Below are 241,672 nucleotides of genomic sequence, written 5' to 3' on the forward strand. Positions count from 1 at the left end.
GTGCTTAAGTGCCCTCTTGGAAACAAAACGCGTGCTTCAGTGCCCTCTTGGAAGCCAACGTGTGCTAAAGTGTCCTCTTCAGTGGTGAGGATCGCTAGATGTGCCCTTTTTTTTCCTTTTCGCCCCTACCCTTCAAAAGGTCTGTGCACACCACTGTTCATTATATTTTGCAGGGAATTTGTATTTATTTGAACTCCACTCACACTAATAACCTCTCTCAGTCAGTTTGACTCATTTCCCCACTCTTACAACTCTTGCCTTGTGTGCTTTTTTTGCTGGCTGTAATTGCGGCACGCTGTAACACTCAAGAACACTTGAAGAGTGCACTGAGCAGAGATGAGCAAGAGAGATACTGTGATCAAGTGTCCAAGGTTTTCTGAGTGCACAGAGAACAGGACATCTGATGGGGGAAAAACTGAGTGAGAGAGGTTATTATTGTGCCACCTTTTGATATTTGCAAACACGCACGCACATACAGACAATTGTATTTTTCTTTGCTCAAATGAAATCCTTCTTGTTTTTTAAAAAGGTTCTGTATAGGTCTCTCTAAATATGCTTTGGAACTAATCTCTTTTCATGTTCTCCAAATGTAACTTCATTCTGTAGTTTTCAGACTTCTCGCAGTAACATACTGGGATTTGTAAAGCAGCTGGTGTCTTCATGCATCACAGATCATACAGCAACATTCAGCAAAAACTGTAGAAAAAAAAAATGTTACGGCAGTGTTGCGCATTATAGTAGGTTTAGTAAGGTTTGACGGACCACAAACTTCTAACGATCCTGTCTATTTTTAACTTTTTCTTTTGTGTTTTCTGATTTAATACCTTTGTTTTAACGCACTTTGAGGTGCATTTGATATCAAGAAATGTGTGTAATAAATAAAGTCTATTATTATTATATTTTCAGTTATTCTTCTGATTATTTTCTAGATTCAATAAACAATGGCAAGAAAATCTGTGAAAAAAAAACCAGTGTTGTTGTGTCGGTCCAAAACCCAAAGATTTTTTGTTTCCTATAAAACAAAGAAAAGCTGGAAATCTCCATCTTTGAGATCATAATTTTTGCATGAAAAATTTGTTTAACGATTAATCACTTATCAGCTCCGTCAAACGACTAATCGCTTAGTCAGCTGGTTGTTGCAGCTCTGATGCTGCCGTGTGCCGTACCTTTGTGCGTTGCCGAATGCCACCTGCACATTTTGCTGCTGAGGCTGTTTCTCTGGGCTCAGAGGAAGACGATTGGACATTGTTGGTGGGACCCCCTGCTTCTGTGCGGAAGGGTGTGCCCAGCGCACCAAACCGCTCCATCAACTCCCTGTACTGCAGCCTCCTCTGCTCCTTCACAGGCATCTGACTCCACACACGCTTAAAGTGAGAAGCAAAAGGAAACATAATATTATTCATCATTACTGGGGGGACTAGTCTCCCAAAGAGAGTTACACGCGGCATAGTAAATTGGCTTTACAGATGACTAACTTTCTCACGCAGTCAATAATTATCAGCAAGGATAAATTCGATTTTGATTAGAATAATTAAAGAAAACATATCAGACTAAAAAATAATGGAACTGGCAAATGCACTGAAATTCAGACTCCTCTCCTCATTTGTAACCATGGACGGATGCCAGTGTGTGTTGTTTCAGCCTGAGAGCTTGAATGTCTCCTCTTTGAATTCTCTGAATTATAATGCACTGGAATCTGTGTAAACATTTTCTCTGGCATTACCTGATCATTTGTGAGTCACAGGCAGCGGTGATCACAAAGCTGTCTGAACTGCTCTTGAGAGACTGTAGTGCTGTTGGACGGGTCCAGATCCAACGGTTCTTTGGTGATTTTTTTCATCATAAGTGACCTGAGACTACTTCCTGGATTGGCTGCAGGTTCTCTGTGATGTCAGAGCTCTTGGTGTGGACAGGGGGGCTGCTTTTAGTCGATTGCTCCCAGGTCTTACTCTCTGACATCTACAGCATTATTTGGCAGAACCTTTCTTTGCCAAAACTTAAAGGTTGACTATGTAAAATATTTATACATAAATATTTATTAAAATAATAATAATAATAATAATAATAATAATAATATTACATCCACAGGGCGTTTTGAGGGGTACAGAATGAAAATGTTGCTTTTCCATAAAAAAATATATTTAGTCTGAATTAATTTTATTTTTTTAATTGACGGGTTTGACATTGACTTTCTGTCCCGCTCTGTTTTGATTGTAGCAGCCGATAGTGTTGGGCGTTGCTAGTTACCAGGGTTGTCTGTTGTTGCTACAGAAACAAGGAATAATTTTGAGTTAAGAGCTCGCTAATGGATTCCACAGCCAGACTGGCTAACATTAAATATTGTTGTTAAATTAAGTGATTAGTCCAAATTAGTGGTTCCCCTGTTTGATTCACCACTGACTTGGAGTAGGCTGATCATTGACACACTAAACAAACAACAACAAACCTGGCAACCCGACTGCTGGAACTATTTTTTGTGGTTGTGACTACGATCTTGAGACACTAGATGGTGATTTTCTGCTCATTCTCCATATTCAACCTTTAAACATCATCCTTTTTTTAGCCTAAACTACCATTTCACAGTGTCAAATAGAATTGACTATTTATTAAGACAACACATGAATCTGTTTCCATTAAATTTCGTAAGCTCATACGAATTGTTGTGCATACGTTTTTTTGAGATGAGAGAACGTCGTCTCAACATGCTAATATCAGTGATGTTGCCACAGTAGGTACGCGTCCTGTGTGTCTGAAACATCCAAATCCAGAAGGACGCAATAAACTCACTGTCGACGTGGGGGATGCACCCCAGGGTTTTCCCTACTAGTCTGACACTTAGGATAAGTGCAGCGCCTATGTATTTTCATCGCACCTATGGTTGCCCTAGCTTCTCTGTCCTCTCCTTTGCCTGATAGACCAAAGAGGACCTAGCTCCTACACAAGAGCCCTTTTTTGGTAAGAGGAAATGAGGCAGAATCAAAGTCTGAGTCTGTAGGTGAGTACAATTGGATTAAGTTGAGAGAACGGACCCCTACAGGTATGCAACTTCAATTTTGAGGAAGTCCTTCCAGTTAACAGAGCAACTTTCACGGTCCAGCTGCAGTTTGGTCAGCATGTATCTGTACTGTTTGTCTGACAGTCGGGCACAAAAATTCTCAAGCACCTGACGAAATTCCAGAGCTTTGACCATCCCTGTGCCACTCTGGTCAAAGGCCAAGAACGCCTGAAGGACAGAGAGCCACAGAAAAGTGATCAGCCGAGGAAGTGATGACTAAGAAAAATGGAGCATGTTATAAGTTTGACCTTGTACAGATGAGGTGCGGAGGCAGTGACTAGTTCTTGCATCCTAGCCAGAGTCACGTCTTGACTGAGGCTGTCCAAAGACTTTATCTGGTGCGCAGCATCAGGAACAGCAGGAGGGCGCTCACACCTCTTCCTTGCTTTTTGGTCAAACGTAGACAGGAAATCCACGCCAGACAGCCTCTTGCACTTATCATCAATGGAAACCTTGTGCCTAAAGAGAGAGGAAGTGCAACATTAACAAGTCGGTTTCACACTGAATGATTTAAACAAGTATGGGTTTTAGTCGCACAGAAACAGAGAGGAACATTATTGCGTCCCAGAGGATGAATTCTAAAGAGACACCGTGACCTTTACTCTAGGCCCGGTCCACACGAACACGGGCATTTTTGAAACCAAACTTTTTTTGGCCCCTGGTTAAAAAAAAAATCCCGTCCACACCACTGGTTTGATAAAAAAATATCTCTGTCCACATGAAACTGCAAAACAGGCCTCCTTCATAACAGCACCTCTGTCAGCAGTCACGTCAACGCCCCACAAGTCTCCATAGATACAACTTTTTTTAAATTTCCTTTGGCACTATATTTTCTCAATATATTCCTACAAAAAAAAGAAGTTGTATCACTCCACAGACCAGCTGTTTGAGTCATACTATAAACCATTTGTTGAATAAATAAATACAACAAAATTAAATTGATTGATTCCAACAGGAATGGTGAAATAATGCTCACTGTAGGGACAAGAGGATGCCTTTATGAGCACAGTAGAACAGAAGAACTTCTGCAGAGGGACACGGACCAGCTGTAAGAGAAAGTTTCTGTGGAAATGGGAGGAAAGCTCTGACAGCTCTGAAAATGTTATAAAATATAAAATATAGCGCACATTTCAACTGAAAAAATGTTTTCGTGAGCTTTTTTTAGTTGAAAATACATTTAGCTGCGGCCCCCGTCTACAGCAGTACATTGCTGAGCTTCTGTGTCAATCCTCCTGTCTGCTTCTCTAAACTGCAGCGCGCCGACTGTCCTCTGCTACAGGTAACACACTCACTTTAGAGAAGTAGCTTATACTACCACAATTCAAAATAGCCGAACTATTTCTTTAACTGAGATGGATAAAGATGTTAAAATTACATAAAATCCAGAAAAATACTGTATGCATGACACAGCTTCAAATGATAATCTGCATATAAAACACATGCCCTAATCTATTTTCATTGTGGTCTTTGGTGAGATTGTTTTGAATGTATGTCTTTTTAAAGTAAAAGATGGCTGTAGCTCTGTAACAGGCTCAGCAGCTCCTCCACTCTCACTGTGCCATCTCCCCTTGTTTCCAACTGAGTCAGGGAGTTGCTCAACCCCTCATAGTTCTCCTGCAAAATCTGCCTACGGACAGTAACACAAGAGCTGGTGATATGAACAGGAAACCTGCGCTGATAGCTTCAATTAAGTATTTCTGTTGAAATGGACAGCGTAATCAAAAAAGACTTTTGGCTTAAACTTTTACTCACATCAGATAACAAAAGAAACAAATTTGGAAACGTGAATGCGGATTCTAAAAAGACCTCTCCACAAGTCAAGCAATTGTTAAACATCAAAAGAATTTTTTTTTTTTTCTCATGATCAAAATTTGTGCTCACATGGCTAATAATTGCCTACAGTGGAAAATGAGTGGAATTTAATAAACACTGCTGCATGGACCTCACAATATTCATCAAGAAAAATAAATATTTATAACGGCTCAATAATAATCACAGCATGTGCAAAATGTTTCCACCAGGCTTAAATGGTGTGCATCCAAACTCCCTGGGGTATGGAGCTCATTCGGGAGAGGAGTTCAGATCGATTAGGGCTATGCTAACATTGTAGCTCCAGGCACATCAATTCCGGAATGACCAGGTAGTCCAACTTCCTTGTTTACTTTTCCCTAAGCAATCTTCTTTTCCATTCAGTCTCTGTACAAATGGGGTACTATCATCTCTGGGTGCCTACAGACAGCTACAAAAATGTGTTCTTCCATTTCTGATTCAACAGCATCAGGACGTCAGCACAATCTAAATGCTGATAGGCTTTCATAACACAGCCTCACATGCAAATACGCAAATACACAAATTTAGCGTCACCTGGTGCAGTATTGGTGTCTTTCCTTTGATTTTTTTCTGTAATTGCACCATGCAAATTGTGGAGAAAACATGCCTTTAGAAATCGTTTAAGCAACTCTGTTGAGTTAGTTGGGAATCTGATCTCTATGTGAAAATATTCTAAGCATGTGCAGCACTGGGGGAGATAGAGAGATAGACCCAGAGTCTGCAGGAAAAATTGCATTGAAAGCTTCTGGATGTGGCTATGTAGCAGAATATCTGGGCAACCATATGCTGTGATCATATCGCCTGCGATGTACTCAAAAGAAGCAGCGCAATTACATACAAAGTCAAGCTACAGATGTGATTTGAACACCAGCGGCTCCTTGCTCACTTTACTCGCGTTACCCACAACGCCATAAGGGAAAATCGATCACGTCCAGTGTCTCCACCGTGCTAGTTGAAAACTAGAACTTTTCAGCCGAATCACATGACACTGCGGTGCGTAAATCAATCAGCATTGAGATCAACACAGCCACCATTGTTGCAGATCTTGACCACATTAAGGAACCGGACTGTTCCTATGGATATAATATAACAGATATAACTCTGACCTGTGGATGACGGCAACGTGCCTTTAGGCATCTAGTCTGCCAGAAATACAGAAGAAGAAGAAGAAGAAGAAAGCCATCATTGCAGAGTGAAGTGTATCCAATGAGCGGTCAGATCTATAGGAGAGCCGCTGAGGCAGGGCAGCACCCTCTACAGCTACGAAGGTAAATCACTGACGGCCTGATCTCACTGCAACACAACAGCTCTTTTAAGAGCCACACACTTCATCTGAGAGCTAATTTCTGTTCTTTTAAGCATTCAGATCCCTGGTTAGCACTAGCATCACTTCCCATTTAGCACAAGAGTAGAGTATAGCTGCAGGCAGCAAGCTGCAGGCAGCTAGCCGCCAGCTGCTACCTAACTGCCTCAACACTTGTGCGATTGGTACAATGGTCCAAATATGATCCAATATGATCAAGCAGCGCGTTGCTTGCGTTTCTTGCAATTTTATTGCATCTATCGCATGCAGTGTGATTGCAGCTTTACTTAGCCTGCTGCCACTGACCTGGACAAATGGCAGATAATGGACAGTTCTCTTCTACACTTACTCCAAACACTCCAGTGATGCAGCTTCGGAGGACACTGGTCTTTCAGCGTTCCGCTGGTCAACAGCTTGGCTCGGGTTCTGGCTTTGAGTTCTGGGTTCAACTTCGTGATGAAGCCCCAGCTTTTGCAGGAAGTCACAAACTGTCACACAGCCCCGCCCCTCTGGGTCATACCTGTCAAAATGAAAAAAAGAACTGTGTCTGGCATTTACAAGAGCACTTCACTGCATGATGTAGTAATTGTGAGGCCTCGACTGGTTATCTCTTACCTTGACCAAAGCTGGTCAAACTCATTAGATCTCATAGGAAGAGAATAGGTGAAGAGGAGTTCCCTCAAGTTCTTTTTATGGATCCAACCTTGGCCATCTGGGTCAAACTGACACAGAACCTAAGAGAGGAAAAAGGACAGTTCTTTGCATCGTGCAAAGAAATATTTGAGGTGAGCTTTCTGTAAGTATTGCTTACCTTAGACATGTCTGCCCACTTGTAGTGGGCTTCACAAGCCAGAAGTTCATGGAGCTGCTCTTGTCTGTCAAAAGATACAGAAAAACAAACATAAAATATACCAGAGACAACTTTCCTTAAAATGTCCAAGCATCAGCGACAATAACCATATCAGACTCACACACACACAGTTTGTGGCCCTTGTTTGGATTTGCCATCATTTTCAACAACATCGACAAATTCTGTGAAGTTGAGGTTGCCACCAGGATGTAGGCCAATCAGATCCAGCAGCTGCTGGTACTCTGCCTCCCCGCAGAAAAACCCCAGGCTTCTGTACAGCACTTTGAAATCATGGCAGTCGACAACCCCTTTACGTGTCCTGTCCATCAGTCGGAAAGCTGTCAGGTTGTCCTGATGGGAAGAGATTGGGTTATCAGAATAGAGACATTTATTGATTAAATATTTGTGTGTACTAAGGTTTTCACGATACTACAATTTCAAGGTCGATACTGATACCATGGAAAAATACTCTATACCATTTTCAATACCACAGGAGAAAATTTCAAAAAATGAAGGCAGAATTCTAAAGATTTTAACAATACAAACACTTTTCAAAAGTGGTCTGATGTAGTCAAAACAAGAAAGAAAACACACAACTGTAGGGTGTATATATGACAAATATGATCAAAATCCCGTTTGTTTTGTGTTCTGTGGACATTAACTGATTCCATGAAGGAGGTTAAACCTTGAATTCAGTTGGTGAATGAGTTGTTGTTGATCAGGTTTCTCCACAGTGTAAACAGGGATCTTCTCCATGCTAATAGATTCAGAGAAACACAGAAAACAAAGCACCAACAACATAGTTAGTGATCCCAGAGTTTATTAAAAGAGTGTTTTAAAGACTTACCTACTGGCCCCTGTACCAGCTCCTCTCATAGTAAAGTCCATTCAAGTGGATTACCAAAGTCAATCCAAAAGGAAGGAGCCCATTGGTGCTTTATTTTCTGTGTAGGGACTTTTCTCATGCTGCTGCAGAGGTTTGCTGTTATTTTCAGCAGTATCAGTGGTTAAAAAAGACCTTTTAATGTCTTCACTGTACTGCCCCGAGCTAATCAGTGTTAGCCACGTCCGGCTGTTAGCGACTCTTTAGGATTTCTCTGTTAATAGTTTCTACACGCCGAAAAAGACCCTTGGATGATTTTACGCTGGAATTTCACTTTAAGGGCCTGACCCTGAACCCCAACATCCAGCCAGGGACCACCTTTCTCTCTCCTTCATTTCCTTTCATGTCTCTTATGAAGACGTAAAACACCTAAGAAAATGTCAGGCATAAATAATGCCGAAATGGCTTTTGATTTAATTAAAATCTTAGGGAATATTACATTATGGAAAAAGCAGCCAGTTTACATGATTCTTTTCCTTCTTTTTTAAATTAAAATAACAGGTAATGCATTGCTGATTAGCAGCTGGTCTGAAAGAGTTCCTGTGAACATGTTGCTCACCCCATGGATGATCTTGATCCTGGTCTTCAGGGCAGCCAGGCACTGCCCAGCAGAAGTAAAGAAAGGTTCAACCTCTTGACCCTTAGAGGGCTGCTGCCCGCCTCTGGCTGTGGCCTCTGCAGAAACCATGAGAAATCATGGAGAAACAGAAAGAGCCTTTTAATCAGGTACACAATTGGCTGGTTCCTAATTTCCCAGAGTTTTTGAGGACATAAAGGCCATCACACCAGGGTTTTTGTCGTGCAATCAATTCACAATATATTTTTTCAATCTTTTCTTCTGTCATGAGTATTTTCTCACAGAACACGGATATTACGTGGCAATAAAATGGCGGCATTTATAGGATTTAGGATCAATTTTTCATTAGGATCAAAGGCCAATTTTTCCGTAGTCCACTTTTGTGTTGTTTATTCGCCATGCCCCTGGTGTGTAAAGGCCTTTAGACTCAACAAATTGTAGTTTTTGTTCCATTTTGTGAATCATTTGTGGGTTTCTGTACTCCAAGGAATGCCCTTGGTGTCTTCAAACACACTGGGCATTTAACTACCTGACCTAATTTACACTTTATTAGAAGCCCACTCGTATTCTAAATCGAGGGAACTTATTTGTTCCTTGCAAACTACTACATAATTTTACGTCTTGGCTTTGTTTGATGATGCTTCTTGGTTTTTTTCTTTTTTCATTCTTTCTAACTGTATTTATTTTTATTTTTTAGAGAATACAAATTAGAGCAATGCCCTGCTGCTCTGTTTTCTGCTTCCAAAGCATATAATTAGCCCAAACAAGCAGAAATGAGTGTGATTCTGAATCTGTGCTTCTCCGCTCTGCTAATGAGAGAAGAAGAGTCACTCCTACTCTATTTATAATCCAGGAAGATTTCTCCAATGGCTCATGTACTAAGAAAGACATAATTTTACAGGAAGCAGGGGGCTTATGTTTGATCACTGTGGGTGGGGGAGGAGTGGGGATGCAAGGCAAGATGGAATGGAGGGGGACAGGAGCCTGGTGGGGAGTAGGAAGGGATTTTAAAAATCTCTATTTAAGCATTGAAAACCCTGCCATGCAGAACTGATAGGATTGCTGACGCCGCTGGTCAAGCTGTTCTGGCTGCCGTTCTTCTGTCTCACCCTCATATTTCACCAGAAACACCGAACACTGGATCCATCCATCCCTGAAGCCCAGCAGTTCAGTGAACTTATGGAAATCCTTATCGTCCAACATGACCCAGCTGTCCTCTAGTATCTGGGGATAAGAAGAGAAAGCAAGATAAGTTGGCAGCCTGCTGCCCTGTACTGTGCTTCAGGTCAGGTTGCATTACACACAGCAACCCAGACAGTAGTGTGCGGTGGAGAGAGAGAGACGAAAGAAGAAAATGTGTTTGAAGGTGAGTTTGAAGTTAGCAGTAAGGTTAGAGCTGTGAATGTAGCAGTTTATTTGTCAGTGAACAAATCTACAACCCAAGCCAAGTTCCACCAGCTGATCAAAGTGGAGGGGATTAGTTACGAAGTTGGTGACAACTTCAGCCCAGGCACACAAACATGGACCAGTAATTCTCATTTCAGTGATAAGCCGCTCCTCCGACAACCATTAAGCTTTATGTGCAAAATGACATGACCGATACGTAAATGAGTGTATGACATAATTTGCATCCAAGCGCAGCACTGCAAACAGCTCATTATCAGTTACCACCTTAAGTTTAGCCTTAAAATAATTAACCAGAAAGAGGACAAAACTGAAAGACACCACCGTAAACTGTCCCACTGCACTCCTCAAATTCAAATAGTTCTGAGCTGAAATGTCCTGCAGTCACAGCTATGGCATGGGCAGTCACAAACAGCAGAAGTTATGAAGCAAATCTAGAAGTCATTGCTGTGTGGAAGTAAATCTGTGCCATCAGATTTTGAAATTAAAAAAACATCAAGTTTCTAGGACTGAATATTTATGCATTGAAATCGTGTATATGAACGTTTTGACTCTGATATTATTATGTTTCCAAAATCTATGTTAAAGAATTCAATGTAAACAAATTCACGGCTGAAAAATCCAATGTTAAAAAATTCTTAGTTAAAAATTTAAATAAAACCGAAATAAAAAAATACAATGTTAAAAACAATTCAACATGCCAGATTCAGTGTACAAAATTCAGTGTTGACATCTGGGAAACCAAGGAAGAGCGATCGATTTTAGATACTAGATCAGGTGTATGTGGTCGAGCAAGGAGGAGACAAGAGCGGCTGCTCGTTGGCTAATTCCAGCACATAGGCTACTATGGATATACAGTATAAACATAATAGTCTATGATCCACCATGCTTTCATGCTACACTGGTTAGTTTCTGATACAAAGAGTAGCCGACTGCTCGGGGTCCGGGGGAAGCGACATATTAGACAGTGATTGGTTTATCTCTCCTTCCTGAATATGTTTGAATTTCAGAGCTCAGAGAAGTGTACAGACATCACCTCTTTCAGCAGAGGAATGCAACAAAATGGGCTCAGATACAAATCACTATAGTCAATGTCAGACATTTTAGAGGACACAAACAGAAGAAAACACACTTTTTTGAGTGGAGGGAGAAAAAATACTCCAAAAAGATTACATGTAATTTGTTGCTTCCACTCCTGCCTATAGTTGTCTGTAATGAGGACGCACAGACAAGATTGTTGTCCTCTGCATAAGGCAAACCACACCACAGCCATTGTTTGCACTTATTTGATCCTTTTTTTAAATAAATCTTGCAAGGGAAGGATGAAGTAACATGCAATTCTGGAGTGAGATTGATTGTATTTTCTATAATATAAACTAAATAAATATTTGTCTGACTTCTCCTGTAATTTGAAAGGAAGGATGGCCACAACTATTAAAAATAAAAAAACAAATAGTAATAGATTGGAATTATCTACTCAAATAAGCTGGAAAAACTACTGAGCCTTCTTTGAAAAAATAAAACAACGTATTTATAGCTGTTTTTAAAGATCTATGTCTTTATGGGAACTGAGAGCCACAAAGAGAAGAAGGATGTCAGAAAGTACTGACAGATGGATTAATGCTTTATATTGGTTTAATTATAAATACAAATATGACATACTGTATATCTCTGTATGGAGATTGGCAAGGTTCAGTTGTTCTGCTTTGATCTTTAGAGGTCATGTAGCTTGAATTTGTTCCCGACTCACCTTCCGTACATCCGTCTCTGACAGTGTCCCAGCAGAGCTGTGGGTGATGGCCCAGATGCGGTCGGTCAGGCTGCTGTGGCGTTGCTCTAACCTTGATTTCATCCTCTTGAAAGCAATGTCCAGGATGTTGCAGGTGTCTGAAGTGAGCTGCAGACTGGAGGAAGGCCGCTGGCCCCTGACTGACTGCAGGGTCGACTGAGGTGGTGTGCATGGCCTGCAGGGCAGATTGTTTTCAACTCAGTATTGAAGGATACTAAACCAGAGTAGAAGGCAGTGGTGACTCAGTCCGTGGGGAGTTGGTTTGGGACTGGAGGGTAGTTCAAGTCCCGCACGGACCAAAGTGCAGTGTTTTGACTGGTAGCTGGGAATGTGCCAGCAACATAAAAAAGAACAACCTAAAGAATTGGAGCAGCAACTACCCCTTTGCTCTGACACCTCTCCATTGATGCATGTCCATGGGCCCTAAGTGTGCCTGTGAGTGTATTTCAGGCCCATATGGGTAATGTACCAGAGTGTACATTTTGATTCCTCCATTGAGGGATTAATTAAGTGCTTCTAAAAAAAAGATGGTGTAGCCAGCGCTGCAGTCAAGAGTCTGCTTATAGTCCAAGTGACCGATAATGTTAGAGTTAAAACAAGTAACAAGTCAGCCAAGTTTATTTGCTCTCTTGCTTTACAATTGAAAGACAACACAGCTACTGGTGGGTGCCAGTTCTTTTTGGGGGGGGCAGGAGGGGCAATCAGGTAGGGCATCAGCCATTACAGTTGGGTCTAGGGATCGTCCGATATGGATTTTTTAGGGCAGATGTCGTTACTGATTTTTTTTCCATCAGCCTTAGCCAGTGACCGATACAGACGCAGATTCTCTTGAGCCGATATTTGGAGCAAATACAACTTTTGCTCCCTCAATTTGCATCATACAAAATTACACAATGATGATAACAAACGCTATGAGTCTCAATTTCTAAAAAAAAGGAACATTTCTTAAACTTAAAAAAGGCTTCTCCAGCAAACAGAGCTGTCTGTGGACGCCTGTCTGTAAATAATGCTGGAAAAAAATTATCGGTCAACGCAGCAGTCCACATTGGCTGATACCCATTCCCCCCAAAAAACGCAAATATTGGCCGCAAATATCGTCCGGCCGATGTATCGGTCTATCACTAGTTGGGTCTCTCTCTATGCTCACCTCTCAGTATGGTAACTCTTCTCGTGGGATGAGGATGTGTATGTTTCATCTGTTAGTGGTACTCCCAGGTTTCTGAGGAAGCCAGTATACAAAACCAACTTAGAAGAACTGGCAGGTCTAGAGCTGGAGGTGTCGCAGAGCCTGGAATAACAAAGACAAAGTATGAGAGTGAGCTGAGAAAAAACCCAAACTCAACCTGAACTGAGCAAGGGTCATAGGTTTACTTTTAGCAAGATGAAAGGGAAAGGAATAGTTTGACATTTTGGGAGATATCTTAACTTTCATCAAAACGCCTCTAAATCTTACTATTTAAATGTTGTTTCTCCTTTGTACACAAACAGAAATATAAAAGACACAACTTGTGGTTTTACCCCCGGCAACAATGTCTAGGTAAAGATGATGACTAATATGATGATAGAATGTTCTGGTTAATCAAATAAAATACAGCACATTAATGAGTGAGCTTTAGAGATGCTGATATGTATATATATAAACAAAACCATATGTGTATATATGTATACACATATGTTTGTTTGTTTTTTTACTTTGAAGAGAGCCAGGCTACTTCAGTTTTTAGGCCTTGTCCAAAATACCAATAGCTCCTGGCTCCAGTTCTGTACCTGAGGCAAAAACACGAGAGTAATATTGATTTTGTTATATAACTATAACAAAGTCAAGAAAATATGTTCGAATGTTAAACTATTCCCTTAAAATTGAGGAACACTAACGTCCTTTACTTTGTGACCGGGCTACATTGGTTCAATTGTTAACACTGTTGCCTCTATGGGTGTGTCCAGATAAGTTGCTCATAGCGCTGTTTTTACACTGCAGCGCTGTAACTTGTCATCTTCAGTCATTTCAATGAGGATCAGGCGGCAGAGGGTAAGTGGTTTTGACCAAGGCAGCAGTGGTATGAAGTGGTTGCGCCCACATAAACACACATAGAGTTTACTCTGACGTGCAGAGTTCACCATGCTGAACTCCAGGCAGTAACCACCACTTTTAGCACTTTTCTTTTTCGGAAAACGCTCGCGAAGGTAGGCGGTTGACAGGCAGGTTGCCGCGTGGCAGTGGCATATATGACTATTCTAAAAATTATATATTATATATATTATTATATATATATATATATATACCAGAAGATGTTAATATTTGATTGTTTTGATTGTGAAAAAAGGCGGATGGACAGCTATAGGTCCTTTACCAGCTTGCTGATTCTAACATGCTTTCATGCAACACTGGTTACAGAAGCGAGCCGCCCGGCTGTCACTCTTCTGGTGATAGCAATGTACTTTCCTACACTGTGACAAGAGTGCGAGAATGAGGCGTAAAGTTGTGACATTTGACTAATTTAGTGCCTGGCTGGCTGGCTACGGAGCTCAGTTCTCCCTTCAACTACAGCACAGAGAGACAGGTTTATTTTGTAACATGTATGGTTGGTTGCACCTTTTTTAAGGCTGCACTGTGTGTTTCTTACTTGTTGAAGTGCGTGTCTGAGATGGGTATGCCATAGCAGCTTAAGACCTTCTTCACATCTTCCTGTGTGACATAGCCGGTGTGCTGAGGGTCACACAACTTCAGAGCTGCCAGCACTGAACTGAGCTGCTCACACAGCTTGTCCAGCAGTAAACTCTCCGCCTTAATATAGAAGTACACACACACACACGCACACACACACACAAATCACACTGTGCATTAAAAATTAACCCCTTTTTTTGATCCCTCTGTTTTCTTTCTCTGTTTGATCTTGTGATGCTCGTTGTGTTTGATTTGGGTAATAATTGATCTTAGTATGTCGTTAACACTCACTGTTCTCAATGAAGCAGATGCCACAGACAGTTTATCAGCACCATGTGTAGTCTGCCTCTCATCTGGTGTGTTTTGTCCCTCCTGAGGAAAGATAATCAAATAATGTACACATTAATGGCCTTACATGGAATTAGTGCACACATACACCTTAGCAAATGGTTAAATAAGCATACATCAGTGTCTGCAGTTTCCTCAGGGACAGCCCGGGCCTCAGCAGTGTTTGCAGAAGAGACCGGTGGTGCCTCATTGCCTGTGGGTACACAGGTGATACTGCAGTTGAGTCTCTCCAGGCTTGCCAGCTGGATGACCCCAGTGTGTTCTGGGTCCAGTGAATTGAGCAGCTCTGTGATCTGTGACTGTTGAGTTTGGGGTCGCGTCCCACCTGGTCTCCCCAGCAAATGTTGAAGGTCTGCTCTAGTGATCCAACCTGCCTCCTTCAGGAAAGAAAAGCAATGTGAACATTCTTCAAATTGTATAGTTTCACAGGTACGTGGTGTCTGATATCATAGCTGGTAGAGATGTTCTAAAACCAATGTTTCATCCCAACACCGATTCTGATACCTGAATTAGCGTACAGATCCGATACCAGCGCATAGTTCTGTAGGACATGCTGCTACATTTTTAACATTTTTAACACTTATAACTTATCGCTCCTTCTCACTTATCTAGTTTGTACTTATTTTATTTCAATCTGCTGCTAAACTGCATGCTGCGTATTGTTGTATATTGTATATACCTACGCTTAACCACGACGTCTGTTGCACTCTGTCACACTTGGTTCATTGCTTGATTTATTTTACGTTAGCTTTATTTTGATTTGATTTATGTTTATGCTTATTGTTACTCTGATCCTTTTCCGCCTTTGTATTGAAACTGTTGCAAAATAAATTCCCACGGGATAAATAAAGCTTCTTGAATCTTGAATCTTGAATTGAATAGGCAAAAGGGTATACATTATTATTATTTAACAGCTGTTAACTACTAAACCCTTTATGGATGTAATATAATATCATTGTTGTGTGTCCAGGTTCAGGTTAAATCTTTTATTAAACATGAACAAATACAGAGAATGAATGAATACCATACTGCTTTCTGTTATCTGGTTATTAGCTAGTCTATCTAGCTTGAAGGAAAAATAAAATAAAATACTTTAAAGTCGGTTTTGGAGGCTAAATGACATATCAAATATGGTAGACTTGCTTTTTAGGCAGTATTTCAGGCATTCATTTGGTAGGGGCAGGGCTCCAGAATTAAAAGAAGTTGGACAAAAGGTTAAACAAATTGCAACAGAAGCAAACTCCACTGATTATGTATCTTCAGTTTGTCCTGAGTGAGGGAAAAAAAGCCCAGAAGAATCCCAATTGGTGAAAGTGTCTAGAAAGACCTAAATATCCGCTATGGATTCAACTATACATTATTTTTATCACACGATTAGGGAAATAAATAACCTTAGGATATCACTTAAAGGCCAATGGCTGCCAACCACAGGTCAGAGTTATATCCATCCTATTATATCCATATGAACACTGTTTTCTTGATGCAGTCAACAACTGCAACAATGGCGGCTTTGGTGATCCCCTGGATGTATAATGGAGAACTCCGATGACGTTAGCTGCAATCTCAACACTGATTGACTAACGTTCCACAATGTAATGCAATTCGCCTGAAAATTGTAATATTCTCAACATAAGTTTGATGGAATGGATGCATTGGATGCGTTGGATGCGTTGGATGCGTTGGATGCGTTGGATGCGTTGGAATGCGTTGGATGCGTTGGATGCGTTGGATGCGTTGAATGAGTTGGACAGGATTTGAAATCGCGTCTGTAGATTGCCTTTGTATGCAATCGCGCTGCTTATATTGCGTCGGGTCTGAACCAAGTCCACCACAACGACTTCCTGGTTGATCGAATAAGCGAGTGCCAAAAACTGCAGTTCTCTGATTGTCCACAAGGAATAGTTTGCACAATGGAGCAGTTTCTCATTGACCCCCATGATAGACAGGTCATATTCACAGCGTAATTAAACCTATTTAAGGCCTGCTACAAAATATATTCTAGTCTGTATGTTGAGGTCATATCTCCATGACAACACTTAGGGGGCTGAATTTTTTTAGACCAGGAGGTTAAAGTTCATGAATAATTAAGGGGGTGGCCTCATGAGTGACAGCTAGCCTCTGGCCCTCACTTCTCCTCGGAGGTAAACGTCAGCCAGATGGACATAGACCCGCCCAACGTCACATACATGCCCTTTTTTCATAAGAGAAAATAAGGCGGAGTCAAAGTCTGACAAGATGGAGACTCCTGTAGGCAAGGACGATTGGATCAAGTTGAGAGAACGGACCCCGACAGGTATGCTATGTCTGTTTTTTATACGATCTATGGTCTGAACGCACCATCAGACTGTTGGACTGACTGCACAGCCGTGATTAGTGGATATTAATAGTAATACATATAACAATATATAAGTGCTATGTGATAATGCACTGCAATATTATGATATCACTATTAAAATCTGGAACAATAGCAAGTCCATCTGATGTGTATGTTGCATTGTGAATCATACACAAAACAATGTGAATCATCTCCTGAGCTCTTGAATGCTCCCCTAGAGGTAGTCTAAAAACCATAGTTGGCTTAAAACCTGCCTGAGTGAAAAACCTCATTATTGGCTGGCGGTGTGAGGACACTCTTGTTTGATCTCCCACCCTCTGAATAGATTATTAAAGCAGTTGATGGATTGGGTTTTTTCTCCCCTCCCATGCCATTAAAAGGAGGAGATTTTGGCAGATAGATATGTGTGATTCATATCTGGGAGAGACTTCACACACGTGCAAACACACACACACACACGCACTTCCTCAGACTTGGAAGCCGACCGTTGTTTAGTGAGTGGCGGCAGCAACATCAAACACAACTGTGAATTAATGGAAAATTCAACCCCCCTTTTCTCAAAGTTTAGTCAAAACTCCAAAGTTTCATCTAGCTGAAGTAGACTGATTTGAAATTAAAGAGGCAGAACTGGATGCGGAGGCGTGTTGAAGGGAATGGCTGTCAGACGAACATATGGCTAGTGACTGAGTGGCTAACCAGTGGCCATATGCAATCATCTAATCATGTTTATGGCCATCAAAAAGCTGCGGATGATGATTGGCTCATCTGTAAAGCTGTCTGGCATTTATATTTAAAGCATACACCTGAGCATGTGCCTTTGTCTCTTAGCAATCTGCTGCGATTACTCCCTTGTGTCCTGTCTGATCACATTTAGAATCACTTCTGTCTTGTCTGTCACTACAGATTTTGCACGGCTGTGCAATAAGGGAAAGGTTTGAACAAGATTTTTGTACAAGTAGGAGATTCATCACTCCTTTTAAGTCCATTATTTATTTCACCAGTCTTGACTCATACCGTGTCCTTCCACTTGAAAATCTCTGTCAGTCGAGGGTAAATGTTCTGGAGATCCAAGTTGTCTTCTTCTGGGGCATGTTGCTCCAAAGCCCTGGGAGAGGAGATACAGTAGGTGGAAAGGAAAGGAACAAAGATTATGTATCAGAATGGATATAGAGTATATGTCTATAAATTCTGTATAATTTAAAACACTTCTCTCCAACCAGTAACCATTGCTTGACTTCGTCCTCACCTCGATAATATATTTTCTAAAGCACCTTGGCCTATGAACACTGACCATCTTGAGTTCATTTTCGGTGTAAGATGATCTGTGAATCTGACAACTCAAGACCTACAAAGTAAAAAGGTCTCCACCTTCTGTGGGGGCAGTATCAAACACAGCCAAAATATGTTTGACCATTGAAGCATTCAAGCAATCAGCCAGCCAACATATAAGTCAATATATGGTGAATGGACTTGTACTCTGACCAATCAAGCCACTTTTAAACTACTCACACACACTCACACATTCAAACAGACATTCATAATGATGACAGAGGCTACCAGCTAATCATCTAATGTAATCTAATCATTCAAATCACATTCACACACCCACGCACAGCACAGGGAACAATTTGGGGTTCAGTGTCTTGCCCAAGGACATGTGGACTGGAGGAGTCGGGGATCGAACAGCCGATCTGCCAAATGGAGCCACCTCAGTGTTTTATATATACTGTATATAACAAGACAAATGGCTGCTCTTCAGAGACTAATACATTTTGAGTTACATGTGTGTATGTGTGTGTGTGTGTGTGTGTGTGTGTGTGTGTGTGTGTGTGTGTGTGTGTGTGTGTGTGTTTGTGTGTGTGTGTGTGTGTGTGTGTGTGTGTGTGTGTGTGTGTGTGTGTTCTTGAGAACTAACCACACAACACCACATATGCCTATGTTGTATGCTGTTACACACAGTTCATTAAAGTCGTGAAGGTGTCATCCGTGTCCCTGTTCTAACGTGTTTTGCCACACCTGGAGCAAAGTCTGAAATCAGAATCAGATGGAGAGCAGAAGTTTTATACAGTTCTTAATTGTAGCCTCAGTAACAACAAAAATGATATGTAATTATACCATGTGGAGCTGCACTGAACCTGCTCCGCTCAGTTGTCTTCATTAATTTTGAGCAATGAGACTGCGTTGCGCCCGTGGATGACAAACTGAGGAAACAGGCTACACCTTCCTACAACAACAATGTCTTCACCTGATTGGATCAACGCTTCACTTGTGGGCTGCCTGCTATTTGATTTCTAAAAAGATCATTGTAACAGCTGGTTTGGATATTTCCTCTGATTACAAAAATATTTCACTGAAATGTGTTTCTGAAATCTTTTTTATCTGGGAAATAAGCCGATGCTGAATCTGTCTACATTTTTGATCAACAACAGTTAATTTAAAAGATTTTCTGGAGTTTTGTAAGGCAGTAAGTCTGGACACTCATTTTCATAAAGTAAAGCTCAACTTTATGAAAAACAGGAGTTGGCAAATCCAAGCCCCGTATATCAAAACCCCCCTCCTGGCCCGATTGCTGAAAAACACATGCTAAAGTGCCCTCTAGGAGCCAAAATGCGTGCTAAACAAACAACAAAACAAACAAACAAAAACATTTCTTTTTTTTTGGTGCTGTGGCGTATGCACATCAGCCTGTAGCCTGTGACGGCTGTCTGTCCAACTCTCGCATCATACCACCAGCTGCAGCCAATAACGGTTCAAAATGGACAATGGAGAGGAGTATAAAGAAGAGACTGCGGAGGAGCCAGTCGAGGAGCACCCATGGCCTTATTCAAAAGAACAATTCGAGTTTATGGGGTCTAAGAATAATTCTTGGCGAATGTGCTGCGTCTTATGCAAACCTAAAATCCATGAAGTGTTGGCATTCAAGAACTCTCCTTCAAACCTCATGAAACACATACAGGTAAGTCATTAAGGCTAGCTAATGTGTTAACGTTACATTAGCTAGTAATGTTGCACTAAATTGGGCTGGTTAGGCTAGGTCTAGGCTAAGTTAATTAACTAGCTACCGTTATCAGGCTACCCTATATGACCATTTTAATGTGCTAAATCAACTTGGAGCCCAGGACTTCTTTTCGACAATCAAGCAGAGGGATCAACGGGACGGTAACACCAAGCAACTAAAGTCCTACCTGGCCAGTCCAACTGATACTATGGACATCTTTAAAACATTTTCATCTGTGTGCCACCTGTCTCTTAAGCTAAACCCACCACTACCTGCCTCAGCTGCCCGTGAGAGTCTTTTTAGCACAGCAGGAATGATTTTTTGACCCAAGAGGGCTTAGCTATGTTCCAAGAGCTTTGAAAACCTTTTTCTCTTGAAGTTGAACAAACAATTTTTGGTAGATTTGTTTTCCCTGCCTTCACATTAGACTTGCATAGATGGATGGGGTGATGTAGTGTAGAAATGAAGATGGGGGTCTAGTATGTGTTATAGTAGTAGTATTGTTGCCTGATGTGCAATTCAAAAGGTTGATTACCAGTTGGACCTACGAGCCAATCTGTAACACCACAGTTTAGAAGCCAATCCTGGTCCAGATATGTTATGAAGTGTGATGTGTGAACCTGACGTGTACAATACAAATGCCTACAATTGACTATGGTAAAGTACATTAGGATACATCTTGTGTTTGTTCAAACAACAAAATTGATTAAATGGATTCCATATAAATGATCGTGTGGTTATTAGCTTTGCAGTGAATCGTGCAATAGAAATACTTTTTACTTTTTATAATACTTTTGAGTAAATTTCAGAGCCCGTACTTTTTACTTTTACTTAAATGAATATTTGGATCAGTACCTTCACTTTAACTTAAGTTGTTTTTTACACATGTAGTTTTACTTCTACTCAAGTAAAGAATTTGGGTACTTTTGCCATCTCTGGAGAGTCCCCTGCCTCGGCTAACAGTGTTTAGCTCGGGGCGGCAAATTGGACGCATTAAAACATCTTTTTTAACCACTACTACTGTTCAAAATAACAGCAAACCTCTGCAGTAACATGAGAACAGTCCCTACACAGAAAACAAAGCACCAAAAAGATAGTTAATGAAACCAGAGTTTATTTAAAGAGTGTTTTAATGACTTACCTACTGGCCCCTGTACCAGCTCCTCTCATAGTCAAGTCCATTCAAGTGGATTACCAAAGTCAATCCCAAAGGAAGGAGTCTGTTGCTGATTTATTCCAGAAAAACACATAAACATTGTGGTTTGCTGCAGACACAGTAATCATTCTGCATAAGCGTCTCTATCGGCGTCTCAAGATCCAGATTCGAAACAATAAGCCACTGGTTTATCAGAGCAGGTCGTCGTACCACAATTGCAGCCTATGAAAAGTTTCTGGGTTGTAAGTTTTCATTTATGTTTCGCAGCCGGGAAAGATACAAACACGAACCATTCTGTCTCTCTTCACTTCAAGTTGCAGGCTAGTCGTCTTTACCCAGGGCTGCACTCACTGTGCGTCTTCACAACACACCCTCCCTGCCCCCGATCCCTGAGATGCTGCAGGGAAAGTTGTGTGGGACATTTCACCAAACTGCAACAAACCACAAAATTTACGTGTTTTGCTGGAATAAATCATTAATGGGCTCCTTTCTTTTAGATTGTATTTGGTAATCCACTTGAATGGAGCAGCTGGTACCAGGGCCAGTAGGTAAGTCTTTCAAATCACTCTTTTAAGACACTCCGTGTTGGTGATTTGTTTTCTGTGTAGGGACTCTTCTCATGCTACTGCAGAGGTTTGCTGTTATTTTGAGCAGTATTGGTGGTTAAAAGAGACATTTTAATGCGTCCAACTCGCCGCCCTGAGCTTATTCGTGTAAGCTGCGGCAGGCTGTTAGCAACTCTCCGGAAAATCTACGTTAATAGTTCATACATGAAATTATCACTATCATTGCTGTGTTTAACAGCATGGCCCCCGGATTTGCAGAGGACATAAGAAAGTTCAAGTATGTTAACTTTGGGTGGTAATGCCATCTACTGAAATCGTTGTCAGTGTTCTCTGACAGATTCACCTTATTTTACCGACCTGCTCTCGTCCACTTAAATTCTATCAGGTTTGCTGTTTACTGGTGCCTGAATCCATGTGAATGGAGCATTATTCAGCCTTTCTGCACAACTAGCACCAGCGACTTTTATGCGGAAACTGTACAGATCAATCAACCTGCCGTGATGTAGAGCTCACACTGAACGTGAGCACAGAACTAAGCCCTAGTTGATTTTGTTATTGAGGTTCATCCGAACAAGATGACCGAAGTTATCCTCAAAATTCTAGCATTAATTCTACTATGAACACAAAGTAGGAAGAAAAAAGGAAAAATATGGCGCTGCAGGTGGCTGGAAAATGCACACAGTATGGTCTGTCTGTTCTGCAGCACAGTTCAGTTTTATATCAGAACCCGTCAACACAGAAGTTGGGAGACCTGTGAACATGTGATGACCTCAGCACATGTGTGAAAAGGGCTGAAGATATCATCTCAAACTGACCTGTCCGTGCGAAGATCCGTGTGAGGTTCTGTGTCTTTTCTCTCTTCTTTGCCCGGGCTCATGAAGTGGCCCAAGAAGTGTTTCCACCTCACTGGCCCTGCTGCTCTTACACCATAACTGCAAACACACAAAAAATCCATACACATGCATGAAAAATATATTACACAGAATAGATGATAGCTAGATTTTAAGATTTAAGGAGTAAAGGGCAGGGAGGTTGGCGCTGAGTAGGATGGTAGAAAGAGGGAAGAAAAAAAAGACAGATGAATAAAATATTGCTTTCCCTACCAGCTGGTCAGCTTCTGGAAGGAATGAGGGTCCATGGGAAATATAAAGCTGCTGAGAATTGCCCTGAGAACATCCTGTTTTACCAGGCCAGAGTGGGTGGGGTCAAAGGCCTGCAGCGCTTGCCACACCGGGGTAGAGTTCATACACATCTGACAGGTAGAAGAACACACTGATGTACAAACATTCATATTTTAGAGACAGACCTTTCTCTGTCTTTTTCTCTCCTCAATAAAGACAGGAAATGAGTCATCTCTGGTTTCGGTTACCATAGAGAACGTCCCAGAGCGGCTTGAATGTGTGAGAGGAGAGCCATCCCCGACTCTGCCGCCTTTCCCGCAAATTAACCATGATTAACACACTAACTCAAGAACATATTTTTTCTGGGTAAACATTTTAATTAGAAGTGTTCCCTTTGCCGTTTGCATCCTGACACGCCACTTAGAGCCAATTTAGCCATCCCTCTTTAAAAGGGATAATGCAGGGGAGAAGGCCAGATGGTGATTCAGAAACAGGAGGGACAAAACACACAATGTCATTAACACAAGTCTGCACCTTGTCGTGGAAGAGAGTCTGCAGCTTCCTGCGTGACAGGACCGATGGGGCATCACGCAGACTGGAAAGAGATTCTGGGCTCGGCTTTCTCTGTTTGTCTTTCTCATGCGGAGTTGTCCCTCGGCTGCACACTTCTAAAAAACACAAGGATTTTTTTATTTTCTAGCCAGTGAGAGACCCCCGTAGCAGCTCACCTCCCCGGTCCCACTGATAATTCAGAGTCAATACCACAGTCTGCTGCAAGAAAGCATGGTGGATCATAGGTTATTGCGTTTATATATCCATACTTGTGGGGGGATTTGCCAACTAGCAGCCACTCTTGCTCTTCTTTGGTTCCCCGGATGTCAACACTGCATTTTATACACAGCATTCCAACACTGCATTTTGCATCTGAATTTGACCTGTTTAATTTTTTTAACTTTAAATTCATAACATTGCATTTTATACATTGTATCTTGCTTCTGAATTTGGCATAGTGAAATTTTTAACTTTGAATTTTTTAATGTTGAATTTTTTTATCTTGAATTATTTAACATTGAATTTATGAACATTGGAAAAATAAAGTATTACATTCAGAGTCAAAACGTTCAGATACATATTTTCAGCGCATAAATATTCAGTGCTAGAACCAATTGGATGATGCGTCTGAATTTGCTATTTTTTATCGTGTAGATTTAGACTTTGGCCATGCTAGTGGCGCCATACATTCCGACAGCAAAGGCAAGGTCAGTCAATCGGTCCACCACTTTGGTCCACAATGAAATATCTCAAAAAATACGACATGCATTATTTGTTACAGCTATCCATGGTGACAAGGATTTTACGTGAAATGGCTTGGCAACTAATGAAAAAATTGCAATGTTCAGGCATTCGTGGTAACCTCAGGCTGTATTGTAATCACACTGACAATCCCCTGACCTTTCATCCAGCTCCATAACCAAGTCAAAATTCCAATGTGTCCAGTACTTTGGTTTATTACCAATCAGCCTCAGTTACTTTACAGTATGTTTAGTGCTAATTTCAAAATACTAGCATGCTAACATACGGAACGAAGACAGCAAACAATATTGCTAAAGATGCATCAGTATTTTCACTGTAAGCATGTTTGCTTAAAATGTTGTGGGTGACATTAATTTACTGATGGACATTTGGAAGAGGTGCATAATTAAATAGGCCGCGTATTCTGAAGAAGCTGTCCCCAGTGGTGGACCCTCAAGGCCAGCAAGGCATTCTCTGCTGGCCTAAACATAATCAGGAATATATTTATTTAATATGTATTCTTTCCACAAATATGTATTAAATTCCCCATAGTCTATACTCTTCATTTCATAGCTTTCCTAAGTTGGTTGCTCTGCTTCCAGCCCCAGGTCGAGATTGGGGGGGGGGGGGGGTGCTGGCGTTTATGTTAAATTTTTTATCCAATCATTATTCCGCTATCATGTGTTGCCAGCGTCCAAAATCTGCCTTTACGCCTTCAGAAGCAACAGTGCTGGCGCATGGTGGCTTAAAGTCAATGATAACAGACCTGTGGCGTTAACCAATCAGCGTCAAGTTGGGTTCACTGGCGCCTGCTAGCAGGCCTACAGCGTCAGTGCATGCACGTCTTTTGATTGGATACGCGATAGAGAGAGAGATAGAGGCAGAGCTATGCAAAGCTGTGCAAAGCAGACCTGAGCAGACCTGTCAATGTGATAAGCGGGAAATAAGGAAATGTCTAATTTGTGTAGCGCGACAAGTTGCGCGACCCTTTCCTTAGAAAAAAGGTCCGATGTTTCCTGGTCACAAACAAAGCAGGGAACATCGGACCCTTTTCTTGGAATAAGGTCTGATGCCCCCTGGTCACAAACAAAGCTGGGAACAAAGGACCTTTTCTTAAAAAAGGAGGCCCGTAGCAGTCCTGACGTGCAATGGGTCATCCGACCTGGGTATAGGGGCAAAAGGCTAATAGGGGAATCCGGAGAACATAGGTACGCTCCCGAAATCAGCACAATGCCCGCAGCCTCGCAAAGCAGCTAACATGACTGTATACTCATAAAGGTATTTTAAATGTTTTTTAATACACACAAATACTACGCCTAGCAGCCAAAAAACATGGGCCCCAACGGGCTGCAGGGTTTATACCTGCTGCACAGACAGTGTGTTTTTGCTGCCAGCTTCACTGTGTGCATATTGAATTTTGCCAAGTGATAATGCAGTTGGTTCTGCAGGTTTGGTAGCGTAGGCTGTGTTAACTGGAACTGAATTAATTAACTGGATGATTTTGACAACAGAATCATGGATACACATTGATCTGATGTAAATGTAAAATGTAAAAAAAAACTCACAAGGCTGCTGCCCCACAAGGAAAAATCAGAGTTGAGCTTCAGTGGTCGATGTCGCACATTTGCAGCCATTTCACGGCTTGTCTACGCATCATGAATTCTGGCCGTAAAACACGACAATATGATGACAAGACAATATTACCTCACATAAATAGGGGATCAATGTTGGTTTTAAAACTGTACTTATTAATATTTTATTTAATAAATTAAAACAATAGGATCCCTTCAGTAACTTTAAAAATAATGCTCAGAAAAGTTTAAGCATCTCTGTAAGTGTTCCCTGCTGCTCTCTCTCTCTCACATATATTCTCTAAATCCACATCTGAATCCATTGTATACATACCAAGCTTGGTGCAGACTGGAGCAATTTTGGAGTCATAGCTGTCACTGAAGCCTAGCTTCTCCAGGAACAGCTCGTAAGAAATGTTAGAGGTGTTGTTGGGACTGTAGTGATTCCACAGCCTAGAAAAAAGCATGCAGATGCTGGTTGTTCATGTATAAATAAATGGTACTTGGGACCTATAATGTCAAGAACATGTTAACGACGAGATAGGAAACAAGGTCATACTTTGTGCTTGGCTTTATCTGTATCTATTCACATAAGACAGACAGAGCAAGTGTGTGTATGTGTGTGTGTGAGAGCGCTAAAACCAATTAAAGCCATTGAAAATGAACCTGTCACACACAATCCTCTAGAGCCGCGTCAAAAATGTTGAGGAGTGTTTCTGGAGTGGATTTGACTGCTGGCCCAGAAGTTTTAAAAGTCAATTAGCTCTCTTATCCTGAGACAAAGGCTGACCACAAAGTTAGTGCTAGTGATCTCGTCCTAAGGAACAATCGGCAAATGACCTTGTGCTTACTAGCAGCATAAGCAGAAACATTGGAAAATGCATTTACTCAGACTACATCCAATCATTTATGTTTTAAAACCCATAATTTTTGCCCCGTTTACCTTTCAGAACCCCCTAAAATTCTGCTGACCCCTTTTTATTTTGAAAGTGCTGGTCGGGCTTTAGTCTGGATGAGCAGAAATGGAGACTTCTGGAAACGATGACGCAGACACCCACTTTCAATTCCCGATCATGCTTTTAGTCCCGACGTGTCCTTCCCTGTTTCGATTAGTATGGGCCGAGATTCTGAAATGGTGTTTAAACACTGTTGAGGATGGAAATTGTTGTAATTTGCCATTTTAAAATGAAAACATAGTAGTTTGGGTGTGGCCTCACTGTCTTCGCAAGTGTTGCGGAAGAGGAGTAAATCCACACCTCACTTGTGTACAGTTAATATAAAGCTACAGCTACTTATATAGCTGATGAACAAACTTCCAGAAAACTGCAGGTCTGCTGCAGCTCTCAGCTCTTTTCAATGAAGACCGAAGGCTTTTCTATTAGCCGCTGCTTTTCATTAAACTGCACTGTAACTTCTGTAACTGTAACCATCTTTTATATGTTTTAAAAATGACCTTTTATGCGTTTTAAATCTTTTATATGTCTTTGAAATTAGCTTTTTATGCGTGTTAAATCTTTTAAATGTTATAAATGACCTTTTATATGTTTTAAATTTATATGTTTCATGTGTCATTCTCCCGATGCATTTAATGTTTTATGTGAAGCACTTTGAATTGCCTTGTTGAATTATGCTATACAAATAAACTTGCCTTGCCTTGATTAGCTTAGCTGAGAACAAAGACTGGAAGCAGTGAGTCTTGGTTGTGTGTATTGTTATTCAAGTGCATTTTTTCTTAAAATAGAATAAGAGTGCATTGTATTAATTGTTTTTGGTAGTTTTGTTCAGTTATTTTGGATATTTAAAATATCTTCTAGTTCTCACTTTAAATATTCTTTAGAAATCAACGTTTTTTTGATTTTTGACCAGGTATACTTGCATCATTATGCCATTATCATTATATGGTCTCAAAACGGCAATAGTATCGCTTATCGCAATGATTTCTGTTACAATTGTTTTGCCCAGCAAAATTTGTTATTGTGACAGGCCTAAGTGTGTGAGCTTTTGCATGCGGCTGCATAGACTTGATGTGCGATCTGTTGTGTCAAACAGTGCCAGATGTATACCACAAACCCCCACCTCTGAAACTCCTTGTCTGTCAGGTTGATGCAGTAGTTGTCCAGGATGCGGCGGAACTCGTGCTGCTGGATGTGTCCTTCTCGGTTGTAGTCAAACAGGCTGAACACTCTGATCACGGTCCTCAGGTTGCCTCCGATCTGCAGGGTTCACATACAATGATTGACAGCAACAGCAACACTACACCTCAGCGGCCCCTGTGAACTCCTGAACCCGGGAAACTTGTGAGGCTCGGCTCGCCGGAGCTTTCATCCCTGTGAACATGGTTATTGACACTCCTGCCTTGATCTTAGGAAGCCCGGGTCTATTCCCCAAAGTGCTGACAACTGATGAGGTGGGAGAAGGCAAAGTGGAGGTGCAAAGATGGCTGTTGGCAGATGAAATAGAGAGAAGAGAAGGGGGAGTGAGGACACTGAGGGGGATTATGGGTCGGTAAAGCACAGACAGAGAGGTTTATGGTTTAGAACAGCAGCTTGAAATGAAGGTGCTGAAAATTGTGACATATAGCAGGAATCTCTGATCTCATTTCCACCTAGAATTTCAGAGCAGAGTTTTTTCTGAAATGAGGATATTTCTTGGTTATACATACAACTTTAATGTTAAAGGTTTCAAGTAAATCCTTGTTTCCGTAGACACCATTTTTTCTACGCTGGTGAAAATAGATCACAAAAGTATGTCATGATCAAATCCACATGATAATGTGACAGCTCGTTAATTGCTGGTCTACTGAGATTATTGGAGTCTAAAAACAAGGTCATGGGCCAAAAATGCTGAAAAACAATTATTTTAGATCATCATGTGACACTACACACTCCATAAAGTACAAATGAAACTCAAATGAAACAGTATCCCAGCTTCTTAAGGTGAAGAGGCCTTACTTACTGTATTATTAAAGGTTTCATATTGTAAAAAGTTAGATTTACATGTCATTTTACTATAAAGCAGGTGGAGGTGCTAACAATACTGTGACAGTATCAAGAGGAGAAATGCACACAGCCTGTATTCACAAACTGTGCCCTTAAGGAGCCGTCAGGACTTCTGGGCAGTTCTAGTTACTGCACTTAAGCTTTGCAGGGCAGTATACCATATATAGGTAGACAGTGCCGTTACGGTCATTTCCCGGCTGCAATGACAGTGGAGAGACAAAGAAGCTGCAGATATGACAGACCCATAAACACTGACCAATCAGAGTAGACTGGGCTTTTCATGAGGAGGGCTTAAAGAGACAAGCGCAAAGACGGGGGTATATTCACATGGACAGAAAATGTGTTTTTTGAACATTAAAGTATGTAAACACGTTATAGGACAAAACCCAAATACAAGTTTGAACCTGAAAATGAGCATATGTCCTATTTAATGGCTTTTAATAATACTCAGAACTTAGAATGCCTTGAGTTTTTGTCCTTGTTTGCCTTACTTAAAGCCTTTAAAAGCAGAATATCTTTATATAAATGAATTCCTTGTGCAAAATCCTGTCTCCTTAAAACATCAGGCTGTTCTCATTCCAAGGGCGTTAAATTTGTCACATCCCTCAGGGGGTTCAACTGTAAACCCATCTGTGCTGACATTGGCACTAAGAGCAAGTGTGCCAGGCTTAAGGAGGAAGCTTGAGGTGGTGGATGGGTCAAACAAATATAGAACTTTCAATCAATATATCGGGGTTCGTGTCCTGTTCATGTCCCATTTATGTCTCATGCATCATGGTAGACCTACACTTATTTTATGGCACCCACAGTCTTTTCCTAACCCTAACCAAGGGGTTCTGTTGCCTAAACCTAACCACATAGTTTTATTTCAGTTAACAACGGAAACAATGGCGTATTAAACAGTGACCGGGAGCATCATACTTCTGACACGCAGGGCTACCCAGGGCTACCGCCTAGTGACACCAAAAGGGTCATGACAAAATGGCAGTATGTGACGAGTTGGGGTGAGAACGGGTTGAAAAAGTATATTCATATTAAATTTATGTGCAATCCCAAGTCGGTCAGGATTACATTTCTGTCAGCTTAAAGTGTAATTCCAGAGCAAAATCATCCCATCTTTTTCAGCACTTACATAAATCAAATAAGCCAATTATATTATATTCAATTTTTTTGGTGTTTCAACTGATAGATAGATAGAATATGAATGAAGAATGAAGAAAATGAATAGTAAGGTGCACTGGCAAGATTAATATATATATATATATATATATATATATATATATATATATATATATATATATATATATATATATATATATATATATATATATATATATATATATATAAATACATAGTGTACAGTAGTAATAGTCAGGAAATTTGAAGTAGGCATTTTATAATAATAATAATAATAATAACAATAATACAGATAATAACAGTGTGTAATAATGTATATTACTCGTATATAGTACTACTAATGGTAGCAATAGTATAACAAGAACAATATATATCAATAATAATGATAATAACAATACCAATAGTAATAGTGTACTTGCACATGTACATAATATATGATATGTATGGGATATGTAGTATGGGTATAATATACATACTGATATTAAAAATTACTATAACTAAACAATGTATACATACCATAAATACTATACTAATTATTATATAATTAGCTTTTAATTATTATTTATTATATAATAAGATTTACAGAGAAATACAGTAGAGTCGCTAACAGCCAGACGTGGCACTGATTAGCTCGGGGCAGTACAGTGAAGACATTCAAACGTCTTTTTAAACCATTTACACTGCTCAAAATAACAGCAAACCTCTGCAGCAGCATGCGAAGAGTCCCTACACAGAAAACAAAGCACCAATGGGCTCCTTCCTTTTGGATTGACTTTAGTATTCCATTTGAATGGACTTTACTATGAGAGGAGCTGGTACAGGGGCCAGTAGGTAAGTCTTTAAAACACTCTTCTAATAAACTCTGGGTTCACTAACTACGTTGTTGGTGCTTCGTTTTATGTGTAGGGACTCTGGAATTACACTTTAAAGATGTTTATTTTGAACGTATCTGAGGAAAAAGTGTTTTGTTTACTGAAACTTGTGAAAATGAGGACAAATAAACTTCACGTTTTGGCCTGCAACTTCTTAACCTAAACTAAGTCTCAGAAAGAGAAAAAGTCCTTGATTCTGAGCGCTGAGACAAATGCATCTATATAATCCACGCCCATTTGTGTCTAGCTCGATTTCTGACCATTTAAGGAGTGTTTAAGGGTGGGCTTAATAATGCACATGTACAGGCATGTGCGTGCGCACGTGTATGAGCATGAGCACGAGCATTGGCAGCGGTCCTGACACTATACCGTAGGTGTGAATGGTTGTCTGTGCCCCGTTATAGACTGGTGTCCTGTCCAGGGTGTACCCCGCCTCACATCCGATGTCGGCTGCCAAACCACCCTCCTCCCTTCCTCACTCTCTCACTTGTGTGCTGTGCTCCAGCTCACAAACGGTCAAAGATGCAGGGAACCTTGACTGACGTACTGAATTGGGAAGAGCTGTCCTCTGAAAAGTATGAAAAAGACCCCAGCCCTGAGTCATTTATCTGGAATTTATTTTTCCCCTCCTGTGTATTTCCGTAGAGCTGAAACAGCCCCCATTGCCCAGTGACATAAATGTTGTGTGATAACCACCTATAGACCACTTCACCGGAGAAAGACCGTTTTTAATAAATTGTGTTTTGCCATTTTAACCTGTGGTCCTGTGTCTGTTTTTAGTTCAGTGTGGCTTCCAACTGGTCCAATTTGTCTGAACCTTTAATTTTACTACTTCAATAGTGTATTGTGACATATGTATGACTGTCCTTCTCATATCTCAAGAACCCTTCATCCAATCAACGCTGCAAGTACACTCCAAACAGGTAAGCCCCCCAGCAGCACTGCAAGTAGCTATACCAGGATTGCAAGTAATCTGCCTTTTTTCAAATGGGCACCCACTCTGAACAGGCTTTTGGGCACGGAACTAGTTTAATAAAAAGGTAAGCGTTAACTCCAGCTACCCCACCCCTCCACACCATAGACTGTATGGTATCTAACGCTGCAGGTTTGACAGCTCCCCACAAACCAATTCTTGCTTTTACCTTAAGTTTTGTACAGTTTGAGGAAGTGGAGCTGTGTTGTGCATCTTTATATACAGGTGCTCCACATCCTTATCCCCTCCCTCAGTGAAGGAGACACTACTTCGCACATTGCTTCAAAAAGCTGGCATTGCCAATATATGAGTGTAACTCTCACTGAGGATCAGAGCAGCAGAGCTCTGGGGATCTACAGGCACAAAGAGATTATATACGTGTGTAATTTGGAGCTCCCTCACACTCTGAGAAGATGCATGATGAGGCTTTGGATCCAGTTAACATTGTTCGAGCTCAGCTGCAGTCACTCAGTCTATCTGAATGAGCGCCCCAGCCAAGTCTAGCCCGTCCCGCCTTACAATGTCTCTGCCATGCACCAACTCCCTCCGTAGCTCCGGGGCGCCACGCAAACCACAGAGGAACAAGAGCAGAGATACTAAATATACCCCCAGTGACTCTTGGGTAATCAGAGTCTTCTGTCGCCCAGAGAAGTCTCAGTCTAATTGCACTCTGATTGCCAAGTCTCTCAGTGACAGGCGTGGAGGGGGCCTCCCTCATGTGCTGTTACAATGACATTGTCTCTACAAAGACACAAAATAGAGCATATGGAGAAGAGTCAAGCAAAAATATACAAGACGCTGACCTCTAAAACACTATAGTTCCATATTTCCTGCAATGCACCTGACCAGACGAAGTTGTTTTTCTATAATTCCAGAGTTCACGTATTTAGTTCCCTTTTGAATTACAAGGGAGGTGTTTCACAGCAGTAAAACTTTGAACAACTTCACTCTTTTTATAATCTAACAACTTTAGCTTCCTTACAAGCATAACAATTAGCCCTGCATTTACACCACCTTTCATTCTACCACAGTCAGAGGGAAGGGGAAAGCGCTCCACAGCAGCCCGTGCGTTTAAAAAAAGATCAAATGAAAGTGAATTTATTAAAGACAGATATAAATATGATCTGCCCCTCCACCCCCTGTGTCCCTCCCTCCTCCCGTTCCAACTTAGAGGATTCTGTGCTAATTAGAAATGTGTTAAAATCACAAAGGAGGGAGAGAGGAGATCATACGGTATTAATGAACAGAGACAGAGGGATATCATCCAATCTCCATCTCTATCTCCATCTCATCTCTCCCTCTGCACACACACTCCCCCTCGCCTTTTATCTGCCTTTGTTTCCTCCTCTCAATTCCCTTGCAAACTTTGTTTCCTTTTCTTTCCCTTTCTTTCCCCCCTTTTGTCTTTCAGCCCATGTTTCCCTAAAAATTCCTTGATAATCTATTTTTTATCTCCAATTTTCCTCCCCTTTCTTTTTCTCTTTTTTCCTCCTCTCTCCACTCCCCCGTCCTTCAGTACTGCCAGCGCTCCATTAGGCAGCTGTGTTCTGGTTGGCGTAGTTGGAGGCCTGGCGCTGTGCCGCTCTCAGAGTGTCTCAGCAGCCCTCGCCCATCCGTCTGCCCACCAAGCCCCATGGTCCTTAATTAATGAAAGCTCTGTTGTTTTTGTTTACCGGCATGTTATATGCTAATCCAGAAGCCCTGCGTGTGCATGCCCCTCCTTCCTCGATGTCTGCTTGTTACCCTCGCAGCTGATAGTATGATCTCAGCCAGGACCCAAAGTCAGGTCTTATAGCCATTTGATAACTTAAACTGCATGTTTAATGGGTCAATCCACACAAAGGGCGAAAGAACATATTTTCTCCCTCACCTCTAGCGGTATTTAGCCAGACAGATTTGGTTTTATTTGTCCCAGTAATGAGATATCTCTCTCCATCCCAATACAATGGAGATTAATTTTAACACCTCTGGGATTCAGGGTTTCGAAAGTAAGAGTCTAGCTCATTTTCTGCATGTTAGGTGACTGACAGGAATTAAAGCCTACCTGAAACTCTCCTAAGTGAAAATCAGTACAAAAAATGAGCAGTTGTCCCAGAAAGGATCTGATTCTTTCCTAAAAACACAAAACAAAAGTCAAGATACAAGACTGTGTACAAAAAAGGATTATGAGATTTTGACCACTAGTGGTGTAAAAGAGTAGAGGTCTTCAGGGGTCCACCCCAAACCTGGGATCTGGGACCTGAGACCCGAACCAAGACTCGATTCAGGTCTTGATCGGGTCCTGTTTTTTCTTAAACTTATGTGTAATACTCGAGATATCAAAAATCTTAATTACCCCGATAGAATGACATAAAGACCTAAATAAAAAATAAAAAATAAACTCTTAAATGTGTTCAGTGGGTGGGAGAACAGCACCAATCCAAACATTACCACCCGGCCCCACCCTGCGCTGCACATGGAGCTTCCCCCCATTCACAAGCTGTCAGGAACGCAGTGGATGTCAGGGACTGTCCTAGCAAAGAGCAACAACTGTGGAGCTATGTGAACTAAATAAAGTATGACGTAGCCATTGTAAAGGTAACAATGTTCAATATTCAATTTCATTAAACTGTTAGGCCTGGGCAAAAAGGAGGACTCAAATGCAGTCAGGGAACAGTAAATGTAGGCTTTATTTCTGACACACTGTTTCACCTTAAGACAGAGTGATAAACAAACAGGCTACAAAACTCTAAGCTTGTCAGTTCGGACGAGGGAATAAACACAGAAAACAAATGTGTCAAGAAACACCACACAAAGTGAAAATCACTCCCGAGGGAGGAAAAGAAAACAGGCGATAACTACATTGATCTGAATTACTATCTATGAAAGTTATATAAAGACTATCGCTCACAGTGAGGAGAAAACAAGAGGCCATAAACAAAAACCCATGCTGCTCGGAGCTAAAGAAACTACAAATCAAAAACACTCCAAGAGGAGAAAAAACAAGGGCACGATGAATATAAACTTGCGACTCAAGCTGACCTAAAAACTCTAAGAAACAAAAAAATCACTCTTCTTCAGCGGTGAACAAGGAAACAGAAATATAAGCGAGGTAATGCTTAGCGAGCCGACAAGGCTGTGGAAAGGCTGGCAGTACACAATATACTGTGGCAACAAGACAGGGGAAGACGACGAATATATACACATGAGGGAGGATGACACAGGTGGACACAATCAGGTAATCAGGGAACACAGCAGACCGGTGACACAGGAGGAAGGGCAAGTGACCTGAAACAAGAGGAAGCTCAATCTTTCAAAATAAAACATGAATTTTACATGACAAAGACCCACGACAGGACACCTCACCCCGGTGGGACATAAACCCTGCTGGGCCCCAGGTCAAAATGCACCAAATTCAATACTGCTCTCCCCTGGGTCCCCAGCAATAGACCTGCCAAGTTTGAAGTCGATCCGATGGACAGTTCTCAAGATATGTGAATTACAGGCGCGCACACACACACACACACACACACACACACACACACACACATATATACACACACACACACACACAGATACTCACTGAGAATACTTCTTCATAGCATCTGTACTGACCTCTGTCTGAACTTAAGGTTCAACTGATGCATTTAACTGCAGCAGGCAGCTGAATTGAAAAGTCCATTACATTTCCCTGTTATATTTTCACAGACAAAGAGAAGCATCTGAAGAAACACTTAATCTTATCATCATCTGATGATCTATACTAAGTACGCGCATTAATTCAAACTAGCACAGATCTAGGTGGGGTTTAGACTGCTGAATTAATGACTGAATGAAGCTGACCTCTTTAAATACGGAAAATATCTTCAATTATTTGTTAAGCATGAAACCTCCTCAGCTGGGCATGATTAATGACTAATGTGATGTGTTTGCACCTCCAGCCTCCCACCTCACTGTGTATGGAAGGTAAAAGGGGGCAACTTTTTTATTTTTACTTTTTTTTAAACTCACTTTATTTTCCCTGTAAGAGAAACGTGATAAAACTAACACTTGTGGACCTGAAATAAAACAGTAATGAAAAAAAGAGCTTTATGCTTAAACTGACGTTGCAATGTAATTTTTCTGTGATGTTGCAATATGAAAAAAAAATTCACCCTCTACAGGGATCCAGGGGCATGCTCTCCTGAAAGAACATGTGTACATTTGAAAGTAAAATGCATCAATCTGGCGCAAAATGAAGAGGCTAGATCTTTGAAGAACTTTGTGCTTTTGAATCATACACACAATAAACACATTGGCTATGCAAGCATAATTCCTGTGCTCCTTCCTTTGGGATTGACTTTGGTAATCCACTTGAATGGACTTTACTATGAGAGGAGCTGGTACAGGGGCCAGTAGGTAAGTCTTTAAAACACTCTTTTAATAAACTCTGGGTTCTCTAACTACGTTTAAATCAAATCAAATCAACCTTTATTTATACGTTGCTTTTCATAAGGAAAAGTATCGCAAAGTGCCTTACAGAGATGTGCAGAAAAAGAGAAACATCAAGTAAAATCAGGAGAAGAGAGTTAAAAGAACCCAACCCTCCCACAATCATGCACAGAGACATACACAAATATGTATACGTTCATTCACACATTCAAACAAACACACACAGCCACGCTGACACACAGACACACAGACACACAGACACACACCTACACAAACACTAGCTGTCACTACAGAGACATGGCCGGGCAGCAAGACCTGAGGTACAGAGGAGGCTAGAGGAAGCTACCTTTGGGGGGCCGACCACACTGGGAGAGATCCCAGTCCAAGGTCACAGTGAGCACCGCCTCAGAGACCACCCCAACCCCGGCAGACAGGAGCCTCTGCACCAAGGTGCAGAGCCCTCTAGCCGCCCAGGCTGGAACTGTCGACGGGACAGCACCCCCCGCGGCCAAGATCAGAGACAACTCCCAAACTGGCAGGCCCCCTGAGGAAACACTGGAGATTAAAAACTGTTGCCTAAAACAGTAAAGGGTTAAAATAAAGAGGCTAAAAACACGAGGGACTAAAACATAAAAGCATAAAAGCATAGAGGCTAAAAAAATGAACTAGAACATAAAAGCATAAGAGCATAAGACATGAGGACATAAAAATAAATAAAAGCATGAAGGCTAAAACACAGAGATTAAAACAGTAAAAAGGGATAAAAAAGTGCTCTGATTAGCACTGCCTAAAAGAAATCAATTAAAAGCCTGGATAAAAAGTTGGGTCTTAACCCTCTATTTTAAAAACCTCCGCAGTCTCCGTGACCCTGAGGCTCTCTTGCAGGCTGTTCCACAGTCGGGGCCCATAACAACTGAAAGCCGCCTCCCCTTGCTTTTTTTAACTTACCTATGGTATGGTTAAAAAATACTTTTTAATGCCTTCACCGTGCCGCCCCGAGCTAATCAGTGTTAGCCACATCTGGCTGTTAGCGACTCTCCCGGATTTCTCCGTTAATAGTTGTTACACGAAAAAAACTTTCTCGATGGCTTATTTGATGTATATAATTGCCGAAAAAGACAATGGGAGGATTTTTTGCTGAAAATTCCACTTTAAGTGTAAGATTTACAAAGTGTTTATAGCTATTTTAATTAGCGCCCAAGCACAAAAGTGCGTGGAACCTATTGTTTCTGAAGAAATTATTATTTTTATACTGCACCATTGCATTTTTGAGGTGGTTAAAATGTATAAATGCTAACAGAAATTCGCACACAAGTCAGAAGTGGCAAAAATTGCAAAGTTCAAAAGTACCTCAGTTCGGGTGTGGCCAGCTGGTTCCATAGCGCCCCCAAACGCACGCCATGGTTGGGATACAGTTCCTTTGATGTTCATGAAATTTGGTGGGATCATTGGTCTCATCTTAATTTATTTTTGCCGTAGAGGAAGTCGGCCAACTTGGATTTCGTGCATCAATTTTGATTTTAGGAATACACGTTTAAAGACTTAAGGATACACAAAAACTAACGAAATGTTTCGGCCATGTTCATACTAGGAATTACTTGTATTTGATGCCACAATGGGGCTTGTGCGTGGCACGTCGGCTCTATAGCACCCCTAATTACTTTTAGCATTTTTGAGGTGCTAATCGTGCTCTTAAGCGCACAAAAAAGTCACACATGCATCATAAGTGTCTAAACTTAACACCTGATATGGGTCTTGGGCTTGTGTGTGTTAAATTGGCTCGAGGGCGGCGACTAGAATATTTCAAAGTCACAGCCCCCACCTTTAAATTTGACGTAGACTTTAAAAAAAGCCTCTTGGAGCCATACCTAAGTCCAACAGGAATTCAGACATTTTTCACAAAGTGAAGCCAGTCAGACGTGTTGTACTTTAACAAACTCCTCCTAGAGAATTAACCGAATTTGGTGAGATAATTGCTTTCATTCTTAAAGAACATGTTTTTAATTTTTCACGCCTAACAGAAAGTCAGCCAGCTTGGATTTTGTGCATTCATTTTCATTTTGCGAACACGTTTGAGGCCTTTAGGATGCACAAAATTGCACAAAACTGTGGACGCATGATCAAACCAGTTATATTTTCGATTTGATGTCGTACGCATGAGATACTGAAATTGTGCGAGTTAGTATCTTGCACATGCACGAGATAAACAGGACAAGAAAGCTGTTCTGAATGAAGAGCTTGGTGTACAATACAACGTTCAGCCAAATGCAGCAGGTCTTACCTTCTTAGTTAACGACAAATGTCTGTAAAACATAAGGGAACTGTACATAGACCCGTCTTTGGTTAAACAGTGTTGATAGCCATAAGGTCTGATGAAATCATATTGTGAGGAGACTGCTTTGACATCTTTTCTCTTACAGCAGTTCATATTATGTACACGGCTACTTAATATTCATTATAATCACATGAATCTTAAAGAGCCATGTGGACCCAGCTGAGTTTACAAGAATTCCGTTTCATTCAAATTCAAACAGTTAGACTACATACAGCGGCAGCAGATGAGAGCGGATTGAAATATTGGTTTCTACATGTTTAACTTATGCCTGCTGAACGGTTGTATTCATAAGTGTGTGTATGTGTGTGTGTGTAAAACACGCAGTCCCCTTACAATACGATTTCATCAGACCTTATGCTTTAACCAAAGTCGGGCCTATGCACAGTCTCATTATGTTTTAACGACATTTGTATTCAACTAAGAAGGTAAAACATTTTGCTTATGCTGTGTTTAGCAGAACTTTCAATTCCCTTTGTATCCACCAAACACAGCACGGATTTCGGGCCCTTGAAACAGCCTGATTAAGCCTAAAGGTTTATCTTGTGCGCGAGATACTTAAAGCGCTCGCATGTAAGTTATAAAATGTGTGCAAGTTATAAAGCGCACGCATTCCATGTCACTTCCAGGGCTCTGTAAATTTGCCTTGTACTGTGATCGCCATGTCGATGCTGAAACGATACGTCGTGCAGCCCTATCATGGAACATGACAGGATATTCGTGTTTTAATAAATATGTAAGTGTAGAACTAATCCTCACATGCCAACACTGTCCTCCTCCAGATTTAAACACATGGGAAATGCATGTGAAACAATTCTGACATTATTTAGTGTCACATATGAAGCTGCTTTTTAGTATTTTCACTCAGAATGTGCTGACTTGTAAACAGTGTGCAACGGCAGGGCTTTAAAAGACACTCGACTCTCCTCTCGCTGTCAGCCGGAGCTCTGCCTTGCTCTAACCTTTCCTGTCACTATGAATTATGGGAAGGAGACAAGCAGAGGGATAGTACGGCTCTCTGAAGAGGAGGGATGAAAGAGGGAGATGGGAGAAAGAGAGAGAGAGTTGGAGGGGAATGAAGGAAGACAGATCACAAACGGGAGTGGAGGAGGAGAAGCCACTAAGTGACAGAGGGAGCATGAAGAGAGGAAAAAGAGAGGAAAGCAAAGAAGAGATCAGACAGCGATCATAAGACAGCACAGAGATGAACTTTCTTTTGTCTGTCAATTAGAGGGCTAATTTCTCTCTGGTTGGGCTCCAGAGTGCCAGAGACAGGCGGCATTAAAGTGGGGCTCAGAGGGGTAATATGGGGCTCTGGGACCACTCTGCCGCTGTCGCTCACTATCCAAACATTAGTATTACAAAGGCACTGAATAACCTAAACAAGATGGAGAGTCTACAAGTGGGCTTCCCGGGAATACTGCACTCCTGAAATAGATACAGATTGGACCAAAGACCCCCATTTGATGAAGATTTACTCCTGGGAACCGCCATATGGTGGGCGGCACGGTGGTCTGTGGTGGTTAGCACTGTCGCCTCACAGCAAGAGGGTTCCTGGTTGGAAGCCCAGCTGGGGCCCTTCTGTTTACATGTTCTCCCCATGTCTGCGTGGGTTTTCTTTGGGTTCTCCAGATTACTCCCACAGTCCAAAGACATGCAGGTGTTGAGTTAATTGATGACTCTAAATTGCCCGTAGTTGTGAATGTGTGTGTGAATGGTTGTCTGTCTCTGTCTGCCTCTATGTGCCCTGCGATAGACTGGCGTCCTGTCCAGGGTTTACCCTGCCTCACGTCCGATGCGACCCCAATAGCGGTTGAAGATGGATGGATTGGACCCCCATGTTGGGAAGCTTCCTGCTGTTGTGCTGGTGCGTTCAGGAACCGCTTGTGAGAGTGACAACTATTAAGAGAGACATGGTCACACATTCATTCATTCATTCATTCATCTTCAACCGCTTGTCCCTGTCGGGGTCGCGGGGGGGCTGGAGCCGATCCCAGCTGATAATGGGCGTGAGGCGGGGTACACCCTGGACAGGACGCCAGTCTATCGATCACACATTCCTAGTTGAAAATATAGATTAGAATTTTTCTCAGGTCATCCAGTTATACCGTATATACAGGAAGTTAGGAACCCAATCAGGCCAGGTTTGCCACATTCCTGATACATTCTGCTCAAGAGGGTCCTGTCTTTGTCGTTTTTATTATTTTGGTATTCTGCTTAAGCATATTGATGTTAGTGTTAAGGAGCATTCTAACTTTTTATTTTAAATGCTACTTTCAAATTCTTTAGGTGTGTTCAGACTGGGTTCGATGGAAGCGATGTTCACGACAAGATCCCATATAAAGTCAGTGTACAGAGGCGATTAAACGCAATTTGAAGCCGGGGAGCACAGATTTATTTTTTGGGGGGCAGTTTTTCAAGCCTTTTATTAGATAGGAAAGACAGGAAATGAGAGAGAGGGGGAGACATGCAGCAAAGGGCCGAAGGTCAGAGTCAAACCCACGACCGCTGCCTTGAGGACCTTCATCTTCTTTACATGGGGCGGCTTCTCTAACCACTCAGCCACTGGCCATCACCTCATTGCACAAGTTGAAAATATTAAACTTATCCAATGAGCATCTAGTTTTGCTGCAGTGGAACAACCCGCTCTCTTCCCCATTAAAGTCAGTAGAAGCTGAGCGTCTGACTGTGAAAAGCGCTGTGGAGCTGTGGGGATGAATGAGCTTCCCTTGCATTCTTAGAGCAATCACCACTGGTTAAAATGTAAAGCCCCTATCAGCTGATGAGGAGTACTGTCTATATTAATGTCACATGACTTCCTTCTTTGCTCATAATTTGTTCAGAATTAATTAATTAATACGGCCACCAGAGGATTTTGTCACCTAGACATAAACAGATGTTGTGAGATGCTGAGAAGACTGTTGTATTTCCTATATGGTCTCTGTGGATTAAATGTGTACAGCCACTGGGAATCACATCAGGAGAGTGTTTTTGTCCAAATAGGACAAAAAGAGGATAAGACACAGTTTTATCCATGGCTAAAGGCCTTTACATACCAGGGGCATTTTTTTTATTGCAATTAATCAGCGTGTCAATATATTTTTTCAAACTTCTTTTGTCATGAGTAGTTAGCTTCACTTAGCATAATTTTTTGCCAATCAAGATTTAGCATTGCGAAATGTCAGACATGAGGATTATAAAACAACAACAAAGAAGCTCTGTAGTCCCATTTAAGATGGCAAACTTTCATCTTTTTGAAATAGACAAAGGCTGTGCATAGCAGATCCACCCTTTCCCATCTTACCTTTCACAATAAAAGTCAAAGAAAGTAACTGTTGTGCCAATACAGCACCAGTATGAACAATCGCAGGCAGGCATTTTACATTTCCGTGTCATTTATTTGTCACACCCGCAATGTGTAAAGGCCTTAAACCTGGCTTCATCCCTATATTTAAATCTCTGGGTTATAATATGACTCCGTGTTTAGACCTCAAGTGTATCAGACAAAGTTTTCATCAACGCTTCAAGTCTATTTTTTCAACAACATGCGTGTAAATGATGGCCAATAAAAAGTAACCTACAATGTGCACTAGAAATTTTCACAGCTATTCCTCTGCTCCAATCACCACGCTCCCTGCCCTGCTGCTTGATGCTTTGAAATCTGCGCACACGCAGACCCGGTACACACAATTTACTTCAGTATCAGCATGAACCCTGTTGGCACACAAGCGGTCAAGAGGTGACAATCTCCTAGTTTTTGACCCCTCAGCACTTTCACACAGTACTTTTTAATAGCATCTAGAACAACAAGAGCAAGACAACTGTCCTATATTGCTCTATTTCACAAAGTGGCAGATTCAGACAGACAGGCAAACAAAGATTAGTTTCAATTCCCAAAATGAAATGGGATTAAAACAACAGAAGTAACACAGTCATCCATCACAGAACAGACAGAAATGTGATTGAATGCTGGTCCTATATTTTAACATAATGCAGCTGCAGCTTCTTGACTATGAAACAAAAGAATCCCTCCTGTCAGAAAAAATATTACTGTGTTCCAAATTTCTCAAAGGTTTAAAGGGCTCCTCTATTGAATTAGGTGGGGTGATAAGATTCATTTTTGGGGCATTTTTATGCCTTTATTAGAGACAGAGGTGATGAGATCAGGAAATGGAGAGAGATACAACAAACTATGGTTTGGAGATCTTTTGGGAAGGGGAAAAAATACTGGTTGTTCATTGGATAAACCATTGGTCACCAACAAAAGGGCCAAATCAACCAGTCAGATCAACAAAACGTATGACGTACTAACAGCATCGAGGCAAAGCTTGGAAAGGAAACAACATGTGGGTAAAGGATATTTTCCATTTGTGTAACGTGAATTTACAGATCAAAGGCCTAATTTCAGGAGCCCGGTCCATATTCAACAGAAGGATCCAGAGAACAAAGAGTTAGTGAGCGGCTTGCTCCATAGCTGCTCATCTCATCTGTGGAAGCCGCCATGTTGTTTACACTCAACAGTCGCTTCTCGTTTCGTCACTTAAATCCGCCTCAAAACCAATGCTGATTGGTTCGATTGCTGGTCAAACTTCTCCAAATTTTCTCCACCACATGTTACCAGACTGATCTGAGAGTTAAATACAGTGGAGCTCAGAGATCAGGATGGGCTCATGAGGCCATGGCTGAACTCCAACAGGGGACGTTTGGGTTCATGGTCAGCATCTTAACCCCTGAATTACAGAGGTAATTTTTTAATTGGACATATCTCATCTGACTGATTTCCCTTTTTTCACGTACATTTAAAGTTCACAATCAAGCATGTATTTATTTCTTATTAACCGAAAAGCACTGCTTACATGACAGAAAAGATGCAAAAATGATCATGTAGCCCTTAGTTTACCTTACTGGAGTTTGAAGATTAGGAATTCTAGTCATTCAGGATGGTTTTCTAAGACACTGATAATCAATGTATGCATTGTACTGTTTGTGTCAGATTTAAACCAACACTAAGATAATACAAGTAATGAACAAAGCCCAGAGATGGGGAGCTCAAGACACAGATGGAGTTAATAAAACAGTTGAGAAACATCCTTCATTATAACCTTGGATGGCTACTTCAGTGTGTGTGTGTGTGTGTGTGTGTGTGTGTGTGTGTGTGTGTGTGTGTGTGTGTGTGTGTGTGTGTGTGTGTGTGTGTGTGTGTGTGTGTGTGTGTGTGTGTGTGTGTGTGTGAGTTGGGGGGGGTTGCAGTGATCTTAATTGAATATTGATAAGTGAGGCGAGCACACGGGGTAAACAGCTGTGACTGGTACTTCATCATATGTGTGTGTGCATCACTCATTATCAGGCCCAGCTGGTCCTCTGAGACGAGTCATCAGACAGTGACCGCACACACACACACACTCACACTTATTACAGTAATTGACGAACAATCTTGACAGAGATCAAAGTCACCAAAACTGTGTAGACTGCAGAGAGGGATTCCCAAGTGGCTGTTGTTTGTTTGGTAAACAAGCCTCTGAATATCTGATTTATTCATCACAACTTTTTCTAGCATGGAGCCTCTTTTTGTCCCTCAGAGGGGTCCAAACCTGGGTAGACCAACATCTTTATCCTGCTGCCGTGACTATAGAAGCCATTGTCTTATGCAGAGCGTTCATGGAGATGTATTTAGTAATGACTGGAATTTGTTTGGGCGGAAGGAAGGCTTTGTAGGCTTTACGGTTACGTCAGTTACTACAAGTCTCCTAGCAACCACAGTTGGTGCCGTGATGCAGGTCCAATGGAGAATTGGCTGTGCATGAATAATGGCTGAATAAACTGAGAGAAGAATGATGAAACATTGTTGGGAATTTTAAAACTGAGCATGAGAAGAAAACAGAAGAAGCACAAAGGTCACCATCAGCAGCAGAGCTCTCAACTACTTTGGTACCCAGGGCTGTAGTGCTATATTTTTTTACTGCCGGAGCACACCTATGCATGTGTGCACGTGCATTATTAGGCAAGGCAAGGCAAGGCAAGGCAGCTTTATTTGTATAGCACTTTTCATACACAAGGCAGACTCAAAGTGCTTCACAGCACAACATGTCATGAATTAAAATGCATTACAGAAAGACAAAGAGAATAAAAACATAGACAATAATCAAAACAGTGCGGACGTTAAAAGTGCGAAGATTTAGCAGAAAGCTAAGGTGAACATGAAAGTTTTCAGTCTAGTTTTAAAAGTGGTCAGAGTGGGTGAAAGTCTCTAATCTTCAGGAAGTTTATTCCAGCTGTTTGTTGCATAATGACTGAAAGATGCTTTCCCTTGATTTGAGTTTACTCTGCGAACCACTAACAGATTGGTCTCAGAGGATCTTAGTGATCTAGAAGGCTTATGTAGTGGGAGCATATCAGTGATATACCTCGGCCCTAGACCATGTAGTGATTTATATGTGAGCAGGAGGATTTTGAAATCAATTCTCTGACGTACAGGAAGCCAGTGTAGTGATTTAAGAATTGGTGTAATGTGTTCACATTTTTTGGTCTTTGTTAGAACTCTAGCAGCAGCGTTCTGAACAAGCTGTAGCTGCCTGACAGTTTTTTTGGGAAGACCTGCAAGGAGACCGTTACAGTAGTCTAGTCTACTGGTTATAAAGGCATGGACAAGTTTTTCTAAGTCTTGAGCTGACATGAGCCCTCTAAGTCTTGTTACATTTTTAAGGTGATAGTAGGCCGATTTTGTTACTGATTTGATGTGACTGTCGAAATGTAAATCAGAATCCATAATAACCCCAAGATTTCTGGCTTTATTTGAGGTTTTCAGGGACAGTGATGAAGGTGTTGGATGACTTTAAACCTTTCTTTCTTAGCGCCAAAAACAATTATCTCAGTTTTATCCTCATTTAGTTGAAGGAAATTTTGGCACACAGTGTTTGACTTGCTCAATGCACTGGCACAGTAGATCTATGGGGCGATAGTCATTTGGTGATAGCGCTACATAGATTTGGGTGTCATCGGCATAGCAATGGTGGTCAATGTTATTACTTTGCATGATTTGTCCTAGTGGGAGCATATAGATGTTAAATAAAGTCGGCCCCAAGATTGAACCTTGGGGGACCCCACACGTTACGTTGGTTTGTTCTGATACAAAGTCGCCAATGGAAACAAAATAGTTCCTATCTTGTAGATATGACTTGAACCAGTTTAGGACTGTGCCTGAGAGCCCCACCCAGTTTTCCAACCTGTCCAAAAGTATTGAGTGGTCGACAGTGTCAAATGCAGCACTGAGGTCCAATAGCATTAGTACTGAAGTTTTGCCAGAGTCTGTGTTAAGACGGATGTCATTTATAACTTTAATAAGGGCCGTCTCTGTGCTATGAAAAGGTCTAAATCCTGACTGGAGGTTGTTGTGGCAGCCAGTAGAAGCCAAGAAGTGAGTGAGTTGTTGGAGTACAACTTTCTCAATTATTTTACTTATGAATCGTAGATTTGAAATTGGTCTGTAGTTGTTGATAATAGAGGCATCTAGGCTCCGCTTTTTTAGAAGAGGTTTAATGACTGCAGTTTTGAAGGCCTTTGGGAAAATGCCCGATTGAATAGAGTTATTGACTATTTGCAATACGTCTGTTGATAGGCAGTCAAAAACATTCTTAAAGAAGTTGGTAGGTAAAGCATCAAGACAGCAGGTGGTTGCCTTTAGATCAGTCACTGTTTCCACTAGAGTTTTAGAGTCTATGGCATTAAAGCTTGCCATCATTGCTGTGATATTTTGGCCTAAACGGGGTGGTGATCCAACTTTTTTGTTTGAGATATTGATGGCACGTCTGATGCCTTCAATTTTATCAGTATAAAAGAATGCAAACTCATTGCATTTCTGTGTGGAATGGAGTTCCGCTGGTATTTGTGTTGGGGGGTTGGTCAGTCTGTCGACAGTTGCAAATAGGGTTTTGGCCTTATTAGTGTTGCTGTTTATGATATTGGAGAAGAATGTTTCTCTAGCACTTTTTAAGACTAAATTGTAGGCCTGGAGCCTCTCTTTATAGATGTCATGGTGAATATGAAGTTTTGTATTTCGCCAGATTCGTTCAGCCTTCCTGCACTCTCTTCTCTGGGCTGTTACAACAGCAGCTTTTCTCCAGGGTGCCTTTTGCTTACCAGAAATCGTTTTAACTGTAACCGGTGCAATGACATCTATGATATTCACAATTTTGGAATTAAAGTTGTTTACAAGATCATCAGCATGGCATGGGTTTAGAGGTGGTAGCGAGGAGATGGCATTTTTAAAGAGTACATTAGCATGTTCATTGATGTAGCGCTTTTTGACATTCTTTGATTCTGTTTGTGTCTCCGGAATTAAAGAAATATTAAAGAAAACACAGAAATGATCAGACAAGGAAAGATCAGTCACAAGAACATCAGAAACATTGAGACCTTTTGTGATAATCAGGTCCAGGGTGTGTCCTTTACAATGAGTAGCCTCTTTCACATGTTGAGACAGGTCAAATGTATCTAAAATAGTAAAAAGTTCTTTTGCACCCTTGCCATTCGAATCGTCAATATGAAAATTAAAGTCACCAGTTATAACTGAGTATTTAGGTGGCCTATAAATAATTAACAGAAGAATTTTGGGAGAGCATTTCAACACAGCACACAGGTATTCGAATGATGTAAAATCACCAAGTGACATCTGTTTCCCCTGAAATATGTTTTTAAATATAGCAGCAACCCCTCCCCCCCTTTTCCCAGATCTACATACATCAATAAAGTTATAGTTGGGGGGTGCTGTCTCGATCAGAATGCTTGCACTGTTATATTGCTCCAGCCATGTTTCAGTTAAAAACATAAAATCAAGTTTGGAATAGTAATAAAATCGTTGACTAAAAATGATTTGTTATTCAGAGACCTAACATTGAGCAGACCCATCCTGATGGTGTTATTGACAGGCTTCGATGTTGACTTTGTTTTGGAGAGGATAGGAATGAGATTGTTTAGGTTAGCAGGGTGTCTACGTTTCCCAATGTTCTCTCTCTTGGTAGTCACAACAGGAATGTAGAAGGTGCCAAGCTTTGACGTAGGCAGCCTTGGGCCCAGCTGATAATGTGGTCTACTGCTGAACCCCTTTCTGTATCAATAATATTCAGGACTGCTGTCAGGGCGGGGCGGGGGTGGCCATGAGGGGGAGGAGGAGTGGGCAGCGTCAGAGCTGGAATGAACTACTGGAGGTGGACGTTGAGGGCGTAGAGGGGGTTTACGTAAGAGGGGCGGAGTAGGGCTGAGGGTTTGTGAAGCACGCCTTCGTGGAGGTGGGGGAGGAGGTGGGAGGGAGGTGCCACTGAGATGACGCTGAGGGGGGGATCGCTGAGGTCGGTCAAGGGGGGTAAAAATAGGGGTAGGGCGGGGAGTGGGTGGGGGTAGCTCCCGGAACTCCAAAGGGGATAAGGGGGGAGAAAGGCTTACTTGAGGAAGGGAGAAGGATGGAGACCTGGATTTAGGCTTGGGGGGTGTGGGGGAGGGATCTTCATGCCCATTTGAAATGAAAGGGGAGGTAGAGGGGGATGGACACGTCTCCTCTTTGCTCCGGTGTCTCTCATGGTCAGCGCTCTCCTTTTGCAATGGCGGTCCTCCTTCGACGTTCATGATAAGCTGTGTTGTGTCTGTCTTTTCCGTTGGTTCCTCTTGTCTCTTGTCCTTTGAAGTGATGATAGATGGATGACGCAGGAAGTAAGACATGTTGGTCATGAAAAGCTTTACCCCCAGCTTATTTAGACAAAGTCCGTCTGCCTTAAAAAGATGCCTGCGGTCCCAGAAAAAGCTAAAATTGTCAATAAAATGCATCGAACGAGCAAGAAAAACGCTGGAGAGCCACTCATTCAGCGAGTAAAGTCGACTGAATCTCTCAGCTCCTCTCCTGATCGGGGGTAGAGGACCACTGATAAACACCTCAGCATTCACAGCGCTGACTGTTTCAAAGAGTTTATTGAAGTCCTCTCTCAGCTCCCTTGATTGTTGTTTTTCAATGTCATTAAAACCAATGTGCAGAATGATATTTTTCACATTTGGGTGTGCAGCCACAATATCCAGGATTCTTTTTTCCAAGTCAGACACCGTATCCTTCGGAAAGCAGAGTACTTTGGTGTTATTATTGCTTTTCATATCTTTTACAGAAAAGTCACCTACAATCAGATTTTCAGGCCCACTTGTTAGCTTTCTCTGTGGTTTTAAGTTAGCAGGTCTTACCCTTCTGCGTGGTGATGGTGGGTTATTCAGGCAATCAGAGGGGGATCCATTGTCGGGCAACAGTGGAGCAAACCTGTTCTTTAGTTGAACACTTGCTTGCTGGGGAAGTTTCTTGGTACTTTTCCTCTTCTCAGCTGTCCGCTGCTGTGTCCTACGTGGCAAGGGAGTTGATGAAGCGCTATGCCTGGATAGAGATGGTAGCGCAGGCCAACCGGTCAGATCAGAGATATCGGGGCGCTGGGTCCTCCCGGTTATCCGTTCTCCCTTGTCGCAGGGAGGTGGTCTTCTCTTTGGCTTTGCCCCAAGTGTGTTCCAGGGAGTATTATCGCTGGTAGATTTATTACCCTGTACAGGGACCTCCCGTTTCCTCGTAGCTTCATCATTGCTAGTGTGCTGGGTTCTGGCATGCCCCTGTCCACTATTTTCAGTCAGTGCTAGGGTGGTATTGTTGTCACAATATCCATTCACTTCTATAAATACTTCTAACCGATGAATTTTTGTTTCCAGCAGCAAAATCTTCTTTAGTAGTTTGTGGTAATCTTCCATAGAGAAGGGAGGCATCTTCTGGTGATTACCTTTAGCACTGTAGCAGAGGCTCAGGCTTATCTTGAATGGTAGGCCTCCCTGCCTAGCGTTGAGGAAGTCGTAAAAATATTGAAAAATGCCTCTGTTATCTAAAATAAATATAATCCCACTGGTTTTGTAAGTATCCAGGAGCTGTTGCTCTTTGTTTCTTATTGAGGAGAAGCAAATAGTAGCAGATAGTAGCAAAAAAATGCAAGCAAAGGCGAGAGCAAGCAGAAAAGCGTCCGCACTGTAGCAAAGCAGGAAGCGGAATTAAAATGACACAACTTAACTAAGGTCTTGTAATCTACTGTGATAAGTCTACATAGACCTTATATGAGTCAACTGTATAAAGGCCTTTACACACCGGGGAGTCTTTTTCCTGTAATTTGCACTTAAATCTATATGTATAACTGTTGTTTTTTTTTACAGAACGTGAATATTACACAGAGAAAAGTGACAGGTTTTTTTTTCAGATCAAGGCCAATTTTACGGGGCTTTCACACCGCACATAAAAACAACCAATCAGGTTGTTAGTTTACTTATTAGGATTATAAAACCACAAAGGTCTGCTGCTAGACCTCATTCATCTATGGATCAGACGGAAAACTATTTGACTTTCATCATCGACAAAGGCAACGTAGATAGCTTCACTTCTTCCGTTCTGACCTTTCACACTGACTATCGCCAGTTGACTTTCGTTCCGTCTTGACTCCGCCTAGCTCCACTCAACCATCTGGATTCGCTCCATAGGAAAGTGATTTCAGGGTCTGCAAAAAATGGTCGAGCCAATCGGAACCACCGAGCGGGGCTTGATAGATGTGACGTAGTGGAGAAGCAATTGTTGTGATTCAGACAACAATGGCGGCTCGCATCAAGGAAGCAGACGTCAACATGGATGCTGCGGTTTCATCCTTGTTTCCGATCTAGAGACGGCTCTGAAGGCTTTTGGTGGTGGAAACCATGTCGGCTGTTCTGTTTGGCTTTTCCCTGCGTCGCAACCAGTGTCACAGGTTGGTTTCCATGTGAGTGGTTGAAGTAGCACTTAAAAAAAGATGACAGACAAGTGGTTTATCCAATCATATGCAAGGATTTTTGATAAGGCCCCGTCTCCTGAAATCCCTTTCCTATTAAGCGATCCCAGATGGATGAGGGAAACAAGGGGGAAACCAAATTCATCTGGAGAGAGTCAGGTTAGTGTAAAGTAGCATGAAAAGAAAATACTCAAGTAAAACACATGGGCTTCAAACTTGTAATTTAGTCCAATAATTGAATGAAAACCTCTGGTTCACAGGTTTGTTAATTTAACAAGGATTGCTTTTGACAAGGTTGTTGCTTTGAGTCGGCCTATCACTACTTCTTTTGATCAGCTGTTATGGTGTTGCACTTTGAGGCCCATTACTACGATTTACATTGATAAAATAACGACATTATATGCACTCCATTGTCGCTGTAGTCTTCTACAATATCCATTAATGTGACGCTTGTATTTTTCCGGCCCCTCATTTTGGACCATTTTTGTCAGCCGGCCTCAATTCCAAATGAATTGAACAGTCCTGTTTTGGATTCTAATGTTAAGCACTTTGAATTGGTAAAAGGCATTATACAAATAAACTTGCCTGGAGAAACTGGACGATAACCGACAGAAAATTCAGAACACGTAAATGTGGTTGACTATAACTCAAATGAGTGTTGTTTAGTAAATGATTCATGAAATACCCTGACAAGGTTGATTTGTTTCAGTGTGGGGTACTGTGACACAGTCCTGTCTTGATTCAGAGCCCTGGCTGGCATCATATTATTGTTCCTAGAAGTCGGTCCTATTGGACACATCTGGCTGGCTGGTAAGATAAAAAAAAAGCATATGCACATAAAGAATGGCGTGATGAAGAAAGAGGGGGATATGGATGGATGACAAATAAATGTGTTTTGTGTCAACTGAAGGATGTGGGCTGTGAGAAATGTTTTCCTGAAACACACAGTCAAACACACACACTCTATATATGTATGTCTGTCGTAAGGATTAACACAGCCCTGATAGCCCTTGGGGCCTTCATTTATCCACACATGGGATTTGGTTGATTTTCTGCATTCCACGACAACATCCACAGTCTAGCTCAATGTGGAACACAAGCAGCACAAATCCAGAGTCAATTCCGTCATGCTTCCTACGTAGAGACGGAATTCTGCTAGAGCTGGCCCCACAAACACGTCTGCTGCCACAGGAATCACCCCCCCCCCCCCCCCCCCCCCCCCCCCACACACACACACACACACACACACACACACACACACATACACACACTGAGGATGATGTGTAAGTCATGATGTGTAAGTCATGTTTTTCTTTAATTGTTTTTCAAAGCGGTGTCTGTGAAAGTGCGACTTTGCAGCATTAATAGATGTTAAAGCAAGAAAGAACAATACTATGACAATTAGTTTAGGGCTGCAGCTATCAAATCTTTTTGTAATCGAACAGGACGCAACAAGATATGTGTGTGTTGAAGGCAATACACTCGCTATTTTCCATGAATAAGTTTACTATTTAAACAATTGCATTAAATTCTACGTGAAACAAGACTTTACTCAAACAGGTTTGAAAGACAAATAGATTTATTAGAAAATTAATTAGAGAAATTATGAAGAGTAACTCGCTGTCTTCCTGTTCACCGTAACAACAAGCAACGAACCAAACTCCACTGACACATTTACCCAAACATAACTATAAAGACTGATCAGGGAGCAGCACTGTCGCCTCACAACAAGAGGGTTTCTGGTTCGAATCCCAGCTGGGGCCCTTCTGTGGAGAGTTTGCATGCTCTCCCCGTGTCTACGTGGGTTTTCTCTGGGTTATCGAGCTTCCTCCCACAGTCCAAAGACATACATGTGTTAGGTTAATTGATGACTCCAAATTGCCCGTAGGTGTGAATGGTGCCCTGTGATAGACTGGCGTCCTATCCAGGGTGTACCTCGCCTCACGCCCGATGTCCCCAGCTGGGATTGGCTCCAGCCCCCCCCCCCCCCCCCCCCGCAACCCCAATAGGACAAGCGGTTGAAGATGAATGAATGAATAAACAAACAGGCATTTACGAGGAGAGCTAACGTTACGCATTCTCTTCCTGTTTGTCCGTAACTATGGCAACCGCCCTCCTTAAATCCGAACAGCGGTGCATGGTGAAGTGCCTTTAACAATGGGCTTCTTTCAGCTCAGACGCTGAATCATCGATGTCGTGCTGTTGTGGTAGAACAGTTGTAGTTTGTAGTAGACACAGTGGGCCTCATTTATCAATCTTGCGTGAAAACGGGCGCAGATCTGAGCACAGAATTGGTCGTAGGAAAGGACCCACGTGTGATTTATGAAACATTCGTATCTGTACAATCTCAGCGTACGAATGAGCGGGCCTTGATAAATGCGGCGGCTGAATTCGATCGTCATTAACATGTTACGCCCCTAAATATTCCTGGTTCGGAGGCCTCGCCCACTGAGGTCAAACACGGAGAGGAAGAACGCTGGTTAGAAAATAAACTTTTCCGTCACACAGATCGGCATCCTGACATCCGAGATGGAGCAAAATAAAGATGTGCTTTTTTGCAGTCTTAAGAGTGGAATAAAAGGGGCCCATCAAAACGCTGTATGGAAAAGAATAACGGAGGCAGCCAACCCGAAGCAGCGCTCCACTGTGACCTGTGTGCGCCTGTGCGCACTCTTGGACAGGTGCAGTGACGTGCGGTCAGGGGAGGCAGGTGAGGCTGTGCCTCCCCTGTCATCATGAGAGGAAAAAGAAACGAAATAATAAAATAACACAAGTATTAATATTTGTCCTCTGGACTATGATTTTGGTGTGGTTCTTAATGTATTTTGACCGTTTTTTATAGTAAAAATGGCAGAAAATTCTGTATTTCCTATTTAAATAAACGGAGTCTCTTCGGAGACGAGAGGTGAGGCATGGACAGCCGTGCCTCCCTCCAGATTGCGCAATCACTCACAAACTGTATTGAGCGCGTGCCCTCTGCGCGTGCTTGTTCCCATTTCTGTTTATGTTTCCAATATGATGGTTGAGGACACTTTTATGTAATAAAAGCATACGTCTTCTTTTCCATGGTGTTCAGTGATGTATTTTACGTATGTGTGTAATATTTACATCTTATTGTTGTGACATAAATCCACAGGGGAAATGCCTGGCTTGAGGCAGGCAGTACCTCTGCCTCAAGGCAGGCGGCGATAGTGAGCAGCCTGATAGCCTGCAGCCAGATAACGGTGAACTCTGACCTGTGTACAAAAAGTAAACACAGAAGTGTGCTGTGCGACGCTGTAGAGCTTAGAGACAAGCTGTCATTTCTCGCCCTGAAAATGGAGGATTTGATTTCTAAACTAAGACATTTTTCAAAGCTGGACTTTCAGTCAGTAAAGGAAAGATATACTGCAATATACAGTCATTTACAGTAAAGGAAAGATATACTGCAATATACAGTCATTTACAGTAAAGGTAAGATATGCTGCAATATATAGTCATTTACAGTAAAGGTAAGATATACTGCAATATACAGTCATTTACAGTAAAGGTAAGATATACTGCAATATATAGTCATTTACAGTAAAGGTCAGATATACTGCAATATACAGTTGCACTGGTGTTTTAAAATGGTTTTCAGCATCCTATTCTCTCCTCCTATCCTATTGGCATCCTCCTAGTGCCTCCCCAACCCCAACCCTCACTGCACGTCACTGGACAGGTGTTGTGCCATATTCAGCGCCCCTGCCGTGAAATGCACCCCCTCGCATTATAGGTGATATTCTGGATCAGAAGGCTGGTGTTTCCACCTAAAGGAGTAGTTTATATACAGGTAACCCAATTAAAAGCACACACTTTGAACATATGAATTGCAAGAAAAGCTGGGATTATATTTTGGAAACGCTGAGTCAAATACATTCAACTTGCTCAAAAGATCCATTTCATTCATTTTGTAATTATGGCTGCAGTTTATTTCCACAGAACATACAAAAAGGTGTTGTTTTGTGTTCGCTATTATCCAAGTTTGTGATTTTAAACTCTTAAAATAGTTTAAAGACTGTAAGTAACCAATGTTCTGACCGTTGTCTGTTACCTGTATATAAACTACTCCTATAGGTGGAAACAACAGCCTTCTGATCCAGAATATCACCTTTAATGCGAGGGGGTGCATTTCACGGCAGGGGTGCTGAATACGGCACAACACCTGTGCTCTTGCTCTGTAGCGGGGTTTGCCAGCGGGGTTATTAGGTATACTGTTAGAGGATAACCTTTGTCATCTAGAAGAACCATACAAAGATGTTAATAATCTGATACCTTGTTTGATTTATTGCAATTTATCGAGGGTAGCCACCAACAGAGGAGATGGCTTTGGCTCTGCAGTGCGTCTTGCTGCAGCCGCGTGCCAACACATTAATTTATTAATTCAATGTCGGGGTCGCGGGGGGCTGGAGCCGCGCTGTTTTGATATTTAAAAGAATCGTGTGTCCCTCCGGCCACCTGACCACCTGGCCACCACGTTTAAAAGCGACAGCTTGGCATCACGAATCACCTGTACATTTATCGAGTGGTAGTTTTTGCGATTGATGAATGCGTAATCATTCATGGATGGTGCCTTCAGACGCACATGAGTACAATCAATTGCTCCAACCACAATTTTTATGTTTTTTATTCGTTTTAAGAATCCGTTTTGATCTGTTCTTAATATGTGACTGCTTATGCTTAATGACAGCTCAGGTTTGTTCATTATTTTCAGACAGATTTTGCTGTGCTGCACCGCAAATACACAGGCTGAAATGTGCGTACACAACCTCAGACCAGACGTGAGATTTGATCGTAGCTCCCGCTCACGTCCAACTTGATAAATGCCGACGTTGCCAGGAAATGGTCGTAAGCACGTTTTTCTACCATACGTTCGTTTGATAAATGAGGGCCAGTGTGAAATGATCCCAAACTTGTACTCTGCTTTTTCCAGATGTAGTGGTGTGCATCCACAAAAACTGTCTGCGCTGCACAGGCTGCACAACGCATGAGATAGGAATTAAATGAATCATCGAGCCAGAGATTTTGCCTCAATGAGGCAGCCAGAGGGTACCAACGATCCATAGTTCAATTGAACAGAAGGAAACAATTCTTGGGCTGCAGCTTTTAATAATAAACAAATCAATTGTTCCAATTGTTGCCTCAATGAATTTTTGTAATTGAGTTCCTTGAGTTACTCGATTAATTGCTTCAGTCCTAAATTAGTTTAATTAGTAATATACCGTAGTGTCCTGAATATAAGACGCCGTTTTTTTCCTGGAAATCCGAAAAAGGGGGGTCGTCATATTTTCGGGGTCTAGATTCAAAGGCCAAGTAAGTGCTTCTATAGACACAGTCACTGAGTCACAGTGTGAGTGTTACATGTCAGTATACAGTCACAACAACAGATGGCGGCAGAAATCTGTAAAAAGAGTTCCTTTTATGACGAGCCATCAATCACAACACAGTTTACAGCAACAACTGTCTTACTGTGACAAGGGACTGAAACATGCAGAAACACAGTGATCGCCCAGAGAGAGGTGACTCAAAATTTGGCCAAGTTAGCGGACAACTGAGGAGGAGTTATGTAATTTTAATACCATGGGGATTAACGCAACAGAGTCAAACAGCTGTCAAGCAGCGAAGAAACACAGGAGAGTCGTTGGTCTATTAGACGCAGAAGGTATTGCTTGGCTTTGTTTTTGTCGACCAACGATTATTTTGAAACTGGCTTTTCTGATCTTTTTGTTTGTTTAAGGGGTTCCTGAAGAGGACTATTTCTGGTTTATGAAGAAAGACTTATTTTGTTTTGGTCGTTGGAACGGTTGGTTGGAAATTGGACATTGGATTGAGAGAAAATATTTGTTTTTTGTAAAACAGGATTTGGTCTTCAAAAAGTATTTTTCTGAAAATGATTCTTAAAAAAAGGAGGGTTTTCTGTTATTCCGGACAATAAGCTATACTGCAGAACTGGAACACAATTTATTTACTGGTCACATCAGAAAAGTTCATCCATCATGAAATAGGTTGTGTAATTGTATCAGTGTAACTCACAGTTGGTGAAGTACTGTATTCTATTATAGTTTGTGCTGGCAAACTATAATAGATTATAGTTTGTGCTGGCAAACTATAATAGTAATTGCTCACACTCACACTCACTCACAGTCACAGTAAGCTAGCTCAGTCTGTCCCTCTATATTTATTGTGGAGCGAGACACTGTGGTGTTGGCCTCAGCACATTGGACACAGGACATTGATGCTCACCACTTCGTGCATCTTTGCATTATTCTCCGAAATGTCAGGCACCGTACAAACAATAATAATCTGGGAATTAGCAAGTACACAGACGTACTGCCAAACATTGCATTTGTATGATTGTGTAGGCTACTATTATATTAGCCTCTCTTCCCTCCAAGTCGAAATAACTGTCCACCTCTTGATGTTTAACACACTGGACAGTCATCCTCCTCATCATAGCTCTGACAAAGCAATCTCATGGTTTTCTCACACTCCAGCAAAATGCCTCTTCATTTCCCAGTGTGGTGGCTCTCTCTGTTACCATGTATTTGAGGCCATTTCACTCCCTGTGGTCTTTACATAAACAACGGTTGCTAAAGAACCTGCTCGGCCGGTCTTCTCAGCCATCCATTGTTGAAATGAAAAGTGTGGTGCACGTTACAAAGAAAAATCGACTCCTGTCTTACAACAGGTTGCCAACCATTTCTCTTTTGTGGCACGTCCCTTCTTACCCACCTTATTCAGGCACATTGAGCTGTTTCTTGGTGGGTACCAACAATCCATAGTTCAATTGAACAGAAGGAAACACAATTCTTGGGCTGCAGCTTTTAACAATAAACAAATCAAACAGAGGATACACACCTTATCTTTGAGATGCTTCTGTATCTCAGACAGGGACATGGAAGCATCCTGTGGACCACGCCTGAGTGAAACAGACAAACGGACTATTCAGTTAATTCATGTTCAACTGCTGCCACCAAACGCCTCAAAATGCAAACGCAGCGTGCTGTTTCTTTGTTTGGAAAATGTCTGCTGTGTGTATGTGTGTGTGTGTGTGTGTGTGTGTGTGTGTGTGTGTACCTCACACTGCTGCGGCTGCTGCAGGCTCTGTTGGCCGCAGGAGCTCGGCTGAACCTCCTCAGAAACTGCATGTAGTCCACTGTCTCAGCGCCCCTCTCACACTCCTACAGCAGCCACAAACACAAAGACGTGTAAACAAGTGGTTCCATCTTACAAAAGACAACACGACTGTGATGATGATGATGATGATGATGATGATGATGATGATGATGATGATGATGATGATGATGATGATGATGATGATGAAAAGCAAGGAGGATGAATAGAACAGAATAGAATAGAATAGATTTTTATTGTCATTGTTATCGTACTATGAAAAACAGTTTAGCAGGTTTCAAGTAATACAAAATAGAACATACGTATAAAAATAGTAAAATATAAAAATCAAGATATATATATATATACACATATACACAATAAGGTGCATAAGTAAGTGGAGGGTGGGTGAGTTTATTGCACTTTGGTCTTAGAGAGGGGTGGGATGGAGGGGCGGACGGTTTGTGCATTGTAATGCCAGCGGGAAGAAACTGTTTATCAATCTGTTGGCTTTGGAATTTATTGGGGGTGGGGGGGGGGTGTAAGTGATGTCCAGGGTTTGTGGGGTCTTTGGATGGGGGAGCAGTCATGGGTACAGAGCGAGTAGAGGAGAGGGCTGAGGACACACCCCTGTGGTGTGCCAGTGTTCAGGATGAGACTGGATGATGTGTGAGCTCCCATCCTGTCGTTCTGGAGTCTGTGGCTCAGGAAGTCCAGTATCCATGTGCACATGTGTTGTTCAGTTTTTGGGAGATAACTGTATTAAAAGCTCAGCTGAAATCAACAAACAACACTCTTAGGTATTTCCGTGATCCAGGTGTATAAGAGCTGTGTGGAGAGCTGTGATGACTGCATCATTTGTCGATCTGTTTGCACAATATGCAAACTGGTGTTTGTCCAGGTCAGCAGGGATGGCGGATTTGAAGTGGGAGAAGATAAGTCTCTCAAAACATTTGGTGAAGACCGGGTTTAGAGCAACTGCTAGTCATTAGGGCAGTACACTGTGCTTTTCTTTGGTGCTGGGATGATTGTGGCTGACTTAAGGCAGGTGGGGACCACAGACTGTAGTAGCGAGAGGTTAAAGATGGTGGTAAATACCTCTGCTAAGTGGTCTGTGCAGCTGCCTTCCTTGTGTTGACTCTGAGTAGGGTCGATCTAACCTGGTGTTGGTGCAGCTGTATGGGGTCATCCTCTCCCGGGAGTGAAGGATGGGTTTCAGCCATGTTTCAGCAGTCAAATCAAGAAAAGAAGTGGTTCAGCGTGTTTGGCAATATGCTGTCCGTGGGGGTACAGTTGTTGCTGGTAAATTGTTCTTCTGTGTGCAGCTTGTATCTACGTTTGGCCTCACTGATGTCCCTGCTCAGACTTTGTCATGCCTCTTTTTAAGAAAGGCCCAACTTGCCTCTGTGAAGATGATAGTGTAGTGGAGACATTACTCTACATCCTACAAACTTTCCAAACATTTCAGTACCAGCGTCTGTGATAATGGCACATATTATGGCGTCTCCGTAGAGATGGTGAGAGCACTGGGTTGAGCAGTAATTTTCAGTACGAGGCTGTTTGGGGAATACACTAGGTGACATTCTCAGGAACAGGGCACACCTGGGAAATGCAGCCGCATTCTTTTGTTCTGACCCTTGTGCTGTTTTACACACACATGGACACACACACTTAACAGAAAACTGGTAAAGAGTTGGCACATACCCAAACACACACAATTAGGGAACTAGTTTCCACAAAACCACACACACAAATACATGCATACATCCAATTGAGCAGACAAATACTTCGCACACACATGCAAGTATACCTATTTTGGTGGCTCATAATCAAAGTACAGTCCCTGTTGCCCTGCTCTACATCCTTCCATGGTGTAATCCAGTGCAGTGGTCCCAAGCGGAGCTCCTGGCATTGAATCTTATTATAGACACCACACCGTCCAATTATCACTGCTATCAGCAGCTACAGAGCGTAACGTGTAGCCCCCACCCCTCATGCTCTATATACCTGTGACAGGGTTACACAAGCAGTTCAGTCTGAGGCTGAAGGTAAGACTAAGGTCAGTGGCTCATGGTATGGAGGGCAGGGGCCAGAAGACATGTCTATAAATCATCTGTAAATTTCAGCTTTGTATAAAATAATCTTCTTAGCTTCAAAATGGAATCGGCTGACCTCAACAAATGACCAGAACCCACAACAACAAGCATGTTTTGCTGAACGGTTGCCACCATGGTGGCAGTAGGGTACAGGATAATGGTACAGTGTTGAGCAAAATGCTTCTGGACACGACTGGACAGACCTACAACTATCACAGCCAGTGGTAAGTGGAGAATATTAGCAGACCGTACACTAAAATTCATTTCTGAAAACAAGAACATCCTTTATAGGGGGGAGCCCTAGTGTCTAGAATGAGTATTTGCATAAAGAGCGGGAAAGTGAGATGCAATCAGGTTATCACCCAGAATGCCCGTGGAGAGCCATTCTAATGTCAGGCATGAACTGATGTCCTTAGAGCTGTCCACTTGGGATCTGATCACTCAAGAGGCATGTTGATGCTAGGTCGGAACAAGGCCCAAAATGCCCTGTAGAAGATTCAAATGATAATTCTCTTGTCACTACTTTACACTTTATTTTTCACATATACTGTACAGTCATTTGATCCATCATTGATATTATTGTTTAGCGCAGCTTTTAAGGGATTTTAGAAATTGGCATATATGACCTTTAAGAATTGTCCAGATTTCAGATTTGTGACTGACCCTAGACGGTGTGAGGGTCGGTCTGGAAGGTGAAAGATTCAATCATTACCACAAACACTATGCATTACAACATATAGGCCTAGTACATCCCTGCCATTATTTTGGTGGATGAGCGCAGATTCTCCAAGATCTTGAGAAATCAGTCACCATGGCCAAATGTGGGTTCAAATAAGGCTTTAAAATGGGTGCTGCAACATGTAAGAGGATTCAGAGTCAATACTAATCAATCTTAACAGTAAAAAGACATTTATCAAAGGAGGAGATAGAGCTTGAGCTCTCATGATGCAGTGGATTTTCTGTGTCTTGTTCTCTGCATGAGTCTGGCTTTGTCACCAGCTTCTTCTTTAGCATCAGATTTGTCAGCCGTGATTGCCTTTACATCATCGACCCTCCTTCCTCCCCATTAAACTCTAATTATTCAAGCAGCTTTTGTTTTACAGGCACAGCTATTGGACATTTAATAATGTATCAGTATTTAACGGAAAAGGGTCTTCACTGATGAGACCAGGTAGATAAATAAAGAACAGAATCAGAGTGTGTGTGTGTGGCGGGGGGGGGGGGGGGGGGGGTTGTCAGACTGCTTGGGGCACCGCTCCCCCAAGCACAAAGCAACTTCCAAATCAAAATGTCACCAGAATAACAGCTGCTACTCCGATGATAGTCCTTTAAAGTAAACTTTCGACAACTCTCCAGAAAGCACACACACACTAACCCACAAAACGTCTTTAATGAATAAGGCGATGAGTGGGAGGGGTGGGCGACGGATTGAGGAAAGTGGGGCTGTGTATGGGAGGGGGTGGAAGACACAAAGTGCTGATATTATGGGAGGAAATCTGTGTGGGAAAGACAGGCAGTCAAACTGTCAGGCGTGAGCGCTGAGACGGAACAAAGAGGAACAGTGGAGACGATTACAGTGGCGTAGCAGAGTGACAGAGGCATCGTGTACAGAGATGAAGATGAAGGGAGAGGGGGAATTGTGCACGGAACCCAAACACACCACACACACACACACGCTCCATTGATCAACGCCGGAGAAGGAGCCATCCCGATGCAAGGCCTCGACACTCTCATTAGACCTCATGGATGCAGAGTGACGACTTCCGCATCCCAGATTTCATAGACCAGAGGGTTTTTAAAAATGTATTCCTTCATTTTCGGTAAACATCTGCAGGCTGCTGAGGAATCTATGGAATAAAACAGTAATGAATGACTCAGTGGGCTGGATCAGAGGGAAAAACCGATGCCAGCCAACGCAACAGAGGTGCAAACAAATAACCTCTGCTTTAACAGCTGCCAGATTCACTTCTCCTCTGACCAGTCTCCACTGCCACAGAGCATCATTTGCCAATGTCAGCTGCCGGGAAGAAAGTCAAAAAATCCTCTACTGCCATCTTCTGGATGATGCCTCACATGACACCACACAATTTGGAGGGAAAAAATCAAATACACATTCCAAGGCCAGCTTTCTTTGAGTGCCACTTTCACATCCTAATATTGTATTGCCCCAAAACAAACTGCTCAATCTACGCTACTACGTTTCAGTATAAATTACTTTGCTACGCCTGCCGTCCACACTACTGAGTTCCTCAAACGGAGAGGTTTTGGAAACACCCCTAATCCAGTTTTGGTTTGAAAACTCCGGGTTGTGTTTTAGTGTGGGCGGGCAGAAACAGAGATGTTTGTAAAGAATGACGCAGACTCCCACGTCAGTCACTCTTATCAGTTAGGTAGGCTAACAGACCTGACTGTGATTTCATCCTTTCTCTTTGTCATCACTTCCTCCACTGATGGATAATGCTCCCTGTCCCTGTGACCACCTTATACTCGTGAGTTACTTTCACTAACTCTTCCAACAGAGTCAACAGTCCAAGATTCAAGATTCAAGATGACTTATTTGTCATATGCAAAACAATTACAGCAGCAGTCATTAACAATGAAAATTTTAAACATGAAGTGTTTATTTTTGTCACAATATAACTAAAGTTTTATTACTACTCACTGTCTATGTATAGAAGTTAAATAAAAAGGATTAAGCTTTTCACATTATTATCAATTTGACACAGATTACACAAGTAAAGGATGTTGCAGATAAGCCCCAGGTTAAAAGTAGATGCAGTAAGACGAGGGGGGATCGGGACTCAACTCATGCAGCAGCAGTGAACAGATGAGAGCCAGTCTGGGAGTGATGGACGGTCCAAAGCCTGAACCAGGGACTGCCTCAGCAATGTTTTAACCAATCAAAATTCAATTCAATTCAATTCAATTCAAAAAAACTTTATTTGTCCCCGGGGGGCAATTCAGGGACTAGCCAGGGAACTTTATTGCTGTATAAATCCTTTGTGTGGGAGGGACTCGAGGGACTAGCCAGGGAACTTTATTGCTGTATAAATCCTTTGTGTGGGAGGGACTCGAGGCTCTCCCTGGCTATCAACGATTGGAGATAACAGCTTGGCTGATGGACAGGCTGATATCTGGAGCCTGGCCATCATGTAGACAAAGTAGACTTGCTGATAACAAGTAACCTACCCGACACTGCTCCCCGAGCTTCTAAATCCTTTTGTTCAGCTGATGGGCTGTTTACTATTGTGAAGTTTGTATCAACAACCCCCACACACCTTGCAGTCATTAGCTTCACTAACACACCTACAGTATCACTGTAACGGTTCAGCAGAACTCAATAATGAAAAGAATCAAGACTTCTGTGGCTTCACGTCATCAAGGCAGATAGACAGGTTCAATCACGGACCTACAGTATTAAATGAGGAAGAAGAAGAAAGAAAAAGAAAAGTAAAAAAACAAAACGTTATTTATTCTGAAATTTTCACTATTTAAACTCAGATTACACATTATGCTTTCTGCACAGCCACTGCGTTTTAAGCTTAAAAGAGGACATGCAGATGTTATTTTCTGAGCTGCTCAGCAACTTAATGACTTATCTTAACGAACAATGACTCAGAACATGAAAATGGTAACTTTAAAAACAATATCCAGTTTCAATCAGGCTGTCCAAGACCAACGGCCGACTGAAGAACGCAGCGCAAACCAACAGTTTATATAGCCTCAAATTAGAGACACATTTCATTGGGGTTATCTGTAATTATGACATTAAGTGTTTTATATATATATATGTATATATGTATATATATATATATATATATATATATATAGCAATCAGCAAATGCACATAGCTATATGGTTGTATCTGGAAATATACCGTATTGTATGAAGAAAAACATTTGAATATACTCTGTGCCACATTTCCTCTTGCTAAATTGCCAATTTTAGTGGACAAATAGCTCGATTTTAAAAACACATGTAAACGATGAAATCCACAGAAAACAGGACAGTCATGTCCCGTCTTACCCTTGAGAACCAGCTGAATAAATATGATGAATATCAGTCCAGTGAGTTTCATTCACCAGAAACATGGCAAAACACAAATATCTCATATTTTGGTGATTGTTTTCAGCTAACCGTAGCTGTCAGCCTCATGTTACTTATTGCTTATTTCCTGTTGAGTCAACATGCAGAAACATGCAGTATTTTCCTTCAATCTTGTCAACGGATTTCAAGCATACTGCTGTCCCCTAGTGTCTACAATCAAAGTGCGGTCCCCCAACCCACTCCCCCACCCCCCGCACGCTTACCGCCACAACGCACTGCCGTGGAGTGACAGGGGGTGCCGTCAGATGAATGGGGAAACATCTGTATATATAAGGAGCTCACAGAAGGAGATGAGTGAACCTAACTAATGAAGCAGACACCGTGCTGAAGTTTCTCTGACCTCTGACCTTCACGTGGAAAGAGAAAAAAGCTAGTGCCTCTGTTGTGGGAATTTTGGATATTTGTATTTCATAATCATAGTTTTGTCAGGTCAGACGCAGTTCAGTGTCTCCTCTGTCTCATATTCTTAATGGATAATGCAAATAACTAACTCATGATGATATATTGGCATATTTGTGCATCTGTTCCCTGTGTTAGAGACCTTGTGATGAGAGAGGTTCAGAATGTTCAGAATTGTAATGTCTAAGGCATGTTTTTGTTTGGTCTTAAGACGTCACCCAACCAAGGCTATTCGCGTCCTGTCCCTCTCCCTAAAAGACTGTGCGAGTTTTGGCAAATCGTCATTCCCTACTATCCTCAAAGCAATTTCAGTCAAAAAACAACTGGACTGGTTGTTTGTCTAGGAAGACGTTTCACCTCTCATCCAAGAGGCTTCATCAGTTCATGTACGCATCTGACCAGGCTAGGACTGGTCCAACTAACTGGTGTGGAGATCCAGGTATTTAACCTCTCACAAGGCCGATGATGTCACTGACACCCTTTGTGCTCCAAGTGCCCACGCCCGTCGTTGGAGTGACAGTCGTTGGTGGGCAGTTGGTTTCGACTTCGTTAGTGCTCTATTGAGTCTGAACGACAGTCGTTGGGGTCACCCGGGCCATGTGTGAACAGTTGTCCTTTGAGGTTAGATTGTTGAATCTCCTGGGAAGGGATGAAAGGGCGGCATTGTAAATTGGAGATAAGTGGTGTCTCAGACCCCCTCCTCTGTTTAGCTATGGTTTCTCCACTTTTACATAGATGGCTTCTTTTACTCCTCTTTCAAACCATCTGTCCTCTCTGTCCAAGATTTGGACATTGCTGTCATCAAAGGAGTGGGCTTTCTCCTTGAGGTGTAAGTGGACAGCCAAGTCCAGGCCTGAGGAGTTAGCTCTCCTGTGTTGGGCCATGCGTTTATGCAGTGGTTGTTTTGTTTCTCCAATGTAAAGATCTTTGCATTCCTCGTTGCATTGGACAGCATTGTGGTGGTGTGGTGTTCTGTCCTTCGGATGTACTAGTCTCTGTCTGAGTGTGTTACCGGGTTTGAAATACACAGGAGTGCAGTGTTTGTTGAAAATCCTCCTGAGTTTCTCCGATACCCCAGCCACATATGGGATGACTATGTTGTTTCTCCTGTTATCTTTTTCTTTCTCAACCACTTTGGTTTTCTTTCTGGAGGCAGCTGCCGTTTTAACAAAGGTCCAGCTGGGGTAGCCACAAGTTGTGAGGGCACCTCTCAGGTGCTTGCGTTCTTCCCCATGAGCTTGTGAGCTAGTGGGCACGTTATCAGCTCTATGCTGCAGTGTTCTGATAACGCCAAGCTTGTGTTCCAAAGGGTGATGAGAGTCAAAAAGTAGATATTGATCCGAGTGAGTGGGTTTTCTGTATACCCCTATGTGGAGGCTCCTGTCATTCTCCATATGGACGTCACAGTCCAAGAAGGGCAAGCTGTTGTCCTTAACTTCCTCTCTGGTGAACTTGATGTTTCTGTCCACTGAGTTGATGTGTTCAGTAAAAGTTTGCACCTCTTTGGATTTGATCTTAACCCATGTGTCGTCCACATATCTGAACCAATGGCTTGGGGTTACTCCTTTAAAGGAGTTCAAAGCCTTGCCCTCTACCTCCTCCATGTACAGATTTGCCACAATAGGGGATACTGGTGAACCCATGGCACAGCCGTGTTTCTGTCTGTAAAAAATGCCATTAAACTGGAAATATGTGGTATTCAGGCACAAATCCAGAAGTTGGCAAATGTGGTCTGGTTTGAGATTTGTTCGGTTTTGTAAGGAATTGTCCTGTGTGAGCCGCTCTCTTACCGTGGCCAAGGCCTCCATGGTTGGAATACAGGTGAATAAGGAAGTCACATCGTAGGACACCATGGTTTCATCTGGATCCATTTTTAGGTCTTGGACTTTGTTCACAAAGTCCATGGAGTTTTGGATGTGGCGTGGGGTGTTTCCCACCAGTGGTGCCAGAATATTGGCAACATGCTTGGCAATGTTATAAGTGACCGAGTTTATGCTGCTGACAATGGGCCTGAGCGGGGCCCCTTCTTTATGGATTTTTGGGAGTCCATATAAGCAGGGGGTTGAGTCCTGGGGGTAAAGCCTGTAATACTGTGGTTTGCTAATGACTCCTTCTTTTTGCAGTTGCTGTAGACATTCTATCACCTTCTTTTTGTAACCGCTGGTAGGGTCTCGTTTCAGAGTTTCATAAGTGTTAGAGTCACTGAGTAATGCAGAGATCTTTGCCTGATAATCAGTTGTATTGAGCACCACTGTGCATCTACCCTTGTCTGCTGGAAGGATAGTGATGCTGTGGTCTTTGCTCAGTGCCGTTACTGCTTTTCTCTCCTCAATGGTGAGGTTGGATGGGGGGACCTTAGCCTGGGACAACGCTGCTGACACTTTCAACCTTAGCTGTTCAGCCTCAGTTCCATTAAGGTTGATTTCTTTATAGCTGATTCCGTAGCCGTAATCAACTCCACAACGGGTACCTCTTTTGGTGTCATGGCAAAGTTCAAGCCCTTGGCTAAGACTTCCTTCTCTGGGTGGGAAAGATCTTTGTCCGACAAATTCTTAACCCATCTGTTTTGTGTTTCTTCCTTTGCTGGAAAGTCAGTTTTTTGCCTCCAAGTGAGTATTTCTGTGTTTTTGCCAGTGTCCCGGGATTGCAAATTGTGAAATTTCTTGGTTTGTCTCTCTTTGCTCTTGTTGTGCTCATAGCCCTCCACTCTATGCCCTCTCATAGTGGAATTCACTAGCCAAACTAGCCTATGTTTGAATTCCACCATGAGAGGGCATAGAGTGGAGAAAATCATAGAAAAGGCTCAAAACCAACTCCTCGGTGAGCGAATAAGGCAGGTCAATTTCACCATTGAAGGGCTTAAAGAGAAAGCAGACCTCTCACTCCAGAAACTGACATCAATCCTACCTGTCTCTATCATGGAAAGAGTTGTGGATTTCACCCAGAAAGCCCAACTATCTCAGCACAACAAGAGCAAAGAGAGACAAACCAAGAAATTTGACAATTTGCAATCCCGGGACACTGGCAAAAACACAGAAATACTCACTTGGAGGCAAAAAACTGACTTTCCAGCAAAGGAAGAAACACAAAACAGATGGGTTAAGAATTTGTCGGACAGAGATCTTTCCCACCCAGAGAAGGAGGTCTTAGCCAAGGGCTTGAACTTTGCCATGACACCAAAAGAGGTACCCGTTGTGGAGTTGATTACGGCTACGGAATCAGCTATAAAGAAAAACAACCTTAATGGAACTGAGGCTGAACAGCTAAGGTTGAAAGTGTCAGCAGCGTTGTCCCAGGCTAAGGTCCCCCCATCCAACCTCACCATTGAGGAGAGAAAAGCAGTAACGGCACTGAGCAAAGACCACAGCATCACTATCCTTCCAGCAGACAAGGGTAGATGCACAGTGGTTCTCAATACAGCTGATTATCAGGCAAAGATCTCTGCATTACTCAGTGACTCTAACACTTATGAAACTCTGAAACGACACCCTACCAGCGGTTACAAAAAGAAGGTGATAGAATGTCTACAGCAACTGCAAAAAGAAGGAGTCATTAGCAAACCACAGTATTACAGGCTTTACCCCCAGGACTCAACCCCCTGCTTATATGGACTCCCAAAAATCCATAAAGAAGGGGCCCCGCTCAGGCCCATTGTCAGCAGCATAAACTCGGTCACTTATAACATTGCCAAGCATGTTGCCAATATTCTGGCACCACTGGTGGGAAACACCCCACGCCACATCCAAAACTCCATGGACTTTGTGAACAAAGTCCGAGACCTAAAAATGGATCCAGATGAAACCATGGTGTCCTACGATGTGACTTCCTTATTCACTTGTATTCCAACCATGGAGGCCTTGGCCACGGTAAGAGAGCGGTTCTCACAGGACAATTCCTTACAAAACCGAACAAATCTCAAACCAGACCACATTTGCCAACTTCTGGATTTGTGCCTGAATACCACATATTTCCAGTTTAATGGCATTTTTTACAGACAGAAACACGGCTGTGCCATGGGTTCACCAGTATCCCCTATTGTGGCAAATCTGTACATGGAGGAGGTAGAGGGCAAGGCTTTGAACTCCTTTAAAGGAGTAACCCCAAGCCATTGGTTCAGATATGTGGAGGACACATGGGTTAAGATCAAATCCAAAGAGGTGCAAACTTTTACTGAACACATCAACTCAGTGGACAGAAACATCAAGTTCACCAGAGAGGAAGTTAAGGACAACAGCTTGCCCTTCTTGGACTGTGACGTCCATATGGAGAATGACAGGAGCCTCCACATAGGGGTATACAGAAAACCTACTCACGCCGATCAATATCTACTTTTTGACTCTCATCACCCTTTGGAACACAAGCTTGGCGTTATCAGAACACTGCAGCATAGAGCTGATAACGTGCCCACTAGCTCACAAGCTCAAGGGGAAGAACGCAAGCACCTGAGAAAAAGCTGATCCTGTTTGTTGATCTTTATTGAAGAATCTATTTCCACAACACCTCTCACCTCGTTGAAGACAGTGTCCAGCTGGTTCTGGCTGACAGACAGCAGGCTCTTCAGGACTCGTCTGAACTGCTCTCTGCTCACCAGCCCTGTACCACCAGGGTCCACTGACATGAAGGCTGACTTGATGTTTACCAGTCTGCCATCGATCAAGGGCTCCAACTGCTCCAGGGTGAGCCGCGGGCCTGGATGGACTGAGGGGGGTTAAGATTAGGATAAAATATCTAATGGTACTTTGACCCATTGCACTTTAGGGTAATAAAGATACTAGCTGGATCCCATTTCTGGAATCTATGCCTTCCAGGCTCCTCGCTCCTCCAACTTGTGACCCGGAAATTGATCTCAGAGCTACATCTTGAAGGGCGGCCCACTTCTTACCTACCTACTTTGTACAGATAGACACAAGTGTGTTTGTGTGCATATAATATATATCACTCAATCACATACAGTATAGGCTTCAGTATATCTTTTTTCTTGTATAGTAGGCATACTTTACATACAAATATACGTTGTGCTTCACATAATAGTATACATTTGTACACTTGCAGACATGGACTACAGTGGACTTTACACGTTCACCAACTGTGGACTTTGTGCCAACAGGGGACATTTTTTAAGTCCTCTGTTGGTCATGCTTTAAATCAAGCTCAAATTGTGTCCAAAAGCCTCAGGTGTTTTGTTTTCCTTCTTCCAAAAGGGGACTTGGTGTGACAGGTGTTTCCATAATCAGCACTACTCTACTGCTGGAGCACTGTTGGCAATGTACGTGCCTGTATGCGTGCGTGCGTGCGTGCGTGCGTGCATGTATCTAGCTGTGTTTGAAATCGCCCCCTCATTCACTCAATATCCCCTATAAAATGTTTATTAAATAGTGCGCTATATAGGGAATGACCAAACTAGATTTCAGACAAAAAAATTTGATGGTAGTAAAGGGGGGTTTTGTTAACAATGGCTGTGTGTCCTGATTGCGAGATGTTATAGCCCACGGTTCATTTATTTCATGCGTGAGTAACAGTAGTCGGTTGTTCATAACTGCAGTTAGCTCTCAGATACTTGGATATCATTACAGTTAGCTCCTCTTCTGCTTCTTCTTCTTCTCCTGTAAAACACAATCGCATTGCATTGTGGTATACAGGAGTACAATGTACAATCAAATTGCATTGTGGGTATTTTATAGTGGACTATATAGTTAATAAAATGACTGGCGCACACACCATATCGTGCACTACTTCTATCGTGCACTACTTCTATGATAGGGAACGATTTTGAACACAGCTTCTGTCTGTCCACACTTAAATAACATATAGTGAAGACTTTGAAGGAACTTAATAAAAGGTATTGAGTGTATTTTTTTCAGATCTCTACAATCAGCACAGTTTCAAGATGAGTGTCACCAATCCAGTACCCAACCAAATGTTATGAGTTATGAAACATCATGATGATCACGCTCATCTGACATAGATCATAACATGCAAAACAATGGTCAGCTCTTCTTGTGTCTTGGTTGGACTAAGTCGGGGGAGGGGAGTCGAGGAGAGGAATCAAGGATGTACAAACTGGTAAATGAGATCCAGCTAGAGTCTCACAAGAGGGGGGGGGGGACTTACAAGACTCCGTAAGTTATAACTAAATTGTTTTTACATTGCTTATAAGCCTCTAATAAAAAGGCCTTACAACATTGAATTAAAGTCAATTTAATTTAATAGAAAAAGGCCCTCTGATGTCAACAACAGATCTCTACAGAGTAATCTAAATCAATGAATTACAATTTAATTATTTTTTAATTTATAACTAAGCTATAAAGCATTAGTGAGTGATGCATTAACCATTAATAAAGCTAATTGTTGTACTCTTTTCAGCATTCACACACCACGTTAAATCATTCTACAGATCCAAAATCATAAAAATGTCTGATTCAATAGGAAAATATTTCATCATTATGAGGGCAAACACAGTAGAGGAAAGTTTGACAAAACACTGACCTCTGTCTGTGTGGATCCATGCCTGTCTGTATCCCCCACCTGTCTGTCTGGTGGAAGATTGTGTGATAGTGCCCGGAGCAGTGTGGGGCCGCGGGCTGATGGCAGTCAGGTCTCCCAGTCTAGGGTGAAGAGGCAGCAGCCCTGCCATACTGGGTGAAAGTGGTGTGTGTGGGGAGAGAGGCAGGAGGAGGACAAGAAGGGCATAAAGGACACAGGGTAGTGACTGTGGTTGCTAGTTAACGCATGAACATGATCTGTGTGTGTGTGTGTGTGTGTTTGTGTGTGTGTGTGTGTGTGTGTGTGTGTTTGTGTGTGTGTGTGTGTGTGTGTGTGTGTGTGTGTGTGTGTGTGTGTGTGTGTGTGTGTGTGTGTGTGTGTGTGTGTGTGTGTGTGTGTGTGTGTGTGTGTGTGTGAGAGAGAGAGAGAGAGAGAGAGAGAGAGAGAGAGAGAGACAGAGACAGAGAGAGACAGAGAGAGAGAGAGCACACTGTATTCAACCCCATTCACAGGATTTTGTTGCCACAACTCACTATTATTAAACCATTATCTGTCACCATGGACGCAAAAAAATAAAAAAAAAGAATATATTTTTCTTCTAAATGTTCAATGACAAGACAGGTCAAAGTAACCTGACTCTCGCCGGATGAAATTGGTTTCTCCTTGCTTCCCTCATCCATCTGGGATCGTTCCATAGGAAAGTGATTTCAGGAGGCTGGGCCTTATCAAAAATCATTGCATATGATTGGATAAACCACTTGTCTGTCATCTTTATTGACGTGCTACTTCAACCACTCACATGGAAAAAAACCTGTGACGCTGATGAGAGCGACGCAGGGTAAATCCAAACAGAACAGCCGACATGGTTTCCACCACTAAAAGCCTTCAGAGCCGTTCTCTGGTGTTTTTTTAAAGAAGAAAGATTCTCTAGATCGGAAACACGGATGAAAAAGAAGCATCCATGTTGACGTCTGCTTCCTCGATGCAAGCCGCCACAGTCGTTTCTCTGCTATGCCACATCTATAAAACCCTGCCCCAACGGACGTGATTGGCTCGTCCACCTGAAATCCCTCTGCTATGGTTGAGTGGAGCTAGGTGGAGTCTAGAAGGAAGGAAAGTCATCTGTCGAGAGTCAGGTTAAGGTCAAAGGTAACTCTGGTGGAAAGTAACTGAATTACATTTACTGTGGCACTATACTTAATTAATTGTACTTTACTTAAGTATTTTACTTTGATGCTTGAATATTGTACTTTTTACTACACTACATTCATTTGACAGCTACAGTTATTAGCCTCCTGATCTCGCGAAATTCTGAGAAGTTTGCCCAAGCGACCAAACCAATCAGCTTTGGTTTTGAGGCGGATTTAAGTAACGCAACGAGAAGTGACTGTTCAGTGTAAACAACATGGAGGCTTCCACAGATGAGATGAGCAGCTATGGAGCAAGCCACATACTAACTCTTTTGTCTCTGGATCCTTCTGTTGAATATGGACCGGGCTCCTGATATTGGGCCTTTGATCCGTAAATTCACTTTACACAAATAGAAAATATCCTTTACCCTCATGTTGTTTCCTTTCTAAGCTTTGCCCTGACGCTATTAGTACGTCACACGCTTCATTGATCTGATTGGTTGATTTGACCCGTATGTTGGTGACAGACAGATGGTTTACCCAATCAGCAACCAGTACTTTTGCCTCTTCCCAAAAGATCTCCAAACCAGAGTTCCCAGATGGATATGCAGAGACAAATGAGATCAATCCATCTGGCGGAGTCAGGTTAATAATTGAGTAGTATATTTTGCATTGTGGTATTGGTATTTAAACTTAGGCAACAAAACTATAGCTTTGCAACTACCACTGTGGTCAAAAGTGACAATGACAATGTATTGGTAAATGCTAAAACATAGCACTCAAGAGAGAATCAAGTCATAGTCAGCACACTGACTCAGTAGTGTCACTCACACAGCAAAGTATAGGTACCTGAAGTTTGCTAATAGTTAACATTAGCCACCATACGTGTCTCAAACTGATCCAGTAAAGGGCCGCAGTGGCTGCAGGTTTTCATTCCAACCATGCAAGAAAACATCAAACATCTGTAGCAACAAAACCCTCCACTATACTCTATACACCCATAATAAATAGAGTCTTGTATATGTGGAATAAGCAAAGTGGGGATGAAACTACAGTGTGCAAGTATTATTTGTCTTAGAAATTATAAATGTTCATGTGCCACAAACATTACAGCCCTGTTTCCCCAAATTTAACTGTAGACTATTTCAGCGCAATAACATCTAAATTCCGATTTTTTTTTTTTCCTTTTCCATTTCTCCTGATCACTTTGAGAGCACAAAACACATTTTTGCAATAGACAGATGTTCAGGGCAAGACTTTAAAGACTAAAGAGCCCAAATAAAGACAACACAGTCATCAAATATTGCCTGAAGACACAACTTTATTAATAAATCAGCAAGCAAAGCATGTAAAATATAACACAGGGTGTCCAGGAAACAGAGATGTATAAAAACCCAAACAAACCATATAAGTGGAAATGGGTGGTGGATGCCTTGCCAACGGCTGTAAACAGACTGACAGTGAGAAGAAAGAACAATGAAATGAAAGAATGAGCAGCCTTAAAAGAGATAGCGTGACAAGTGTGTGCTGAGGTTGTCGTTTACACAATAAAGACATTCACGAGTGTCTGGTAAAGCGCAGGGACTGATCTGCTGGACTGGAAACTACTGTGGCAACAGGGGAGGAGGTGCTGGACTGGTTGTAAGTGATGCCTCAGGTTAACAGTTTGACTCCAGATACTGCTGCTGCTGTGACACTATACAAAACATACAGTAGGTAATGCTGGTTATGGGTTAATACTCTGCACTGTCCTGAGAGAAAGGACACTGTTCACCAATCAGTGGTATGTAGCATGGTTCACACGGGAAGAGTGTTTGGGTTACCAAGCAGGAAAAGCAGCCACAGCTCCCAATGGTCCCATTCATCCGTATGTGACCTTTATGAGTCTTAGGTGAATCAGCTATCAAAACCAAGTCTAAATGCATCCGAGAAGCATTAGAGATGGACTGACATCCGCTATCAAAACTGCCTCGGGAGGTGGTTTGAGATGTTTAAAAGGTGTGAATACATCTATCTCTCTACAATGCATGCTGAAATTTTATTCTTCCCAAGTGTAACTACGTCAGTAAATGGCCTGTGGAAATAGTCTGTACAGGGTCTGCTCCCATGGTAACGGCAGCTGAAGTGACAGAAATATTACACTGAAATCAGCCACCCTGGCTAATGGCTCCATCAATTTCAGCACATACAGATGGCATGCTGCTGTAAGGTTTATCTCTGAATGATGAGTCGGAGCCTGCGGAAATATTATTAACTATTGTACCTTGTTAAACTTGTATTGTGACTTAACTACTCAAGAACCCTGTCACTCTTCTTCTGGTGTTTTTCAGGTGTTGTCCAACAGCTTCAGGTGCAACACCACCCTCTGGAGTCTGGACTGATTTGCATGTAGAAAGGAAAATTCAGTACATCAAGTTTGAATTGAATCTGAATATGAGACACTTGAAATGACTTGTGTTAATTGGGGCCTATAGGCATTTTAAAAGTGTAAAACTGCAAATTCGGACCCACTAGGTTATCATTTTTTACTGAGGTGGGTCCTGCAAAAAATGGAGGTAGCATACCCTTCGGGGTCCGTTCTCTCAACTTGATCCAATCGTACACTCCTACAGGAGTCTCCATCTTTTCAGACTTTGACTCCACCTCATTTCCTCTGACCAAAAAAGAGCATTGATGTGACGTTGGGGGGAGGGAGATACGTCCATCTGGTTGACGTATATCTCTGAGGAGAAGTGAGGGCCAGAGGCTAGCTGTCACTCAGGAGACCACACCCCTAATTATTCATAAACTTTAACCTCCAATAAATTCAAAACTAGCCTGGTACAAAGAAATTCACCCCCTCAGTGTTGTCATGGAGATATGACCTAAACATACAGACTAGAATGTTCTTTTGTCCCAGGTCTTAAACAGGTTAAATGATGCTGTGAAAACGGCCTGTTTAACATGGGGGTCAATGAGAAACTGCACTATTATGAAACATAAGAAGCTTCCTGATTGGATCAACCAGGAAGGCGCTGTGATGGGGACTTGGTCATGCATAATAATCTAATTTTGTTGTTCAGATGATGCACATCCCTAAATAAAGACAGAATAACCTGGGGCCTGGGGGTCAATAAGGGGCCAACAACATTTTTTTGCACAAGAGCTTCCTAACAGGGTTATCCTGCCGCGGCATGCATTTTGACCAAAATTCCAAAATCCAAACCAATGGCGTAATTTTTTATTGAATGTTATCCTGATTTTATTTTTTATTTTTTTTCTTTGAATAAGCTTTTAGCTTTCAACCTCTCCTGCACTGGTTTTTCTTTACTTTTCATTCATGTATATGTGAGTATATACGACCCAATTCAGACCTGTTTCCCTTAAACCGTCTTGAGTGGACAGCTCAAGACGGTTGAAAGTATTTCTCATGTTACAGATACCACCGAGAGTGAATCGTGTGTTTTAGATGTTATTATTGTACTGCCGCCGATGTGTTGGTGTCTGTTCCCCTGTTCTTATCCAGATCTCTGGAGCTTTTCCGCTGGTGCCTGAAAAAGGCAGCCCCAGTGACCGCTGGTGGACAATGTACCCGAATACACGAATGTGTAGGATATATGTTCTGTTCTTTCTTGTTATGATCACTCAGGATGGATGGTAATACTAGGTGAGAACAGGCCCTATGTGGGTGTAAGTGTCTCTGTATCTAAGTATAAGGATATATTTTTTTGCATATCACATATTTTAGAATCGTTGCTTCTACTCTGCAAATGAAACTTAGAAAATATGAAAATTCGTGTCAAGGCTGCAGTTCTGGAAATTTGTCCACACAGCATATACAATTAAAGGCAAGAGATCCATTGAATTCCTAATGTCTTCTTTATCCATTTTGAAAGTCAAAGTTAGTTAGTTAGTTATATGGTAAGGATGTCCTCTTACCTTTTCTTAGCTGACAGATTCGGCTGTACTCCAGCCTTCCTCAGAGCTTCTGTTTCCTTCCGGGTATGACGTGTTTTATGAAAAAAGCTGACCGGGCCGGAAAAATTCAAAATAAAGTTCCCCGACCCGGTTGTGTCCGTTCCTCGCCCTGGTGCCGCTGGCAGAGAATGGTGTCCCAGGTGTGTGGGAGCAAGTATGCCCCCTTGTCCCTGTTCTCGGTGTTGCCCTCACGCCTCCTTATTTCTATGGCCTCCTTTATCCATCTTCTGTATCTGTTTGTTTCTGATGTGATGAATTTTCCTCTGTCCCAGTCCATGATGTGGTTGTTTCTTCTGCAATGGGCTGTTATGGCTGATATTTTGTTTTCTTGTTCTGCTGTGTGTTTCTTTGTCCGGGTAAGCCTGCCTGCTGTCTCTTGCTCACATTCCCTCTGATCTCCTTTTTTTCTTGTACTAAAAGCTCGTCCGGTTTCTCCAATGTATGTTTTATTGCAAGATTTGCATGGAATCTCATAGATGAGCAGAAGAAATAAGAAAAGAAAACGAAACAAAAACAAGACACCAAAAATAAAAATTTGGACATAATAACACTACTGTACATCAGAGGAAAAACAGAATCCATACAACGCGCCATGAAAAAACATCAGATAAACACAGCCATAAAACCATACAAAAAACTCTGCCAACAACTTGTACACCAAATCGTGCAATGAAACATACATTGGAGAAACCGGACAAGCTTTTAGTACAAGAAAAAAAGAAGATCAGAGGGAATGTGAGCAAGAGACAGCAGGCAGGCTTACCAGAACAAAGAAACACACAGCAGAACAAGAAAACTAAAAATCAGCCATAACAGACCATTGCAGAAGAAACAACCACATCATGGATGGGAACAGGGGAAAAAATCCCATCAGAAACAAACAGATACAGAAGATGGATAAAGGAGGCCATAGAAATAAGGAGGCGTGAGGGCAACACCGAGAACAGGGACAAGGGGGCATACTTGCTCCCACACACCTGGGACACCATTCTCTGCCAGCGGCACCAGGGCGAGGAACGGACCCAACCGGGTCGGGGAACTCTATTTTGAAGTTTCCCTGCCCGGTCACCTTTTTCATAAAACATGTCATACCCGGAAGGAAACAGAAGCTCTGAGGAAGGCTGAAGTACAGCCAAAACTGTCAGTTAAGAAAAGGGAAGAGGACATCCTTACCATATAACTAACTTGTCTGACTAGAAGAAACTTTAACTTTCATTAAAGGCAAGAGTCTTTATCTGCCTTCATACCTGGGAGACATTATATATAATCTACATTGTTTGGCACTGCTGCATCAGCAACTGAGCAGCAGCTGCTCATTTGAATCACCAGAGGGTGTAGATTTTATGATATAAAGTAAATATAATGCAACAGTTAGTGTTTCAAAATGTATACAAAATGGCATTTAAAATCTCAATCAAAGTGTTGAGGAGTGGAGTGTTTCAAAATATTCTGACTGCAGAAATTTCTGTTGCCTTTGATGCATTCTGTCTTGTTGTCAGTTCATCATCTCAGCGTCAGATCCTACAGCTATGATACTACCACTGAGGGGCACCAAAGTTACACAATTTTTTTGTTCTACACAATGTCTGCTTCAAGATAAATGACGGATCCTTGAATTTAATGTCTTTAAGTCAGTCTGGAAACCCTGATGCGTTCTGGTAGTATGCACCGTGCACTTACAAGACAGCACTCTGTCTCTGTCCTCTCTCTTTAAAACACACACTCACATACTCTAAGTCCATACACACATAAAGCTGACATATGTGATGACCAGTCATAGAGGCTGAAAACCCTGCATTACTTAGAGCAAACAAAGCAATGATAATCTAACTCAACAATGTCCCAGCTGTGACACTGAGCTGCTGGATCGATTTAGGTGTGAAAGGCTTCTTCTCTACAGATTTGGCTTCACTTCTTACAGTTACCGGTACATTCCAGGCATCGACCTGGCTTGGAGCCATTGTTGCATCAAGACAACTGCTAATGCACTCAGTTTCAGGGTTAGACCGATATATCCGTTAGACAGATTAAATAACAGATATTAGTGTTCTCTATAAAAACCTGTAATTCTCGTTTGGGCAGTTTGTTAAATCATAATAAAGTCACTATATCTGTACCAGATGACTATCCTATTCAGACTGTATCTAAGTTGTTGCTTCATCATCAGGGTGTTGCTAGGTAAGTTGATTCCTTACTTGCAGGCAGTAATGTATTCCAGTTTCCTCACCAATAAATAGGTGTGTGTGTGTGTGTGTGTGTGTGGCCTGACCTATAGAACTAACTTCTAATAAAACAGTTTCATTGGACATGGGCCTCTCTGGACAGGTTTAGTGTTTCATGGTGGAGTAAATGTTTCAGGGGGTTTATCCACCTGACAACCAGAAACCTCACAGAGAATCACTGAGGCTACGTACAGATATTTGTGGATGTTTCTACACTGCAAATAACAAGTCAGAGTTATATGTCCGTTCTCTAATGAGAAACTTCTGGGAGTTGTTGTGGTGGCCTCCAGGGGGTGAACTTGAGCAGTCCAAGTAGCCCAACATGGCCCTTCTAAATGCCCCAAGTGTCTATTCCTCTTTAATGTTGGAGCAAAAATATTTGGGCAAAAAAATAAAAATATCTCCATCAATGCTCAGTTGAATCTTTTTTCTGGTTGCACCCCATGTGTCCTCATGGGCTAGTGGTTTAAGACATAGGTACACCCCCGTATATGCCTGTGTTGAAGTTGACATATCTATCCAGTGTTAACATACATCTTCCCTCATTTCTGCTTAATATAAGATACGTATACGAATATGGATAGAGCCCTCTGTCAACAGAGCAGTGCCATTGTAAATCGTGGGGTCGGTGTAGCTAATAGTTCAAGCAGTCCATGACCATTGGACACGACAAAGGAATTTTAAAAATGTCAAAACGGAATGCCGATGTATTTCACAGAAACGTTATCCATATCTATGATGTATGTAACATCCTCACAGACCATCACCATTTACAACGCAGCCTTCACTTCCTCTTGTGCCTCTTTCTTCAGAGTTACAAGTGCATTATTATGACCTCCTCCACCATCGCCATGTTTATTGTTGTCAGAAAAGTTTGACTCCAAGATGTCTTCTAGTGGATGGATTACTTTGTGGTGTGAAAGGAGGCATGGGAGTATATGGGCAGTGATGGTTACATAGTTTCAAATAAACGTATCTATTTCTTTACATGAAGGGAGCATGAATGAGCCTCAATGAAGTAGTTCATACACATCTCTAGGGCCAATTCATCCAGTTTCTCCTAGACGTTCCCAGTGCATTCCCAGGCCAGATAGGCTTTACAAGCCTCCAGCATGTTCTGGCTCTGCCCCAGGATGGGGCAAATGAGGCAACACAATGAATGCTATTATCCCCATTTGAAAGACTTTTTCATCTCAACCCTATGACAGCAGACCTTTCTAGCATAGCCAGGCCTTTAGGGACTGGCAACAAACAGAGAGCAACCTCCCCAAGGGAAAACATCACATGATTTGGTTGTTTTTTTGTTGTGTTTTGTTTTTGGTGTACAATTTTCTGTGTATTTCAATTGCAAATATCTGCATCTAGCATGAATTATATTGTAGGAAATTTAGAATATGAATTTTGACCAATACTTAATTTCAAAAGTATTGACCTTCAAAAACGTATATCGGTCCAACCCTGGTTGATATAAACATATACATACACGGCAAGGAACAGTGGATGTAAGGGTTGAGGGGGGTTTGGTTTAACTCTTTTACATTTCATTAAATTCCTTATAAACCTGGATTAATTTTGATCGGCCCACTATAGGGGGATTTGTGATGACTTGTTGACTTGAGACGGATTGCATTCTGGGAAAAGTCTTGCTATGTCAAATCGTACCATTAAATTTCAGACTGATTGACTGAATGGAGACGTAGGACTGTGGGTTTTGTCGACTGTACTGGAGTAGATCAGTGGGGGTAGAAAGGAGGGTCAGGTGCTCCTCCCAGGCAGAAGTCAAAGGTCAGGTCGGACTTGCCCATCTTCTGTCTGTACACCGCGTCAAACTTTTCATTCATAGACACTGTGAAGACGTCCTTCCATAGACCCGCGCGACCTGTGGGCAGGATACACAGGGAGGGGCAAAGATTTTGAAATGTTAATACAATGTTCAGTTAAAACAGTGTCCTGAACCTGAAACTGATTCAAAAGTCACAACGTGCTGATTCACTGATTCATCTCAAGCAAGGCTGGATTCACTGGGCAGCAACTGTTTGTGTGGTAATATGCACCACTGAACCACAACAATGGTGCATCAACTGGCATGATAACAGCTTTAAGGTTATTATTGGGTCCTAAAGTATCTATTTTTAGTTTGTTTTTCCGAGTGATCAAATTACCACGTAACAAATCTGGGCCAGTTATTAGTTAACTATAGAAACACTGTGCCCATGGCCCACAGAGTTGGGTGGAGGTGGATGGAGCAGTTTTGAAAGTCATCTATCTGGTTTAATTTCAATCGCCCCTCCATGATGAAATGCCAATGGCTCACTGTCACAAATACCCAACAAGTCCCAATTATCTGATGTGGAAGCCACAGGAATTACCACCCATGTTCTAAATACGAAAACAAGTTTTTACCAGTAACTTAATAGTAAAGACGATGGCACTTATATGAAAGATAAAAGTGAAAATAGAAAACATTAGTTATCAGGCTGTTCAGTCTGGCATAACACCCTTTTAAAATATGATTTTCTGGTCCAAACGCTCCGTTGAAACAAAACAGACACAACGGCCGAACGTGTGAACAATTACGATCAAATTTTTGGTCAGTTAGACATCTTTTTCATCCATAAGACAGAGGTAAAATGACAATTATGTTGGCTCAGATCTGTTCAAAAAACGAGGAACATGGCACTGGGGCGTTGGAGAAATATGAGGCTCAGACCGGCTTCGACCTGCAAATAATATTATGAAAAGGGCGTTATGTCACAATTTAACAGCTGAATTGGAACTGCAACAAAAAGTTTTAACAGGAGCGAAAAGAAGATAAAACTTCTATATGTCGAAAAATGCAACACTGAACATAACACAAACTAAAATGTTATATTTTAATAGTTCATCATTTATGAAAATTATTTTTGTCTCAAGCTTTCTCTCAAGTTGTCATTCTATTCTTGTTTACTTTTTTGTATTCCTTTTTTTTCAATGTATGGATCATAAGCAGTACGATTCACTAGGCCACATTTTTAGCATTATAACAGATTCATGATGCCAACTGCTTTATTTTAATCTTACCTTTATCTAACAAGATAAGTCAATTGAAAACCAATTCTTATTTACTGAGCTACTACCAATACATGGACCTGCACCAACATCTTGGCAAAAGTCTTACATTTAAGCAAAACTAGATGTGTATTATATTAGTTGTCTTTTCATCTTTTCAACAACATGTTGCTGGATGGATACATTCTTCATTTAAAGGCTGAAATCATTTTCATGTTCCAGCACAATAAATAAATCAATATAAGGGAGCAAGATATCGTCAGACTGCTGTTTTAACATCTTTGTTGTTGGATTTAGGGCTTTTCGTTTTCCTTCCGCACTAACACAGTCTTTAGCCATGTTCAGGAGTTATGAATGCATTATTCTGCATGATAAATGTCATGTAAAAGCCGTGTGAAATGTAATGATTGTCAGAGTGAATGCAGCCTGCCGTGGCTCTGACTCACCTGCCGTGGCATGTGTAAAGATCAGACTGACAGCTGTCAGCTGTGTTAAGCCTATATCACACCAGACATCAGACTGCCATGCACTAAAAGAAAAAGAATTAGATGGGGAAACGGAATAGAAAAACAGATGACAGAAAGCATAAGCAAATAACAAAATCAAAACAGGAATGGTTACATAAATGAAGGGGGTTAAATCAAAGTGGACTGGGCCTGCAGGTTGAAATCATGTTCGGTCTGTAGCTGAAATGCAATCTGTGATGTAGGTGCAACATTTAGCCACATAGTGGTGCTACAATCATCCCAGTATGAGTGTGATAGAACCCTCATAACCATGTACACAAAATCATGACTTATTTATGGAAGCCTAAAGTGTTCAATATTAAATATAATAACAATAATCAAATAAATAGTATCGTGGTTTTTATTTTATTGAATATTATTTTTATTTCATTATAGACAATTTTTTATTTCTTTTTGAAAAATCTTTGACACTTATTTCGCTTTATTCTTTCATATCACTTTTTATGACAGTGGTTTTGTTACATGCAAGCTGCTCACTAACTCCTTTTTCTCTGGATCCTTCTGTTGAATATGGACTGGGCTCCTGAAATTGGGCCTTTGATCTGTAAATTCACGTTACACAAACGGAAAATATTCTTTACCCACATGTTGTTTACTTTCTGAGCTTTGCTCTGACGCGGTTAGTACGTCACACGCTTCATTGATCTGATTGATTCATTTGGCCCATATGTTGGTGATAGACAGATTGTTTATCAGATCAGCAACCAGTATTTTAACCTCTTCCCAAAAGATCTCCAAACAAGAGTTCCCAGATGGATCTGCTGAGACAAATTAGAATCATGCGAATCAAAACATCTGGCGGAGTCAGATTACTATGATTTAGCTATATATACAGTATATATATATATATATATATCTATATATATATAGATATATATAGTAGATATATACTATCTATAAGGATGCGTAGAGTGTGCTGAGGTATTGTGTGTATACCGTTATGTGCGAATGGCTGCCAAACTGTGGTGTACACTCAGACCACTTCAAGATTTTATGCTCCAATGTTTTGGGAATTGGGAAAAATTATTTTTTGAAACATAAATAGAAAAATAATGATGATATATGCCAATGGTTGGTTTGAGTAGACTGTTAGCGTAACTACACCACTTATTGTATGGCAATATCAGTGGTGGGTTAAAGTGTGTTAAAGTCCATATTGTCCCACTTTCCAGTGTTAGGCTTTGGTGTGTAAACAGTGCCTCATATATAAGTGTCCTGCTTCCTACGCAAACAACTCAGCCCAGTTTCTGTGCAGGTAACATGCTGACTTATCTGACTGTGTGTGTGTGTGTGTGTGAGTGTGTGTGTGTGTGTGTGTGTGTGTGTGTGTGTGTGTGTGTGTGAGTGTGTGTGTGTGTGTGTGTGTGTGTGTGTGTGTGTGTGTGTGTGTGTGTGTGTGTGTGTGTGTGTGTGTGTGTGTGTGTGTGTGTGTGTGTGTGTGAGTGTGTGTGTGTAAAAAAGATAATTCCAAGTAGAACAGGTGAATAGGAAAAGTGTGTTGTAAAACTGATTTCAAGACTCTCTGTAGCAGCCTGAATTATTCTGATCTAATTATAATAAATAATGAGGTCACAGGTGTGGCATGAATGTATTTACAGTACATTTTACAGTATGTATATAGGTAGGTAGATTTTCCATACAGTGTCCTGTCCCACTTAAAGCATTCACACAGTTTACTACAGGTCAATGACCTAAGATAAGCCCCAATACACAAAGTCACTGAACTATAGCCTTTTAGCAGAATAAAAACCATGTTGCACATGATCACAGTGGAATAACATTGCAATATTACATTTCTGTATTTGTTATTTCCAATATTTTCTTAAAAAGAAAAACAGAGACAGAAGTCTTAGACAGCAATTGAAGTTTAGTTTAGTTGCGTTTATAAGAAGTTGCTGATTTCTAGAGGAAGTCCCTTAAAAGCTATTCCATTTCAGTAAATTAATTTATCAAGAATTATGTAAATAATTAATTCATTCATTCATTCATTCATTCATTAAATTGTTAAAGTGTGTACTGGCATACCAAATAAAGATTGAAATAAATGAAGATCATTAAATAATGTCATAAGTTTTTGCAGCAATTTTTGGGTGTATAGCATTTGTTACACATAGACATATGGTGCAGCATTTAACTATTTCATCCATCATCAATTTAGGATTCATTAAAAATGGACAGAAATCCCTCCAAAATCCCACATTAAAGTGTAATTCTGGTGCAAAATCATCCCATGGTCTTTTCTGGCACTTATATACATCAAATAAGCCATCGAGATAGTTTTTTTCCATTGACCGACTATTAACAGAGAAAGCCGGGAAAGTAGCCAACAGCCAGACATGGCTAACACTGATTAGCTCGGGGCAGTACAGTGAAGGCATTAAAACGTCTTTTTTAACCACTAATAAATATTTAAATACTACTCCTGCTCAAAATAAGAGCAAACCTCTGCAGCAGCATGAGAAGAGTCCTTACACAGAAAACAAAGCACCAACAACGTAGTTAGTGAACCTGTAGTTTATTAAAAGAGTGTTTTAAAGACTTACCTACTGGCCCCTGTACCAGCTCCTCTCATAGTAAGTCCTTTTAAGTGGATTACCAAAGTCAATCCCAAAGGAAGGAGCCCATTGGTGCTTTGTTTTCTGTGTAGGAACTCTTCTCATGCTGCCACAGAGGTTTGCTGTTATTTTCAGCAGTATTAGTGGTTAAAAAAGATGTTTTAATGTCTTCACTGTACTGCCCCGAGCTAATCACTGTTAGCCACGTCCGGCTGTTAGCGACTGTCCCGGATTTCTCCGTTAAGTTCTTACATGAAAAAAAACTGTCTCAATGGCTTAATTGATGGATGTAATTGCCAAAAAATACCATGGGATTTTTTTTTTTTAATTTAAGACATCCAGACACTAAGGAACAACAGGGAAAAATCTGTGATTTGGGATCAAGAACTTTTGACATTTTGAGATTTCTGTAAGAATTGCATTTTCAGCAAGCACTTCTGTTCTGGAAACTGCTCAGAACCCCCCTTAATGTTAATTGTTAATTGCTATTGTTACCTAGGAAAGAAATGCATCCTCTGAATGCTGCAGGTCTCTAGTTTGTGGTTGTAAAGTTTCACGAGGCTGTGATTATCCTAGAGGTCACAACAGCTCATTTTATAGTGAGGTCAAGGTTAAGAAAAAAGTTTCCATTACTATGGAGACTGACATCATCACACATGAACACAATTGGGCTCATTGAATCCACAAATGTCTTTCCAGTCAGACCCGATTATGTAATTCAACACTGTTTATGGATCCCAGTATGGAGAAATATTCAAAAACTCTGCAAAGGTGGTCTTATTGGCCTCAGATAACACATCCTGGCAGCTTTACAGATTCTAAAAGAAAAAGATGATTTATTCTAACAGCTTTGTAAAAGAAGCTCTGGTAGCTAACTTGGTATCATGAGACCATCCTGCTATGAACCAGGCCTGACCTCATTGTTGTGAAAGAGGAAAATTAACTACAGGGGTGTTTCCATCAAGTCTTCTACTAGGAATTCCATTTGGTGCACTTATTCATGTAAATTTAGAATGGATCCTTGATTTGCATTTTCCTTGTAAGGTTTCTTGTGTCTTTTCTGTTATGCCAAATACTCACACAAACAAAAAAAATCACAATTCTGTTATACCACTTCAAGCTGCAGTCTGGCAGATCGAGTTGACCCAGTCAAATTTCAAATGTTTACACTCCCATGCCCCTCCACCATTACCACCTAGCTCCTCACCTCCCTCTCATCGAGTTCTCGTCAGTGCGTGTGCACCAGATTTCTTGGAACGCGCCTGTGTCTTTTCTTATTGATGAACAGCATGGGGTACATGCTACATGGAGGTACGCTGGCTGACCTTACGAGTAGGCTTACTCATAGATAGCAACTGCTAACGTCATTTAGCGTATGCCTAGCTTGAGGCGTGTGCCTGTGATATTGTAACATGTCAATATGTGAGAGTCAGCTCTCACACGGCCCTGTGCTGAGTGGACAGGATGACTTGGCAAACAACAAGCTCTACGTGCACGTAGAGGCATGTTTTTTTTTTTCTAAAGCCGGATGATTTATGTTTTTCTAATGGAGCAGAGTGTCATCTTCAGTTAATATGAGCAAACAAATGTTGCCAACTGCACATTTAGTTAAAGGTTGGTTTTATAGTATTTATAGGTTTTATTTATGGTGAACTTGACCAAATTTCAAGCATAAAGATCACTTTACTTGTCATGTAGAAGCCTCTGAAAATAGTTAAAAATAGCATGTTTCTTGATAATTCAGGCTGACTTATTAGGTGTTTTTGTAAAATACTTTGGGATCTTGAAAATAATTAAGAAATTGATTGATTGATATAGAGTTTTATTAAATGATTGATTAAGAAAACACGCAATTATAAATGATTAGTGGGTTTGTAGAGTGCCTTGCATCACCAGACTAATCACAAATGCATGTCAGTCCGTGCCTTCTAAGTTAATTTTCGATTTCCTGGGGGGCTGTCAACGGTGCGGAGCAAAATGCAAAACTGGACAGACCTAGACCCAAACAGAGCCATGAAACGAGACCTACAACCAATGTTTGCTAAGTTGAAAACAATAGCAGCCAAGTAAGAAACTTTCTCAAATCATAGCTAAACACTCAAATCTGTTTGTGAAAAAACATTTTATGCGAGACATAAACGACACATTGACACATTCCTATTTTATCAGCAGATCTTAGTCTTGACAGTCTGATCTGAGTTCCGTGAGTCACATGTGCACCTGTAGTGATGTTGTAAGTCTTAATCCCACCCCGGTTGTAATTGCACAGGGTAGGACAACTGGAAATCTGTCTTTCTAGGAGAGGGGCCAGACCTGTCTACCAGAACATCTGAAACAAAAGTTTGGCAAATTTGTCCGGTTTCCAGGCTAGGTTTGTAGAGTGCCTGGCCATAAAATTTGCAGCTATGATGATTAACCCATTGAAATTAGTATAAACAAAAGACAGCGCCAACAAGCTTTATAAAGATCATGGGACACCAACTGCAAAACCATTAACTGAAGGAACTAAAATGGAAGCATGTCATATACAGTGAAAGTGTAATAGAAATGGTAGATCGTTACTTATATTGTGACACTTTCAGCCTAGAGTATTTCACCAAGACATCTTAACTCACACATCTGGGAGCCAGAAACTCAAAACTGACTAGATAGCAGACTAGAGGAACCAAGCAGTTTTTTCTCTCCCACTCACCCCTGCAGATGGACAGTGCCTCCGAGTTGGAGCACTGTTCGATGAGCTGGTTGCAGCTCTCCACCATGCCCTCGAGTTGAGCTTTGTCACAGGAAACACCCAGGAACCGGGCTAACTGTTCCACCAATGTCCCCAGATCCTGGAGAGGAGAGGAGACGAGAGGAGAAATAAAAATGTGAAATCTATGAAAGCAATAATCTCAAGCAGAGAGAAAACTGTCTCCCTCTTGAAGTCTTAAGTAGGGCCTAATACTAAGGGCCCGTCCCAACAGAGACACGTTTTACTGTAACAACTTTAGTATCGTTTTGGCCGACCATCCACGCATTAATGGAGCATGAAAACGGTATCTTTTGAAACCGGTTCTCAGAGTGGGAAGATTTGAAAACTACCACTGAGAAAACTCTCTGGTGTTTGTATAATACACAGAAGAGACGCTTCCTGTCTCTTCTTCTCCTTGTTGGTGTATTTCTGTGGCAGTTACAGCGCCAAATGCAGGCCCGATGTGTATTACAGGGTATTTAGAGTGTTTCACTGGTTTTGTGTGGACAAAGATATTTCTTGAGTCGATGCCGTGTGGACAGAAAACAGAGAAAAAAAAGTTAATTTTTTATCATGTGGACATACTCTAAGGCAGTGATTCTCTTTCCCCAAACAGTATCCTCCCACAACTGTGGAGAACACAGTTCCCTGTGCTTACACAATCTATGTGGCATAAAGATGAGAAACGCTGACTGTAAACTTGACAGCTGTAAGGACAAAATGTACAGCTCTACATATGGACAGTATATCTAGGACCAGTTAAACATACAGGCAGGCAAATCAGTGTACATCCCTGGGTTATATAACATGGGTGGCATGGGTGAGTGAGGCTTCTTCTCTGTCTTAAGTAAAAGGATCACTACCTACACTGTGAGGTGTACGTAAGTTGATACATCATTTCAGAAGGGCTGCATCCCTGGCTTCTCTGGGCGTTAGGAACACACAGGTGTCTCTCAACCAGCTAATTTGTGAGGCCAAAAAGAGCAAAGGCAATCTGACAGTAGTCTGGCTCGACATGGCCAACAATTAACAGATCAATCCCCCAGGACCTCATTAATACGGAACACTACCATATCCCCCATCACATCAAGGGAATGATCCCCAGCTACTCTGGAGGATTCAAGTTACGGCTCAGAAAGGCTCATTACACAACCTAGTGGCAGGACCTTGAAAAGGGAATCAAAATGGGTCGTACCATCTCCCCCATCCTGGTATTAACCTGCTCATAACAGCGGCAGGAAAGGAATCCAGAGGGCCGACAATGGAGTGCGGCATCCGCCAACCTTCAATAAGAGGCTTTATGACGTAAAAATTACAACATCATCCCATGTACAAGCAAGGTATACCTTGAAAGCATTTAACGACATGGCAACTGAGGCAAGAATGAAGTTCAAGCCAAGGAAGTCAAGAAGATTTACTTGATTTATATTATGTAAAGAATAAATAGCCCCAAAAATACACAGAGAAATACAGAATCTTACATGTTTCAAATGACATACAGTAAAGAGTAGGTTGTGTCATTATCAAGCCCCCACCACAGAAACTTCCTGCCAAAAACTGCAGTTCTCCACTGTGTGTCCACTAGGGGCAGGTTTCATAATAGAGCAGTTTCTCTTTTACCCCCATGTTAAACAGGCTGTTTTCACAGCATCATTAAACCTGTTTAAGGCCTGGTACAAAAAACATGTTTAGGTCAGATCTCCATGACAACACTGAGGGGGGTGAATTTTTGTTGTACCAGGCTAGTTTTTATTTTATTTGAGGTTAAAGTTCATGAATAATTGGTAGCTCGGCCCTGCTGGCCCTCGCTTCACCTTGGAGGTATACGTCAGCCAGATGGACGTAACTGCCTCCCCCCAACATCATATCAATGCCCTTTTTTGGAAAGAGAAACAGTCTATGGTCATTATTCAAACACTGGGCAGGTATAAATTGAAATAAGGGTTTTTTTAACAATACCAGAGCGAAGTGAAATGTTACATTAGATCAATTGCATCTTCTCCCGTTAAAAGGAGGGCATGTTTGAGTCTGTGTCTTGCAAACATGATAACACCAGATAATGTGAAAAGGGACTTTTGCAAAGGGCAAATATTGATTTGCCATATTGGGTTTTTTTGACTAGAGAGTTTTACACAATAATGTTATGTAGGAATGATAGGGTCTGCTAGACTGTGCAGAAAGAGGCTGTAGGAAAATTGTGGGGATGGGGCTTGAATTAGGAAGCATGTTGGCTCTAGCATGAAAAGGTTAAAAAGAGAAGTTTTCTTTACATGCATTGACTTTGTCAGCATAGGTGTATATTTGGGTATGGGTGGTAGGCTACTGTACATGTCCACAATGTACTACAATGTCATGGCACTGCTGAATTGTCCCCATAAATATCTTTACTGACTCCACATTGCCCCACTGGTAAGATAAATGAAGAGTTTTCATAGACCTCACAGAGGCTAGACTACTGGGGGATTAGGGTTAGATAGTTTCAATATAAGACAAAGGCTTAAAAAACATAAGAGGCAACGGTGATGTTACCTTGTACATGTCTTCATATTTCAAGAAGAGGACATTAGAGTCCATACGATGTTCCCAAAATTCCTGAACATGTTCAAACCAGGAACCATATCCCACTTAGAGAGAGAGAGAGAGAGAGAGAGAGAGAGAGAGAGAGAGAGAGAGAGAGAGAGAGATGGATGAACTTAAATCAGTCTGGAGACAAAAACGTATAAGAGTTGATTGACTTGAAACCAAATGGAAGGTCACAGTGTCTCAGTCCTCCAGTACTTACGCTTGTCATTCATGAAGCGCCGGCAGAACTCCTGGAAGGTTCCCCGGTAGCTCATGGTCCTGAGAGAGCGGTGGAACTGGTAGTAGGACACCACCAGGTCCTTAGGGTTGCGAGCCATGTAGATCACCTAGAGAACCACAACAGTACTCACTATAGACAGATTTAGTCCCATGTAATGGTGTTGTTGGAGCTGATGCATTATGTCGTCTTTCAAAGACTGCACAGAGAAATATTCCTTTCTGACACATGAAACAAAAATGTAAGTGAAACGGCCCTTTGCATCTAGAACAACCTCAAAAAATAGCTAAGAAATCCGAAGGCTACGGACATGTAATGCATTCACCACAGAAACAAAAATAGACACCTAATCTTGTTATTATGAGATCTTATGTCGTAATTATTAGAAAAGATCTCATAATTACGAGATCTTATGCCTGTATAATTATGACATATTATAACAACTGCAAAGGCGGCATATTTAGTTGTCAGTAGTCCACGGCTTTGCATAACGGAACTGCACCACCACGGACTGCAGTCGAGCCAGCTTCCACCTCAGAAAACACAGAGGTGATGCCTCCTGCCCGTAAAGAACTTTTTCAACTGGTCATCAGCATCTTGACTTGTAAACTGTGGACGACAGAATACATCATGTGTCTCCAGCAGAATGTCATGGAAAGTGATGTCGTCATAAAAAAACATAATGACCTCTGGAGGAGGAGAACGCAGGACTGAGCCCAACGCCTATGTATATGTATATGTATGTGTAAAATCTATAAATTCAATAAAGTTTTCTAAAAAAAGAAAAAAAACACAAACCAGGCCAGCCCTCACGTTATTTTGAGTTACTTCTATATACTAAGCTTTATGGTAACAGCTGTAATTGTCAGATTTCAAAATAACAAAAACATCAATCCTGAATTAATGATAATAATTAGTGTTGTCCATGCAGAAACTCAAACACACCTACATTTTTAAAAACAGAGCTATAGGACTGAGAGGGCCAAACAAAGAAACAAGAGCTAACACACATCTGAAGAGTATACACACATTCTTGTGAAATCATGGATTTATCTTGAAGCATATTATCAGTGAACGCTGACGTTAGACTGATCCAGATCTATACGATCTAAAGGACAGGCTGTGCAGTTCAGCTGTGCAAAGCCGTGGTCTACTAACAACTAAATATGCCGCCACTCCAGTTGTGGTGAACGCAATACAGTACACTTCAGTATAACGCCTCTAAATTAGCATCTTAATGCTAAGCAAAGTCCTGGCTACTGTTTATACTGTCCAGTGTCTGTGGACTGACCTTGGCCTCTCCTTTGTGCATGGCTGTGGGCAGGAATCGGTAGGGAAGATGGCTTTTGATCAGACGAGGGGACGTCAGTTCCTGTGGAAACACAGAACAAGTTACTACTTTCAACTGTAATCTGTTTTCACTTGTCAGGCAGAATCCTTTGCTGTTGCCAGGTGGGTCTTATTAAATGGGTGGATTCCCATGATAAAAATAACTACCTTATGTAACTCACAAAAACATAGATGTAATTCCACATTGTAAAAGTGTACCTGCAGTGTCGACAAATCAACTCCATTTAAATACAAATGGCAATGATGAGTTTGAGAAGTTCGATAATTTGTGTTGGCTCTGAACTTGTCTTGTAGACAACAGTAGAGTAAAATGAGGGAAGATGCCCCTCTTAAAGTGAAATTCCGGTGTAAAATTACCCCGTGGTGTTTTTCGGCAAAAACACACACATTTTTTCTGTGTATGAACTACAAAGTAAGAAATCCGGTAGAGTCGCCAACAGCGGAATGCCGCTAACACTGCTCAGGGCAGTACAATGAAGGCATTAAAACGTCAATAGCATGATAAGAGTCCCTACACATACAGTGAAACAAAGCACCAATGGGCTCCTTCCTTTTGGATTGACTTTGGTAATCCGCTTGAATGGACTTTACTACGAGAGGAGCTGGTACAGGGGCCAGTAGGTAAGTCTTTAAAACACTCTTTTAATAAACTCTGGGTTCACTAACTACGTTGTTGGTGCTTTGTTTTCTGTTTAGGGACTCTTCACATGCTACTGCAGAGGTTTGCTGTTATTTTGAGCAGTATTAGTGGTTAAAAAAGACCTTTTAATGCCACATTCAGCTGTTAGCAACTGTTAGCGACTGTCCGGGATTGATCCGTTAACAGTTGTTACACAAAAAACATGGTCTCTTATTTGTTGAGTGTATTTAAGGAAAATACCCTGGGATGATTTTACATCGGAATTTCACTTTAGGATACAGGGTCCTACATTTTCTGCCTGGTAGTGTGGTAGATCTCTATGTCTTTAAAAGACCATACCCTTAGGCTTTTTAGTGAATATGTAACTGTGCATTGACATCGTCAGAGATCTGTTTTCTCCGATCTTGGGAAACTTTGTGGAGAGCCACAGCAATCATTATACAACTTTTTGTCACCATTATGAGCCATTTGACTTTCAAGTGAAAAATCTTATAAGTTTACAGCTTTCCATTCCTTCAAAACATTTACATGCTGGATTGTTGTTGATGGAAATGTGTGACAGAGAACTTCCAAGTGAACTGAAAAAAACTGTTTGGACAGCTTGATTGCAGGCCTTGTTTTGATGTGCTGGTGTAAAAGGGAGACCAGCATCCTTTCATGTTTCACATCTAAACAAGGTGTTGCTTTGTCACAATAGTGTTGTCCTCAGCAGATACATGGTTGGGTTTTTGTATTGTCTGTATATGTAGAAACAGTGAATGACTGCAGCCTGACATTACCTGTATGATGTCCAGTCCAGGTTGGGGGTACTCTAAGACAGGCAGCTGTTCATCAATATTCATAAGGCCTATCTCATCTGGGTCTGCTCCCTGACTCACTAGATACACAATCTCCTGAAGTAGACTGGTGCCTACGGTGAGAAGGAGAGAGACAGAGGGCGATCAGTGCTGGGACGTCAGGACGAAAGCAAGGAAAGTTATTGTACACAGAGGATGAACTTGATAAAAATAAGATGGTCGCAATTTGAGCTGAAGAGTGTCAGCAAAACCTGATCACACAAGGGCCAAACATACCTGTAGTTCTTTGAGTGTGAAAGAGAAATATGTTTCACATTGGAAAGTCTGCGGAGAAAACCAGCCTTGTGGACAATCCAATAAAAAAGAGCCAAAAGGACAGTGAATATTGGACTTTAAGCGTGTTCTATAATGTCCCTAAGTGACCCCCAAAACACAAATTCATGCAGCTTTGAAAGACTGCACTCACTATAGAAAGTTTACCAAACATTCTTGTTCCCTGTCAAAAACCAGTTGCTTATATTACCCACAATGCAACCAGACCACAAAAAAATAATCACTTGTTTATTTCCCCTACTTTTTCAGTCAGCCTGGTGATATATTCTTAAACCTACTGCTCTTACAAACAGTCAACAGTCATCAATGCCTGCATTAAGGCAGAGTTGTCTCATCTCATCTCATCTCATCTTCATCCGCTTATCCGGGGTTGGGTCGCGGGGGCAGCAGCTTTAGCAGGGGACCCCAAACTTCCCTTTCCAGAGTTGTATTGGTTATGCCAATCTGTGGTGTCCCTGTGATTCATTTTGATGTGCAAACATGCATGAATGTGTCAGACCAATCCCAAAAATACTTGCCAGTGTTCTGTAGAAAAGAAAGAACTGTTCTTAGAGGAAGATGTGTAGGTTCCAGTGTCTGTGTGGCCTCAGGCTGGCCACATGCTATCTGTAAAACTAAATAATAAACCATGTAACCAAAACTTCGGTTGGCTTCCTGAGAAAACTCTCTCCCTCTAAAAGAGAACTTTTATTTCTAATTTGTACAATATTTAGAAGCAGACAAAGGCAGCTTTTAGATTTGTAATCACGTAATTAAGCTCAGATTAGCTAAGAGTCGGGTTAGCACAGACTCAGAAAATATGCACCTCATAGCTGACTAAAGGTTCATTTATGCTCTATGTTAGATATGCATACGGATATGGACGGAGCCTTCTGTCCGTACTCTGCGTACATTTCATCCGTATTTCTGCAGTATCCTGCAATCCTATGGATGAGTACCGATACGGACCAAACGTTGCAGTACCAACAGAAATCCTGGGGGCAGTGCTGGGCACTCTAAACAAAGAGTGCCGTGAATAGCAGGAGGGAGGGAGTCATCAAAAGCCCCAAGGGACATTCTGAAACACTGGAAGGTACGTTCGTCGTCAATTTCTCTCATCTGTAAAACCAATGTTTGGGAATGAATTAGACTGACAACAGATTTCTCCCTTTTCCCTGATGCTCTGAATAGGTCACTAAATTGGTCGTTAGTCTCTTTTTATAAATAAAGTTGATAAGACGGTGTGAAAAGTCTCTAAATGTAGTGAGAAAGTGGCGTTAGTGCTTTGGGACGGGGAAGGGGCTCCCAGCAGCACCCTCTGCTCGTTGAGGACACTAACTGCAGAGTGATCGTTGCATCAGAGTCCAAAACAGCGCAAAAGTCTCCACTAACACCAGAAACAGTAGACAGGTTTCTCTCTAGGATGGAGGAGGATGTCCACTGGAGTCTCCAGATTTGGAGAGAAACTCTCCGGTGTTTGTATTCTCCACAGCGTCTCCCCGTCTCTTCTTCTCTGTTGTTGGTGTATTTCTGTGGCAGTTACAGCGCCACATCCAGGCCTGGCATGTGTACTACAGCGTTTTAGGCGTTTCTGCTGGTTTCGTGTGGACGCAGATAGTCGAGACCATGTGGACAGAAACTTTTTAAGAACGACAGTTCGTTTTTGATCTTTTGGACGTGCCGGGAAGTGTTCTCTAATTTTGCTCACTGTTTTTTTTACAGTACCTTGGTTATTTAAAAAAAAAACATGCTAGTGCAGCAGTGGTATAGCCACTACGGGTATTCTATCAAATTCTGGACAATAAAAAATAACAATATTTCAGAATAAATCAAGGATTAATACTTTGTTCTTTAATTTTGATCTCCAGTGTATAACATTAAATAAGTAATGGTCAAATTAATGAAACAGAGATCAAGATTGTTTTCTAACCAAGCTCTAAAAAACAATGAATCCTAATTACCATAATACCACAATTCAATGCAGATAAGAATTTGTAGTCTGCCCGTCTAAGCTGAGAAAACCTTTTTAGGGTTGGTTTCTCAGACTTCTGAAATCCCCTCCAGAGCCACAGAAGACATTATACTGTTGGACTATTTTCAGAGGTTGAGTCATACTCCTCGTGACTAGTGCTGATTTTTAACAAGTGCCTCTAGCATAATTTTAATTTTGCTTAGCACGGCTGTGCACAGCATTCAGCCGGAGCAGAGAATGCTCTCTCCTCTAGAGACGTGTGTTTGTGTGTGTGTGTGTGTGTGTGTGTTTGTGTGTGTGTGTGTGTGTGTGTGTGTGTGTGTACGTGAGGGAGAGATGAGTAAGTAAATTGCTGAAGTCAAAACGGACATATAGCCCTTATCATGCACTGTAGAGCAACCTCACATCCTCATCCACCTCTCTTTATAAAACCTTTCAAATCCCATTGGCCGAGACTGTCACATGTAAATGGTAAATGGACTTGTACTTATATAGCGCCTTTCTAGTCATCTGACTACTCAAGGCGCTTCACAGTGTCTGTCACATTCACCCATTCACACAGACATTCCCACTGATGGCAGTGGACATCTACATACCATCTAATCTGATCTAACCATTCACACTACATTTACACACCCATGCGCAGCACGGGGAGCAATTCGGGGTTCAGTGTCTTGCCCAAGGACACTTCGACATGTGGACCAGGGGGAGATGGGGATCGAACCACCAATCTCTCGAACAGAGGACGACCCACTCTGCCACCAAGCCACAGCCGCCCATGTGAGCCAATGACCTCACAGCTCTGGAGCATCCAAACCAAGTAACCTGCCGTGTGCTTTCTTTCTCTCTGCACCAGAGTATACAGCAACAGGGGGAAGGAAACAGGTTCTTCCCTTTGACTTCTTCTCTCATGTGTACAAAAAAGTGATGTGGATGTGAGGCAAACTGTCTCATTTATTTCTGTATGCCCTATGTCTTTTAAATTGTTTCCACAAAAGACACATTTATCTCTATCCACAACATTTAAATGTGGAACATTCAGATCAACGTGATTTACTGGATAACCTTTTACAATTTTTGATTGTATTTGCTATTGCTTAGAGAATCGCACTGTTCTTTCCACAGTCAGCATAGAGGTACTGGGACCAGGAAACGCTAAGGGCGCACTCACACTGTGCATCCGTACTGTGTCCAAACAGGTTTTACAGGTAAAGTCTAGTTCGTTTGACCAGTGTGAGTGCAACGGTTGCCGGCCACGGCCCGTTTGGGAGAGGTCGGCTAAAATAAAAAAAAAATTCAAAAACAGTCGGACAATACGCACAAAAATAATCTATGGAAAGATTTGTAAACAGAGCGACGCATCGTGACGACGTCAATCAATGCGTGTGACGTGTTACGGCATGACATAGAGGCAGCAAGAAGCATTCGCCGAGGCCCAGGTAGTGTGAGTACAAACTGGCCTGGCCCGCGGTGTGGAGAGGGAGGGGGGGGACAAGTACCCTAAAGCACGGGGCACGGTAGGGATGGACAGCGTGAGTTCGCCCTAAATGAATCATGCCTCCCTGGATGGAATGGGAGGATGCAGCACAAATCTATGCTTGTAAGGCAAAACATAAGCAGGAAGCAGTATGGTCTGTTGCACACAGGAGAGTGTGGCTCTACTGCTTTCTCTCACAGTGTCATGTAATATAATGTGTACAGCAGGATTATGCAGCAACACAACAAGATCCATCTGTATGTATGTAACATCTGTATACAAATGTACAATGCATTCATGCAATTAAACGCATCAGAATTATTTGTTGTTGTAATGACATCTACACAGTATACTTTTACTCAGTCTTGTGCTGCTTTACCTCATTAAACCCTATGACCCTTCTACTGGTTTTCAAACCTTAATATTTTCAGGATTGTACAACATAACTTTAAAGTGAAATTCCATCATAAAATCATCCCAGGGTCCTTTTTTAGCAAATACACTCATCGAATAATTTCATCAAACAATTTTTTTAATGTAACAACTATTAACGGAGATATCCCGGGCAGTCGCTAACAGCCAAACGTGGCTAACACTGATTAGCACGGTGAAGGCATTAAAACATCTTTTTTAACCACTAATACTGCTGAAAATAACACCAAACCTCTGCTGTAGCATGATAAGAGTCCCTACACAGAAAACAAAGCACCAATGGGCTCCTTCCTTGAGGATTGACTTTGGTAATCCACTTGAATGGACTTTACTATGAGAGGAGCTGGTACAGGGGCCAGTAGGTCTTTAAAACACTCTTTTAATAAACTCTGGGTTCACTAACTACGTTGTTGGTGCTTTGACACGGGGCATGTTCTTTCGTCGCCTGTCAGTAGCATTATATAACATCATAAACCCGTCTTTATGCTCTAACATCCAGCGTAACACCCACATAGAAGAAATGGGCCTTCAGGGCCTCTGTAAGCAAGCCAAACAGGAAACACTGCCCATATGTTACAGTGTAGCCTAATTGTAAATCACAATGACACAGAGTTACTCATTAAGTGTAAAACATCATTTTTCCCTGCCACACAGCTTTTTCTTTTTTAACACAGTAACAATTATCCATAGAGACCTAATTTATTGATGTGATATTTCATTTCATTCATAAACTAAATGCTAACGCTTGGTGGCTATCCCTATGTTCCCCAGTCACATAAGCCTCTGCCTTTGCAGATTTAATTCAGCATTTTGTTAGGGTTAAGGGTTGCATTTAGGGTGAGGGTGAGGGTCAGGGTTAGGGGGTAGTGTTAGTGTTAGGGTCTACATAGGCCTATTTGCCGGGGAATTCAGCACTGATTGTGGAAAAACATAGGAACATAGGACCCCTTCTGTGAAAAGCGGGCTGTTCCCTGCTGGTCACATACAAAACAGGGAACACAGGACCTTTTTTTGGGAAAGCGGGGAACATCTGACCTTTTTCTTTAAAAAAAAGTGTCCTATGTCCTGGTCACATACAAAGCAGGGAACATAGGACCCGGGGATCACAGGACCTGGGGAACATAGGTCACTCCCCGCTTGGTGGCTAAACCAACATGCTCATGAATGTATTTTAACCATAATTGTTCTGACTGCAAACAACAGCACTAGGCAACCCCAAAATTACATTTGCAACATAGCATTGGCTACAGTAGGCTAACTGTATGACTGTATGGGTAGTCAACATTCTCTCAGCCTGCTGCTAGGGGATTTTTCTGTAGAAAGAAGCGAACGTCATCGCTTTGACAGAGATTTGGCATTAACCTTTAGTTTATATACAGTCTATAGGAGTAACATTACAACAAAACCCATTTCTATGCTGAAAAAATCCTACAAGAGTCACTGACATGTGTAACACGGTCAAAATGTTAGCTACAACAGCATGGCTTTGTAGTAAAAGAGTGTGGGTACTAGACTGGCCTGCTGCAGTCCAGACATGTCTCCCATTGAATCTGTGTGCCACTTTATAAAGCGCAAATTCAGTGCAACAGAAGTCTAACATCAAGCAACAGTGTGAAAGAATTCTAGCTACAAAGCTTCAACAATTAGTGTCCTCAGTTCCCAAACTCTTATTGAGTGTTGTTAAAAGGAAAGGCGATGTAAGACAGTGTTGAACATGCTCCTGTCCCACTTTTTTTTGATGTGTTGCAAACATATTAAAAAAGCAATAAAGTTCATCAGTTTGAACATTAAATATCTTGTCTTTGTAGTTTATTCAATTGACTGAAGAAGAGGATTTGCAACGTCCCAACTTCCTCCCCGTGTCTCTGTGGGTTCTCTCCAGCTTCTCCGGCTTCCTCCAACAGTCCAAAGGCATGCAGGTATTAGGTTCAGCAATAACTCTAAATTGCCCGTAGGTGTGAGTGTGAGTGTGGTTGTCTGTCTGTCTCTCTATGTGCCCTGTGATAGACTGGCATCCTGTCCAGGGTGAATCCCACCTCATGCCTGATATCAGCTGGGATCGGTTTCAGCCCCCCCGCGACCAAGCGGTTGAAGATGGATGGACAACGTCCCAACTTCCTGTGAATATAGGTTGTAGTTCACTATTTAATAAAGGGACTAATGGGTGAGTGAATGAGTGACAATTTTGAACACAGCTATTATCTGGTGTGACCATCATTTGTCTCACGCAGTGTAAAGAAAACACTTCTTCAAAGTGCCATAAGCCATGGAAGGTGGGCATTTGCCCACTTAAGTCGGTTACGACAACAAACTGCAGTCAGGTCAAGACCCTGGTGAGGATGACATGCATGCTGATGAGCTTCCCTGAGACATTTTCTGATTTGGTTATGCAAACTAAATGTTGCATTAGCTATCCGGGTGGCTGGCCTTAGACGTTCTTGCAGGTGAAGATGTGGAGATCCTAGGTTGGCGTGGTTAGACCTGGTCTAAGTGCTCACTAACAAAGATTTAAACAAATATGTGAACAGAATTTGAGGGCGCACTCACACTTTCCATCTGTACCGTGCCCCGTGCTTTAGGGTACTTGTCCCCCCCTCCCTCTCCCCCTGCGGGCCAGGCCTGTTTGTATTCACACTACCTGGGCCTCGGCGAAGGCTTCTAGCTGTACGTCATCACAAATCTTACAAATCTTTCCATAGACCTCAGAGTTTTTGTGCGTCTCTTCCGACAGTTTTTGAATATTTTCATCGACCAAATCTGCAGTAAACACTCAACCTCCGCATCACATCAACGTGAATCTTTCGCTGCCATTGTTTTAAATGTACGCATGGTCCCTCCTTCTTTTTTCTACGTCCCAACAGGCGCACATAAAATGATGTAAGAACCACCGTAGACCTCGTGCTCGCACACGTGCGCTTGCTCATGCTCGTGCATGTGCAAACGTGCTTTACAAAAGCTCACCTCTCCCAAACGGACTGTGCCCGGCAACCGTACCGCTCCTAGGCGCAGTTGCAGTTGCACTCACACTGGTCAAACGAACTAGACTTTAGCCATGAAACGTCCTTGGGCACGGTACGGATTGACAATGTGAGTGCGCCCTGAGAGAAATAGGCCTGTACTGTATCAGCTAACATTACAAAGCTGCAGCTAGCTGGCTGCTGACTATAATTAGCTAGCATGCTTGCTCGCTAACCGGTCAGGTACCACCACATATAGAATCTGATTCTGTGGGATATTTCATTTGAATGGCATGATATGAATCAACATTACTATACAACAACGTCAGTGAATATTATATCTGACTGTGTCACATCAGATAGATTTTCACCACAGGGGGTCATCCCTATGTTCCTCGGGTCCTATGTTCTCCGGTCGCATTCGCCTCTGCCTTTGCTGATTCAGTTCAGCATTTTGTTAGGGTTAGAGATTACGGTTAGGGGGCAGTCTTAGGGTCTATATAGGCCTATTTGCTGGGAAATTCGGCACTGATTGTTGAAAAAAGAAACAGACCGGGGAACATAGGACCCTTTTTTTGTGAAGAAAAGAGTCCGATGTTCCCCGGTCACAAACAAAGCGGAGAACATAGGATCCGGGGAACATAGGTACATTCCCATTGACAACAACAACTTCCATGATCTTATGATCCAACGTCATAAAAAAATCTGTCTCTCTCTTTCCATTGTTCTGATAGTCAGAGCCCTTGTGGCAGAAAACTACATATTTTAGGCTACGTTTAATTATCTGCAACAGATGTTTTTAAAGTGTGCGGTGGGCCTCCCGAAGGGGGCTCCGACGAGTTTCAGGGGAGGCTCAGTGAGTGGAAGCAGGACAATATAACATTATGACGTAGAAATAGATAGCTTAGAGTAGGGGTGCCCAACCCTTCTCCTGGAGAGCTACTGCCCTGCATAATTTAGGTTTCTCCCTGCTCCAACACACCTGATTCTAATGATGTGCTTGTGATCAAGCAGCTGAAGCTCGTCACAGGTTTTAAAGTCGTTAGAATCAGGTGTGTTAAAGCAGGGAGAAGCTCTCCATGAGCAGGGTTGGACAGCCCTGGTTTAGACAGAGCCATCAATAGTTTAAGGGGCATTTTACAGTTTTCGATTCTCCCAGAGTCAGAAACCAGAGCCTCTTTCACACATAGCATACACTGCAAACCTGCATTATCTAGACATTAGTGGCTGTATATGAGAACACAAATGTCTGAATCAGTTGGACTGGAGATCAAATGGAGTTTATCCTCCCATGACTGGGAGGATGCCTTCTTACAAGCTTTGTGTTGGCGGAGGCTCATTCTCAGACTTTGAAATGCCCTAATGAATTTGATTGATATGCTCCTTTGCTAGGAACAGGATGAAAGCCCCACATATCTTGCTTTATGTTGACAGTGTGGTGTGATGAAGGTTGACAGTGGTGATTAATAGCTGTAGGAGAAACTATCTATTTATTTTTAAATATATCATCATATTCTTCAACCACTTGTCCCTGACGGGGTCGCAGGGGACATTCAACGTGATGCGGGGTCCACCCTGGACAGAACTCCAGTCTATCACAGGGCACATAGAGACAAACAGAGACAGACAACCATTCACACTCACATTCACACCTACAGGTGACTTAGAGTATTCCGTTATGAGTCAGACTGTGGGAGGAAGCTGGAGAACCCAGAGAGAGCAGGAGAGAAGAAAAAACTCCACACAGAAGGACCCCACCGGTCTGTGAGGCGACTGTGCTAACCACCGTCACCGTGCCACCTATTTTATATATATATTTTATAATGGTTTTAGTATTATTTCTATTTATTTTAATGTGCTTTATTTTGTATTTGCCCTGTGTATGTTTGTAGATGAAATAGTTCTGTATGTTTTTTTTATTGAAAGTCTTATAAAAGTTTTTGAATAAGAAAAAAGTAAGACTACAGTTTGGTAGCATGTGTTTTGTGATGGAAAGAGGTGGAGACATAATGTTTAGAGCATGGTTGCATAGGTCAATAGTATCATATATAAAGCTGTATGTAAAATGATTGAATTGATTATTTAAAAATGTCAATAGGACCTAAGCTTTCCTCTAGCTTCATTTTCTGCTCATCACTGATGACATTAACATTGATGACTGTATGGCCTACAGCGCAGGTAGAGCTACTGATGCTGAACCTGCACAAGAAATAGAACCCCTACGACAATAACCAGACTCCCACTGCCCTTCTGCACGCACTGACAGAGAGTTCCAGCTGCTCACCAGCCGTCACATGACCGGACCCACCCAGCGCACAGCGGGGCACCGTGCACGGCAGCCGACCTGCGGCAGCGCTGCGCAACGACTCTCCAAAGCTGGATGTAAACACCAACTTCCGTCCGTGTCTGACGGTTGAGCGTGACGCACCGGGCACTGATGGATTCATTTGTCTGACCGACTGGTTGATTGGTGTCGTATGATTATGAAACGCGTGCAGATGCTGCTTGTAAAAGCTGATAGAGGCCTATCAGATGTAGTTGTGCTGCACAAGCGCAATATAAACAGAGATATTAGATAACTGACCCACCCAGTGCTGTTCAATTAAACACGGCCTGATCGGTGACTTCAGCGATGACTGGCCTGCGTGTTATGCCCATGGTCATGCCAAATTAACCCTATGACTGAGGCTATAGGAAGTTAATGTGCTCGCTCTGAGCGGTTGTTTATATGTATATGAAACTTTGATAGCCTGATCAGGGGAAGCCTGCAGTCACCGCAGCAGCACGGGGCGGCGGATGGAGAGCCCCGTGCTGTCGCAGAGGCTCGTTTACCTGACTTCGGGTAGGTCACAATCCATATGTCGCTACTTCTGAGGGAGAAGTTGGCGATCTCCTCCATCTTCCCTCTGCAGAAGGGCGGCAGCCGCACTCCATCAAACTCGAAGTATTTGCTCTCAAACTCAATCGGCGTGCTCGGCGTGTCTGCCTCGCTCTCGGCCATCCTCGAAACGAGCCGCCAGCGCAGAAAGGAAGAAGACGCGCACTCCAAAGAACACTTAAAAAAACAAAACAATCACACGTAACGATGGTGGTGGTGATGATGGGGTTGATTTGAAACGGCGCTGCTGTGGATGCTGCACGGCAGGCGGACGGGTTGACCTCCAGCCAATCACGCGGGAGAGAAGTGATGTCATGCGCGCGCACGAGTCCCAGCATCAGGACCACTCTCGCCGAGCCCGAGGATGCGCGCCACCGCGGGAGAAGGATGTTTCCCACCACATTGAAGAGATTTACTCGCTCCAGTAAAACTATTAGGCTACCATAAGGCTGCTGTAATAACCCTACATTAGCATGGGTGCAGATCCCCGGGGGACGGATGCCCCCATCCCCCAATACCTGAAAAACATGAATTGTCCACCCCAAAAAAAAAAACCCTAAATAATTATTTCAGACTTCACATTCTTCACATTTTAGATTCCCATCTTTCTCACACAGACGCTGATGATCAGCAGGCTTTTAAAAAAGGGCTTCATATTTTCATATTCATCCATATCAATAAATCATGCATAAAGTAGTCCCATAAACTGGGAGAAAGGGAAGATGGTGAGAAGAACTGGGGGTGAGTAGACTTTACATGACCCTTAAATACCCTTAAAATGACGATTTCTCAATATAAAAGTTCAGTAAGCAGAGATATGTGCTGGAAAAAAAAAAGTCACTTCTCAATGTGCAATACTAATATGTTCCTTCGTGCCTTGGTGTAAATTTCAAATATTTTAATTGTATATATTGTATATATTGTTCCTGTTATTTTTATATTTCCGTGTTTTTATTTTTTTCAATATTTGTCTACATTTATTGTTTCTTGTTGATGTTCCTTCTGTGTGTGCTATCCACTTTGCTGCTGTAATAAGGACATTTCCCCTTTGTGGGACTAATAAAGGAATATCTCATCTTACATCTTAATATCAACAACAAACTAAATGGTTTCTAAGCGGTCAGGATAAGAATACAAACTAATTTCCCAAATAACCCAAATCTATAACTCACTCTTTCTTATGAAAGGCGCTAAATTGTCATTTGAACAGACAGCGTTATTTCCCTGTTATTAACAGTTTATGGTCACCATAAAATTATAAAACTAGTGTGAAAAGTCTGCAAATAACCGCCAGACAGAGAGAACAGAAGTGGGGGGAGGGTTTGTTTCTCTTGCTGCCGGGCTTTGAGTTTTATTTCCTTTATCTTATCAGGTCGTGACGTCAGCGTGTTTTCTGTCCCACTTGTTGGTGATTGGCTGTTGTGTAGAAACAGGAATTGATAGACGTGCATTAATCCAATCATACTGACAGCAACATATGCTGCCTCTACTGATCCTGGTAAATTTCAGAGTTTTCAAATAACATGCGAAACTACAGGCCCGTTGAGTGACTTCATGTATAACCCTAACCCTAACTCGTGCAGATTTATGATTTTATAGTCAGGTCTCCAAATACAGCCTCATGGCGCCAACACTGGACTATAACAGTTAGACTACAATAGGTGCATCTTCTTAACTTACCACTACAACTGCGTGCGTGTTGAAACGGTAGGCTACAATTGTAGTGACACCTTTGTTTAGTAAGTTTAGCGTTTAGCTTTTCATAGAGCCATTCCTATTCGTGAAAATGCGTGTACATTCCCGATAAATGCACTGTAGCACCTATGTGTAACACTCACCTCGGAGTTCTGATAGTTCTGACAGCACCTGAAGGCATCCCTCGAAGTGTAGCCTCCCTGCACTTCCCTAAAGAGCCAGTTGTTGTCGACCTGTTGAGTTGTCCGGGCAGCTTCTCTTCACAGAGCAGGGGTGCTAGCCGTGTTCCCCGGCTGAGGACTCGGTGTTCTATCCGCTATCTCGGCTCCCCAGCCGGGGCATGCCCCGCCATGGTCGACCTAAACGGCGGCTGGAACCTGTCTTTCGCCGGGTGCGGCTTTCTGGGAATCTACCACATCGGAGTTGCCAGCTGTCTACTAGAGAAAGCGCCGTACCTCATCAAAGGGGCCGCCAAGTTGTACGGGGCGTCTGCCGGTGCTCTGACCGCCTCGGTGCTCGCCAGCCAGGCATCCATAAGTAAGACAAACCGCCTGGAGCTTTATGCACACCTGAGGCAACATATGGGGGGCACAGAAAGACCTGTGTTATTTATTATGAATGTTTTATTATTGTTAATAGTCCCTTTTTAATCATTGCTTTTTGTAAATGCTGCAGAGATTTAAAAAATATATTTTAAATGTGGTCTGTTGTTTTGTTGTTTTTTTACACATTGATCTACACTGATTTCAATGTTAAATATAATGTGTGTTAATACGTTTAGATACTATATAATTAGAATTACGATATTATATTATATATGTTTAAATGGAGTTGAACACATTCCAGTGCAGTTATTGGAGTGAGAAAACTGGTTGAATATAATAGTAGATTTCCGTAGACTGTAGCTGAATTTCTTGACGAAGTTGCCCCTCAAGTGTCTTTTTTTTCTTGTTTTGTTTTACATAATAACAAAATATATTATAAATGTACTTTCAGTTTCTCATACATGAAACAAAGGTCGACTCAGTTTCATCTACATTACATTAACATACAGGCTTATAAATACGTAAGGTATGCGTCATGACCGAAAAGGTTGTGCGTACAAGCGGCCGAAACGGGCTGGAGTCTCCCTCAGAGAGAGGGCGAGAAGTTCAGCCATCCGTGAGGAGCGCGGAGTAGAGCCGCTGCTCCTTTGGGTTGAAAGGAGCCAGTGGACGTGGATGCAACCCCCATAAATGTATCTTCAGACTTCACATTCTTCCCATTTTAGATTCCCATCTAAACAGAAATGATTGAGATGAAGTTTGACAAATCTATGTCTGCCTCCACATCCATCTCTGCTCCTCCACCTAAACACAAATGAACGCAGTTTCTTACACAGACGCTGATGAAAAAAAGGCTTTAAAAAAAGGGCTTCATATTTTCATATTCATCCATATCAATAAATCATGCAGAAAGTAGTCCCCTACACTGGAGGAAAAGGGAGATGGAGAGTAGACATTACATGACCCTTAAAGACCCTTAAAATGATGATTTACGAATATAACAGTTAAAATGATGATTTACTAATATAACAGTTAAAATGATGATTTACGAATATAACAGTTAAAATGATGATTTACTAATATAACAGTTCAGTAAATGATGATTTACTAATATAACAGTTCTGTAAAATGATGATTTACTAATATAACAGTTCAGTAAATGATGATTTACAAATATAACAGTTCAGTAAAATGATTTACTAATATAACAGTTCAGTAAAAAGTGATACTCTGTTGGCTGTTTAGGACAAAAAAACAAGAATGGTAAACACAGTCAATGATTCCATGTTTTTATTGTGCAGTTTTTCAAGCCTTTTATTAGATAGGACAGACAGGAAATGGGGTGAGAGAGGTGGAGATATGCAGCAAAGGGCCGGTCGGAGTCAAACCCGCCTCCCTAGGGAGGTGTTCCAGGCACGTCCAGCTGGGAGGAGGCCTCGGGGAAGACCCAGGACCAGGTGGAGAGATTAGATCTCCACACTGGCCTGGGAACGCCGTAGGATCCCCCAGTTAGAGCTGGTTAATGTGGCCCGGGAAAGGGAAGTTTGGGGTCCCCTGCTGGAGCTGCGGCCCCCACGACCCGTCTCCGGATAAGCGGTTGAAGATGAATTGAATTGAATTGATTACTCACATATGTTTTGCATTATATGGAACCAGTGGATCATAAGAGAACTCAGTCAGAGGCACCCTTTGGCTTTCTCTCCCATGAATGAGCTATGAAAAGGGCTGATGTCAGTAGACACGTGTATAGACACACATGAAGCTGTGCGACCTCAGGTGACCTGGTGTGAGATTTTCACAGTACGATATCCAACTCAATTCCTACACAATTATAATTATCCCTCCATCATCTTCAACCGCTTGTCCCTAACTGGGTCGCAGGGGGACGTGAGGTGGGGTCAACCCTGGACAGGACGCCTGTCTATCGCCGGGCACATACAGACAGACAACCATTCACACTCACACCTACGGGCGATTTCGAGTCATCAGTTAATCAAACATCTAATCAAACTCCACACAGAGTGGCGGATTCTCAGCGAGGCGACAGTGTTAACCACCAGATCAGCTGCACTGAAAACACAAGCCATCTGCAACCCTAATCCAGTCACAGGTGAAGATGTGTGTTTCTGTTTGCAGTGTGCAGAACATAAACTCCTTTTTCTTTCTCATTTTTAGCTAAATGTTGTGAAGATGTGATCGAGGTGGCAAAAGAGGCCAGGAAGAGAAACCTGGGCCCCCTTCACCCCACATTCAACCTGGTCAAAGTGATAAAGTCTGGCCTGAACCGTGACCTGCCCTCTGATGCACATGTCCTGGCCTCGGGGCGGCTGTGTGTTTCTCTGACCAGAGTGTCTGACGGGGAGAACGTGCTGGTGTCAGAGTTTAGCTCCAAAGATGAACTCATCCAGGTGCGGGGAGTTGTTATCTTTTAAATTGAAGAAGCCTCTACGGCCTCTGTCACAATCATGCAGGACCCAGGAATCCCATCTCCTCTGTTTTAACCCTGCACTCTGTCCACAGGCGCTGATCTGTAGCTGTTTCATACCCATCTACTGCGGGGTGATCCCTCCATCCTTCAAAGGAGTGGTAGGTGTCTGTGGTTGAATTGCTACTCATCAAGGGTTTAGCTTTGGCTTCTGTTTGGGATACACAATTATTTTGTCCAAAATCGTATTTCACTAACTGTGTTCTTCTAGAATAGTCTTGTTGTCCGCTTCATTAAATGTGATCAAAGCCATTCACTGGGAACCACGTACCCATTTAAAATGAAAAGGAGTTAAAAAGTTGAAGGAAGTTTCAGTGGCAAGGGAATATAGCGGTTACATAAAGGTTTTTTTTTCTTTTTTAGAAAACTGTAGCATCAAGTAAAGTAAGTAAAGTGAAAAAGGATGAGCCAGATATCACTCGTGAATCTGAATGGGGAAATGTTTTAAAAGTAGAACGTGATGTGTTATTTGTAGATCATTGGGACTGTGTTTAGGTGCAGCTGTGATCCAAAGACATATCTGAAGCATTTTAGTAAAACCTCAAAACAGGGCTGGGAGAATACCGCAGTGAAGAAATAGTTCAAGGTGCACGTCTGCTATGAGAGCATATTGTTTTCCATTCCAATCAATCAGGAGGAGTTGTTACATGTTTCGAAAGAGAACTGTGATAATCATTTTAGCTGCATGTCCTGGTTTCTGATAACATGTCACTGAGATTTTCACTTTAACTTATCAGCTGCTTTTGGACTTTGACAGTGATCTGTGGTTGTGTGTGTGTGTGTGTGTGTGTGTGTGTGTGTGTGTGTGTGTGTGTGTGTGTGTGTGTGTGTGTGTGTGTGTGTGTGTGTGTGTGTGTGTGTGTGTGTGTGTGTGTGTGTGTGTGTGTGTGTGCGCGCGTGTGTGAACAGGCAGTATGTCTCAGACCTGCTGCTTCTCCTCTGCTGCCAGGTCATACACAATCATAATTAAATATAGATTGTTGTAATTATCTTTTATTACAACAAATGTGAAGACAGATAAAGAAATAATAAAAACAAAATGTAGTTATGTAGTTAGGGTGCAAGGTCCTGACGTAACGCCCTTTCAAAATATGACTTCCGGGTCAAAGCCGGTTCAAGCTTTGTATTACTACAACGCTTTTTGTTATGGATGAAAAAGATGTCTAACTGACCAAAGAGGTGATCGTAATTGTTCACATGTTCGGCTGTTGTTGTCTGTTTTGTTTCTACGGAGCGTTTGGACCTGGAAATAGTATTTTGAAAGGGTGTTACGTCAGACTGAATAGCTGAATAGGGGGTGGGGGTTTTTAGTGACACACAAAACTACTACTACATACTCTGCTTTGCACTCAGCTTTGCCCTCTCGTCCAAATATGGTCACATCTGGTTTCAAAAACCAAGATGGCGACGGCCAACATGCCAAACATGAGGCTTCAAAATGGTTGTTTCAGGACGGAAACCCTAGATTTGGGAAAACTCGTAAAAACTCTCTCGAGACTCGCTTCCTGACCACCTATACTAACCTTAACCGTTCGATTTAGATGCCTAACCTTAACCATGTAACCTCAACCATTTGAGGTCAATACTTTTACAATACAAAACTTTAACAATCTTCAAGACTTTCACAAATCTTGGGTTACTATGTTCGGGTTGTCAGGATACTAGAATTTCAAAGTCGATACCTATTCCATAGAAAATACTTGATACTCTGTACCCTTTTCAATACCACGGGGAGAAAATTACAAAAATGAAGGCAGAGTTTTTAAAATGAAGATTAAAACATTAAGAAAAAACACTTTAAAAAAATGTCTGATGTAGTGCAAACAAAATACAAAAATAAAACACACAACTCTAAGGTGTATGACAAATATGTTCAAATTTGTGAGGACATTAAGTGATTCCATTAAGGAGGTTAAACCTTGGATTCAGTTGTTGTTAGTCAGATTTCTCCACAGTGTAAACAGCGATCTGCTCCATACTAAAGTATTCAGCTACAGTCCTGTTTATCTTCTGTGTTACCGTTGCTGATTAAATAGAGTTGGTAAAGCAGCTGCCACTGTTTCTGTGTTTTCTGTTTTCTGAGGGTTGACTTGTCAGACACGTTATTGTGTCGTCCTGTTAAAATAACATGTCTTAGTGTTAGATGGATAGGACTGATGACGTTAGCTGCTTAGCTCCGCCTTTCACGTTAAAGGTTGAATATGTAGAATCTTTATTAAAAGCTAGATTTAAAAAAAATTATAATTATAATACCAACGAGTATTTCATTCTTTACATGAGTGGTAAAGAATGAAAGTATTGCTTTTAATAAAAAATATATTTAGTCTGAATTAATATTTTTAAAATTGTTTTGACGGGTTCGACAATAACTTTCTGTTCCGTTCTGTTTCCATGGTAGCAGCCAATAGCGTTGAGCGTTGCTGGTTGCCAGGGTTGTCTGTTGTTGCTACAGAAACAAGAATCATTTTGAGGTGATAGCTAGCTAATCGATTACACAGCATTCACAGAAAGACTTCAAGGTGAAGACTGGCTAGCGTTAAATACTGTTGTAAATTAATTATCATTAATTGATTAGATGTTTTGTTGTTGCGACTACGATCTTGAGACACTAGATGGCGGTGTTCTGCTCATTCTCCATGTTCAGCCTTTAATGTTTATTAATAGACGCTATCTGCTAGCTTCACATCCTTAGCCTTTCCCAGGTTGTTAGCCTGTTATGCTTAATACTTCCAAATGGCACTTTTGCTTTGTTTATTTTCTACTAAAACTGGTAGCAAAGGTCCTCCAGCAGCAGCACGAGCTGTTCAGTCAGCTCAGAGTTGTTAATGTGATGAACCAGTGTTCAGGGTCTCAGAGAGACGAGCTGTAGCTGCTGGGGGATGTTACGCGTTGACTGGAGAAAGCGGAGGCTGCACTGCTGATGGCAAGATATTGATTAATTTTCTTAGTATCTAATCTGATACTAACTTTTAGTATTGATTATTTTCTGAGAAAAATTTTGACAACCCTATACCATTGTGACACAACCCTTCAAAACAGTAGTCTACAAACCAATGTGTATGCTTATATGTCAGTTGGCAGTTATTCACTGCAGGGACCCAACGTTTTAGTGGAAGTGAAAGGGTTAAAAGTATTAGTATATAGTAGTATTATGGTTTGTCCACACAAAGACGAGTTTTGCTGTCACCACACACGTTTTTTTTATCGTTTTGGCGGATCATCCACACGGAGGTGGCGTTATGGGAGCCTGAAACCACTCTTTTCTGAAACCAGGATTGGATAAAAAAAACGCCTTTGCTCTATCCCATGGATAGCGAATCCGCCTATTTTGTGAAGCGAGGATTTCATCACCCCACCTCTCAACCGACCTCTAACCCTGAAACCTCTTGAGGAGCTTTTTAGCTGGTTTCACTGCTTTCACAGACACAGATATTCCTGAGACGAGGCCGTGTGGATGGAAAACTGTATTTCAGATTTGGATAAAGTTGAAATGGCAGTTGCCGTGTAAGAGAAGGAAAGCACTGGAAATGTTAAAATAATAATAAAATACAAAGGTCAAGTGCTTCACAATCAAGACAGATAATCAACTAGATGACTTGGGTGAAGTACCATAAAAATACACACTACAGATTTCATAAGGACGACTTAATGTAGTACAGTCCAAATGTAGTAAGGCGAATAATAACCATACACTTGTAGTTCATTCAATAAAAATGGTAAGATAAGATTTTTGGCTTTGAACTAATGTTCGGACAGAAAAGCTCCAGTCACACAGTGAATCATTGTGTCAGAACAGGACCTCCCTGACAAACAGCCTATTTGTAGCCAAGGTTCAGCTTCAAACACCGGAGGACCCAGTGAGGCCAAAAAGCTGCAGCTTGATTCAGGTGAACAGTTAACATGTGACAGTATGTATACATTCGGTCTGCGGGGCGTTATTTGTGGATTCTGTACATTGTGTACTTTCTGCTGTCCTCTCAAAGTGTGACTCACCAACTCTGTGTTAGTGTGCATTAACTGAAAAATAACAACTACAGTATTGAACATTCTTCTTTCTTCAGAGCCCTATTGTTATTGATTGATATTTATTATTAGTTGGTAATTGCAGTGTAATAAAAAATGACATAGATAAATTGTTTTTTGCCAGGAAATCTAATGTTAAGTAATTACGAGACTACTAACTGTAGTGTTGTGGACGGTTCTTCACAGTCATATTTGCTTTTAACATATTGTAATAGATGTATACAAATTACGACAAAGCCCCTTTCACACTGAATTATCCAGACCCAACCATGCCACTGGCTGGAATCCACTAGACCCTTTTACCCAGAGGACTTGGACATTAAATATGACCTGACTCTCTCCAGATGAATTTGGTTCCTCCTTGCTTCCCTCATCCATCTGGGATCGCTTAATAGGAGAGTGATTTCAGGAGGCTGGGCCTCCTTGCATATGATTGGATAAACCACTTGTCTGTCATCTTTAGTGACGTGCTTTCATTAGTGGGTCATATGATCAATCACCATTCTTTTAACTCCCTCTTTGATAGATAAGACCTTAGCAGTCAATTAAAACGATGACAATCTTATGGATTCTATTTTTTAACAGGTCATTTCTTCACCCTGCTAGCCCCAGAGTGTAATGTGTAATGTCTGAAAGTGTGAAAATGAAGTGCGTTGACGTTTCTATCATGCGGCTCACTCAAACAGTAAGAAAAGAAGAAAGGTGTTTAACACAAAGAAGTCAACAAAAATGGAAAAAACTGGAGAAACGATTCAGGACTGATGTTTATGAACAAATTATGAACCGACTATGTGACCGCAGTGTAATCTGTGTTATGTCCTCCCTCCTGGAGGATTTCCCATCTGACACGGATAATCTCCTGTTGTGTGCTACATGTGTGAAAGAGAAATGACCTGATTCACCGGATACTGTCTGGAGTTCATATGAACAAATGAGAAAGCCATGCCAGCAGTGTTTTGGGCTACATACTAACCTTATGCACTTCTGTACTGCAATGTCTTGTTACTCATGTTACTATACTTGAATAGAATAAATCTGTGATAAGCATCATTATCATTACATCTGGCGGCACGGTGGTGGGGTGGTTAGCACTGTCACCTCACAGCAAGAGGGTTCCTGGTTAAATCCCGGCTGGGGCCCTTCTGTGTGGAGTTTGCATGTTCTCCCTGTGTCTACGTGGGTTTTCTCCGGGTTCTCCGGCTTCCTCCCACAGTCCAAAGACGTGCAAGTGTTAAGTTAATGGATGACTCTAAATTGCCCGTAGGTGTGAATGTGAGTGTGAATAGTTGTCTGTCTGTCCAGGGTGTACCCCGCCTCATGCCCAATGTCAGCTGGGATCGGCTCCAGCCCCCCACGACCCTGATAGGGACAAGCGGTCGAAGATTATGATGAACATTACAGCCAGCAAGATTAAAGTGTCATTCTGGCGCAAGTTCATCCCATAGTCTTTTTCGGCACTTACATTCTTCAAATAAGCCATCAAGACATTTTTTTCCTGTGTATGAACTATTTACGGAGAAATCCAGTAGAGTCGCTAACAGCCGGACGGACGTCTTTTTTAACCACTAATACTGCTCAAAATAACATCAAACCTCTGCAGCAGCATGAGAAGAGTCCCTACACAGAAAACAAAGCACCAACAACATAGTTAGTGAACCCAGAGTTTATTAAAAGAGTGTTTTAAAGACTTACCTACTGGCCCCTGTACCAGCTATACCAGCAGTATTAGTGGTTAAAAAAGACGTTTGAATGCCTTCACTGTACTGCCCCGAGCTAATCAGTGTTAGCCATGTCCGGCTGTTAGCGACTCTTCAGGATTTCTCTGTTAAAAGTTGTTACACAAAAAAGCTCAATGGCTTATTTGATGTATATGTATTTGATGTATGTAAATGCCGAAAAGGACCATGTGATTATTTTGCCCTGGAATTACACTTTAAAATAGACCCAATACTCATGTAGTACGTCCAATCTTACAGTGAGAAGTTGCGACTGGTGTAGGTAAAAGTGTCAAAGTAGACATTTCTATACACTGAACTCATGTTGAAGGATCCTGACCTCAATTTCCTCACTGACCTATATTCTGTCTGTCAAGCTGGCGGTTCCTAATACACAATATTCTCACCCATTTGGTCCACTGGCAGCATCTCTGCCAAGCTGAAAGGATTTTACTGGTACTTGGAATAAGGTTAATCCCTCTCCATGACATTTTAAGCGCTTCAAATGATAAATCCCTCCTTTCATTAGAGGATGACTTTAAAAATGAAACTGGAGCGTATTGTTACATAAATAGATGAATAAAGTCTCCAAAAGATGAACTTCACTCCTACATACAAAGATGTTAGTGTTCGGGAGATGTTACAGTGTTTTGGTCTGTTATGGTCGATACATTAGTTCTGTCCATTTCTGTGTCTTTAGCGTTACGTGGATGGCGGGATCAGCAACAACCTGCCGCAGTCGGAGCTTAAGAACACCATCACCATCTCTCCCTTCTCTGGCGAGTGCGACATCTGTCCCCGCGACAACTCCACCAGCTTCCACGAGCTGCGCTTCACCAACACCAGCATCCAGATGAACCTGGGCAACATGTACCGCCTCAGCAGGGCCCTGTTTCCCCCAGAACCCAAGGTAGGCAATGCGTCAGCATCAGAGGAATGCTCTGTTGTGGGGGGTTTTTCAGATGGCGTAGAAGGTGTAGTTGATATTGTTTGACAATAAAATCTGAAAATGATTACAATAAAAAGTGCACTTTTAGGGAGTATTTAAAGGTCCCATATTGTAAAAACTTAGATTTTCATTTCCATACAGCAGGTGGAGGTGGTGTATAAATACTGTGAAAGAACCAAAACGCTCAATCCACAAAGAAATGCACACAGCCTGTATTCAGAAACTGTGTCGGGACTTCTGTACTGTTGTGATGTCACAACTATACTATATAGAATAGAATATAAAAGCCTTTATTATCATTGTATTGGGCGGCATAGCGGTGTAGTGGTTAGCACTGTCGCCTCACAGTTAAAGTGTTCGAGGGGCCCTTCTGTGTGGAGTTTGCATGTTCTCCCCGTGTCTGCGTGGGTTCTCTCCTCCCACAGTCCAAAGGCATGCACGTGTTAGGTTAATTGATGACTCTAAATTGTCCGTAGGTGTGAGTGGTTGTCTGTCTCTGTTCGTCTCTATGTGTCCTGTGATAGACTGGCGTCCTGTCCAGGGTGGACCCCGCCTCACGCCCCATGTCAGCTGGGATCGGCTCCAGCCCCATGTGACCCCGTCAGGGACAAGTGGTTGACGATGATGGATGTAGGATGGATGATGTATGGATGGATCATTGTAGTACATGCAAAAAAATTCCTCCTCCTCCTCCTTTGGTGCATAAGAAAACAATATAAGTACGATTTAAAACAACAATAAAAAACGATTTTATGACATTTAATAAAAATTAAAAGGGATATAAAAATATTGAAATACAAGCCTGTGAGTATTCTTATTTAAAATGAAAAATTTTTATATAAAAATGTATATATATATATTTTAAAAAATGAAAACTTAACAATAAAACTGACTTAGGTGTTACACAAACTGACAACGGGACCCTCTAAATCTTTGTTTTTATTCACTAACAATCATCAACCTCTTTAAACATATAAAAACAGTCACATTACTAAAGCCTGACCCTAAATGTGACACCCACATACAGTATGTGGGTGTCACATTTACAAGGGGAAAGAAAGGGAATGGGGAGAAGCTATATACATGGAAAAGAAGAGAATGAGGTGGAGTGGTTACATTTCTGTGGTATTAATGCTTAGATAAATATCAATATTATTGCACATTGGAATGATATTTCATTGATAATTGCACATTGTAAACAGGATATTGCGTGTAAATGGTATCGCACATAGTACATAACAGATACAGATAAAGGCTGATGGGACAGTGTCAGCTTTAAATTAGGATGGTGGTTATTTTGCTGATAGCTCTGGGGAAGAAGCTTTCCATGAGTCTATTTGTCCGTGTTTGTGTGACCTGTAGCAGCGGCCGGAGGGCAGCAGGTCAAACAGGAGGTAGAAAGTGCTGCTAAAGTGCCGGTAACTTCATTATTGGCTGCAAGGACGGTGCAGAGACACTGATCAGATACAGAAGAACTGGAAATGCTGATCAATCAGATCAGACTGGGAGACAGGTGCTAAAACGCAGTGTTTCAGACAGAAGGTGAATTCAGGACTAATCAGACGGAAAGGATGCCAAAAAGTGTGTGTGTGTGTGTGTTTGTGGGTGTGTGTGTGTGTGTGTGGGGGGGGGGGGGGTGTTGTTCTAGTAGAAACCCAAAATACAAACATTAACCTGAAAATGAACATGAAATGGGACCTTTAAACATAAAATATGTGGTTTACGAGGCTGAATGTGCTTTAACACCCATCTGAAGGTGAAGTTTATTTGATTCTTAATCTGAGTAATTTCATATGAGAATCTGCAGATTCCAGCCAGAGCCCTCATGTGACAGTTATGTTTTCCTACCTATCACAGCGACACAGTGCACAATTCAAATCTATTTAACACTCCACAAATCAACCAGTGTGTTTACGTGGACATTAATATACTGTTTATAACTGGGTTACCTATGGTTACCCTTTACAACTGGCTTATCCTGTTTGTGAGTTTATCTATGTAACACCATATCCTGTTTTCAGATACCTGGATAAGCCCTTATCCCATTTATGAGAAACCTGAATATGCAACACACAGCAGTACTCAGTACAGTAGTACTAAGAATCAAGGATCCTGCTGCGTGTATACACCTTATCCCGGTTATTGAGCACCACGAAGGGCCCGCTAGTGTATGTGTGGTGGGTGTGTGTATGTTTTGTGGGTGGGTGTGTATGTCTGCACGTATGGCTATGTGTGTGCGTGAGTGTGTATGTCCTTGTGTATCTCTGTGTGTATATTTGTAGGGCTGGAAGGTTTGGGTTTTCATGGTGTTTCTTTGTTGTTCATGTTTTGTTTTGTTTTGTTTTTATTTCCTGTGAGGCACTTTGTGCTACTCTAACATATGGTGCCATATCAATAAAGTCGATTTGATTTGATTCGATTTGAATAAAGTGGAATATTTTGCAGCCAAACACCCTGAAAAAAATAGCACTTTATAAGTTGATGATGTGTCGTTGTTTTGTTTGTAGCTTGTTCTGCTGTCCCCAAGTGGCAAAAAAAGTCAACTAATGCAGCTTTAAAACGTGAATATGTGACATTTAAGAGAGTAAATACCAGTATTCTTCTTACAAATAAAACTGTAATGTAATAGAGATTTGAGTCATGTATCTTTCGATATCCTTTATTACTGTACGTTAGGGCTTTACAACTTTGCAAGAGACCTCATGGTCGCTTTTAGCATCTAACTGTGTCATAACTGTTTTAGGACGTATGCCTCACCGTCACAAGTGGATAAAGTCTCTATCAGACACACGCGAGAGCCGCAACGTACAAAGTTCAGTAGATTATTCTTGCTATTGCTATGATTCATATGCATTCATATCTCTGTTCCAAACTATTTTTGTGCCTTCACCATGACATGTTTTGCTTCCCCTCCCCTTCTTAATCTCCCTTTACCCGTCACTGACAGGAAGTAGTGTGGATGTGCCCTCTTCACCGGCTGTTACTCACTCTTGTTCCTCCCTGACTCTGTGATTATTGTTAGGTAACTTTTAAGATGAGGTGAGCTTTGGGTAGAGGCATATTGTTGTTATACAGCTTGGCTTCTTTACCACTCCCCTCACGTGGATGTCTTAGCTTTCATGAATATGTAATGAGTTGCACAAATCTGTATGATGGGGGAGGTGTGTTCTCACCACATTCCTAGAGAGAGGAATTACCTCTCTGTACCACACACTACACGGAACAAGTCTACCCATTCTTGCTAGAGGCTCAACCTGTCACTACACACGCAGTTGCTGTCTTGGCCTGCATGTCAAATATCTTGTCTTGTATTTCACTTTAATTTTCTGTTTATTTTATCTTTTTTTGTCAAATGTTCTTATTGTCTCTTTTAGTTACGATCAAAGATAGAGAACAAAACATATCAGCAGGCACATCCGTAAATATACAAATAAAAAATGTAGACATTAGTGGTATATTTGTGGTTTGGCACCAGACTGTCACTCCTCATGGTTTAAAAACAAAAGGAAAGAGTATAAAACATTGTGCAGGCGTCTGCATACACAGGTGAACTGCAGTGTGAGTGTTCCCTTATTTCACACTGTGATCAGTAAGCACAACAGAAATAAATAAGAAGAGTATAGACTACAAAGCTGTCATGTTATCCTCCCCTCTCAGAAACTCCATAAATGAGCCCCATGTCTCTTCAAATGTCTTATATTTGCCTTTCAAAGCATATGTGACTTTTTCTGAGGCAAGGAAACGCAGTAGCTGCAACACACTTCCACCAAGTGCAACTTTAGCTTTAGCTTCAAGGAATTTTAGGCATCTTAATTCTTTCCTAGTGAGGATCTAGAGCTTGGAGTCAACTAGCTTAGCTTCATTTAGCTTAGCATAGACGGATTTTGTTTTTACACAGTATTTGTGTATGGTTAAACCAACATGATACATTTGATACGTTAACTAATGAGCTTTAGAGATGTTGGTAGAGGTGTTATTGAACTTTGAACCTGCACCCAGTCTTTATGCTAAGCTAGGCTATTCGTGTCCTGACTCCCACTCCGGTAAATACAGACAGGAGCGACCTATCAATGTTCTCATCTAACTGCATGAGCACATTACCTAAAAGGATTTTAGAAGTTGTGTGTGTTTTGTATAGGCTTTGGTGATTCATTGTTTGCGTAACACTTCTTGTTGATGTTTTTCATTAAGAAAATCAATTAGAAAATTTTATGAGATATTCTTAAATGCAAAAATATATATATTTACGAGTTATCTTCATAAAAATATGTCACTGGACAGTAGGTACGTACAACAAGGGGGGGAAATCCCCATGCAGCACTGTACAACAATAAATAAAAGAAGTGTGAAAGACAGAAATGTACAAAATGTATTTTTTTTATTATAATAATGTCTAAAAAGACAGATTTGAGCTTTCCCCATGTATAAGATATTGTGTTTCCTCTCCACAGGTACTGGCAGAGATGTGTCAAAGTGGTTATAAGGATGCTCTACGCTTCTTAGAAGAAAACAGTGAGTATTCTTCTACTGAAAGCTTACCCAGCTCTGATGCAGACTGTGTCACTGATGTCATGTTTTGTGGTGCCAGACCTGCTGATGCTGGAACATCCGACCTCAGGCCCTGCCCCACCAGAGAGCCCGCCCACCTGCTGCTGCAAGCACACAGAAACCACCAAAGAGTGGGTACTCCGGAGGCTCTGCCTACTGCGGAAACAGCACTGGTGGCTGGATGAGCAGATCGTTCTGCCTACCCACATCAAGAAAGGTGTGCTGTCATCCCACATTCTATTGGCTTTGAGTAATTTAAACATTTGAGCCAACATTTTGTAATCCATCTTTAAAGTTCTCTGTAAACATGATGTGGGATTGATTGGTCCAGTTCTCTGTGTGCCGGTCAGTGTTCTGCCAGGCCTGCCAAGACACATCTGGCCTGTATGCCAAGGTCTCAGAGATGCTGCCAATGAGAGTGGCTTCCTACATGCTAATGCCATACACACTTCCTGTACAGTCAGCCTACTCAGTGGCCCAGAGGTGAGTGTAGAGCTAAACATTGGCAATATCTTACTTTTAAACACAAGAGTTGTGCACTTAAAGGTTGAATATGGAGAATGACCAGAACAGCGCCATCTAGTGTCTCAAGGTCATAGTCGCAACAACAAAAAATAATTCCAGCAGCTAGGTTGGTCAGTAGCCTACAGGAGACCGGAGTCTGTTTGAGCCTTTTTGAACCCATCCCCTTCGGCAAATCACACCATAAAAACAAGGATTAGAGGAGTTTAACTGACAGTTAGCGTTAGCGTTAGCCGTTAGCGTTAGCCGTTAGCGTTAGCCGTTAGCGTTAGCCGTTCCAGCTAAGTAAAGATGAAATTGATGTTAGTGATTAAGGAGAACAGTAGCCATTTAAGCGTGCGTTTTAATGGCGTTTCCCCCCCTTTCTCTCAGTCCATGGAGTGAATGCTCGGCCTATATTGACTCTGGTTTTTGCCCGTCTCCGCTCACTCAGCTGCTGGAACAAATTATGCCCCCTTCACTGAAGCTCCGAGGCAGCTGCAGGATTTATAAAACTCCATTTCAGCCAGTGCCAGCCTAAAGTAGCTGCACCCAACAACAGACAACCCTGGCAACCAGCAATGCCCAACGCTATTGGCTGCTAAATACTTTCATTCTGTACCCCTTAAAACGCCCTGTGGAAGTATATATATATATATATATATATATTTAAATATAGCTTGTAATAAAGATTCTACATATTCAACCTTTAAAGCCCAATTTCTCGTCAGGTAGAGTAAAGTCCATGACAAGTCGTCTCTGTCCGTGTTGAACATCAGTTTAGTGCCAGCTGATATAACATCATTTGTGCTCTGTCCCAGGTTTGTGGAGTGGATCCCGGAGGTGCCAGCTGATATGCGCTGGCTGTTTGGGGTGGCAGGTAACATGTACCAACAGGCCTGGAGAGGAGCACCAACCACCTCCATTAGGTGACTGATGAGTTTTCATACATTGGATACATACGGTACATCCTGCATTCATTCCGTCATATAGTAATCCACCCGCAAATTACAAACCAAGAAGGTTGCTTATGAAAATGGCAGCAATATAAAGAGAAAAAGAGAAAAGAAAGTAAAAGAATAATCACATAAGAAACTGAATATAATAATTAAACTAATAATAATAATAATAATAATAATAACTAGAAGTTACTCAGGGCCCATTTACACTTGTCAAGTGTTATATGTCGAGATAAAATCCAGAAGAGATTTAAGACACTTTCATTTACACTCAGGGCCCGTCCACTCGTAGACGAGTTTTCCTGTAACTGCACGACTTTAGTATCGTTTCGTCCGACCATCCACACGCAGACGGCAGTATCGGAGCCTCAAAATAGTATGTTAGGCACTGGGTCCCAGAGTGGGAAGATTTGAAAGCAGAGTGATTGGTGCATCAGAGTGTCTCCCCGTCTCCTCTTCTCTGTTGTTAGTGTATTTTTTGAGTTGGTTGGTTGGTTTTGTTTGGACGCAGATATTTCTTAAGTCGAGGCTGTGCGGTCGGAAAACTTGATGGAGAAAAAAAAGTTTGTTTTCAAACGTGTGGACGTACCCTGAGTCCTATAAATGTTTTCCCGGCTACATATAAATCAGGTTGGCCCTTCTCCAGTCGCAGTACATCACATTGAAAAATGATCATTATAACACTGTATTTGTACATGCAGTAACAATTACAAACATGAAAAAAAATGAACTAAGTAAAAGTCAATACATTCAACAGGGAGATGTAAAATAAGCATATATTATGCAACTTATACATTATTATTACATAGTATTTTACCAGTTATGTGATAGGTCAGGGCAATGCAGTAGAAGAGTGGGTCTTTGCCTACTGCACCGTCACACTTTACATCAAACTACTGTATGTGAACTACACTGTGATACTACAGGATTTCCAGTAGTATTATGATTTGAACAGCTGCTGCTTTAGAAGATCAAATTTAAACACAGAGGGATCTGAATAGATAATCGCTTAGAGGCTACCTGGAATTGGGCCATATTTTTGATTATGAATGAGCCTGAGCATGCTAGCAAAGTGCTTGTCAGGTTATGTAAACTAAAAGCATCTAAGTTGGTTTTGAGATCTACTCCGACGACATGGTATATGGGCATCGCCTGACCTGGGCATTTAAGGCATGAGTGCCGAATATTTTTTTCTTTAGCCATGAATATTTCCCCACTTTGAGATGTCTTCAAGAGAATATGGCAGGCTCGAATCTAACTGAAATATGGACGTGTCAAATGAGAGGAAGGCCCAAAGTCATCTAAAAGCATCCAAAAACCGCTCTCCATCTATGCTATCACCCGACACTTAAAAAGAAATGACTATCCAAATCACATTTATTTATATCAAACTTCTTTCTCAAGCTCTTGTTTTCCACAGCTACTTCCACCCTCCATCTACTGAGTGTAACACCGTGAAAGCTTTTGAGGAGCGAAGGTCCATAAGTGTGACTGTTACATTTGTGCGATTCATCACCTCTTGCCCATCCATGATGGCGGGCGTTACACCTGAACTTTAGTTTTTAGAGCTAGTCAAACCAGCACCATAACGCCAACAGGTTTCGGCAGGGTAGTGTTGTCTAAAAACGCACATGGCCGTTACGCACTTACTGGGATCGCTTCTACTTTTTTATGGTGAATTGCAAACGGACCCGCCAAAATATCTGCCAGCTTGTTTTCTCACTATCGGACTGCAGTATAGTGGTACAAAGTGAATACAACACATGTATAACTCCCATTTGTATAATTAGATGTTTCATCAAACGTTATTCTAATTGCGATTGCTGCAGCTGCCTCGTCTGCCATTTTTACTAATGTAAAATCCATTGGTGTAGTACTGTAGCTTCTGTTACATAGCAAACATGGCAACCGTTGAGGGTGAGGCACTTGGAGTGCACTGCATGTTGCCGTAATTGTTACATTTTGCACCAAATCTGTGTTACAAATGGTATCAACCCAAAAGTTAGCATGTGTAAAGTGAGCATGATAATAGCTTTCATATTCACTTCCATTATAATGCTCTTACACATGGATCTCTCTGTGACCCAGGAGTTTTGGTGAAGAAGGACCCTTGATCTTTTTGACTATTGCCTTAATGCTCAATTAGCTTTTTTAAGTAAGTGAAATAAAGTCTTATACATCTTTTATTGACCTTACAGTGAGCCGTGCCTGAGGAAATGCTTGAGTGAGCCGCCTCTACCTACAGAGTGTGACAAACCCATTCAGAGAGAGAACCTGCCAGCTCTTTCCTCCCTAGACCTCCATGGCACCTACTGGGAGATCCCCAAATCTACCTCCTCATCCCACCATCATCCTCACATCAGCCCCTCATCTCCGCAACAAGTCTGCTTCTTCGTAGGCTCACAGGACGAACCTGACAGCCCCACACAGCAGTAAAGAAGTGATCCACGACCTGCACTTTAACAATGGTGTGGTCAAATATTTACTTTCTGTGAGGAGCTGGTGGAATAATGGCTGGTAAAAAATTAGCGATGTAAGTCTGTAAAAGTTTCAAAGAAATGCACATTTATCCCTGACTCTGAACACTCCAGGCAGCACCGACTGTATTATATTTTAATGAGTGCTCTCGAAGACAGCGTCGCAACTCACTCAGGATCATAGATGTGTTTTATGAACTGTTTTAAAGTTGTACTCCATAAGATTTGACTCACGTTCAGGGTCGCAATGTGTTTTTTGCTCTTTTGTAAACTTTTTTCAAACACCTTCACTAATTCACCATACACACACACATGTTGCAATTACATGTCTGCCCCAAGCCCCCACCGCAGCGACTTCCTAGTTGATCCAATCAGGAAGTGCCAAAAGCTGCAGTTCTCTGAGTGTCCACTAGGGGCATGTTTCATAATAGAGCAGTTTCTCATTGACCCCCATGTTAAACAGGCTGTTTTCACAGCATCATTTAACCTGTTTAAGGCCTGGGACAAAAAAACATTCTAGGCTGTATGTTTAGGTCATATCTCCATGACAACACTGAGGGGGTGATTTTCTTTTGTACAAGGCTAGTTTTTAAGTCTATGAATAATTAGGGGCGTGGCCTCTTGAGTGACAGCTAGCCTCTGGCCCTCACTTCTATTCAGAGGTAAACATCAGCCAGATGGACGTATATCCCTACCCCCAATGTCACATACATGCCCTTTTTTGGTAAGAGGAAATGAGGAGGAGTCAAAGTTTGATAAGATGGCTGCTCCCGTAGGCGAGGGCGATTGGATCAAGTTGAGAGAACGGACCTCGACGAAGACGCTACGTCCATTTTTTATAGACCTTTTCAAAGATGTAAACATAAACATTCAAAAACCGCCCTGGTTTATTTCCTGTTGCAGTGTATGTAAATGACATCAGCTGACAGGAAGTTACCAAGGACCAAGGCTGGTGCCTAGCAACGGTATTCGGTTGAAAAGGTCTATATATAGTCTATGGTCTGCCCTTACTACAAACCTGACTCAGAAGTTGGAAGTGAACGCAGCATAACCGTTAGTGGCGACGGACCAACCGCTGTCAGCAGCGTCACTAACAGGCGTATTATACTGTTGATAGAAGATTAGCGTAGTCTTGATCGGCATCAACACTGTCAAGTACCACATGCACGGCGTTAGCCACAGGACTGCCGTTGGCCGCAGAGAGCAGCAGCAGCTGTTCATTGCCATTTTCTGTGCTCCACCAGCGACACCTCTACGCAGTAACACGAGAGCTGAACTAGCTAACACAGCTAAGACAGCGGCCTCTGCCTCGTCGTCTGCAGACATCAAGGTGGCTATGGGCGGCTGCGTGTGGAGGTTATCTGGTGTCTCAACACTGTGGTGAATCACCACTCACTGAACTCAAACAAAGGCATTTCTGATATTTTCAAATTAACATTTCCGGATTGGGACAAAACTCAGACGTTCAAATGAACTGAGGCACATGTCATGACTTTTGATTGGTATTTATATATTTCACCAAGTTCTTTCACCAGTTGTCCTTGGTGGTGAATAGTTGAGTCAGAGTGTTACTTGTTGTGACCAGTGGTGGAAGAAGTACTCAGACCCTTTTACTGAAGTAGAAGTACTAATACAAAACTGTAGTAATACTCTGTTACAAGTAAAAGTCCTGCATTCATTTTAGTAAAAGTACAAAAGTATCAGCATCGTAATGTATTTAAAATTACTCATTATGTAAAAAATGGTCCATTTTAGAATATTTTATTATCAGATTATAATTATTGATAGATTAATGTAAATAACATTTTAATATTGCAGCTGCTAAAGGTGAGGATCATTTCAAGTGCTTTCTATTCTGCTGTGTAGCTTAATCCATAACTATGTTATTTCATTTGTTGATAATATTTTGTATTAATAATCTGAATCTGTGAAGCAACTAGTAACTGAAGTTACCCAATAAATGTAGTGTCATAAAAATTTCCTAAAAAAGTAGAAGTACAGTATTTGAGTAAATGTACTGTACTCATTTTCCACCACTGGTTGTGACCTAAGGTATATTTGAATAAACTTTGCCTTTGGTTTGATGTATTATATCAAGCTATGTTCCTTTCCAGCTCATCAGTCCTGTTGTATGGTGTGTGCTCTGTAGATTTAATTGAAAACTACAACTGTTGAGCAAGTTTAAGATGTATTGCTGATTATAGCATGAAGTGGCAGAAATAGGTCTTGAAAGGTCGTAAAAAGGTGTTGAAATGTGTAGATTTTGGTTTTGCAGCCTTTATTGGCGGTAAAAAAGAAAGTCTACTGTAATTGTCTGTTGAGTATTGAAGCCTGGGTGCGCAGTATGCCTGTGTTGACATGTGTGTGTGTGTTAACCATATTTAACATATTTAATATTTAATGCCGAAACCTAATTTCTTTATGAATCTGGCTGGTTTTGTTTTTGACAGTATTCCTCCAGCTACAGCTGGGCCCTGCTGATTTTGTGAGAAGATTGTTATCATAACCTATGAAATGATAGCCAAAGCTACAAAAAGTTGGCATAGACTGAAGTGTCCTTTAACTACTGCGTCATAGAATATAGATATTGAGACAAATCTACCAACTAAGACAAGTCATTTTACTTTGAGGTTAATTTAGGTGGCTACTGGGAAACTTTTCACACAAAGCTCTACTAACCCTCTATAGAGGTCATTGTTATGACTTAATTGCCAAAATGAAACATTGATGCTGGCTGTGCTAATCAAGAGAAGGTTATCAGTGTTGTTATAATATCAGTGTATATGGTGCGATGTTCAAGTTGTAAATCTGTTCTACATCATGTATGACTTGATTTTAAAGTTGCATTGCACTGTGATATTCTTTTAAGATTAAACCCTTTTAATTGATTGTTTATCTGAGTGTCATTTCTTGTGTAGTTCAAGTAATGCCTTATTATGTGTTCTCTCCCTGCACATTGTACTGTAAGTGGCAATTCAAGAGAAGCTTCGGAGCAACCAAATGAGGCAATCAGTGCGTGCAAGTTCAATGTCACTCACTCACACTCATCTTCACACACTTATCCGGGGTCGGATAGTGGGGGCAGCAGCTCCAGCAGGGGACCCCAAACTTCCCTTTCTAAAGTATCCAATCCACTGATTTTCTGATGAGAGCAATGCCCTCAGCCATATCCCGGACGGACTTCTTCAGTCGGACAGCTTCCCTGACCTCTGGTGTCCACCACGGTGTTCCAGGGTTCCTGCCCTGTAAGGCACCAAGAAACCATGAGACCACAGCTCACCGCCGCAGCTTCGGCAAGCTTTGAACATTGCCAGGGTTCAATGCCCCCAACCTCCATAGGGATGCGAGAAAAGCTCCGCCCGAGGTCTAAGGTAAAGGTCTCTCGGACAGGGTCCCCTTCCTGACGTGCACAGTTCACCTGCACTACCCTTTTGGGCTATCTGGAGTCTTACCCCAATCCTCGGTTGACAGCTCTGCCCCACTCTCTTCACCCGAGTGTCCAAAACATGCTGCCTCAGATCAGACGATACCATCACAAGGTCAATCATTGACCCTCAGCCTAGGATGCTCTGGTACCACTACACTTATGAGAATCCTTATGTTCGAACATGGTCTTTGTTATAGACAATCCATGACTGCACTGAAGTGTAATATCAAACGACCACTAAGGTTTAGATAAGGGAGGCCGTTCCTCCCAATCACACCTCTCCAGGTGTAGCAGAACTATGGAGTCCCTACTGAAGCCCTATGCAGGACTCCATTCAGGGTCTCCAAGATGGGTCTCCAATACTCCGAACTGCTGTTCGGTGCATCTGCACAAACAACAGGCATAGTCAGTGAGGTGCACTGCCCGATCCTCAGAAGTGAGTCTAATTCGTTCCCGGTGGGGGTTGGCCTCTGCCAGGGTTGCGCTTTGTCCCCAATCCTGTTTGTGGATTCCACGGGAAAGGGAAGTTTGGGGTCCCCTGCTAGAGCTGCTGCTCCTGCGACCTGACCCCGAAGGAAAAGGCTGAAGATGAGTGAGTGAGTGACCACAACTGATCTAAACATTGGGTAAAGACAGGTGAAAATGTTTGGTTAAATCTTATTTACATACAACAGTAAAAGACTTAATGTTAAGGTGTGAATGGACCCATTTAGTCGACCCATGAGCATTGATTAATGGAGTGTCTATACCCAGTGTTTAGATCCATTGTGGTATTTATGAAAATTAGCACATATGTAATAACATTATGCCCCGTTTGCCCATGTGAACAAACAATTTTTAAAAAATTAAATAAATGTTAAGGAATATTTGAATGCAGAGGGGATATTTAGGTCTTTTTAGAAACGTTCCCCTATTGTGATTCTTCAGGTCTTTTTTTCCCTCACTCAGGACAAACTGAGGATACAAAATCACTGGGGTTTGCTTCTCTTGCAATTTGTCCAACGTTGACCCCTACTTTGGTTTAAAATGACTGGAATAAAAGTTATTGTCAAACCAGTCAAAAATGTGTAAAACATTAATTCAGATTAAACCTATTTTTATATGGAAAAGCAATTCTTTTATTTTTAAATATATATTTAAATATACATCAATATATATTAAAAAAATAAAAGTGTATAGATATAGTTTTTAATAAAGATTGCCATATTCAGCCTTTAACTTCTGTTGGGTGTGAGGTCGCTTTGCGCATGCGTCCTGGCTCACCACCGGCATCAGTCAGAGAGAGGAGGATGGCGGAGGATGGGAAGGAAGAGTCGGTGGCCACTGACGACGACTCAGACCACACAGCTGCAGACGGGAGCAGCAGCCTGAACAACACGGTAACACAGCTTCCCCTGCCCGCGTCTGTCACACATTCGCTCTCTAAAAAAGCCTCTGTTAACGTGACAATAGTGGCTCACAGTTTAAGCTCAGGGCAGAGCTACACTAGCTCACATTATGTTAGAGACAAGCTAACGTTAGCTGAATAAGTTATAAGTTATAGCCCGTACCAACGTATATACAGACTGTGTGTGCATACACGTCGACTGGGCACAACTCAGGTTAGTTCACTTAATGTATCGCCATTTGCAGTAGTTGTCATACTGGACTCTGGGGTCATGACTCCCCCAGTCTGCTGTTATTGTCGTGCTAACATTAGCTCGAAACCATACGGACAGCTGTAAGCTAACGTTTGCCTAAAAATTAAGAAGTGCGACCCCAACAGAGAAGAGTGGCGGGAGGAGGATCTGTGTGTAAAGTGTGTGATGTGATGGTGCAGATGGCGGAAGATGGATGCACCCTCCTGCGCAGGATGGAGATCTGCGTTGCTGAGGCTGAGAAAAGGAGTGGCAAGAACGCAGTGAACATGCAGGAGGCGTTCAGTGTGTACCTCATTGAAACACGGTGAGCAGAGCACGCCTTTCATCGGCCATTTGAAAGGATGGGCTGTGGGTTGAGCTGACATGTTTTGCTTTCCAGTTATTCATCTACTTCCTCTCGTTTTCGCTCTGTTGTGCATGACTTTACTTCTGTATTTTGTCACGGTGCATTGTGCAACACAACTAAAGTGTCTTGTGACCCAACCCTTACAGGCCAATGGATGCAGTCGCAGAAGGTCGAAACCCAGCCCCCGACTCTCTGTGGAGGAGATACAGTGAATTTGAACTGTTGCGTAACTACCTGTTAGTTACCTATCCATACATCGTAGTCCCCCCTCTGCCTGAGAAGAGGGTGAGTTCAGTGGTAGTTCAGATTGCAGCGCTGCTTCATGTGTCCTGTCAACTCTCCGCCTATCAGTGGCGTCTCACACCCTTTGTGCATGTGTCAACATTGTGGCTGTCTGCAGTAAGCTTCATGAATTAACTTTTTATCCAGTTTTAAGCCACATCTTTACAAAACACCTTTAGGCAGTGATATCCAAATGCAGCATTGTGAACCATTAGTTTTACTTGTTGAGCCTACTAGAGGCAGTGCTTGGTTTATAGAAAAAGGCTCAATGAATGGTGATTCATTGTTTTCAACAAGCCCCCACCACAGCCACTTCCTGGTTGATCCAATCAGGAAGTGCCAAAAACGTCAGTTTTCTGAGTGTCCACTAGGGGCAGTTTCATAACAGAGCAGTTTCTCATTGACCCCCTGTTAAACAGGCCGTTTACACAGCATCATTAAACCTGTTTAAGGCCTGGGACAAAAAAACATTCTAGTCTGTATGTGTAGGTCATATCTCCATGACAACACTGAGGGGGTGGATTTTTTTTGTACCAGCTAGTTTTTATTTTATTGGGGGTTAAAGTTTATAAATAATTAGGGCGTGGCCTCTTGAGTTACAGCTAGCCTCTGGCCCTCACTTCTTCTCGGAGGCTAGTTGTCAGGATTAGCATCATTAGAATGCTAACTCCGTCACCTCGAATGCGATCATTCCTTTGGTGGTGTTTCCATAAGGGACAAGATGATTTGCTCTTCAATCAACTGTACAAACAGATGGTTTAGGAACACTATGTGTTAGCTCTGTTATGCTAATTAAGTAGCTGCACTTGCACCAGTTTCTTCCGTTTTTCTTAACAAAAGGGTACAAAAATAACTCTTTGCGCCGACTTTATCAGTAGTGTTCAAGTAGAAAAAGGTTCTCGTGTACTTGACTAGACCTCCTGTGTCAGTCTCTACCCTCTAAAAAATGCCGTTCCTCTTACAAAATAAAAAGATAACTCCTGTTCCCCCCAAAAAATCTCATTGTCATGTCTCCCATTCCTGTTTATCTAGTAGCGTGTTCTGTTAGCCTAGCTCCCGGGCGGTGGAGCTAATGTTGCTAATTCTGTATACATCACCCAGATGGACGTATCTCCCTTACCCCAACGTCACATCAATGCCCTTTTTTGGTAAGAGGAAATTAGGCGGAGTCAAAGTCTGACAAGATGGCGGCTCCCATAGACGAGTACGATTGGATCAAGTTGAGAGAACAGGCTCCGACGGAGAGGCTAAATCAATTTTATATACAGTCTATGGTTTTCAACCCTTTGTTGAACAGAAATCTCCATCTAGTGGACTCATAAAGAATCATTTGGACATCACTGCCTTTAGGACCTTGTTCAATTTTTATGGTGTTCATCCAGTCATACAAACGTACATACACACATACAGTTTCCTTTACCTTTTAAAAAAGAGTACGTAGGGACGTCCTGGTGGTCTACAGGGTAAAGACAGCTGGGGGCCTGTTTTGCATTTGTCATCCTCCCCCCTCCCTCTTTCTCTCCCTCTCTTCTCATTGCTTGTCAGCGCTCTTCTGTAAACGATCTATAATAATAAAGACATAAACTGCTCAAAAATACCTCGAAAAGACATGGTTATGTGTGTTATCTTGTAACATTTTATTATTTAATGACGTAACAATGTTTAACCATTTCTTCTTTGGTATTAAAATTATGTTTACTGATGACTGGTCATCAAAAGAATAACAAAAATAAAAAATGTTCATTGTTTTTAAAGTTAACAGTCAACTGCTTGGGGAGGTGTCATTTTTATTATTTAATTATTAATTTTGCCTGGTACAACCCATTTTTACCGACCCGCTTTAACTTGCACATAGCTGCTGCAACAGCCTGCTGTTAAACTGTGCATATGACAACTGATTCACCAAATCATACAATTGATAAAAAAGAAAAAAAAACAACTTAAAGTAAAGAAACAAAATGTCAAGTTAATTGTTGTTGTTTTGTGGTTCTCTTGCACGCAGGCAGAGTTTGTGTGGCACAAGCTGTCGGCAGACAACATGGACCCAGACTTTGTGGAGCGCCGCAGAGTGGGACTGGAGAACTTTCTTCTCCGTGTGGCATCACATCCAGTCCTCTCCAATGACAAGTTCCTGTACCACTTTCTCACCGAGGTACATGCTGCAACTCTGGCTCAGTCAGGAGATAATGAATAGATCAGTTGCTCATTGAATAACGTCTGTCACGGCTGTGTTTGTCAGGAACATGGCTGGAAGGAAGTGGTGTATGAGACAGGATTTCAGGCAAAGGTAAACTGTGGAACCTATTTCTCTTTACTCTTACAGGCAATCCAGACAAAGATGTTCAGTGTTCACAATGCTTGACAACTTTCTTTTACTTCTATTTCAGGCAGATTCCAGGCTGAGAGCTCTTAGTGCCACCTTCAGGGTGAGAAATCCAGATAAGTAAGTTAGTGTTTCCTACACACAATTTGCTTAAAAGCTTAAATGAAAATGTTAAAAGTTACCGTGAATGTCAAAATGAATTCATCCCTTGTTATTAAAGGTCCTGTGAATAGGATTTAGGGCAATTAATTGGCAAAAGAGGAACAAAATGTTAATGAGTGTGTTTTTTTTAGTGTGGAAATAAGAATTGTGTTTCCCTTATCTTAAAATGAGCTGTTTATATCTCCTCTTTCATAGAGCCCAGACTCACCGATCACTGTAGTCCCACATGTTTTGCATACTGGAGAAGTTTCATTTGCAGCCTCGCCACTAGATGCCACTAAATCTTACACATTAGACCTGTATGAGTTCTATTTTAAAGTTGGGGTTCTATGTTTACCAAAGCTCACTATGATGTAATAAGATGTTGGTGCAACAGGAATGACCTGTTTACACGTTATTGGTATTATCCATCAGCAATCAATCCAAAAGCAATTGTATGATTACAGAATATTTTTTCTGTTTCTGAAAAATGCACTAAACAATGTTGGGATCCATCTAGGGCCGCAACTGACAATGATTTTCATTATCAGTTATTGTTTTCTTGATTAGCAAATGGATCATTTGGTCCATAAAACAGCAAACAACAGAACAAGATAGTTAAATGTTGCTGTTGAAAAATGACTTCAACAATTAACTGCTTATCGAAATACTAATAAAATATTACCATTCCATTGAACTACTCTTTTGACACTTTACTTTTATATTTCACTTTTTGATGCTCGTTTTGTTATCGTATATTGTTATCTTATTTGTTATTGTTTTGTAAGTGTTACTGCAATCTTGGAGCAATCCGGAACAAGAATTTCCCTCAGGATTAATAAAGTTCTATCTTCTCTTATATTAGAGAAATCATTGCAGGTCTAGATCCATCAAATGAACAGAAAAAATCAAAGAAGACATATAGTGTACACTTTTTAATAGGTTGAAGAAAGGTAAAGTAAAATTGCAATCACTGTCTTTTGTTCATATTCTCTAACTCAGACGCTTCACAGAGATGAAACACTACAGTGATGAGCTGCAGTCTCACACATCGCAGCTGCTCCGAGCACGAGCAGTAAGTCTCTCTCTCACACACACACACACACAAAAACACAATGAGGTAATTTATTACAATCTCATGCTTGGCTTTTGTCACTCATCTAGCATGGTGGTGATGGTGATGGTGGTGCACCATCTGTGTCACTAAACCACTGTAATCATTTCCCAAACATTCAGCAGTGACAACAGTGACATGGCTACGGTCAGCTAAGGGTCCTGGAATGATTGCTGCTCTTTCCTGCCCTTTCCTGCCCTTTAGCTGAGCTCTACTGATAATCTAAAGCAGTCCCAGTCAAAGTGTTCTCTGCTGCAGATTCAAAACAATGAAAAACTTATTTCAGTGAAAGTGAAAGGTGTATATTAGGGGTGTGCATCTCTCCTTTATCAGTCGATCCGGTGCGTATCCAGATCCAAGATCTATGAAACCACTCAGGACACAATACATTTAAATATATAATGATTCAATGCAATACAAACTGATACAGTGTCTCAACTGCTGCTTACCTTCAATCAGATATAATAAATATTTCATAAAAGATCATTATTTTTGTTCCTTCACTTTATGGCATGGTAGGAATTTGGAAGAAAAATGTCTAATTTTGGAATAACATGTCATTGTGTTTATCTCATCTCATCTTATCTTCAACTGCTTATCCGGGGTCGGGTCGCAGGGGCAGCAGCTTTAGCAGGGGACCCCCAACTTCCCTTTCCCGGGCCACATTAACCAGCATTAACTGGGGAATCCTGAGGCGTTCCCAGGCCAGTGTGGAGATATAATTTCAATTTCAATTCAATTTTATTTATAGTGTCGAATCATAACAAAAGTTATCTCAGGACACTTTACAGAGTAGGTAAAGACCACACTCAATGACTTATTTATGATTTACATAGACCCAACAATTCCTCTGTAGAGTACAGTGGCAACGAAAACCTTCCCTATAACAGGCAGGAACGTCAGACAGACCCAGCTCTGTGGAGGACGGCCATCTGTCTGCACCGGTTGGGGAGGAAGAAAAGGAGAGAGAAAGAGAGAAAAGACACACAGATGGACAGAGAGAGACAGACCGACACACTTCCAGAGATGCAAGCAAAGCCTAACAGTAACTATAATATTTATAGTAATGTGAATATAACGTATATGTTAAGGCAGTTAATACAACAGAATAGTAGAAACAAGCACAGCTAAGGTGACAGAATATGAAAATGATAATAATTATGGTGGCAAACATGATCAATGATGAGTAGTGGCAATAGCAACTACGATACAGCTACAAATTTTATAGTTTATTAAACTAGTGATAGTATATATGAGTAACAGTGACAATAGCAGCAGGAAGCGTCATGTAGGACCACGGCAGCAAGCACCACCACGATCAGCAGAGACCTGCGAGACGACAAAGCACAAACAGCTCCGGGGAAGAAGCTGAATCAGTAACGTGCATTGATGGGACATGAATGATTCAGACAGAGAGGAGAGAAGCTCAGAGTATCAGGAAAAGTATTATCCCCCGGCAGACTAGGCCTATAGCAGCATAATTAAGCAGAATAAAGTCTCATCGTAAGCCCTAGCTGTAAGCTTTATCAAAAAGGAAAGTTTTAAGTTTACTTTTAAATAAGGGGACAGTGTCCGCCTCCCGAATAACATTTGGGAGTTTGTTCCACAGGAGAGGAGCTTGGTAGCTGAAGGCTCTGCCTCCCATTCTACTTTTGGAGACTCTAGGAACGACGAGTAGCCCTGCATTCTCAGAGCGCAGAGATCTAGTTGGGTGATACGGTACTATGAGCTCTTTAAGATACGACGGAGCCTGACCAATAAGAGCTTTGTACGTAAGGAGAAGGATTTTAAATTCTATTCTAGATTTTACAGGTAGCCAGTGCAGAGAAGCTAATACAGGAGAAATATGTTCTCTTCTATTTGTTTTAGTTAGTACACGAGCTGCAGCATTTTGGACCAACTGGAGACTCTTAACAGACTTATTGGAGCAGCCTGGTAATAAGGAATTACAATAGTCCAGCCTAGAAGTAACAAATGCATGAACAAGTTTCTCTGCATCTTTCTGAGACACAATGTTCCTAATTTTTGCAATATTACGCAGGTGAAAATATGCAGTCCTTGTTGTTAGTTTTATGTGAGAATCGAAGGACATATCCTGATCAAAAATAACACCCAGATTCCTTACTGTGGTGCTGGAGGACAACACAACATCATCCAGAGTAACAATGTCTTTAGCTATTGAGTTTCGGAGGCCTTTGGGGCCAAGTACAATAACTTCAGTTTTGTCTGAGTTTAACATCAGGAAATTGCAGGTCATCCAGCTTTTTATTTCCTTAATGCACATTTGAAGTTTATCTAACTGATGGGTTTCTTCTGGTTTGATCGACAAATATAATTGTTTATCATCAGCATAACAATGAAAATTTATGGAGTGCTTCCTTATAATATTTCCTAAGGGAAGCATATATAAGGTGAAAAGAATCGGTCCAAGGACAGAACCCTGTGGGAGGGTTCTGTCCTTGGACCTAGGAAGACCCAGGACCAGGTGGAGATATAATCTCTCCACCTGGTCCTGGGTCTTCCCTGAGGCCTCCTCCCAGCTGGACCAGCCTGGAACACCTCCCTAGGAAGGCGCCCAGGGGGCATCCTTACTAGATGCCCGAAACACCTCGACTGGCTCCTTTCAACGCAAAGGAGCAGCGGCACCGTATCAGTACTCATCCGCAAGCTTGCAGGATACGTGCAGAAATATGGACGAAATGTTGGCAGAGTATGGACAGAGCTAAATGAGCTAACGTAGAGCATGAATGAGCCTTAACTTTACTGTCAGGTCTGAGGCCCCATAAAACGGGCCATAGATGCTGTGCTGACCTTAGACCTCACCCAGTTGTGTCTGGAAACTCATTTTAACATCTGTCTTTATCTTCCTGTTCTGGTGCTCTACAGTAAGCATGATACTAGCGTCCACATAATCCTTGTCACCCGCGTAACTTTGCCCGTGTTGGCTCACCAGGTGAGTTTGAAGATTCGTCATGCTGGACTGTAAAGCTGTTCTACCGGTACTAATATTTTCCTTCCTTCTTATACGATCCACATTTCTGACAAACTTTCGATTTTACATTTGATGGTGCAATGTAAACCCTGTCGGCCATGTTGCTCTTCCTCACAAGCAATTTACGCTCAACGCTACTCTAACGTTATACTCTCCTGACGTGTCTTGTGACCTTTATATTTTATCGTTTACCTTTTACGAGAGTGAAGACGCTGTACAGAAGCAGCAAAGCTTCAGCCGAGCAGTTCATAACTTCATAAGTGGTCAGTAGACCAGTTCATGGTACGTTTACACCCCTAATGTATATAAATAGCTATTTTATATAGTCAATTTATTTATATATCTTTTTGTTCATTTTTGATCACTGAGTCGCTTTTTACTAAACTCTTAAGCTGCTGTAACATGTAAATTTCCCGTTCGTTGGATCAATAAGAAATAAAAAATAAAAGTTATGCGTATGATTTTGGGGGATATTTTTAATATTTGACAGACAGTAATGTGCAGCTCAAATTAAAAGCAAACGAAAAGGGTAGATGGAGAGCACGGATGTTTACTTAGTCCCGCTTCCACCAGCTCAAAATATGATTTTTTTTATGGTTTCAATAATGTTTGTTTTTTGGTAAAAGAGCTCCCCCTCTTCTTTTTTTTTTTTCTAACTTTAATTTATTCAGAGGGAGACACTGAGAGCAATGCTCTCTTTTTCAGGAATGCCCTGATCACATTCACACCTGGAAGCTGCCCAATACAACCGCAGTCTGCTCTGCTGGTCACTGAGCAGATCCACTGGAGCGGGGGTTATGGACCTTATGGAGAGCATTGACTGTATAAAAAATGGACGTAACATACTCGTCGGGTCCGTTCTATCAACTTGATCCAATCGTCCTCGCCTACGGGAGTCGCCATCTTGTCAGACTTATACTCCGCCTCTTTTCCTCTTACCAAAAAAGGGCATGTATGTGACGTTGGGGTGAGGGAGATACGTCTGTCTGGCTGACGTTTACCTCCGAGGAGAAGTGAGGGCCAGAGGCTAGCTGTCAGTCAAGAGGCCACGCCCCTAATTATTCATAAACTTTAACCTCCAATACAATAAAAACTAGTCTGGTAAAAAATAAATTCACCCCCTCAATGTTGTCATGGAGATATGACCTAAACATACAGACCAGAATGTTTTTTTGTACCAGAACTTAAACAGGTTTAATGATGCTGTGAAAACGGCCTGTTTAACATGGGGCTTTGCTGGGGGCCTAGTGGATAGTAGTACTGCAGAGAGGACTTCTAAATCAGTACCTGGATAGAATTAAAATAATACCTTAAGACATGCTCTTTGGTGGATTACAGGAGATGCTTGGGCAGATTCAGAAAAGATGTTATCGGCACATTTGGTCTGTAATTAGAGTCAGGTTGTTGTTTCCTTGTTTTCTTTTTACATAGTTCTGCTGCTACAGACAGCAGCTCAGAGCAGGACTGTGCAGGTGGTGGAGCGGTTCTTTCGGGGTGGGAAATTCACTTTTTTGTCCACCTGCTTGTGGATTCCAAGATCTTTAGCCACCTGCATATTTTTAGCAGTGTTTGGCTGGTGGTGATTTCCAACCCTGGGTTCATGACCGGCTTTAATCTTCTTTTCAAATCTATTTGTTGACTCGATTTGTCTGATAAGCACTAGCTAAATCCCAGCATTCTATTTTTTGAATGCGCACTCACTGTAACTCCCTATAATACTCTGTAAAGCTGCGCATTCAGCTGATCATTCTCTCTAGGTTCACTACGAGTGACCCCTTTCACATTCTCACATTGTTTTCACATTGGCATTTTATAGTATATTGTTATTAAAAATACTGAATTTGACAAGTCACAGTGTAAATAAACTAAATAATCTTTGTACTGAGATTACGCGTTTATTCTTGACCTTGGAAACAATAATTGACAAAACCATCTCATCACATCCTTAGACTCAACCTCACCTCACCTCACCTCCTTAGCATGTTTATATTAATGAAAGAAAATACTCCTGACAACCACTGGGCTCCTTAGGCTGGAAATCCGACTCTTATCAAGAAATACTCTTATTTAAGTTAAACACTGACTTTCATGTATTTTCTGTGTCTCTTCTAGAGAGTTGCAGATCGACTCTATGGGGTTTACAAGGTCCATGGGAACTATGGAAGAGTCTTCAGGTTTGACAACAAGGATATGATTATGTATCTGTGCATGACAATGAAGGCCTTACAATCAGTTCACCCCACCCCCCCCCCACCTTTAGACCCTCAGTTTCGGAGGAAAAAGAACAACTTTAAAAGGACATAAAGAGTGTGACTGAATGATCAAGTATTCTGTGCTACCTTTATATTTACATGAAATAGAGATGAATGACGCTGCATATTATTCGTATTATCTCAAGTATAGCAGTTTGTTTGACGGACTCTCCTTGCTCATTTGTTAACTAAAATGTGTGTGTGCGTTCACTACAGTGAGTGGAGCGCTATAGAGAAAGAGATGGGGGATGGACTGCAAAGTGCCGGTCATCATATGGATGCGTGAGTGGAGACTCTCTGCCTTTCCATAATTCCACCTCTTTCTGCTGTTATAGTTTGATGCATTTCCTCAACACATACTCTCTCTATCTACATACATTTAACACATTCTGTAGGATTGCTACAGCCACTACCAGCCGTGCTGCTCCTTAAGACAGATGTTGTTTGTCACTCACCTGCAGATATGCTGCCTCCATAGATGATATCTTAGAAGAAGAAGAACATTATGCAGACCAGCTGAAAGAATATCTCTTCTTCGCTGAAGCTCTTCGGTAAGAAACTTTAGAAATGTCTTCACAAAATGTAAGGAAGGTGTATTATGACATAGTTGCGCCATGTGCATTATAACGTCGCCTTTGAAGCCTGAGACAGTACTTGATTTAATCATGTTCAGGTACAGTCTGATCCAATACTTACATTTGCTTCAATGTTTAATAAATATGTATCTGACACACTGAAATAAAAGTTGCAGCTACGAAATCTGACATATTTTCAAGAGCCAAGTAAGATCCTGGTTCAGGACTACAGTATCAAGTCTGTAGACTTACTATTCTTGACATGATATAAATAAAAGTAAACTGGGAGAAAGCAGCTCTTTCATTTTGATCAAACCCACCCTTTAGTCTCATCCCACCAGTTTGTGCACACGCCATCACTGGTCATTCCACCAGTATATATCCTGCCATGAAACTAGAGGTCAAAATGTTACTGAATTGAGATTAAAGTGCAATTCCAGCACAAAATAATCTTATTGGACAGCACGCACATACATTAAATAAGCCATTGACACAGTTCTTTTCATGTACAAACTTTTAACAGAGAAATCCAGGAGAGTCGCTAACAGGCGGACGTGGCTAACACTGATTAGCTCGGGGCAGTACGGTGAAGGCATTCAAACGTCTTTTTTAACCACTAATACTGCTGAAAATAACATCAAACCTCTGTAGCAGCATGAAAAGGGTCCCTACAAAGAAAACAAAGCACCAACAACGTAGTTAGTGAACCCAGAGTTTATTAAAAGAGTGTTTTAAAGACTTACCTACTGGCCACTGTACCAGCTCCTCTCATAGCAAAGTCCATTTAATGGATTACCAAAGTCAATCCCAAAGGAAGGAGCCCATTGGTGCTTTGTTTTCTGTGTAGGGACTCTTCTCATGCTGCTGCAGAGGTTTGCTGTTATTTTGAGCAGTATTAGTGGTAAAAAAAGACATTTTAATGCCTTCACCGTACTGCCCCCAGCTAATCACTGTTAGCCATGTCTGGCTGTTAGCGACTCTCCCTGATTTCTCTGTTAATAGTTCATAGACTAATAAAACTGTCTCCATGGCTTATTTGATGTATGTAAGTGCTGAAAAAGACCATGGGATGATTTTGCGCCGGAATTACACTTTAAATAAGTGAAATGTTGGAGGAGAAGGTGTTTTACCAACGTAAGAGGCTTTTGGGAGGCAATGAGGTTTTAAAAATCAGATGGTGATCAAAATATTTGAACCACCAAACTACCACACCAATGTTCTATGAACAATGGCATCTTGCATCTCATTCATTCAGTATGTGTGGCTACTGGTGTGTCTTATTGTATCACTAATAGGGTTGGAAGGGGACACAAAAGTAGTATGATGAAGATAATGTATTGTGTAGGTAAAAGGGGCGGGACTAGAAAAGCTTTTGCTTCTCCCACTTTCCCTTTCGGACATGTGAATTGTAAACCAAGATAATGTGTGATGATCATTTATCTAACTGACATGCCCGAAATAAACGAATAAATAAATAAATTCAGTAAAATGACTGCGTCCGAGCACTAACACCTTCATGCATGGATTTTCAGCTAGCTCATAGCTTAAGGCTCCAGCCACACTACTACGTTTCATTCTAAAACAGCCTTTCAGAACTAAAACGATCTCTGTCCTCACAGTTATTATATCTCTGAAATAACAGGGTCCATATTAACCCAGCTGAAAACACTGACCACATGACCATTCACGTGGACTGGGCATGTGCATGTAAGGGTGTAAACAGGGAGCAGAAAATAGACAGAAAATACAACAGCGGTGACGAGTCGGAGCTGAGATTTCTTCTCTTGGACTGTTGACTCTGGTGGAAGTGTTAGTGAAAGTAACTCATGAGTATGAGGTGGTCACAGGGACAGGGAGCATTATCCATCAGTGGAGGAAGTGATGACAAAGACAAAGGATGAAATCACAGTCAGGTCTGTCAGCCTACCTAACTGATAAGAGTGACTGACGTGGGAGTCTGCGTCATCCTTTACAAACAACTCTGTTTCTGCCCGTCCACACTCAAACGCGAGGCACAAACATAGCAAAAGTTATGGCAAATGAATTGGATGTGTGCTTATGACATGATAAATTCAGCGTCAGTACATAACCCCTATATTTCCATTTAATTCCCAAGGACAGTTTCCACCTTGATTATTCTTGGAATTTAGAATGTCTGTGTTCCTCTTCTATGTCAAAGGCTTGTATTGGATCAGAAGAGCAGCATGATATTATGATATTATGTAATATACTTTGCTTTGACAGGGCCGTGTGCAGGAAACATGAGCTGACCCAGTTTGAGCTTGAGATGGCCTCCCAGGACCTCATCTCCAAGAAGCAGCAACACGAGGAGCTGGCTACAGGGGTACACTGCTCATGTTGTATATGTATTCCTTCACTCTTGCTCTGGCTGTTATTCTTGAGTAATGATGGCTGATTTGTCACATCACACCGAGGTTAGACCACTGAGGAGGTGTCAACGACTACCAAACCAACTCTTTCTGTGTTTACGTACCTCTTAGATTGTGCGGACGTTCTCCTTCAAAGGCATGACCAACAAGCTTTTTGGCCAAGAGGCACCTGAACAGAGGGAGGCCAGACTGAAGCTGCTGGAAGAACTTATAGTAGAGGGCGAAGAGGCCGTCAAGGAGAAAACGGTCGAGTGCGAGTGAGTCACGGACAGCGCTTAATGCTTGCAGATTGTGTGTGAAAGCAGCTTAAGGGGATTTCTGACGAAAAAAAACGCATGTTCTGTCCATATCTGTGATTATAAATATGTTTGTGTGCTTTATTTGATATACTACAGAGAGCATGTTGAAAGGGCATGGGTGGATATGCAGCGCTTTAAGGAGCAGAAAGACAAAGATCTGCGGGAAGCGCTCATCAACTATGCTGTCATGCAAATCAGCATGTGCAAAAAGGTATGCAGCAGCACATCAGCGATGTGAAGGTTCCAGGACAACTGTTGTGGCCATGGTCACGATAAGTGTCTCTCTCTCTCTCTCTCTGCAGGGAATACAAATGTGGAGCAATGCCAAAGAATGTTTCCTCAAGATGTAAAGTTGAAGCCATATTCAGAGGATTTCCCCCCTCACTGATGCTCAGTTAAGGATTCTGGGAAATGATGGCAGTGTCCGCTGGTGGAGGTTTGAAAACAACACTGCATATGAAGATAATGTAGTTTTATAGTATCAACTGTTGTATTATCACAAAATGAGTTTATATTAGGGCTGGCCAGAATACAATTTTTTGAGCTTCGATACTAATCAACATTGAATATTTGGATGTTCGTTGTCAGCCGCTGGCTTTAAATAAAGCCGTTAACTGTGTGTATCTTCATTAAATGGCCTGAAAACGACATCAAGTTGCTACAATATGACCATACAGACCATCACACATCAGACTGCTCTGTTATAACGTGACTCATGGGGTTTTTATATAGAAAAAGGTTCACATTTGTGGTCAGGCTAATATCCAAATCCATTCAAAGAAAACCAAATAAATAAATCCTAGAGTGCGGTCAATACCTTCTCTGTAAAGTGTCCTGAGATAACTTTGGTTATGATTTGGGACTGTAAATTTAACTGAATTGAATCGAATACCTGCCGAACGAATGAATATCCAAATATTCAGGTAAAGCTCTAGTTCATTCATATACAACTAATTCTCAGTAGTGATTGCCATGACATAAAGCATATGACTACAGTACAGTACAGGGGTGACTTCCTCAATATAGCCAGGACGATTTTCTCTCATCTTAAAGAAGCACTTCCACAGTGTTGCATGTCACGTGACTAGTCATGGGGTAAGTAAACTTACTTTGACATTTTTGGGAAAGATTTACATTTTTCAGATAAAAATTTTTGGAGCTCGACTCACACAAGGGACCAAAAGTCTGGTTATCTGCTGCCGCATTGATTTTGACCATTCTTTTTTTTTTTCCAGTCTTCCAACTTTATGTGTATGCAATTTTATTTTGCTTGAGTGTTCTACTGAGGTTCAAAACCTGTCAATCAAACTCTGGTGGGGACAAAACAAGAAAGCAGTTAAAATAGTGGCTGTTTTCACAAAGGTATATATTGACTGGCTGAAACTTATAGTCTGACTTCAGAGTACAGATCTGAGGCGGGCTCCTGAAATTGGGCCTTTGATCCGTGAATTCACATTACACAAATGTAAAATATCCTTTACCCACATGTTGTTTACTTTCTGAGCTTTGCCTCGATGCTGTTAGTACGTCATAAGCTTCAGTGATTTGGTCGGTTGACTTGGCCTGTATGTTGGTGATGGATACCCCTTTTCGACCAAGACATTTTGAGGGCCGGTTCAGAGCCAGTGCCCAACCTTGAACCGGTTCTTCCCGTTTTCACAGCCAAAGAACCGGCTCTTGAACAGGAAAACTGGTTGCAGAGCAGCACCAACTCTTTGCTGGTTTTGAACCGGCCCCACAAAGTCTTGCATGCTTTAAAAAATGTTGTGAGTTTAGAACTTTTCTAAAGAGACATGTCTTCTTTAGACTGCTTAATCAACAGAGAAACACAGTTTAAGTTCAGTTTTTGAAAATGTTTATTCACAGTTATGCAGAAGACTTATACACAGTTCCTTTCAGAAAATCAAAGAACTATTAACAACTCAGAAAGCAAACATAAACATGGACATGTCTGGTGTAACAGCAGTTTTCATTGAACACAGCCCCAGCTGCAGTCATCCGATTCTGACGTTGCCTGTAAAGACAAATGGATCATTCATTTTACCTGCAATGTGATCAATTGTAGGTGGTCTGTGCTAGGTAAGACGTGCTAATATTAGCTACTTTAGCTTCCAACAAAGTTAACATCTTACATTTAATGTTGATAAGAATCAAAACATGTTAGTTAATTACCTTTCTTCAAACAAAAGCATCCATTGTATTCAAGACGAGCAGTACAAATTTGTTGTAGTCCACTGTTGTTCTAGAAGTGGGCTTTAGCATATCTGAGGAAACTCCGACATATACAGTGACGTTATGGCGTACGTGGCTCTCTCTGCGGGCTCTCTAGCCTGTAGAAAACATAACAGGTTCTGAGAAGGTTCCCAAGTAGAACCAACAGTGCACCAGCCCCAGCACTAGAACTAGGTCTGGGTTGGTCGAAAAGGGGTAAGACAGATGGTTTATCCAATCAGCAACCAGTATTTTCCCCCCTTCCCAAAAGATCCCCAAACCAGAGTTCCCAGATGGATTTGCTGATCAAATGCGAATCAATCCATCTGGAGGAGTCCGGTTAGCTCCGCTTCCTCCCACTGTACAAAAGTGAAGGATACTGGCGCCATCATGTTGTCATTTTGCAACCAGAGTCTGCACAGTAGCGACCAAGCTTGAATCAATAACAGCTGTCAGTCATAATGTTTTCATAACATCAAATAACTTAATAAAACCAGACTCAGAAAAATGAACATAACGCATCTTTGGGAAATATTTAGTTGAAGTGTACTTCTTTGTTTGGCCCATTTGCTAACATGGGATTGATGACCTATACTGCAGCCAGCCACCAGGGGGCAATCCAGATGTTTTGGCTTCATTTTTATATACAGTCTGTGGGCAGGACTCAGTTCATCTGCTTACTTATCAAACATAGTTCCTACCCCTACATAACATTCTCTCTTTTTTGTCCTCTTTCTACCTGTTTGTGACATTTGCTCCCTGTGTGGGTCCATGTAGGGCTGATTTCAAATCAGTGACACTCAGTGTCCATATGCAACATGTTTATTTGTCGTGGTTCCTGTGAGAAGTGAGTAGGAACCAGAACTAAAAGGCAGCATTGTCTCATTTTTCCTTAGTCCCAATCAAATTAACTGAACTATTGGTGTGAAAGCGCTTTGAGCTGCTCATTAGAAATGACAGATACCCTTCACATTCACACTGATAAATCAAAGAGGCTATATAATGTGTATCATGCTAATGTATAGTGAATTGCACAGAAGATTCATGGTACTCAGACTAAGATTTGATTGACTTTAATTACATTTAACCTTTATTTATTAACTGAAACATTTTGTCTTAGATGTTCCAAAAGTTTCTATAATGTTTTATTTCCTATTTTGAAAGCTTGCCAGCAAAATGCTTTGTGAGTGTTTTCATTACTCACTGGTCCAACGGCTTTTAGATTTCAGATTCTTTGCAGTTTCGGAGACAAAGAAACAGACATTACGCAGAATTCTCAATTCGGATGCGTAGCTCTGGTTTGTTCCATTTATTTGAATAAAAGTGTCTAACCACTGACTGTATTTGTTGTTAGTTTTTCTTGTGGATTTCAAACACATAAACTGATAAATATGAATGTATTCTTTCAATACAGAAACAGTCCAATATATCATAGCTTTATTGTGTCATTACATAAAGATGTCATTTGAGACACATTACAGTACGTCAAAACCTCTGTGTGGTCGAGGAATATCGATGCTATTTGTTAATCTGATTGTTTGAGTAAAAACAAGAATGTGCTTTGTTCATATGGACGGATATTTGGGTTGTACATAAAAGCTTTTTTCATTGTTTGAATGTTAAAAATTAATTATTACCTTATGTAGAAGTGGTAGGACAGACAAGTGAAAACTTCTTCCTACGACTTTCTGGACATTTAATATTTTGTGATTCATTCACGCCGTTTATCATTATTTGTGTATTTGCTATATCTGTACTTTTAGTGTTTGAAATAACCTAAACTAAAATAGATACAAGGAAGAATGGATCAGCTTACTGCAGTTTCTCTCTCTTAATAGGATTCGTTTTCGAGCAGCACCTTACTAAAGACTTCCTCTAACTGTGCAGGTGAGATCTGAATGCAGCGTTCAAGATGACTGGAACAGGGTCATCAGTACCAGGATGAGCCTCACACTCAACAAGTGTCAACTGCTTCGGTAACAGAACAACCTGAAGTAGATCAGCTCTGTGTTGAAACTGATTGGTGGTAACGGTAACAGCAGCAGACGAAACAATTTCACCACAAGGTCCATTAGTAGGTCTTCTGGAGGTCTATCTCATACAAAGTGTAACTCCCTGATAACTGGAGAGAGTGTTCACATCTTAAATAAAGGGCATCAATACCAATACAGTTTTAGCAGTAATGTGTACATAAGTTATTAAAAGTAAATGTTCTTTCTATTCAGGACAGCCCATTTCAACCATGCATTGTTAGCTGGTCACAGTGGAGCTCATTGATCTTTTGCAAAATCCATCAAACTAAGTAATTATTTATTAGCTATTGGGTCTTACAAGTTCTTTTTCTACTAAAGAGTAAACGATACGCCAGTCCATGTCATGAACGGTGCAGGGAATAACACGATGAGTCGGACCCAAATGCAGACAAGGACACAGTGAACGGTTTAAACGAATATTTAATAACACAGAAACAAGGGAATCCAAAAACAGGGGAAACAAAGCGTGTAGGTCAAGGGTGGACAGGAATGGGATCGCGGGAAACACTCAAATGAGGAAAACCGTCTGGCGCCGAATGTGTCCCACATCCGGCCTTTTAAGCAGCAGAGCAGGTCATCAGTGGAACTGGATACAGCTGGGTGGAACCACGCCTACCAGCTCCAGACAGACACACACCATGAGGGGAGACACATGCAGGGAACAACAGACAGAGGGAGACAAACACAAGCACAAAAGGAAGGAAAAGACTAACAGAAAACAGGAATCCTGACAGTCCAGTTTGATTGTTTAAACTGGTTTTAACCGTTCTATTAAAGTAGGCTGAAATTACAGTGGATACAGAAATTATTCAGACCCGCTTTCATTTTTCACTGTTCATTTGCAGCCATTTGCTGAAATCATTTAAGTTGATTGTTTTCCTAATTAATGTACACAGAGCACCCCATATTGACAGAAAAACACAGACTTGTAGAAATGTTTGCAAATGTATTAAATAACAAAAAGTGAAATATCACATGGTCTTAAGTATTCAGAACCTTTGCTCAGTATTGAGTAGAAGCAGCCCTTTTGAGCTCATACAGCCAGGAGTCTTCTTGGGAATGATGCAAGCTTTTCACACCTGCAGCCATTTTCAGGTCTCTCCATAGAGACTGGGTTTAAGTCAGGGCTCTGACTGGGCCAGTTAAGAACAGTCATGGAGTTGTTGACAATCCTTTTTATTGTCTTAGGGCGCACTCACACTGTACCGTGCCCAAACACGTTCCAGGGCTAAAGTCTAGTTCGTTTGAACTGTGTGAGTGCAACTGTACCACTCCTAGCAGGAACCAGAGGAACCTTATTTTTTTCACAATGATCTTTCTCATATAGTGGGCTACTGTCAGGCTATAGTTACAGTTTCAGCAAATCCCTACATCTGCCACTTACTGTTAACTTTTCCTTTTAATTGTATTTTTCCTCAATGCAATTAAAAGGAAAAGTTAACAGTAAGTGGCAGATGTAGGGATTTGCTGAAACTGTAACTATAGCCTGACAGTAGCCCACAAGCATATTACACACTTGTACTTTTACTATAACCCGAGTCACAAAAAACATCTTGAATCTATTCAATAAATGTTGTTTGTTTATAAATTGTTCTTTTCTGTAGGTCAAGTGATTTTAAAGGGGGCTGTAGGCCGACTCAGAGCAATAATATATCAGCCAATAAATAACTCCTAAAGATAGAGTGGAGTAATGGTGTCCAGGGCAGAGAATGAAGTCACCGGCCCCATCAGTCCAGTCATTTATGGAAAAAAAGGTGGAACAAAATGCAACAGATCAAACTCAACTGACTTTGTATGTAATTGGTAAATGGACTTGCACTTATAAAGCGCCTTTCTAGTCTTCTGACTACTCAAGGCGCTTTCACACTACTTGTCACATTCACCCGTTCACACAGACATTCACACTGATGGCAGTGGACATCTACGTACCATCTAATCTAACCATTCTTCACACACCCACGCGCAGCAGAGGGAGCAATTCGGGGTTCAGTGTTTTGCCCTGGGACACTTCGACATGTGGACTGAACCACAGTTCCACAGCCGCCCCTCTCCTGCCTCCGTTTATTAATGCTCATGGGTCGACTAAATGGGTCCATTCACACCTGAACATCAAGTCTGTTACTATTATATGTCAACATGATTCAACCAGACATTTTCACCTGTTTATACCCAGTGTTTAGATGTTGTGGTATTTATGAAAATGAGCACATATGTAATTACATGATGCCCCGTTTGCCCGTGTAAACAAACAATTTAAAAGAACTTGTAATACATTTATTGTTTGTCTTGATGTAAATAACCAAATCAGTAATTTTCATGGTGATATCTGAAGGTTATATTTTTCCTATTTGTGTGATAAAATAAGGAATAGTTGAATGCATATTTGGATATTTGGGTCTTTTTAGAAACGTTCCCCTATTGTGATTCTTCAGGTCTTTTTTTCCCTCACTCAGGACAAACTGAGGATACAAAATCACTGGGGTTGGCTTCTGTTGCAATTTGTCCAACGTTGACCCCTACTTTGGTTTAAAATGACTGGACTACATGTGCGTGTTAATGCATGGGAGTGCCTTGACTTTGTGAAGGCAATTTCTCCCCAGCATATCGGGTATTTCCAGCTGGGACTTTGGCGAGGGTCTAAGAGGTGGGCCCTAAGCACAATTCTGCAATTAAGTCAGTACAGGTTCTGCAAGTCAGCTCCAACTTTCCTTTTAACAACTCCCAAATTCACCGCTTACCTAGATGGTAACCGTAGATTTGCGAAAACTCGCAGAACTCTCGCGAGACTCGCTTCCCGATCAACTATACTAATTTTAGCCATTTCATTTTTAGGCCGTAACATTAACCATTCAAATTGAATGAATATCTAACCTTATCCACTCAAGTTAATGCCGAACCTTAAGCATCTCGCGAGACTTTCGCAAATATTGGGTTACCATCTAAACACGACCGTAACTCAGTTTCCACTCCTTCCGGGTTTGCTCGACCGGCGTCCACGTGAGTGATATCTCGCTATAGTAATGTCAACAAACTCGGTAATCATGAATGGAGACGAGGATGAGGAGTTCAAAGCGTTTGCGGCCCTACACTCCGGGGCCCTGCGGTCGGCAGGGATACCCCCGCTCTACTGGAGGAGCCTCCATCACAAAATCACCAACGAGGTCTGTCCTGTGCCAACGAACACCAGCCAACACGGCACATATCACGCGTTAGGGTCACGCAGAGTGGAGTGTCATACTCAAGTTTGCTATGTCGTGGAACCAACAGCGGTTAAACACAGAAATATACTTTGCTGTGCAATTGTGTCGTGTTTTCTTAAAGTGCACACGTGCAGGAGGCAGTGCTGTGGACCGACCCCAGTCTGGGTGAAAATAAAAGTTAATATCAAGTTATGACCAATGATATATGTCCTTAATTTAAGCTGAGCATGACCTTCGTGGGTGTAAGGACTCGAGTCCCCTCTAAGATGTGCCAGTGAAGCAGGTTAACACAAGAGGGATGGAGTCATGCCAGAGTCGCTTATGAAATGAGCTGTTTTTATTTTCCCTCCGTTGTTCGCAGACACACACGTCGAATAGAGCACGGCTTAACGCATTGATCTAATGTTTATGCTCCCGAGGTCTATTCGGCATGTCATTTTGGCCAACACCTGTGTTGTTTTTAATAAAATGTCGATCTCTATAGTTGGTTCACACGCCAACTTCGGGTACATACAGTAAGTTATGGTTGGTGCGTCTCATTTTTCTGTAAGAATCTGAAGGGACTTTGGTAGAAGAGCAGCATCAAGTCAGTTCGATATTCAACATGCATTTGATATTCAGAATAAAACACTATTCTGCATTTAAACCATTTCACTGAATTATGTCAAACCACCTGTGCAACAACAAGACCAATATCCCTCGTGTGTCATTAGGCTTGTTTTTAAATAATACATTTTTATGATTTTGCTTCCTTATCTTTTGATGTCAAACCACTTGAAAATGAAATGAAGGAATGAAGGAAGATTATAAAAAATAAAAATGCATTTCCAAGTGACAAAGGAACTGCAAAACAATGCCAGCACCTCACAGCAAGCAACAGTGCTGTGAGGTGCTGGTTCAAATCTCGGTTGGGGCCCTTCTGTGTGGAGTTTGCATCTTCTCCCCGTGTCTGCGTGGGTTCTCTCTGGGTTCTCCGGTTTCCTCCAACAGTCCAAAGACATGCAGGTGTTAGGTTCATTGATGACTCTAAATTGTAGGTGTGAATGTGAGTGTGAATGGTTGTCTGTCTCTGTTTGTCTCTATGTGCCCTGTGATGGACTGGCATCCAGGGTGGACAAGCAGTTGAAGATGGATGGATGGACGGATGGATGTTGAATATCAAACTGACTTAATACTGGTTGAAATAAGTGCTGCTGGGGTTAAATATGTACACAGAGTTGAAGAGTGGGACTGAACCATAGCCTGTAAACTGTACTTTATACAGTCTATGGACTGAACACTATATCTAATGCTTTAAAGCAGCGTTTAGTGTGGCTTACTTAAGTTGAGACAGGCCAGCTGTAAGTTTACAAACTGTCCATTGAAGTATCTTGTTGATGGGAGAATATAGGCTCATAGTTTTCTGTCTCATGTCATAGGTTTATGATGCTGGGGAAGTTTTTGGAATCATGCAGTTCCAACAAGAAGACGAGGAGGATGAAAACGGAGAGGATGAGGATGAGGAGAGGAAGAAGGCCAACCCCGGAGCAGAGATCAGATGTAAAGTGGTTGTGACCCGGGAGAGTGGGCTGCAAGCCTCCGAGCCGACCAGGTGAGGGCGCCAGAGACTGTCTAATGCCCTTTGACACAGGGATTTAGTACTAGGGTATGAGACACTTAACTGTTTAATATATATTTTTGAAAGCACATTACGAAGTAAACAATCATGTGTATACATCAACAATCATATTTATAAATCAAGCAGCAGATTTATATTTCTCAAATGGCACTTTTCATAAATGATATATTTAATTTCATGGCTCACTTTTACCCAGTAGCTACTTGGTACCCAGCCAGTACAGTCACGGTTCCTTAAGGTCTTTAGCTCAGCTTGAAACGGCTGCTCATGCCACCTGCTAGCTAGGTCCTCTTATGAACTTACCTTCACTTTCTCTGAGCTACATCTTTAGAATCTGTTGAGATCAACCTGCAGTTATCTCCCCGGGTCCAAGAAGAGATCTTGAGACGATGGCTTGAGATCACACCAATATCTTTATTGGCGCACTTTGCAAAGCGGAGACAAGTTCTGATACAACACAAACCAGGTCATACATCAGACGAGTCTGTTGTGGTCTAAGAGTAGCGGCTTTAAATACACTGGTGGGCTGATGGTAACGCCCCCAAGGTAAAAAAGGTGGCAACAGACGTTAATCTGCCTAGCAACATCTTATAACACTAAATGCTGAGAGAAGGAATTTAGTGCATGTCCCTATATGGCTATCTAGAGAGACAGATGTGTCTGTGTTTGCAACACACAAACTTGTTAGTTAAGGAGTATGTGTGTGTGTGCCTAAAATGAGGAAATGAGCATTTCCTCTGTTTGTTAGAATCTTTACGAGGTGATGGGTGAATGGGCACGAGATCTCTTACCTTGCACATTCTAGGCTCTGTGATGCAAGTTTATTATCTGCTCAATCAGCAGGGGTATGTACCATGATCCCACTGTGTACCAACTTCAGTTTAGCCATTTCAAAAGCCACATGAAGAGAGCAGCTCATTTCTCTTACTTCCACAAATCAAAACACTAGATGGATGGATGGATAGACAATGACACTGTTCCTCATGTCAGATGAACGCTGTGTCTTTCATTTCATTCTCTCCATCACTCACAACATTTAAATCCTGTCTAAAAACCTTCCTTTTTTCACAAGCCTACAACCTCCCCTACCCATAACTACATTCACTCCTGTCCTCTACCCCCTCCCCCCCTCCTTCCGCTCTCCTCACCCATTCAGCCCCCGACACCCCCCCCCCCCCCACTGCTCTTCAATCCATCCCCCCACCTCTATTGTTGTACCTGTTTCTGCGTGTTTGTCTGTATCGGCATTACCCCATGCCCCCTTTGCTTTGTTTCCCTGTCATCCTTGTCTTCTGTTGTTTGCTACCTGTTACATGTGTGTCTATGTACTACCTGTCCTGCTCTGTAAGCGACTTTGGGTCTTTGAAAAGCGCTATACAAATTAAATGAATTATGATTATTATTATTATTATTGAGTTCCTATGTATTGCTGTGTCTGTAATGATTGATTAGTCATCCATAGATTCTGTTGTTCCACTCGTGTCTAATGATGCTGATTTCTGTCTGATGTTACTGACACTGTTGAATTGAGCTGCTCACCTGCACCACTTCTGATGTGTGTTCATTAATACCAAATGGTTGATTGATTGTGACATTATATGTGTATACTGACACTGACCCAGCTCAAGGTTACATATGCAGAAACTTAGGCCAGTCGATTGAAAGGGAGACATCAGTTGTTATCACTACATTAGATATGTGGGGGGGTATGACCCTACTCTACCTGCTAGTTACCTCAGTAGGCTATTTATCATCTACTTTAATTGTAAACTGGATCAGGAAGAAAGGGTTAACCGCGCTGCTGTAAGATGATGTATGATGGTAGGTAATATTAAACTCTGCAGCAAAAAGAAGGCCGTCATGGTGGATGTGTCTGATACACACAGCACTGACATACGTGAGACTCGAGTTTGTGTCCAACATGAGATGATGGGATTGTAAGTTGACTTTGGTCCTATTGTTCTTAAGTATTCTAACCCTGATATAATATGTAGGCTATCCTGTTTAGTCTGGCTCTGGTGAAGGCAGGTCAACTTGACAGCAGAGGAGCATCTGTTTGGTTGGCGATGAACGACAGAATTCCATTATGGCCTTTTTCTTTTAATATTTGTCTTTTTATATATATTTGTATATAGACAGTGTACAAAGTATTCAAAGCCATAGATGATCAGAAATGATACAAACATAAACACACACACACACCCCATCCCTGCAACAATATTACTGTACCATTCGATAATCTAGTATTGATTGAGTTTGTATTAAACCACTTGCATCACGTACATGGCGTTCATATTTTATATAAATAAATAAAAGTGACAGAGAAAAGTAATAATTCAAACAAATCAGCATGATGAACAAGTAAATAAAAGAAAATCAGCAAGTGATTGAGAGTGGTCCCTATGGGTTTCAAATTATGCATTATACAGGATCAGTCATATACAACACCAATATTACATGCATCTTATTTCTCTATATAACTTCAAAAAGGTTTCCATGTAGCTTCTAATATTTGAATACATTCTCTCCAGCACCGTCTATGATTGATGCCATGAACTGCTGTTTTTTTTTGTTATAGCAGCACAAGTGGGTAGATCCCTGAGAGAAAAACTCAGTCTGAACTGTGTTAGCATGGCTATGGCAAGCCAGTGAAGCCATCAGGAAATCCAAATTATGACTAGAAACAGGCGATACTCATATATTGAATATATGTTTTTCAGGAAATAGTCCTCAACTTAAAATGTCTAAAGATACATTGTTGAAGTTACTGTTAAAACTGCACTTCCAAAACAGTGAGTATTGGCAAAATGGGTTTTCATTTTTATGTTGAGGCACTCTGGGTGTTGTCTGCAGCTGTTTGTAAGGACTGTAAGGAAGATACCTTTGTTTGGGTGGAGTGTCTGGCTGATACCTGTGTATTACAGCTGATTTTAGGGATGTTCTTGATCTCAGCTACTTTGATCAGAGGGAAAAAAAACTCATTGGTAATCAATATATTTGCAATTTAGGGCAACAGGGTGAGAGAAACATTTTTCAAAAACAAAAACAACACTACATGTTTCTGAGGTTTTCACGCCTCTGAATCAAAAATGTCCCCGGATTTTGTCTCAGAAATCTGGTCACCCTAAAGTTATCACTCCATTAAATGGCCGAACTCAGCATTTATCAGCCTCATAGTTATGGATGAGAAGATTCCTGCTACACCTACCAGCAGCTTCGGAAGGCTGTAATCATCTATTCACATAAAGGTTGCTGTAAGGACCCCTTGGTGTCACTTTTAAGTCCCTGGCAAAAGGCGTACGCAGGAGCATTGAGGAGCGATCAGCGAGAAGGGAAAGGAGGGCGCGACACGAGCACCTCTGGCCCAAGTCTACTTTATAGTGGTCACATACGGAGTGCGTCAGTCTGCCCACTTAGGGCCTACTCACACTGTCCTTAGCCTTAGGGCGCGCTCACACTATCCTCCCGGACCGAGACCCGGACTTTAGGGTACTTGTCCCCCCTCCCTCTCCCCCCCGCGCCCCAGCCCCGTTTGTACTCACACTAACAGGGCCTCGGCCAATGCTTCTTGCTGTCCATACGCCTTCAAGCCGTAACACGTCACACGCATTGATCGCGTGTGTGTGGCTTTGTTTACAAATCTTTCCATAGACCTCGGAGTTTTTGTGCGTCTTGTCGACTGTTTTTGAATATTTTCATCCGACCAAATCTGCAGTAAACACCCCACCTCCGCACCACACCAACGTGAACCTTTCACCACCATTGTTGTTGTTGTTAAATGTCCGCGCATGGTCCGTCCTTCTATTTACATGTCCGAACAGGCGGACATAACGCTACTGCCGTAGGGCTCGTGCGCGTGCGCGTGCACGTGCGCACGCTCGTGCTCGTACATGTGCAAACGGCTCCGCTAAAGCCCACCTATTTCAAGCGGGCCGTGGAGGGCCAGCTGGCCCCAGTTGAGCGCGGAGCGGGTGCGCTCACACTACTTAAAGGTACTAGACTTTAGCTGAAAAACCGGTTTTGGCCGCGGCCAAAAGGATAGTGTGAGCACGCTCTTAGCTTGCCTTAGCTTGCTTTGACTCCTAGAGCCCCGTAGAGAGAAATAGGGGGGAGGCCCTAACACCTCTTCGATTAAAAGATATTAGCAAAAAAAACTCTGACAGCTAAAAAAGTAATGCATGGCCAGGAGTCCCAAGAGTGGGCAACTCAGTGGCACAGTCCTGAACTTCCTCAGCTATGTGATTTCACTCAGCACAAGTTTCAAAGATGATTACCCTTATTTTAAGTTATTTTGCTTTTAAGTAAGTTGTCTCTCAGACTTTCTCTTCAACTTTTCTGCCTCAGAAATGTTAAACTGATATATGGGTGAGGTCACTGTCTCACATATGAGCAGAAACCCTTAAAACAGCTTGTGGGTGGTCGTCCAAACAAAACAGAGTTTAAAACATACTTGATTACATGATGAATAAAAATGGAACAGTCTCATTAAAGGAGGTCTGACTAAGAAACAAACAAACCATTAGCCATTTCAAGAAATAAACCCTCATTTTGGCTTTGCAGTCAATGCACACACACGCACACATGCACACACGCACACAGGCACACACACACACACACACACACTAGTTTTAATTGGTTTTCTATAGAGCTCTTCCTACTGTCGTCTACAACATGGCGCCACCGGAAGTCAGAAGCTCCTGTTATAATCCTTAAGTCAACACTAATAAGTCAAATCAAATCAGCTTTATTTATATAGCACCTTTCAATGCAGCCCAGAGGGCTTTACATTTAAAAAAAAAATAAAACAAACCCGTTATTTCGGGTGTGTAGCACGCACACACACACTAAGTCTGACTGACAACAAGGGCTCCTAATCATTGCCCAAGTTTTAACAGCAAGCCACCTGTGAATATGCACATGTTTGTAACCAGCAAAACCGCACATTGCACACTCACAAATCCAAGTACCTTATCCAGACTTGGCAGGTTGAACTTGGCGGAATACACCGTAGCCTTGTTGTTTTTGTCTTTTCGTGATAGGACTGTTATGTCCTAACAACCATAATAATAATAAGCAGCCTGGGGTAACCAGCTGCTTCAATACAGATGATGCGATTGTTGAGGCCCAGAGATCACAACAGAGCTGTATTCTAATGAAATGATCCATCTTCTAACAATGGTCAAATCGATCTTAACTAAAGCACAAAAATGCATACTTCCATCCATCCTTCTAAATCCTACAGCAGTATGTGCAGCCTTGTTAAGCTGAATATAAAATGTTATTTTCTGGGTTCATTTAGCAGCTTCATAGTTGATTCTGAATGACTTTGACCTCGTTATTGCTAACGGGAGTTAAACGCCTAAATCTGGTAGCAGTTGTTGAGCCTGCCAGCTTAAGGTTGGGACTGACTTTAGAACTTATGTAATTATTATGAAAATAAGAGGCATGAAATATGCTTTTGAGTTTTATGATTTCTTAAATTATTTCAGAAATCATTAATACTGAACCTTTTGAAGATCCACAATTGAGACTTACATTTATTTAATTAAAAAAAAAAGCATTGATGCATACTGATTTTTAAAAAAAACCAACCACACACTCTAAATTGAATTTGCTTAACGTCTGTACATCTTCCTCCTGTGCTGCCTGCAGTGTTTTCCTGGTGGATCACGCCTGGACGTACCGCATGGACCACGCCCGTCAGCAGCTGGAACAGATCCCCGGCCTGCTGCCAAGAATGGCCGCCCTCATGGGGTTGGACTTCCACGGCGAGGCCCCTGACCCAGACACAGTGGAGCTGGTGATGGAGCACATGTGGAAATACAACCAGACTTATAAACTCTCCCAGGGGGTACGTTTGAAAACACCCTCTTGTTACACACCTTTGAGGTGGTTTCACAGGTGCCACGGTGTTTACTGACCTATTTTCCACCTTTTCTTATCATTTAGGAAAAATATGGTCCAAGACAGGGCTTGACAGGTGTTTTTGCCTAATTCAGCGAATTATATACCAGACAAATAGATGGCAGTAACAAGTGGTTGAGGAAAAAATATCACTGGGCTTTTTGCCATAACAAGTGATTAAGAAATATGTGATGGCTAACTCAGCGATGTACCGGTGCAGTGGTGTGAATACATGTGGGTTAATACAGTGTCTTTAAGGGCGCGCTCACACTATCCTCCCGGACCGAGACCCGGACTTTAGGGTACTTGTCCCCCCTCCCTCTCCCCCCCGCGCCCCAGCCCCGTTTGTACTCACACTACCAGGGCCTCGGCCAATACTTCTTGCTGTCCATACGCCATCAAGCCGTAACACGTCACACGCATTGATCGCATGTGTGTGGCTTTGTTTACAAATCTTTCCACAGACCTCAGAGTTTTTGTACGTCTTGTCGACTGTTTTTGAATATTTTCATCCGACCAAATCTGCAGTAAACACTCCACCTCCGCATCACACAAACATGAACCTTTCACCACCATTGTTGTTGTTGTTAAATGTCCGCGCATGGTCCGTCCTTCTATTTACATGTCCGAACAGGCGGACATAACGCTACTGCCGTAGGGCTCGTGCTCGTACGCGTACACGTGCGCACGCTCGTGCTCGTACATGTGCAAACGGCTCCGCTAAAGCCCACCTATTTCAAGCGGGCCGTGGAGGGCCAGCTGGCCCCAGTTGAGCACGGAGCGGGTGCGCTCACACTACTTAAAGGTACTAGACTTTAGCTGAAAAACCGGTTTTGGCCGCGGCCAAAAGGATAGTGTGATCACGCCCTAAGTGGCTTCTGCTATTAAGAGCGTGCTCACACTGTCCTCCCTGACTGCGACCCGGACTTTAGGGTACTTGTCCCCCCTCCCTCTCCCCCCCGCGCCCCAGCCCCGTTTGTACTCACACTGCCAGGGCCGGCCCATTCTTCTTGCTGTCCATACGCCATCACGCCGTAACACGTCACACGCATTGATCGCGTGTGTGGCTTTGTTTACAAATCTTTCCACAGACCTCGGAGTTTTTGTGCGTCTTTTCGACTGTTTTTGAATATTTTCATCCGACCAAATCTGCAGTAAACACTCCACCTCCGCATCACACCAACGTGAACCTTTCACCGCCATTGTTGTTGTTGTTAAATGTCCGCGCATGGTCCGTCCTTCTATTTTCTATGTCCGAACAGGCGGACATAACGCTACTGCCGTAGGGCTCGTGCTCGTGCTCGTACACGTGCGCACGCTCGTGCTCGTACATGTGCAAACGGCTCCGCTAAAGCCCACCTCTTTCAAGCGGGCCGAGGACGCAGTTGAGCGCGGAGCGGGTGCACTCACATGGCTCAAAGGTACTAGGCTTTAGCTGAAAAAACGGTTTTGGCCGCGGCCAAAAGGATAGTGTGAGTAGGCTCTAAGCCAATGTTAACATGCTAAAGTTAGATGTTGAACATGGTTAACATTACACATATTAAATATCACAAGTTGCTAGGGGCTTCAACATTTGTTATTTAAAAAAAAAACTCTGTTGACTTAGGGTGTTTTCACACTTGGTACATTTCAGCCCTCTAAACAAACTCAGATTGATGAGTCAGCATTTTTTGCACACATGTGAAGACTCCCAAAGAACTCTGACTACGGTTCGCTTCAAGTCGGCATTGTGGTCCGCTTAACCGTGTTTGTGTTGCAAACACAAACCGCCCCAGGTTAGCTTTGCCCTTTGTCTTTAATCTAGGCTTGCCGTAGATAAACGCTCAAAAAAAGAAAGGAAAAAAGCAAGACTAGTGGATTTGTGTTTGGACTCGTGGGAGCAGTGGAGGGTCGTGTGCCTGGCCATTCTTTCCGTGGAGGACATTGAGGATATCTACATATTCGGAACCATGATAACAGGCTTTCCGCTAATTGGAGTAGCTGCCCAGCACGACTGATGGATGAAGTGGAGCTGTTAGCGCTCAGGTTCTTAACCGCTATTTGGATAACACCTTTGATAAAGCAGTGAACACTTTGGCGGTGATTGTGCACTGTGCCTTGGGAACCATCTTGGAAGCCAAGATGAAAGCCCGCCTCTCTCAAACGGGCCGTGGACGGCCAGCTGGCCGCAGCTAGGCGCGGAGCGGTTGCCCCCACACTGGTCAAACGAGCTAGCCTTTACCTGTAAAACCTGTTTTGGTGCGGAAGGACAGTGTGAGTGCGGTGAGGTGAAAATATGAGTTATTTGAGTTTCTGAAAAGCAAAATAAGGGTCATTTTATGTTGTTTATTCTAGCACAGACTGTATTAGTATAAAACAAACAATAAGAAAGTTGTCTTTATTTGAAGGGTTGAAATACACTGTAGTGTATAAATGTTTGCTTCTAAAGGGGGATATGTGATGTTTCAATGTTTCAACCTGAACATTAGGTGGTAGTACGAGTACAGGAGTTGTCGTAACTTGAGTAAACAAGAGAAGAAGGCATGGTATTCCAGCGAAGAAGAAGAAAATGCCTGTGACTTTCAGCTAACTTATGACAGCAACGCCTTTTTCTCATTGTGAACGCAGTATTCTGTTAAAAGTTGTGATAAAGACAAAAGATACAATCCAGGTCTCAAGACATTTTTGGCAAACTAAAGAAATAAATGAGCCCCAGGTTTAACATACCTGTGTCCATCAGTGCCCTGTCCATCATGCTTGGGGTTTTGTGTTCTTCCTCTCCTGGTAGTTTTCTCAGAGCATTCTGGGTGTCTGGGTCTTTTGCATACAGTTTAAATCTCCAGGATCTTAACATCAACAGTAATTGATGAATACATGGAAGTAATATCACACTTACCTTCTGATATCAACCGGACTAACCTCACATTTCCTTTAAAAGGAAGGTTTTGTTGGGCCCCCAAGCCTTCTTTCAGAGTCCACTTGACCCTGGTGGATTCTCCGTTGGTGCCATTGGAGCATTTGGCAGGACTGGGTCTGCTCTTAGTGATCTCCATGGAAGGACCAGTACCAAAGCTCTTCATACAGGGGGCCTCCTTGTGTTTGTCCCTGTCTTAGATTGGACTCGAGCATCATGCTTCAGATTCTACTTCACTGGTGGTTAAATCCTTAATGTTCATGGGGGCTGTTACAGGACATGGTTGGACCAGTACCAAGGCACCTCATACCAGTGGCCTCCTTGTTTTCGGCCTCCAGAGTATTTTCCCTGTTTTAAATTGGACTCAAGCATCCCCATCAATGTCAATGGGGCTGGTACAGGACCTGGTTGTTAAGTGTGTCTGTCCACTGTTAGATCCCGGTTACCCCTGTACAGGAGGTACTGGTCCAGCTCTCCTTTTTGATAGGGTTCGGTCCCTAGGCTTAAGAGTATGACTTTAAAGGGTATTTAAACTAGGAACTTATTGGTTTCCATCTTCTCTCCAATCTTTCTAGTTTCATATTCCAATACAAATTGTATGATTCCAGCCGTGAAGAATGAACTTATTTCAATTTAAATTGTATAATTCCAGCCGTGAAAAATAATGTATTCCAGTTTCAATTGTACAATTCCAGCCATGAAAAACAATGTATTCCAATTCAAATAGTGTAACTCCAATGGGTGAAAAATGGTTAATCTGTTACGCATAAATCTTCTGATCTCTGTGGAAAATCTTGTACTCCTTTTCCTGATGTTGGGCTGCTCAATTTCTTTCACTCGTTTTAATTTTCAACCATTGGTGAATCGGAAGGCGAAGGAAGAACAACAGACTTTCCGCATTTCCTCAATATATATCATTCTGCATTTACTTCCCAAATTCCCCCAACTCCTTTCAACCATGTCTTGCACTGCACGTACACCAAATGACATCACCCCAGTCTGGCCTCCATCTGCCTCAGGGGAACCCGAAGGCCCCTACAAATGATACTCAGCAAAAAAAGCTTTGCGCCGTCCGTTCCATAATGTAATGCTTGGAGATTCATAAGCAGTCACACCAGGTTTGTGAATAGGCGGTTTCCCTGCGCCCAACCTCGCGGTGAGCCCAGCGCAAAAAGCTGATCATGTGAAGGCCCCTTAAGTTCCTCTTTTTTCAAGGCATCTGTTAACCGCCAGTTCCCCTTTTTGTAGGAACTGCTTGCGTCAGCCTGTCTCAGGGGGAAGCTTAGTTCCTCTTTTTTGCAAGGCGTCTGTCTGCTAACCGTCAGTTCCCCCTTTTTTAAGTTCCTGCTAGCATGGCAACTTGTCTGTTTTTTAGCTCTCAACCCACTACTTTACTCTCACAGTTATTAAATGTGAATAAGTTACACTTCATTAATGCATTCGACTAGCTGATTAAACACTTTGATACTAGATTATATAGTAAGAAATCAGGTTACAATCATATAACTCTTGATGTTGCACCCCATTGCAACACAAACTCATATCTACACCAACCATCAAACACACAAGTTATGTGTCTTTATTATTAAACTTACCTGAACATGATTGTACTAAATATCAAAGAACTACTCTTTAGTGTCTTTAGTGTGTTAAACTAAACTTTCCCTCATCAGAAATATGTAGCAACATTAAAGTGTATTAATTATCTCAGGGCTTGACAGTGAGAGTTGCAAGGTCAATCTTGAGGCCCTCCCATCCCCAACATCATGTGAGCATAACTAACTTTGGACACCAAAACTAAAAAAAAAAGATAGCAGTACACTTATGTGCAGCCTAGCTCTTGTCCCTGTTAAGGTTGAATGCACTTAATCAGACAAAAGCCTCCACTAAATGAATGTAACGGAATGCAAAAATACAGAAACATGAAAAATTAAAAGACTCAAACAAAACAGTGTCTCAGTTATCTCGCTGTCTTCCTCAACATCACTCTTCTCCTGTGTTTTCCCGTGCAGTCTCCAGAGGACCGAGTTCCGGTGTGGTACATCATGGATGAGTTTGGCTCCCAGGTGCAGCACTCTGACCAGCCCAGCTGTGGCATGGCTCCCTTTTACTACATTCAGGGCATGCTGACCTACTCTGTAATCTGGCCTCTGCAGGACCTGCAGAACGGAGGTGAGAGCACACACACATCCACACTGATTGAAGGAGTAAGAGTTTAAAATGATAAGCCGCATGGTTTTTGTAAGTCTCTCCTATTGTCAGCTGTCATGGTTATTATGTAATTCCACTCTGACGAGACAAAAATGTCTTCCAGTAGGATCACACTTATTAATGGTCAGAACATTTGTGTCTCCCTTTCTGTTCATGCTCTCTCCGGCCAGTGCTGCTTCTTATCATCTATGGCTTCTCTCATTATAAGCAGTCAGCAAATCCTCTGCTCCCTCTCCCACAAGCCATTTTTTTGTTGCCTGTTTTGTTAACATTCCTACGAGATAAGATGTCTTCTCTCCGAGGCTCCCTCACCTTGCCTTAGAAGTATCTAAAGCCTCGGCTCTGAGGGGGGAGCCTCTCAGAACCCACCCCACCCCCCACCCCCTCTGAACATCTGAATGAGAACCAGAGGTTTTCTGTCCTTTTTTGTCGACTCCACTATAAAAGCTAAGGCTCTGTAAATTCCAGGAGATTTTTCATATTGGCCAAGAGGATCTCACACGTTATCTAGAGACTTGTAAGCGCTGTTCAACAAGACGTGTCGGCAGACTTTTCTGCACTCCATCTTAATATCATCTGCATCAAGACAGAGATGGTCACAAGTCACTTTTTGGAAGTCCAAGTCAAGTCTCAAGTCTCTGAGGGCAGCAATAATGTGATTTTTAATGACAGCGAGCTCTTCCTGTTCATCCTCCAGCCTCTCAAACGCAGTGTGATGGTTAAAGCTAAAACCACAGTAACATTAACCTTATGTGGTCAACAATAAACCTGTAATGTAAACTTTCCTTAAGCTGACGTTAATAATTAACGTATATTTCTCCCGATTTAACCAGCAAATGGAGGCAGCACCGGCAAGCAAACGCTTTTCAAAAATATGTAATTTTATAATTGCCAATCGAAAAGTTAACCTCTCACAAAGCTAACAATAGTAGTAAGCTAACGTTGATAATTTATGCAGCTGAGCTTAACACAGACGTTGCACTCTGTGATTCTTTTCTTTCGGCTCCTCCTGAAGTTATTAAAGCCAAACAATATGAGAAACGGTAATGAAACTGCAGCAGCAGACTGGGGTGAAGTAAGTTTGAGGTTAGAATGAACTTCACCCCGGTCATCAGCAGCAGCAGTGATGTGCTCTCCATGTCATCCGTGGAGTGTGGGAGAGAAGGACTTTCTGCTCCTGATGCTAATGCTCCAAAAAGGACATGGATAAAAAGATTGTGCACGAGTCTCAAATCACGAGTCCAAGACCAGTCTCAAGTTTTTGGGGGTTGTGTCCATGTCAAGTCTCAAGTCACATTTGTGTACGATTTAGGTGCAACTTGAATCCAAGTCCCAAACTCAAGTCCCCATCTCTGCATCAAGATACCACACCTTTCTACTAGTTCTACAACCTGACAAAATGTTATCCTGTCTTGCGATTGTGAATCCTTCTGTTACATTTAATGTGAACTTTAAGGTAATATTAAGGCTGAGATGGAGTAGACACGGGTCAAGTCTCGCTCCCACAACTTTTGATAATTTCAAGTTTCAGGACCCCGAAAGTCACTACAATAGTAATATTCATCTTGTTAGACAGATACACCTTCGGAACAGGCCAATGTATGCGACCAGACAGACTGTAAAAGACCAGGGGGCGAAGGTTAGCACCGCAGACGTGACATTTGGCGAGATAAGCATGGCGACTATTGCTCACCTCTCGGGAGTGCACCGTACAGCCCTCTCTGCCGTGTTCAAAGCCCTCTCCGTCAATCTCAAAGCCTCCATGTCAATTCTCAAATCAAAGCTGGACCACGTCTATGCCACAGTGTCCGACCACGCTCAGAAGATGGGCTTCCTCGAGGTAAATGCAAATCTACAAGACGAGCGTCTGCTAACGCTGGAGGCCTCCTATGCAACACTAAGCTCTTAACTAAAGTCAGCGCCATAAGTGCGTTTGATTTCCTGGAATACTAAGGGAAGGAACAAAGCGATCAAAACGGTAAGATCCTGACACAGTTACAGCACCTAAAGGGGGTTGTAATGTTTCTGCAGGAAACACGTCTCAAATCAGCTGACACCCCACGTATTGAGAGGGGTGCAGGATGTGACTCTTGACAGATCTTCTCCCACACAGATTACACTATCCAAATCAGCACACACAGTAAAAACATTTGCATCACAGTTGGGAATTTTGGATCCTTTGAAATTTATTATATTATTATTATTATTATATTATTATTATTTTACTGAGCCCAGTCCCCACTGTATCACCTAAAAATGCATGGAAAAGGATTTGGGGGTAGACATTACTGAGGTCCAGTGGTGGGACATTCTAGTACCTGGAATAAGAGAACCAACACCCTACCCCCCCTTCTTTTTCTTGTTTTGAATAACTTCATTCATTTTTGCTATTAGTTTTGGTTGTTTTTTTACTTTGCCTATCTACTTATGTTATATGTTGTTTGGTTGCTTTATTGTGAGCGTGTCTGACATGGTTTGTTGAGAGGGAGGGCGGGATTCATGTTGGGGTTTTTTCTGGTTTTGTCTCTGTTCTTTTTCACTTTAAAGCAGATACACTGCACGACTGTAATGTTTTTTCTTGTGTACTTGTCTGAAAATGTAATTAAAAATTTTGGGGAAAAAACAAGTGAAATGAACATCATGCTGTATTGAAAAATACTTCAAACTGTGGATTGAGACCATAAACTCTTTAGGAAAATGTTTGCTGAGATAATAAATCAAGTGAGAAGTAGGCTCCTTTTCACATTGACATCTTTTTGCAATCAGTGGAGTCGCCCCCTGCTAAAGCCTGCGTAGGCTTTACTTTTCAGACCCGGAAGCTGCAGTATATGCATCTCCTTCATACAGCCTTTGACAACATTTCCACACAACAAAAATCATATTATTTCCACAGATGAAGTAACCCGTGACTATACCTATGGAGAGACAGACCCCCTCGTGAGGCAATGCCGCCTGTTACCATGGAGACCTGCTGATCTAGAAGGGGTCAGCAGCGTGACCACTCAGCCCCCGGACTCATACTACGAGGTGAAGGCTTTCACTTTTATTTTTATGGTCTTTTTGGTCAAATAATTAATTCTTTATCGTCAAGATTAATGTTCGCTAGTGTTAGTGTCTTGGTGTTTTCATTCACAAGCTGTTTAGAGGCTCACATTTCAGCCACACTTGGAGCATATTTTACACATGGAATCTACTGTGTTCCATTTTACTCACATTACCATCGCACATAAGTGACTGTGAGTTTGGCTCTGAGTGCTGGTAAAGATTCGGGTAGCCGAAACTCAGTACTGTGCCTGAACACATCATGTGTGGACACTGATAAGACTGAAGCTGCTGCTGCTGTCCAGCTGCTTACAGTACAGTAGAAAAAACCTTGCATGCAGGATTTGAAATGTATGTAAATTTACATTTGTTGCTTGATGAATTTTTATTTTGACATAATTGTATGATAGGTATCACATGATTACATAAGCACATCATCAGTTTACACAAATCTTGGTAAATATGCAGTCATACATTACAATTGCATTCCTCATGAAACATTTTATAAAAAGTGACGCCTGAACCAATATGAATATGAAGGCAGCGTTTGCAGGTGAAGTTTCACATGTAAACATTGAAAATAAAACACAGTGGTGAATGGTTGACTGTGTGATACACCTGCATGTACAGGCATACAATTGTTCAAAATGTGCAAAGGGAACATGTTTATTTTAAGGAAAAATAAAAACCACATTTTGTCACTGTGTATAGAAAGATACTTTGTCATCCAGCCGTATAAGATATTTTTATAAAGAGAAATTATCTGTGTTTAACTTTTTTTATTATGAATTGTCTATGCTAAAATAACAACAAGCGTGTATTAAATGCAGTTTGGAAGTCATTAATAATTTGATTTAGAGTGACTGCATATAAATACCTGTCGTCTCCATACAAAAGAATGTGAAGCAAGATCTAATATAGCATCCATACACGCCACAGCCTTAGCGTTAGGCTCTTGCCCACTTCGACATCCTTGGTTGAAGATCCCAGGGGAGACACACTAGTTAGAGCATGTACATTTGCTTCTTATTTAAAATAAATGAGATTGAAGACAAATGAGTGAAAAAGACCCCTAAATTGTAAATCTACAAAATACTAAAAATACTATTTTTCTGTCTATTAATCTATAGACTATTTTATTTATCATTCTAAGCGATTTATTTTCCTCCAAAAACATGAATTGATTGCTTAATTTGTTCATTGTGTTTTGACAAACTGTATGTCATTGGATAATGCAACAAAAGCAAAATGTAAACCTTGTGCCTGTGTACAGTATTTTCCCCACTTGGTAAAACACAAAGGCAGAGGATAGCAATGTTAATGTGAAATCTCAATAACAGCTCTCATCAGCACCGCCGCTGCAGAATGCATATAAGAGAAACAATGACAGCAATGTGTTGAAACGTTTTAGAAAGTTAAAAAAAGAAGATGCTTCGTGAATCATTTTTCATTTCAACCAGTTTGTCTCGTCACACATTTGTATCAATTTTTAACTGTCTCACAATGCATCATTGCATCCCTATTCATCACACATCGACAGATTATATTGTTTTCCAATTATTTAATTTTTCAGTATTATTATGAATAACTTGACATGAATTTTCCTATGTTAAGTTTATTAACTTCCAGCCGCACATTTGTTTATGTAAGAAGCGCTATTTAACATCCTTCATTTTAAGGAAAGGTACACGAGTATCAGCAGCAAGAATTTATTTTTGAAAGAATTTTGAAAGTGTCACTCCTACAAGGTACTGTTAGGTCATCAGTCTCCTCTGTGTCTGTTTCTCCAGTCCATAGCACAGGAGAACAAGGAGCGGCTTCCTGTGGAAATCCAACCCTACACTGTACCAGAGGACAAGATTCTCAAGTAAGTCTGTTAGATCCCGGTACAACCCCTGTACAGGAGGTACTGGTCCAGCTCTCTGTTGAAATAGGGTGAGGTCCCTAAGCTTAAGAGTATTACTCTAAAATAATTTTAAACTAGGGACTGCTTAAAGTGTAATTTCGGCGCAAAATCATTGCATGGTCTTTTCCATCACTTACATACATCAAATAAGCCATCGTTCTCTAACTATGTTGTTGGTGCTTCGTCTAGCTGCTGCCTATCTACTGACTGCCTACGTCCAGACGTCTACTCTGCTTAAGGCTCATTTATGCTCTATGTTAGGTACGCATACGGATACGGATGGAGCCTTCTGTCCATACTCTGCGTACATTTCATCCATATTTCTGCAGGTATCTGTAGTATTCCTGCTACAGGTGTCAATGAACAGACCGAGTGTTCAGAAAGTGTCGTTTACTGAGAGGTTTCAGGCAAAAATACATCCGTACTATATCCATATATGCACGGGCTCTGGGCCCTGCCTGTAGGGGTCATGCAATATGTCACTGTCGTGACATATGTTATAACTCATGAACATTACACTTACAAATAACTTCCCTTTTTTTAACAGAATAAACATTTCTGCAAACATAGTTTGAGAAAGAACTCACAATTTTACTGTATGTTATAACAATTCTGATTTGATTACAATCTAACAGTGTAGGTGTAATTACATTTTGAAAACTACACTAATAGTTATGGTGATACTCAATTCTTATAAGTTCTTAACATTCTTCTGTTGCATCAAAACTGAGTAATAACTTGGTAGTCATATTAATGCATTCCTATCAAGGGAACTTGATATGAGCTTAACAACTTGTCATGACCAAAAGAACGAGGTCACGGGTACAAGCGGCCGAAATGGGTTTTCTCAGGAGGGGGGCTGGAGTCTCCCTTAGAGAGAGGGGGAGAAGTTCAGCCATCCGTGAGTAGAGCCGCTACTCCTTTGCGTTGAAAGGAGCCAGTTGAGGTGGTTTAGGCATCTTTAGTGCCTGGAACACCTCCCTGGGTGCCTCCCTAGGGAGGTGTTCCAGGCACGTCCAGCTGGGAGGAGGCCTCGGGGAAGACCCAGGACTAGGTGGAGAGATTATATCTCCAAACTGGCCTGGGAATGCCTCGGGATCCCCCATTTAGAGCTGGTTAATGTGGCCCGGGAAAAGGAAGTTAGGGGTTCGCCATCGTGTGGGTATTTTCATCCGCAATTTTGCCACTGGTTGTTGGGCTTGGCTCTACCGGTGCGTTGGCTCGTGGATGCTCGCCCCTTCTGGTCATGCAATACACCACTAGTAGAGGATGCATGAAAGCACGAGGGCAGTGACGATTAGAACGTTGATAACGTACACCTCGATTTACTCACGAAATGGGAGCAAAATGAGCCTTTAGTCTGAATTGGCAACTTACCAATTAGCCCTTGAATCAGTTACCAATCAGCCGCGTCTGTTAACAGCAGGTCTCCTCTCAATGATCTGTGCACTTGTTATGGGGCCAGGGTATAGTTTTAGTGACCCCGGTGGGCCCAAAGTGTGTGTTAATTTATTTAGACTAGGATAACCTTTAAGAACCTGTCAGATATTAGACACACAAATACTTAACTTTTAACTACCCTCAAAGACCTATTAACATAATGTCAACAATATACACTTTGAATGCAAATTTATTTCTTTATTATAAGCTTTTGGAAAGGGCAAAATGGCATACTCTCAACTAAAGACCTAAAACTGTTAAAATCTAAAATCACACTATAAAAGCTGAGGCTTTATAGTTACCTGAATTTTGGAGAAGAGAAGGGTTCGATGTCAGATTGTCCCCGTCTTTCTGTGGAAGTCTGTGAGGACAGCCCCCAGCTAAGTACAAAGTTCCAGAAACACTTTCCAGGCAAATGTCCACATCCTCAGCGTTAAGCAGAAAACTGCTCAAATGCGAATTGTGATTCCTCTTTAGTTGGAAGAGGGTTGATCCTTTGTGCTCGAGTGTGTGTGTTTACATGCTTCAGTATACACACTGAGCACTCATCTCCAGAGTAAGGGTATTTCTGTTTAGCCACTGCGTATTTCGTCATTACAACTGCCCAGACTACCTTAAATGGTCCTATGTGGTCCTCTGGGCTGCGAGAGGAAGTTGACTCATCTGCTGCTCTGGGTGCACTGACAGTGCTTTGCTCCTGTTAAGAAAAGGAGCCCACACGACTCTACGAGTGTTTATTTGTTAGTCAACACATTCATCAGATTTCATTAATTAGAGAGAGAGAAAGAGAAATATGATTTTATACCTCCCCTCCCCCTTTCTCTGTGCCTTAACCCCATTCCACTGGGATTTCTATTGAACGGGAGACACCCGACAAGAAGTAGCTGCTCTACTTGTTCACTTCCTGAAGAGAGAGAGAGTGCATGTCGTTGAAACACTCATACACACTTACAGCCCTCTACCTTTTGTATGAACAGCAGCTTTAATGATCCAGATGATGATAAAGTAGGAAAAATAGAAATGTTTCAAGATGAGTTCATAAATAAAGGGCGCGTACGATGATGCGTTCACTTGTAATTGGAAGTGTGTGTGTGTGTGTGTGTGTGTGTGTGTGTGTGTGTGTGTGTGTGTGTGTGTGTGTGTGTGTGTGTGTGTGTGTGTGTGTGTGTGTGTGTGTGTGTGTGTGTGTGTGTGTGTGTGTGTGTGTGTGTGTGTGTGTGTGTGTGTGTGTGTGTGTGTGTGTGTGTGTGTGTGTGTGTGTGTGTGTGTGTGTGTGTGTGTGTGTGGATTTAAGAGGGTAACATATAGGGGACAGACTGGAATAGAGAGGTGAATGTGTTTCAATAAAGTTTACAAAAGAGCAGGCGTGACTTTCTTTCTCTCAACTGGACATTCACGAACACTGCTGTGACCTCCTCGTGTCTTCTGCCAACAAGCTCATTTCTGGGAAATGTTTCTTTCTGTAGTTACATAAAACATTTTTTGGAACTGAGGTCAGACACTTGTGAGCACTACTTCACATCTGCTAAATAAATGCAATTCTGCATGCAGTTATTAGTATCAATAAAATAATACACATCAGTTTCTGCTTCTGATACTATTGACTATTTCTATTTCTTTAAAACAAAGATTCCACATAATTTGCTTCCATTATATCTGACTTTGATCCACAGCTTAAATCCACACAGTGATAATATGGTTCAATACACAGTGTTCTTGATTTGACACTCCCTATGTTCTGTTTTCCCAGAAATCAGGTTTCGTCTTGCAACATGTTTTTCCTCACCCCTCTCGTGTGTGTGTGTGTGTGTGTGTGTGTGTGTGTGTGTGTGTGTGTGTGTGTGTGTGTGTGTGTGTGTGTGTGTGTGTGTGTGTGTGTGTGTGTGTGTGTGTGTGTGTGTGTGTGTGTGTGTGTGTGTGTGTGTGTGTGTGTGTGTGTGTGTGTGTGTGTGTGTGTGTGTGTGTGTGTGTGTGTGTCCCTCTCTTTTTCTCTCTCGCATGCGTGCGGGGAGAACGGCCTAGGTGTTTCTTTTGGCCTGGTGTCTCTTCTCCCCCCACAAAGCCGATGAAGCTGTGGTTTTTTTGTCTGCAGGTGGTGCCCCTCTGCTGCCCTGTCGATCTTATAGCACTCTTCTGCCAAGTTTGTCACCTCCGCCACCACCATCTCCTTCCTCTCTTTACGGTTGTTCTTGAACCAGAACTGTGGTGCTTCTCCCCACCCTAGGCCTGCCCTTCCTGCCTGGACTCTGCCAACAATCTCTTGATGTTGCAGGCGACTGATGGCTCTGTCAACTGTCAGTTTGGGCATTCCACTGCCGACCTGTCGGAATCTTGACGTTTGCATTCCTTACCGCCTGGTCGTTGGACTCTCTTAACTCGAGAACGAGCCTGGTCTTTTCCTGCTTGTAGCCCAAACTGATGGATTGGAGCGGAAGTTGGAGGGTGTTCCTTCCGAACAGGCCCGTTTCAGAGAGGTATCGTGGCAGCCCCAACCACTTTCTGATGAATGAGTTGGCCTTTCCATCCATCTTACTATTGGTGGTCCCTCATTTTCAGGGGCCACATCACTCTTCTGTAGAGTATGAACTGGTAGCATCAGATTTTGTACTTACCTCGGAGTTGGCTTTGGTCGATCTTTGCCAGAGCTGTTTCAACAGGGTTCTCCCCATCTGTTTGTCCGAAAGTTCTGCCGTGTACTGCCTCCCAAGGCTTTTTATGGGTTGCTCAGAAAAGGGTGGAATTTTTCTCTCCCTCTACGATGAAGGTGGTGCTCTTCTGAGAGACAGGCTCCGTGATTTTGAGTGCTTGATCCTCATTCGAGCCCGCGACATCAGCAGCAGCCTTAATGTACATGCTGCGTTCTGAAGGAGGCTTGTGACATCATCCATGTACATCCTCAGTGGGGGTAGTCTCTTCCCAGCTGGGAGCCGGATCCCTCCGATTATTTGTCTTGCCCCGATGAGGATAACCTCAAATGCTGCCACAAACAAGATGGGAGAGATGGTAGCGGTGCCTACCTCCAATTTTCGCCATCCGGTGGGGAAATCTTGAAGAGCAGAGCACATCTGCAGGTTGTTGAGGTAGGATGCAACCATGGTCTTCATGCAGGAGGGCATGTGAAAGAACTCTATGGCATAGTTGATCAGCTGGTGTGGGACTGATCTATATGCGTTTGCTAGATCGGGCCAGACAACATGGAGGTCCGTCTTCTCCTTTTTGTCTTCTGGATCTGGTCTCCAATCGTTGTGAAGTGCTCGACATACCCTGGGAAGCCCTGGACGCTCGCTTTCTGGCAGTTGGTGTCTATGTAGCCGTTTTGCGCAAGTAGCTGGTTGTCCTTTTGGCCTGTATGGAGAAAAGGATTTTTCCTTCCAGATTCAGCATTGGATGATGTCTTTGGAGTCCGCTTCCTTTGGAATGAAGACTGCTACAGCTCTTTACCATTTGGATAGAATGCGTTGCTTTTTCCAGGCAGCTCTCATGAGGTAACAAAACAACTCAAGCACCCTAGGGCAGTTCTCACATAGCTTGTAGTGGACTCCATTTGGGCATGGTGCTGATGACAATCTTGCCTTCCTCACGACCTGCCTAATTTCACAGAGCTTCGGGGGCATGATGTTGAACTCGGTAACTGGAGGTGCAGGCCGAGGCACATACCTTGATGTTCCTAATGAGACGCTCTTTGCTGGATTACTGTACTGCTCTCAGACGTGCTGTTCCAGTTGCTCCCTGGTTTCAAGCTTCCCACTCTTCTTCTCGTCCAGCAGCTGTCTGGCATGCTTAAAGGGGTTTTTGAAGAAGCTGGCTTGTTCTTTTTGGTTCCGTTTGCTACACTTGCGCATAGGCCCTCTTTTTCTTCCAGTGCTGCCTCCCTCCAGTTCTTACGGAGTTGCCAGCGCCTTCGCACTAGATGGTCAATCTCCCTTTCCCTCCTTCCCTTCTGTCTTTGTGGTCTTCTGGTTGGAGGTCTCCACGCCAAACCTGTTCTTGCAGACCTGGTACAGGATTTCCCCAACCTGATTGAGCTTGGTGTCTAGCATACGCCATGTCCCTGCCTCACTTGATTTTGGCCATTTGCATTTGCTCTTTCTAGTTGGATTCTTGGTAACTGCTTTTGGCACTGTTCTGTGTGAGCTGGCGGCAACTGGGTCTAGGGGTTGTCCTCCACCAGTGGGCTTTCTTCATCTGTGCCTTCTTTGCCTTCTGTAACATTGGGTCCATCCTCTGTGGTTTTCGACCTGGCTTTTGGTCCCTCTTGTCTTGGTAGATTCGCAACCCCCTGAATGTGGTCACTTTCTCCCTTCCGCATACACACTTCCGGAGGGTCCTCATTTCCTGGAGTTCTGTTGTCCGTCTCGTTTTCTGTGTCCGTTGCTGTCGTTGCCGTGTTGTCCGTCCTATTAGGCCCATCTTTCATTCCGCCTATCGGAGGGCCTGTGTGTTGTATTCTCTTAGGATTCTTTGTAGTTATGATTGGGTGTCCCTCCTCTGAGGTACCAGTGGGTTGGGTAACTAGCCGCCCACTCCCGGTGCAGTCTTTCCCTGCCATCATCCGGTCTTTCCTGGCTGTCCTCCAGTCTTCCCTGGACTCCAACTGCTCTGTTCACGGTAGTCACTGGGTTACCAGAACTTCAGTAGAGATAACAGAGAGATGGAATCACCTGCTAGGTATTGTATCCTGGAATGTCTCCTAGTGCCGGAGCAGTGACAGAGACATCTCCCTGCCACCCCCTGCAGCTGATAGGTCTTCTCCCCTGCGGCTGTTGTTGGGGTTAGTTGTTCATTCCCCAGCACTTGTCTTTCCTCGTTAACCAGAGCCAAAAGCTTCCTTTCTCAGCCTCCTCTGCCAGCTCTTTGGTTGCTTTCTTCAGGCTCCCTCCTGTCACTCCTACGTCCCTCAGAAGGCGTGTGGTTGACTGCCCCACATAGCCTCGGCATCCAACTTCAACTGGATAGATGGTGGTCTTCCATTAAAGATTAAAATAAAAAAACAGCATCCAGCTGGAGGGACCTGACATGATCTAAATAAGACAGTCACATTTCAGAAAATGTATTTCATAAATGTTAGTTCCATCAAGGGATCTGAATAACTCGCTTCAGTAGCATTGGGAGAAAAGACTCAAGTTCGGGGCGGCTCAAGGGGCGGCTGTAGCTCAGTGTCAGAGTGGGTCGTCCTTCAATTCGAGAGATCAGCGGTTCAATCCCCACCTCCCCCGGTCTGCACGTCGAAGTGTCCTTGGGCAAGACACTGAACCCCGAATTGCTCCCTGTGCGGCTCATGGGTGTGTGAATGTGGTTTGAATGGTCAGCTCAGATTAGATGATACGTAGATGTCCACTGTCATCTGTGGGAATGTCTGTCTGAATGGGTGAATGTGACAAGTAGTGTGAAAGCGCCTTGAGTAGTCACAAGACTAGAAAGGAGCTATATAAGTACAAGTCCATTTACCAAGTTCACCACCTTTGTTCTTGAGCTTATAAGAAGACTGAAACACAGCAAGGCAGGCTTGTCAAACAAGTCAGATCAAAACGTACACACAGGAAGACAGAATCTTTTAAAAGCAGGATAATGAATGCTATAAGGTTATGATACATTTTGCTCTGACAGTATGTAATTATTAAAATGATTCATCTGTTGTAATGATAAAACAAGTGTGCGATTGGTTTCTCTCCTTCCAGCTGAAGTGACTTTGTGAAGCCTTATTTTTGGAAAATGTAACTGCTTCCTTCTGTTGGCCGAGAAAGGGTTTGTCCCTGCAGTTACCCCTTTCCGTATATGTTTCTGTGTACTGTGCGGTGTACTTGTTAACCGTTGTACCTCTTGCCCTCATCTTTTCAGCGTTTTCTACATCTTTTCATCTTTTCTTTTCTCTCAGGGTGTACTCTGAAATGTCCCAAGTCACAAACAACCTGACACATCCACGGTTCCAGCTGACAGAGGAAAAGGAGGAGGCTGATATAATTTGGAGCTATATTCACATCAAAGACTACAGGTAAGCAACAACACAACACACAACACAATTTCACACACCCCTGGTGGAACCAGGCTCTGAATATTGCCTCTGAAATAGCCGCTTTCCCACCATCACATCACTGTGAGCTGGGGCTATCTCCGAGCCAGCCTGTGTTAAAGGCCCGCAGCCTCCATTTTGTGTTTCTACAGTTGCCCGATAGCCCCGAAGTATTGCCCAATAAACCAGCCTGAAACATCCCACCAAGGTGTAAACCAAGCCCCAACACAGCGACTTCCCAGTTGATCCAATACAGAAGTGCCAAAAACCACAGTTCTCTGAGTTTCCACTATGGGCAGGTTTCATAACAGAGCAGTTTCTCATTGACCCCCATGTTAAACAGGGCCGTTTTCACAGCATCATTAAACCTGTTAAAGGCCTGGGACAAAAAAACATTCTAGTCTGTATGTTTAGGTCATATCTCCATGACAATACTGAGAGGGGTGAATTTTTTGGTTTGGCTAGTTTTTATGTTATTGGAGGTTAAAGTTTATGAATAATTAGGGGTGTGGCAACCCCTTACGTATATGTCTTCCCCGAGGTCTTCTCCCAGCTGGACGTGCCTCATCTTTCTCAGATGCCCAAACCACCGCAGCTGGCTCCTTTCAATGCAAAGGAGCAGTGGCTCTACTCCGAGTTCCTCACAGATGGTAAAACTTCTCACCCTATCTCTAAGGGAGACTCCAGCCACCCGCCTGAGAAAACCCCTTTTGGCCGCTTTATGTTAACACTCTTGCTAGGAGACAGTGGTAAAACTATCGGGTGTAAAATTCAATACAGCTCATACAGATACCAAAGAGTAGTTTGTACCTCTGTTATTTTTATTTTTAAACCAGCTGTATTTGGTGTTGCTGCGTTAGGAGTCAGCAGGATTTCCCTTTAAATATCAGTATAGCTGCGTTGTAGAATAATTACAGACAGATCTTCTGGCATTGTTAAGTGTTAATTGTTTTGTACGTTAATAAATTAGAATAATTGTCCAAATCCCCACTTTTTTAAATTATTTTTAATAGGCCTACATTTTCCATTCCATCATTCGGCAAGTAAAAAATCTCAGCCACTTCCCCAAAAAAAAGTCAAGCCCTGTAAGAAGCCAACCTTATGTATCCTCTAACTTTCTCTATGATCGTTCATTTTAAAGGTCAGTATATGAGAATACACAGCAGAGCACGTAAATGTTATGGTTTATGAAATATAAGTTAATAATAGATGGTAAAAGGTTTAGAAAAGCCCCAGACAGCCTTCCCCGCAGCACTAAAACATTACGCAGATATCAGGGGGCAGGGCTCAGGGGTCAGGGGGCCTGTGTTGCAAAATCACTTTAACGGCCACAACAAATCACTTATTAGCAAAAGTCACAGTCAGGACTGTGTGGCAGCAAAGTTTAACCCCTTAGCAGCCACGTGTTCAGGGGGAGACAGCAGATACATCATCTGAAAGCTGGAACCTGTGGATTCATGTGAGATGCAGGGTTGGGTTGATACCATTTGTTACACAGTTTTGATGGCTATTTTTTTCAAGGATTTATAAAAACGGTCAAAAATCCGAAGGAGAAGTACTCATTAATACAGATTTAAACAACATGTTATGTGTTCATGTACATTTGGCCCTTTGCTCTCTGTGCTGGTGTTGCTCGATTGTTGGTGAAACTATTTGCATCTAAACGTAAGGGAGCAACGCAGGGGTTTCTACACAGCAAAATCAGGAGTGTTAATTCAACTCCCACCGTGTTAATCTTAACACTTTTTCTGAGTTTATGTAGTTCTCATGGATTTGAGTTAAAATGACACTTTAAAACGTGTTAATATTTTAAATCTTTAATAGTGGTAAACCCTACACCCTTGGTGTTGTTTTATGACACCACATACCTGTAAGTGCACTCTTAACTCAAAATTGTGTTATTCCCTTTCACTCTGAGTGTTAATTTTTAACACTTTTAACACAACACAAACATTGTGCTATGTAATCCCACCCAAACCATATATTTTCTCCTGATTTTCTTTAATGTATGTTTATTTAGTTTTGGTAATGATAATGACAATTCATAATCACAATTACTTCATTTATTTTGTTGTAAGTGTAAACAATTAACTCGCTTAACTGACTATGCCCGCAAGTGTTAAAATAACCCTAAAATCACACCCACCAACTCAAAATTATTATCACTGGAAAAAAAACACAACACATTTTGCTGTGTACGCCGAGAAGAGCTGGATGGATTAGTATATAGTCACATGGATTAAAACAAATTATATTAATTAATTAAATAAATTGAGAGAAATACGCCTTTAGTGTCTCAGATCTTTGAATTCAGCTCATGAAAAAATTGAGCAAAAAGTGTTGCATTTATATTTTTGTTCAGTGTAAGAAGCTGTGAGTCTGTTGTGTGTACATATAATACCATCATTTGATTCCGAATTCAGTACCAAAGTTGAAATGCTGTATGACTCCTGGGAACAAAAAGAGTAACAAAAATTTACTCAAACCCTTCAAAAACACACCAAAACCTCAAACAAACTGCTGAGAGTTTTTTTTATGTGTAACATTTAGTAATTCATTTAACAATGGAAAAATGATTACAGTGGTAAGTTTTGGCGCACACACTTGTTATTGATATTGTGCCCAAGCGCTATTCGCGGCTTAAGTTTTGTTGGTTTGTGTGTGAGTGCAACAGCTTCTCAGCCCTGGCCCCGGCTGAGAGAGGTGGGCTTCGGACACACGTAAGAGCACGAGCATAAAGGGCAGCCCTGACATCAATTTATATGACACTGTGCCCTGTGAAGGTAAAAAGGCTGCTTAAGGGTTCGAGGTGATCTGATGTGGAGGTAGAATGTTCACTGCAGATTTGGTCAGATGAAAATATTCAAAAGCAGTTGGACAAAACGCACCAGAACTCTGAGGTCTACGGAACCCATCACTGCAATGCGAGGACGATCTGACCAATGTGTGTGTCATATAACGACGTGATGACATATAAGCAAGAAGCAATCGTGTCTGGTCCTGATCTTTTAAAGCAGTGTGAGTGCAGACCGGGGCTAAGGGCGCACTCACACTGTCCATCCGTACCGTGCCCAACGGCTAAAGTCTAGTTGTTTGACCAGTGTGAGTTCAACCGTACTGTGGCTAGGAGTGGCACGCTTGCCGGTCACAGCCCATTTGGGAGAGGTGGGCTTTTGTAAAACGTGTTTGCACATGTTTGAGCATGAGTGTGCGCACGTGTACGAGCATGAGGCCTAGGCAGTTCTGACGTCATTTTAGGTGAACCTGTTGGGACATAGAAAAAAAGAAGGAGGGACCATGCGCGGACATTTAAAACAATGGCTGCGAAAGGTTCACGCTGGTGTGATGTGGAGGTGGAGTGTTTACTGCAGATTTGGTCATAACAAAAGTTATCACAGGACACTTTACAAACTAGGTAAAGACCACACTCACACTTATTTATGATTTACATAGACCCAACAATTCCCCCATAGAGTATGGTGGCAACGAAAGCCTCCCCTATTACAGATTTGTAAACAAAGTGACGCATCGCGATGACGTCATCAATGCGTGTGACGTGTTACGGCGTGATGACGTATTGGCAGCAAGAAGCATTCGCTGAGGCCCAGGTATTGTTCGTACAAACTCACCAGCGGGGGGAGAGGGAGGGGGTGACAAGTACCCTAAAGCACGGGGCACGGTACGTGTGTGAGTGCGCCCTAAGAAGAATATCTCTCGGGTCCTGGAAAGTCCCAGAGTGTGTCTCGGTTACATAGTGCCGGTTTTAAGCAGAGTAGAGATCTCAACTTATTTTGAAAAAGGCCAACATAAACAAAAACCAACACTACCTAGAACAAAAAAAACTCATCTACAGTTTCAAAACATTAAAATTCTTAACCTCCCTGTCCGCAAAACAGGAGAAAAGGGTTTTCAAAACAAATGACACAGACACCCTTATAAAGCTTCCTTTATGTTTAAATAAGAAAAATACTGGATAATGCAGCTCCACTGGCAGCAGATGGAGCACCACAGGTGTGCATCAGGCATGCACGTGTGGATGATCCTACACTCAGAGACAGCGTGGCTGACCTGGAAACACAGAGACTCAAACTCAAATGTGTGACTGCACCCTTCTAACGGACACCATAACCTTGTTTTCTACAATCTATCGTCATTCCATCTTCTTCTCTGACAGGAAGCTGAGCGAGGAAGTGCCTCATGTGATGCTGAACCAGTTCCCCTGTGAGAGCATCGTCACCGTGAAGGACTGCATGGCTGCTGTGGCCCGCAGAGTAAAAGGCGGACCACAACCTGACTGGCTACCAGAGACCTTCAACCTCCAATCAGAGCTGCCGCAGTTCATCAAGTGTTATCAAGAGCGACAAGAAAGGTTGGAATGTTAGATTTTGAATTCTTTAATACAACCGAAAACATGTTGCTGAAGATGTCTGGTTGGTGTGTTTCAGGGGAGAGGATAACCACTGGATCTGTAAGCCCTGGAACCTAGCCCGTGGACTGGACACGCACATCACCAACAACCTGGACTACATAATCAGGCAAAGAGAAAGTACACCAAAGGTACACAGACACCATGACACCAGCTTTGCTAAGACCAGTGTTGAGAGGGTTACTTTTGAAATGTATTCCTCCTAAAATGTAACCTGTCATGTATTCCCCTAGATTACTCAAGTAATGTATTCTAAACACTTTTGGATTACTTTTAGATCTCTCTGGCTTAGGAGGTCAATAGTTACTGGGTTCATTTCTAGTTTGTGTTGTCAGCGCCCCCATCACAAAAGCACAAAGCACAAAAGCATCACAGATGTATTTTCAGTTCACTTGAGCCAAAACTTCTTTATTAAGCTTCTTCAGAATGAGTTAGTCTGTGTTCACTGCTTATCTTTGTTGGAGGAAAATGTTATGTTCCGGTGTTTGGAATCTTCGTATTTCAGAGAAGAAGGTCAAGTGTCTGCACCAATAGGGTGTTCTAAGGTTGTTTCATTGTTCTGGCAACATGACTGATAACAGGGCCTTGGTCCTTGAGACTGTTGCTGTATATTAGGTGAGGCCTGAGTCTATTCTAGAAGTTTCTGTTGTCTGTGTTCCTGCATGCATGTGCCAGCAGCTTCTCTGATCAGATTTGTTATTAAACTATATATTCAAGTCAGATCAACTGAGGCCCACAAGTAATTTCTTTATTCGTCATCTGGCAGGATCATCGATAGTACAAGTTTGCTTCATCAACCTTGAAACCATGAATTACTGTGACATCTTGTACCCAGGGCCGGCCCTAGACTTTTGTGGAGCCTGAGCAGCATTTGGTTTGGAGCCCCCCTTATTGTAACATATTGCCACTTCACTTGGCACTGAATCAACCTTTGCATAATATTAGTTTAAAGACACAATGCACAAATACGCATGTTAAGACTGTCAGATTCAATACAGAAGTGCCAAAAACGGCAGTTCTCTGAGTGTCCAGTAGGAGTTGTTTGCATAATAGAGCAATTTCTTATTGACCCCATGTTAAACAGGTCAATTTTTTTTTCAAATCTTCCCACTCTGGGACCCGGTTTCTAAAGATCATGTTTTCAGGCTCCTATAAGTTGTTCGGTTACAGGAAAAAGCGTCTCTGTGTGGACGGGCCCTAAAAGGTGGAGCAGAAACACTGCAGTCCGTCGATTGGTGCAGACGTTCCTCTGCATCATCAGTGAAGAGGAAATAAAGTGAGAGCTGGCTAGAGCAATTAGATTCTCAGCACTTGGCTGTCCACCACTTTCATCGCACGTCCCAATAACGAGGGAGAAAATGTAAAAACTCTGTTTATTAAGAGAACTGTTTGAGGTGGAAACTCAGAACAGGTTTAGTGTTTAGGTACATGTTCATGAGAGTTACGTATAGTTACTATTACTATTACTTACTATACTGAAAGTGTTGAATCGAAATGCAGTTATAATGTTGCACTTGTTCGTAGATACAAAAAGTGGAAGTAGTTGTGTGAGGAAGTTCAAACCCTGCTTATTTTCATACTTCCACACACAAGTCACTGCAGCACTGTTATCTGTGTTATGTTGGATATGTCAATGCAAATCATGTTATATGTCAGTAGAATTGTATGACTTGCAGTAATGGCAACACTTTGTGTTGTGTGCACATGTAGCAAATCATGTTTAGTAAATGTAATGAATTCAATAATTACTTTGGTTCCTCTAACTTTGTGCGTCTGTTTCCAGGTGGTGTGTAAGTACCTGGAGGATCCAGTGCTGTTCAACAGGGAGGAGGTGGGAATGGTGAAGTTTGATATCCGCTACATGCTGATGGTGCGCTCTGTGCAGCCTCTGTGTCTCTATGCCTACGACGTCTTCTGGTTGCGCTTTGCTAATAGGTACAGCATGAATGCATTCATAAAATCATTCATCCATCGAAAGATAAATGGATGTACTCATCCACTAGGGTTATGCTGGATTTTACGAGATTAAATCGTAATACGCGGTACGTGTGTGTTTGTATGTGTATGAACTGTCGGCTACATGCACACACAGAGGAGGACAAGGGAAATGTGACTTTCAACCAGCTCCCCATCTGCGCGTACATTGCATATAGATGTGCCCGGCCTCCCAGTCCCTGATGCTGCCAGAAAAAGTCAGCCTGTAGCGCCTGCCTCCAGCCACAAGGAGTAGGCTAAAGGCCTCCCTTGAAGTGAAATTCCGGCGTAAAAATCATCCCAGTCGCTAACACCTGGACTTGGCTAACAGTGATTAGCTCGGGCAGTACAGTGATGCATTAAAACGTCTTTTTTAGCCACTAATACTGCTCAGAATAATACCAAACCTCTGCAGCAGCATGAGAAGAGTCCCTACACAGAAAACAAAGCACCAACAACGTGATATTTCAATCTGGACAGAAGTGGTGGTCTGACCACAAAGACACCCCGATCTCCTCGCCGTAAACACTGGAATCTGCTGGTCATCCACATTAACATCAATGTTTTCAAAACATCCAGGACCATAGTTCAGTCCTTCACAATAAAAGTACATGCTTTAACAGCTCCAAAATATCCCGTAAAGTCTTTTTCATTTAGATTTTTAATGTACACCACCATCTGAACCGCTCAGGCTGAGCGTCGCCCAAACGTTCTCACTGCGTTCCCTCATAAAAATCTCTTGTGATTTAATTTGACATGTAAATGCCCATTTACAAATATGAAATTGTGTGTAAATAAATTTTACTTGCACTTCGGTGGTGATCACCCAGTCAAAGCACCACAAAACGACCGGACTCTGCGGGAGACTGAATCAGTTCAGATGGGGACATCCGACGGGTGACACAGTTAGGTTAGTGTGTCTATAATAGAATACAGTACAATACAGGTGTCAAGAGATCTCTGAAGTTTCCATGTCCTCCTTTAGTTTTGTCAGGTGATGATAGAGTACTTGTCTTTGTATAGAGAATGAACTCTTTGTCATGCCTGGACCGGATGTTTAATCCCTCTATCTAGACCCTTCTCCTTGGACCATTTCGATGATTACCAAAAGCACTTCACCGTCATGAACTACGCAGATGATGTGGAGCTGAAGCAGGTACATATTTTATTCTAGATTTTCCTGTTAGCTCATCTGTCTAGTGGTCACCAGAACATGGACTGGTTCCTGTGGTTGACCACAGTGATCATGAAATTTAATAAATGTATCATAAACATCTTTATCTGCAGCAGACGGTCAGTTGCTTCTAGGACGAGGTTATTTCAAATATGTGCTTAATAAATAAAATGGATCCAGCCTGCTCTCTTTCTCTTTCTCTCCCTGTGTTTCCTGTCTCTGTTACCGGATAACTACCAAATCAAGGCAATCAAATGATCAGTGAAAGGAAGCCCTAACCCTTCTTTTAATGATCATTTGTCTGCCTATTACTGCTTAAGCACAATCCGCCATAGTACCACATGAATCTTTAACATTTAAGTTTTCATGAAGTCGTTTTGTAACTGCTGGAAGTCTGGTTAGTAAACAGTTGAATCACTATCTTTTTGCCTCTCTAGGTCCACTACGATGAGTTCATCCCCATGTTTGAGCAGCAGTACCCAATGTATCCATGGAAGGACGTGGAAGTAAGCGTAAACTTTTAGCTCTTTTCAATTAAAGGAATTGTGTCTAACTGCTTCTTGAATTAACTAATACATACTATAATACTTTTTTTACTCACCTCTTTACAAACGTGGGCAGTACCTGAATCGGATTTATGGAATTTAGATGGGTTGTATGGGCTTATCATTAAAAGTGACCCTACTATTGGTGTATTTGTTTTCACACAAATGTCCACCTGATTTTTGAGGTCAAAGGTCACTGTGACCCAACTAAACACATTTTTGACTTCTCATGCTAATTCATCTTCACTAAACCACAGAGGGATAAGAGCCCCAAACACAAACATGGTAAAAGCTTCCTTAATTGCATGAAAGTACCTCACACTGCCTGGAAAGTACCCAACATGGTTCATTACACATATAACATGTTTGCAGAGGGACACCAAGTCGTGAGGCAAAACAGCTGCACATTCACACCCCCCCTTCTTTGCTGCTTGCTCACAGCTCTCTGTGCCACACGTCCGGAAGGGCAGAGGAAGCCACAGCCACATGCATAAATCACTTTGAACACTAGTACAAGAGTTTGGTTAATGATACAATTAAAACAACGTTAAACCTTTGTTTACATGGTGAACATATATCAGCCCCATTATAAGAGATCTTTGGATAAAAGGAAGTAAAACATTAGCCATACAAGAACTAAAACCTGCTTGTCATATCTTACAGTCAATAACACACACACACACACACACACACACACACACACACACACACACACACACACACACACACACACACACACACACACACACACACACACACACACACACACACACACACACACACACACACACACACACACACACACACACACACACACACACCTCTGCAAACACTCCACCTCTGCATCAAACCACCGCGAACCGTTCGGCGGCAACTTTCTAAATGTCTGTTGCGAGGAACAGGCGTATATAAATAGACATCAAGACTGGCTTCAATGCTCGCGCTTGTCTAGTGCGCACGCTCCTGCCAGTACATGTGCATCCATGCATTTCAAATGTCCACCTCGATCAACCGGGCCGCAGCCGGCAAGCGTGCTGTGCCTGGGCGCGGTACAGATGTTCTCACACTGGTCAAACAAACTAGACTTTTGCCGTGAAGCGTGCTTGAGCACGTTATGAATGGACAGTGTGAGTGCGCCCTTACAAGGCCTAGGAGATGAAATATACCCCTACGAAATGGGACACCGCTTCAAACCCGTCATTGTGTACGGCTTTATGTAAGCAGACGCAACATTGTTTTGCCAGACATTCAACATGCCGTCGTCAGTTGTTATCACTTGCAGTGGGCTAGAAAACACCTTCAATGCCTGAGACTGCTGGTGGACCAGTTTATGGTCTGTAGTCTAAAGTGTTGTTAGCCTAGCTACACAACATGCTCACGAATGTGTCATTAGTTTCTTTGCAATGCAGATCTGGAAAATCTCAGTTTGGAGCCCCAAGCGTCCCAAGCGTCAAACACAGTGTCTTTGTCTAACTCATGTATTAAAAAGCCTAACACTTCTCCAGGCTTATACCCTCATATTGTAATACTTGTCTCACAACATTCACTCTTCGATCATATTTAAGAATATATTTATATCTTACATGCACAGGGGCATATTAACACTATTTCATTAACACTTCCCTTTTTCCCTCTTCCTCCCTTTCCCAGGCAGAGGTGTTTAAAGCATTCAGGGAGTTCTTCCAGGCAGCCTCATCTCGACCGGCTCCGTATGGTATATGTCCTTACCCATCATCTCGGGCAATCTATGCTGTAGACCTCATGCTGAAGTGGAGTACTGGTCAAAACGGTGAGACGTTTGTTCTACTTCATTCTATACTTAATTCAGCAGCATGGTAAAGAACATCTACTAACGTTATAGTCAGCAGTCAATGGGAGGCCCAAAAGGGCGATGTAGCCATTAAATAATCAAAAATAATCTTGTTAGTTACATAAACTTGTTGATTTATATCTTCTTAATTTTATTTGACAAGGAAGTGGCAGTGGTCGAACACAATTTTACTTCCCCTCCCTTTATGCAAAAAATATATTACAATGCCTAATGCGGGAAGAAAGTGTTGGTTAAGCTTAACACCACTCTTGATGCTCCAACTTTTCAATTAAGCATGCCCAAGACTCTACCCCAAGGTTCCTGTCCTAACACCTCCAATGCTGGTCCCTCTCTTAAAAGACAAAGACTAGGACTTATAACATTTTAGAGAATTTTTGCATGGGGCCTTCCTGGAGTCTTGTTGGAGAAGCCTTGGATGCAAGACAGAGGATACCTAAGAAACCCCATGTCTCTGCAAACAGCAAGCCTCTAGGGCCTCACTCATTTAGGGGACAAGATAAAATGGTCTGAAATGCTTCTTCTGTTCTTCTAAGGGTGCACTCACACCTGATCCCAGCAGTGCTTTGGGGCCCGTTTACACAAAGACCCGTTTTCTTGTAACTGCACAATTTTAGTATGGTTTTGGCCGACCATCCACACGCAGCCAGCGTTATTGGAGCCTAAAAACACAATTTTTTGTAACCCGGATCCAGAGTAGGACGATTTGAAAAAGCCCCCTGTGGCGTTGCTGTTTGGACACTGAAACCGCATAATTTGTTAACTACGCTGTCATTGCCCCACCTCCGACCTCTAACCCCCACAGCGTCACTTAACAACAGTGCTGCTGCTTGAGAGGAGAGAGACTTACCCATAGACTGTTTACTGAACTGGACTCTGAGCCACATGCATGGGAATGAATTAGGCCGACCACAGATTTCTCCCTTTTCCCTGATGCTCTGAATAAGTCGCTAAATTGGTCGCTAGTAGCTTTTCATAAATAAAGTTGCCAAGAAGGTCTCAAAAAGTAGCGAGACAGTGCCCGCCTGTCAGTGCTTTAGTACGGGGAAGGGGTTCACAGCAGCACCCTCTGCTCGTTGAGGAGACTAACTACAGAGTGATTCATGCATCAGTGTCCAAAACAAAAGTCTCCACTAACACCAAAAACAGTCACTAGATTTCTCTCTAGGATTGAGGAGGATTTGGGAAATCCCCAGATTTGGCGAGAAACTCTCCGATGTCTGTATTATGATTATACACAACAGTGTCTCTCCCCGTATATTCCTCTCCTTTGTTGGTGTATTTCTGTAGTAGTTACAGCGCCACATCCAAGCCTGATGTGTATTACAGCATTTTTAGCCGCCTTCACTGGTTTCGTGTCGACGCAGATATTTCTTGAGTTGAGGCCGTGTGGACGGAAAACCTTTTAAGAACGACGGAAAAAAATTAATTGTTTTCGATCATGTGGACATAGCCTGAGACAGCAGGTTGTCCAGATGAAGGCCGAAGGGATGACCCTCTCAGCCATCAGAGAGAGGTTGGGCATTCAGTCTGTTATTTCAAGGATATTTAAACTTTAAAAGGAAACAGATTCATTTTAGTCCCTCAAAAAGCCCGGTCAGATCTGTCTGTGCAGAAAGTGTTTTAATGATTAAGACTTTTTGGAGCGAAAGCCCACTCTGCAGTGACCAAACCTCTCATCAGCAGAATAAAAAGGCTAGACTTGCCTTTGCTGAGGAGCATGTTGTGTGAACAGAGGAGAACTGGTCCAGAGTGACTTCAGTGATGAGAGGACGTTCAGTTTATTTGGGTCTGATGGAAACATTTTGTTGGGCGTAGGACTGGGGAGAGACTGAACCCAAAGTGTGTAAAGAAGTCAGGTCCATCTGGAGGAGGAAGTGTCATGGTTTGGGGGATGTTTTCTGCAGCAGGAGTTGGGCCTCTTGTGCAGCCACATGGCAGGGTGAATGCAAATGTTTATGTGAACCTCCTTCAGCAACATGTGTAGGAGATTAAGCCTACTTTTGTTATGGCTAAAATATATCAGTCGCTGAATTAATTATGAATTAACTCGACTCGTTAAAATTTAGGATTTATTTTACCTCAACGTAAGGGCACCACACCAAATTAAGACAGGATGTTTATTAAACTTTGGTGAAGGTTTAATACCTGTTAGTTATTTAGGTAATTGATTGTTAAATTTTATCAGTCTCGTCTTGAACAAGTTAATTCGTACCACAGCCTTATCAGTGACCAACACTTTCTGCACAGAACGGAAGACTCTCACAACGACGTAAGGTTACAAACATTTATTTGACTACCCAAAAAGGAAAATACAGGACAGTGCGACATTGAATAGACAAGTGAAAAAGGTTAAATGTTGATATAAGACGCTTGAGGCTCGAGGGGCTTGTTTCTAATATCACTGGCGGGTACAAAAACTTGCTCTAATTAGCCTGCCAACAGAACTCGGATCAGAATCTAACTGTCACCAACGTTTAACCAAGAGTTGCATTAAAAGGACAACCTTACTTTACTGTTGATGTTACAGTCGCCCTGGCGTCTTACAGTACCGATGCAGTCACGCGATAAAAATAGATTAACAAACGAAAATACTTTAGTAAGAAACAAGGTATAAAGTACGTCTCTTGTTAACTTTGGGTTAACAAAGGAACGAACAGCAGGTGGGGAGGTCAAGAGGTGCTAAACGCAGAGAGAGAGGTCAAGAGAGGTGAAGAGTAGAAGATATGCAGAAGAGTAGAGAGGGGGAGAGAGAGAACAAGAGCGCGCAGAGACAGCAGTCTCTTCCTTTTCTACTCAGCAAAGGGGGGGTGTCTCAGGGTTTAACCCATCCCTTTGGCTCTGAGCGAATCAACTGCTTTTTACGCCGGAATTCTAATTCTGACATTAAACTATCTTTGGTTGATTTTCCATTATTAAGCTTTCTGATATCCAATTTAACCAAAATCTTTAGGCAGACAACTTTAACAGATACAGATACTGCACATCATCACACTCTCCTGGATATAGTGACAGGCCTATTATTAAAACACAAATTATTTCAGGAATTAGACAGAGACTTTACACTTCTGAAACCACATAAACATAATCATAACAAGATACAAATAATGCATATACTGTTACACACTTGCAAGAATGTCTTTGAACAGGCAGTTGCGATGAAACATCAAACTTTAACTGTTTTCCAAACTTTTACACAACGTTCTGTTGTTTAAATTTCATCAATGAAAGTCCCTCTGTCTCCAAACAGAGACCGCTCCTCCGGTTCGAAGTGCGGTCAGATTTGACGTTGATTTAGGTTAAAAGGAGGTCCTTAATCCTGGAGTTCCAGGTTTTATTACCCTAGGAGGGTCCGAGGTTGTAAACCACACTTTATCTCTTATCGAAACAAGCATACAAATGTCTTATCTACCATTGTCTTCCTACGACGCTGAGCAGACAGCCAGACTAAAAGAATTCCTTAAACATCACTTCCCCTAGAGGTCCTACACATGCAATACCTTCACTGCAACTGTCTCCCAATCAACTGTAATTTTTATACAGACAATGCCCCCTGTCACACTGTAAAACCTGTGAAGCAGTTAATTGAAGCTAAGAATATTGAAACAATGAAATGGCCAGAGTCCAGATCTAAACCCCATAGAGAATGTCTGGAAAATCCTTGGCAACAAAGTAAAGTCTAACTGAACTGTGTTAGAGACTGAGTCAGAATGGAACCAGATCAAACCAGAGCAGTGTGAGAAACTAGTGATGTCCTGTGGGCGCAGATGTCCTGAAGTCATTCAGAGCTGTGGCCTCTACACTTCCTGTTCATTTCTGAATCCTAGAGAAGAAAACATTGTTGAAATCTTCTCTTCTGACACAATGAACACTGTTCTCTGATTTTACTCACTGTTTTTTTCACTAAACAAAGGTTTTTGTTTTCGTTGCCACCGTACTCTACGGGGGAATTGTTGGTTCTATGTAAATCATAAATAAGTCATAGAGTGTGGTCTTTACCTACTCTGTAAAGTGTCCTGAGATAACTTTTGTTATGATTTGGCACTGTAAATAAAATTGAATTGAATTATTTAGACATGACACCGACATGTTGCCACCAGATTACTGTAAAGCAGTGCATGTCTGAAAGCATGTGTAATCCCCATAATCATCATTTGTTTATCTAATTAGTGTTTGTTCTTATCCTGGGTCAGGTGAGCGAGTGATGCAGCCTCAGATCCTGGAGTTGAACTTCAGCCCAGACTGTGCCAGGGCCTGCCTCTACCACCCCTCCTTCTACAACCACATGTTCCAGACACTGTTCCTGGATCAGCCCGAGCACTGCCCGGTCACACAGATTGCATGATGAACTTAGCAGCTCCAGTGTGTTTGCAGTGTTGTTTTTCATACAGACACAATTCACTTTCTTTTTTTTCTTCCTTTCCTCCTTTTCTTATGTCACACTTTCTCTTACCATCTACATTGCAACTGGTTTTAGGAGCTTATGAAACGTTTTGCCTCGGTAGCTCAGTTACTCATTTAAAACTTTCCTGTGTTTTATTTGGATAAAACAATTACAAGGTTGTCCTGAAAACCAAAACACTACTGCACAAATAAGCAATAAAACATTTTTTGATAAACTGAAGCTGTAGCATAAATTGTCGGCCAAATAATCTTTGGTCTTATTGAACTGAAGTATGTAGAGACCTTCTCCCACCGAACCTTTGTGTCATTTATTTCCTTCCTTGTTGCCTATTGTGGCCTGCCGTTAGCCACAGTAGTCCAGAGAGTAAACTGAAGTGTTGGAATGAGGAAGGAAGAACAGTCAGACAGAAATAAGACATTTAGTCGGCGGAAAAAAATAAGGGAAGTGTAATTTACCGAAGAGGAAATCTGTTGATTTGAGTGTTTGGATTTATTACAGTAGCAATATTTGAACTGCATGCTTAACCCAGGTACTCCTGAACATCTTGTTTGCTGTAAAAATTTGTACTGATCCCTAATGTATTGTAGTACCTGGTACTAAGACTACCTTTAAGAATGTCTGACAACACCACAACCTAAGGGGCAGGAGGAACCCTTCAACCCTTTAATATCTACAATGCAATTTATGACACACTCTGACCTCCCCAAGCAGAAACAATTTACCAGAGGCATATCCTGTGCAGAAGTTAAAACCACATACTAAAAATATGTTTACAGATACAGATAAACACATGTATATTGTTTACTAGTATCTGTGCCCCAGCATCCCTCAGTGGTCACGTCAGTCCTAAACTGAAACATAAATAAATAAAATCTACTTAAAATATCTTGCATGTACTGTTAGCATTTCCACACAGGTTAAAATACTTAACACAAAGAGCATTGGCCGCACACATGGTTACCTTGCTGAGACACAAACAAAAGGCTAGCACAAACCTGAGCTTTTCCATGCTAACAATGTTTAAGACTACTGAGCATTACCATCAGTTTTGCAGTTTCACCCTGTATGAGAGGGAGAGCACACCACAGCCAAGGTGCGCTGCAGCCAAGGTGCTGCAGCAAAGGTGCTGCAGCCAAGTCGAAAAAGGGGCTCTCCACTGAGACACACAGCACTTTATCACTTCCTGCTTAACACCTGGTCACATGGCCGCAGGCAATGAACTGGTCATGTGACTATGTGTCCATTGCAAGTATCACACTATCCCACAGTATGATGGGTCTTATAAGAAATCATTTAAAGAGGGTGGTTTTTTTAAAGTCATAGCAAATATACAGTGCACTGTTTACAAACCGAGTGCTGCAAAAATCAAAAAGGGCGCCAAATTCGTCCAGTGTTGATAAAAGGTACTGGGTAGAATGTCTTGGTCTTCCAGGAAGACTAAGACATCATCCGCATAAAGTGCCAGGTGGTGTTGTGTGCCTGTAACCCTGATAGGTTTGATGACTGAGGATCATTGGATCATCTGATCATCTGAGCCAAGGATTTAAGCGAAAGCACAAAGAGGCTGTGGCTCAGAGGACAACCCTGTCGAGAGGATCTTGATACTGCAAATAAAGGCATTGTTTCCCATACATAGACCAATGTGTGGCGATGGACCACAAAAACTACACAGAATGCCACAAATTGATTCCATTTTTTTTTCCCGACGCGATATTGAAATGTAAATGTTCTTTGAATCTTTATTCATCTTTGCATAGCACTCTTTCTCCCTGTCATCCTCACTCACACATAACAGATGCGCACCTCACTGCAGTCTGTGTGCGCCCAGTTTTGCTCTAACTTCTGGTTGGTTCTGAAATCTGAGCTAGGGATGTACCGATGCATCTTGAGACAGTTAAAAATCGATTAAAATGTGTGACGATTCAATTTGGTTGAGATGAAAAATGAATAGGATGGCTCTATCTACTTTTGAATTTGTTTGTTGACATCGGTGCAAAGATAGCGACGGCCGCAACAGGTCACACCAGCCTGTTTTATCAGAGGTTCTAACTCAGTTTTTGTCTTTTGAAAATAAAATAAGTTGTGTGTCCTCATCTACAGAGGAAGTTCTCATGTAGATCATTTCAGGAATGCCTCAATAAGCTATGGAGGCTTGTGTGTGTGTGTGTGTGTGTGTGTGTGTGTGTGTGTGTAGCTGCTGATGGTCGGAGCAGAGAATAAATAAGCAGTTAAGTTGTTCAGTTTTAGTAAATGTTTCATATTCCCTGACGCTGGTTTGTGAGCGCTCCAGCTCGTCTCCGGGATCTGTCCACACAGCCGGTCGTGGCTCTGGCCGACCCAGGAGCAGGGGTCCGCTTGCCCAAACCGCCCCCTCCTGACTGAAACATGGCTGCGTCCCGAAGAATATGTTAGCCTAAATGAATCCACTCCTCCCAGTCATTAATTAATTAATAATTAATACTCATATTCCTCGAGACAGTGGTCGAGGAGGAGGCGTTGCAGCTATTTATGACTCAGGCCTAAGAATCAACCCTAAACCTAAACTACATTATAATTATTTTGAAAGTCCTCTGTGTCTTTCACATTCAACCTGGAAAACTGTGCAGCCAATTATACTTGTTATAGTGTACCTTGCTCCTGGTCCGTACTCTGCATTTCTATCTGAATTCTCAGAGTTTCTGTCAAATTTAGTCCTTAAAACTGATAAAGTAATCATTGTAGGAGATTTTAATATTCATGTGGATGTTGTTAATATTAGCCTTAGTAACTGTGTTTATCGCTCTATTAGATTCGATTGGTTTTAGTCAGAGTGTACATAAACCTACTCACTGTTTTAATCACACCCTCGACCTTGTTATGGCTTATGGTGTGGAAATCAATGACTTAATAGTCTTTTCACAGAATCCTATTTTATCAGACCATTATTTAATAACTTTTGAATTCATATTACAGGACTACTGACCTCTGGGCAAAAGTTTCTACACTAGATGTTTATCTGATAGTGCTATAACTAAATTTAAGGAAGCGATTCCATCTGCATTTAATTTAATGCCTTATTCTAATATTCAAGACTCCTGCACTAACGTTGGTCTCTCTGAATTTGATCACCTTGTTGAAAGTGTTGCAGGCTCACTACGAACAACACTCGACTCTGTTGCTCCTTTAAGAAAGAAAATAATGAAACAGAAGAAGTTAGCTCCATGGTATAACTCCTAACCCGTGAACTAAAACAAATATCGCGAAAATTGGAAAGTGGCGATCTACTAAATTGGAGGACTCTCACTTAGTTTGGCAAGATAGGAAGGCCCTTCGCAATGCCAGAGCAGCCTATTACTCATCTTTAATAGAGGAGAATAAGAACAATCCTAGATTTCTTTTCAGCACTGTAGCCAGGCTGACAGAGAGCCACAGCTCTATTGAGCCATGTATTCCTATAACCCTCAGTAGTAACAACTTCATGACCTTCTTTAATGACAAAATTATAACTATTAGAAACTGTACGACCTGATATATTCTTGGACTGTTTTTCTACAGTTGACCTTAACAAATTAACATCTACTATTTCGCCATCAAAGCCTTCTACTTGTCTCCTAGACTCTATTCCAACTCGGTTACTTAAAGAAGTGTTACCTTTAATTAGCACTCCTGTATTAGATATGATTAACATGTCTTTATCAGCAGGTTATGTACCACAGTCTTTTAAAGTAGCTGTAATTAAACCTCTTCTTAAAACTAGACCTATATCTAACCTTCCTTTTCTCTCTAAGATCCTCGAGAAATTAGTCGCCAATCAGCTGTGCGACTTTTTACATAATAATGAGTTATTTAAGGACTTCCAGTCAGGATTTAGAGCGAATCATAGCACTGAGACAGCACTGGTAAAAATTACTAACGACCTTCTAATAGCTTCAGACAAAGGACTTGTCTCTGTGCTTGTTTGTCAGATCTTAGTGCTGCATTCGACACTATTGACCATCGCATCCTGCTACAGAGAATAGAGCATCTGATCGACATTAAAGGAACCGCACTGAGCTGGTTTAAGTCATATTTATCAGATAGATCTCAGTTTGTACATGTTAACGTCAAATCCTCCATACACACTAAATTCAGTCACGGAGTCCCACAGGGTTCTGTCCTTGGACCGATTCTATTCACCTTATATATGCTTCCCTTAGGAAATATTATAAGGAAGCACTACATACATTTTCATTGTTATGCTGATGATACACAATTATATTTATCGTTCAAACCAGAAGAAACTGATCAGTTAGATAAACTTCAAATGTGCATTAAGGAAATAAAAAGCTGGATGACCTGCAATTTTCTGATGTTAAACTCAGACAAAACTGAATAGAATAGAATTACTTTAATGATCCCAGACTGGGAAATTATTTAAAGTCATCGTTCTTTGCCCCGAAGGCCTCGGAAACTCAATAACTAAAGATATTGTTACTCTGGATGATGTTGTGTTGTCCTCCAGCACCACAGTAAGGAATCTGGGTGTTATTTTTGATCAGGATATGTCCTTCGATTCTCACATAAAACTAACGACAAGGACTGCATATTTTCACCTGCGTAATATTGCGAAAATTAGGAACATTGTGTCTCAGAAAGATGCAGAAAAACTAGTCCATGCATTTGTTACTTCTAGGCTGGACTACTGCAACTGCTTATTATCAGGCTGCTCCAATAAGTCTGTTAAGAGTCTCCAGTTGGTCCAAAGTGCTGCAGCTCGTGTACTTACTAAAACAAATAGAAGAGAACATATTTCTCCTGTATTAGCTTCTTTGCACTGGCTACCTGTAAAATCTAGAATAGAATTTAAAATCCTTCTCCTTACGTACGAAGCTCTTATTGGTCAGGCTCCGTCGTATCTTAAAGAGCTCATAGTACCATATCACCCGACTAGATCGCTGCGCTCTGAGAATGCAGGGCTACTGGTCGTTCCTAGAGTCTCCAAAAATAGAACGGGAGGCAGAGCCTTCAGCTACCAAGCTCCACTCTTGTGGAACCAACTGATGGTGGTGGTGCCTGCTGCCGTGGTCCTGTGCAGGTCTCTGCTGATGGTGGTGGTTCCTGCTGCCTTGGTCCTGTGTGCAGGTCTCTGCTGATGGTGGTGGTGCCTGCTGCCATGGTCCTGTGTGTAGGTCTCTGCTGATCATGGTGGTGCCTGCTGCTGTGGTCCTGCATGACACTTCCTGCTACTTCTATAACTATTAGTAATTTATACTGTCACTAGTCTTATAAATTATAAAATTTGTAGCCATAAAAACACCATCAGTGGTATGTCTTGCTGTATCGTAGCTGCTATTGCCTCTACTCATCTCATCACCTTAGATGTGCCTGTTCCTACTATTCTGCTGTATTAACCGCCATATCATATAAGTCATAATTACATTACTATAGATATTGTTATAGTTACTGTTACTCTTTGGCTGCTTGCATCTCTGGAAGTGTGTCAGTCTCTCTGTCTTTTGTCTGTCTTTGTCTTTCTCTCTTTCTTTCTCCTTTTCTCCCTCCCCAACCAGTGCAGAAAGATTCCCGTCCTCCACAGAGCTGGGTCTGTCTGACATTCCTGTCTGTTATAGGGAAGGTTTTCGTTGCCACCGTACGGGGGAATTGTTGGGTCTATGCCTACTCTGTAAAGTGTCCTGAGATAACTTTTGTTATGATTTGGCACTATTAATAAAATTGAATTGAATTGCTGCCCTGATGGCCACATTTAATTGTGTATTTTGATGTCTGATGGGGAAGTGCACTCAGCCTGTAGAGTCGACGGTTGACTATTTCCTGTGGGGGCGTCTTCCCTCAAATATACTACTCTTAAACTTTCACATGTTACAAAAGAAGGTTATTTTGGTTCAAACTAATGGTTCGTCCTCCATGTAAATCTCTTATTTATTGACCAATAGTGAGCATAGCACACAGACGATGATCACGTAACTGAACTCCCTCTGCAGATAATATGGTCATAGGCTAACAGCTAGCAGCTCGAGGTCCCGGCAAAATGAGGCTTTCTTTACTGAGATATTTCCTTGTACTCTCAATACTTGTCATTTCTTCCTAGAATCAATTGTGCAATACTGTCCTTGGATCTGTTCTAAGATTCAATTTTTTTCATTTTAATCGTGCAATATTGTTCTTGGATCTGTTCTAAGAATCCATCTTTTCACTTTAATTTTAATTTAGTTTTATTTTTAGTCTCTGCATATATTTTTAGTCTGTACATTTTTTTTAACTTAAATTTTATTGCAGCCTTTTTAAAATTCTATTTTTTGACACTGTTTAGTTAAATATATATTTTTATTTCATTTTTACTTTCTTTGTGACCAGGGAGATGTGCAAAGTAAGACTTTCATTGTGCAGTGTGACGTATGTCTTAACTAAACATATGACATTGAATCCTAGGTTACACCAGAGGCTGTTGACATACATGATGAGTCCCCCACCTCTGCTTTTTCCGCTTGCTTTTGTGTCTTTGTAGACTCTCACAGCAGTGAACCCCGGCAGGTCCACGATAGCATCCGGTACAAGGTGTTTTAGCCATGTTCGACTAGGTTCCTCAGTCTATTTAATAAAATGTGATAGTCTACTGTATCGAATTAGATCCAGCAGTACCAAGACTGTGAGTCTATGATTATCTAAATTACAGCATGTCATTTAAAAATGTTAAAAGTGCGGTCTCTGTACTGTGGTTCCTCCTAAAACCAGACTGATGGGTCTCTTAAATATGATGAGTTTAAAAAACATTTACTTGATTAAAAACTATTTTCTAAAATCTTACTTAAAAATGGTAAGTTGGATACAGGCCGGTAGTTATTTAAAATATTGGGGTCTAATCACTCTTCTTCAGAAGGGGCTTCACCACTGTTTTAAAGTAGGTGGGGACGACACCCGTCTGAAGAGAACGATTCACCAGATACAACAGCTGTTCCTCAAAGTGTGTGGTGTGGGAATTGGATCGAAAAGGCAGGTTGTGGGCTTTACCTGGTAGAAAAGTCGACCAAGTATCCAACCAGGGCACAACTCTCCAGTGTTTCCTTAGGCAAAAGCAATGATCCAGGTGTTAAAAGCTGTTTTATCTTTCTATTTTAAATTTCTCATATTTACTTGTTAACCTATTTTTAATATTACCTCTATTTTTTATCTTAAATTATTGTTCGGTGTTGTTCTGTTATTGTTATGTAAATGTTATTGTTATTGTTATGTTTAGGTTTGTCCTGTTAAATGTTTGGAAACTGTGAGCAAAGCATAAGCCGGAGTCAAATTCTCTGTATGTCCAACATACTTAGCAATAAACCTGATTCTGATTCTGATAAAAAACTGGATCTGATGTCATTGATTTTTCTTCTGAAGTGGTCTGCAAAGTCCTTACAAAGGGCATTATTTGGTGCTTTGGAGAATCTTTTAAAATTTCCTTCCATTCATCTTCAACCTCTTGTCCCTATCGGGGTCATGGGGGGCTGGAGCCGATCCCAGCTGACATCGGGCATGAGGCGGTGTCCACCCTGGACAGGACGCCAGTCTATCACAGGGCACATAGAGACAAACATAGACAGACAACCATTCACACCTACGGGCAATTTAGAGTCAAGCATTCACACTCACACCTACGGGTAATCTAGAGTCAACCATTCACACTCACATTCACACCTACGGGTAATTTAGAGTCAACCATTCACCCTCACAGTAACACCTACAGGTAATTTAGAGTCATCAATGAACCCAACACCGTCTTTTGACTGTGGGAGGAAGAAACCCGGAGAAAACCAATGCAGACACGGGGAGCACATGCAAACTCTGCACGTTGTTAGTTAAAAGATCAATTGTGGAAAATAGGAATCTGGGGTTATGTTTATGGTCATTGATTCGTTTTTGGAAGTGGGAGATTCTCGCTTGTTTTTTCACTGTGTTATTGTGAATTTTGAGGTTTTGACGTAAAATTTCATAGTGAACTGTTAACTTTGATTTCCTCTCAGCACTCCTGCATTCCCTTTTGAGTTTTTTAACTTCCTCAGCTCTCCATGGGGTTGTGGGTCTCGTTTTAATTGTCCACAACAGAGGGCGCACCAATGGCCAGGCCAGCCCTCTGCTGTGGGTCGGCTGCATGACATGTTACTTAAATTCAAGGCAGTTTAAAAGGTTTAAAAAGTCTCTGTACACTGAGTCTGAGGAGATGTCCACCTGTAGAATAAGATCACCGGCTATTAAAATTCTATTAAAAGTGGAGTGAATAATTGATAAAAATTCTGAAAATTCACTAATAAAAGGTAGAACACTGAAGTGGTCTGTAGACTGTTATACAGAGAATAGATAGCATTTGAGTACCATGCTTTTGTTTTTAGCAGCCTAAGTAGCTGTTCATAACACTTCATGTTTATAGTGATCTTTATAATTGAAGCAGTGCCACCCCCTCTTCTGCACCCCATTGTTGAAAATACAAAGTTAAAGTCAGTGCCAAGCCATGTCTCTGTAAGGAGAATGCTGTCCAGGTTATCCAAAATTATATCATTTATAATACAAGATTTGTTTAAAAGAGCCCACATTCAGCAAAGCCATTTTAATGTCTGTGCTGAATGTGTGCTCATCGTCTTGACCCCTCCTAGTTAGGGTGCAGGCCGTCGTGTTTAAGGTCTGGGTCTGTTTAAAAAAAAGCTGTGAAGTTGTCCACAAATGGAATACTTTTCCCCAGGCAGTATCCTTTAAGCCACAGGTGCAGCTGGCAGAGGCAGCTGGTCATAACATCACCAAAACGCGGCGGGGGAAGCGGGCCTGAAATAATTAATTGCGTCCCTGTGTCTAACAGGCGGTCCACCATGGACCTGAAGTCCTGCTTGAGGACCTCGGACTGGTGGTTCTTTAAATCGTTGGGTTTGGGGCATTAACTAGGGTTTAGGTTAGGAAAGGCAGGATGGCCATCTCTGACCATGCAATACGACACTGGAACATTTAAGTTGAAAAGGTTTTTTAATGCAAGAAGATCCTGTGAAAATGCACACAAAAGGCATATAATACAGTAGGTGTTTCTGCCTCACTAGTTTTCACAATTCACGACTATCTTTTTTTTTTAAAATAGCTCTCGCTTTTAACTCCATATGCAGTTCAACCTGTAGGACTCAGGTCATTCTCTGGTTCACTTTTCATGCATCTTTTTTGTTCAACTTTTAGAAGCATAAATTACTCACATGGTCCTTAGAATGAGATGAAAATTAAATAATGGATGTAGACAGTGGAATATATTTACCAAAGGACATCATTTACTTTCTTTAGTATCTATTGTAGTGGAAAATCTTAGTAAAAAAGGTTTTACCTAAAATAACCTTTCATACAATATGTACTCATAACCTTCAAGTGTGTTCTCATATGTCCTGAAACTGTTTGAGAGAAAGGCAGTGAAGGCATCTCCCAGATAACCTTGAGTTTTGGTAAACAGCACTACAAAATTGCTGAATTGAACCTGTTATTGTGCACGTGACTGGGCTTAAGTTTCTCATTCTATTGTTGTACACAGACAACCAAGATAAGTTACGACTTAGCAAAATAAGGACTCAAAATCAGTCAGGGAACGATTGATGCAGGCCGTATTTCTGACACACCGGGTACATTCTTAAGACAGAGCGATAAATAAACAGCCTATAAAACTCTATACTCTGCAGTTCAGACGAGGGACTTAAGTAATCAGACCCGGCAAGAATCCCTAAACAAACAGAAAGTCGCTTCAGACGGAGGACAAAACAGGTAAAAACTACACTGATCTACATAATCTATGAAAGTTACACAAAAGAAAGTCACTGACGAGGAGGAAAAGAACAAAAGGCTACAAACAAAACCCATGCTGCACAGAGCTAATGAAAACTTCTAATCAAAAACACTCCAAGAGGAGAAAAAACAAAGGCACTATGAAACTTAACTTGCTACACAAGCTTGACTAAAAAAATCTTCTTCAGGAGGTGCTCAAAAAAATAAAAGTGGCCATTTCCACAGCCTTGTCATTAAGTATTGCCAGAGGTACACGATGAGACAATATACTGTGACAACAAGACAGGGGAAGACGAGGACTATATGCACATGAGGGAGGATGACACAGGTGGACACAATCAGGTAATCAGGGAACACAGCAGACCGATGACACAAGAGGACCTCTCACCGTGGTGTGACAAGGTAAAGTTGAAGAGGCGCCACCGTCGATCAGAAGCGAGGAACACACGTTTTTGGTCAAAGAAGCGGAGGAACACATGTTATTGGTCAAAGAAGCGGAGGAAAACATGTTATTGGTCAAAGAAGCGGAGGAACACGTGTTATTGGTCAAAGAAGCGGAGGAACACGTGTTATTGGTCAAAGAAGCAGAGGAACACGTGTTATTGGTCAAAGAAGCGGAGGAACACATGTTATTGGTCAAAGAAGCGGAGGAACACGTGTTATTGGTCAAAGAATAGTACAGATATTAGGTGTCAGAAATAGGGTGAGTGAATCCCATTAGTGGACAGGGAGAGGTCCGGCACAAGTTTGCCCTGATATAAACAATACGGTGTCATCTAGAATATATTTAGTCTTGTATTGTGCAGAGACATGATGTAATATCAAAGGATCTTGAACTGATGATTTCCTCTCCATATGTTTTTTTCCACAACATTAACATTTGCTCAGGATGTTATCTGAACTGTCAAAATGATCTATCACCACCAGTATTTTGGTTGGTTCTTCCACAGAGTCTACAGTATAAAGTATAAAGTGATGTCAAAAAATAATAAAAATATGAAATCCTTATAATAATAAAGGCATAATGATGGCACTTACATCAAATAAGCCATTGAGACATTTTTTTCCCGTGTATGTGACATCTATTAACGGAGAAATCCGGGAGAGTCAGCAACAGCCAAATGTGGCCAACACTGATTAGCCTGGGGCAGTACGGTGAAGGCATTAAAACGTCTTTTTTAACTACTAATACTGCTCAAAATAACACCAAACCTGGTGCTAATGTGGCTAATTCAGTAAATGTCAGCCAGATGGACGTATCCCCCTCCCCCAAAAGTCACACCAATGCCCTTTTTATGGTGAGAGGAAGTGAGGTGGAGTCAGAGTAAGTCTGCCAAGATGACGGCTCCCATTACAATTGGATCAAGTTGAAAGAATGGACCTCGACGGAGAGGCAACGTCCTTTTTTTTTTTATACAGTCTCTGGTTTCTACCACTGTTTTATTGTGTTGTTACCAAGAAAGGGGCAGATCTTTACAGGTCAGACAATAATAAAGCTGTAACCAGCTCTAAGTAAGGAGATAAAAACAAACACTGTGCAGAGAAAGTAGGCTACTGCTGAGGATGAGACAGACATACTAAACATGTATTACATTTTTCTTTTCAATTTTGCAGAAGTAGTGATATACTGAATATCTTTTCGGCTGTGATTTAGACAAAGGTACAAGACCCCTTCCCACTTTTCCATACCTGAAGTTGGAACCAGCGTCTTTTTTCAGAGCCGGTGAACAGGTGCTGGGGAGGGAGGGAAGCAGATTGACACTGATCGTTACTGGTAAATGTTGTGCTTTTATCGCCGTATGTGTTGTTTTATGCTCGCTGTTAGCTGTACCCACCAAGCTAACATTGATGTTGTCATAGAAACCAAATCCACTGGCAGCTCTTCAGACACCTGTTGCATCTGTCTCAAGGATTAACTAAATGTTATATTATTATTAATTATGTTGCATTATATTTTCAAGTTGTCTCCAAATTGTCCCAGCATTGGACCTCAAACCAAGCTAATACTCTGTTCTATATGCAGACAAAAAATATCCTTGAGTAAAGGTCAGACAGCAGGCACATTCCAATGCTAAGAAATCATTATGTCACACCGTGGTGAGAGGTGTCCTGCCTGGGTTTTTTTGTCTCGTGAAATTCATGTTTTATTTTGAATGACTAATCTTCCTCTTGTTTCAGGTCACTTGCCCTTCCTCCTGTGTCCCCGGTCTGCTGTGTTCCCTGATTACCTGATTGTGTCCACCAGTGTCATCCTCCCTCTCTAGAGGGACACGTTGACTTTTGCACCAAAATGGCTACAGCCACAAATCCTTGAGTCAGCTGATCAGAAAGACTCCCTAGGTGTTTCTCAAGCCAAAGAATGCAAACAAAGCATTGTGTTTTGGGGGAGAAAGTTCTTGCAAGCTCATTCTAACAAGAATGAACTGCAAGTTGGTGAGGACACAGAATGCTGTTGACGGTTTGAGACGATGTGTCCTTGCTGATATCGCTCAGTACTCACAGCATAGAGGCTGTCTGCAGTGTGTTGATGTAGATTCACTTAGATTCAATATGTTACTCGGTTACAAAGTGTCACTTTTTTTCATGCCTTAAATGAACCATTGTTGTATGACCTTGATTATGCGAGCCCACACCTGTTTGATGGAGAAGACTGAGCAGAGAAAGGAGGGGGAGAGGAATGAAGGAATGAAAAACTGAGCGGGGGAGGGAGGGGTGAGCTTCACTACATAGAGCAACACTTTTTTGGGTTAGATTCAACTGGACACAGTGCAGAGGCACACAAGCCTGTTGACTCTCCAGATATATCTGCACTTGTTAAATAAATACATTTCCATCTTAGTTAAAGTCTCACCTCAACAAGTGCTCCAAAAGAACAGCCAAAAATGACATTTTTATTAGGTTATTTATTATTATCTTAATTGCATTTTGTGTCATTATAATTACATTGTGTAATCTTTTAGTGGTACGCTGTACTAAAAGATTTGGAGGGGGTACGCCGTACTGGAAGACAATATATTGTCTGACAAAAATTGCACTTTCAGCATGACAACAAACCTGCTAACATTAAATTTCCAGAAGCAACATGTTTTCCACCATATACACTGCATACAAGTCACTCTGAACTGTCTCTGAACCTTCAGTGCAGCGTTTCACTCCAGAGACAACGAGTGAGATGGAGCTGGATGGTTAAGCAGTACACAGTAAAGCAGTGCACTGCTTAACCATCCTGCTCACACATGGCCAGCTGGTGTTTTAGTAAAAAGACGTTTGTTGCAGAGTCTCCCAAATAAAAACAACATATACAGAAAAATATGTTGATGATCAATATTCTGTTTTTATGTGTGCAGTGTTTCCCTGGACAGACGACGGGCGAGCAGCAAGTGCACGGCTTAACCAGATCTTGTGCCAACATGCGCAGCTGGTAATCAAAGTGATTTAGCAGACAGACGTTTGTTACAAAGTCTGAGACTTTCACACTGGCAGTGGGATTAAAAGGACCAGGGTGAAAAGAAGTCCTAGTGAATGCTTGATAAGTAGACTATAATAAAGTGTATTTTTTGTTGTGCCTGCACTATTGGTCAATTTGATCGTACTGGCAAGAAATAAAAACTCCTTTCACCCCTGCTCACATGTTCCATGGTCCTAGCATAATCAAAACTGATTTGTCCAATTTGAAGTTCACAACAGACACTCACTGGGCTAAAATCCAATAACAACTTTACATTAATAAGCTTTACAAGCTGCAAAATATGTCAGCCACCTCGAATGGCTCAACATCTGCCAGTTTATCTAAATCTCTGCCTGGCACTGGTTCTAACTTTGTCCCTGTAAGGAATTGATTTTAAATTAAATTAAGCATGCTTTTATATTAGTAATCTAACATGGATGACACAAGGAATGTGCAGTTAGACTAGGCAGATTTCTTCACCCTACACTATTGTTTTCCTGAGGCTGATACTCCAGGAATGTGAAAGTAGAAACCAATTGGTTTGAACCAATCGATGTTTGGCAACAAGCCAAAAACTGTATAACTACATTGTACATGCAAGCTCCGGGGTTCTTTTGTCTGGAAGTGTTTGACACACACACACACACACACACACACACACACACACACACACACACACACACACACACACACACACACACACACACACACACACACACACACACACACACACACACACACACACACACACACACACACACACACACACACACACACACACACACACACACACACACACACACACACACACACACACACACACACACACACACACACACACACACACACACACACACACACACACACACACACACACACACACACACACACACACACACACACACACACACACACACACACACACACACACACACACACACACACACAAAAACCTTTAAGAGAAAATTAAAAGAGTAAGACAAATGACAGGATAAATGAGTATTACTAAAAGAGACAAAGACTACTCAGTTAAAAGCTAAATTAAAAGTAAAAATCAGCCATATACATAGCATTTTCAATGTATATACATCCAACAACTGTTGTTAGCACGGCCTGCTTTGTAGTTCGCATACAGTCATGAAGTAAATTGCACTACAACGGCTAACTGTTGCCTGGTTGTTTCAGCCGTGTTTTCTCTGACTTTGTATCTGAATCGCTGCTAAATCAGGTGTGACGTTATTCCCAGCTGCGACCTCCAAGGTAAATGGAACACAGCCTGAGACCCCTCCCAAATTGTCACATCAGCTCATTCTCAATATGACAATTCACCATGACAGCACAACAATATAACACTAATAAACAAGCTTCCATGTCATTTGACCAGAATAAATGTCTCTAAATACTGGGTGATCTGCACCGAAGTGGAAGTAGACTTTATTTACACACTTCTAAGAATCTACAAGTAAAGTTTCATAGTTGTGCATTTACAAGTCAAATTACAAATGACTATGATGAGAGAAAGCAGTAAGAAGAACACTCAGAGTGGCTCGGGTGGTGGTTTACATCAAAAATGGACATGAAGAAGACTTTACGGTATATTTTGGAGCTGTTAAAGCATGTCATTTTATTGTGAAGGACTGAAGTATGGTCCTGGATGTTTTAACAGCATCGATGTTAAAGTGGACGACTAGCAGCTCCCAGTGTTTACGGCGAGGAGATCGGCGTGTCCGACTAGAGGACCACACGGATAATTCACTGCTGTTAGCGTCCTTTTGACCACTCTTGTTAACACAAAGATAAATTAGGCCATTAAAACGGTATATGGTTACAAAGATAAGAAGTTAGTTTAACACCATTAAATTAACTAAGCATTACACCATCATTTAAATTTGTTAGTTCAACAGAAAGTTTGATAGAATTTAGCTTAAAAGTGTCCGTCTGGTGACACAGATCTGTTCTCTGTGAGAAAATGTCTCCACAAAGATGGAGGTTTGCTCCCAGTCCGGTTAGAAGAGGCTCCTCCTCCTCCACAGTCTTTTCTGTAGCACTAGTATTTTTTAACAAAGTCCAATAGCTTTAACCTCACCCAGAGGTTGACCTGGATACATTTAGTATTTTCTAAAGGAAATCGGTAAACCCTACACCTTCTGCTGTATATCAGGCGGCTCAACCCCAAACACAACACTTTTTCATTTTTAACTGTGCACCACCGTTTACAGTGGGAGCTGCTCGGGCTCTGCCATCCAGAAGTGTCTTTGCACCTTGTTAAGGGTGTTATATTCACTGCAGCGCATAGTCTTCTACTGCGCAGGAAGATAAGTAGAACATGCTCAAATTTCATAATTTAGCCTCTTGGCATATCAATTTCACAAAACACGATAAAGTGCGGATCAATGTGGCGCCTTCTCATTGGCTTGGCTAACACACAATATCTAGTGCTCACTGGGAGCATGGTGACGTCACGTCTTGCGTACTGTAAGCCTTTCACAGTACAAAGCAGTACAGCATGTCACTCTACCATAATACAGGGATTAAGGGCGGCATCAAATTACACCACTTTAGTTATTTTGAACGTTGGGTGATTTCCTCTCTCATCACATTGTGCTGTTTACTTATTTAACAATCGAGGACTGCTGTGTGCAGAAGGAAAACAATTTCTCTACTTCAACCCATAGACTGTATAAAAATAATGGACGTAGACCAGTGGTGGACAATACCGGTCCTGCAGGGCCCCTGTCCTGCATGTTTTAGGTTTTTCCAGGACCAGAATTGCCCACCCCTGACGTAGCCTCTCCACCAGGGCCCGTTCTCTAAACTTGATCCAATCATATTCGCCTCTGGGAGCTGCCATCTTTCGGACTTTGACTCCGCCTCATTTCCTCTTACCAAAGAAGGGCATTATTGTGACACTGGGGGGAGGGAGATACGTCCATCTGGCTGACGTTTACCGAATTAGCAACATTAGCTCCAGCGCCCGGGAGCTAGGCTACAGAGCACATTACTAGATAAACAGGAGTGGGAGTCCCGTGTCTCTAGCGGAGATTACACCGGCTCCCGGAGTTAAGTGCAGGCAGCATTTATGATTTATGATTTAAACTGATATTCAACACAGTATCATGCTCATAGATTGTAAAACACAGACCCTCACGGACCGAATCCTCCCGATGCTCCAGATTAGCATCTAGCTAATCTGAAGGACCCGGCGGTCCTCATCCTCCTTCCCCAGTGCCACCCATGGTGCCAGCCAGAGGCAATATCATACAAACCACCACAAGATAACAATTTTCCTGCAGAAGGCTGAGGCAATTACCAGGAGGAAGACAACGCAGAGGAATTCGTGGCAGGCAAGGTCATATCCAGGAAGTCATACAGGAAACCGCTGGAGAGTCTCACATGGCAAAGAACAATCTGGCAGAGAACTGAGGGAAATGGACGGGTATATCACCCTGAAGGGGCTGATTAGCTGATGAGGAGCAGGTGAATGTGGGGGATGGCACAGCTGGTCTGTGAATGCAATCAGAAGATAGTGCAGAGCAGAGGGGAGTGGCAGAGTCTGAAATGACATGAGAGTTAGTTTTTGCAAAACAGAGATGCTGCTTTTGTGCATTAAAGATGTCCATGTTTGGTGCAATTTACCAATGGTGAAGCTGAAAGGCTACTGTTGTGATGGAGCCAGCAACATATCTGGGAGGTTCATTGGAGTGCAAGCCAGATTAAAGGAAACATGTCCTGCGCAAAACACTCTCTGGATTTAGTGTTACAAGAAGTGGCAAAAGAAGTGCGCCTTGTTGCTGATACACTGAACTTTGTTTGAGAAGTCACAGTTGTTATTAATGATTCAGCAAAGAGAAAAATCCTATACCTGTCTCTTTTTGGATGTGGAAAAGTGATAAACCTGCTTGCCCTGTGCCCAGCTTGGTGGTGCATCAGAGTTGTGGCACTGTCACAGTTACTGGCCTGCTATGGAGAGATGCCGCAGACATTCAAGACCTTGGAGAGTGACAGACTGTCAAGGGGGAGACGCATGCCAAAGTGGCAGGATGGCTCAAAAAAAGGGCACAACTACGCGCACAGTCTTTGGTTTGTTTGAGTGGCCCCAGCAAAACCCCAGCGTGTTTTCGCCATTCAGCGGAAGAGGAGGAATGGGATACTTTCAGAACAAACCATATTCATAATATGAATTTGAACTTAAATGGAAAATTTGAGTTTGACCCAGCTTTAATGGGCAGCCCATATGGGAACTATTGGTTGGTTGTTTGTCTTTTGTATCCAAGCCTGTGGAAGGGGGCAATGTTTGAGGCCATGGACATGGTTCGCACACAGGTGGAGTGGTGTTTGGATCAGGAGGGACTCTGCATAGCTGCAGGGCGAGAGCAGGCAGTTCTTGAGGTGGCCCAGGGGAAATGAGTGGATGTTGGTTCCGCGGAACTGACCCCCTTTTCATGAGAGCAGGCTAAGTCTTGAGCTGGACATACTGAGCAACGTGTGTAGGGGTAAGAAATTACCACCATATAGGATGTTGTGTCCATCCTACACACCTGGCTGCCCCAAACCCACGCCATGCTGTCAGAGGTGAAGAAGCTCACAAAGCTCTGTCTGGCCCTGCCCAACACTTTGAAGCCATTTTGAATGCGCATAGCGACCATATGGATGAATGTGATGTTTCGACCCTGTTTGAAGAATTCATCAGCAGGTCAACAGAAAGAAGGTTTCGCTATTGGAAAAGTGTGAAAGCCATTAGTAGCGCAGACTATTCTTTTTCTGAATGCTGTATGTTATAGACTTGATCTTTCTGGCCTACATCATAAATGTGTTTGTTTATTTATATGTAAATTCTACCCTTCTTTCCTTTTCAAGAAAATGATCTGTGACCTTGTCGTACCAACTAGGCATCTTTCCAGGGACTTGACCAGTTCCCTCTTAGGGCGCACTCACACTGTCCTTCCGCACCGCGCCCCGGGCTTTAGGGTATGTGGAAGATAGAGAAATGAGCTGCTCGGTCATATGGCTTTTGAAATGGCTAAACTGAAGTTGGTGCACAGTGGGGTCATGGTACATAAACCCCTGGAATGAGACTAGTCCTGGCTGGTTGAGCAGATAATAACTTGCATCACAGAGCCTCACAGAAAAGAGAGGAAGATAGAGATCTCGTGATCTCTCACACATCACCTCGTTATGATTCTAAAGAACAGAGGAATGCTCATTTCCTTATTTTAGGCACACACACACATACTCATTAACTAACAATTTCGTGTGTTGCAAACACAGACACATCTGTCTCTCTAGATAGCCATATAGGGACATGCACTAATTTCTTTGACTCAGCTTTTCGAATTATAATGTGTTGCCAGGCAGATTAACGCACATTGTCGCCTTTTTTACATTTAAGGCGTTACCATCAGCCGACCAGGGTATATAAAGCCGCTACCCCTAGAAATTTCAGGGTAAGCTGAGCTTCCCTTGCATGCTCGGAGCAATCGCCACTGGTGTTATGTTCCTTAAGGCTTGGTTTATTAATTTATTTTCCAACAAAAATCCCGCCCCCCACACACTCACTCTCTCTCTCTTACTCACACCTGGTGTGGACATAAAGAAGAACCAAAATAAATTTAGAAATCACACTAATAATGAAAAAATTAAAACAAAGAAAGCTATCTTGAGTATGAAAACTATTGTTGATTACATTTTACTTCATAAATGCAACCGCATGGGTTTTATTCATTGGTATAAACTTGTTGTGTAAATAGTTTGTTTGCTGATCCAAACCATTGATTTGAAGCTCAATGCTGATGCTGTCCTGTAAATAGTTTTCTAATAAGCAATAAATAAATGTATTTCTGATCAACCCATATCAATGGCATGCTTAAATTTCTTTGCTTTAGGGTACTTGTCCCCCCCTCCCTCTCCCCCCGCACCCCAGGCCCGTTTGTACTCACACTACCTGGGCCTCGGCGAATGCTTCTTGCTGCCTATACGTCATCATGCCTTAACACGTCACACGCATTGATAGACGTCATCACGATGCGTCGCTTTGAATACAAATCTTTCCATAGACCTCTGAGTTTTTGTGCGTCTTGTCGACTGTTTTTAAATATTTTCATCCGACCAAATCTGCAGTAAACACACCACCTCCACATCACACCAATGTGAACCTTTCGCCGCCATTGTTTTAAATGTCCGTGCATGGTCCCTCCTTCTTTTTTCTACGTCCCAACAGGCGCACATAAAATGACGTCAGAGCCGCCGTATGCCTCATGCTCATACACGTGCGCAGGCTCGTGCTCGTACATGTGCACGGCAAGCATACCGCTCCTAAGCGCAGTACGGTTGCACTCACACTGGTCAAAGGAACTAGACTTTAGCTGTGAAACATCCTGGGGCACGGTACGGATGAACAGTGTGAGTGCGCCCTTACTCCCTCACTGCTGCCTGCTGGCCACAAAACCAAACATTAACTGAATATTCAGGTCAGCATAACAAACAAAAAAATAACACAAAAAACCTCCAGGCAACTGCCCTTTGTCCGGGAGTGGCTGGGAAGCAACATTGAGCAACCTGCACCTTCTGGAACACTTCCCATAAGGGCATGTTGTTTTTGTTCCTAGCTGTAATCTCCTCTGGTCATTTCCGTTACAAACACTAACCTTTCTGCCCATATGCTGTCACTTCCGACCACTACACGGTTTTATTGAGTCATCTAGTGCAATATTAATATTATTATTATTTTTTTTTAATGTCGTCTAAATAATGATACACGCACGCCCCCTTACTGAAAAAAACCCAGCCAATGAGAGCGCGCGCTGAGCGTCATATTAAATGCCCGGGCGGCCCCCTTTCTTCTCAGTGAACCGTGAGACAACCGAGGAACCTGCCGCGGTGCAGCGCAGCACATGGAGGAATACTTGTTAGAAAAGTCACCCCGGCTCTTTGTTCACACCCACCGGTGTTTCTGGATAACAACCACGGGATTGGCTCCGGTTGAGGGACTTACCCGTCCGGACCGGAGTTGTGCACGGTAAAAACTCACCGTAGGAAAAGTTTAACCGTTCGACGACCGTTGCAGCGTTTCTGAGGAAGCTTTGTGGTTGCTGAGAAATGTGTTAACTAAGGTGGAATGCAGAGAATCGGTGAGTAGCCCAGTGTTGACCGTCGGGGCACTTCGACTTTTCTATTTTAAATGTAAGGCGTTAGCGTTCCCATGACTGTGATGAAAGTAACGGTTTCTCGTTTGTGGGTGGATGAGCAAGGCAAGGCAAGGCAGCTTTATTTGTAACGCACTTTTCATACACAAGGCAGACTCCAAGTGCTTCACAGCACAACATGTCATGAATTAAAATGCATTACAGAAAGACAAAGAGAGACAATAATAAAAACAGTGCGGACGTTAAAAGTGCAAAGGTTTAGCAGAATGCTAAGGTGAACATAAAAGTTTTCAGTCTAGTTTTAAAAGTGGTCAGAGTGGGTGAAAGTCTCACATCTTCAGGAAGTTTATTCCAGCTGTTTGTTGCAAGTAGAGTAGAAGAACTGTTTAACCTGTAACGGTTCTTCTCCCTCTTCTCCACACATCCTTTGTGTGCCTGTAAACTGTATGTCCACCCTAATGATTTAGGATTTATATGCGTGCATTAAGAGAACTAAAACAGTCGCTATCTTCAGACCGGGACTAAAAAAAACGGTGTGGGTTTTCTGCGAATATTTCATCAAAAACACTCTTTTAAAGCCTATCTGGTGCTTATTGCGTGTCACAGTCTGACGCCAAATCGTTTCTTGTTCTCAAAGTGATATCCGCTCAGTCTCATCATATTCACAGCGTGGCTCCTCCTTTAGAATAAGCCTCCACAAAATTATCGCTGCTTTTTTTTTTTTCTCCTCCCCACAATGTTGCATCTGCGTGGGCTGGCCTCTTGAGTTTCCTGCCACTGACATCGACTCAGGGACTTTCCAGAGACGTGTTCTTTGAAAGTCATGCACACAGTCCAGTCTCCAAAGCATATCAACTTCGAACTAACAATTAGATTATAGCTGCATGGATTAATCATATGTTTTATTAATATTTCTAACATTTAGGACTCCTTGTCGCCTTGTTTAGTACACTTTTAAACATGAATCCAGTGTTTCGTCTGTGATTTTTTTCAGCAGTAAATACATCAAGTAAATAAAATAAAATCGAACTTGATCCCCAAAAAATGTTTTTTTGCCTTGTATTAACTGCATTCCGCATGAAAGTAACATGTCAACAGCTGTACAAATTATATTGACGTACGAATTAATGGCAAGTAAAAAGCACCCTGAAGACCTATCATGCTTTTCTGACCTATAAATGTAGTTCTGTTTTATAGTCATGTTAAATAAAACCAAAGCGTCAAATAATGAAGTCCTTACATTCAGACGTGAACCTGTCGACCGTCTGGGTTGGCTGTGCTCAGCTCTGAACTCTAGGTTGTCGGTCGCTATCAGAGATTTATTAGAATTTCCAGAATTTGTCTCCATAGAAGAATCCTCACTTCCCTATTGGTCATGCTGCTGCACACAGAACCAAACTGTATGTTCAGGCACTTTTATGCTGTTTATTTTGGAAGTTAACCTGTTAAAGCTAACGTTAGCATGTTACGTGGCTAGCTTCTATATTCCAAATAACTTTGGAGATTCAGGTATTTAACCTTTCACAAGGCCGATGGAGCACATAGGGTTCCAGTGACATCAAGTGCCAACGACCGTCGTGTCAGTCGTTTTCGGGAACTTGGTTTGGTCTTTGTTAGTGATCTATTGAGTCTTAACGACAGTCGTTGGAGTCACAGGAGGCCATTTGTGAACAGTTGTTCTTTGAGGTTAGATCCTGAAGGGATGAAAGGGCTGCATTGTAAATTGGAGATAAGTGGTGTCTCAGACCCCCTCCTCTGTTTAGCGATGGTTTCTCTACTTTCTCATAGACTGCTTCTTTTACTCCTCTTTCAAACCATCTGTCCTCTCTGTCCAGGATGTGGACATTGTTGTCATCAAAGGAGTGGGCTTTCTCCTTGAGATATAAGTGGACAGCAGAGTCCAGGACTGAGGAGTTAGCTCTCCTGTGTTGGGCCATGTGTTTATGCAGTGGTTGTTTTGTTTCTCCAATGTAGAGATCTTAGCATTTGTGTCATTGGACAGCATAAACCAGATTGCTTTTGTGGGTGTGTGGTGTACTGTCCTTGGGGTGTACTAGTCTCTGTCTGAGTGTGTTACCGGGTTTGAAATACACAGGAATGCAGTGTTTGTTGGAGATCCTCCTGAGTTTCTCTGATTCCCCAGCCACATACGGGATGACTATGGTTGAGAAAGAAAAAGAAAACAAGAGAAACAACACTTTGGTTTTCTTTCTGGAAGCAGCTACCGTTTTTACAAAGGTCCAGCTGGGGTAGCCACAAGTTGTGAGGGCGCCTCTCGGGTGCTTGCGTTCTTCCCCTTGGGCCTGTGAGCTGGAGTGTAGGTTATCAGCTCTAAGCTGCAGTGTTCTGATAACGCCAAGCTTGTGTTCCAGGGGGTGGTGGGATTCAAACAGTAGATATTGATCTGTGTGAGTGGGTTTTCTGTATACCCCAATGTGGAGGCTCCTGTCATTCTCCATATGGACGTCACAGTCTAAGAAAGGCAAACTATTGTCCTTGACTTCTTCTCTGCTGAACTTGATGTTTCTGTCCACATAGTTTATATGTTCAGTAAACGTTTGCACCTCTTTGGATCTGAACCAATGGCTCGGGGTAACTCCTTTTTGAAGGAGTTCCAAGCCCTGTCCTCTACCTCCTCCATGTATAGAGTTGCCACAATAGGGGATACTGGTGACCCCATGGCACAGCCATGTTTTTGTCTGTAAAAAGTGCCGTTAATCTAGAAATATGTAGTGGTTAGGCACAAATCCAGAATTTGGCAAATGTGGTCTGGTTTGAGATTTGTTCGGGTGTGTAAGGAGTTGTGTTGTGGGAGCAGCTCTCTTACGGTGGCCCTGGTTGGAATACAGGTGAACAAGGAACCAGTTACCAGCTGCTGAGGTAACTGATTCCGCATGGTAAGGAGCGTTACATTTCTCGGTACACAGCATAAACCGTTGACCAATCACAGCAGCGGTGGAGGTGCAGCATGGGTGCTGCAGCAATGGACAATATAGTCGCTGTCGGATGAAAACCTTGTATGTGCAAAATGGTCATTTTCAGGAAAAAAAACAAAACTAAATTTTCTAAACAAATTAACTCTGCGTCGTCAAAGTTGGTGTTGTGTCTTTTAGACATGGTCATATATTGGTAGATATCGTTATTATAAAAAATTTAACAATCAAACACAAATGGACTTTGTGACCAGTGAATATGAAGATACATGTTTTTTACCTCTGTGACCAGTGAATATGAAGATACATGTTTTTTACCTCAGTGATTATAACGCCCGCATCTGAGGCTGAGTGCTTCACATTCCATTATCAGCAATTTTCAGCTTACAAAGTTTAGTCGAGCTATGTGTGCACTCTGTTTTTCTTGCAATTGAACACATTTGACCAGAGGTCTGCATTTTTTGACGTGTCCATGGAACCTACAGGTCCCTTTTTACAATGGGTGGTTTTTATATAGTTGCGGGCGATCAGAGGACGATGGAGCGCACTTTAGTTTCAATAAATGCTTGTTTACACAGAGTGATCGTCTCTGACTTTATAAGCCTGACCATGTCTAACTCCCTGTCTAAACAGTGAGCATGGCAGATGTTTTGTACTTGCATGTCTCTGACAAAGCATGAGCCCCAGACCCCTGAAATTAAAGCGTTTCCGTCACACGGCAACACAACCTGTATTGTTTGATTTGGTGTCAAGTACAGTAACCTCATCACTGAGCTGGTTTTGGGCCAGAACCTTACGGGTTGTGAGTTTGCTACTAATTGGCTAATTTTGATACATTTTATAAAGAGCTCCGCTTACCAGAGCGATCAACTCTCCTCATAAAGAAGGCAAACTGTCAGCTCGTGTTCGGCTGTTTCCGGCACTTCAATCCGATGGAGAGGGGGTGGAGCTGCGAGGTTTTGCTGTCAGTTTGAGTATCCAATGGAGTTACGAGATTTATTTACAACCTCTTTAATACTTTTTAATTGGTTAAAACTTTCTAAAACCCAAACTCAGCCATGAACCGTGTCCATTGCACATATATGGGAAAAAAGCCACAAAAGGAGATCCAAGGTCTCCGCCTGACTGCGACGATATGAGAAATTTGTGTTTGATAAAGATCAAAGCATGTAAACCTACTGAAGACAACCATAAAAATACAAATATGACTCTGAAATCTAGCATAATAGGGCATCTTTAGGAGGCATCCATTCCCACCTAGATACAGATACGAACCCTTTCGTTCGGTCCCAGAGGTAGTTTTATCCATCACCAGAGAGCGTATGAATCCAGTGTGCAACAGAAATCTAGGCAGCAGTATAGAGTCCGAAGTCCAACAATTCTCCAAAATCCAATCGGGAAAGCGTAGTACCTGGACATTTTAAAATGGTGCAAAATTCAGAGGAGAAAATCTGGGGGATGGTGAAGGGGTTACATCAAGCTCTCTAATCATGGAAACCAAAGTAAAAAAATGTGTCGGTTCTCATGGAGTGGTCTAGCATGCGAACTGCGTACATACTTTCCCGCCTTTTTTGGATGATTTCGAATGACACAAAGCAATATCTCCTCTACAGACGCCATGTTTGCAATTGTCGATGCCGGTAATTTGCAACACGGCATTCCCCTCTTGAAGATGTATTTCGTAACAGTATGAGGGGCATTACTGGAGACAGCGTTTGTATTTAATTAGATAAATGGACGTGTTGTGTAACCACGCCTATAATAAACGGGAAAGTAACGTTCAGACTGAAGGCAAATCCATGGATATACCTTCTACTAGTACTTTAACATATTACTTAATTCTTGGTATGTCCAAAAACGTGTCTGTTTGCTCCCCTTTTGAAACATTATTGTCAGGCAGCACAGTCGTTTATACTCCTCTCAAAATTAAAACGTGATTTGACAAACAAACAGTTATGAGTGACCTGTATCACCCAGTGTCAAGTGTTTATTTGAAAGCCATTTAAAATTTAGTCACTAGAGCCGCACTCTATGACTTATTTATGATAAACATAGACCCAAAAATTCCCCCGTAGAGTACGGTGGCAACGAAAAACCTTCCCTTTTACAGGCAGGAACGTCAGACAGGCCCAGCTCTATGGAGGACGGCCATCTGTCTTGACCAGTTGGGAAGAAAGAAAAGGAGAGAGGACAGATGGACTGAGAGAGACAGAGACAGACACACTATAATAATATCTATAGTAATGTGAATATGACTTGTATGTTATGGCAGTTAATACAGCAGAATCGTAGAAACAAGCAAAGCTAAGGTTATAGATCATAATAGCAGCAGGAAGCGTCATGCAGGACCTGCAAGACGACAAAGCACAAACAACTCCGGGGAAGAAGTTGAATTAGTAATATGCATTGATGAGACATGAATGATACAGACAGCTCAGAGTATCTGGAAAAGTATTATCCCTCGGCAGACAAGGCCTATAGCAGCATAATTAAGCAGAACAAAATCAGCTTAAAAATAACAACATTGCTAAGGGCTCGTAAGCCCTAGCTGTAAGCTTTATCAAAAAGGACAGAGCCTGACTGATAAGAGCTTTGTAGGTAAGGAGAAGGATTTTAAATTCTATTCTAGATTTTACAGGTAGCCAGTGCAAAGAAGCTAATACAGGAGAAATATGTTCTCTTCCATTTTTTTTTAGTTAGTACACAAGCTGCAGCTTGATTGGAGCAGCCTGATAATAAGGAGTTGCAGTAGTCCAGCCTAGAAGTAACAAATGCATGGACTAGTTTTCCTGCATCTTTCTGAGACACAATGTTCCTAATTTTTGCAATATTACGCAGGTGAAAATATGCATTTCTTGTCGTAAATTTTATGTGAAAATTCAAAGGACATATCCTGATCAAAAATAACACCCAGATTCCTTACTGTGGTGCTGGAGGACAACACAACATCATCCAGAGCGATAATATCTTTAGCTATTGATTTTGGGAGGCCTTTGGGGCAAAGTACGATAACTTCGTTTTATCTGAGTTTAACATCAAAACATTGCAGGTCATCCAGCTTTTTATTTCCTTAATGTTCAGCATTAGTGGGTTAGATTTGATGGCCCAAAGAAGTGACCCCCTCACCCCATACTCCTGCAGCACCTCTCAGAGTATCTCCCGGCGGGTCATATGCCTTCTCCAGATCCACAAAGAACATGTAGACTGGTTGGGCATACTTCCAGGTCCCATCCAGGATCCTTGCCAGATTAAAAAAAACTATATAATTAAAAAAAAAACTGCAAACATTTGACCCTCCCTCTGTGGAAGATACAAAAAAGTTGGCCCATGGTTTGTTCTTCCTTGAAGTGATTACTGTAACCACATCAAAACTTGCTGCAGCTTTTTCAAAAATCAGCAGCAAGAATTTTTACCAAAAAAACACCACTATTAGTGTCATTACACTGGCTACCTGTAATTTTGAGGATTATTTTAAAGTTCTTTTGTTTTTAAGGCTCCAAATAGTTTAGCATACCTCTCTAACTGCTTATCGGAATGTTCCAGATCATCCCCTTTGGTCATCTGGTGCCCACTGCTCATTGCACCAAAATTACTTGGTGGCACAACTTTCTGTTGTCAATTTGGAACAAACTTTCACCACAGATTGGACAAGAAACATTTTTTCATGAAATTGCATTTAAATCCATTTCTTTGCATTATTTGACATTCTTTATACTTGTTTCAAGGCTTTTGTATCCTAAAATTGTATTAATTATTATTAACTTGTTTTATCAACAGTATTATCCTATTAAATTAAATAATATTAACTTGTTTTGTCTTTCACTTTTTTCTGTTTTTTGAATTCTGCTTTTTTTTTGTTTTTTGTATGTACAGTGGAGAAAATAATTATTGGATCAGTCACTGATTTTGGAAATATGCCTACTGATGTAACGTTCTATAGTTTTAATGTTGATGGGAAAATCACATTAAACAAAATGTGCGAAACAAAATAATGAATATATCATTGAGTGAAACAAGAATTTGATCCCCTACCAACCATTAAGGATTCTGGCTCCCACAGATTAGTCCTTTCGCTTAAAGAAAGTACTCCTGATCTAAATCAGACTCTAACATCTGCATCATGGATAAGACCAAAGAGCTGTCTAAGGACATGAGGGACAAGATTTGTAGACTTGCATAAGGCTAGAACAGGGGACAAGACCATTGGCAAAAAGCTGGATGAGAATGTGACAGCTAGCTATAGGTGCGATTATTTGAAAAATGAAGAAGCACAAAATGCCTCCACACAAGACCTTGCCTTGTGGGGTATCAGTAATCAGGAGAAAGGCGAGGGATGAGCCCAGAACTACACTGGAGGACCTTGTTAATGATCTCAAGGCAGCTGGGACCACACCAAGAAAACCATTGGTAACACACAACCCCGTAATGGATTAAAATCCTACAGCGTCGGATCCTACAAGGTCCCCCTGCTCAAGAACGCAAATGTATATGCCAGTTTGCCAGTGAACACCTGGATGAGTCAGACAATTCTTAGGAGAAGGTGATGTGGTCAGATGAAACCAAAATCCTTGGTATCTTTGGTATCAATTTGATGCGCCATCTTTGGAGGAAGAAGAATTCTGACTATGACCCCAAGAACACCATCCAGGTTGACTTCACCAGATCGAAAGAAAGATAGATGGGGCCATGTACTCAAGAAAAAGCACATTAAGGTCATGGAGTGCCCTAGCTGGTCTTCAGACCTCAGTCCTATAGGGAGGGAGCTGAAGCTTCAAGTTTCCAAATCTTTAAAGTTTTGAGGCTGTCATTTGGTGAGGATCTATAAAGAGGAGTGGTTCAAAATTCCTCCTGAGATGTGTGCAAACTTGGTCATCAACGACAAGTCTGACCTCTGTACTCTGTACAGGGGGCTTCTCCACCAAGTAAAAGCAATGTTTTGTTAGGGAATCAAATACTCTTTTCACTCAATGAAATTAATTCATTTTATTAACCCTCCGGTTATACTAAGTGCTGTTCCACAAGTAACCATACTGCAGCCTTAAGTTTTAGCATCCATTTTGAGTGCAGATTGGTGTGGTAAAACTGCTAATGGAAATCACCGCTGGCTTGGCATGCCGAAAGATGCCAGTGGAAAGGCCTACAGCTTCCGAATTTAGGTTCAGGAACTCCTCCAAAAGAGGAGGTCTTAGGTAACTAGGTTCCAGCAAGGGAAAGCGCTCTATTGTATTGAATGTGACACCAGCCAATCACTAATGTTCCTTTTATTTATTTTCTAGACCTGACAAGCAAACTGAAGTCATCACTTGAAACATTACTCTACATGCAATGCGATGCAATCTGGATGTCCACAGAGCCAAAGGGGGATCTCTTCTGCAATCCAACACTGGAGTAATCTTGGTGCTCTACCATCACCACGGGACATCAATTTTGCATCTGTACCAGGTTTTCAACCCGAAAATGAAATAATGAGCAACATGGTAGTCGCTCAATATACTTGGGAGTATAGAGCGCCTTCCAGTCCAGTTAAGTTGCAGCAATCACGCTATGAGCAATCACCCCCCAATTTCCAGGAACCCCACCAACTGGAGTCCCACACAAGCACAGTAAGCGCTGGATTCCATCAACCAATACCCGGGGATAGTGCAGCTACTACTTGGAACAGTTGCCACCAAATAAGCAATTCATCAGCGCATGTCACTGCACAACGCATCTGTTATTTTGGGACAACTGCTAGTGAAAACTCTGTAAATAACAGTGGACAACCAAGGGAAATGTCCAAGCCACATTTTAGTATGCATGGTTCAAATTTGAACAATAATACTGGATTGCAGCGAAGACAAGAATTGAATTGTGCTGGTACCGGTTATGTAGCACTTCAGGGAGATAGCCTTAAAGTAAAAGCAAAGACATTTACCTTACATGATCAGTGTTCCTCTGTACCTGTGAGCAAACTGCAGCAATATCCCCATCTTCTTACTGCCTTACTGACAGAAAATACTTCAGATTTAACTTCCTTCCTACCCCCATCTACTTCTTCAGAGGAAACAAATGCCAACCTTGAACTCTATAATAATAATAATAATGCCAATCTTTCAGATGAAAGACACTACAATGGTCAGCAACTGAAAGAATCACTAGCTGCTCTGAATCGTGGACAGTATAGAACACAAAATGGAGTCATTCATTCAGGAAGAACCCCTTCCAACCTCCATCAGCAGAAGATATCCTCTCCCTGTCTCAGCAGTCAGTCATCCACAGACCAAGTCTTGCCAGTCGGAAAAACACATCCAGATATTGACTTTCAAATTCAGGAATTTGTTGCAAAAAGGATTGCATGTTTCAGAGCCGTTTTAAATCATTCAGCAAATGATGGATCTCTCATGCCAAATGTTGCCCATCCCCCCACAACATTTGCCTCAGACAAAGATGATGATGTGGAGAGGCTCAACTCAAGTGTAAATTGGGCTGTGAAACAGCAGAACATTGTTGCAGTTGAAAAAGCACTCAGAGAGGAAAGTTCAAAGGGCCACAAAGGAAATGCTGGATTAACAACCAAGTCTAAGAAGACAGATGATTGTGCTCCATCTGCATCAGAGAAACATTCAACAGGTACACTAGTCTTTGCTATAGAAAACTGTGCTCATCAAAATGAAACTCCTGAGAAGAATGCACCCGTAGATTTAGATTTGTCAGAAAAACATCACTTGAATTTAACTATGCCTGCATTTGGCAATTGCAAGCGTGTTTATTCAGATGACTGTGAAGATAAAACATTTGTCAGAAGCAAAGATGACATTTTCCGTAAATGGTGTGATAAGTACTTACAGAATGGCATGACCACTCTTCATTATTCATTTACTGCTCTGAAGGAACTCATTACTACAACAATATTGGAATGGGACTATAGATAACCTTCATCTCTTTACATCCACAGAAAATCCACAAATAATGATGGAAGTTGCTGCCACATGCATGGAGAACGAAGATGAGTGTCCAGTGGTTCTGACAGCAGTTCTTAAGTCAAGTTCCAAGGCATCTGAAAACAAAACATTTGAACTTGGATCACTCATTAAAAATCAAGATTCAAATACAAAAAGGAAAAACCTCTATCAACAAGATCGTAGTGTTACCTGTAAGACATTTATTGCACCTTTCAAGCTAGACCCATCAGTTGACAAAATTCAGATTCATAACATAATATCAGTTCCTACAAACCAAACAAGTCATGAAGGTGTGAGGAAGGATGCAGTTTCTGTGTGTCCACAAACTGATTTAAGCATAGCACTTTCTGCCAACAAAATAAAAAAACATGTCCTATCTAAAAGCAAATGTGAGGAAGCACTCTGTGGAAAAGTTGTTCAACTTCCACAATATGAAGACATTTCAGATGAGGACTCACCACAGCTGGGCACAGAACCCCCAAACACAGAGCAAAAGGAAGTAAGCTTTCCAGCATGTTCTGAAGACCCACTGTATGAAGATTTAACTAGTGAAGACGAACATGAAGTATTAAGCTTTAGAGCATGTTCTGAAGACCCAAAGTATGAAGATATAACTAGTGAAGAGGAAAGTTCACAGATTAAACATGTTGCTGAGTCGTCTACAAAACTACATGAACCCAACGATAAGCAGTCACCATTTGAAAATGAAGCCTTTAAACATATGCAAGGTAGGGCTCAAGTGAAGACAGGAATCATATCAGATGAGGAACTGGTTCCAAAGAAGTCGGTTTCACCAATGATTTCAACACTTAATTTAGCACAACATTGTTCCTGTCTATGTTTGGTTGAAACTGCTGGTGGGTTTGTATGTCCTAAATGTGACAGTGAGAGTCAAACGGCTAACTCTGTCTCGTGTGGACCTTCCTCTGTTTTGAAAGATGACGATACGACTGATGATGAGACAGATGATGAATGGTTATTCATACCTATAAGCATAGCAAGCCTTACATTTGAACCAGAAGATGAAGACCAAGAGAGTGTAGAAAAAAATGTTCTAGATGGTGGGGAAACAGGAGACCAAGAAAGACACTGGTATGACACAGGTCCAACACGCTGGCCATCTTCAGATCTTGTATTAGAGACGTTTGACACAGTTGATAGCTTTCAAGAAGCATTTAAGATAAGAAATATAGTTAAGTTGGATTCAGGCAGGAGCACACCTGAACATGAAATGGACTCTGAGGGAGAACCAGATATAGGAGAGAACAGGAAAGAGTCTGAAGACAGTAGTGAAACTGAAGACAGTTGTGATTACTCGTCTGCATCAGAAAACAACTATTTGACAGTTTCCAGCAAGTTGTTGATGAGGAAGGAAGCACCTCTGCCCTCAGAGACAGATGATTCTGTGTCTGAAATAGAGGGAGAAGGAGTTGACGTTACAAATATGCAAAAAGGCCAAACTAAGAGTGTTGACAAGTTGGGCAACCATGTACAACCCAAGGCTAAAATCCTAATCAGGAATTCTGACACAGCGGATGGAAGTGACCAAAGCTGCAAAAGGAAGGCAGAAAGGAAAAAGAAGGCAAAGAGGAAAAGACAATCCTCCTCAGATCCAGAGGACAGCAATGATGATCAATGTAGTAAACTAAATAGACATGTGCCTGAAACTGTGGACATTAGCTGTGGACCTGTAAACTCACCCTTTGAAGATATTATCCTGGATGACTGCTCTAAACCATCACACAGTGCAGAAGAGAGGTGGATTGAAACCATAGCTATTTCTGAGACCAACAGACAAAAGATTTCAGATAACGAAAGAGTCATAATCATATCCTCTGGCACAGATGACAGTGACCAAGACTACAAAATGCCAAGCAGGAAGAGATTATTCTCGTCAAGGTCAGACAGCACTGATGGCCCATCTTTTGAACAAAATGGATCGCCAGCCGAATGTGTGGACTGGGAGTATGGAACTGCTGCAAAAAGGCTTCAAGAAACTAGACTGTACTCACTGCCACAACACCACTCTAAACTTTATGATGCACAATTTAAAGAAGTGAAGCAGGATGCATGTTCTGACCTGTCACTCAGTACAGATATAAGTGGCCAGCTGATTGAGACTAAAGGTAGCTCTGAGCCTGTCCAACACAAGACAGAAGGCACCTTAAAAAGAAGAGAAGTTGTCTGTGATTCTATAAAAGTGGTTAGAAAAAAAAGCCATTCCAGCCAAGAGAAGGCTAAATCAAAAACAATACTCTCATCTGGATCAGAGGATAGTGATGAATACTTTGTGGCAACAAAAAATAGATTTTCAACTGACACTCTGGACAGTGTTTGTCAAACTACCAAAATGCCTCAGAAAAACAGACAGTCATCTGAACACTTACCAGTGAAACCACCACGGTTTGTGGAAACGAACTCCACTTTGGGTCCTAATCCTGTAATTCCACGCTTTATTGTTGTGAAGCCTTCTCAACCAAAAAAATCTTTGAAACTTTTTAAAGAAAATATGGTCCACAGAAAGGAGAAAGGTGAAGCTCAACCCCAAAAGACTTCCACGGCATCAAGCAAAAAGGCTGACTCCCTGGAAAAGAATAAACCATATTACAAAAATAATGAAGGGAGATCTGTTCATAGCCTAAAACCTGCTACAAAGAATAGTGACCAGGCCATCGTAGCAAAGTCCAGAATGGTTTCAGGACCCGATGTACCTAGGTCTGAATGTCCATCCACCTCCTTGAGTAGTAGAAGTGGACAACTTTCTGAAGCCAGACAGAGCTCAGCCTCCTGGAGCGATATGTCTCACTCTGAAGAAACCTCCGCCTCCACTAATCTTTCTGCATCTAAGCAGAGTACATCTATTCCCAGACAAAATGCGTCATCCAAAGTACAGCGACCTCACTCTAACAGCAACCCCTCAGCATCAAAACACCCTTCCACAAAAGGCCCATTATTTTCTGCAACCATGCAAACATCAGCAAGGACGAAAGTGGGCGAAGGCTGGAAGAATGCCCATGTCCCAACCAGGCTAGAAAGAAAATCAAGCCTGAACATGGAGGAGGACTCGAGAACCAAACATGATTTGTGGAGGGAAGCTAGACCAGGACCTAGTCACCGTGACAGTGCACCCAGACAGAGGTACTCAGAGTCAGCAACACCCCCGATGAGGAGGCAGAACTCTCATGAGTCTGAGACCCCTCTGATGAAGAAGGCCAAGATCAATGCCATTCAGTGGACAAAGGCTATACATCGAGATGCACCTGAAAAACAAAGTGTGTAAAGTCTTGAAAATGTATTTTCAATTATAAATTCCGATATTGGTTAATATATTATTGTATAATATATTGAAACAAACAATAATATATTCAAACGCATGTTCCAATCCTTATTCTTACTATAGGGAGATCTGTGGGCAAAGGATACAAGTGGTCAGAAGGCAAGGCCAACAAAAGGTAATTTTTCTTTTTTTTTCTTTGCCCAACGTGATTATTTCAATGCAATACACAATTTCATCATGTTTTCTGGTTTTTGAGATGTGATCTTTTTGTTAAATTGTAGGTTCCGATAAGGAAAGGAAGAAGTGAAGATCTCCTCCAAAACTCCCATCAGTGAGGAAAAAGGTGCCACTTTCTACCAACCCACTTTGACTCCAAAGGGTCAGTTGGTTGATGGGCAGAAACATCAATTACTGATTCAATCTTTTGATTTTCCTAAGCATTTTCTGTATTTTAAAGGTTTGTGTGAATGTACGTGCTGTAAATATTTTGAATCAGCTAATGGTAATGATATTTTGGATTCAAAAGTTCAAAATTAAGTTGTTAAATCTTTTTGTTATATAAAAATAGTGTCAGCCTGAAACTTTTCAATTTTTTTTCTAAGTGTCACTTTAAATTGTTATTTTTGAAAATGTAACTCTGATTGCACTAATACTATGTGCAATGTATCAGTTTTTAAAACATGAATGTGAAAATGCATCTAAAATCTTATTTAAAGTTTATCTCATGTTCTTCATTTTAACCACTAAAGGGAGGCTAACACTATACAGTTGATTTCTATTTGAATTGATAAACGTCAGTGCCTGTGTAATAACCATATACTATAACCTGGTGAAGGTGTTTCTGTTTGATTTTAGCCAACATATTTCTGAAAATAACACATGCACTAGCCAAAGGATATAGGCTACACACGCAACTGTTATAAAATTATTTTGATTTGAGACATAATTACAAGTCTTAAGACATACAACACAATGCTGGTTTATACAGTCTTAAATATGGTATAATATGGAGGTAACAGTTGTTGATCATCACTGACATCACTTTGATTGCGGTGCGTGTCCATAAAAAGAGCGTGTAACACTCTCACCCTTATAAAATGGATAGATCAAGGCTGCATATTTCACTCAAAAGGGGCAGCTCATTCTAATGAACTACGAGCACTTCATGGGTATAATAACAGCAAGGGGCAACACAGTTGACCATAATAAGGCTAGCCGTGTTGACTTTCTATTCACAAAGTCCTCCTCATGTTCTGAAGGTACATTGATGGAGACATGTACAGTCATCTGCACCTATCAGTTTGGGGAATCCTATAAATGACAACTGTAGAATGTTAAATAATTGTATTTAAAGGCTAGACAAGCTATCAAAAGAAAAGAGATAGCACCTTTCTTCCCTTGTAAGCATAAGATCAGATATTCCATCTCGCAACTCTACTGACTAAACCCCGGCATCCTCTCCTGGACTTAACACCCCCATCATCTAAGAAGTTGGAACTCTTCCCCGCCCTTGTTACATCCATAGAGGGTCCAGTCAAAAATTCATCTTCCACAATCAACTAAGCTGCTCTGCTTCAAACAGTCCATCTTTATGGACACGCGTCACACGTTTGATGCATCATCAGAGAATGGTCAATCCTGCTGCAATCAACACAAAATGCCGCAAGATCTCGGGACTCCAGCATGGGAAACACAGCAAGATCCTCGCATTCTCTCTCACACTCTTTTAATATCATGCTATGTTGTTGCTGCTTCGGTTAATGTGTCAGGACTCTTCTCATGCTACTGCAGAGGTTTGTTGTTATTTGGAGCAGTATTAGTGGTTAAAAAAGACGTTTGAATGTGTCCCAACTGCTGCCCCGAGCTCATCAGTGTTAGCCAGGACAGGCTGTTAGCGGCTCTCTGGAAAATCTACGTTAAGATAGAGAAACAGTCTGGCGAGAATAGCGGTTACCGCCGTTTGCGACTTTTTTCTGGAACTATGCCTACCCTGTTTGGGAAGAGCTATTAGAGCATTGGTTGGAACATGCAGGCCTCATGGTAGAAGAGAGCGATTAGTCTGCCGAGAAAAGGAAAAGGCAGCGCATAATGGAGAGTCTTAAAGGATCTTGCGTTCAGCGTGTTGAAAGCTGTCGGGAACTGTGACCGTGAGGTCGGTCCAGTACAGTGTTTATAAGCTATTGAGAGTGCATTTGGGTCTGCTGAGACAGGCGAAGATCTGTATTTTTCCTTTCGGTTGTTGCAACAGCAACCCAAAGAGGAGAAGTCTGATTTTTCTGAGACAGTTAGAGTTGTCATTAACCAGAGTGGTTCAGCGAGGAGGCCTTCCACCTGACCGAGCAGATTGTGCTCGAGTGGCGCAACTTCTCAGAGGTGCTGTGCATGTTGGTTCAGCTCAAGTTAAGAGAAAAGAGGGAACGTCCGCCATCTTTCTTGGAGCTGTTCGGCGAAATCCGCAGCAAAGAAGTTCATGGATGAAAGTGAACTCGTCTCGGGTCCAGGCAAATGCAGACGTAGAGAAGGGGAGATTCAAAGTTTGAAATCTGATATTAATTAACTAAAAGCAATGTTCACTGCTATGACAGCTACAAATAACCATGCCTCAACTGATAGCATAGCACATAAGCTAACAACAAAAGAGCTGGTCGCTAATGCATGTGCTGACACAGAAGTTGTTGCCCTGAAAAAGCAGGTGAAGAAGCAGCAAAATCAGCTGAGAACTGTGGCAGCTCTAAAAATACAACCAATCCAACAAGCTCCAAGTAGGGCCAGAAAGCAAACATTCAGTGTTTCAGATGGAAATTTCTGTTATCTCTGTGGCGAGATTGGCCACTTTTCTTCAAAATGTCGAAATCCAGTGAAACAGGCCAAGGTCATTCAAAAGCTGATACGATCTTTGGGAAAAGCTAAACAGGGTGAGCTGTCTGCACCACAGACCGAAAATGGCCATACTGTTGACTAAGAAAATTGAAGTGCCCACTCTGAAACAGGACATTCCACAAGGGCTGTTTGGGCCTCATCTGTTGTTCCCTACTTGATAGCGGCTCAAAGGTCACTGTACAGCTCCACTTACCTCAGGTGCTGATCCAGCCAGTGCATAGCTATGTGGCGGTTGAGTGACACAAGTTAACCTGAGGTATGTGGTGGTGGATTTGGAATATACATATATATTAGGGATGAAAATTATCGAGTAATTCATTAATCGATAGTTGTTTCATCTTATCGATCGATGATTGATTAGTTGATAAGCCGCAATTCTTCTGAGAAGCTGAATTTCCCTCTGAATAGGTTAACTGTATTGACTTTTTTAATGGAATTCCTTTACTAGGCAACAGCCTTGGTCCTTGTTAACTTCCTGTTAGCTGTGGTCATTCACTGCAACAGGAATCAAACATTTAAAATGTTTATGTTTACAACTTTGAAAAGGTCTATATGTAACATTAAATGTTATTTTCATTATGATATAAAGAAAAAATGTAAATCATATTCCTTAATCACTAACTTGACGGAATATAATTTTGGTGGCATATCAAACATATTCTGAATAGAAAATATCAAAATGTTACACAGGCTACTTAAAATGGAAATAAATTGTGTATTCTCTAATCTGCGACATTGGAAACATTAATAGCAGCAGCATAAAAATCATTCCTGAATAAAAGAATACAATACTATGACAGTAGGGCCGTATGCCTCAGACAGAAACCAAAACTTCTCTGTCAATTCTCTCGTGAATTGCCAGTTTTCTGTGTCAACTGTACTTTTTCAGAGTAGAAAGACACATTGCGCTGGTGATTTAACCAGACGCGCCAGTATTTGACGCGCTGAGATCAGAGAGGACAGCAATCAACATCGGCCACCAGGGCCATGAATAACTTTCACACAGGCTTCTACTCAAAGGGCCAGGAAATATTCCATCGTTTGTTCACATATTTGATCTGATCTTATTCTAAGGGAGTAACGCAAGTGTAGCTTATTTTACTTCAGTCAAACTTGGCTGCACTTGCACATCCAGGACTGCAGCGTTGAGGTTCAGCTCCGTGCCGATTGCTATTACAGGTGATTTTAATCATGCCTCACTAAACAACAAACAAACAAACAAGATGGAGCTGCGGATGGCTGCCTCGATTTGTTGGTGCGCTTTGTTTTGTCTTGTTTTGTTTGTACACACGTTTTTTTGTTTGGGTTCACGGCTCTCTTTCACCGGAGAACAACTCATGAACATTTGAGTATCAACTCCACGGGTTTTGTTTCCTGAATTTCTGGCTCCCACATCGGTTCTGGTGAACTTTTTAGTCAAAGGTGCCCTCACCTTTACAACTTTACGCCGTCGCAGGGGGAAATGAGCCGGTGCGCTCGTGCGCCCTCGCCAGAGGGGAAGACGCACGCCGCTACCTGGAATATATCTCTCCAACGTGCGCTCACTGGGCAATTGAATGGAGGAACTTCAGCTTCTGTTGAGGAGAGACAAGGACTTCAATTCATCCTCTGTTTTGTGCTTCACCGAGTCATGGCTCTGTGAGATCATCCAGGACTCTGCGCTACAGCTGGATGGATCCCAGCTTCACAGAGCGGACCGTGACACGCGGCTCTCTGGCAAAACAAAGGGTGGAGGTATTTGTTTCTACACCAACAGCGGCTGGTGCACTGACGTAACGGTGATACAACGGCACTGTTCTCCCCTCCTGGAAACTTTTATTATTAACTGCAAACCATTCTACTCCCCACGTGAGTTTGCTTCCTTCATTCTGGTCGGTGTTTACATTCCACCGGAGGCCAACGTGCAGGACGCACAGCGCAAGCTCGCCGACCAGATACTGGAAGTTGAGCGGACCAACCCGTCCTCTGGGATTTTAACAAAGGTAACCTCAGTCACGAATTGCCCAAATACAGACAGTTTATAAAATGTGCAACCAGGGAGGGGAACACTCTGGATCACTGTAACACAACAGTCAGTAACGCCTATCACGCCGTTACCCGCGCTGCACTGGGACACTCTGACCACAACATGGTCCACCTGATTCCTGCCTACAAACAAAGACTAAAACTCTCTAAACCTGTGGTGAGGACATCAAAGAAGTGGACCAGTGAAGCTGCAGAGGACTTAAAGGCGTGTCTGGACTGAACTGACTGGGATATCTTCAGGACTGCTTCCACCAGTCTGGATGAGTACACAGAAGCTGTGACCTCATACATCAGCTTCTGTGAGGACTGCTGTGTACAAACACGCACCAGGGTGACTTATAACAATGACAAGCCCTGGTTCACACCTAGACTGCGACATTTGAGGTCTGACAAGGAAAGGGCTTTCAAAAGTGGCAACAGAGCAGAGTACATAGAGGCCAAGTACAGGTTTAGCAGGGCGGTGAGGGACGCTAAACAGCTGTACTCCAAGAAGCTCCAACATCAGTTCTCCTCTAACGACTCTGCCTCTGTCTGGAGGGGGCTCAGGCAGATCACCAACAACAGCCAAGAGCCCCCCCTGCTGCTAACAATCAACGCCTTGCCAACAACCTCAACGACTTCTACTGCCGCTTTGAAGATCACCTGGATAGTACTCACACCACCCCCCACCACACTACCCACCAGCTCCAGCCCACCAGCCCTTCTCCCTCCACCACCACAATAGAGACTGTACACCTCTTACCACTACAGCTGCCCCTCCCCACCTCCCCTCCACCGACACCTCTGTCTGTCCTTGAAAGAGACGTTAACCGGCTCTTCAAGAGACAGAACCCCCGCAAAGCTGCAGGGCCAGATTCCGTGTCTTCATCCTGCCTAAAGCACTGTGCAGACCAGCTGTCTCCTCTGTTCACGGACATCTTCAACACCTCACTGGAGACATGCCGTGTGCCAGCTTGCTACAAGGCCTCCAACATCATCATAGTCCCCAAAAAACCAGGACCCACTGAACAAAACGACTACAGACCTGTCACCCTGACCTCTGTGGTTATGAAATCCTTTGAGCGCCTGGTTTTGTCCCACCTCAAATCCATCACAGACTCACTCCTGGACCCCCTGCAGTTTGCCTACAGAGCCAACAGGTCTGTAGACGATGCTGTTAACCTGGCCACACACTTCATCCTCCAGCATCTGGACTCTGCAGGATCCTACGTCAGGATCCTGTTTGTGGACTTCAGCTCTGCATTCAACACAATCATCCTGGCTCGTCTGCAGGACAAGCTTTCACGACTCAATGTGCCCGACTCCACCTGCAGGTGGATCACTGACTTCCTGACGGACAGGAAGCAGTAGGTGAGCCAGGGAAGCCTCACCTCGGACTCCAGGACGATCAGCACCGTCTCTCTGCAGGGCTGTGTTCTTTCTCACCTGCTCTTCTCCCTGTACACTAACAACTGCACCTCCAGTCACCAGTCCGTCAAGCTCCTTAAGTTCACGGATGACACCACCCTCATTGGACTCATCTCTGGTGGGGATGAGTCTGCTTACAGATGGGAGATCGACCATCTGGTGACTTGGTGCAAGGAGAACAACCTGGAGCTCAATGCTTCGAAAACAGTGGAGATGACTATAGACTTAAGAAAGAGCACAGCCCCACCCTCCCCCATCATCCTGTGTGACTCTACAGTGGACACTGTGGAGTCCTTCCGCTTCCTGGGCACCATCATCTCCCAGGACCTCAGGTGGGAGCCAAACATCAGCTCCCTCATCAAGAAGGCTCAGCAGAGGATGTACTTCCTGAGGCAGCTGAAGAAGTTCAATCTACCGCAGACAATGCTGGTCCACTTCTACACTGCCATCATTGAGTCCATCCTCACCTCCTCCATCACCGTCTGGTACGCTGCTGCCTCTGCCAAGGACAGGTGCAGACTGCAGCGTATCATACGTTCTGCAGAAAAGGTGATTGGCTGCAACCTCCCTTCTCTCCCAGAACTCTACTCTTCTAGGAGAGCAAGGAAGATAGCTGCTGATCCCTCCCACCCTGGACACTATATGTTTGAACCTCTCCCCTCTGGCCGGAGGCTGCGGTCCATCAGGACCAAAACCTCCCGCCACAAGAACAGGTTCTTCCCCTCTGCCATCAGGCTTTGGAATTCTGTTAAAGACACTTAACTGTCATTCGTTATATTAACGATATCTGGAACTCATACGTTATATTAACGTACCCAAATCACAGGTGTATTAACACCCCCCCCCCCTTTTTTTTTTTCACTGGGCACTTTAACTTGCACACTACCACCTGCACTGGTCATGCAAATACACTCACTTATATTTCATGTATATAATTCAATGCCCTCTGTTTAGTTTGCTTGTGTTCATGTTTATATTTATGTAGGCACTGTCAAATCAAGTCAAATTCCCTTGTAATGAAAAGTGCCTGGCAATAAACCTGATTCTGATTCTGATTCTGATTTCCATCAATATGTTGACTCCCCCAACAGAGACAATAAAACATTGGATTTATTATATTCTAATGCCATGGACGCATATGATGCCTCAGCGGGTGGTGGGTGGTGAAGACTCTATTATCTCCTGGATTACTGACTACTTGATGGGCAGGCCACAGTTTTTCTGTCTGGGCAGTGTCCTGTCTGACGTGGTGGTCAATGATACAGGAGCTCCACAGGGAACTGTGCTTTCTCCCTTCCTCTTCACCTTATACACCACTGACTTTCAGTACAACACTGAGTCATGGCACCTGCAGAAGTTTTCTCACGACTCAGCTGTTGTTGTGTAAGGGGAAGGGATGAGGGTGAGTACAGGACATTGGTAGACAACTTTGTAAAGTGGCCCAAACAGAATCCCCTGAGGCTGAACATCAACAAGACTAGAGAGATGGTGATCGGCAGGAAGAAGAGGATGCCTTCACAGCCACAACGGATCAGGGGGGAGGTGGTGGAGGAGGTGGAGGACTACAAATACTTGGGAGTAGTGATCGTCAACAGACTGGACTAGAAATCTAACACTGAGGCTGTGAATAAGAACGGGATGAGATGACTCTATTTCCTGAGGAAGCTGAGATCCTTCAAAGTATGCAGCAGGATGTTGGAGATCTTCTACCAGTCGTTGTTGCCAGCGCCATTTTCTTTGCTGCTGTGTGTTGGGGCAGCAGCATCAGAGCCAGTGACACCAACAGACTTGATAAAATCATCCAGAAATCTGGCTCTGTACTTGGTTTTTGTACTTGGAGTCTTTTGAGTCTGTGTGGAGAGGAGAACGCTGAACAAACTGTAAGCCCTCATAGACAATGATCAGCACCCTCTCCATCACACAGTGGTCAGACAGCGGAGCACCTTCTCACACAGGCTGCTCCAGCTCCGCTGTCGAAGGGAAATCTTTCCTGCCACATGCATCACACTGTACAATAACAGTTCAGCTCTTCACAACAATACAATCGGAAGCACCATATGTTTATTTCTCATAATCTGTCCACTGCTCCTTAGATTATTATATGTTTACTTTTGCACTACAATTAGTCCGCTTATTTATACATTTTATTTTTATGTATCTTATGTATTGTATTTATATATTACTGCTTTGATGTGTCTGTGTGTAATGCTGCTATTACACTGCAATTTCCCAGCTTGGGATCAATACAGTATTTCTATTCTATTCTATTCTATAGGTAGAAAACATGATTTCAGTAATGCTTCATTTATGTACAAAGGGTGATTAAAAAACCTTAAAAACAGTATAAGAATCACTAGGGGTGACCCCGAAAAGTCGACTATTCAATGATTTGCTGATTCGTCTGCCAATCTCATAGAGGAATCGTCGAAAATTGAGCAAAATGTGGTTATGAAACAAAGGATTATTATAAACCATGATAACCTGTTGCTTTTAATCTATCTCCTTAGTGTGCGGGAATAACCCCCCCCCAGGATCCGGCACCGTCAGAGCCCATCTTGGCTTGGTTTTAAATCTATATGGCCGTCACAAATACAACAGTCTGCTCCTGTTTAATCATCAGCATCATTTTATTTGAATATTTGCCCATTTGTTGTTTTTTCATTATAGAGGTTCCGTCTGCCACAGTCTGACACAGAACTGTGAAAGTGAAACTACAGCTTTAAATATACCGTCAGCTATTGTCAAAGACAGATACAAACAAAACACATTTATGTTCTAACAACAAATACTTTGAATAAGATGCCCCTATCAGAAATCAGAAACCACATCTTTCAGTAACACTCTTCCTGAAACACGTGACCGTGCAGCGCTGGACTCACATGAACCCTCCGCTGTCTGCTTCATGTCCATGGCTCTCCACCCCGGATAAGAGGGTTTTTCATGAGCAAAAGAAACCAACTGATTCGACGATTAGTCAACTATAGGCAAGATGGGAAGAATCAGATTCGACTACGAACATTTTTTAGTCGAGGACTCCCCTTAAAAAATTAAAAAATCACACAGTTGGTTAAATAAAAGTACCATTAATAATAGAGTTCATACATATCAGTTAGTAAATAGGGTATTACAGTATACTTACCTACCAGCATTATTTAACTAATTAACAAGAGGTTTAAGGGGTTTGGGGAGCACACCTCAGTAATAGACCAGTCGTCTAGAGGGCGCTACATCTATACCACCTTTCCAATATCATAATCATGGGTGATTTATATATCAATGTCGACACCCCCCCATGCCACTCTGCTGCTTATTTCCTTCAGTTACTGGACTCCCTGACCTACAACAATATCTTGATGTCCCCACACACTCCAGCAGACACATACTCGATCTGGTAATTTGAAACTCCGCCCCTATCAGCAACCTACAGGTTTATGATCTTGGTGTTTCGGATCACAAGGTCGTTTCAATGGACCTTCAACTTCTTTCCTCTGGCCCTACTGACTTCCTCTCTGTTGCTGACTCAGTGGATTCCTACAACCAGTCCCTGAGCAGTTTTCTGGACCTCCACAGCCTCTTTAAAACCAGGTCAACCCCCCTTCTCAAGCTCAGCATCCTGGTAGACCCTCAAGCTGCAAAAGTTAAAGATGGCCAGGCGTGTCTCTGGCCTGACTGTTCACAAACAGGCATACAGGGGGAACAAGAAGTCGTATGCAGAGGCTCTGAGAGATGAACCCTCCAGGTTTTATTCCAACATCATCAGTAATAGCCCCGGTAACGGCAAACAACTTTTCTCAAGAATAAATCACCTTCTCAAACCTATGCCACCCTCCCACTCTGACCCCTTGAATACAGTTGACCTATAATATACCGCCTGCAGTACACCATTGGAAAATGCACATAAATGGTTCACCTCACATCTGACCGACAGAACAGAGCATGTCGCCCTGGGCAAAGCAAAATCATACAGCCACAACATCACCTGTGATGTCCCTCTAGACTCGATGCTGGGCCTCACCCTCTATCTGCTCCTCCTGGGCAAAAACCTTCACAGGCATGGAATATCCTTACATTGTTATACTGATGACACACAGCTTTAAATAAGGACAACTACCACTTCTTCTGCTTCCCTGCCAACATCCACACTGATCACCTGTCTGAAGGAGATAAAGGCATAGATGAAGCTTAACTCTCTTCCGCTGCACAGTTCCAAAACAGAAGCCATCCTAGTCGGCACACCACATCAGCTAAGCCCGTCCCACATCAGCAGTGTCACCGCCAAAACATCCCCCTTTCCACATCTGTCACTAACCTGGGTGTTAAAATGGATCCTCAACTCTCTTTTGACACCAACATCAAACACGTCTGTAAGACATCCTTCTACCACCTCAGGAACATTTCCAAACTCTGTCCATCACTCACCCTGACAGATGCAGAGAAGCTTGTCCATGCCTTTTTCTCCTCCAGGCTCGATTACTGTAATGCGCTAATCATCGGGATCTCTGGCAAGAGCATTCAAAGGCTGCAATGCATCCAGAACATTGCTGGCAGGATCCTGATGAGGGTATGTAAACACAATCACATCACTCCCACCCTGAAATCTCTTCACTGGCTCCCTGTCCCACTTAAGTACAAGGTGTCAGGTTTAACAAAATGGTAGACAAGAATTTAAGAGTTTAATATAAAGCAGGGGTCAAAGCCAGCATGCCGCTGGCTCTCCTTGACGGGTTTGACCTTGGAGACATGGAAGGTGGAAGTATTCTCATGGAGTGGGGCGGAGACTAATAGCAGCAGGGTTGATGACCTTACTGATGGAGAACAGACCCACCAACCTTGGAGCCAACTTCCTAGACTCTACCTGGAGAAGGAGGTGACGTGTTGACAGCCAAACCTTCTGGCCAGCAGTGTAGCAGGGTGATGGAATCCGACGTCGGTTGGCATTTCGCTGGTACCGGTTGGACGAACGCAGGATGACTGTGGCCCCCAACAGCTGGCAAAACTCTGTCTAGAAATGAGAAGTGAACTGTGGCCCTCGGTCTGAGACAATGTCACAGGGGAGGCCATGCAGACAGATAACATGATTTAACATAAGCTCAGCTGTTTCCTTGGTAGATGGTAATTTTTGCAATAGAACAAACTGAGCAGATTTTGAAAATCTGTCCACAATTGTTAGAATCAGGGTTCTAAATTAATTTTAATAATAACTTACTAGCCAGTTTGGCCGGTGATGTAGAATATGAGGCATTACATGCATGATACAAGCCTCTGTTCTCGGTAATTTATCCCTGTTGTGGTACTTCCTTTATTTCACATGAACGCTGTGCCGTAATGCTACATGATGACGTTATACACGCCCATCGGCTGTGCACAGTTTGCAGTGAAACCAGCATGGCCAAAAGAAAACACAAGGAAGAAGAATGGAGCCAAAGCAGGAAAATAGAAAGAAAGAAGACGAAGTTAGCTAATGTTAGTAATGTAACGTCAAAAGTTCAGATTAAACTAAATGACTGAAAGTGGAGGGAGTTAGTTTGGTAGTAAAGTAAAGTCAAAAGTTCAGATTAAACTAACGGCGTGATCACACTGTCCTCCCGGACCACGACCCGGACTTTAGGGTACTTGTCCCCCCTCCCTCTCCCCCCCGCGCCCCAGCCCCGTTTGTACTCACACTACCTGGGCCTCGGCCAATGCTTCTTGCTGTCCATACGCCATCACGCCGTAACACGTCACACGTCACACGCATTGATCGCGTGTGTTTGGCTTTGTTTACAAATCTTTCCGTAGACCTCGGAGTTTTTGTGCGTCTTGTCGACTGTTTTTGAATATTTTCATCCGACCAAATCTGCAGTAAACACTCCACCTCCGCACCACACCAACGTGAACCTTTCACCACCATTGTTGTTGTTGTTAAATGTCCGCGCATGGTCCGTCCTTCTATTTACATGCCCGAACAGGCGGACATAACGCTACTGCCGTAGGGCTCGTGCTCGTACACGTGCGCACGCTCGTGCTCGTACATGTGCAAACGGCTCCGCTAAAGCCCACCTCTTTCAAGCAGGCCGTGGCGGCCCAGCTGGCCCCAGTTGAGCGCAGAGCGGGTGCGCTCACACTACTTAAAGGTACTAGGCTTTAGCTGAAAAACCGGTTTTGGCCGCGGCCAAAAGGACAGTGTGATCACGCTCTAAATGACTAAAGAGGAGGGAGTTAGCTAATGTTAGTAATGTCAAAAGTTCAGATTAAACTAAATGACTAAAGAGGAGGGAGTTAGCTAACGTTAATAAAGTAAAGTCAAAAGTTCAGATTAAACTAAATGACTAAAGAGGAGGGAGTTAGCTAATGTTAGTAAAGTCAAAAGTTCAGATTAAACTAAATTACTAAATAGGAGGGAGTTAGCTAATGTTAGCAAAGTAAAGTCAAAAGTTCAGATTAAACTAAACGACTAAAGAGGAGGGAGTTAGCTAACATTAGTAAAGTAAAGTCAAAAGTTCAGATTAAACTAAATGACTAAAGATGAGAGAGTTAGCTAACATTAGGAAAGTAAAGTCAAAATTTCAGATTAAACTAAATGACTAAAGAGGAGGGAGTTAGCTAATGTTAGTAAAGTCAAAAGTTCAGATTAAACTAAATGACTAAATAGGAGGGAGTTAGCTAATGTTAGCAAAGTAAAGTCAAAAGTTCAGATTAAACTAAACGACTAAAGAGGAGGGAGTTAGCTAACATTAGTAAAGTAAAGTCAAAAGTTCAGATTAAACTAAATGACTAAAGATGAGAGAGTTAGCTAACATTAGGAAAGTAAAGTCAAAATTTCAGATTAAACTAAATGACTTAAGAGGAGGGAGTTAGCTAACGTTAGTAAAGTCAAAAATTCAGATTAAACTAAATGACTAAAGAGGAGGGAGTTAGCTAACGTTAGTAAAGTCAAAAGTTCAGATTCAACCAAATGAGTAAAGAGGAGGGAGTCAGCTAATGTTAGTAAAGTCAAAAGTTCAGATTAAACTAAATGACTAAAAAGAAGGGAGTTAGCTAATGTTAGTAAAGTCAAAAGTTAAGATTAAACTAAATGACTAAAGAGGAGGGAGTTGGCTAATGTTATTAAAGTAAATTTAAAAATTCAGATTAAACTAAATGACTAAAGAGGAGGAAGCTAGCTAACGTTAGTAAAGTAAAGTCAAAAGTTCAGACAAACTAAATGACTTAGAGGAGAGAGTAAGCTAACATTAATCAAGTAAAGTCAAAAGTTCAGATTAAACTAAATGACTAAGAGGAGGGAGTTAGCTAATGTTACTAAAGTAAAGTCAAAAAATCTGATTAAACTAAATGACTTAAGAGGAGGGAGTTAGCTAACGTTAGTAAAGTCAAAAGTTCAGATTAAACTAAAGAGGAGGGAGTTAGCTAACGTTAGTAAAGTCAAAAATTCAGATTAAACTAAACGACTAAAGAGGAGGGAGTTAGCTAACGTTAGTAAAGTCAAAAGTTCAGATTGAACCAAATGAGTAGAGAGGAGGGAGTTAGCTAATGTTAGTAAAGTCAAAAGTTCAGATTAAACTAAATTACTAAAAAGGAGGAGTTAGCTAATGTTAGTAAAGTCAAAAGTTCAGATTAAACTAAATGACTAAAGAGGAGGGAGATAGCTAACATTAAAGTAAAGTCAAGAGTTCAGATAAACTAAATGACTAAGAGGAGGGAGTTAGCTAATGTTATTAAAGTCAAAAGTTCAGATTAAACTAAATGACTAAAGAGGAGGGAGATAGCTAACATTAAAGTAAAGTCAAGAGTTCAGATTAAACTAAATGACTAAAGAGGAGAGAGTTAGCTAACATTAGTAAAGTAAAGTCAAAAGTTCAGATTAAACTAAATGACTAAAGATGAGGGAGTTAGCTAACGTTAGTAAAGTAAAGTAAAAAGTTCAGATTAAACTAAATGACTAAAAAGGAGGAGTTAGCTAATGTTAGTAAAGTCAAAAGTTCAGATTAAACTAAATGACTAAAGAGGAGGGAGATAGCTAACATTAAAGTAAAGTCAAGAGTTCAGATAAACTAAATGACTAAGAGGAGGGAGTTAGCTAATGTTATTAAAGTCAAAAGTTCAGATTAAACTAAATGACTAAAGAGGAGGGAGATAGCTAACATTAAAGTAAAGTCAAGAGTTCAGATTAAACTAAATGACTAAAGAGGAGAGAGTTAGCTAACATTAGTAAAGTAAAGTCAAAAGTTCAGATTAAACTAAATGACTAAAGATGAGGGAGTTAGCTAACGTTAGTAAAGTAAAGTAAAAAGTTCAGATTAAACTAAATGACTAAAGAGGAGGGAGTTAGCTAATGTTAGTAAAATAAAGTCAAAAGTTCAGATTAAACTAAATGCAGCGGTGGTTGGACACACTTCTGGGGGCGAGAAGAGGAAAGAGGCAGGCGATGAGGATATCGACAGAGAAATTAAGAAAAGAAAATTTAATGGCAAATGGCTGACGGGTCGTGGATGGTTTGTGTTTGATCACATATATGTCGTCATGTTTGTCAGGATTGAAAAAAAACAACCAAAAAACGGACAATTTGTGGTGGGAAGCTTGAAATTGAATTTTTGCACTTTGTGTATATTTTCTTGTATGTACTGTAGATGGATAGATATAACTATAGATATAGGTAGATAGATAGATAGATAGAGAGAGAGAGAGAGAGAGAGATAGATAGATAGATAGATAGATAGATAGATAGATGGATAGATAGATAGATGGATAGATAGATAGATAGATAGATAGAGAGAGAGAGAGAGAGAGAGATGGATAGATAGATAGATAGATAGATAGATAGATAGATAGAGAGAGAGACAGATAGATAGATAGATAGATAGATAGATAGATAGATAGATAGATAGATGGATAGATAGATAGATAGATAGATAGATAGATAGATAGATAGATAGATAGATAGATAGATAGATAGATAGATAGATAGATAGATAGATAGATAGATAGATAGATAGATAGATAGATAGATGGATAGATAGATGGATAGAAAGATAGATAGATAGATGGATGGATGGATAGATAGATAGATAGATAGATGGATAGATAAATAGACAGATAGACAGGTAGATAGATAGATAGATAGATAGATAGATAGATAGATAGATAGATAGATAGATAGATAGATAGATAGATAGATAGATAGATAGATAGATAGATAGATAGATAGATAGATAGATGGATAGATAGATAGATGGATTTGAAGATATTGAAATGTTATGCTAAATGTAATGAGTAGTAGCTGTTGGTTCATCACCTGTAATGTGTCAGACTGTAGGATGCCAAATATCAGAAAGAGAAAACAGACTGATAGCTGTGTTTTACCTCCTTGTTGGGGAGAAGGTTTCTCTTTTATGTTTATTGTTGAGGATTTCCACCTTACATGTGTGTTCCACCCATTAAAGACATGATTCATTATAACTATGTAACTGACCTATCTTTTATCATGTAGTGTGAATAAAAAGATAATTATTTAAAAAAGGTGTCAAAATATTTCTGTTGTCTTGACAAAACAACACATGGAGACTTCCTGTCACCCCCTATACAAGGGTGACCCCTTTCATCAAAGCCAGAGACAAGAGATTTTTTACGTATCGACACGGAGAAGAGAGAGGTCTACAAGCACTGTCTGGCTCGTCCCTTTTTAACTTCCCTTCTGACGTCTGTTCCTTCTCAGCGTCTATTTATTGAAGAGTACATGAATAATCATTAACCAGTTACATACATGTTATATCTTCTACACAAGATTTCCACAAGGTCACAGATGGTTCTGCTCACACAGTTTTTCTAGGGAGGGGAAGCCTTATCAGCCTTTCCCCGGGCGGGTCAAATATAATTGGCTCAGACATGCAGGCACATACTTTGCAACAAACACTCTGAAGCAAAACACTTTTGATTATATGCATGAAAAGAACACTTTTGATAATATTTCATACATTTCTTTAACAAAAGGAAAATAAATGATTGGGCATAATAATGTGGCAGCTACTTTTTCTTTTTAATTCTGAGGATTTAAGTGATGAATTATGTTTATTTTAGAAAACCGACCCTGTTCCCTTATTTCTGAGCTGTGGAAATTAATAAAGGTAAAAGAAATTGAAGAATGTTGACACTTGGATACCATTTTTCTTTAAATAGTATCAGTTGCAGGACAAAACGTACCACATTTGTGTTTTGTGTATTTGCAGAACTTATTCTCTGAAGACAGGAATAAGATCGTTCGCTAATGCAAGTGTGAACTAAAATCAGTTTCCCAGATGACCACGTTCAACTTGATGATTTTAAAGTAAGCTCAAAGTAATCCAAAAGTATTAACAATACATTACTTTACTTGAGTGACACAAAGGAATACATTACAGATGACATTTTGGGACATTTAATCAGTGATCTTTTAGGAAATACATTTTAAAAGTACCCCTCCCAACACTGCTAACATGTGGATAAATGCATATGCAGCTCATGCCCCCCATTGGCTGGTACAATGTAAACAGAATGTGACAGAAAGTCATTGTCAAACCCGTCAAAAACATTTAAATTTTAATTCCCATTAAATATATCTTTTTATGGAAAAGCAATACTTTCATTCGGTTCGCCTCAAAATTCCCCCCAGCGTGTATTTGTTTTTGAATATAGCTTTTAATAAAGATTCTACATATTCAACCTTGAATATAATTTAATAAAGGCCTAATAGGTTGCTCTTCTCGTCGCTTTCAATGTTACTGTTATGACTTGCTGTTCACTTATGGAGGGATAGGCTGAATCCTAAATGAATCAGAGGTCAAGACCTTCTCTATATGGAAAGTGTCCTGGGATCACCTTTGTTATGAGTTGGCACTATAAATAAAATTTAATTGAAATGAATTATTTTATATGTTTTGATCCTATTTTTAAGGGTCACATTTTTTTTAACTTTTAACACCCAGCTCTGATTGCACTAATCACACGGGCAACGTTGCATCACTTTTGAAACGTGAATGTGACAATGGATCTGAAGTCTTGAACTGATCCTTTGCTGTTTGTCTCGTGCATTCTCCCCTTTCACCGCGAGAGGGAGACATTGCGACTGTATAGTTCACTAAGGATAACTAAATTTGATCTCTATTTTAAATGATAGACACCAGTGCCTGTGTTAAACCAAATATTAAAACCTACCCATAACATGTTTGCTTAGTTTTCAGATTATGTAACACAAGTGGTGTCTCCCAAATAAATCAACACAAATCCATTTTTGTGAAATGGAATAAATGTAAAAATAGCAATTATTTATAGGATGATATGGATCCATGTCCTCGTTTAAGTTTTATTTTATCATTACAGACAAGAGCCATATAGACAGAGACAACATAGATACACTAAAACACTGTCTTACTTTCTTCATTTTCACAGAAGTAATCTCTTGGCATGGATGAGGGGGTAAAAACTAAGAAAATGACCAAATACCTTGCATTTAGGTTCACATTTAGGGGAGTTTTGTTACCTACTATACTTACTGTTCTGTTTTACCAGTCCAACCCCAGATTTGGGATTAATTAAAGGATAAATTGAAAGATCATAATATTTTTTAATGGTTTAATCAGTGTTCTGTATGAATTAAGGATATTTTTAAAAACAATTATAGCTTTAAAGCCACCACTGAATCCTCAAAATAAAAGCTCCTTTAACTTATGAATTAATGGGTGACACCCATGTTGTTTGGGTTTTTAGCTCTATATTTAAATGTTTAATTATCTTAAACTCTCCAGAAAATCCAATTGAAGGCACCCTAAAAAGTTTCAAATGTTAAAACATATTTAGGATCAGCCACTGGCATGCACAGACCTTTTGAAGGGCATGGGTGAAAAGGGTCAAAAAAAGGGCACATATAGTGCGTCCTCCCCAAAGAAGAAGGCACCTTAGCATGTGTTTTGGCTGCCATGAGGGCACCTTAGCATGTGTTTTGGCTGCCATGAGGGCACCTTAGCATGTGTTTTGGCTGCCATGAGGGCACCATAGCATGTGTTTTGGCTGCCATGAGGGCACCATAGCATGTGTTTTGGCTGCCATGAGGGCACCATAGCATGTATTTTGGCTGCCATGAGGGCACCATAGCATGTGTTTTGGCTGCCATGAGGGCACCATAGCATGTGTTTTGGCTGCCATGAGGGCACCATAGCATGTGTTTTGGCTGCCATGAGGGCACCATAGCATGTATTTTGGCTGCCATGAGGGCACCATAGCATGTGTTTTGGCTGCCATGAGGGCACCATAGCATGTATTTTGGCTGCCATGAGGACACCTTAGCATGTGTTTTGGCTGCCATGAGGACACCTTAGCATGTGTTTTGGCTGCCATGAGGACACCTTAGCATGTGTTTTGGCTGCCATGAGGACACCTTAGCATGTGTTTTGGCTGCCATGAGGGCACCTTAGCATGTGTTTTGGCTGCCATGAGGGCATGGGGGAAAAATTCATCACACTGGGTACAGAGAGCACACTCACCCCTTATTCTCAAAATCAAAAATACTGAAACTCACTGATCTTGTCAGTTTCCAAACAGCACATATCATGTATAGAGCAACAAACAACTCGTTACCAGTAAATATTCAAGCATGTTTTTTTTCCGAGAGAAGGGGGTTATAATCTGAGGGTGGAACTCTAAAACATCTGTATGCACGCTCAACTTTAAAAACTTTTTGCACTTCAGTATGTGGAGTGAAAGTGTGGAACAGACGAGCGGAGGAGTTCAGACCATGTCCAACCATGAGCAAATTCAAACAGCAGTACAAACGGATGGTGTTTACAAGGTACAGGGAAGAAAAGGGGTGTGACAAACACTAGGGTTCTCACTTTTTGCCATACTTGTCATTTATTTCTTTATACACAAGCGGTTATTTTTTGTTTGTTGAAATTGTTGGTTTTGTTGAGCGTATTAAAATAAATAAATACATTTATTAAAAAAAAAAAAAAAAAAAAAAGTAAAAAAATAAATAAAAGAAACAGGATATACAGGAAGTAAGAAACCTATAGTATAGATACTAAGTGGAGAATGGTTAGGAATGAATAAGCTTATGCTTCTTCCTGCTCCTTTTCAAACATACAAAGGGTTTTTAATGACTCGTGTTTCAAGTGTAATTTTTTTTTTTTTCATATGTTTGAAATAAAGCATTCATTCATTCATTCATTCATTCACCTTAGCATGTGTTTTGGCTCCCACGAGGGCACCTTAGCATATGTTTTGGCTCCCATGAGGGCACCTTGGCAGATATTAAAAAGGATACATTTAAAAAGATAATTAATTTCAGACAGATCTCTATTTATGATGATGCAAATTCTTTAGAATGTCTTATAAAGCTGACCTGAATCGAGTTTGACTCCAAAGGGTCAGGTGGTTGATGGGCAGAAACATCATGACTGATTGGATCTTCTGAGTTTCCTAAGCCTTTTCTGTGTATTAAAGGTTTGTGTGAATATACGCACTGTATATCTAATGTATTAGCTGTCTGTGGTAATGACATTGTTTTTGAATGTTTTGGATTTGAAAGGAATTAAATGTTACCAGCTACCTCAAAATGTGTGAAAGGTCAACATTAAATTGTAAAATAAATTGTATTGTTCAGATATCAAAGATCTCTAGAATTTCACTTCACTTTTTTCTGTCTTTTTTTTTTTACAAACTCAGCTCTGAGTGCACTTTTTCTATGGGCAATGTTGTATCACTTTTAAAAACATGAATGTGAAAATGTGTGTGCGTCTCAAGTCTTGAATGGGTCCTCTGCTGTTTGTCTGGTGTTCTGTCTCTTTCACCACTAGAGGGAGACATTTCATTGCACTAGCAGTTGATCTCTTATAACAGAGGCCTAATAAGAGGTTAGAGTTTGATGGTAACTGACTGCAGCATCAAGAATTGCTAGAACCCTTGCTAAGAAATCACTCCAGGGGAACATTTGTTTGGAATTCTTATTTTTCTAATATTCAGTGGGGGAAAAAAACGTGACTTCTTCAGTATAAATGTGTTATCCCCAATAAATTGAAAGAATTACATTATAAAATCGTGCACAATATCTACCCCGCCAATACATTTGTGTCATGTTTTGCAGATGTGGACATCAAATGTGAATTTTGTAGGATTGAAGATGAAACTATTCTGCATTTATTCTGGAGTGTTAGTGTAACTTTGGAGTTCTGGAAAAAAGTTGAAAGCATTCAATACAAACATTTAATTAAACTGGAAGCTAACTGCCACTCTAACCACGGTGGTTGGCACTTGGAGCACAAAGGGTTTCAGTGACATCATCGGCCTTGTGAGAGGTTAAATACCTGGATCTCCACACCAGCTAGTTGGACCAGTCCCAGCCAGGACCAGGACCAGGCTGGTCCTGGTCCAGTCCCAGCCTGGTCAGATGTGTACATGAACTGATGAATAAACTCTGTTGGAATAGCACGAGTTACAGATATAAGTTCTCTGGAGAACAGAAAAACGGTGTACAGACATAAAACGTTAACATATAACTAGCATTATCAAAAAGATCAAGGATATGGATAATATCTCTTTCAAACCATTTTTTTTTTAGCAAGAATAGTGATTTGTGTCTTGTAAGAATATTGCCATTATTCCAGAGGAAAGCCTTGTGGGGTGAGAAATTATGGACTAAAGCAGCTTCCATGCTAGGAGGGTTTGGGGAGGAAATTTTGATAGTTTGATTGGTAATCTATTTGCTAAAAAAATACATTTCTAAAGAAAGGAAATACCTCCAATTTGATTAAAGATGTAGTTTGGGATGAAAAACCAGATAGATTCAGAGTTTCTGAGACACTCTCTCAACCAGATAACTGTTACAGCAGCGTTGATTTTAAAAAACTTTATTTTCCATATTTTCCACAACTATCATAATACAAACATTTGTAGAACATTTTGGCATCGTACTTGACAAAGAAAAAAGGTTTATCTAAGGTAGTCATCTCTCCTTTCAATGACCATCGTAATCTTAAATTATAATGACAAAACACGAGTAAACTTAGGAAGAGATTACTTAAATACACAACAAAATAAAAAGGCAGAAAATAAAACAATAATGGAGCATACATA

The 241,672-nt window shown here is 41.8% G+C and overlaps 5 protein-coding genes and 1 long non-coding RNA gene across 7 annotated transcripts; 4 read left to right on the forward strand and 2 right to left on the reverse strand.

Annotated features, from left to right (window-relative positions):
• Positions 1-3,031: 3,031 nt before the first annotated feature.
• On the reverse strand, positions 3,032-70,650 carry LOC310962832 (EF-hand calcium-binding domain-containing protein 6-like; the record flags this gene model as incomplete). The annotated part of the gene is made up of 22 exons (XM_083935429.1): positions 3,032-3,223; positions 3,304-3,514; positions 4,584-4,682; positions 6,538-6,708; positions 6,804-6,922; positions 7,000-7,063; positions 7,166-7,389; positions 8,481-8,596; positions 9,608-9,722; positions 11,653-11,866; positions 12,839-12,979; positions 14,316-14,476; positions 18,054-18,144; positions 22,575-22,691; positions 22,863-23,011; positions 23,415-23,548; positions 26,079-26,197; positions 27,821-27,957; positions 57,160-57,220; positions 57,379-57,482; positions 68,524-68,714; positions 70,503-70,650. 22 exons carry the CDS (start codon positions 70,648-70,650, stop codon positions 3,032-3,034), a joined length of 3,078 nt encoding a protein of 1,025 aa, XP_083791555.1.
• An 8,891-nt stretch (positions 70,651-79,541) lies between these two features.
• On the reverse strand, positions 79,542-102,407 carry sult4a1 (sulfotransferase family 4A, member 1; the record flags this gene model as incomplete). Its single annotated transcript, XM_083935430.1, has 7 exons — positions 79,542-79,687; positions 86,631-86,769; positions 89,199-89,293; positions 89,452-89,578; positions 90,761-90,841; positions 92,239-92,369; positions 102,239-102,407. The coding sequence occupies 7 exons, from the start codon at positions 102,405-102,407 to the stop codon at positions 79,542-79,544; spliced, it is 888 nt and encodes a 295-aa protein (XP_083791556.1).
• Positions 102,408-104,255: 1,848 nt separating this feature from the next.
• On the forward strand, positions 104,256-125,074 carry pnpla3 (patatin-like phospholipase domain containing 3). Its single transcript, XM_083934913.1, has 9 exons — positions 104,256-104,516; positions 106,700-106,932; positions 107,045-107,110; positions 113,448-113,657; positions 118,148-118,208; positions 118,285-118,461; positions 118,595-118,727; positions 119,567-119,674; positions 121,903-125,074. The coding sequence occupies exons 1-9, from the start codon at positions 104,330-104,332 to the stop codon at positions 122,138-122,140; spliced, it is 1,413 nt and encodes a 470-aa protein (XP_083791039.1). The 5' UTR covers positions 104,256-104,329; the 3' UTR covers positions 122,141-125,074.
• A 1,810-nt stretch (positions 125,075-126,884) lies between these two features.
• On the forward strand, positions 126,885-144,125 carry LOC310962890 (sorting nexin-4-like). Of its 2 annotated transcripts, XR_014593676.1 has the most exons (15): positions 126,885-126,987; positions 127,428-127,552; positions 127,741-127,879; positions 129,879-130,028; positions 130,116-130,163; positions 130,264-130,319; positions 131,343-131,415; positions 136,559-136,620; positions 136,915-136,980; positions 137,160-137,249; positions 139,518-139,617; positions 139,775-139,920; positions 140,059-140,173; positions 140,265-140,398; positions 144,061-144,125. XR_014593676.1 is itself a non-coding variant. In XM_083935499.1 (14 exons), exons 1-14 carry the CDS (start codon positions 126,898-126,900, stop codon positions 140,310-140,312), a joined length of 1,308 nt encoding a protein of 435 aa, XP_083791625.1. In that variant the 5' UTR covers positions 126,885-126,897; the 3' UTR covers positions 140,313-143,411. The 2 variants fall into 2 exon arrangements, 1 of the variants encoding a protein (XP_083791625.1); XM_083935499.1 differs by lacking the exon at positions 144,061-144,125 and having other exon boundaries at positions 140,265-143,411.
• A 3,071-nt stretch (positions 144,126-147,196) lies between these two features.
• Positions 147,197-186,844, forward strand: ttll12 (tubulin tyrosine ligase-like family, member 12). The gene is made up of 14 exons (XM_083935199.1): positions 147,197-147,367; positions 148,825-148,997; positions 154,677-154,875; positions 159,834-159,993; positions 162,926-163,059; positions 164,865-164,941; positions 172,296-172,412; positions 176,605-176,799; positions 176,876-176,987; positions 178,640-178,791; positions 179,905-179,986; positions 180,442-180,510; positions 182,200-182,338; positions 186,571-186,844. Exons 1-14 carry the CDS (start codon positions 147,227-147,229, stop codon positions 186,720-186,722), a joined length of 1,902 nt encoding a protein of 633 aa, XP_083791325.1. The 5' UTR covers positions 147,197-147,226; the 3' UTR covers positions 186,723-186,844.
• A 20,046-nt stretch (positions 186,845-206,890) lies between these two features.
• Positions 206,891-220,854, forward strand: LOC310962428. Its single transcript, XR_014593662.1, has 5 exons — positions 206,891-207,116; positions 215,341-216,673; positions 216,999-220,277; positions 220,406-220,457; positions 220,564-220,854. It is a non-coding gene; the product is annotated as an uncharacterized lncRNA (long non-coding RNA).
• The last annotated feature ends 20,818 nt before the right edge of the window (positions 220,855-241,672 follow it).

The sequence above is a fragment of the Echiichthys vipera genome (genome assembly GCF_963691815.1).
Source record: "Echiichthys vipera genome assembly, chromosome: 20".
NCBI lineage: Eukaryota > Metazoa > Chordata > Actinopteri > Perciformes > Trachinidae > Echiichthys > Echiichthys vipera.

What these genes read in the sequence shown, in the direction of transcription:
- pnpla3 (XM_083934913.1), top strand. Translation starts at nt 104,330, where the DNA reads ATGGTCGACCTAAACGGCGGCTGGAACCTGTCTTTCGCCGGGTGCGGC. An exon ending in CCAAAGATGAACTCATCCAG is followed by an intron (nt 106,933 to 107,044) that starts GTGCGGGGAGTT and finishes CTCTGTCCACAG; the next exon opens with GCGCTGATCTGTAGCTGTTT. An exon ending in GCACCAACCACCTCCATTAG is followed by an intron (nt 119,675 to 121,902) that starts GTGACTGATGAG and finishes TTGACCTTACAG; the next exon opens with TGAGCCGTGCCTGAGGAAAT.
- LOC310962890 (XM_083935499.1), top strand. Translation starts at nt 126,898, where the DNA reads ATGGCGGAGGATGGGAAGGAAGAGTCGGTGGCCACTGACGACGACTCA. An exon ending in TGTACCACTTTCTCACCGAG is followed by an intron (nt 130,029 to 130,115) that starts GTACATGCTGCA and finishes TGTGTTTGTCAG; the next exon opens with GAACATGGCTGGAAGGAAGT. An exon ending in TTCTTCGCTGAAGCTCTTCG is followed by an intron (nt 137,250 to 139,517) that starts GTAAGAAACTTT and finishes TTGCTTTGACAG; the next exon opens with GGCCGTGTGCAGGAAACATG.
- ttll12 (XM_083935199.1), top strand. Translation starts at nt 147,227, where the DNA reads ATGTCAACAAACTCGGTAATCATGAATGGAGACGAGGATGAGGAGTTC. An exon ending in GCAGGACCTGCAGAACGGAG is followed by an intron (nt 159,994 to 162,925) that starts GTGAGAGCACAC and finishes TTATTTCCACAG; the next exon opens with ATGAAGTAACCCGTGACTAT. An exon ending in CCAGAGGACAAGATTCTCAA is followed by an intron (nt 164,942 to 172,295) that starts GTAAGTCTGTTA and finishes CTTTTCTCTCAG; the next exon opens with GGTGTACTCTGAAATGTCCC.